General features: G+C 38.8%; 3 protein-coding genes and 1 non-coding gene across 12 annotated transcripts; 2 read left to right on the forward strand and 2 right to left on the reverse strand.

Moving 5' to 3' along the window:
- Positions 1–5,208: 5,208 nt before the first annotated feature.
- On the forward strand, positions 5,209–84,085 carry PDE7A (phosphodiesterase 7A). Of its 6 annotated transcripts, none has more exons than XM_065829824.2 (13): positions 5,209–5,488; positions 46,985–47,045; positions 54,409–54,492; positions 67,284–67,435; positions 69,055–69,118; positions 71,414–71,509; positions 74,513–74,613; positions 76,445–76,576; positions 76,903–76,994; positions 77,997–78,141; positions 78,983–79,079; positions 80,096–80,176; positions 81,904–84,085. In XM_065829824.2, the coding sequence occupies exons 1-13, from the start codon at positions 5,351–5,353 to the stop codon at positions 82,113–82,115; spliced, it is 1,455 nt and encodes a 484-aa protein (XP_065685896.1). In that variant the 5' UTR covers positions 5,209–5,350; the 3' UTR covers positions 82,116–84,085. The 6 variants fall into 6 exon arrangements, with proteins under 6 accessions (XP_065685896.1, XP_065685899.1, XP_065685898.1 ...); XM_071804073.1 differs by lacking the exon at positions 5,209–5,488 and adding an exon at positions 12,057–12,080; XM_065829825.2 differs by lacking the exon at positions 5,209–5,488 and adding an exon at positions 40,180–40,288.
- Positions 84,086–85,783: 1,698 nt separating this feature from the next.
- Positions 85,784–109,490, reverse strand: MTFR1 (mitochondrial fission regulator 1). 4 transcript variants are annotated; one of them, XM_065829832.2, is made up of 8 exons: positions 109,382–109,490; positions 103,088–103,230; positions 100,180–100,278; positions 94,634–94,752; positions 91,443–91,681; positions 89,418–89,682; positions 89,067–89,235; positions 85,784–87,455 (listed from the first exon to the last, which is right to left on the reverse strand). In XM_065829832.2, the coding sequence occupies exons 2-8, from the start codon at positions 103,151–103,153 to the stop codon at positions 87,396–87,398; spliced, it is 1,017 nt and encodes a 338-aa protein (XP_065685904.1). In that variant the 5' UTR covers positions 103,154–103,230; positions 109,382–109,490; the 3' UTR covers positions 85,784–87,395. The 4 variants fall into 4 exon arrangements, with proteins under 4 accessions (XP_065685904.1, XP_065685903.1, XP_065685905.1 ...); XM_065829831.2 differs by having other exon boundaries at positions 109,352–109,445; XM_065829833.2 differs by lacking the exon at positions 109,382–109,490 and adding an exon at positions 109,059–109,269.
- On the reverse strand, positions 97,328–97,400 carry TRNAV-AAC (transfer RNA valine (anticodon AAC)). Its single transcript has one exon. It is a non-coding gene; the product is annotated as a tRNA-Val (tRNA).
- Positions 109,491–110,554: 1,064 nt separating the features above from the next.
- On the forward strand, positions 110,555–143,447 carry ARMC1 (armadillo repeat containing 1). The gene is made up of 7 exons (XM_065831959.2): positions 110,555–110,709; positions 112,834–113,034; positions 117,192–117,283; positions 136,781–136,970; positions 140,355–140,471; positions 140,556–140,630; positions 141,207–143,447. Exons 2-7 carry the CDS (start codon positions 112,861–112,863, stop codon positions 141,396–141,398), a joined length of 840 nt encoding a protein of 279 aa, XP_065688031.1. The 5' UTR covers positions 110,555–110,709; positions 112,834–112,860; the 3' UTR covers positions 141,399–143,447.
- Positions 143,448–288,358: the final 144,911 nt, after the last annotated feature.

The raw sequence follows: 288,358 nt of genomic DNA on the forward strand, positions 1-288,358 counted from the left end.
TTCCGTGTTTTAGTGCAGTAAATCACACCTCAATTTTTAAACAAGAGACTTGCCTCTAATTAAATGCAAAGCTGCTTTTAAGAAATTGATTGAAAAATGTTCTCCTAGTACTCAGACTGGCTTTTATCTGAGCATAAAAGTAAGTTTATCAGAGTTAATCCTTTTAGTATGCACTTGTCTTACAAGAACAATTTTCTTTCATTTGGTCAAGACAAAAGAATTCAGGAATTTCTGTAAACTAACCCTCTCATCACTTTGTTGCATTTTTGTTGACATATTGGCAACATTCCTTCCAGTTTTAATTGGATTAAGCACATAGAAATTTAGTGAGTTGTAAATCAGACAGGATTCCAGCTACCTCCTTTTTGCTATTGTTAAAAACAAAATGTCTAGCAAAGAATAAACCTAAATAAAACCAGAGGTAGTCTCTTGAAAGTAACGAAATCTTCTCGCTGCATTTGCTCAGGTATTTAACGGGAAGACTGGCAGAATGACAGATGTTTTTCCAGACTTTCAAGGAGAAATCATGCTAATGTTAACCCTGACACATTCTTTCCTTCACCAGGAAATGTCAGGATGCTACTTGGTGGAAGAAAATTAGTTGCTGCAAATATTCAATCCTCTGACTTCTACTCATCCTATTTGAATTACCTGCTACTGCTATAGGTTTTGATAGAAGAGCAGTCCCACCAATGAGCTAAGAAGCAACCATAAAAACATGAAATACCTGATTAATTTTTTATGTAAGCTCAAATTTAACAGAGAAACTGAAGTAGTACATTTGAGCATCATTTGGAAAGGCAGAAAAATCAATTACTTGGAATATAATGGAGTAATTTAATTTGAATACTAATTAGTATACATTTTCACTCTTAATGTGATCCTCTGAAAGTATTTGTTAATTCTACGCATAGTTACTATTTATTTCAACTTAACTCTTCTTGTGAGGGGAATAATAGAACAAAATGGCACTTTAAATAGAATAGTAAAAAGGCCAAAGTACAAGAGAAAGTCTGCTAGCTTCCTGGATGTAGTCATCCAAATTATCAGAAGTGCAAATGCTGCAAATTATTCCAGTCCCCATTTCTGGTTTGCTTCATTCACCAAAGGGAGATGGTTGTTAATGTGTCCTTTTTGTTGCTAGAAATTTTCCAATAATTTCAGCACACTCAAAAAGCAACTATTCTAACTTCTCACACTGACAAGTTTCCACAACAAGGAAGTGAAATCATCTTTAATTTAACCAGAAATTGTAAAAAATTTAAGTGTTCCTTGTCTAAAAAATTCTAGTGTTACTCAGAAACATCTCATATTTGAGCTTTAAACAACAAATTGCTTTCCTTTAGTTTTGACGACACAACACAGTGAGATAAGACACTGTTGCTTCAGTCTAGTTGGCATGTTGGAATTTTAGCTCATTATTTCACTTCTCAGTTTTAGTATTAGAAGACTTCTTTACTCCCAATAGGCCAATAAAGAATTAGATGGAACACCAGGAATCTTCTGAACCTAAATACAACTTCCAAACTCAGACTTAAATCTCAGTGTACTAATTAAAGGACTGCTTGCTTAACTTTTTAAAAATAGTCAAAATTGCTTTAAAAAATCCTTGTTAAGACCATTTTGAAAACAGTAATTACATCTACATATAAAGAAACCTAGAAAGGATGTGCAATTTTAACGAGGTATTGGAGCAACAAATATGTTAAAAAAAAGTTACAAAACCAAATAAAAACAAACCACTATATTTTCTATGGACAAAATGGGCGATTGCTGCTCGACAGCTTATCCTGGAAGCTACCAGGTTCTGCACACTGAATGGTACGTTGAGAAATGGTTCAGCTGGCGAACGTGCAACACATTTGTTTTGTCTGTTCATAGGAGTCCAAACTCACTTCCATCAGCAACACAAAAAGCTGTGAATTTTCAGCTTCTCACAACCCCACTAAACTTGCAAGCTGCACCTCTGAAACTGCACCTGGGCTTCTCATATCCTCCCACTCTGACATTAAAAATATTCTGCACATCAACTGTTATTATGCCTATAAAAATGACATGAAGAAAAGCTTTATCCACCGGCTCCTGCTGACACTGACGCCCTTAGTCATATTAATGCTATTGTCATGTGAGGATTTTTGTCCAGGCAAATGTAACCACCGAGAAAAACAGAACTTTCATGGCTGAGATCATTTCAACTGTGTGCACTCCAGCAAGTTTTCTACAAATGCATTGAAGAACAAACAACAGCGCAAGAAGAATCACCTTTTCATGTTATTATTCCCAATAATATCTTCAGTGGAGTTACAAAAAGCTGCCTTTGAATAGCTATTAAACTTGAGACAGTTTGCAACTGCTTTCAAAACTGACTTTTGTTCACGTGTTTCCGCAGTCACTCCGTTTCTGGAAGACATAATCTGCCAGTAAATCTCCAGTCTTAAATTAAGCGTAGAGGGGGATTCTGAGGGCTGTGAGCAAAGAAAAAACAAATCCTCTGGAATTATTCCTTGTAAACTCATACAGTAAATCATCCCCTGGCTCACATTAGTAACTTCTGTATTTATTAAAAATACAAATTTGTGTCCTGAAAGCAGAGCACTTGAAGAATCAGTCACTACCTGGAAAACTTCTGCTTACTTCATTGTATTTCAGATTCCTTAAAGATGTTTATGTAACATTAATTAGAGATCAAAGATAATTTGATTATTAGTGAGTGAAAATGCTGATTATGTTATATAAGGACTGAACGCTAATATGACCTTAATGAACTAGTTTCAAGTAGTCACATGGAAAATACCTAGAGCTGATAGGAACTATAAAACACATTATCAATAATCTTTATTTATAGCTTGACCTGTAGGATTAAAATATACACCATATATATTCAGTGAAAGTAAGAATATGCTTTTTTCCTACAAGTCATGATATATTATTCGCAAACTGAATTTAAGACTGACTAGAGTAAAAAAACATCCAACCAGAGTGCAGAAAACTGATTCGTTATTAATAGGAAAGAACCAAAGGTAATTTTGAAAAATGGGGGAGGGAAATTGTGACTCCAGTGAAGCTGGTAGAGCTATATAAGTAGCTTAAATGCAGCATTGATTTAATATAAGAAGGCCAAATATGAGTGAGCTGTCAAAGAATGCTGAGAAAACCCAACATACCTTAATTACTGAAAAAAAAAATACTGTGTTATTTTACTATGAATTATGTGCTTATATGTTTTGAATTCTTGCATGGATATATTAGAGCAATCACATGGTAAATGTTTGTGACATTTTTATTTCAAGAAGTGAGAGAAATCCAGCTGAAGTGAGCTTTTAAGACGAGGCAGCTGATCCAGTGTTTTCTCTGATGTGTCCACCCGTCTTTGTGGCTGTCTCTGAAACAACGTAGATTGCAGTTTTGCAGAAGAACAAGGTGCGTTTGTTAACCTTGTAGCTCAGAGTAAAATGGCCGTCAGCCACATCTATAAAACTTCTTGTTTCTACAACTAGTTCAAACAGATGAAGATCCTCCACACAAACCACCTATTCTTTCCAAATGGGTTCCTCCAAAGCCATGTCATTGCCTATAAATAACCATTATCATGTGAAATCTAAACCTTTCTGTCAGTAAGCAAGCACTGAGAAGAACAATGTATTATGCAAAATTAAATATGAATCATTTTGCAAAATCTGATTTTTAAGCGGGTACAGGCACCTCATCTATTATTCAAAGAACAGAATTGTTCCCTTACCTATCATGCTATATTTAGGATTTTTTTTTTTTTTTTATGATGGAGAAATAGATGAAAGGATGGAAAAAAAGCAGCTGCAGAAAAACAAAGAGAGGTTTACTCCTAAAGAAACCAAGCAAAGTTGAAGTGTCTCTGCTAATGTGAGGTACACAGCTATGGAGCAGATCACGTCACGAATTATCCCATTTATTCCTTAAAGGTCAATTCCTGGAATTGTGTGGCTTGCCAGGAATTTCAGTTTTTACCTTAACAGAAACTAACATGGTTTTAACTCTTCATCTTTGCAAAAAGATGCCCCTCCATGCTCTAAAGCAATGAACATCAAAGATTCAAACGTGAACTCCCCAGTGTATTGCTTTTGACAGATAATGCTCTTTAAATAAAAACTTTCCTTCTGTGTTCGATTTTCGAGTAGCCACGCAAGCCGGGGACGCCGGGCCCGCCCGTACAGACCGAGCGGTGCGACCCGCCGCCCGCGAACACCGCCGCACCCTCAGCGAGGAGCCCCCGCCCATGCGAGCACGGCACACCGAGGGCTCACAGAAAAAGCAGGGCCCACGTCAAGTCATCCCCACGCAGCGCCGCTTTCCCCACCCGGCGTCTCCGACCTCCGCCGCCCCCCCGCCCCGGGTGCCGCCCCTCAGGCCTCGCCCGAGCAGCGCCGGGCACGGCACGTGCTCAGCCGGATCGGGGAGCGGAAGGCGGGAGGGAGGGAGGGAGGCAGAGAGGAAGGTGCCGCCTCCCGGTCCCGCGCGGGCGGCGCTGCCGCCTGTGGGCGCGGCGCCCCCGCCCAACCGCCCCGGCCCTGCCGAAGGCGCGAAGAGGAGGGCGCATGCGCGCGGGGCCCGCTGGCGCGGCCGAGCCACCCTGCTGCGCACGGGCGGGAGGAAGGGGAGAGTGGGTAGTTACGTGATGACGCTCTGCGTGTCGCCAGTCGCGCGACCCACGCAGTCCGTCGGGCTTGTGCCTCCTCCCGGGCCGGTGCGCTCGGGGCTGTTCCGAGTGGGGGCGGGCGGGGCGAAGGCTTCCTCCCTCCTCCTCATCCTCCTCCTTCGCTCCCTCCTTCTCTTTCTCCTCCTCCTCGGGTCCCCTCTCCGAGGGCCCGGCCCCTTCCCCCCGGCGGAGTGGGGCTGTGCGGCAGCGGCGCCTCCTCCTCCCGGCCGTGCCGGACAATAGGGGCGAGCGCGGCTTGTGTCTCACCCAAAGCGGCCCCCCCAGGCCAGCCTCGCCTCCATGCGCGGCGCCGGGCAGCGGGGCTGACAGCGGCTCCCGCCAGCGGCAGCAAGGCCGAGGGAGCGGCGGCGGCCGCGGGCTCCGGGCCGGCACTCGCCGCCTCGAGCGCTGACACAGGCGTCCCGCTTCGCCGCCTCCCCCTCGCTGCCGGCGGCCGTTCCCGCCGGGCTTTGGCGGCGGAGGACAAAGGCCCGGGGCCCGGCGCGGCCCGGCCCGACCCCCCGGGGAGTGCGGGGGCGGTGAGGAGGCGCCGGGCCCCCGCGGGGTTTCGCCGCGGGCTTCCCCCCGCCGTCCCGCTGCGGCGAGCCCTGCGCAGGCAGGTGCGGCGGCGGGCGAGGCCGCTGCCCTGCGGCGGGTCGGCGCACGGAGGCTTCTTCAATGGAAGTATGTTACCAGCTGCCGGTGCTGCCGCTGGACAGGCCGGTGCCGCAGCACGTCCTCAGCCGCAGAGGGGCCATCAGCTTCAGCTCCAGCTCCGCGCTCTTCGGCTGCCCCAACCCCCGGCAGCTCTCGCAGGTAAGCACCGCCACCGGGCCCGCCGGCTCCCGCTTCCCCGAGGCAGCGGGGTCTGCGCGGGCTCCGCGTCCCGCCGGTCCCCCGCCCGGGCGGGCGGCCCCGCTCCGTTCCCGCCGCGCCGATGCCGGGCGCCAGGGCCTGCCTTGGGCGGCAGCAGGGGGCTGGCGGGGCCGGAGAGGTGTGGTGGGGGTGGGCTCGTGGCGGAGCTGCCCCCGAGGGTGTCCGGATCGCGGCGCAGGGGCGAGCGAGCGGCCTCCGCCTCCCGCCTCGGCCCAGCCGCCGGTCGCGCCTTCCCCGCCTGCTGCCAAATACCGGTGGCAGTGACGGGAAGATACAACGTTTTATAGGTTTATGGCCGGTTATTGTCGAGGTTATCTTTTTAGTATTGGTTGTAATGCGAGCGGCGAACTCCTTGCGGTTTATTTCCAGAGCCGTTGAATAACTTGTTTTTTTCTGTAATTTTTAAACTAGAGATTTTTTTTTTTCTAGGTTTTTAGTTCGGACTTTCTTTGAAGGGTCTAAGTTTCCTATGGGGTTGCCAAAAACTGCAACGACTTTACTGAAATAATGAACATGCACGGCAGTGTTTTATTTGGGATGCTAAGCTATTTCTCTCTCCAACTATTAAGACTTGGCAATCTGTCTAGAAAGAGACAAAGATCCTTGACTTTTTCATTTCCACAGTATTGTTCCTTGCCCACATTACATCAGAAGCAAAACGAACTATACCGTATTTTGTTTCGTCTCATCGTGTTGAAAATCCTATAAAAAGGGTCATTATAACTCTCAGGACAAAAGGGAGGTTTTTCTTGTAAACACTACCCTAAATTTCTGAATATGTGTTAGTATGGTTTCCCAGCAAACAGTGATACAATTATATTGTGGTGGAATTCCGTGGAGAAAATTTGGGATTATGGTGGGAAGTCAGCTGGTTTGGTCTTCTAGGAATTTCCTATAATGTCTAGATTGAAAGGTCTGTTTCAATGCTCTGAACTGTGTTGTCTTTGCAGAAGATGCTGTCTTTGCGTCTTATGTGTGTAATACTCATTTTTTGTTGTTTACATTTTTGAGGTATCTTCTAATCTTATTCTGCTTTTTTTTTTTGTTACTTGCTCTGCTTCATATGCACGTATGCAGAAAATATAGAGGTGCTAGTTTCTTTTGGCTTTTTTTGTCCCTGGTTTGATAGCAATGAAGCTTTGCATGCGTGAGAGCTTTAGGCATGTGTATATTTGAGAAGGAAGAATCAACAAAATATTGTTTCGATGACCAAGAATTTGAATACATATGGAAATAATTATTAGTAAGCATATAAAGATTAACATGTGCTGACAACCCTCCTTTCCCTGAGTATGAATATAATAATTGACAAAAAACTTATTTTTATGACCAGTTAGTTTTCCACTAGCAACTGTGTTCAGATATTTCCATTTGTAGTGTGTGATCTGAGTTCTGCTCAGGGATGGTGAATTTTCCATATGTAAAAGTCATCGAATCTAATTCAGCATGTTTTGTCCTATGCAAATGAGATAAGAGTCTCTCTTGTTTGAAGCATCCATGATCTTTTGGGAAAAGGAATAGGCAAGATGGGAAAGGTGATAAATTGTATTTATTGCTTTTCTGTGTGGTCTCCAGAGCAGGTGACGCATAAAGTGTGTACAAGCTTATCAAATTAAATAAGTTACTGACATTTAAGTTTTTTCTTTTTATTATTTATTTTTTTCCCCCCGCTTTCAAGCTTCTCAATGGATTCCTTGTTTTCTGACCAATATGCTGCAGGTATATTAGAGTGAGTCACAAGGAGAGGTGCTTAATACCTTACAGAAAAGTGAAAACTGTATGTTTGCTTGACCAAGTAGTATTTCCATCATGTGAACCAAAGAAATAAGTTTATGCTTAAACAAGAGGGAATTAGGATATTTACGTGAGGAAGTCTTCGCTAATATTGGCCAGCTGATTAGAGTACAGCTGTGTTTTGTTTCCTCTACCTTTTTTTTTTTTCCTTTCCCTGAAGTCTCCTCCAGGTAATACAATGTGAATGTCTGCCAGACCTGCAATCACAGACTGGTGTAAATGACAGACTAAGAAGCTTCACCAGTGAGATTAATGATTATGTGTAACTTCTGAACTTAACTTCAACTTGTAAATCTCCTGGAAGGCTCCTAGTACTGCAGTTCCTTTGCTGTTCAAAGAGGTCTGAGCCCTTGCCAGTCTGTTGTTTTCAGTCTTCTGCTCAGGCTAGATTTGAGCAATAGTAACCCTGAAGATGTGTATTAGAAAAATCAAGAAGCAGGTACGTGCAGCCAGCATTTTACAGTTAATACACACCCGACAGATTTCTATTAAAAAAGTAAGGTGTTGAAAAATGGATTCCCACTTATAGATTAAAAGTGAAGTGATTTAGGCAGAAGACATTTCAGGCTTATCCATTCAGCAAGGAGGTATTTTACACGGGAAACACAGGTGAGACAAATGCATGCTACATTAGACATAGCATTTAATTATGACAGTGCTAAGAAGGCAGATATTTATGTGTTTTAATACATTTAGTGAAATTTCAATTTGATATTTTGTTAAAGTTTCACTAAATGTATTCAAAATGGGCTGTGTGTTGCTTTTTAAAGCTTAGATAAGGCGGTGCTGGAAATGACCTCAAAAATTCTGATGTGCTCCTCTCAGCCCGAGGAAGGATAAATTGTACTTACAGTATTATTAGCAGATGTTTGTCTAATCTGTTTGCTTAATCTGTTTTTTAAGATACAGTCTTATGAGATGCGGTGAGCTGACATAACTCATTATTGCTGAAGGTTAAAGTCCTGACATTGGACTGCTTCTCAGGTGTTTGCTGATTTAGTTCACTAAAACAGCAGAAAACTAATAGGAGGAGGAAACTGGGTAGCTATCTGCCATCTATTTGAAAAAAATTGACTTAGTGAACTTTGTCAGAACTTATTTACATGAAAGGATGGTACCATTAGGCTTTTGAAACCTGTACAAACCACTAATAATAGAAATTAGGCAATCTCGCTAGGCAACTTAACAGTTAATAGTGCTTAACTGTTCTTGTCATAAGAGAGTTCTTTCCTGATACTGATTTTTAGATCTTCATTGTGGTGGTTTACACCTGTTAATAGCCACATTAAATGTAGAGAAAAGCTTATTCTTTTTCTGTTTGCAGTTTTCTTTTATGTATGAATTATTTCCCTATAGTCTTATTGAATTTCAAAGTATTAACAGCAGAAATAGTAAAAGTGACGTCTGTTACCTGGAGGTTATTTGTGATATTTATTGTTCAAGTCCAGTCAAGTGAAAAGCTGCTACTGTGTGGGTTTATACAATTGTTAGAGTTAATAATTGTCTTCGAACATGAAATAAATGCTAGTGTTAAAAGCTGTTTTTAAGGGCACTTTAATGGGTAACTGTTGAAATGACTAGGACATTTCACTCCGGTGAGATTGAATTTAGGTCCCCTGTGAGATCAAGTGGATGTTAAGTAGTACCTTCGATTGTATGTTTAGGGTATTCATTCCAAATGTTACAAAATGATGCTTTTAAAATTAAAGCTGCGCTTTCAGAGGACAGCTTTGGATTCTTTGTCTCATCTTGTTTTTAATTTGCTGATAATAGTAGAAAAAAGGGTTTCTAAAACTGTCTGTACGTACTTAGTATGAAAATTTTTAGTCTGATTATTTTTTTATTTTAAATGAATAAGAGTTTATAATGAGAACGACTTTAAAAGTGTAACTGTGAGTGCTTTTAGATTGTGTCCTGCGTTACACAACCCCCCCAAAGTTGAATTGATATAAACATATCAGAATCAGTATGAAAACTTTGGCCTAACCTGCTATTTTTGACTAATTTCTGTCCTTCTACCTGGCGACTGGTTCTGCACTCACTTCAGTGCCTCCAAAAACGGCATCAGTACTATTATATAGTATCTAGTATAATATATAATACTATAATAATATATAATATCTAGTAATATGTCATATCTAGTAGCAGAGTCTGAATAGAAGGAAAGACCTAGTTTTGGCCTTTCTGTCCTTAAATATTTGAAATAGATGATGGAAAAGAAAGATCTCTTCTGAGGATGAAACTGCATGAAGAGAGAATGGAGCAAATAATAGAATACTCCATTTGAATGTCAGAAATGTAGACTCTAAGTCGCCACCTGAAGTACCAAGTATTACCGTGTACCAGGTAGTACCATGTACTGCTACCTGGTATTTGATAATCTAGTTCATGATCCCTCTTTATTGCATCTCCAATTTCACGCATTTAAGCAGCAGAGCATCGTGCTTTGTGACTCTCCATGTTATATACACCTGAAGAGTAAACTGTAGATCCTGCACATGAAATCCTAGGTTTGACTTGAAGAGGATGCAGTGGGGAAAAAAGTCACTAGAGCAGCTGGAAGCGTATTGCACTTCAGTGAAAGGTACATGCTTCCCCAACATCAACCACGTGCTTTGGCCACCTTTTACTGTGTATGTCCTGTTTTCAGTGTTTGTCAGCTGATGTGATCCAAACATGTTTTGCGGTGCTTGTAGCATTACGAGTTACAAGACATAGTTGAGAGGTTTATTTGCACAGTCTGAACAAAGGCATTGGTCTTTAATCCCACAGTTGCACCTTTTTGCTGGTAAAAGTGTTTGCGTGACCTATTTTTCCCTTACAGCTGTTAATTTTTGCTCCTGTGTTTTTTCTCTTAGTTATGTCAACTTTTTTTTTTTTTTTTTTTTGATCAGGTTATTTTTCAGCCCTGGCTGATTCACAGGGCAGTTTCACAAATTATTGTCCCTGTTAGTAAGGAGGCAGCAGCATGCCGCAGTGCTAGAGCAGGGGTAATGAACAGTGGGGAGACAGAAGGAATGGCTTAGGTTGGCCCTGCTATTGAATGTGGAACCTTACCCCAACCCCCCTTCTTTCCTTATGCGCTGTTTTTCATAACTTTACTTCTATACCTCTCTAATCCTCTCCATCAGTGTTTCTCAGTTGTTTGCTCTTCTTAGCTTTCTCCTGCTATTTCCTGTATCTCTGCTGCATGAATAATTAACAAGTTAAAATAATGAAGTAATTTTCATGATGTGATTCTTAGCCTCTGGAATTAATTCTGTGTGTTGCTGCTATGCTTGCCATTCCCTTCATCTTGTATTTATTGTGTCTGGTTGCTGAGATTGCATCTATTCATATGAGAGGCAGAGACTGACTCTGACTCTGCGCACAGCACAGACAAGTTCTGTTTGGGGATTTCATGAGCTACGGTAATTTTATGTAGCAGTTCATTTTTAAAATGCTCTCTGAGTTTTATGACCAATTAACTTTTTTCATGTGTTGTGGTGTAAAGCAGCATTGGTACTTTCATTCTGCAGAAGGTCATAGCAGCTTATTTCATGGCTTATAATTGACTGTGTAAGATGTAAGCAGAATAGTAGTTTAAAGTCTCCATTAACTAGATTGTCTTAAATGACCAGAAGTCAATTCTTCTATGTCCAGATTGTGTAATAGTATGTTTTGTGCTTTGTAATATATTAACCTCAATTTTCTGATGCTATCTTTAAAGAGAAATTGGTTTGAAAAGAGAAACTGTAGCTATGTGCCCCTTAAATTGTGAAATATTGAATTTTAACCAAAAACAATTTTACAAGTCGGCATTTGTATATGAATATTCAGTATCCTATATGAACTAATAATGTAGTAATGTAGTGCAAATGCAGGTTATTGGAGTTAGAAGTGTTTTGTATGATGTGTCTGTTTCAGCAGCTTTTCTTTAAAAAAAAAACAACCAACCAAACAAAACTGACTTAGCAAATACAGGGTTCTTTTAAAGTCACTTGAGAGAAGTGATGGTATCCAAATTGGGTTAATTCTGAGTCAATATGGTAATATGCTCAATTATAAGATAAAGGATAGAATCATTTTGGTTGGAAGAGACTCTCAGGATCATAGAGTCCAACCATAATCTGACTCTAGCACTAAACCATGTCCCTAAGAACCTCGTCTAAATGCCTTTTAAACACCTCCAGGGATGGTGACTCAACAGCTTCCCTGGGCAGCCTGTTCCAGTGCCTGACAATCCTTTCTGTGAAGAGTTTATGATAAAAATGATGAATTTATGATAAAATTATGATAATTTGAATGAATTTATGATGAATTTACCATAAAAAGGATGTAATTTTTTTGACATTTCTGTTCTACTGTTTTGGCACATGGAAAGTATTGTTGAGGTCATCTGTAGCTCAATTGTTATTTTTTCAGTTTTTATTTTCCACAAAGCCTACGGGGAAAAGCCCTGGAAATACTTAGAATGGTGATCTGTTAGAACACTTCTCTGTCATGTCAATAACCATTGGCTTATTGTTTTCTTGTGTTTCCCTAACCACTCAGTATCTACAAGTTTCTGCTTGTTTTCTGTTAAAATTGTAGGTTTCTGAATATATTCAATCATTTTCTAGTGTAGAGGATATTGGATTCATGAATGTGTCTCCAGGTCCTGCCAGGTTATGGCTCACGTATAAGAAACACCTTTTGGATCAGACCGAACCTGTTCTGTTTGCCTTTCTTAAAAATTCAACTGATCTGCATGGAAATAGTGAGTAACCTTGCAGCTCAAATTAGATATTTTTTTTATTTCCCTGAAAGTGTGAAACAAAATTAACGTGATTGTGCTTTACTATGTAAATCCTTAACACATGTCAAGACTTTCCACATGTGAATTTGTACAGTTGGATGTCTAAGATACAGGTTCATCTATCTCATGATACAGTTAAAGGAATGCAGTGTATTCTTTTAGCTATAATTACCTTCCTTGTAAATTAAGGACTGAGGATGGGTATGCTAAAAACTTGAAGAGTTTGATCTCAGAAATCATATAAATAATGCATTTAGTGCAAGTAGTCCTTTGTGTGCATTCACAGCTAAATGAAATGTTCAATTCTACTTGAGAAAATTGTTTTGTATAAGCAAATACCAATGCTTGGTGTGTGCATACACATGCACATAGGGACCACGAATTGAACATAGACCTCTCAAATTCCAGTTCAGTGTTGCACACAGAAACCATCACAGGAAGACTTGGAAGACTTTGTGTGTTTCATTAGATGTGAAGTTTTCGTCAGTTTGTTCCAATTATGTCATTAACAAGTAACTGCAGTGTAAATAAGCACCCCGTGTAATCCAGCAAGGCAGTCTGCCAAAGACAAAATATTTTATTATAAAAATGCAGTTCTGGAAAACTGGATTTAAAGGTTAGTTGGGGACTTGTTTATTTGTATGATTGCATCCTAGGTGTATTGTAAGGAATTCATAGCCACATATTTTGTTTTCTTTCTGGTCTAAAGTAAATTTGTGGCTGTTATCTCACCTTCCCTGCCCTCCTCCCTTGCATAACTTGAGAATTTATTTCTGTTACAGCGGTCTAACTCCTGTTTTCCTCTCACTCCCCCCTGCTTTGTACATCTGTGATACAGCAATCTGATTTATTATCTTCCTGACCACACTCCCACAATAATTATAATGGAAGTGATTTCTGGAGTCTGCTTTTCATTGCAGAGGTAGAGGGCAAATTCTTTTTTAGCTGCTAGCTGAAAGTGTGAAGGAGCCAGAATTTGCAGCAGGCCCTCCTTTGCCTGCTTGAGCATCAGAAGGAGCATGCTGCAATGAGAATAATGAGGGTGGCTCTGTATTAGCAGAAGATTTTACTGTTTCTCCCACTCCTTGCTGTCAGATGAGACAGGTGGAGAGAAGTAGGCTGTTTCCTCTCCCGGTGTTTTTTTCCATAGCATACATAGCTGGAGGCTACTCTGACTAGTAAAATTGGATTTTTATTACATGTGAAATACAACCTGTTGCCCACTTTGGGGTAAGGGGTCAATTCTGTCACAAGAGGAGATGGAAACACAGGAAAAAAATACAGTAAATAATGGGAAACTTGAGACTTTAGTAGGTGGATCAGCCTTGGTACAAGAAAGGTTTAACATCTTTGTGCACAGGCTGTCTAATATGGTGGGTTTTAGTTGTCTTAGAAATTGAGGAACAATGTTGGGTTGCAAGTGATTTCCTGAGGGACTCAGTTATATATCTAGATGAGAAAAAGTTAACTCTTTTATACAAAATGCTCTGTTTTTAATAGCTACAGTCCTTCCACTACCAGACCACACTGTCATGGCAGGAGTGACACTGGCCTGTGTTATTTCTGGCTTTGTTTGTAGCTAATACAGTAATCTGAAGTGGGTACGTGTGACAGTGTGGTCCTGTCAATAGTGCCCTGCCTTAGTTTCTCTTCTGAAATGGTAAAGGCGTGCAACAAGTTTTCAAAAAGTCTGGAGTATTTAAATTTTCTTGATTATTATCTGTGGAATTTTAGACTTCAGATTTCAGCAACTGCAATAATTGACTGGTTTCTGGTATGAAGCAAAGAAAAATCCATGCAGTTTCTTTTACAGCTGCAAATGTGGTGTGAGACTAGTGAATATAAAGTGTTTATGCATGAAAGTAGAATCATCTTTGTTCTTATTTTGAGAGATCTAGAGAGTAAATTTATGGAGTTTTGTTCGTTCTTCTGTTGTAAAGTCTGAGCTGTATTTACTTTAGCATGGTGACTATAGGAATTTCTTCACTTTTCACTGGACTTAATATATTTAATCAGCTTTTCCTAGCTCGTTTTCATTTAGACCAAATAAAGTGATTACATTTTGTCCAGCTAAACATCTAGTATTTAAAATTGTGAGGGGAAATGGTAATTTTCTCAATTGCCTGAAACAAAACAAACAAGCCCCCAAAAAACCCAGCCAAAACAAAACCAAAATAAACTTGAGCTTTTTGCCTTTTTAATCATGTCCTAAATACTTTAAAAAAAGTGTCCCAATTATTTTCCTCCTCCTTTCAAAAAGGATCTTGTTTTTTTTCTGAATATAGTCACCTGCTTATATCTTTTTCACTTGAGATTATAGTGAGAATTTTGCAACCTGCCATAAATGAAGGCTAGAAGTTAGCAAATTACGGGTACTAAATTCCTCATGTTTAGGTTTTGCTTGCAGGGAATGCATTTGGCTTGTACTTGGTGATCCCTATTGAGTTCTAGGTTTTTTTTTTTTTAAGAGGAGAAAGACCTCATCTCCCTAGGAGTGTTGAATGGTTGAAGCTATGGTTGCTTTGGTGTTTTTCATGTCATATTGTTAGCTCAAGCTGGAAGGCACTGGCAAAAATAATGCTGAGGCCTGAAAGGATGTTTTGTGCCTTAATAAGAGGCTTATTGGTTAACATTCTTCACCTACCACCTTTTGATACAATAGAATGTAAGTGAAATAATCTGCTGTGCACTAAAAGGCTAATCCATTTTCACAAGCTTTTCAGGAAAGATGATTTGAAAGGATTAGTCGAGAAGTTATTATTCCTGATTGATTTACTAAGTAGGAAAAATTATTATGACTAATGAAATTTAAGACTTTTTTGGTTTATCGTTAATACTGTGGTATTCACATGAGAACATAGGAAAGAGGCTATATGTTTAAAAAAATCTGGTGGTATTGAAACCAATTTGGGACCCAGGCAGTCAGATTCTTTTCTTGGGCTGAATGTGGCAGAAGATCTGGTTAGGGTAGGAGAAGGCAAAGACCGATAAGCTAAAGCATACATATTAAGCTTGTTTCTTAATGTAACAATACACGTTTCAGAAGGTTTTTGTTTCTGACACTCCTCTAATTAAAATTGCTAAAGTTAAGTACAATGGGGTTTGCATTTACTGTGTAGTGAAAAATAGGAGAACAATTTCTTTAATTCTACCTTGTTTGACACTGCTGTGCTTAGTGCTTGAGGAGGCATGGTAGTTGATGATTATTGTTGACTGGAACCATAGTTTTTATTACTAACATTATTTTAAACAGAAATTATTCTTGTTCCAGAGAAGAATTTTATTTAATGTCTGCAATCATAATTCCAAGGTACTTTTGGTGTTAAATGCAAGCAGGAATGCTTGCACAGGACCTGCCTTTAGCTGTGTTACCTTTACTTATTTTGTGCTCTGACCCTGCAGAAAGCTGGTTCACTGAGCTACAGCAGCAGAAAGCCCTTTCTTTTTTGTGGCAGCAATTTTCTGCTGATTTGGTTCCCATCTTTCTGCAGGACCCTGTGAGTGTTGGTGCAAGGACAGGAGCAGGGACGTGTGGTCAGAGTCAGCATGATGTGTGGCACCACTGACTCCAGTTGTTTCCGCCACTGCAGTTGGAGGAATGTCCAGGATAGCTGACAATTCTGTGCAATTGTTTCACTTTCTCCCCAAACGAGAGTGGGCTGAATAATTCCCTGGTGGTATTCAAATTAACTAATGTGCTGTACTCTTGAAAAAGCATTGTGCACCCTGTGTCTCTTGTACATTAGTATTCACGTAACTTCAGAGTCTGTAATTTCATTGTTGTTAGATGAGTCCATACTTCTGTGTTTTTCAGCTATTGGACAGATGTGACTTGGTAAAAGAACATTTGAAAAGGGCTGTTTTTAACCTTTGAACAAATGCTTGATAAAGTATATGAAATCAAAAGAATCTCTATTTTTTCCTCTTCCTGTTAACCATAAAACATCTGATTTGGAAAGAGAGGTTAATAGAATTTTTCAAAATATGAAATTTTGGGTTTGTTTTTCTCATATGTGTGAATAGTATATTTAGAAATAAGGTACAAATGAAAGGTTATTTTCATGTGAAACTGAAAATGTTTTCCCTTAATTTTTCACTGGAAGTAGCTATGTTAGAGTTCATAAAAGAAATGTGTTAGAATGTGAGGGTCAGTCCTCTCTTTTGTCCTTGGAGAGTTGCTTAGAATACTTAAAAGGCTTGCTAGCATGTGTATGTATGTGGGTGAGTGTGTATATATATGTATAGGAAAATAAATATGTAGATATGTATAAAAGTGTGGTAACTGAATGAGAATATGGTGGGCGCTGCACAGATTCAGAAAAGAGAAAAAAACAGTTCCATTGTACTGTTTGCTACCATGTTGTCCTGTGTCCAGCAAGTCACAGGGCAAAATCATATCCTAAATGTATAGATTTCTGGAAGATTCGTTGCTTTCACTTCTTCTTTCTAAGTAAGAAGATTATACTTATCAGATCACTAGTGTTTATCATTTACAGTAAGTTTAGAAGCAATTGGTCAGAATGAATGATGGAGCCTCATTGGTTTTATACTGTTGTACGTACTTCAGGATGAAGTCAGGTAATTGTTGGAATTGTTCTTTTTAGTGTTTTTTTTTTTTCTTTCCCTTTCTGCAGATTTCTATATATTTGGTATTTCCTTCCAACTTTGTAGAGCTTGCCCTGAATCCTGTCTTAGGCCTCGGACAGTCATACTATAATAGCTGTTCTCTCTGTTACTGAGTTGCCAAGTCAAACAAATTTGGATTGACTGAGTACATGTGTGCACAGTTGTTGAGCCATCCATTTCTGCTGAATTTAGTAGAGCACACAGTATGCTGATTATGTTGAGTGGCAGAATTATTTTGAATCCCAGCCTGAAGTGCATCCAGTTCTGTGGAGGCATTTGTGGGTGGATTCATTAGTGGCCTGTGTGGAACCCAACCCTTGTCCTAGAAGTGCCTTGAGGGAGTTCGAATGCCCTATGCTGGTCTGCCCAGTGCAGCCACCATGAGAATGTTCGTAGGAACTGTCAACATACAGGAGATAATATAGGCCATACGGCAGATACTGCCTCAGCTTCTTCTCTTCTATCATGATCCAGCAAATGTAAGTGTATTGGCTCCCATTTCATGCATGCTGGCATTTGTGAGAATTGATAAGCAGTAGGTGATTGTTCTGCAGATTAAATAAAACTTGAGGATGGAAAAAGTGATGTGCATGGGCATCCTTTCTTAGTAGCTCCTCATGTTTGCTGTAGATGATGGTGTGTAAAGGTCTCACCTGAATTTTTTCTGTAATATCTGTGAGAGCAAAGAATGAGGATTGACTAAATGCAGTGTATGAGAGTTGTGCCACCAGTGTCTTCTGGGATTTGTCCCCCTTCGCAGAAAGTCAAGACCAAGTAATTTGTGTTAAGCGCTTGATGGCAGAATACTACCGCTGCATTTTGCGAGATTGTTTTGAAAGCAATATGGTTTTGTTGAATGCATTCATTGATCCCTGTCTTGTTCATCTGTTGTATTTTCTCACCTCTGCTGCCTGGTTTGTGGCGTTGCTTTCTTCACATTCCGACATGGTGGCCCAGGCCCAGATACAGCCTCTTAAACCTTCTGTGAAAGTTTGAAGTGTCTTTATGGGGCCCAGTACTTCACTTTACTCCGAAAGTGCCAATGAAAATGAGTTTGGTAAATAAAGGAAATGGATCTATTGCAAAAATATGGATTATTTATTGTAATAAATTGTAATAAAGTTTTCAGCAGATCTCTGCTTTTTATTAATTCCACTGATTTCATTGCTTTGAGAAAAAGAAGGAAACGACTCTGGTCAGGAGGAGAAAGCTGTGGGCTTTTAGGGTTTCCATGGACACCTGGGCTTGTGTGTGTTGTCATGTAATGGTGTATATTTTCATCCCTGCTCCTCATAAAGTGATATTCTTTGTTGGCTATGGGATGTGCCACTAATTCTCTGCAGGGGATGAAAAAAATGTGCTGCAGAGAGTATGGCAGCGCCTACACAATACAGAGAGGCCTCTGGTGAGGCAATAGTTGCTGAGTTACGGTTTCCAACATTGAGCTTGCTTCTCAATTGCTTCTTCAGTGTTTCTGTATCAATTTTCTCTCCCTTGTTGAAACCATATAGTTGCCTTCAGCACTGCATGAGCAGTGAGACAGCTCTCTTTTATTGCTGTGGTCTTTTAAGCCTCACTTGAGGCCTCACAAGGATGTGAACCGCTTCATGTCCTTTTGGTCAGTCATATTGTCTCATAGATGATATAATTATCTGTACTTATAGTTTGGGCCCCCTGTGCTGCTGCTTTGCCTCATAATTTCAGCAGATCTTCTGCCTGCGTGCAGCTCTGCAATACAGGGGGCTGTGCATTTGGGGTGTGTCTAGCGCATAATTCACGGGCAGTCTCAGCAACCCTCCCTTGCTTTGGGTGAGTACAGGATACAATATGAGATGTAAGAACTTTTGCTATAATGGTGGAGTGACAGTGTCTTTTGGAGCATGGTTGTCAAAAGTGCTCAGAAATTGGGGAAGAGAAGTAGTTGTTGGTTAGAGTTGAAGTGATTTAATTTGAAAAAGAAAGGACACAGGGAAAGAGAGGCAATCCTGCTTTTCGACATGAGCCTGATTCTATTGAGTGTTCAGATGGAGAGTATGGTTACAGTTTATAGTTTCTGTAGTGTTTTTTTTTTCCAAAAGGCTACTTTTCCTTTGACTGTGATAAGCCTTCTGACCACCCAGGTCAACCAACAGAGAGTATAGGCCTGAAATAGTTTATAAAGGGAGACTGTGAAAATACTTTTGTCCTTAGTCCACAATTTAGTGATTGGAAGTGGTTTGGTAAAAGTACCAGGGCAATGATATGCAGAGGACTAACAAGGAAGCTACTAATGTGGGTTAATTAGAACCATAACAAACAGAAATAATTCAAAGTCTGGTTTCATCCCATGAACAAATTGACCTGGCAAAGGAATTAACATCCTATCATTGCAGTACTTTTAAAATACCTTCTTTTTTATGTTCAATCCCAGGTATCCTGCAAGTTTTTACTCTTATCAGCCCATGGTCCAACATTTTCTAGTTCAAGAAAGAGAAACACATTAGTGAATAATTGGTGCATTCACAATGTAATGTTTGGGTTCAACAAGATAGGAGATTTATAGTTCTGAAGGCATATGAAGTGTTCGTGTAGTTAAAATGGATATTTAGTGAAGTGATTGTTATTTAGTTTTACAACGTGCAGATCTAAATAGTGTGTGAGTTTCACCCTACCTAAATACTTGTTTTTCAGTTTACACTTCTGAACTAGATTTAAGTAGATAGCATGCACACTTGGCTAAAATGTGTTATAAATTTAAAATGAAGAAAACCCTCTCAGCACTGTTACAAAAAATAATGTTACAATAAAATCAGGAAATAAAACACTGTTTAACCTCTACTCTAGGGCTAAGGAATTATACAAGGGCTGTAGGTGAGACAAGACACTTTGTCATCTCTGCCCTAACAACAGCGACTGCTTGCGTCCTGTGTGATCTGGTTGAAAGGCGCTGCTGAAGTGTCCATCTCCTCCAGTATCTCTGTTCCAGTCTCAGCTATGCAGACACACAGAAGTGTATCCCTCCCACTGTTTTTGGAACCTTTCCTCCTTTATGAATTCCCTCCCCGGGTCTTACAGGCTCTTCTATCTACCATAGAATATGGTAGTTCTACTCCTGTACTTTCAAGGGAAAGAGGAACCAGTGCTTAGGGGAAAAGGGTTGGATCAGTCTGTAATCCTTCACACTGATGTTTGATGCAGAAAAGGGTTGAGAATTAAGACATTGAGGGATATTCTGGGGTACAATGATGCAAACTGGGACCCAGGACCAGTAATACAGAATTATTGGTGCAGATACTGTAGTAGATGTTAGGCTGGTGTTGCTTCCACTTTTAACTGCAGTGTACTCTTCTAGTAGTATATTGTGTTTTTCACTAAATGAAATAATGCATTTGTGCTGATTTGTGAAAATTTACTGTGTGAGATAAGGACATGTATTTCATAATAGCTTTTTTATTGTAGATCTCCCACGCTTATTCAAGCCTCAAGCAGCAGACATGGGTTATTCTGATAACTGGGCATGTTTTGTGCTACAAATGCCAACATGATGACTTCTGCCTCTTTAGACTGGAGAAAGAATTTCTGGATGGTGGGCTTTAAAATAAAGTGTTATTTCAGTGTTCCATTAATATTAAAATGCTGTTGGCCTGCTAAGGAACTGCATTTATCTTTCATGAATGTTCACTTTCATGAGTACATTTCAAGTGTTTATGTATCAAACTATTCAGTTTAACTGTTTTTAATAGGCATTTTGCTAAGGGAAGACCGAAGCTCCACCAAACTACTTGTATTTAAAGTTCTCAAGCAGTGTTTGAATGAAGCTGGCTAGTGGAGAGATGCGTAAGAACTGTGATTGATAATGCTGACTCTTCATCATACAATGTGAAAACTTCAATAAGTGATCCTTCATACTCACAAAATGGAACATGTAGAAGTTTGCATCTCCTACTGTCTCATCTAAGAAGAATGCTTTTTTACCTCACAGCTTTAAGTAGAATTCATCAAGCAAATATGTAGTGTTTAGGAGTGTGAGCTGTGCTTTTTGATGTTAAATACACAGAGGTAAAATATTTTAACAGTAATGTGAAGGAGGAAGAAACCTGCTTGAATGTGTAAAATACATAGCAGACCCTGTAATTTATTATAAAAGGGAAAAAAAATGGGAGGTGGGATGGGATAGTGATGTTCCTGCGTAGATTTTTTCAAGTATTTGTGATAGGTGTTCCTATATATTGGTATTTAAGAACTATGCATGCTTTGGTCTTGTCCTTTGATTCTTTGTAAGGGTACAAAAGGTGGCCCAAGTGCAGCACTCTGGTTTCTGTTGCCAGTGGTAAAGGGACAGACTAGGTCATCCATTCATCCTTTCTCTGTCAGGTGCACACACACACAGACACACACTTCAACAAGAAATAAAGGCATTTAAAATGTTATGTGTGGATGGACAAGTTTTAGAATTAAGAATTTTCAGGTTTGCTGCTTTATATTGTTCTGCAGTCACAGACAAAATTACAGCAAAAGGATACCTTCTTGAAGATGATTAGGGAGTTTTAAGTATTCTAATAGCAGCTCTTGAGGCCACGGGGTACAAATTAATTTTAATTAGCCCCTGGCGGAATGTGTCATTGAGGTTTTTAAAACTTTCTGTTCTATAAGGTAGATATCCCAGCATGTTTCTCGATGTCTTGCCATGTTAAAATCCACACACCACCTGGAGGGTTCTTCTTTAAATTACCAGTCTGCTTTGTGATGCGTATCTCCAAAGCCAGTTGACAGCTCAAAGCAGTTGAACATCTGCAGGGACCACATTACATAAATGTGTTGGCACCAACGTCAGTTCTTCCCACACATTCAAATGAAGCTGGTGTGGCTGCACTGTATCTTCTTAATCAGCTTTGTCCAGTCATCTAGGTGATTTGTCTTTGGAAATGATGTCAGTTACTTAAGAATTTGTGGTACCTCACATGTGGACAAGGAAAGTGTGGTTGTAAGGAACTGAGCAGTAGGAAAGGAAGCTGAAGAACCTGGTGATTAAGTTCCCTTCTGGAAGATGAGACCTATGGAGTGTCTTCAGTATTGGGTCACTTTCTGCAAACTGGTTTCAGGATACGCAGATTACATGAAAAATAAATGTTGTGTTCCTCTGAAATGAACTTTTTTTGGTGGGTCTATATTGTTGTGTGGTTTTTTTTTTTTTTTTTTTGGTTTGTTTGTTGGTTTGTTTTTTTTTTTTTTTTTGGTTTGTTTGTTTTTTCTTCCTTTGGAAAAGCAAAATAACTGATTTTATGGGTAATACTATCTGTCTTGGTCTTACCTGGAATATATGCATGGCTGTGCATTGAAAACTTACAGAGCAGCACTCCAGAAGCTGTATCTGTACTGACAAATGTAAACAACTTCAGTTGCAACTTGAATATTTTTTTATCATCTCAGAGTTTCCAAGTTCACATAAGACGATTAAATTATTTCCTTAAAAGTTAACTGTTATGCAAGTATGATACATTCATTATAAATTGAAGATAGTGTTGATTTAAATAACTTGATTTAAAAAAATGCTTTGTGCGTCATGGCAAATAAAAATTATTTTCGTATCTTATTGCTTTCATTTAAGTACAATAGGTGAAGCATCATAATTGCAGCTATTGGAATACATACACTTTTTGTTCCCAGGCCTTTATTCGTATTAGTGGAGGTTGTTAAAGTTGAGAATGCTCTCTTCTTATTTTTTTTCAGCTTTCATTTAAAGATTGCATGCTTTCAATAACTCTTAAGATTTTAAATTAAATGCTGAGTATTTCTGTAACAATTCTGTTGGTGGAAAAAAGAGAAGTGAAAGTCTTATTTTAGTGCCTTTAAATTACAAACATTGATAGATATTGCATCATAAAAATGATGGGTGATTATTACATTTTCAGATGTTTTATTCTTTCTAAAATAGGTTTTTATCTTAGCCATTCTATTATAATGAAGTATATTGTTCTGGTAGTATTTTGGCATGGGTTGGTGCTATTCCTGAAAGCATTCTCTTGATAGAGGATTTCTAAAGGAGTTTGAGGATCTGCTTTTTCAGGGATGGCTGGGGGATGGAAAGAGCCTCACCAGTTAATGCCTGACTACATTTCTTCTGTACTGTAAAAAACAAAACAACAAAACCAAACAAAACAAATAAACAAACCCAACTTTTTGTATAGATTAGTGATTTTGGTTCCATCAGTGGACAGACTGTTCTTTTACCAGCACAATAAAGAACCTAATGTAAAGTCATCATCACACAAATACAGAATCTGGGATCCTTGGTATCTTAGAAACCTTTGTTGTGACATACAAAATAAGGTGTGGGCTGTTGATATTCTGCAGAAATCTAGACAGACATGCAAGGAAAATAAAATGATGGCATATCCAAGGAGAATTCTGTAGATTTAGAAGGCACCTAAGTCAAGATACTGAAGGTAGCTGTATCAATTTTGTTAAAGATTAAACTGCCCTTGTAGGAAGTGAATTAGCCTTTGTATCAACAGATACAATGACTCTGTTACTTCATTGATAATCCTTACAGAATCAGTATGCCATTTAGGTGTATTACAGTTCTTAGTTATTTGGAAAGCTTAAGATATGAATCTGTGAAATACTAACATGTGTTGTTTCTAGTTATTAATTTATTTTCTCTCCTGATCTGATGATACTTTGATGCTTTTAGTGCTGGATCCTTTTTGGTAGTTTGCCTGTCGGTTTTGACCATAGATCAAAAAAGTGTTATTCTAGAAAGCCAGGTTACCTTCCTCCCCATTGTTTTGCTCTCCCCCCCCAAAATATTTTTTTTCAGGAGCGTAGATTAATATCAGATAAGGCAAGTGATTTGGTCTGATGGAATTTGACAACACCTGCAGTTTAAAAAGAAAAAGAGGTCTCTTACACTGAAGTGGTGCATGTACACATCAAGGAACTGATTACCTGGTATTCTCTGTTGGAGAGAGTGGTTAGGAATCTGAGGAACCTTCTGCACGTGTGTAGCAGGCTTTGACATGCACAGATTTAGTGCGCACATGTAGGCTGTTCCCAAGTACATAAACTCATTCTGTCTGTTCTAGACTTTATCGTATTCAATAATCCTAGTGCCCAGAACATGCTCGTTTGCTGTGTGTAATACCAAGTTGCTCTCTGAAGGATTTCTATATACCTGGCAGTCCAGATTGATAAGTGTAGGGAAATTTAATATGTTACTTCTTAAGAACTTTGTCCAAACTTGTGCAGTTCATACATGTGTTATTGCATATGCATGCCAAAATGGAAACTGTCAGGAAGCAGGGAAAATAGTCTATTTGCTGCATGTTGAGGAGAGCAAGAATATGCCTGGCTTTTCTTCTGGTTCCCTGTTTGTGTGAACTGTGAAGTGGAGCCCAAGTTTCTTCTAGGTTAACCTGGTGGTAGTAAGGCTCTGCTCCTACCTGCAGTTAGTTAATTGTCGTGAGTGGCAGTTACACAAAAGCCCAGGGATGTTGTCTTCTCCTTTCTTAGGGTACACATGCTGTGTACATTTATGGATTCATGAATTCAGTCACTCCTTTTTTGCCTGGTTCCTGAAAAGAGTTCAGTTACTGTTTTGACTTTGCAAAATATTTGCTCATCTTATTTCAGGAGAAGGTCTTAGGTGTCCTTACAAGCCTGAGGTGGGTTTACCCCAGTCTCCCATTTTTTTAAACTCTTGGTTAATGAACCATCTTACTGTCAGGTTTCCTGAGCGGTTTGCAGACCCTTGTTAAAAGGTGTCACTGCAGTAAAAAAGCTGAAAGGTAAGAGCAAGTGAGTAGTAGCACTGTTGGATAGGTCGTCATCTTTGGGCTTGAGGAAGATTCATGTGTATTCTTTAGAAATCTGTACGCTGGTTGCACTTTTGCTAGTGTAAGAAAAAGTTAGGAAGTGAAACCCACTGAAGTTGAAACTGAGTAAACAAACCTCTATTAAACAGCTGATGTCATGGGGGAAAAAAACAAACCCAAATATGGTTCCTTGAAAATTATATTTGTCTCAAAAATTTGTTCAGACTTCCCCCCTCAATTTTTTCTGTGTTAAGAGCAAAAAAAAAAAAAAAGGTCAGTTCTGATGTTGAGCTTTCTCACCTATTTTTAGTCTCATCTGAAGTGCAGCAGGGGGCCTTTCAGTTCAGTTGTTTGTTGGGTTTCTTATGTTTAACCCCTTTGTATTTTCAAAATAACAAAAATACTGGCATTTATAGAAATCACCACCCTTTCAATTTTAAAGGAAGAATCTCAAACTGTTATATAGAAATTAATCATAGATGTTAGGGGAAAAAAATACCAAAGTAAATGATCAGATGAGTTTGTTGGGATATATTTTATGGTACAAGATATCCCGGAAAAATTGAAGTAGAATAAGTGTGTTGTGATACCTCGTTAGAGAATAAAACTTAAATTACATCACAAATGCCTCAAAAGAGGAATTTACAGGTAGGAAGGTGACTGGGCTGATAAGCTACTTGCTTAATTTTGCATATGGAATACCACTTTATATTGAATGATTTTGATGAAATCAGGAGAATACACAGCTAATTTTATCTGCCAGTGAAAAACAGCTTATTATCCCTTCAGCTGGTTTTGTGGGGGATATTTTTGTGACCTTTATAACTTTCCATTCAAGTAAATTTTTTAGCTTCTAGATGTCTTTATTTTTTTTCCTACCCAAAAAAAGGGAAAATGCTGTAGTGTTAACATGAAAATGTACTATTTTGATGCAAACTAAAATGTATTCTGTTTCACAGATGTATACTGTTTCTTAAACATAACTGTATTTTTCTGTAATGTAACAATAGACTTGCCTTTCTAAGCCTTGAAGAAGTTACAATTCTGATTTCAAATATGTCTTTCTGTTGTCTGTTTCAACATGTGACAATAGAAACCTCCTTGCAAAAAATTAGTTTTTTTTCTCCAGCGCCTCTTTTCAGGAGCCTTACGTTTGCATGAGCTTATCCTATTCTTTCTCAGCATGTCTGGAATCGGGAACAAATGGAATAATAGACTTTACCTTTGAGTAAGCTGTGCCTGGGTGGAAGGCTGAAAGGTGTGTGGCTGAAGGGTGGTGAGCCTTCCATATCACTTGTCCATGGCATGTGGGAAGCTGGAGCCAGGAAAGGGCCTATCAGAAAGATGACGACAAACGTTTTAGCAGGGGTAATGGTTTTAAGCTAAGAGGGAAGATTCAGGCCAGACATGAGCAAGACATTTTTTACATTGAGGGTGGTTAAACACTGTAACAAGTTGCCAGGAGAGGTGGTGGATGCCCCATCCCTGGAGACATTCAGCTCTATGAAAGGACTTCAGCTTATTAGTTGTACTTCTTCCAGCTTCTCGAATGTTGATCATTGTTATATTGAAACCTGTTTTGCAAAATTAGGGAATAAAAAGATCTAAAATGTTGATGCATTGAGATGCAAGTCAATGCCAGCCCTGGGTGTTGTACCCCATGAATACAGACTGTAGCAGACAGCAGAGCAGTCTCTCTGTTCGAGATACCTTACAATAGGAGTCTTGTACCAGTAGACACAAGCCATAACCTGACTGTGAGAGACACCAGTTTTTCAGATAAACTGCCCTATACATGTAGATTTTAGAACATTAAGCAATTATTTTTATTAAACAATGAAACATAATTATAGTGATGTTTAGTCTCCTTGTAACTATTGTAGAGGTGCTTAGGAGGCTCTTGAACACTCTGTGCTCTTGTGGCTCACCTGTTCAAAGCTGTGTATTAATATGTTAAATTTTCAGGGTCAAAGGCATTTTGGCATGAACTATGTACTCAAAAACTTACTCTCATCACTTAGGGCAGATTGCTTTATTGCTAACGCCCTGTCCATGCCCAGCCCCGATTACTGCCCCACTTACAACTCTAGTAGGCATTGTGTGTTGAACTAACTTGCCTAGAGGAAGCCACTTCCTTGGACAAGTTCTAAACGCAGGAGTTTTACAGGTGTGGTGTGGTTTGGTTTTTTTTTTTTTTTAATTGAGCTCTTGGGTTTGTATGTAAAAGAAGCAACCAATGCTGTAGAAAGTTCACTTGTTCAGGCAAAAGTTTAAGTAGCTGCTCAGGTTGAGAAGGATAAAAATGAATTGGTGCTCATAGCTACTTCATTTTTTTGCATTGTACTGCTTTCTATAAAAAGTTGGTACTCGTTGCTTAAGAAGGATTGCTTTAAATTTGTGCATCTGTTTCCAAATACAGTTTATATGCTGAGTGTATTTGTATATCTTTAGATAAACATTTGTTGCTTGGGATGTATTTTCAATTTGCTATTTTTAAAAATAGATATTTAGATTTGTTTTCTACTATTAGAATGTGGTGAGTTAGGTATTTAGTTTATATCTTAAGATAGCAGAAGTGGCCTCTGAGATGAATCTCGAGTTTGCAACTTCTTTGGGAAATTACGTGGGTAAAGTATAATATGTTCTGACCTGATAGTTTAGTTGTTGTTTTGTTGGTTTTCCTTTCATGATTAATTTTTTTTAATTGAAAGAAAACAAAAAAACCTGTGACATAATAGTTTTCTTCCCTCATGGATGTAATTCTAAAGAGAAATATAGCATTTAGAGAACATGCGTTTGGATTGCCCATGTCATCCATATTAACATCCTTACATGGATGCATTGTGAGGTTTTAATTTTTTAAATATTTTTTGTTAATATTTTCCAGGAAATCTTTGCCTCCTTTATTGCACAAAATGTACTTGCTTGTGATGTGAGAAGAGTTACAACCATTCCTTCTCTTCTTCTAAGAAGAATGGAGATAGTTGTGTCTACTTATAAGGCAGCTAAATGCCACTCTGGAGAAAAAAAAATGCTTCTCATGCTTCTATCTTGTAATTGCTTATTAGTGCAGACATGGAAATCAGGCTTTTCCTAGATGGTGATTGTGTGCTTCTCATTTGTTAAGTGCTTGATGTGGGATCTTGCAGCCTGATTTGCCTTTCCTGTCTTCTTCCTCCCCTCCACCCACTCCCAACACAGGAGAAAGCTCAGGCCGGGGGGCTCTGCTTGTGTGAGGGCTGCATGCGATTCAAAAATTGGTAGAATGCAATTCTAGCAGTCTTCAATTGGGTGCATAGAAGGACCAGCGTTTGGGCTCTGATCTCTCAGTGCTCATTTGGGGTTTTGAGGATTAATACTTGTGAAGTGCTCTGATATATTTGAGTACTTTAGAGAAGCCACTGAGAGAATTAATTCTGGCTTTGGAGTTTGAGCACTTGGCCATTTCAGACCTTTCCCTTTTCTTTTTAAGTAAAGAATTACAGGAGCAACAACCTATGTGCATAAATTGACTTGGGAACTCTGTGGAAAAACATCATGGAATCTTATCTTGGTCTCATTAAAAACCGAAAAGAACATGCTGTAAGCAAATTCAGTTAAGATGCACCATAGGCTCAGTGCTTCCAGTACTGTTCCCTTCAGGAACAATGGTATCCATATTCAGGAACAATTTTAAAGCAAAGGATGTTTTTACTGTTTTCTATTATTCCTTTGTTCTTTAATTTTTTTTTTTGATTAGGTTAAAATTAAGGACATCATAAGTATGGGTATGAACAGCTCACTGTGTTGTCTGATGGTTTATTCCCATGAATAACTTCCAGTTTAAGATATTTTTCAAAATGTCTGCATCACTTGTCTGGAAGGACATGTCTGAAAACGTTCTTGAAAGAAATTACTTAATAGAGATATCTCTTAAAGCAGAATAAAAGTTCAGTGTTGAAAATCGATCTATTATTTTCAGCATTTGAAAAGGTTTTGCTTTTCTTAATTCGGAAAGTTAATGGAAGACCAAGGGTTAGGCTTTTCACTGGTGACTTCCAGGAGAACTTCTGTGGCTTGGTAAGCAATAAGACTGTGGCCAGGATGGTAGGTCAGCTGCAGTATGTGCTACCTTTTTGTTCTTATTTTCCTATACTGTTATTTAATGGGATATGATGGAAGAGAGGGGACAGTACAATGAGAGTGTGTTGTTTGATTACACATAGAAAATTTTTGTTAGAGGCATGAAGACAATTTGTAATTTTGTGTAGGTGTCACAGAGGCACCCCAAGGCTAGTTGAAGGGACAACAGGATCCAAAACAACTTTTATTAAACTGGTGAGAAACAGGGTTTTAGCACTCCAAAAGTGACTTAAATACAGGTTTGGATATCAGTTGAGGAAAATTATTAAGGTGCAGCAATGAATACAACAAGCAGTCCACAGAACGCATGCACATGGCTTCACCAGAACAATGCCAGAGCCGTTTTGAGTCCGGGAGGAGTACACGCTTGCCTGAATGCGGTGTGGGATTATTTTCAAGAGATACACGTCCTCGTAGTGAGTACTGGAAGTGTACACTCGCGATTATGCAAGGAAATAATTTATACACGTGCTTGTATTGAGCACGGAAAGTTACACATGCAAATGTGCACGGAAAGTTACGCGTGCTTATGTGGAAGCACGGGAGGAAAATACACTCACGATTGTGCGAGGTTTAATTTTACATGTGCTCATATTGAGCACAGAAAGTTACACGTGCATATGTGCACGGAAAGTATAAATACACTCGCAATCCTGCGAGTTTTACTCACACACGTGGCGGCAAGGCAAGCGGAGTCTCCGTCCCAGGGAGGGGGGCTCTCGATGGCAGCATCATGACCATGCTCCGAGAGACCCGCTGCAATGGACGGAGTCTCGACGAGAGTCCAATTTTTTATAGGCTGATCAGATCTGACTGTAGGCATTCCAGAAGCTTCTCTGCACCCCCACACCGGCCGCAGGTGCCCAGCGGTTCACTGGCACCTCGGCACTCCCTTCTCCTAATGGCCTTGGCCAGGGTGCTCTGGGGCCAAACAAAAGAAGCTGTTAGCCTCAAGTGGAGATGTGCCTTCTCATTCCATACTAAATGAGAGAGGGGGGTTTGCATCCTGCCACAGTAGGAAGCAGTAAAGAACAAGTTGGGGTAATTGTGTTGGAAGTAGAATGATATGGGAAGCAAGGCTCTGCTGCTGTTGTCACAGGTTGGCTTCCCATGTCGCCCCCTCAAAAAGAAGGGATCTTGAACTACAGGCTGGGTTTCAATTTCTTTCTGTTTTTTCTCGGTAAGTCTTTGTGGGTAGGCTCAATGCTTCCAGTACTGTTCCCTTCAGGAACAATGGCATCCATATTCAATAACTATTTTAAAGCAAGGAATGTTTTTAGTGTTTTCTATTATTCCTTTGTTCTGATCCTTAGTTCTGCATGCTCATCTGTATTTCCATAAATCTTAAAATTCCTTCTTAAGGTGAGAAAGGCTTTAATTATATTGAGGCTCATGTCTGTCTTCCATCATATTTGAAGAAGTTACTGACAGCAGATCCTCCTTTCCCCAGAGAGCGAGGCGAGCAGTGCTGTCTGCCTTTTGATCTGTAGACTCCCAGCTCCGACAGAGCGACGAGGAACCTGGAATTATGCTACAGTCGTGCAAATTACTCCTCTCTTTCTCTCCTCTCATTTTCCAAACGTGTTTCAGAGGTTGCTTATGTAGCTTAATTATTTCGCTGTTCTACTTCTTTCCAAAGTCCCTCGATAAAATTAGATGACTACACTCATAAGGAGATTATGATCCAAATATATTAGACTTTCCCCTTACTGCCAAAGTCATATAACATTAATGAAATTAATTGTGTCTTGGTATTCTTAGTTTGTCGTGCACAGAGAGCACAAATTGAGTACTGGAGATAATCCTGTAGCAAGCTGAAATGGCTTCTCACAGAACAATGGGATGATTAGTGACACCAAATTTGAAGACAAAACTGGGATCCGGTAATAACAATTTGTGTGATTTCGATATACGTGAAATATTAAATGCGTTCAAGTGTGAACTACTGTTCAGAATTCTCAGTTAAAATGAAAGGCTTTAACACTGGTTTGTGTGCAAACATAGGATACTGCCAGTGGACTAAAACCAAGACTTGAAATAATAAATTTACCCAAAGTAGCGAACTGTTGCCTTAATTAGATATAGCTTCAAAGCATATGCTAAGATTTTTCCACTACAGCTTTTCATCACTTCAAGTTCAGCATGCCCTATACAGATGCTTAATTCGTATGCTGGGCCCTGTGATAAAGCTATTTCTGTCGATGAGATTCCAAAATTATAGGCACTGATGTCAATGCAGATGAGGTTAGCCTAATTTGGTCAAGAGAGGGCTATGCCATGCAAAATCTTCTTTACATGGGCACATAAAGGCCAGTGCCAAGACTGACAGGTGTCCAGTGGGTGGCAAGGAGCTTCAGAGATAAACATTCTTGTTGGTACTGCTACAATTCTTGCTTCTTTAAGAAACAATATAATAATCGTGTGGGTTTTTTTCAGCATCTCTGCAGGATAACTGAATAAAATGGGAATAGAACTTAATTTTACAAATGTGACTTTTTAAAAAATCCTACTGAAATAACTGTTTTTAAAATGCTGGATTCTTAAATTCGCTTCTGTTTAAAGTTAAAACTTGGCAATGAAAGTAGCATCTTGTTACCTTAAAAAATGGAATATTAAATTCAGAGGTATCATGCTGTGAAATCCTTGCAGAAAAATTAGTTGAAAATTGTTTTTACTTGTAGGAGGTCTTGGAATGTTGTAAATGCAATAAAATGCACACTCCGCTTGAATTATGAGAAGCTGGTATGAGGACACTGAATTTTTGAGAAGGCTGTGGAAGGATATTGGTTATAGTTGAAGAAGTCCCTAAGTTGGTGATGTTTTTTTTTCCTAGTAGCCTTCCACCTTTTTTTCTATGTCAATGTGTCAGCTGTAAAGTGTATGAAAAATGTATTAATCTATTAATAGAACGCTTTCTTTACATATGCCTGTTTCCATACCTCCTTTCATGCTTCCCCCTAATAGGGAATTGCAGTCGCATGGCATTTTTCACTTGGTATTTTTTTGGTAATAGTTTTGAACTTGTAATTCTTCTGTTCCTTTGTCAGCTATCTTTTTCTTAGTACTGATATTTTCTTTTTAAACAAACCTCTTTCTTTGTGTGAAAAAAAACCCAACAACAACAAAAAACAACCCACAAACAACCTCTGTAATGGAAGACCGAACCTTTTCAGTGTACTATTTCAGTCTCAAACACAGTAGTCTTTTTCAGTTTAACACCTGCATGCGTAAGCCATAACACTACTGAAAAGCTGTTACTGGGTCAGCTTTATCTATGATGAGATGCTGAAATAAATAGATGGGGTTTTTGATGAACATGCTAACAGAATATTAATGTAAGGCAGTAACTACACGTTGTACAAATGTGTAAATGCCTATAAAATCAGTCTTGCATGAAAATAGCTTTATTAAACTTCATTAGCGAGTTTTTAAAGCATTCCCTATAACAAATTTGCATCTGCTGCAGGTCAGAGAAGGAGAGTTTGGAAGTATCTAAAACAGGGTTGTATCAGTAGGTCAATAAAATAAGAGATGGGAAGGTGGCAATAATACATTGCAGGCTGGAAAGTGAGGGAGGGTGTTGCAGTGGCAGGAGTTGAGCTGTGGTGTTTGGAAGGTCGGGGTTTGCAGCTCATCTGCTACTTACAGCCTAAGTTTAGGCAGTTCAGCTCAAATTGGTCTGCTTAACCAGTTCAGTTGAAACTGGACAGCTTAACCTTAATGGGCGTAGGTTTAATTAGTTCTTGGGAAAACGCATGGAAGACTGCAAGCATTTTTGAGTATGGTGCATAAGCAAGTTCTGAAATGTTTAGTGCAGGCAAGTATCCTGCTGAATTTTCTCTGGAAAGAAGGTTGTAGCAGAAATTGTAACTCTGATGATTAGTTTTTGTTTGGAAGCTTAAAATGTTCCATTTTTGAGGGGAAAGGAGTTAAATGTAGTTGGCCAATGTAACTTCTCTTGCCTTTTCTTTGTATTTCAGATACTGTGCGTTGCGTCCTAGTTGTGTGCTTTGCTTTTTTTGTGAAGTGCTTGGGCACAGCCAATATGATCTTTCTTTGGATCTCTCTAAGCTTAATAAACTTTGTGATGACTATTTAAGTTAATTATTATTTTCATTTGTAATGCCATCATATTATTTAAAAAATACTATATTGATTTGTGGATTTGACAGCAGATGGTGTAACCACTTTCTGTGTTTGTCCTGTGTAGTCATTCAGTTATTTTAATGGAAATGATCACAGAATAGGAAAATAGCAGCTAGGTTTGATTTATTTCAGATGTTCCGTGCCATTTCTGCTTAATTTATTAATGTGAAACCTCCAGCTTTCCCCTTGAATTTTAACCTTTTTTGAAAACATCATATTTTCCTGGTTTTGTGTGGTGGCTAGCAAGGAACCAGAAACAAAGAGATGATTTTATTACTGCCTTTTTAATGTTTAACGTATTTTTGGAGCTTTAACATGTGCCTGTGGGCCTAGGGAAATCCTGAAATGTGTGGGTTTGTTGTTTTTTTTTTCTTCTTATTTTCCCCCTCACCCCTCATGGGAAATACTTCTTTTAATAAGATTTGAAAATCATATCTAAAATCCTTGCATAAATACCTGCTTGTAATAAATGAAAGCTGCATTGCCTAGAGTCTCAATAGATGTCAATGTTTTAATTTTGTGTAAACTGCTATTTAAATACTTACTACAAAGTGAATGGAAGTGTGTATGAGAAGGTTAGAAGTATCTTTGAGCAGTGCTGGAGTAGCAAAAACTTAGTAGTCTAGAACCAGGCGGGCAGATATTCCTGAGGCTTACAGGGAGGTTTGAGCCCTCATAGATATGGGAGATTACCCATCACTTGGGAGCCAAACAGAACCACTTAGTTTTTTTTAAATTCAATCTATTAATTTATGATTGCTTTTCATGTCTGAATGAGAGAGAAGCCAGGGAGCAAATAAAAAAGCAGCAGTTCACACTGTACCTTGACCCCATGCCTTTTACCTTTCCTTCATTGCACTGCATTGCTCTCCCCGTTGGGTTCAGGAGCTAGACAGACACATCAGTGGAAATTCATATTAATACACACAGCTGCCCTCTGGGGAGGCCCTGGTTGCTTCCCCTTTCCCACACACACGCCTCTGGGAGCCGCAGAGCTGTAGAAAGGAGTCAGTAATGTTCACGTATGAACAAAAGTTATTGGAGAAGCTTCTCACCAGAGAAAAAAGCTTAAACCTTGAATTCAGAGGACAAACTTACTGTCATTTGCATCTTCTGTAGATAATTTATGAAGAATTATAACATTCCATTACTGTGACTTAAATTTCTGTAATTTTGAGCATTGTGATGTGTTGACAATTTTGTGATGTTGTCCTTCTGTGAGAATGTAACGTCAGTATTTTTTATTTCAGTTTCCAGTTAAATATAAGGCAGACAGTAAGATAGGCTTTCACTGTTCAAAGGATGTGCTTTAGAAGCAGAACATAAATGTTTTATTACAAAGTCTAAAACATTGGTAGCTTTTCTTATCATGTATTACTGTTAATCTGTTTTGACTTACGTAGTCAGATTACTTCCAATATGTGAAGTATGTGGGAACTGAAATTACTTTTCTTGGCTTCCAATATACCATTCTTTGTTAAAGGTACGTTTAATAATGAAACATGGTAACTCAGAGCAGCTAAAACTCAGTTTATCACATCTCTCCTTCAGAACAGTTTGTCTTCAGTGAATGGGTTGCAGTCTGAGGTTCCAGTGGTACATTGTCTTGTAACAGTGGTACCATTTTTAACTCTTCAAAATCACAGATGTAGGCATTCATATTGAAGTCTAAAACCGGTCGAGTTTCTTGCTGTGCTGCAGACCTTTTGTGCATGAGCAGATGACAGTGTCTGCAAACAGGTCTGGACAAATACAAGCCCTGGCTGAGCATCTGTATGACCACACTAAAATGGTTTTCTGTTTAAGCGTAATAAGTGTCACTATGTCCAAAAGACAGTTGAAAAATAAATGTGTGTAGACTGTCATCTTAACTTCTATTACTTTTAATTTTGTTTGTTTCTTTAAAGAGGATTTGGTAAAAATGGAGTATAGCTTTGTGCCAGCTTCTCTTCTTTGGAGACAAGCAGAAATCTAAGCTCTGTGGATTTAAACAAAGCTGTAAAATGCAATTGTAAGTAATCAGTCTCAGAAAAAGTGTCTGAACAAAATGAGAATGAATACTGTACTGTAGAACTTCAGGTCTTTGGCTAAATACATTTTTGTAAGAACAAAGTTTTTATTGTACAAACTGGCACAGTGACAAACGATCTAGTTTAGATCCTTTAAATATATAATGATATGTTATTTACTATTAGGTAAAACAAATCATCAGAAGATTAACTAAAGCTCATTATATGACAGAGACACAGAGTATTCTAATTTCTAGAAAGAAGTAATCTGTTTCTAGGTGTTTAATCTATACAAGGAAATTAAAAATGCATTCTTGTCCATCCCTCAACTAAGATATCTGCATTTTTTGCCAAATAATTTTTCCAGTGTTATATGGACATTTCTGTTAACTTACATAAACATGATATTGAGCAAATTAAGATGAAAGGTTAAAAACAGCCATCAGAAAAATGCAATGTTTAAAGTGTGCTTGCTTTGGCAAAGATTTACGTGATTTGTTTATAAAATATACCATACCTCTCCTTTTGGAGATGCAGTGTGCATAGGATGATCCTGATAGTTTTCTATTGCAATATTAGAGTAGCTGATGAATGAATTGTGCTATAGAAATGTAGGGTTATTGACTTCCTTTCATTTGCTGAGATTGGATATTGTAGTTTTAATGAGGAGAGGGGGATTCTTTCTTTTTCTATCTTATGGAAGACTGAAGTGGAAGATGTATAAAAATAAGTGCTCTCTAAGAAAACTGGTAAATTCTACTTTTTGGATTTGTATTTGTCCTTAGCTTTGAAGTTTGTATTCTGGAATTCTAACCCCCAGATTTAAGATCAACCAGCCTTTTGAATTTAGTTGTGACAAACTGACCAGTAGCAATGATTTATATGTAATAAAGAAGGTGAATTTTGCTAACGTTCTTCAGCTTTTCATGTTTGCTTATTGCTTACTAGCTGATGGCTTAATTAATAAACAGCTAGAATATTTGGAAACTTGCACCTTGAGGTAACGTAGGCTACATGGCAAATGCTTTAAATGAGAAGCTGAATTGGAAGTCAAATGCTTAGATAACATTTTTAATCAAAATACAAACAGAAGTAGCATTTGTAAAGGTTGGTCACTGTTTATATGCTGTGAAATTCTAAAAGGTCTGTTCTCAGTATCTGTAAAAATAATGGTGTATTCTTCTGTTTTCTGTGAGTGCAGTGTTTCGTGGTTGGGTGGTGCTGCAGCGATAGTTACCTGCATTTGTTACAAGAATACTTGTCATAGATTACCATTTAATTATTCTTGGTAGTGAAGTCTGCTGGAGAGAGAGGTAATGTAATGTAATAGGTAATGAGACAGGGAGAAAAGCGAAGGAAAGATGGAAATGAGTTTAGAGCTGTGGTGTGTGTGGTGGTGTTTTTTTTTTTCCTTCCCCCTCACCCCCCCGCCTCTCCACTGTGTGCTGATGAGTTGGTAAGTGGTAAGCTAATTCCTCAACTGTCTTTACATGCTGTTAATAAGAATATGGTGAAGTTTCCTGACTGGTCCATGGCAAGTACTATGCCAGTCAGGAATGTGTCCTAGAAACCAGTGTACCACAAGCACGGTTCTGTGCCTGCTCTGGGAGGGGGTGTTTGAAGGGCAAAGGAGACCCCACAGAGATCTCATTTCTGCGCTAAGTGCACAAATGCACGTGTGTGAAATCAGGTCGTTGTGGAGAGCAGGAGTGACGAGCAGTGGGCCTCAGACTTCTGCGTGGTGATACACATCTGTGAAGCCCTGCTGCATTTAAACAGGAGCATCATATGAGACCAAATAATGTCTGAAATACGGTGCTGTTGCTTCAGCTCTGGATTTCCTGAAAGTGTTACTGAAATGTTTTTTGGGAGGAGCATTTAAAGACACTTCTGAAGATACAGTAGTTACTGAGGTTTTTAAGACAACGCTGAGTAATTCTTCAGGATTGCTGAATTTTATTAAAAAAAAAAAAAAGGAACAGATAGGTATTTAGAAATATACAACTAAAACTGGGATCCTGTACTTGATACTTCGAATAACAGAGTATGCTAGTAGGAAATAATGGGTTTCCAGGTGGACCCTTGCAGACCTCTAAGACTATATATGCAATAATTAGATCCTTGCAAATCACTATGGCGTGTTAATGGGGAACTACTTTGAATCTGTAAGAGCTTGTCCAATGTGTGTTCTGTTTCACATGAGAGCAAACTGGTATCTTTAGAAAATTCCTGGTGGAATCTTTGTAACAACTGTTGCAAAATCCCAGGCTCTTTCTGCTGATAATGAATTCTTGTTCTGTGAGGAATGACACAGAAAGATTTACTCAGCAAATGCAAAAAGTATAGCAAAATGTCTTTGCTTAGGTGCATCAACAATGTCATGTCGTTAAATTTACATAGATGTCATTTGGATGTTTATGTTTGGAAATGGTAAGAGACAGCAGTTGCCCTTGTACATTTGAGCTGATGGCAAGCACAGAGGAACTAGGCAATGACTTCTAATGCTATATTTGAGTGTTAAGTACTGGAAACCTTGTCTTGTCAAACATAGTGACTCTGCATGCATTAAGAAAGTGAATTAAAAAAAAAAAAAAAACCAAACTGAAATAGAATCTGCTAAAAAGCAGGGAAGAAAAAGAAAGAAAACATAACCGCAATGGGAACATCCATAATTTTTAAAAGACAAAAAATGCAATATAAGATAGTTTTGTGCTCCTTCATTTCAAGATGAAGCTGAGAATGGTGTTCACAGCCCAAGGGTCACTGATTGCATTCCCAGAACTTACATAGATAGTGTACTATCACAGAGGGAGTTTAGTACTATCTTATTTTTAAGTCTTCTACCTGGGGCTTTACCATACCTGCTAATGACCTTGAATAATTTCCGTCGTATACTTGTAAGACATCATTGAGTTCACCTTCACCTTAGAATTGTTAATGGGGTTATTTACAGCAGTACTTTCCCCAAAAGAGGTACTTTATCTTCTTTGTTGATTTCTTATACAAACTAATGCACTTCTTGCTTTTCCTTTGTCTACGAATTCAGAATTCTGTTTCTGAAACAGTCTTTCTGTTTTCAAGTTGTAGTTAAAACAAATAATGCTGCAGTGATGCTTAGCAGATGGGCAAATATTTTTATGTCTGTGTTCTGGTATTAAACTTATGCATGAGACAATAGTTTTAAGAAAAACTTTCAGTAAGATTAAGCTAATTAATTAAACCACTTACAGCTGGAAGACAAAAGGGTGATTACTTTGTATTGGTATGTTTTCTACGGTAATGTTGTGTTTCCGATATCGATGGAAGAAAGACTTTCTCCATGCAGCTGGGATAAGACCATCCACGCACTCCAAGAACATCTTCATGTGTTTTGAGACACGAAAACGGAGAAGACTGATCGGGGATTAAAAACAGTGGTGACAGAGAGAAATGCTTGACCTTTCAAAGTTCATAAAGCTATACTTGTTTTATTTGGAGGAGAGTTCAGTCTTGAAGCAAATCACCTCATTGTCACTGTTTATTGTAACCATTTGTTTGTTTTCCAGAGTGGTTTCGGTATGTGCTAACCAGGCTCCTTTCAAAAGAGACCGAGCCATTCCGCTCCTTGTGTGACCAAGTGTGCTCTAATCCTCGATAGGGTCATAGAGGCTTGACCGATTATCGGCCATTTTTGGCAGCTTTGAACCTACTGTGGTAGAATCCAGTTTGGGAAGTCTGAGTAAATGTGGCCTGCAGAAAAACCTTCTCTTGGGCTTCATATAATATAGGTATAAAGACCTCAGCAGCAGCTGTGTTTTGATCTGCTCCAGTTGTACCAAATTGTTAATGCAGATATGGTATAATACCATTTATTTATATTTAAGTAAGATCAGACTGATGATGACTAATTGTCAGGGTGTCTTAACCTTGACAAGTCTTTGGAGATTATGTGTTTACATCTACCTCTGTGACAGTTTGTATTTTGGGTGGAACTTGACAGACCTTTAGATAAGTGCTGTATTTATTAAGTGAGGTACCTAAAGGTCCATTCTGAATGTTCTTGCATATGGTTTCGATCTGACTGATTTTCTGGGGCATGAGGAGAGAACAGAAGATACATGTTTGCAATGTAGTGGTGCCGTAGGAATCTACAGCTTGGTGTCAAGATCATCATTATGGCTTAAAAGCCAGCACAAATATTCGGAATTGTAATATAAACCAACAAGGAGCCCTTTCTCAGTTGCTGAATCTTCTCCTTTGTTCAGTAAATATCCACTGTGGCACATGTCCCCTTTTCCTCTGCATGGGAGGAAATTCACATCTCAGTGTTGAAGCTACTCCTTTGCTAATCTGTGCTAACTTTTGTATTTTGTGCGCATATTGGAATTTGCAATATGATCTTATAATAAAATAATTATAGGAAGAGCAGAATTTTAATAGAATTTTCCTTTAATTATTCCCCTTCATCTTTTTAAACTTGTCAGTATTCCACACAGTTCCTTTCCCCCCTGCTCTGTAGCTGCTGCTTTTTTTTTTTTTTTTTCTGAACTAGTTGAGGTTTCTTTGTATTTCTGAGTTGAAACATTTTTGTTGGCTTAAAGTGACTCTCAGGGCTGCCTCAAGTACATAGGACCTCTTGGCTGCATAATCAGTGCTCTTAGAGGAAGTCAGCCTGCTTTCCAGCCTTGGAAAGTGCCGGTGGAGGGAGAGGGGGATCAGGCATGAGTGTGTGTGGCTGGAAAGGCAGTATGAAGGATGGCTTGGTATTTAGTGGACAAAAGAAGAGATTAGAGAAACATAGTTGGTGTCAGTGGTTGCATATGTTGAGTTCATTGAATTTTTTTTCATTAGTATTGTTTATGGGAAGTTGCTGTAAAAAGAACCTTGAAATATGTTTTGAAGTTCAGTTCATAGCAGTTTTCCAGGTCTCAAAGGTGAAAGGAACTTGTGAATATCAACTATGGGTAAATATGCTGGAAAGAGGCTCCTCATAGCCTTTAAAGGCAAAGCAGTATCCTGAGTTAGCTCAGGTGCCTTAACTACTGGAGTGTGATCCTTCAGCCTAGCAAGCTTTGCTGTGTTAAAATACATTCTATAAAAGCACATAATCGTGGTTTTTCATTTCCTTTAGCATTTCTGCAGGGTTTACTAAGGTTTGATTATTAGCCATGTCCTCTGATTGTAAAACTTTCTCGTTGGGTCGGGAGTTGGCAAGGAGGGGTATGGGGCAGTGCAGCTCACGCGGGGCACATTGCTGGGCTGTCAGGTGATGGGGCCTGGGCGCAGCTGTCGGAGGTGCGGGCAGCCCCTGCCTGCTCTCTGCGTGCTCCCTTGCTGCTGCACGCCGCTTCTCGGGCTCTGGAACCCTCACACAGCTTCCAGCAGCTCCAGGCAACAGGGAAGAGATTATGCTTCAGGTCTTTGGGGTGATCCAATGGGAATTGTATTGATCTGGTGTTTAGCTGTGATCGTTATCAGATGGATTACTTCTGAGGTAGGCATTTTATTATTCTGTTTTGACTAACTGGGTTTAGAAGTAGCCTGAGAGAAAACAAGTCATTAAGTACTTATTTTTCTTCTCTAAAATCTAATCTGTTTTGGAAACACATCATTCATCATTTAAGATTGTGTTTCCTAAGTGTTCATACATGATTTTGTAGCTCTCAACTTTTGCCTGCCTTGAAGTGGGAAGAGTGTTTTGTAGCAGTGCCAGATAGGAGACGGGGAAAAGGGAACTGAAATGGCTTCTGAATGGCAGGGCTTTGCTTGTCATGTCTACTGACAGACCTTCGACTCTGTAGCACTTTGTGAAAATAAGGGAAAACAATTTTAAACATTGTGGAAATAATACAAATTAGCGTATTTTGCTTCCTGGACAGAATATCCCTTTTGGTTTCAGAGTTAAAGGAGTGGAAATACCAGTTTTGTTCGCTTGGGCGAAATACTGGCTATTTCACTTTACTTTGTAGCCTTTCCGTTTGAGATGCGTGCGTTCTGAAAAATGTGTGCTGATGTTAAACAATATTAGAAGTTTCTACTCTCTCATCCTGAAGAACTTAAGTATCCCCACAATGTATATTGTGTGAGTAAACATAGGCGGGAATGGTGCCTGGAGATGAGACCAGTCTCTTCTCAGTGTAGCTTGCTGCCTAACCTGGAATTAATTACAAAAGAAGGAATAAATTTAAACTTAGGGTTGTGAAGGAAGACTGGAATCATTGGCGAGAATAAAGGAAACTGAAAAAAAATCAGATTTCATGCATTTATATACAGATTTTTTAATAATTATTTTTCATTAATACACAAGTTTAATGTTTTTGAACAATTAACAGGAAAATCGGAACGAACATGAATTCTGATTTGTCGTGAAAACAAACTTTATCAGGTATCCATGCCTGTACTGTTCAGTCATTGCTATAATAACCCAGTTCTAAATTTACTAAAAGCAAAAAGGGTCAGGCATAGTTGCTAGCACTTGTCATAAAGTTTTTACCACACCAAGAAAAAGACCAGGGTACCTTAATGAATGTTGACTTGTGACTGAAGGCAGATTCTAAATGCCAGTTTTACAGCTGGTGTGCTAACCTAGTACATCACCCACATTTTGCTGGTATATTCTCAAATTGTTTGTTTTTTGAAACTTGACATAAAAAGCCTACTTAAGAATTGTGTCTGTAATTCACTTTGGTTAAAGATTCTGTTAAGGTAGGGAAAAATGGAAATTCCAGGTAGCTAACAATATAGTTAAGTATAAAAACCTCTGCTATTTATGGTTGCACTTTTAAACAATTGTTTCTTTTAAATAATTACTTTTGTGTGTTCATCCAGTTATTCAATTCTGCTGTTGCTTTTGCGTCCTGCCATTGCGATTTAGTTTCTAAAGGTAATACCGCCCTGTGTTTCTGTCCTCACTGAAGTCCATCAGTTATGCTGCCTTTTCACAGTGTTTTCTTTTGTGATCAGTTTTCAAGCATTTGTATTTTTTTGTTAAAATCTTGAAGTTTTCATTTTGATAAAGCTTTGAGTATATCTTACAATGCCACATGATATAAGGTGTGTAAGAGAAAATACCTTACTGACACTTGGGAGATATTTGTATCACTAATGTTGATAACTGTCAATCAAACAATAGCTAAGTTTATAAATGATTGCCATCTGTCTCGGGAGATGGTCATGTGAAATAGCTTTATATGGAAGAAAATATTAAAACTGCTACATTTGTATATTTGAAGAGGATATGCATGTCTCATTTTTACTGCTGATTAGTGTTGCCTTCCTGAAATGAACTACGTTTTCTTATTGCTGGTTTGATAAACTTTCAAAATACTGCTTTGAACTCCAAGGATCTATTTAGAAAATATTAGTAGGACCATTTTGCAGTGGCTTGCCTGAGTTCAGTGACAGTTTAGGTGCTTTAAAAGAGCATTTTCCAGTGCTTTAGTGAGTAAAAACTTGGTGACGCCTTGTGGAAAACTCTGGATCTTATGTTAGCCTGGAACTTTTAGTTACTTGAAATAATTCTAAGGATGACGATACATGCCAGACTCACTTTTGAAATCCAGTAGTAGTTGGAGAAATCTAATATAATTAGTTTGTGATTCTAGGGACTTCTCAGTTGATAAGCTGTCCTAGAATCTTAGTTTCCAAGTGTGTATGTTTGAGGCACCATAACCAGTAAATTGCAGTTGCCATGATATAACAACTTCTCCATGTTTGTTCTCAATTTTCCTGGGCAGAAAAGCCAAGTTAGGTAAAAATATCTGACTGGCTGTGTTGCTGTCCCCTGGCTTTTCTTTCCCAACTTCAGTCACAAAATGGGAGTTGTGTACTCCATCAGAAACCATAGAAGGTTCCTTCTGATGGGAGGTACCGAATTTTGCAGGCCAGCAGCTCTACCAGTTTCTTTCTGCTGTTGCAGAATGAGACCAGTGGTTGTTTTAATCGACAGTCAAAAGCCAGCTGGCTGGTGCTTCCCAAAATGACGCACCCCAGAGTAGGGCTGGTGATCTGCTTGGAACAGGGTTGGGAAGCCCCTGTGATAAAACTGATACACCAGTGGAAACGTTTCTGTTTGGCACAAACAGCAGCAGCTGCTCTGTTTCCAAGGGTTACAGGCGTACGCTGTGCTCCCTAGCATCACTGAAGCGGGTGCCCTTTGAAGATATATCGATGTGCTGCTTTGGCATGTCATTCCTGTTGCATGGCCTATAATAACTTTCTGTACTCTTGTGAAAAGATTTTCAGAAAGGTCTGACTTAAAACTGTCTTTTGGTAGCTACTCCCTTCACCTGCCGTTGAGGACTTTGTGCCATTGTTGTTCTTAAAGGATTAATGGATCTTCTACTTCAGTTTGAACTTCTTCCATTTACTTTTCATAAAAATGTGACAAAAGTGAGGAGAAATGAAAGCTTTTTATACTGTATTGCCCTTTGGAAGAATAAAGGGTGCTCTAATGTGAAACTGAAATTTAAGGGGAGATTTTCGAAGTGAAAGTCCAGGGTAAAGAATCCTTCCCAGTCATCTTTCTGACATCTGCCTTTGCTGCTGAAGCAGAACAGCCCGCTGAGTTCAGAGGGCTGTGCTCATATCTGGAAAGAAGTGGAGTGGTTGAGAACCTCACCTAATCACTTGAGGGATTTGTTGAATCACTTTGAGTCCAGGAGATAATTCCACCAGACCAAGTTGTCCTTGTGCTTGAAATGAGAACCCGCCTAAACACATCAGCATTGTCTGCAGTGTGAGGACCCGTGGTTCTGTCTGCCCGTTGGAATGATGCTTATTTGTTAGAGATTTTTATGAAGGGTCAAGGAGTTCCAGTATGCTTTACAATTGTTAACAGGTACAAAGCCTCAGACCAAAGAGGTGGCAGAGATCTAGAAATAAAATTTCATGCTAAATAAATTAACAGTATTAACAGTAATGTGACATTTTGAGTGCCGGAAGTGACAGAAGCTCTGTCTATGAAGTTTTTAGACGAGGTTTCTGGAGGCTGATACAGTGAATGCTACAGTCATCCCAACTGTGTACATAAGGTAAGTTTTTAATGTAAGTATAGTCTTGATGTCTTGGTTTAGGCTACAGAGAGCAGATCTTTGATTAGCAATGAGGGAGGAGGCATTTTTGGAGGTCACCAAGGGTAGAATCCTGGTGATTAAATTGTTTGAACTTTGAATGCTTTACAGAAGCTTCAGTTCTTCAAGACATAATTGCCATTCTGCTTACAAATTTGCTGCATGTGATGGTTCACATCTCAGTAGAAGCTGATGCGTTAACTCTGATCTTTCTGTTTGCTGGATTTGAAAAGTGGAATCTGGGCAAAGTATCTTAACCACAGGCAGGGTCAATTAAATTGCTTCTTTTTATTTTTCCCTGCATTTTTCTAGAGTAGTGTAGGAGATAGTGTAACTTGTATGCTGACAGCATTCTTTGAAGTGGGAAAACATGTGAAATACCTAAACCTGTAATACATAGTCTGCTACCTGTTCATGGTGTCAGCTGGCACAAAGCCATTCATGGCTGAAAGCGCGTAATATTATTTAATTTACTTGCCCATCACAAGTTGCTAAAAACCTCTGTAGCATCAGCCCCCTCCTCTGTCTCCTGCTGCCCACCACAGTGCTCCTAGCTATCCGGACCCCACTTATTTACCTCTTCTACAGGTAAGAGGTCTGGCCACTCATTACCCACCCTGTATCTGTCCCTTGGCAGAACTTGCTAATAAGTGTTATTTCTATTTTATTTATCAAATTTACGCTCTCTACCCTTTTAGTAAAATTAGCTGAAATTCTGAAGTATTATTAGTAAAGTTTACACAATAAATTGTGTCTTCTTTCATTAGGAAACTAAACTTCGAAAGGTAATTTTAAAAGGATTTGTTTGTTCAGAGGTTCCTATGAGATCTCTCAGAATCTTGCAGAATGAAATCACTTGTTTGTGTAAGCATTGGTTTGTTTTTAAAAAATGTGCTTTGTGTTTGATATCATACATGGATGTACTACTTTATCTAGCAAATAATATTTTAGATTTTAGAGAGCAAGTAATAAACATATCGGAAGGATTTATTTTTCAGAGAGTCGTGCTCCATTTGGACGTGGTTCTTCTAGTTGCATGTGTGCTTTGCTTTCTCCTGTATTAGATTACAGAACTGTACTGGACATGTTCAGAAATCTGTGATAGACAGGTGCAAATTGCAAGTTAGCACTAAGCTACATCACTGATTTTTCCTAGTCAGTAATTTGAAATGTTCCAGGCTACAGAAAATATATTCAGCTGAGATGTGCTGAAATTCAAAGGTATGTTACATGAAGAGATTGAAAAATGTTAGTGGGAAATCAGTATCACTTTCTGGCTGATGAGGTGCTTTGCTGCCTTTCCTTCTGGACAGGCACATTGCTGTGAGACAGGCTGTACAAACATATTTCAAGGGAGGGATTATTTGCATGGTTTATGGTTTTTTCCAAGGAAATACAGAGCAAAAGCTAAGATGCCATAAAGTGCTGTACAGGGAGTTCTACCTTGTCTTTACAACAGCTACTATAATTTGACCTCATTTGGAGCTAAGTCTTTGGTCATTTCTGTAGTTAAATATTAAACTTACCATTGGAAAAACTTTTCCAACTTTGAGTGTCAAGTTTTTTCTTGTTCTAACATGAAAAATGCTAAAACAATTAAGTATAACTTCTGGGTTTGGAGTCAAGACATCACTTGTACAAATGATGCTGATAGAGGTTATTAATCCTAGTCTTTGTGTGCGTTCAGTTTGCTCTGTAGATAGATGTTTATAAGCATTTTTGCCTTTTTTCTCCCCTTCCAAGTAATTTGTTTCTTGCTCTTTTTCTTTTAGAATTCTTCTCAGTGTCCAACATCTGGTTTTCTATCCTATTTCCTAACACTGTATGGTTTCCCATCTTTTGAACTTTTGCGCCTTTAGGCTTTGTGCATCCCTGGTGTAGCATTCATGCTACACAGAGGAAAAAGTGGGTGACTGCGTTCGCCTCCAGGTTGGTTTTTATCTGAAGTTCTCAAAGTGGTGTGATAACCCTTTGTGGCACCCCGTGCCTTCAGTCCTCAGTGAAATTACGTTGTGTGCGGTAAGGTCATAAGAGTTTTTAATGCGCGTGCATGCAAAAAAAAATTGTGTTTCTTGAAAGAACATACGTTGTCAACTTGCAAAATTGAAGTCTGGTTGTGAAGGTGATCCTCTGATCCTGTGATTAAGAAATAACATTAATGAAGGCCCCGGGGAGTGGTGGAAGATGGTGAAAATACAGTAAAGGCTGGGTGCTGGTTTGTGCCAAGCTTCGGAGACTGCAATGCCAGTGTTGTGTAACTATGAGAACATTCCTTCAGGTTTTAGCTGTTAGAGGACCTGTTCACCACACTGGTGGGAGACTTTCTGGGTTCTAACTATTATCACATTGGCTGAATAAGTATGGAACAGACATAGTTTGTGTAGATAAGAAATACAGCCTATATGGGAGTATCTTAGTGTTGTGTATGAATAGCTTGATGACTGTCTTATGCTTTTATCATCAAACATGAAATACTACTTGCTTGTTTTCTTTAAAATAGCTTCACGTGTTACATCTTATTTCAGCAGTACCTTGATTTGCCTACAGAATGTACTGGGTAGAATGAAGGCAGCATGTGGCAGCCAAGTCCTGCCCCTGCAGAATATAGGTTGAGTTCTTAGGAATGCAGTAATGGTCATTTAAGTACTTTTTCTTCTTTTAAAAACTACTTTTAGCTTTGAATAGTGGAAATACCCCATAGGTAAAAGTAAATAAACAAACCAGGAACTGCAAATATTTAAGGAATATCTTATAGAAGGCTATAAGAAGCACTTTTTTTGTCTGTTTAATCTTGTTTTACATCTTTTTTTATTTTGAGGAATGACTGAGGAGCACCTCGAAAGAAATTAAGGAACGGAGATGTTTTTTCCATGCTCTGATCCTGTTTCTCATAATATCTTCACTACCAATTCCTATCCTTCCTTTGTCCCCTCCTAAAAATAAAATCAGCATATATATATCTATACAATTTTTTTTTTGAAAGATGCATGCTCAAATTTCCGAAATTAATTTTGAGAGTTAAATTGAAAGTGGGCAATTGATACTTTATTTTAATTTCAATTTGAAAATTATTAAATTCTGACTTGCATAAAATATAGCGCGCTTTTTTTTTTTTCCAGAGACGTGGAGCAATTTCCTATGACAGCTCTGACCAGACTGCGTTGTACATTCGTATGCTAGGTAAGCATACTGGTTTCTATATTGCAAAGTTCTGATGTTTATGATTGATTTGAATATTGTGTGTTGAATTCTTAAACTTGTAAAATTCCCTTTCTCCTGAGTAATGTTCTGGTTGGATTCTTTGGAACAGTTTGGGTTCATTTGTGTTGACTTGGGTTTTTTTGGTTGTTTGCCTTTTTTCTTTCTTTTCCAAGTTAGCTATTGTGTCAGATGTTTTACTCCTATATTAAAAAATGTTCTTATAATTTATGTAATGTGTTTGGTAGAAGTGAAGTTTTCCAAGTGACTCACAATTGATCTTTATTTTTGTGATGGAATTTATCACCTCTGCATGGTGTCCTTCTGGTTAAAACTGTAGTTCAGAGAACATTTATGTGAGAGTTACCACACACTTGGAAAAACTTGGATACTGAGGCTACGAAACGTTCAAGATGTTCTTAAAATAACGATATGATTTTAAACAATACCTCTCTTACTAATTCTAGAAGATGACTCGGGAAAGGAAAGGACACGTGACAGTGCCAGTGGTTTAGTCAACTTGCCGAGGAAAGTTTCCAGAGTAGCAACTAGATAAAGGATGAACCCAAATTAAAAAGAAAGTATTGGGAGGGGTGAGCATCTGGGAGACTTTGTATGATAGTGCAGGGCAGGAGGAACTGAGATCAGGCCTTGAGAGAAGAAAGATGCAAAGTTCTTGCTGCTGGGTTCAGAGCTGCCCGCGCCTCCTCGGAGACTGCTGGTGGTGCAGATGGCACTGGGGACTGCGTATGTGCGCCGAGTCTGTTTCCCCACACGTTTATGCCACTTAATTTAAGCCATCTTGAGCTGTGATTTTGTGTTGAAATGGGCTGAGTGCTTGCGTGATGTCTCGCAGGGCTCGACGAACATCAACAGCTAGTGATTATAAATTCTCAACTGGCTCCAATTAAATCAGCCGGAGCACGTCTTTTTATGCCCTGAGTCTTTTTAATTTAGTTGTATGTTGTACCTATTAAAGTCCCCAGAAATTCATAACTGTATTTTCTATGATGTTAAGGTTGTAAGCTACATGCCTGTGTACACGTGTGTGTATATATATGAACTTATAGTCAGAACTTACATATGTTGACATACACCCATGTATGTATACGTAAATCCAATTTTGACGTAGCATCTTTCCATTTTTGTTTTTCAGTTATTTTGATTTTTTAAGTTTGAAGTTGTTAATACTATAGCACTGCTGAAGGATTTTTAATAGGAGAATGTAATTACTTTGGAGATGTGTTAAGAGAAGGAGGACAAGATGCTGGCTTCTAAATGTTGAAAAAGCTGCTCTGTGTTTTTCATTATTGTTGGAAATAGGCTTATTTATTTTCAAAAGTTAAAATACGTTTTTCAGTTTTAATCATACTTTCTGCAGGATGAACACTAGAATTATTCAAATTGTGAGGTGCTGTGGTTTTTTTTTTTCCTGCTTTAGTCATGAGAAAAAGTAAATTCAAGCATGAGGTAGTTTTTTCCTTGATTTTGAGATACTTTTTTAAAACTAAATGTATTTTCTAAGTACAACACTACATACAGTTTCTTGCTTCAAATCCTATAAATTGAGTACTTTTAGTTCCACACAGGGCAAAAGATGTATTTCTTAAAAAAATGCACTGATATACCTGAATTAAAGGTATTGTAAGTGTATGTCTATGTTTTTATCTTTTTAAAATTAATCTACTAATGATAGAAACTCAGCTTGTATGAAAATAATTTATGGGGAAAAATAACCTGACTTCTTTTGCTTCTTTGGAAGTTTAACTGTACCATGTAGTAGTTAGGCACATCATTTCTGCAGAAATGTTTGTGATAATGCTCAAGTATATCTAGAGGAAAGCAATGCAGGAATTCCTGTGGTTCCTGGTGTGTACACCTCAGCTGAGGGAAAAACCTCACTTGGTTTAAAATCTTTGAGTATTCTCATAGTCAGAACTTTAATATTAATTATTAGACTATGTGATGGGTTCTTGTTACGAATAGTGTAGCGATGCTGCTGCTCAGAGGCAGTCAGGCTTTTAAAGGATTGACCTCTCTTAGCTTCAGCTGTGGGGAGGAGGATACCAACAAGCAAATAAAAAACTGCTCATTGGATGTTTGAATGAGTGTGCTAAATTTGTGTCACTTTTTCACTTGTTGGTGATCACTTTGTTTTTCCGAATGTTATATACACTATACTGTACAAGCTAGCAACTGTTTACAGATTTATTACTGTTATTTTTGTAAATGGGCTGGTAAAAAGAACAGACTGAAAGCTGAACAGTTGTTTCTGCATACCGATGCATCCATTCATATCAGAGTAGATTCAAAAATTAATATATTCAATTAGAATTTTTTGAATGAAGTGTGAAGAATTGCATTACAGTATTGTAATGAATCCTCAGCTGTAACTTATGGGGAAGTTAGGCACAGTCATGAGAGGTTTTGCCTTTTACTTGATTGGCTATTATTCCAAGCACACTATATCTACTAATAAAATGTGCTGCCAGAAGGCATTTATTTTAGCAGACCAAAAATATAAAGCTAGGGGTATCCAGGACACCTCCCTCTGCCTCTGTTCAGTTGTGCTGGCTGTAGAGTTCCTTCCTTTAACATTTTCAGGCTGTTCCAATCGGAATCCAACGGAAATTCATTTGTACTGAGTAAAAAGAAATTCCTGTGGTATGGCAGTGTTTCCAGGTTGAATTTATATGATCAAATATTGGGAGCACACAAAATAAACAACTAACTCTTAACTGTCTTCAGTGTCGATATAAACAAACAGCATTGACTCCAATGACTCATCTGTCATACCCCATTCCCAAAATATACACTAAGCCACTCCCGAGTGGCTTGTTTACTATTTTAAAATATAGATACAGATGCAGCATTGTAGAATTTTTCTTTTAAGACCTTGGAAAGGCTAATGTATCTGCATCACCTCCTGTCAGCGACTTCTCTCAGCAGCTATGAGGAATTCTCAAGATTTCCTGTAAGCGCTCCTGTGTAATCTTGATGCATTTTTGGGTTTTTCTCTTCTTTGCTTTTCTGGTTTCTTTCTTGTTGTTTTATATTGCCTGCAAGTTTTGCTGCTGTGCGTGGGGTGAGAAGAATGGGGCTGTGACTGCTCGAATCAGTGAGCATGCACCTCTCAACTAAAACTGGAGCATTTTGCCCTCCGTTAGAGGTCTCGATCACCTCAAGCAGGTAACAGTGGAGGCACGTTGCTGTGCAGTGCAGGTGCATGCTCTCCTCCTGTAGCGCTTGTTGTGTTGTTTTCTTTTTGCTTTAATTCTGGTATATTTGGCTGACCTGTCTGTCATCTGTTTCTCCAACAAATTTAGTAGGAACTTTAATTTCTGAAGCCAGTAGTTGTTGCTGGAGATCCTGCTCTTCACAACTTCATGGCTTTGACTGGGGTGGTTTACCTTGAGATGGCTGCTGTAATTTCTGTTCCCAGCTGTCCTCTGATCTCTGGGGTTTCTGCCCCACTCCAGAAGGTCTCAGCTCCCCCAGCAGCTGCTGATTGTTACTGAGCCCTGCTGGAGTGTTGGGCTGGCACCGAGTATGTGCTGGGTAACCCAGATGATCAGGCATCTCAGCTGTGGCATCTCAGCTGCCTCGGAGGGATCAGAGCTGTCCTTGTTTGAGAGAGGGGTAGAACTAAAGGATCTTTTCTCAAGGTAAGTTTTGCTACTGGCCCGATTCCTTTTCAGTTGTAGCTACAAACCTTCCTCTTATATTCCTTCTTCCTCTATTTATTCTGTCTTCAGTTGAGTTTCTGCCTGTATGGCCTTTGTCTTAAAAATGCAAGCAATCCTGGTCATGTAGAATTATTCTGGCAAAAATTCAGGCTGAACACTCAGCCAACAGATATTTTGTCACATTTGTGCACAAAATCAGTATTTGAAAGGAAGGCTTCAGATTTTTAAATCTTTCTTTTGATTCTTTGTATTCACAGAAACTCTCAAAGACGAAAAAAATTCTTCTGGAAGTCCACTGTCATTAAGATGCTGGACTGGAATTTGTTCCCCTAAGATGAGTCTCTTCAGAGTGGCTAAAGAGACACTTAAAATGTAAACTGTCAGCTTGCTAATACTTCTGGCTCCCCCAAGGAAATTTACCAATAAGCAAGTGGTATGATCTGATAGTTTCAAAAGGTTTTTGTAACCACTTCAGTTTTTTAAAGGTCTAAATAAACAAAACCTATTCATAAGTTCTTTTGGTTTAGGTGTTGAATTTTAATATTCTTTCAGCCACCATAATAATGATTGGCTCTGAGGTTGGACTTCTGTTGCTGTTTGAAGGAATTATATAGCAGTGTCCTTTTCTCTGATAAAAGTAATCTTAAATCTGAAATGTCTTGTGCCTTTACCTATGATGATAAACATGCCTATTCCTTAAAAATTAAATCCTGTATAATTTCAGAGTTGTAAAATAAATATAAAAATGCAGGATTTCCCAAGCAAATCAATGCAAATGTTATGTTGTGTGCAAACACAATGAAGTGGGTGAATTTGGGATCTATTGATCTTTGCAGATCAGATGAACTGAACAGTGAATGGATAAGGATGGCTCAGTACTTCTGGATGTTTTGGGGCTAACTACACATGTGCAATAAAGATTAGTCTCACTGTGCTAATAACATGTCATTTCATAATGTGCTGATGTGCAGCCAGTTTGATGTTACTATGTAGAAATTTGGGATGGATGTTTGGTATCTTCGAATTCCACTCATACCAGTTTTTCCAAGCACATTTGTTGTCTGAAATCTTGTAAAATGCAGTAGTTCTGTACAGTGATAATGGAGACAGACAGCTCTTCTGCCTTTGTTTTGGCCTGATAGGAATTTCTAGTTCATTTACTGTGATAAATTCGAGTCCTGTAGAAGTGATATGTTTTTCCAGAATAAATCCAAATCTATTCTAAAAAAAATCATCCATGGTTGAGATCTTGATTTTTAACAAAATACCCTCTGCTTCTACCAGAATTGACGAGAGAGGATTATGTTTAACGGCTGTTTATGATATTTTGCTTGCTTTGCTGAGAACTTCTCATTTCAAGTGTATGCAAGCAAATACAATAATTTTATCTTACTACAAGTGCCTTATACAAAAAATGCAGATCAGGAACTATTAATATTATTTCTTCTTTTGGCTAAAATTTTGTATATATATGTTTTGATAATTACTGTTAAAAGCAATGTAATTAGTTGCACTTCTGCATTTCACTTGTAGATGTTTTTTCTTATATTCCTACTCAAAATCTACAAGCTTGTGGGCATTTAAAGGGTAACAGGAATACTGTCATTCTATCTATGCTGTTAGACTAGGTAATAGTAAATAAAAAAGCAGAGGAGGGTGTTTTGGGTATCATTTATCAGATGAACCTGATTGGTTTGTTATTTGCAGAATTTCATGTTAGTCTTCAAGCATTTTTCTGTGAACTTTTCCTATTATTTACACTTTGAACAAGTAAATTGTTCACCAAAAACTAGACTGACCCAAACTATTTGACAGTTAATGTTATGGTGGTAAATTTTGAAAGCTAAGACTACCTTGAAAAATAAATATAATTCACAAAAATTATATTGCCTTTTCTGAAATAAAAAGGAAAAAAAAAAGCTCAACTGAAAAACTTTATTTTTCTTTTAATTCAGCTGGTGAACTCATTCACACAGCTGTAGCTGTGACTCATTCCCAGATAAATGTGAGTGACAGTTAATGAAACTCTGTGTAAACTGATATTTTCATACACAGCTACTAAGGCATTTGCCTCCTCTTTTCCAAAATTTCCTTTTTATTCACTTATTTTGTGAATAAAATTCACCAGTTCCTTGTGCCTAACAGAAGAGTTCTACAATTTGCTGCCTCTGTATTGCCTGTAACAAGACCGGCCTCTTGCACTCTGCTCACATGAATGCTTGAAACCTTCATAAGTAATATATTGTCAGTGGTCTGAAAAATAATATTTACAAGCAGTAATTGGGTTACTTTCCTTTGCAGCTCTTTTAAAGTTTTCATTTTTTTTTTTTTTTTAAAAGGCGTAATAACTGAAAACCACATGTGTTTGGTGTGTTTTTACTGATACGTAAACTTTAGACTCATTATGTGGGCAGCCCTGGGTCTACTTGCTGTTTTGTGGTCTTTCCAGCATACTTCACAAGATAACATTCAAATGAAGTGTGTTGTTATAGATAGTGTTAGTAGATGTGCATCTCTAGAAAGATACCTATGAAATATCAAGAGTATATTATTATTGAAGTTTTAGTTAGTATCTTTAGCTATTTTCTGATGTAAGTTGCCTGCTTAAGCATTATAAATTAGCAGGTTGGAGAAGAGGAGGAAAAAGCACTCTCAAGATGTTAGAATATTGGCAGTTGCTGGAAATTAAATAGCTATATTTTAATTTTTGTTCTTATAAAATCAGTCTTAGTTCTTTGTGTTGAATACTTAGTTTTGATTCATATGAAGATCACTGTTTGAGGACAGGAAAAATCCCTTAAAGGATTTTCATAATTAGAAACCTGAACACTTTGACATCTTAAGTTTCACTTTTTTTGTTAGGATTTGAGTAGGGAAACATTAGTGCATTTAATCTTCAAAGGTTTCCCTAAATTTATAATTGTTGAAGGATTCTAAGTGAAAGGTTTTAATGCAGGTGAACTACTTACATTAGTGCATACTACAAATACATAATAAAAGAATACTAATCAGATTTCAGTTGGTAAAATGCATAAGTAGAAGTCAACTAGCATGCTAAAAGATGCAGGTTGAAGCTTATTGCAGTGCAAAATAGTTTGATAAAATTTTAATACTGAGTTTTGATATTTTAATAGGCTCTTGTGTAATATTCAAACAGCTGAGCACAAGTAAGTAAATGCTAGTGGGAAAGTATTGTATTATGTAATGTAAAACCATATTGTAACTAGCTTATTTGCTAAAAGCTACCATTTCTTGAAGCTTAATCTTTTTTTTGTACTATACCAAATGTTGTTGTTTTATGTGTGTGACTGAGGAACAAATCGACCTTTAATGTTCTTGTTTTCTGTCAAGGTGCATTCTTACCATACTGGTGTAGCAACCTGTTCCTAATTTCATCTGAATGCTTATCACATGCTTCTGGCAACATATGCTGAGACAGGAGAGATTTTGACAAGAAAGCATGCAATTGCATGTGTAACTAGTCTTCAAACTTTGTTTTGAATTTCACCTTTAAAACAAACAGTATTGAAATAGGCCTATGGTTTGAATAGCCCTCCTCCATTAAGTACATGAATCTTTACTCCTCCAGGCTGTGTTCATTTGCATTTTATCTCTGCCACTCTTCCACACTTTTATTTCACTCTCGACCCTGTTTCTAGGAGATGTGCGAGTAAGAAGTCGGGCAGGATTTGAAACAGAGAGAAGAGGTTCTCATCCATACATTGATTTCCGTATTTTTCACTGTAAGTATTTAAAAGTAGATAAATGACAAATAAACGAAGGCTTCCACTAGTTTTAGTTACTGAGCCTCTAAAAGTAAAGTTAGCAGCTTATAAAGCAAGACCACTTTTTCTACTTCTTAGGAGAATCTTTCATGTTACTTCATAACCAAAAATAAGAGGCAGATATTCACTGGTAAATTTTGGTTTTTAAAAATTTAGTTTAAACTTGTTGAATTTAGTCCCAAATCCCTGTGGAAATGGGGATGCTAATGTGTGTTCCAACTTCCTACTTGGCAGTTGCAATCAGTTGAGAAGAATACTTTCCTGCTTTTAGAAAGCAGCAGAAAGGCCTGGTCCAGGATGATATTTGAATTACAGTAGATGTAATCACTCTTGACCTAATCATAATCAGCTAACATTACATATATTCAAACACATAGCTAGAACTTAAATTTTTTTGACCAAATCTTAAATGAAGATTAAAGTGTAATAAGAAAACAGCAGACTAAATTTTCTTGATTATGTCTTTTATGAAACGTTTTTTTCTCAGAAGTGTTATAGGAGGAATATTTTTGGATAATTTCACTTTTTTTTGTCCCTACATCTGTATTGTTGTAACTAAATATGTCAGTGGTTGTTGTAATATAGAAGCTTTAATAATCTCCATACCAGTATGCAGCAAAAGTGCAGGGGATTTAAACTGTAATTAAATTATACCAATAATATTAATGTACGTAGTGTTGTAAGGTATCTATGCCAACATTGTATCAGGACAGTTCCAAGTATTCTGAGTACAATGGAGAGATTCAGAAAAACCATTTCATGGTAACAAGTGTGGTTGTTGTAATTACCGTGTTCATAAAAATGAGTGGCAGAAGCTGTGCTAATATTCTGATATTAACTGGTTACTCTTTTTAAAAGTAGATCACTACTTAAATTTAAAACTCTTAAAAATCTTTGTTTCATTCAAAAGTTAGTGTCATAAAATAGGTGAGAAAACAAAGTTTGAAGAGTATACTATGTTGAATTTTTTTCAATAGAGAATAACAATTCTATCTCAAGTCCTGACAATTCTGTTGAGTATAACAAAAGTTCTCTGTAGAAACAGCATGTGAGTTATGAGTTACATAACTGTCTTTTTGTGTGTACATATATATATATGTGTGGCATTTCATGCTGATGGGGGAAACTACTAGCAGAAGTATTAAAAGAACTACCTGTTAAAAGGCAGTCATGTATGTATATTATTGCTGCTGTCAAATTAACTGTATTTTCTATGGCCCTCCTCATGCTCTTTCATTCCATCTTGATGATTGTTTGTCCGGCAGATCATGACTAATCAGGAAAAGGGTTTTTCACACCCCTTTTTCTTGTCCCTACTTGTTCAGGCACAGGCACCAACTTTTAGCAACATCAACTGTGGTGTCTGATGACAGCAAAGAATGTTGCCAGGAGGCCCCCAAAATTCTTTGGCTTTAGCTTCCTCCTCGAGTCAGCTGCTATGGCGGCAGTTCTTGGAGTTGCCATATCAGAGTCAGATTTTTTTGTACTTCAGGGTTGTGACTTGTTGTAATGTTGAGCTTTGACTTAAAACTCCTGCAACTTTGTGGAGTTTACTTCAAAGCCTGTAAAGGAATTCAACCCCATCTCTCACCATATCACTACATTATCTATTCATTTACAGATTTTATTTTTTGTAATCAGTAAAATATTTTCTTTTTATCTGCAATGCTAACTGAGTCCTGATCAGTGTTTCCTTAATTGTTTTATAAGCAAAAGGGTTTTAGTATCATACCGTCAGGCTGTGGGTAGAGAGAAGTTGTGGGAATCAGATTTGACCTCATTTTTAGCATATTCTCCCCACCCTCCTCCAGTGACTCCAGAGGATTTTGCCACATAGAGCTTCACAGCTGAAAAAAACGTTCAGCCATATGAGCAACAGCATGGGAGAGGAGCCAGCTGGCTCTTCTTTGCTAGGGGCGAAACCTGGCCTGAAAAGGGTCTTCTCTGCAGCTGAAGCAACTAAACCATCTGAATGTTGACTTCTCCCCTACCCCCCAGCTGCACATTGAACATCAGTAATGCATGGATATGCTTCCTTCATAGTGTTTATAAAGTTTCACTGTAACTTTTTTCCTACTATCCACTAACTTTACTCTTTGGTTCTAAATGTTTTGCAATGATCATTGCTTAGTTGTTTTGCAGATGGTGTATACTGGCTGTCATTTACAGTGATTGAGCGTTATTGCCATTTTGTATTTTGCTTAGCTAACTTCTGTTGTTTCGCATTATTTTCTTTTTCTTCTAATGATGTTTTGTGAAGAAGTTGAACATCTTCAGGAATTCCAGCTGATAATCTGCTGACCAGTTGTCTTTTTCCAATATTTTTCTATTAGGTTCTTAACCCAATATGTTATTGGTAGATTTGAAGAGTACTGAATTTTAAATGCATTACTCTATTTTTAGGAAGATACTGTGGTGATGTTCTGTGGGTTTCTTTGTTTTGTTTTTTAATAGTCACTTCTGACTTGTAACATCATTTTTACTTGCAACTTCAACTACTGTTACCAAAGTAAAGTTTGCTAGCATTCAGTTCTTAGGACCACTTCTATTTCTTCTTAAGGATTATAACCTCAGTGTCTGCATCTTCATCCCAGAGATCTGCAGTTGATACGTGAATATTCAAGTTGCTAAATTGGCTAGAGGTATTCTCAGTAGTAACTTCTTTCTAGGAATTTCACTCTAAAATTTATTGGAAAAAATGTCTTTGTTGCTAGAGATGGTGTTGGAGTCATATCAGAGGATTACTATATGCAGGATTGACTGATGATCAAACTAAGTTTGGGTGGTGGTTTTTCTCCTATATTATCTGTTATTCCAGAAGTGACATTTTTATAGCTAATTGCAGGAACTAGCCAGGAGAGATAGCTCAATTAACAGATTTTTGTTTCAACAAGGCTGCTTCCCAATGAATGGGGAAAGTCAGGATTATATTCTTCGTGTTGGTTGGTAACTGGTGAACATGGGGACATCAGCTGATAATTGTTCTGTTACTGTGGGCTGTTGATTTATGTCCGTGTGGGACCACGGGCAAAACTCAGGTTAGCACTTAAAAGCTGCCATTTCTGGAGAGGAGGGAACAGCCACATAACTTTCTTCCTCAGAAGTAAATTTTTACCTTAAATATAATGGTCTGGTTTTGTTCAGTGGATGTAGATATTTCACAGTTGCACAGTAAATTGCATATACTTCAATATTTTACTGAGTTGAACATGGAGCACTGGATCTTTTTACTCCTCAGGTAACAAGGAGGAAGTTTGGCAAGTTCATTGTCTGGCAACCCAGCATGGGCTGTTCAGTTTTCAGGGAAGTTATGGAAAAAGTGATGGCAGTGGTTATAACTATTCTTGCTCTCTGCTGGTTCACGAATAGACACAGTTAATGTGATTATTTTTGATTTTTTTTTTACATTACTCAAGACACCATAGACAGTAATTCAATCTGCGGTGTTGACAGGATATATTGATAAAAGCTAATGCAAAGCAAAATCTTTGGATGAAGAATTGGTATATGACAGTATAAAAATATTCCCTTTTTCTGAAACAGCAAACCAACAATAAAATTTTAGGTTTTGTTTAATTGCTATTGAGACATTGTCAATGATGTCTGTTTTCTATATGCATGTGTCTGTGTGTATACGTATGTACACACACAAATGCTTAAACTTTGATTATGTTTGTGAGGGTGTTCTAGCATGCACAAACAAAAGAATGTATCATGTGCTTCAATCACTTACTGTTTCACCTGAAAAAGAACAGTCAGTAAATGTCCTCGGTGGTGTGTACAGTATGTTATAGTGAGGAAGTGAGGCCAAAATGAATAAAGGGAAGCTAAAGTGAATAATTAAGATAACAACAAAAAAGTATTGTGAAGTGTCTTAAGCAGATACAATTTAAATTAATGCTTTCAAACTTCCTTTTCAGGAAAGGGTGGTTGGATATAGTCTGGAAGAACCAGATAAAAAGCAAACACTTCAGTTTTGTGGAGAGGAAACATTTTTTCTTCTTGTTTTTCCTGTTATATCTGCACCAGGATAGATAAGATCTTGTCAAAAGACTTAGAATTCTCTCTTGCCGTGCTAGTCTGAGCACGCTTCTATGGGGAGGTGGTGATGTTGCCAACATGTGTGACTCTATTTTGTGTTTTCTAAATAACCAAATATGTCACATCTGTGAATAAAAATACCTTAGAAAGAAGAAAGTGTTTTCTGAGTTAATCGGTATGTTTCTGTAAACATTTAGGAATTGACTCAGTTTTGGGTCAAATTGATGGTTGCGTACAGTACAGTGCTTCACATAGAGAGAATGATGTGATGGGAACTTAAGGCTTCTTTATGACTTTGATGGTTTTTCTAGTTAGTTGTGTATGGAGTCTTTTTAGTGGGGAAAGGAAAGAAAGTAGTTTAGATTACTTTTTTAGGTGATGGATGAATCTAATTTTCTTTCTTAAGAGTGCAAACACATTAAGAAATTCCAGAGTTTACCTTTGGTATACAGCTTGCAGAGTGTTTACATGAAAACTGCAGTTCATGGAACATTTTAAATGCTACTTTGAGATCTGGCAAAGATGTCAGCATCTACCATTTGCAGTGTTGTTTTGAACTTTCCAGTTTTTCACTTACTAATAGTTGGAAAAGGTTTACTTTGGACAGGGAATTTAGACTTTTCTTGGGTGAGAAGCCAGATGTCAAAGAAGAGAGAAGTGTTCAAATCGAAATGGAGTGCCTTAAGCAATTTGGGAAATCTTTGTGTAACAGCACCTGGTCTGCTTTGACAATACCATCTAGAGGTTGAGATAAAATGAGCGTAGTCCAATGAAGTTGAATGCCCTTTTTTGTTTCAAGAGAATAGGGAAATTACCTAGCTGAATCTGGTTAAGAGTAATTGTCTGTCTTGTTCAACAGTTTACTGTGAAGAAGGGTGAGTTTCACAATGAATAAAGTGATGGCGGAAGATTTCTGTGTGGTCGTGGTTTCAATGAAGTATTTGTTTCCCCATGAAAATACCAGCACTGAGAAGTGAAAAGCTTGTACTCAAGAGATTTCTCTAAAAGCTGCCTTTATGTGAAGGATGCATTCTGAAATTGTTATTCACAATCCAGATTATTCAAATGAATTAAAAAATTTTGCCTTCGGTTTAGTGTGGAGAATGCTGTCACACAAGGGGAGGTCACAGAAAATGTCCTAAAACCAGCTTTGGTCAAAAGAAAACAGTGAAGATAAATTTGAAGTGAAAAGTGAGCTTGAAGTGATCTTGATTAGGGAAGGTTTCAGGCTAAAAGCTTCCAGTTAAGAATACAGGACAGTTTGTTGGGGTTTGTGTGTGTGTTTTTTATTTTTTTTTTTTTTTTTTTTTTTTTTAAATTCCTTTGCTGTCCTGGATGGTTGTTTTACCTACAATTTCTTATTTTCAAGTTCCTGTAAAACAGCATGTGAGCTCTGGAGTCTTGTATTGGTACAGCTCAGTGTTCTATTGGTGAGGTAAGTTTGGCCTTAGAAATAGACACAGCCACATTCTAGTTCTGTTTCTTTAGAACCTCTCCATTTTGTTCCTTTTCCAAGTAGTTTATTTTGAAAGGCTGCTTTTTAGTTTCTTTTCATAATGCTGGATAATTTGGCATAAAGTATGTGAGAATTCTTCTGTTTTCATTTCTGTTCTCAGTTTGACCTTTCTATTGACAGTCATACATACTCTTAGAGGATATTGGATTTTTGTCAACCACGATATGTTAATTTTGAATTGTTCTTCCATTTCTGGGGGTAAAAAATAGCCAAAAAAAGGATTACTTGGTTGTTCCATCATTCTATTGCTGTATAACTGAAGAATTCTAGAACAACAAAGAACAGTGTTTTCTTGGAAAATATCTGATCATGGTGTGGAATACATTATCCTTCTTTTGGGAAAAAGAGTTGAACCATTAAGTGTCATGAACTTATTTGTTCTTCAAAAGCATCAGAATCTTGATTAACACAGCATAAACCAGTTTTGAAAGGGATATATGTGTGTTCCTCTAAATATTCAGTAAAGTTTGTTAGTTCACGCTATACTGTTGTGAGCTACAGATTTGCCTTCCCCAGTGGGTGGATTCAGGTCAAAAAAAGTACACAGCTGCAGGATTGCTGGGGTTATGATTCAGTAAATTGGTAAAGAAAGAATATGCCTTGCATATACTGTTTTCTAGTCCATTGCAAAATGTTATGCAGTCTGGCACAGGAATGATGTTGTCCGATTTCCCTCATTTTTCTCTTCTTGGGGTGTTTACAGAGATTTAAGGGGAGACAAAATTCAGAAGAATTACATGGGTAGAATCCTTTAGATACCTTTTCAAAGTGTTTTCTTTTTACACGTTTGCTGCTGTGCTATTTAATGGGTTATAGTGCTACTGGCATTTAATTCACACTGAAATAGTCTAATCCCTGCACTTCAAGTGATTTCTCTCAAATTAGCTCTGCTTTGAGCAGAGGATTGGACCAAAGGACTATCAGCAGTATCTTCTGTCCCTTCCAACTGAATTAGTCTACTATTCTGTCTCTCTATACCTTACTAAGGCAGTATTTCATTCTCTAGGATCCTTCAGGAAAGGAGTTATTAATATCTTTGGTGGTGGTGATGCTCGACGATTGCCTTCCATTGGGGAGGATCTGTTGAAAACTACTGGAGTTTTTACCGAAGTAGTGATACCACTAGAGTTTCTTAAAACTTGACACATTTTTCTGATTCCAGTCAGAAGACTCTTGCAAGGCCATATTTGTTTAACAAATCCTTAACCCACCGTGTATTTTCCAGTGATCATTATTATGTGGATTAAAAAAAAGTATGAATGTGTATATAAATACATATATATGAAGCATCAAAACCAAACCAGACTGGCTTAATTTAATTCTTTGAAGCAAAAGAGGGGGTATAGTGCCTTACAATGATGCTGTCAGGGCTCCAGAGTGGTTCTAAGGATGTCAGGAAGGCTAATAATGTAGTTTAGACACCAGTAGTCTTCATATATAACTTGAAAATCCTTGCTGAAATTATATCTTTGACATGAAATCACAGTTTTAGATATGACTTTGGTACTGAATGTCTTAAAAGTACTTTAGAATGCAAATCATGATTGAAAAACTTAAAGAAGAGCTAAATAACAGGACTTAAATAGAATGCATTTCTTAGTGGTTTGATGGGCATAGATGTGAAATTAGAATGTGCATAGGTCCCTCTAGTGGTGTGAAATGCTACGTGATTCTTTCAAATTATTCGTAAGTAGAAATGATTTGTGTCTTACAAGACCTTAGATACATGGTTATAATTGGCATGTGAAATTGAATATTTCTTTCAAATACATGTATTTACAGTTAGTGGAAACTTTCAAATACTATGTTACATTTGAATAGTGTATGCTATGTAAAAATGTTAAACAAATGTGTAGTTGCCTTTAATATGGAAAAATTGTAAGAGATTACTTCTGTGAAATGATTTCCTTTAGTTTTTTAGGCAAACTTCCTCTGAGCATATGCACCTTAAACTTCAGGTTTCCTGTTCACACATAAGAAAGATCCTTCCTCGCAAATATTTTTTAATTCCTTTTTCTGTTAGTGATACCTGAGATCCTCAGTTAAGCTCTTTCTATTGGTAATAGTAAAATTCAGTTATTTTTATCATGCATAACTTCCTATTTACGTATTGCCTATAGCAGAGAAGAAGTGGAAAGTACAGTTTTTATGCTGGATATGCCTTGTTTTGACCAGGACCCCATGAGAGGCTGTGAGTCCTTATCCTTTTCATTAGAAGAGAGTTAAAGCATTTGGCTAAAAATTATGGTTTCTATTAAAAAAATTTAAACCATAATTAAATTGTCATTCTTTCCTTCATTGTCTGTCCTTACTCTAAAAGATGCAAAAAATTCTGAAAGTATATCAGTATATTATTTTTTAAGTGATTTTGACTTGTCTTTACTAATTTCTTTTTTATTTCAACATGAGAAAACTAAGTATTTAATATCCCTGGTAAATATGATAAATTTATTTTGTCTAGTTTTTCATGCAGTATAACACACTTGAGAGATTGGGAATGGGAAGAGAGATTAAAATAAGTGTCTTGGAATACAGATTAAATCTGTTTCATTAAGACAATTTACATTTTTTTTCTTGCTGTATATGCATAATGCTATCAAAATAACTGATGTTAGTAAACAGAATTATTTTTATTTTAGAGAAAGTTGTTTTTTTTAAAAAAAATACATTAATGTCTCACTAAGATGCTTAGAAACAAGAATATGATAATTTTAATTAAAAAAACTTGGAATTAAAAAATATTTTGGGTGATATTCTAACTTTAAGTATGAAGAAATAAGAAAGGTAGAAGGATGTCATGGGAAGCCACTGTTGTCTGGGCACAAAGGTCTGTGGTTTGTCTGCTGGTTCCTTGCATCGAAGGCACTTCTGGATGCTGTACCTGCTTCACACGCCTGACTTCCCGACTCTGCTTTTGTTCTGTTCCAGTTCTCAAGATTGTAAATGTTTTACATTTATTTATTTTCTCATGCTAATTTGTCCTTAAGCTGTCTTTATATCTTAAGAGCAGATGGTCACTGTTAGACATTAGAAAAGCATTTAGCACACTGAAAGCTCCAAATGAACTGATGGACGTTCGCGCAGGGAGGAGGAATGGGTTTGCAGCATGGCTTTTCTTGAGCAAATGTAGTGCACTCTGCACTCCTCACCTTCTCTTCATTATAAATACATCTCGAACCTTGCTTTTGGATGGTCTCTGAAATTAGCATCTCGTTTCATGACTCATGATAGAAGACAGTTGGCTGACGTCTCATTAATCACGCATGTAGCGGGAATGACTGTTCTGCTTGTGCCAGGAGGGAAATACCAAGTTTCCATTGCACAACTGTGTCATTCAGTTTACCGATCCTTCCCATGAATGTGTCTTTGCTGGTCTGCCAGAGCTGCAAAGTGACTGATTGTTGTATCCATCATAATTTATCTGTGAGGAAAAGGAAATTGCAAGCACGGGTGCTATCAGTGTTCCTGCAGCTTTAAGAACCTGTATTTCCCTCCCCCCCTACTTCCTTGAAAGCTAGCTATTTTCTTTTTCAGCCTCCCTTTTAAATTAATTACCTGTCAAACCTCCACATCTGACTCACCTATTCTGAATCGTCCCATAGCAAATGTTTAGCTGTTAGGTTGGTGTAATCCGCTGAATTAGGTGTTGTGGAACTGCAGAGGGCTGGGAGGGCTCAACAATATTTTTTTCTTATTTAGAAGTTATTTTAACTAGTGCAGATCTAAATGGTAGGCTGCTTGGTCAAGCTGCTATTGCCTAACTTGGGCTATACATGTGGAATAAATAGTTGAGAGGGAATCGCAACCCCCTGCCCCTGGGCTGGAACAACCCCAGGCACCAGCACAGGCTGGGGACTGACCAACTGGAAAGCTACTTGACAGAGGAAGGTCCTGGGGGTCCTGGTGGACACCAGGTTGGACATGAGCCATCAGTGTGCCCTTGCAGCAAAGAAGGTGAGTGGTACCCGGGCTCTACATTAGGAGAGTTGCCAGCAGGTAAAGGGAGGTGATCCTGCTCCTCTGCTCAGCAGTGGTGGTACCACACCTGCGTCCAGGTCTGGGCTCCCCAGTACACGAGAGATATGGATATGCTGGAGAGTCCAGCTAAAGGATCAGGAATGTATTTAAGGGGCTGATGAGGAGAGACTGAGAGAGTTGGGACTGTTCAGCCTGGAGCAGAGAAGACTCAGGGGGACCTTATCAATGTATGTCAATACCTGTATACAAATACCTGAAAGGAGGGTGCAAAGAGGATGGAGCCAGGGTCTTTTCAGTGGTGCCCAGTGCCAAGACAAGAGGCAATGGGCACAAACTGAAATATGGGAGGTTCCCTCTGCACATCAGGAGACACCTTTTCACTGTGAGGGTGACCTGGCACAGGTTGTGGGTTTGACCAGAGGCCCTCCAGAGGTCCCCTCCCACCTCAACCATTCTGTGATTCTGTAGTAACAGTATTGCTGCCAGGAAGGCTGGAATAAATCATAGAATAGTTTGGGTCAGAAGGGCCCTTCAAAGATCATCTAGACCAAACACCCTGCAATAAGCAGGGACTTCTTCAACTAGATCAGGTTGCTCAGAGCCCTGTCCAGCCTGGCCTTAAATGTCTCCAGGGATGGGGCATCTACCACCTCTCCGGGCAACCTGGGCCAGTATTTTGCTACCCTCGATGAAGCTGGCTTGTTGTTGTTTGTTTGAATTATATCAACTGGAACAGTGCTTTCTTTTTCTTCACCCCTTTTTTAAAGTAAAGGGGAGAAAATTAGGATTGTGTAAGAGGTAGTGGTTTATGAACTGTACAAACTGATGGTAGTTTAAAAATATTTTTGAGATGGATGTGTTGATAACATATTGCAAAGTAAAGGATAATGACTGTTCAGCTTCACAGAAGACTGAGTTTTTCAATTGCCCCTGTACCCACATGATGGTCAGAAATATACTGAAGCAAAAACATGTGCAACCCCTCACAAATAGCTTATGAACACAAATACAGGTCAGGTGCAGATCTATGCTGCCAAATCCTCACATTTCTGTGTTCTGTTGTGCGCTGGGTTTTTTACTTGTATTACCTACATCATACTGTTTTGCTGAAGATTAATGGATGGCATCTGTGACAGCAAGACTTATTTGTAGCATGACAACAAAAGTAGGCTTTTGTTAACTATAGATCTGTAAAAGACTACTTAAGATCAAGAAAACGATGTGTACTGCCAGAAGAGTGCTGATTTCTCCTACTCAAAAAATTTAGATTTACTGAGATTTAGTGAAGTTCCTGGATTTTGTACGGGACTTTATGGACATTTTAGGTCATTTTATGAACTAAATATGCCCACTTCATATTATTTTATTTAAAAACTAATGACTTCTGAAATATGGATTTTAAGGGGCTGGATCAAGATTGAGAGGGGAAAAACTACTTAACTGAAACCTACACACTGTTAACAGGAGCAGCTCTATTGCTCCCTGCTTCTCTGTTCTGCAGGCTGGTAGTGCTCGCTGTAACCTCATGTTAACAAATGTGGTTAGAAGTATTGGTAGTGTAATGCAGCATAACAGAGTCTATTCATTTGCCTGCTGTATGGATGAATGTTGCTTTATAAGCAACCTTTATCATATGTAGTACCCCTGCCTACATAGCTGGGATAAGTATGTACCAGTGTCTTCAGAGGAAGCATCCTTGGCCTTAATCGTGCTGACTTGAAGTAAGATATTTCATGTGAAGGTGTCTGCATTAGCCCTTGGAGACTGATGGGAACTTGAGAATCTTGATGGAGTATTTCAGGCATGGCTGAAAGAGTATTTCAGTTTTGTCAATTTATTCTCTGTTACTGAAGACCGTTGCTGTGAAATGCTGCTGCATTTTATTACATACTGTACTGTAAACATCAGTTCTGTTCAGAGGCATTTTATTAGTGTAGATTGGAAATTAATATATTAATGAGTTAATGTAGAACAAAAAGTATGTGAAAGCCTCTGCAGGGAGAAAATTGATATGGATAAAGTTTTATGTAGAATTAAACTCCTTTCGCTACAAATCACTGAGGTTTTTAATTGAGATTGTTAAGGCCAGACTTTCCCCTGTACAATATTATAGACTGACTTTAACAACAAAAATGGTAACTGCTTATTTCACCTATTTCTAATATGCCCTTTTCTTGGAAGGGCAAGAGGCTCTGTACTACAAGTTGTGCTCATGTTGATTTTGATGATCTGCATTTTTGGAAATGAACATGTTTGCATTCAATTCTTTAATACCCATTTTTCTTTTTTCCTTTTAACATAAGTCATTTCAGGCAGAATGAGGAAATATCAAGATCATTGACTGGCTATTGGTTCTGTACAACTGCTGTTGCGGGTGCTGCTGAAAAGAAAGTAAACGCCAAGTTTGACCTTAAGTATTTCAGAAGAAAAATATCTGGCCCATTGCAAAGAAACTGTAGATATACGTGGTTTGATCTGCAGGTTCCTAAAACACTTCAAACATATCAAGTGGAATTGAACACAAGCTAGCAACAGTCATTTGAATAGCTAAACCCCTCAACCTAATAAGAGAAAAATATTTGGATTAGTGTTTGAAAACAGGCAAAAACCATCTTCTCTAGTCATTTCACTGTACTAGGAAAGGGAATTACATATGCTATGAAAGTAAATGTGGTGCTTGTTTGGCAGAGGAGAGGTGCTGAGCATAATTATCTGCAACGCTACCAAAATTGCTTGAGTGCGTCTAAAACTCTACTGGCAAACTTAGGAGAATTTCTGAGCTTTAAAATCTCTGTAAAAGTTATTTGTTCTATGCTCAAGACCTCCTTGTAAGTCTTGTGTCAACACACGATAACTGATAATATTGTACTGGTGTATATATTTTATGTGATTTGCTAAGGACACAGATTGAATGTGTATACATGAGAGCAGTTTTCATGTGTTTTTACACAATTTCCATAATACTTTCGTCCTTTCAATAGATTTCCTTAAAAAGATATGTTTTAGCTGTGATTTAAATATTTCTTTTTCTTTACAGGGTGCGTACATAGAGAAAACCTTCTTTTCTAAGTCATGTCTCTGTACTTCCTATTAATAAAAACCTCGGTGGCTGAAACACTTGATACAGCTCCTTTGTTGTACCAGATTGCCCTGAATGGTCTTTTTTGTTGTAAAGGTTTATTAGAGAGAGTATTTATTTTCTTGTTTTTTGTAGCAAATTCTGAGATCGAGGTGTCTGTTTCTGCAAGAAATGTGAGAAGGTTGCTTAGTTTTCAGCGATACCTGAGATCTTCCCGTTTTTTCCGAGGTATCACTGCTCCAAATTCTTCGAACATTTTAGATGATGATTATAATGGACAAGCTAAGGTTAGTTGCTTGGTTTTTGTTTTATTTTTAAAAGCATGTGTTTAAAAATGTTCACTAGTATATAAGTGTATCTCATGTTAAGAAAGAGTGCAGCCGAATGCAGATTTTAAGCATGTATTTTTGTAGGTATATGTGTATGTGTGTATCTTAATAAAGTTTAGCCAAAATTACCTGATTTCTAACAAACTCCTTCACCTCCCACAAGTTTACTGGGATGATTTTTAGAGCTTATAAGGCTGGCAGTTTTTGTAATAACTCTAGTGAATGGAAGATACACTGTAATAACTGAAGAAAAATGTAACTGTATTTAAGGAATGTAATGGAGCAATGTGGACAACTGTGCCCCCTCCCCACACCCCTTGCCCCTTTTTTCCTTTTCGGTCTTAACCTCATTGCTGAACATCTGGAGGAGTGAGTGACTACTACTGAACACTCAATAAAATGCATAAATGGGTTTATCAGAAGATCATTATGCCAAACTGGCTTTGTTTTTGGTAGCTCTCATCTCTGCCTGCGCGGCAGTAAAGCTGCTGAGATGATGTGCAGCACTTAAAGAACAGATAGTTGGATGAAGGGCTGGTGAATTGGTACAGAGGAGGGGTAGAGCTGAAGGGGAACAAGCAGGCAAAGCTCACAGGTTATTCAGGATCCCAAAGGCTGTGTCATCCTGGAGATTGTGTGTAAAGCTGCTTGTTAGTGACCTTGACGAGAAAAGGAGCGTGCTGATCATGCAACATATCCATATGGCACGTCATCAGGCCCCAGTGTAGGAATAACTCGATAATCTGGAGGATGGTTTTAAAAAATGTACATTTAGGTAAACAGTGGAAGATCTTGCTAGTGCTGTTTGTTTCTTCTGGTAGCTGAGTTTTAGTGACTGGTGGAGAAAAGCTAGAACGTAGTAAATTGGATCATGAAACAACTCTACCAATCTGATGAGAACAGGGGAAGGCAAGTACCTGTTGTAAAACACGCTGGCCAGGAGTTTCTGTTAGAGGCAGGGGAGGCAAAGACTGTGACTGCTGAACTCTGAGTGCTGTTAGCTGCTTGTGTTCATCCGTATTGCCAGAAGAACAGGTTGTATGGAACAGCTATGAAGAAGTGCCAGTGCAGTGAGGTGGAAAGTCAAAAGCCAACTTCTTAAAAAAATAAAAGCTTGTCTTATGTCGATAGTAAGGCATCTAGGTATTATTTCTCTTCTATAAACAAAAACTGAAAGAGAAAAAAACAGGTGAAGGACTACACAGAGATTAATTTAGTAACTCATTGCAAAAGTGAAAGTGGAAGAAGTCAGAATACAGAGTCATTCTGTCATACTGCTTCTGGTTTTCACCTAATTGTTTTAAATTGTGTCTTATTTCTTTTAAGAAATTGACTGAAGGATGAAGGGAAAATCTCCAACCAATTCTGTCAAGGCACTACTTGTTGTGTAGTGTATGGTGGTTTTTTTTAACATGTTTTTCAGTTATCAGACAAATTAAGTTATTCTTCTGATGCTCTTTTTTGTATGTAGAAATCCTAAGACTTGCACCTGTCTCTGAAATCTTAAATACTCCGCTGGGCTATGGGAAGATGGCATATACTGAGGAAAAAACATGACAGCTTTTGTTTTCTTTCAGTGTATGCTGGAGAAGGTTGGAAATTGGAATTTTGATATCTTTCTTTTTGATAGACTGACAAATGGTGAGTCTACCCCTGCTACTTCATTTGTGTTTTATCCCCTAGCGTAACTATTGCTCTTACATTGCAGTATGTGATTGCTTGTTCACTAAAAAGCACACATTTCATCTGGTGGTAGTTTCTTATTTAAGTCTTAAATCTAAATCCTAGTTTGCCTGCTCACTCTGTTAAAATACAGTTACCGTCAGTACTGGTATAATAATCACTGATTTGTAGAAGAGGCCCTTATACTTAGTAGGTTGCTGTTCTCTTAGTAATTTGATGTAAGTTAATAATTTTGCTAACTTAGGTTTTTTTTTTTTTAATTATTGAATGCTGGTAATTTATATGGTTGTGTCCAAAAGGTCATTTATATTGAACAAGTATTTTTCTGATCAATTTAATGTTAAATAGAATAGTTCTATTACTTTACAATTAAATAAGAAGGCATTTTGGTATGAATCCATTATAATTATGACATACAATAGAGTACTTAGAGAATTAGGAGTTGAGCAGACAGAAGCTGCTGTACACATAGCTTGCACACTATACAAAAAGGAAGAGAATGTTATGATTAGTTTTGTGTACCAATTACAAATAGCAATAGGAACTACAGAAGTAGTAAAAAAATCAAATAAAGTGTTGTTTGAATTATGAACAGACAATTAGAAAAGTCATCTGTAAATGTGCTGGAAAGGAGGGAGGGCTGCTGCAGAGGGTAGCCTGAGGTTTTGTATTACAGTCACAGCAATGGAAGCTGAGTTTTGAATAGAATGGAAGAGGATGATCAGCAAGCCCAGCACCAAGGTGACATTTGTGCCATTGTGGGAAATGAATGAAGGGCAGCTGCTTGCAGGTTTTACATCAGTCAAATGGAACTGGTAGCAGAAGTGCAGTTGGAGTGTTTAAAATTGGCAGAAAGAAAGAAAAAAGAAGATCAAAAAGGAAAATATGGCACCAAAACCTAATTTTCTCTCCTGTTTTGTTGAAGAGATGCTTGGCTTAATATAGTGTAAAAGCAGTATCCTCAGAGTTTTGTTTCATACAGACGATGGGTATAAAAATGAAAACAATGAGGATTTTTACGAATTGAATGTTTATATAGATAATGATAAACATTAGACTATATAACGGAATGAGAAAAGCTATGTGTGCAAGGCAACCTGTTTGTAAACACGGTTTATTTTGGATTAGTTTATCAGATGGGAGTAATCTCAAATCATCCTTTTTATCAGAGGCCTTCTGTAGCTTTTAAATACGCTTTTTTCAAATACATTTTAGATACTACCAGTACAACTTCTGTTGTGGAAGCCTTCCTATACCATCCTTTTTGCATCCTAATTTAGTCATTTTAGGAGGACATTTTGAACAGGGAGTCTTGTTCTTGAAAGTTTGTAAGGTGAGAATGCTGTGTATGAAACTGCTTGATGAGCTGCCTGTAAATGCTCAGTAAATGTTTGAAGAATTGTGAGAAAGTGGTGTGCACATGTGAATATATTAAGCCTAGTAAGAAGCAAGATTTAGCAGAAATTTTTGTTCTTCTGTACCTCAGTTTCTGTCTGTGCTAAGCTCATTAATTCCTGCTAAACAACGATCGTCAGAGTCAATGTGCCAAAGCTGAGTTATCCGGCACTACATATTGTTTGCAGAGTAAATAATGGGCAAGCTATTTCAAGTAAGCATTTGCAGACTATGTCGCTTACAGTGGTAAAATAAGTAAAACTGTAAGTGATTGTAAAATTATAGCTTTGAGCAGGCAAAATATATTGTAAGCTTGTAATAGTATACATTTCCTAGAGAAATTTAAGATGTTTTATTTGAATTCTGGGTGAAATAAGGAGTAGTTTACCAAAATACATCATGAAAATGAGAGCATATGTGCAATGTATGCTAATCAAGAGTGTTGACTAGTGTTTTTTCTTTGCCTGATTACTTTTCTATTTGGTTTTAAGCTGTATGTTGATTTATAAAAGTCATGACATGACATACCACAAAGTTAAATACTGTTTTAACGGGTTTGCACGTTGAAGCCTGTTGATTATTTTTCTTTTCTTTTTAATGGTCAGTAACGTTTTCCTCCTGTCAGTTGACAGTGGACAATTGGCAAATGCATTATCATGATGCAGAAACACTGCTGATTACTGGAGGAGGTAGCTAATGGAATCCTGTCATGCAGTAAGATTTAGATATCATCAATTGGTGTAGAGAAATTTGCTTGTATAATTTTTGTGACCAATTTGTTTGAAATAATATATTTCTTATTAAAGAGTCACTGATTTCATGACTTCCAATGAATTAGTATTTTCATCTTATTTTTAGGAAACAGTCTAGTCAGCTTAACCTTTCATCTGTTTAATCTTCATGGACTAATTGAACACTTCCAGTTAGATACGATGAAACTCCGTAGATTTTTGGGTAAATACAGCTTTTTATTATGATGAATATTGCTGTTTATCCGCATTTTTATTCCTTAAATGAAGTGCTGATTATAGTTTAGCAATAAGGTTTGAAGAGTACCGATGTAGCCCAGATTGTGCAGTGATTTAAATTATATGGATTGAGACAATCTCTCGAAGTTTCTATGAGCATAGAAATGTCCATGTTAAATCCAAGCAAGTATTAACGAGTTTAGTAGTTTTGTAGCAGATGCTGTATTGTATTTATTAAATCTAGATGATCAGGAATATATGTGACATTGTGTGTCATTTTTACTGGGAAAGGCTAGACAGCTCCTTTCTTTGTATTGATTTTCAGTTCATGATATTGTTTCCAAACTGTACCGAACATACCAGTTTGGCTGTGTTTAATGGTGCCACTTTGATGCCATCTCTGGCTTGCTCAGACCCTCCTACAAATAAGCGCTTTCTCCATAGACAGAGCACACAGGTGGGCCTGCAGCGCTGCAATTGTAAAGATGATGTAGAATATTCAAACCAAGTGGTACTTTGACTTGACAGCTGAAGGAGCTGTCTTTCTGCATCCCCAGACCATAGACACAGGTGCTGCTGTGAGACCTCCTTTGGTTCTTCTGTGACAGTACCCTTTATGTAATTTTGTAGAGTGGGATGCTTTTTTGGTGTGTGTGGTTTTGTTTTTTTAACTGAGCAGGAGAAACAACTTTCTGGTCCCTTTTACCAGCCTTTCACAGTTTCAAAGAAAATAATTTTGTGGTAACAAGCTTGTCATGTAACAGGGGAGGAATCACATTTGAAAGGTGCTTTTCCCCTTTCAAATGAGGGAATGTTTTTGTTTTCGTCATTTAGTTCTCTTTCAGCTTGAAAAAAAATGCAGTTCTGGCTGGCAATTCATGTTGCTTTAAAGTGACTCAATTCCTTTCAGTTTCAAAAAGGTAGATCAACCGACCTTGAGGACTGAAATATTGGTATGTGAACAAAATGATCATAGAAATCTGGTTTTAGGTTACTCAAGTTGTAACTGACTGTGTTGTGTCTTTATCTTCTTGCTTATTTCCCGGTTAGTTGAGATATAGCAAAAGACAGTCCTTAAAATGAAAGACCAGTTAGAAATGACTGGATTACTTAAATGCTTCTCAGAAGAAAACAATAAGTCTTGACTACATATGACTATTCAAAGCCATAAGTCACTAAAGTTAGATTAGACTTGGAGGATGGCAAAATTTTATTCTAGCTTTGAAATTCACCACCTTTCCCTTTTCATCAATGCCTTCTACTTAATAGCAGTAAGAAAAATATTTCTTAGCTATGTGCTAACCCATCTGTCCAATCAAGGAACCTTTCTTCCAAATAAAGCTTTTCACTGTGAACCCGATTCATCCTTTTCTTTTGCTACCTCTTATACCCTAGTCTAAAGTAATCTGAAGATCAAATTCCAGAAGACTGGGACAGCTCAACTGGTCTATAATGCCACACAAAATTCACTTTGAGAACTGACTGGAATCTTTTTAAGGAGAGGAATCTGATTTTAGTCTTCAATATGATCTCAATATTTTTGTGCGTGTGTATATATATATATCTCTCTCTCTATATATATTTCTCTATATACATCACGTGTGTGTGTATGTATATGCTTATATACATACACAGTCTTTCTGTGATTTCCAAAGGTTACTTGGAGATCTTTATCCTCCTGCTGTGTGTTTTCAAGTTCTCATTTCAGATCCAAACAAGGGGAGAGAGAACACAAAGTACTGTGATCCTGGAAACATAGGGTCTTTGTGCCATTCTAGTTCTGGCAAACTGTGGTCAAAATATCTTAAGTCTGCTTTATTAAATAAGAAAATAGTAGACTTCAGGTAGCTGGACCAGCCTATGGAGCCACAAAATAATTACGATTAAGCCAAGGGCATCCACATTAATGCGCTGGATGTGAGAAACAGGTGAAAGGGAGTTCCACTGCAGATTAATAGAGCCCTAAGATGCTTATTTTCATGATTTTCCATATGAGGTGTCAGAGGTGCATTGAATACTCCTGAGATTACACAGCAGTGGCAGTAATGCTCTTAACATTACAGTCACAATTACTGGAGAGTACTGGCTCATCAACTGCGTAGGAAAACATGTTTGGGGCATATTTGTTTGAATGGGACTGACACACTGTAGTCAGCCAGGAATATGCTCTTCTGAGGTCTGCTTGCAAGAGCTAATGTGTTGTATCTTGCAAAACTTTAGAGTATGCTTTCAGTGCTGTGCTTCAGAGCTCCATCCTTTTTAACATCATAGTTATTTCCCTCTGTGTACTGAAGCTCATGTGCATGTCCTTTAAAGTATTCTACCTGTAATGTTTAAAGACAGGAAGATGGAAGAAAGGGGAAGAAATCAAAGAAGTAGTTAAATAAAACATAGTAAGTCTGGGAGTGGTTAGTCAGACTGTCATCTAGATGAGATTCTTTTCTAAATTGCATATAGGCTTAAATTTACCTAAGTACGAGAAGATGCCTGAACTATGTAGAGGTGGCTTCTTATGACCACTCTCCTGAAGGGGAAAGAAAAGCACTCCATATGACGGGAAAGCAGTGCCTAATTCCTCTGATCTTGTTTGTTTTCAAGGCATGATGCAAGGTCTTCCTGATGCTTTGGGGAATAGTATCATCTTCATTTTGTATTCCAGATCGCCTCAAGGTTCAGACAGGCTAGATTATCAAAGGGAGCCTTTCCTGGGAAGTTCTCAAAGTACCTCAGATTATATGTTGATTTCAAGTTGTTTAATTTTGGTCTGAGATGACTTTACGTGTAGTTGATTTCCTTTAAAAGATTTTTATGTGAAGAAACAGTATTTTCTATACCTGGGTCTTGGTTCAACTGAGAATTACTGACTTTGGCGCTTTTATGTGTGTTTAACTTGTGATACTGCATATTTCTGTGCTTAACAAGCATATAAAATGGTACTTGAAAAAAGTGCTGTTTTATTTAAATTTGGATATTTCTTATTTTCCCACAGTTATGGTTCAGGAAGATTATCACAGTCAAAACCCTTATCATAATGCAGTTCATGCTGCTGATGTGACTCAGGCCATGCACTGTTACTTAAAAGAGCCCAAGGTAAGGGAGTACTCTCATTTTCACATCACATGAATGTACAGAAACACATGTATTTGTGTGTGCATATAAATCGATTGTGTGCACATATACATATATGTTTATGTACACATACACACAAACAAGCTTTTTATTAAAAACAAACCCTAAAACCCAACAAAAACCACTTTTGAGCACTAAAAGGCAGGGAATTACTGTCTAGGTTGCCGAGGCTGTAGGTGTACACTTAGCAGTGGGATTTTTTCCTGTTTCTGAGCCGCCTTTGACTTTTGTGTGGCTTCATGTTGAACTGGAGTAGGGAGTTGAGATTGCAGCTGTTTAACGTAGCCTTATGCCCCAGAACATATGCATGAAATTGCAGCCTGAGTCAGAGCTGGCAATACTAAACCTGTGTGTTTGTGGTTGGGGGTGGGGGGGTTGGTTTGGTGGTTGTTTTTTGTACTACTGTTACCCTTGCTTTGCTCATCTTTGATGTTAATGCATAGTATGCTTCTGCTATAGAGGCACCTTAAAGCAAGATGTCAGGAGTTCTTTGGCCTTTCTTTATAAAAAAGGGCAGTGTGACAGACCTTAAGGAGCTGATGTTTCTTACAAATTGGACTGCTGGCAGTCTGCCGTAAGTAGTGTCTTAGACAAATTCAGGGCTAAATCCTGTCCTGTGTTAGACTGAAAACTGTAGTACTCTCTAGCCAGGTGAGACAAATTATCTGCCTTGCAAATTATTGCCAGTCTGGTATTGTCTTGACTAGCATTGCTCTTTATTTTGCTTCTGAGATAAAACCAAGTAAGTTCTGGCTCCATGGATGTTTTTCAGAGGCTCTTTGCCCACTCTTCCCACTCAGTTTCTCAGCGCTGCTCTCAGATGAATTGTTGGTGCAGGGAGCCAAATCAGAGCTGATACACGATGAGCTTTTTTTATGACATGCAGTTTGGAAGCTCTGAGCATTTTTTATTTAATACTTGTGATGGAAGTTTTGTAATGCTTCGGATTCAAGTATAGACTTTGTATTTTTAGTAACATGTACAGCTACTGGTTCTGTTGCACCAGAGTATGTTATTAACACATGAGGCATGATAGATGGCAAATGCAACAGGGAGCATACACTTGTGTCCTCACAAGGTGTTTGCTACATTTCATGTGTGTGCAGGCAGAACTGTCCTCTCAGTTTTAGTGCAAGCTGGACTTCATTACTGAGTTCAACTCTCAGACCTCCCAACCAGAAGTAGTAACAGCTATGAACAGTGAAAACAAGTCTGTGCAGTTTCACGCTGAGTTAATAGACATGCACATACTTCTTAAATATTTATTTTTGGCTGATTTTTCTCTTTTGGTTCTTTTCCTGGTAGATTTTGAAATATAATTTTGTGTAAGAGTAGAAATCCATTCTGAACAGTTCTGAAGTCTTCTAAAGCATTAGTTTCTTCATTTTAAGAGGAAAGGTTTATGTGTATTTTTATAAGACATACTCTGTATTTAAACCAGCATTGACACATGCAGACAGATTTGGTAAATGAGATGGAGAGCTAATTTTAAGAACTTGTTGCTTTTGCAGGATCTGGTTAGAAATAGTGCTTCATTACCAGCCAGAAAGTAGCATTTTGTGTGCCAGCATTTTTTTGGCTGAACCTTAAACCATTGTTGAAATCTTGTAGCTCTTGGGGCAGAAATACTGTAAGAAGTCAGTGGAATATCAGTTCTACATTATTAAAATTTTCTCAGAGTTTCTGTTGGCTTTTAATTACTAACAAAGAAAAAAATGCAACACCCATCCACTTTTTCTAAGGGTATACTTGCATTGCTAACAGAATTACATTTGTTGTTATTATCTTACAGCTTTCCAAATCTTTAACTCCATGGGATGTTCTGCTCAGCTTAATAGCAGCTGCCACACATGATTTGGATCACCCAGGTGTTAACCAACCTTTCCTAATTAAAACAAACCATTACTTAGCAACTTTATATAAGGTAAGGACAAAATCAGTTGTTTCGTTAAAACCGTGTTTGGAGGATGCTGGTGGAGTACAGAAAAGCAGTAGAAAGTGTGATGTGTTTAGCTAGTGGTACATTTGAATCGAGACATGGCTTCCATGATACTGAGATTAAAAAATGTGCAAGCTAATCAAGTATTCAGGATTTGTGAGTTTTAACCTCCTTGGGGGAAAAAAAAAAAAAAAAGAAAAACACCATCCCTCAAACCCAACAAAACTGTCTGGCATCACTTGTACCATATAACTCTTCAGTTTAAGAACAAGTAATTGAATGATACCTTTAATACCCTTTTTCGTTTGCAGAATACCTCAGTATTAGAGAACCATCACTGGAGATCAGCCGTGGGGTTGCTGAGAGAGTCTGGTTTATTTGCACATATGTCATTAGAAAACAGGTAGGTTTATACAAAATAGTATATAAATTAGTTTAAGACACAAGTAAGCTGTCACTGAAGTAAGACAGCCTTGCAAAACAAGCTGAATTATTGCATGGCAGTTCTGAATACAAAACGTAGATTTATGATCCGTTTTAGGAGTTTCTCAGATACTGTGCTCTTGGAGTAGAGCAGTTCATGGTGCGATGTGTTATTTAGAAAATAACATTTACTGTGAGCACACTGAAGAAGTGTATTCATGTAGTTGTAACACCTGTTTAGATTTAACTAGGCAGCCTTTTCTCATTCTGCCACCCCATCTGCAGTTTAAAATAGACCCTCTTCACCTGCTTCAATGGGAAATAAGCTTTAAATGATTAGTTTGTGCATTTTTTAGGAAAAAGAAGTGGGGGAAAGCTAAAAACTGTTCCAGTCTTCCTGAAAGCTGCCAACAAAACATTCTGGTATTTCTATGGATGTTGTAGGAATTTTTCAGGTGGGAAAACACAAAACCCACAAAAACCCACAAAGCAAACAACAACAAAACCACCGCCCCCCCCCCCCCCCCAAAGAAACAGTTTGATAGAAATGCTAATTATAAAGCTTGTGACTTGTAGGTGGCCTATAAGAAAGACGTGGACAGACTTTTCAGCAGGGCCTGTTGTGATAGGACAAAGGGTGATAGTTTTAAACTATAAGAGAGGAGGTTCAGGCCAGACATGAAGAAGAACTTTTTTACAATTCAGATGGTGAAACACTGGCCCAGGTTGCCCAGAGAGGTGGTAGATGCCCCATCCCTGGAAACATTCAAGGCCAGGTTGGACGGGGCTCTGAGCAACCTGATCTAGTTGAAGATGTCCCTGCTTAGTGCAGGGGGGTTGGACTAAGTGACCTTTGAAGATCCCTTCAAACCCAAACTGTTTTGTGATTAGTATAATCATGAATATGATAAAAAGAAATGTGAATCTAGTGATGGCTGTTGTTCATAATTGTTTTTTGAATGTTTGGTATCGCTAATTTCAGGCAGCTGATGGAAAGCCAGATAGGTGACCTCATTCTTGCCACAGACATCAGTCAGCAAAATGAATATCTCTCCATGTTTCGATCCCATTTGGATAGAGGAGACCTATGTTTAGAGAATGCAAACCATCGTCACTTCATTTTACAGGTGATCTTTTTGAAAATATCATTTTGGCGTAAAAAATAATTTACTTTAAATGCTAAATACTACTTCTTCCAGGCTATCTCCTCCTTTCAAAATGAAGTAGAAATATCTTTTAGTCATTTTGTTTGATTCCAAAAAAGTTGTTTCCTCCACTTCAGTCTCCCCCTCTCCCAGCACTTCTCCAAGTGATGTGTTGCTCAGTCTAACTTTGAGCTGCTAAACCAAGGAGAGTTGTGTTTCCAAGACAAGGTTTTTTTAGTTCTTCTGATGACTCCAGTGCAGTCTCAGAACTGTGAAATGCTTTGTCAGAACCTGTTTCAGGGAAGGGAAGCGCTATTGTTGGAAATCAGTTTGCAGCTCTGCTAGAGAGAGGTTTAGGAAGCTTTAAAAACAAAAGTCTTGTGAGTCTCTTTAGGTTTATAAAAAATTTTAGTATTGGATTCATATTGTGGGCTACAAAAGAAAGTGGTTAAGTGGACAAACAGATAAGATCAGCCTTGTGCAAACCACTATTAAAAATGTGAAATACCGTTTGCTTACTTTGATGTAGCTTTCTGAATTTATTGTTGTCTCCTTACTAGTTAATATACTAAATATAGCACCCCTGAAATACTTTGACTTGACTGAATTTCCATATTACTCAGAGATGATCATGTGATCTGATAGATCTCTGAGCATTTTTTAAATAGGATTATAGAACATAACTTTAGAGAGAAGCACAAATGGTAGGTAGGTTTGTTTTTCACAAAACTTAAAATAGTCTGCTATTGGGAAATAAAGAATTACAGATGCTTCTGTTGGAGGGAGAGGTGATCTAATGCTGTATGTTCTGTTAACTTGCTAGATGGCTTTGAAATGTGCCGATATTTGTAATCCGTGTCGGACGTGGGAGCTGAGTAAGCAGTGGAGTGAAAAAGTAACGGAGGAGTTCTTCCACCAAGGCAAGTAAGAGTAGCAGAATCTGTTGGTACATAATGTTTTTATACTGTGAGGAGAGCGACTGAATCATTGCTGCCTGCAAATAAAGGGATTTATATTTAGGACTAATACAGATTTACAGTACAGTGTGGGATTTTTTTTTAGTTTCAAAGATTGTACCTCTTGCAAAAGATCGGTGTTACTAAAACACAGCCACGAATCTGCATAGAATCTGAATCTAGAATGGCTGGTTCAATAGATCCTTCATCTGAAGCACCTTTCAGGGTGACTAATTATGCTCACTTTACATTTACACAGTAGTTTCAGTAAACTATTAAATATATTCATCATGTATCTTCAATATTTAAACTTGATCTGTGAGGCCTGTTGGTAAGCAGGTAAGGGCTAGGGAGGAGATTTTTAATCACCGTGCCATTAAGGCAACTTACTTATGTAAGCAGTTAATAAAGCTTTTAATTGCCCAATGGAGTGAATTTTCTCTGTTATTATGAAATTGTTTTAATACTAGAGTTTGCTTCTGCTTTCTTAGGGCTAGTTTAGCTGAATTGAGACATGCTAATTTGTGCGTGGACGCGATAAATGGGGAACAGACTGCTTTATGTGGTGCTAATCATGTGAAGCTTATTCTCAGATAAATGTGATGCAAAAGCAGAACAAAAACTTTCCTATAGTGAGAAATTGCAGAAGGCTGAGCTATTCTCTTCCATTTTGCTAAGGGGGGATTTTAATTTGTCATTTCTGTGGCAGTCTACAAGGTTTTGCAAGGAAGTATGTTAAACTTCAGGAAACCTGTGATTTTATGTTTTTTCTTTAATTATTGTTTGATGAAAAATACAAAGTACTGTTGGTGTAACGACAGACTGACTTTTTTTTTTGGGGGGGTGGCGGAGGGAAAAGTGCATTCCACCAGCTGCAAGGTACTGTCCTTGTTAACCAACTTGCACAACTCATCTCTGTTGGTGTTTGATGGGTCTGGACATGATGACCTAACAGTCATGTTATACTTTTATTTCTTTAGGAGATATTGAAAAAAAATATCACTTGGGTGTGAGTCCACTTTGTGACCGACAGACAGAAACTATTGCCAACATCCAGATTGGTAACTGCAGTTCAATTTATTTTCATACATTTATTTCATAGAATGTCCGGAGTTGGAAGGGGCCCACAAGGGTCATTGAGTCCAACTCCTGTCCCTGCACAGGACAGCCCCACAGTTCACACCATGTGTCTGAGTATGTTTTCCAGTCTCTTCTTGAACACTGTCAGGCTTGGGGCCGTGACACCTCCCTGGGGAGCCTGTTCCAGTGCTCCACCACCCTCTGGAGGAAGAACCTTTTCCTAATGTCCAACCCAAACCTCCCCTGGCACATCTTCCTGATGTTCCCTCAGGTTCTGTCATTTGTTGCCAAAGAGAAGAGGTCATCTCCTCCCCTTGTGAGGAAGCTGTAGACCACGATGAGGTCTCCCCTCTATCTCCTCTTCTCCAGGCTGAACAGATCCAAGTGACTTCAGCCACTGCTCATGTGGCTTCCCCTCCAAACCCTTCAACAACTTCTTTCAGGATGCAATTTGAAAAAAGTACCTTTTAGACACATTTCCAAGAGGTTGTTCCTGCTCGGTGTGTGTGAGTGTGGCGGCACTTCGTTGCAAAGAGCAAGTTTTTTCCATTTGCTATGTAACATTTCTCCCTTGAATTGAGGGCTTACAGAAGGTTCTGCCCTGCCAGTCCTGGAGACGAAGCCTCTGTGTCTCCGCACAGAGCCCGCTCAGCCCGGGTGGCCGCTGTCTGACTGCTCTGTGCTAATGCCCACCCCAAGTGGCTGGTTTGGGAAGAGGAGCATTTGTTCCCCTGCCTGTGCAGCCCCTGGTGCCCTTGCAGTGCTCTGGGTTTAGCTTCCATAGTGTTCCTTTTAAATGCAGTCTTAGGAAGGCTGGCAGGCAGAGATTTGATGGAGAAAGGTGAATAGCCATTATGTAATTTTTATTTTTTTTACTAACTTGAGTTGGATTTAAAATAGTAAAATGACTTTTTATAGTTATTTTTAATGAAGTTGCTAATGTAGATTGAACAGGACTCAGTTAAAAGCACAGTAAAAAATGAATATTTCCACAAATAGAGTGCATTAAATTAGAGACAAAAGCTGATCTGTTCGATCAGCTGCACTGGTTAGTTTAGAATGTTAGAAAATCACACATTTCTGGAATTGACAGATTACCATTGAAATTTTGGTTCATGCAGATAGGCGCTACAAATAAGAACACGTGCATACACACACACGCATATAAATGTTTGTGTGTTGAAGTTTTGTGACCTTTTTGTTTAAAAAATTCTCTAATTTGTATTTTAATGTATTTTTAGTCAGCTTCATATTGTGAAAATAATCTCAGATTTTTTTTCCCCTCTGTTACATAGTTCAGACTGTCTATTTTTGTAGGTAATTTGGTATAAAATCTATCTTTTAGAAACTTAGGTCTTCTAAATCAATTCGTGTGACATAGGTGCTGATTTTTGGATTCCTCCCCACATGTTCTCCAGAGTTTTCCTTTATTTGGTCATTGTTGTGAACAAAAGGTTAGTTTGTAACCCAATGTAATGCTGTTGTTTTGACTGACAAGGAAAATCTCTTACATTTTGAGAGGTTTTTTGTAAAGATGCCCTAAATATCGAAATGAGTTTTGAAGTGCACGTTGGAGAAGAATAGTCTGACGCATTGAGGATAGTCATACGCGTTGTTTATTTTTGCCACTAAATTTTATTTTAGATATTTAGTTTGAGGGTTGTTTTTTTTTTTCACTTGGAAATGATGTGTGTGCTTGTTTTCCAAGGTTTTATGACCTACTTAGTGGAACCACTGTTTGGGGAGTGGGCCCGTTTTTCCAACACGCGGCTGTCGCAGACGATGCTTGGCCACCTGGGACTGAACAAGGCCAGCTGGAAGGGGGTGCAGAGGGAACAGTGCGGCAGCGGTGACGACGCCGACCCCGCTTTTGAGGAAATGGACTCAGACATATTACCTCAGGAACCTCGATTGTCCTGACCTCAGTCTTCACGACAAAACTGCCTCTTCTCTTGGTATCTGCACAGTTTGATTAAAAGAGATACTTGCCTGCCCAAGGTTTTGGTAAAATGGTAAAATGATGCCAGCATTATTTATTTCCAAGTTTTCCTTTGACACAGACCATTTGATCCAGAATTTTTTTAAACTGCGAGATCTGACCACAGAGCAATATGCCTACGCCTCAGTTGGTTTTTGTTCGGAACCTTGAATATGCAAAGCACAGCAGTGACTGAGCCTTGGAGGAACAGCACAGAGCTTCCTTGTGCCACACGGCTTTGGTTTGTTGGTGAAATTTGGAATACGGTCTTCAAATCTGAGACTCGAGATGGATTGTTCCACTTCCTTGGAATTTAGCAAGACTTGCATAAACGTGTCCAACGCATACCTTCCACTCAGCCCCTGTTTTAATACGGAAATGTGAAGTGCCCATCCTCTGCTGCCTCTGGCAAGACTTGATGTTTACAAATGGACTCTGAAACTATTGGTTCTAGACTTAAAACCTTTGCGCATGGCTGTGAAGGAACCACTAACTCGTTGGTTGTTTTTTGTTTATTTTTCTTTTTTAAAAGAAAAAGATCAAATCCGAGACTGCAGCTCTTGTTTCTTTGGATGCCAGAAAAGCCTCCCATTTGCCATAATTTTGTTTGTGCACTGGGAACTGAGCATTCATCATAGAGCACAGCCAAGCTTTACTCCAGTGCTGTATGGGAATGCAATTTTTTAACGGCAGAAAACACTTCTGAATTTGGGAAGGGAAGGGGTGGGGGTGGGGGGAAGCGTCCGAACTGCATTGCGATTCTGCAGTGGAAACATCGCATGTTGTTTTCACTATTGTACACTTGAACTGCACATGCAAGAAAAAGGTGGAATGTCTAAAACACCATAAATCAGCTCAGGGTATTTGCCAATCTGAAATAAAGTGGGATGGGAAGCGTGTCCTTCAGAACAAGGGTACAAATGCCCCTTTCGCTGCAGCGTGTGTGTATGTGTGGGTGCGTGAGTATGTCTGGGACGGGGGAGGGTGGGAGGGTATCGGGAAGGGTTTGAACGGCAACATTTTTCTGTTTGTTTTTTGTTGTGTTCTGGTTTTGTTTCGTTTTTTGTTTTTTTTTTTAATTTATTCTTTAGAATGTGACAATTTCATGAACAGCCACATTGGGGAGGAAACTGTAACAAATTGCTACAGATGCCTTAAACTATGCACAAAGCTAAGTGACCAAATTTGTTTTTGATTTGAAAATAATAATTAAAAAGAAAAAGTGCATTGTTTACGTATTCCTCCCTCTACTGAAACATTACCCACTAATGGGTTTTTGATGGGAAAAGGAGAAAATGTTTTTTAGGACAAAATTAAAGGACTAATTTTAAACTTAAAACATTCCATTTTTGTAATTTGTTTTACATTGTTTTAAGTACAGTAAGCACAACTGTAATCTAGTTTGAGAAACTGGTGCTTTCTTTTAGTTTATTTGTATTTCCCTGTTATTATTGTAAAAGACTGTTTATTAATTCTGTTTACAGTTTGTTGCAACAGCCATTTTTGGGAGAGAGCTTCAGCGTAAAGCCATTTGTAAAGGCTTTGCCATATTCATTTTAATATGTGCCTGTTGCTGTTAACTTTTAATTAATAAAAAACAAGTCTTTTCACATTACGCTCCTGTACATTTAAGTTACGACCGATTTCAGCGTTATGGAAAGGTAGCTAAGGTTGCAGTCAGCTTCCACTGTCAGACTAAGCCAACTTTTGGATTTGAAAAATACTAGTCCTCACATGCCAGAATTGATTGCCTCTTGGAGCCTGGCCTTTTACTGTTTGAAAAGCAAATCCTGACTTACCCGATTGTTTCTCTTCTAAAATTGAGTTGTTTATTATTCATTCACGTTCCCTGAAGTAGTATCATTAATCTCAAAGTGGCCATGTTTAAAGAAATAAATTTGTAATGAAACCATTTTTTTGAACCCGCGTGAACTTCCTTTGCTGTCAGTCCAAGTTCTCGCTGTTGTCCGACTTCAACAGGGAAGGATCAAATGTGAATAATGAGCCTCCGTTATCACGTGCGCTAACAGAAAACCCTTATTTTAGCAGCTTGTTGTTGAAAGGGTGATGCTTGCCAGGGGTGTTTGGAGCTGTCAGGACAAAGAGGTAACAGCTGCGTGTGAGTAACTTACTACAGAGAGACTGCACAGATTTGTAGGGTTACTTGTGGAACAGTATTGATTCCTCTTTGTTTCTGAATAAAGCATATGCCAATCCTGCAGCTCTTTACAGAACAACCACTAAAATTGGTATATGATGATGTTTTCCATGACTCACATTTTTTAAAGAAATGTGACTTGGTTTAAAAGGTCTCAACAGCAATATAAATTTTGGTGCTTGTTACAGGCTATTTATAAGCATATTTTAATATGCATTTTAATGAAAATTAAATCAATTTACAAATATATGTATAGTAATATTTGAATATACTTATGAACAACCTGTGCTTTTTGAACTTTTTGCAGTCTTCTTGTCAGCAAGGTTTATCTGCTCCGATAGGAAACAGTACAGCCTGTCGACATGGTAAACGTGAATAACTGTTCTGAGCCATCTTTCCTGGAAATGGGTTTCTGTCTCTTCCTACCAGACTGGATTTAGACAAACTGGTTCTAATCCCATCCATCAGTGTACATGGCAGCTACTGACATGTGAATTGAAAAAAAAAAAAAAAAGGGTCCAGAAATGTCCCTGGGACAGAGGCCACGTCCCCACCATAGATGTCAGAGCACTGCACAGACCTGCTCCCAGCGGGCTGTGTTCTCTGCTAACAGATACACACCCGCCTTTGCTTACATCTAAGGTCTGTGTCCACATATGTGAACATCCCTAGGTTGAGCAACTCCTGCTTCAGGTGTTTTTCTGTGGGCAGCGGTGTTGTATGTGTAGACTATTTCAAGTAGAAAGATACAAAGTAAGGTACAGAAAAGTATGAAATAAATTATTTGACAGCAGCTTTGTGATTTTCTTGTGCAGGTGACATTTATCGTAATTTTACATGACCAATAAGGCTTGCTACATGTTGTATTTCAGGGGTGCTGGATACCTGCACCTCCCAGCAGCAGTTCAAACTGTAAATGTTTAGCTGTTGTTTAATACATCAGTGAAGTCCTGAATTTTGCAGTTAATGTAACTCTGTCCAGTTAATTACTGCAAATGTCAGAGTTGAAATGAAGTAAGTTGAAACACTTTCAGCAGAGGTTTTGTCTCTGAGAGAAGATGGGGATTTCAGCGGAGGGTTCTGGGCCAGCTGTTCTGCAGCTGTGGCCCTTTGGGAGGGGGCTGGTTGTGCCACACCAAGGGACTGTCAGGGGAACCCCCTTGTATGAGGGGATGGGGAAACTTTCCTGCTCAGTTTGTGGTGAGACCTACGCTTCACACTGACTCCTGATGATTTATTTTTAATCTAACCGAATTAACAGTGCTGTGCTGTTCTACGACTAATTCTAGTGCTATTCCTGCTGCACAGCAGAAGTGAGCATTCCAGTCCTGGAGGAGATGCAAGTAAATTATCATGACATTGATTTATAGTCCCTATAAGATAAATGTAAACTACTTTATATGGCTGTTACCATGGCTGTTTGTAGAGTACCACAAATCACACACTCAATCCTTATTTTAACTGCTTTTAATTTTACATAGTGGCAACAGAGCATTAAATAGAAAACTTGAAACCAAAATTAACTTTTAAAAAGGTGTTTTAAAGGCATTTAAAAAAACACAAAGATTTAACGGCCTATCAGTAAGACTGAAGGCTGAGTGTTTTGGAAGGAAATGACATTGTGTACATATTAACACCATTTCAAGGTTCACACCAGGAAACATCCTCCTTGATCATACAATCTACATTCCAGTTATAAGCAGCAAGGCCTCAGCCATCTTCAGTGATCTCTTCAGAGACATTCAGCTGTCTTTAGTTAAGAAGTGCTGCTTTTTTTTCCTTTTCCTAGAAAACAGAAGCTCTAAGAGGCACTTGTACTTGCTCCAACAGCCAGATCAACCCAGAATGCTGGAACACCCAGACGCAGCTTCTTCTATGCTCCTCTACGGCCAGAGCAAACCTTGGCTTCATCTAAATGTGCAGTAGAGCTGTAGATCTCTGGCTCCTAAACAGCTTTTTTTCAAAATGAATTTTACTTGTATGTTGAGCCCTTCCTACCTCTGTGGCTGGGGAGGTCAGCCCAGCTGGTTGGTTGATAACCCACCTTTCTCTGTACAGGTCTGGCACCAGAAACAGCTGCCCCTGGCAAGCAGGTGATGTGCAGCAGCTTCTATGGTCTCTTCCCCGCAAATGGAACCAGGAGGGCTTGTGCAGTCCCCAGCTGCCACAAACCCATTTGGGGGGAAGAGGTGCCCATGAGCATCTCTTGGCACAACTGAGGTGAGAAAAAGACTTTTGGCAACTTGCACCCCACAGTACTTGACTTTTTTTTTTTTCTTTATTTACACCAATTAAAGTTAACACATACTCTGACATACATCAATTATTTTATGCTGCTGCTATCTGCTAGTTATTTCAAATCCATTGGACTACCTATTCACAGAGGCTCCCACAGCGTGATTTGCTTGTCATGTACTCTTTATGTTCTCCAAGATCACAAGTAGGTTTTGCTCTTACCCTTGCAAGCTCATTTAAATAAGAAAAAAACAACTACCACCCTGCACAAAAATGTGCTGCTACTTAAAATGTCTCATACCAGGTGACCTCTGCAGCAGATTTAAGTTCTCACTTCCTTTCAGTAGGAAGCAGAATGCATTCAGGTTTTCTTTGGGCTAAAAACCTGCTAAAATTAAGTTTAAAAGAAATACTTAAACCTGAAAAATTCAGTATCAAACTAAACATTGTAGTGCAAGTTATGGTTAGAGCTCAAATAACTGATACTAACTTAAGGATGTATCACTATTATTATTAACATGTACACATTTTTTTAAGGTGGTCAGTTATACACAAAGAATGTTGTATATATAACTTAGTGTTAATAACCTAAAACCACCACGTTTGAGTAGAAAGCCAAGTTTCAATACAAAATTAATACCTGAGTATAATGGTCAAATTTATTCCCCTTGATAAATCACATACAAACATGTTTAGTGCCTCAATTCTACATCTCGCATTAGTTTTTTTTCCTGTGTTGTAAGAGACCACTCAGTACTAGCGCTACTTGCAACATAAAAGATTTCAGACAAAACAGCTCAACAGTCTTTCACGTAGTCATCTTAATACATTAAGATTTCTCAATTAAAGTCTTCATTTTCCCAGTAGACTTCAGCATGTGTGGTCCAAACTAAGAAAGAAACCAGAAACACATTCAGATTGCATTCACCAGGAACCTAGCTGAACTATTATCCACCCAAGTTGTAAGTAAATCTAGAACTTGGGCAGAGATGGTTTCCTTTATCCAATTCCTTCTTTGCCTGTGGATTTCACCCACTTTGCAGACACAAATCAAAGGGAAACTTGTATCCGCAATGAGCTGAAGTCACCCCGAGGAGGCAGGTAACCGTTGTCCGGGGCCGCTCTGACCAGAGATGGCTCCTCTACCGCAGCACGAGAAGCAGACGCACATGCCTGTCTTTAGAAGCTGACAACCAATTGCTCTAGTGGCAGTTCAACAGAATTTGTTCTTACTCTCTCCTGCATTTTTGTGCAAGTCCTTTTAAAAGCTGTATCGTACAAGGGTATCGTACAAGGACTGATGTAGCAAAGAAGTTACATATTGGTGACAGATGCTTATTAGCTCATTACGGATCAACATTCTATCATTTAACAACTTAAACCCTTCAATTTTCTTAGCTCTTGAGGACTTGATGATCCTTAATTTAAAAGATAGACTGCAAATTTCAAAACTGGAAAGTCATGAAAAACCCGTGGGTGAATAAACTTTTACCAACTCGGGTCCTTTGCTTTAAAACCCCAGAGACGTTGGGGAAGAAGCAACTGATGCTTGGGCATTATTTATAACCTTTTAGTCATGAAGAACAGCCTGAACGTTACAGGAATATACCTTAAAGGCCTAAGCCAGAAGGCAAGTAAGTAACATGAATAACCTGAAGTATGTGGAAGTCCTGAGATTTGCGGCTTAGGAATCTTACTTTTTTCCTCAAAGTGCAGCCAGCTCTTTTAGGGTTTTATGCGTATTTTTCCAAAAGCACAAAGGAAAAAAGAACTCTTTACTCTTCTTCTCTGGTTCTATAGCACAAGCTTTCAAGGATTGCTTACTAACAAAGCTGACCTGGTTTTTGTGTATTGCTAGAAACTTTTATCTTGAACATTCACAGCTTTAAATCCACTTGGTTCAATTTCAAATCAATGTGAAATAAACCAGAAGCCATTAATTTGTACTATGTGGATTTTAAACATAACTTCATTTTAACATTCTCACACTATAAAGAAACTGCTTTTATTTACTCATCATTTCCAGTTAGTCCCTACACCAAGACCCAGCAGGCATTCTGAACAATTTGCTTTCTGCAGTCCTTGGAATGGCTGACGTGGTTCAGGATCTTGCTTCTAAGTGCCCCACGCGCTATGGGAATGGCTAAGGTTGGTAACAGCAGGTAAATTCAGTTCAGATTTGATTCTGGTATAAGCCCTTAGGAATTGAGTTTACAGAATATCACATGCTCCTGGCAACAGAAACTATTTTTATTAAAAAAAAATAAGAAAACTCTAAGAGGGCTTTCTAAACCTAGGGCCAAAAGAGTTCACAATCTTAAGAGTTGACAGTAAAAACACACGACTGCCACAAATCCTGGCATTTCAGCCGTACTTCTTAGGGTCTTGTGGACAGGGATGCTAACTCGTAGGTATTTGCACCATGTTGGCAGAAAGACACACGTTGGCTTTCACGAAAACTATGATTTATTCCAAACCTGTTCAGAATCACAATACTCACCAGCACTACCTCAGTCTTTGTCTTTGTTTCAGTCTTTGGAATCACTTTTTCCGTTTCACTTTGGCTATCGCTTCGGTATCGATATGCAAACTTCTTTTTGAGCGCTTCTGCTATTAATGCTGCAGGATCCGCAGGGTCAGCCACTTTACATTTTGTACCTTCTGAAGATCTAGAAAAGAAAATAAGAAGCATTAACATAGACCAAAACAAACCTCTAGAATTTGTGAATGCTTTTAATTCTGTTTGCCAGATGTTACATCAGCACCTGTCTCACCTTGAAGTAGTTCTGAGTCACAGAAACAAATAATTAGTGCAAATGTTAACACATTGATATTTATTTATATTTATTACCTTTTCACTGAGCGTAGTTTCACGCTGTTCATGTCTTTGAGGATTTCTAGCATGTTTGGTATTTCAGGCTTCTTTGGCCCATTTTCTGCCAGATTCTGTCCAGAGTTCATTTTTTTGTTTTTCCTTTCTTTAATGAGCTCGACAGCAGACACACTCGGTTGTAGACCTGGGGGAGGGAGCGGTGGCGGAGGAGGAGGCGGCGGCGGCGGTGGTGGTGGTGGAGGAGCAACAGGGACAGCAGCTGAAGCAACCGGACTTGACCCACCTACAAATAAAGGACGCATTATGCATCAGTTTACCTGTAAATCCCCTTTGTATCTCACAGATGCTCAGGTGAGAATATGACTTCAATAGCTTCAATTGCCTCCCCTCTGCCACCTTTAGATTATCATGTAACTTCTTCATTCCTAAAACACGTAAGTAGACTCCACTGAAAAGCCACCCAAAAATCCTTCTCAAAGACTGAGAACCGTTCTTTGTATTTCCAGTTCAAATTCTAGGTGCCTTCACATCTTTACTTCAATGGGATGGACGTCACAGTGCTTTTAGCTATGTTCTGATTTTAAAGTTATCAGCAATTCATCTTCTTCTGAGAGGCAGGTACTGAGCTGGAAGTCATATACAATCTGCCATGGGAGCAGTTTCTTCCTACTGATCGTGACAAATAAAGAAATTACTATACAAGATTTTAAAATATAAATTATAGAGCTCAAGTTAAGGGTTTTTTTTAGGCCAGCTAATCACCTACTTGAAGAGAGAGTATTCTCCAGATAATCTTGATTTCAAGTTCCCTGTGCTGTTTAGGTAAAAAGTGATGTTATAAATATAATAGCAGTAAGAACTTGACAAATAAATGAAGAAGCCTTTGTTCAAATGCACCTTTAAAAAAATCAGCAAAACTAGATGAAACCAGTTTTGAGGCTTGGAGTATATAGTGTGTAAAGATGTGTATAGATAATTCAGGAGTCCACTCTATGTACATTTATGTATACACACACAGTGTCATTACCAGATTCTACCAGAAGAGGGAGGTAAAGATGATAAAAACAAGTCTAAATTTAATTTTCTTAAGAAACAGAGGTAAAGGGAAAGCTAGGAAAAATAACTAGTTATTTCACAAAATCCCCACAAATTACAATTCAAGAATAAAACCATGTGATCATTAAAACTATTTAATAGTTTTACAGATGAACAGTTAAGGAAAAATAAAGTAATTGCTATCAGCTTAGAGAAAAAAACTGAAAAAGGGCAACTGAAACAGCAGAATGTGATTTTATACATAAATGTAGGCAAAACTGTATTTGCTAAGTGACCTCTGGAAAGAGTGAAAACCAAGACTGGCATCTCCAGGCGATAAGGGCCACCTCCCCCTAATCTGTGGCAATGCTACTTAGGACTGGAAGGCAGTCAGATGTGAGGGAAAGAGGAGGAAGAAACTCAGGAGAATGAAGAATTACACTGTTTACTACTAGAAACAGTGAACAACTTTTGGTTCCATCTAGACAATGTTTACTGGAATCCTGTCTGGGATCAGACACAATCTCCTTTTCTGTTATTTGTTCGTAAACTTGAGATGTACATTACATATTCCAAAAGTGTAATTAGCATCTTGTATGATTACTTCATGATATGAGAGCACTTATTTCATTACTGGATGGGAAGATGTAAGTGTTAGCAATTAAGTTACATCTCTTAGTTTAGCTTAATCCATCATGTTTATCATGAGCTTTGCTCTGAAAGCCATTTAAATCTTCTTTACACATCCACAGATTCAAAATTCTGGCAGACTTTCACACAGACATTAAGGCTTTTGGAATACTAGAAAATACAGAAAATCTGGCAGGTCTCTTGTCTTCAAGACCTGTTCTGTATCCCTTGGTTATTATGCTATGTCTGTGTACAAAACAATGCAGAGAAGTGTTCAGTGTTGCAGTATCTCACAAAAAAATAAATAAGCAGGTTATTAATTATAAAAGGCACAAATTCATTAACTAATTTATGCTAAGAGTACAGCAAATTTAATACCTATTGTCAGGTTCTGTTGTTCTTGCAAGATTACAATTTTGGCTATTTGTGCTCTTAAGGTGGCTAGTTCATTCTCTAGAGCGCTGATCTTCTGCAGAGCTTCTTCATTTGCAGTCACTGTGCTCCTGGACACTGGTTCTTCTTCCAGGTTTTGTAAGGACGTCTGTCTGCACGGGGACTTTCCAGAATGATGTAGTTCACCTGAAACAGACTGGGCTGGTTTTGACCAAACTTCTGACCTGCAACAAAATACCACAAGATTCCATTTTAAAAGGCTTTGTTATAGATAAAAACTAATGCGCTGTTACAAATCAACCAGGAGTACCAGTTGAAGGCCTCACTTTAAAATTGGCTTTACACAAATCACTTCTGCCAAGACATTTTATAGCTTAAACAGAACAAGAGCTTTACCTCCTTTCTGTTTGCATCATGAGCTGTATTTCTTCTCTTCCCCTAGCCAGCTTTTTCTGGAATTCTTGATTTCAGGAGAAAAAAGGAATACATTCCTTCTTACTCCAAGTGTATTTCTTTGCCTCATACTTCCATCAAAAAAATACAACAGGTAAGTTTGTGGGTTTTGTTTTGTTTTCCCCTCAAATGCCATTTTTCCCCCATGGGCTGCAAATAGTCACTTCGAAGAAGGAGGAAGAGTTTCTTAGTTCCACAGCACATTTTTGTACTTTCTGTACTTTTGAAGAGAGAGTGCTCCATTTTAGCAGTGTTGGGAGTATGGAATATGTGAAACAGCTCAGTGGTGCAGAGGCTGCTTATCAGTAAATGGGAAAGGGTCTTATACCTACTTGTTGTAACACAATAAATAAAACTATAGAGAAGAAAACTTCATACTGTTTTAAAGAGTCCCACCTCTTTCACACAAGAGCAAGAAAATAAAACTGTTGCTTTCCTTTATTACCCACCGAAGCTCAAGCAAAGTTAAACACTGAGGCATTACAGAGCTTCTGTGGTCCAATAAGCATTTAAAAATGGCTATATTCACTGAAGACACCAACATTTTTAAGCATTTTATCTCAAATAGAATTGATAAGGATTAATGACAATAGATTATCATAAACATTATAACTGAAAAAAAACCTCAATCCTCTTTAACTTCTATCCCAAAACTTGAGGATTCCATTATTTATTCAAACATAAAAGAATAGTGGCTAGTGACAGGACTTTTCAAAATGTGTAGAGTGACTCCAGACTAATACAGCCCCATCCTTCTGGATACACAGGTTAAGAAACTATTGGTGTGCATCATGTTGTATCTGCAGTTGTGCTAGACTTAAAGCAAGAGCCAAGACTTAAGTCTAGAACAAAGCTTCTGATCACCTCCATCCAGGATTAGACACACATGCGAGTCTTCCACAACACTGGCAGAAAACTTCAACACAACTTGTAGAAATTTGGAACAGAGAGCAACTAAAGCTGAGAACTGGATGCTCCCTATAGCAGCCACCTTCTTGCTCTCTCCAAATACATAGGGTGGAAGGAGCCAGTGGTCACTTTGCTCTTTAAAACCTGCCTTCTAGAAACGCTTCAATGGAACAGAGTAACTAAAAAACAAAGGGTAGTTTCAGCTCAGGGCAGTAACAGTTTTTTAAGCAAATGTCTTGATTGGAATCTAACACTGTGGAAAAACATTATGCCTGAATTGTCACTAGTGCTTTGACTAGGACTAGGTGAAAAATTATTTGTCATTTAGTTGCTTCCTCTATAAAAATGCATTCGCAGAAAAAATTAGATCTGCAAGACCATTTACTGAATTATACAGTGAATATATATTTAACAGTAACACCTATGTGATCCTGTCAAAACAGAGAATTCCAAATGCCTTGAAAACACCTAATGCGTGCTAGCTCCACTATATAACACTGTGTGAAGATGTAATAAACGGTGCATGCTGGAATACTCATATTTGTTAAGTAATTCACTCACCATGCTCCATTATAAGCTATTTGCCTTAAGGTCACTACGTATCTGCAGGATTGTTTTAGTCCCATCCCACACCCTTCTGTCCCCCTTCCCAAGCAGACATCTCAGCAAATATGCAAATAAGTCCTACATTTTTCATAACAGGTTCTTTGAAGCAACAGAAAGATATTCTCCTTGTTATCTCCATTATACGTAACAGCTTTACAGTTCAATCCTTAATCTAAACACTTCTGCGCAAGCAAAAGTAGTACTGGCCAGTTAATTTCCTTCATACCAAATACACCTTACAAATAGTGTTTCCCAAACAAGCTTGGTTTCTGTGATTCCCCTCTGAGTTTGGGAAATTAATGTGGCAGCACCAGAATGTTTGTTATGCAAAGCTTCACTGTGGCAAGTCATGTAGAGCATCTAGGTCGTTACTAACCTATTTCGTGCTTTGAAATTAAGACTGGTATCCTTCAGTAATCTCTGAAGCCAACAATCTGTGTGCCTTTCTCTGGAAGGTTAGTTTGTTTAGAAGAAAAACTTCCTCTGCTCTACAGAACTGTACCCTTGTTTCTGGCTAGTCAGAGCAGTAATTTGGGTGGGGTGAACAGAGACCTTCATCACTTCAGCCAACCTGTCTCACGCGGTTACAGCTCTGTGTAGTTCTCTTGGTCCAACACAGCAGCACCCATCCCATCATTCGGACACAGGTGCTCATGTGCTTCCCTGCCAGTTTTCATTATTAAGATAGAAGATTAAATATAAACCATAATTTTTTGTCTTTTTCAGATTGCAGAGGCTTAACCAGAAATGTGAATAACACCGTGCCAATTACTGGATTGTCAGAATGACCACTGCTGTTAATTAGGAAGCTGCAGAGTACACCGCCCCATGTTAATGAAAACCGCAGGAGAAGTGGAAAGGAATCAGTGTAAACAATTGTGCTGTATCACAGCAGACGTTTTTGTGGGGACAAGGTTGCCTGAAGCCTTCAAATGCAATTTTTTGCAATAAATAAGTACATAAAAAACAGTCTTCTTTGGATAAAACCAACCTCCTATATGTTCTCAAACCAGTCTTTCTTTCATAATCCTGTTAGTCTAAGCTCTCCTACTTCTCTCCCAAACCCTACCATTTTATTACTCTTTCCCTGTCTCTTCTCCCAGCATTTGAGTGCTGTTAATTGCAATGCACAGGACATTCTCATTAGAGAGATGCTGGGTTTCTTCCTCTCAGTTCAGAAGTTCAAAGAGAAAATTTGTGGAGCATACCTGAGCCTTGTAGAAACTTCACCTTCTTCTTGAGCCACCCATCCCACATCTGCAAAGGAGGCCACTGCATCTTCTCTAACTTGAGTAAGATGGTTTCCTTCTGTGGCATGAGAAGTAAGCTGAATTTTAAAGAGAAGATTGAAGGTGGTAGAGTCAGTATTCTCAGCGCATGTCACAGTTATTTTACCTAATGTTTTTAGTGAGGCTACATGCAACTATTAACACATACATGAACAAAACACATCTATAGACTTAGCACACTTATTTCTGTCCTGGGCTTGGTCCAGAACCTTTGCACTGCCTTCAAACAACTATTCAATCTAGTCTATTGAACGCTTTACAGAAACTATTTCTTTTTTTAAGGATCGTAGCTAACTACATATACTATCACATGACACTACTGAACACTAAAAATCCAATGCAAATTGTTACCTTAAAGACAAACAAACATCAACATTCTCATGTAGTTTGCTATATTAAGTCAAATAATGTTTTAAAGTTATATTCATGACCAGTAGTTAAAAAAGACATTAAGGGTACTAATACTTCTTAAGTCTTTTGGTCTGATTTAGTATTATTTTTAAAGTGAAATTCTGTTGGAAGTGTTTCCCTTCCCTTCCAACTTCCAGAATTTCTGTACAAGAATTAAGGTGTGCATATTACACACGTTAAAAGAAAAAAAAAAAAAACATTTCTACTAGCTCAGTAATCACAAAGACTTTGAGTGAGAGGTAGGGTGCAATCATAACAGAATACACTATGTGCTAACAATCTCATTTACAACACGCCAAACAAAGTGACCATTTCCCAGCATGGTTCTGCCATTAGCTTTATAGCTGTCTGAAGCCAAAGGTGAGCAAGGCTCCAGAGACTGGAACCATCCTCAGACTAACAGTTAAGTGACCTGAATTTGAAAAATTGTTTGGACCATCAATACATGCTCTATAGCCACAACTAGGCAACATGGTTTCAAATCAACTTTGAAATACTGGCTGCTTCCCCAGGTTAGACGAGGGCATGTGTTCTCAGTCACTGGAGCAGCCTGCGCTCAGTATCTCAGCAGATAAAACTACTGAAACATCCTCCTGTAATTTCTCTTAGTCAGTCTTGAGTTACTTATTTCCAATGCAACTATCCCACCTCTTCTGCTTGTCTTACATACAATCTATGGGCCAAGCTTCATGAGTTGTTGTAGCTGTTTAAGTGCAGCCTGCTGCGGGTAGTGGCCAAGAAGCCAGTAATACTAGCAAAAATGATGGCAGTAGGTAAGAGTCTATGAAGACAACTGATCCAGCCTGTCAGCACTTAGGACAATTTTCAAGGCAACTCACCTCTGTAAGAGGAAACTGTTATGTAGCGGCAACTATAAAATGTTTGCATTAACTTGGATTTGTAGCAGACCTATCACAGTGGGACTTTGCAGGCTGGATGAGATGAAACTACTGAAGAACATCCACAGGTATTTTACCTGTAGCCTTTGATACACAAGTCCCAGCAAGACAGAAGTTGTGGGTTTGGGGTTGTTTTTTTTCCCCAGGAGTTGTTACAAACAGCTTTGGAAATCAAGATTAGCCATCTTCACCTCACACTCTCACAACTTGTATGTGAGCCTTTATCACAGCTCCCAGGAGTGTGTATTGGCACCATCAGATCATTTGGAAACAACAGGGTTTTTTCCAGGTAGCATCAGCACAGATGGTAATATGTTTATCACATTAACAGTTGTGCCTAATACCATCACAGTCTGCCTCTCTTTAAAACAGTCTAGAGAATACTATATTGCATGTTAGGATTTTCATAGTTTGAGGCTTCTTCAGCTTTTTTCTTTTTTAAAATAAAAAGAAATTTTCATGACTGCAGCATCTGTATTAATGTTAATGGTAATTTTAAAAATCCTTATTACATTAGCCAATTCTTGCAGGTGATACAGATTTTCCTGATGGCAATGGCCTCACAAGGAACTATACCATGGAAAGATTGAAGGCACATTTAAATAGAGGCACTATGTGTACTTGCATCAAAAATAATTTTATAAATCAACACTAAGGAATGCATTTACCACTGCCAGGTTTCCTGCACTGTGAGATAAATAACTTCTAATCCAACATTTAGTAGCAAACCTTCTGTTACACTGTGATGCAAGTTTCTTCTTACTTTTTTATTCATATTTCTATGTAAACAGAATCTGCTTGTTACTCCATATACAGATGTTTCTTTTTTCCATCCCTAAAAACAAGAAGGCCTTCCACAGCAGTGGATTTCAAATTTCAAGTTAATGCGAGAGTTTTACTTTATTTTAAGGGTTAAAAGCCAATATTGATCTCTTAAAACCTTTGCCTGTTTGTAGAATTACGCTTAATCAACTGTGTGACTACCCTGTTCCTCCAGCCAATCTCAGCTGAAGAAAACCTGGACAACTGCTCTGCCAGCACCTGAACTGGAGAACAAGAGAGCTGAAAACAGACGCTTAATTCTACTAAATAGCAGGCACTGAATGAAACAGTGAAAGCAGCCTGGCTTTATTTCTCCTCTGGAAACTATGTAGCTGCACCCTCTGCTTCTTACTTCCCAGGCTTTTTTGTCTATTACAGTGTGCACATATACCTGTGGGCTTTACACCCATTACTCCACAAATTTCTGAAGAAAAGCCTCCACACCCATCAAATGCAACTCCAAAATAGAGAGCCCTGCCACTGTTTCCGCCCGGTTTCGAACCGGGGACCTTTCGCGTGTTAGGCGAACGTGATAACCACTACACTACGGAAACGCTGCTGCTACACATACAGAAGCAGGATCGCCACTTTTTTTTTTTTCCCTCCAGGAAGTGGAAGGTAGAACAAATACTTTTATACTTTCAAGGACAGAATAAAATCTCTAATTTTAAATTACTAATACAGATAGATATTAAACATTTGGAAATACTACTTCAAGTAAGACAAACTTGCTCTGATTTTTCAAATTAGCCCAGTAAACTCTGATATTTGCTACACGCACACCAATTCTTTTGAAGACTTCTAGTGAGTTATCAGATTTCCATCAGACAGACACATAGGACAGGAACAGAGATGCTGTGGCTGAATGATACTCTCTTGAGAGACAGTGCTGTAGCTTTAGTTTAATCTACCTAGGCTACATTGGTAAGTTTAACTTTATTTTCTCCAAAAGACAAACCTAAACAAGATAAACCTAAAAAATATACGAAAGAACTATATGAAACATTTTCACCTGTTCATGCCATATAGAGTATATAAGGTAAACTCTGCCACTCCTGAGTACATAAGCAGCATCTAGCAATTAATTTAAATGTTGACTACGGCAAGATCCGTAGAGATGGATACTACAACACTCAGTAGACCTCAAGAATCAAAATGTTAGGCTACTAATTTTCAAACTAACTGAACAAAAGCATGCTAGAAGCAAGAATGAACATAACAGAGATATTATTTCAAAGGAAAATTAAGACCTATGGAATGTTTTGTTGCTCTCAGATAAAGTTAGAAACACTGATGACATACATGCACCCTCAGATGAGGCAAGTAAGGTTTGCTTTGCTTTTTAAATAAAGTGACTTACAGCAAGGTTCAGTGCATGGTCCTTTCATAATATAGCTAAAGCTGGCAAGAAAGAAAGAGGAAGAGACAGCTATAGGAAAGTGTCAGTTGCAACAGCATAAAAACGATCAAGACCAGTATTGAACTTCGCTACCGAATCTTAACACTGAGATAAAGACAAAAAACCAGATGTTAGCATCACACTTTTACATCTTCAGCAGTTTATATATTAAAATAGTTTAAAGTCTGCATAAACCATATAAATGTTAATGTGTTTCAAGGCTCAAAGTTTGAAATTCATATTTCTATTTCAATCAACTCTGACAAGTGGTACTTCTACTTTTAGGATCCTTTCCTTTCATCTACTAGAAGATGAATGTTTATACTTAGTGTGCAAAAAATCTAAGCAAAGCTGACTGAATGTCTCTTTAAGAGGAAAAAAAGGCAAATATTTTATTTCTTCTAACACAGAATTCTGACAAAAACACACATTTTTATTTCAGCACTAAAAATATTCAGAAACAGATTCCCTAGATGTACCTTACAGCTCTTTTCAAGTATATAAACCAGTAATGTCTTTTTTCTGTATCACATTAAAAGAAGGCAGCATGTGGCTGTCTGCAAATGAGCATCATCTTCCCTTGTATGGCCTTTACTGTACAGAAAATCAGCCACATTCTAGGACTTCACTTCCTTTCAAATCTGAGGCACACAGATCCTTATTGCTGGCATAAATACTATTAATTATATATCCAAAAGTTCAAATCCACCACGTGCTTTTGTTGTCCTTCTCACCTGCACAAATCCCTACCCCCACAACATATGTATTTATTTTTTAAGTTTTCCAAAGCCACTAATAGAGGGAGATGACTGACCCCCTAGTTTCTCAATGCAATTATTTGAGAGGGGCAAAATATTAGCATGGCTTTTACTATTACACCAAAAAGGATTCTATGGTAATCTGAACTCTGATTTTGCTGCAATAATTTCAATATTGATCATAGGTTTTATACAGAATAAAGAAATCTATTTAAACTGTGAAAATTTTAGCTGTGTGGAAATTACCTTGTCTTACTGTAAATGATGATTCCCACCTTTCATCTTTATGTTCCCCTCCCTTGCTTGGCCCAAGAAATATTCCTCTCAGCTTGAGTTTCAAACACTTAATTTCTCCAGTTCTATATCCACCCTCTATCCCCAACAGAAATGCAGTTGAAGAGAATATGTGTAACAGCTTCCATTTTCCCATCTGTTCCTGAAGGACTTGTTATAAAAAGCAAGGGTTTTCTCCTCCTTAAGATTTTGCCCTCGCTCTTTACCCTCTCACTATATGCAGTTGAAGTTAAAAGCAAACAAGTCAGAAAGCTGCACAGATTTGATGTTACCCTTTCACCTATACAGTGCTAGCTGCACAGATTTGATGTTACCCTTTCACCTATACAGTGCTAGCCTTGTATTTAAAACAAAAGCAAACAGGGTACTCTTGTTATCTTGTTACTAATTTTTTACTTTCTGTTTATTTTCCCGAATATTTCTCAGTAACTCTGCTCATCTTTACATGTCTCTTTAGCCTAGCTTGTAAGTACTGTTTATAGAACAGTTTCAAACATTTTTGTCTTTTATGAATATATATTTTTGTCCAATAATAACTTTTTAATACTGTATTGCCTCATTTTAGAGTTGCAATTTTCCCCAGGAAAAAATAAAAATCATTTCGAGTTTCATTATGCTGTGTGTTACTGCAACACAGATTCAGGTTTTACCCAGTACAGAAACTGAAGAATTCCTATTTGGAAAAAATCTGAACTGGATGTGGGAAGAATTGAAGTAAACTAATTCTACTATGTGCCCAGTTTATCATATCCTACTTTTCCAAATCCTCTAGTCATTTATTTAAACAAACTGCTTATTTGCTTAAAATCTTTTAATGTAAGAGCAAATCCTTTCCTTATCAGTATAATGAAGGGAGTATTTTAAACTGTTGAGAACACATACCTGAAAATGAACTCTTGGACACTGTATAAGAGAGAGGTTAGTGCCAATTTTTCTTACAATACTTCGAGATGAACCATAAGGCTTGCTTGACCAAAGCACCTAGATGGGAAGGAAAAAGAAGCCAACTGTTAGATAATTGATTTTTCTATCATATTGGAATAGATTTCCTTTATCTTTCCATACTACACTTGTACTAAGTGTATTGAAAGTTATTTCTTTAATACTAAAATTGAATATAACGTATATATATATACACACTGAAATTTTTATCAGTGAACACGCTATACCCAAATTGGTACAAAATCTGGTTTTGTCATTACAATATAGCCAGGGCTGTTTAAGACAGGCTTTGCATTAAGTTCAAATTCAAAGCAATAAACTGGGTAACACATAAAGATTCAAGAGTAAGAAGCATCTTCAAAAGCATAATTTGTCCATTTTCAAGACAATAAAGGACCTGCATGGGGTCAGATACCTCTTTTTAAGGGGTTTCAAGAAAAGCTACTCAATCATGAAAAATGCAAAGTTATGTAATACCACGTTTCTCAGAATATCTTTTTTAAAAACTAATTTCATTTTTTTCTCTTCTAATACAGGAATAGCGTCTGCCAGTCTTAATAAAAGTAACTATCAGCTAGCATAAGCATGAAAATGAAACTGTGACATTTAACAGCACAGGAAAAATAAATTGATGAGAATGAAATTTTGTCCAAAATAACATACATTCACCTAGAGAAAATTGCATTCAGCACCTCACCACACCTGACTTCATTGGAACTGTTTCTACTACCATTCAGATTTCTCCTATGATGTTTCAACAGGGAATTAATTTGCTTTCTTTTGTTGTACTTAATGATGGGAATGTTTGCTCTACAATTTTCCATAGTTGTATGAAACAAGACTTTAATCCCAGGAGAATACTACAAAATGAGCCAGAACAGAAAAAAACAAACAAAAACCAAACACAAACAAAAAACAGAGAAAAGTAGGAAAGACTTCAGCACAGGGAAATGCAACAAAAACAACGCAGCAATTAGAACACTGTATGATAATTTAAAATACTTGGCCACTGTTATGGCTGTAGAAATGAATTTACTACTCAGCTCTGTTTTTTCATTCTATGACATAGATATTGTCTTGCTTGATTAGCTGCTAAGTTTGAACACATATTTGTTCAGTGCAGAGTACTCTACTGATCCTGCGTTCTGGATGCCTCAAAGAAAGACCTCACATTTGTGACTATCACATTACTATTTTTCTGTGTGTCTGAGTAAATAGCAGGTAGATGAAGACCCTTCAAGAAAAAGTCACTGACAGCACCACAGTAATACAGCCTCACTATTTACAAGATTCTGACATTAGAAGCAGAAGTGCTGGTGATAGCCTCAATGTTGCATTGAAAAAATTATTACTTGTCAAGGGAAGGCTTAATCAATTACAGAAGTACTTCCACAACAGCAAAAGAGGCTAGACTACATGCTGCATTACCAACATAAGCACAGTGCATTTTAGACAAGTGGCAAAACTTGTTAGTGATTACTCAGACCACAGACAAGTTGTTGACTAGCACCCAGATTCTCAAAAATATTTGCTGCCCAAATGCCCTTGGGGTTGTTCAACAACAGTGGTTTGGTGCACCAAAACTTTTAATGACTTAGCTTTGGTAACTCAATATATGCTTGGACAGTATTTTCAGAAATCTGCATGCAAACTGTGCCATGAGGTATGTAAATAAACTCAGCACACTACTCAGCTGAGCTCCTAAGTCTCAGGATTGCTCTACCCAAGTTCACACAACTTCTTGTTGACTCGAAGCACTGGCAGAGCAAGTCTACAAAATATGACTTAGTCACACCCTCTTATTGCATCAGTATTTTGCTGTTGTCCAGAGCAGCTGACATTTGGAAATGTACTTGCGTTATCACAAGCTTTATAGAAGAAGAGGATGGGGGGAAACAGATTAAAAACTTGTCTCCCCCCACATTTAGGCTGACAATGTTGCTGACAATGATCACAGTAACACCCATGGTAGTCCAGCACATTCTCATACTTTGAATTTTCAAAGTTAAACTGCATGAAATCTCAGATCCAAGTTCAAATAAAATCCTAAAATGCAGATTCTTGTTGGTAATTTTAATTTACAATGCATAAACATTTTGGTCTCCATAAATTCCCCAAGACTGATGAAAGGTTTTACCACAAAATCCAGAGTAAGAACCACCCTTCTAAGTGCTGCACATCACTGTTAAGAATTTCCCCATTGTTAAAACAAAATATTTTTACATCTTACAGGGACTGAGGTTAATACTTGTACTCAAAATACCCTCCTAAAAGTCCCAGTGACAAAGCAGTTGATGTTTAATAGTCTCTCTCTCTCTCTGCTAAGCACCCAAAGAAAACTCTACATACACTTTCCTCCAAGAGGAGAGCTATGCATGCACATTCATCCATTTCTCCAATAAAGAAGACAGCTGCGTTGCTCTCTGGTACTGCAACACTTTCAGGAGAGGTAAAGTATAGTACAATTATCACCATCTCAGTTTCCTGGGGCTTTTCACATTTCCAAGATAAGAGCAAAGAAATAAGACTATTCCTGCAACTTCAAGAGACACATAGAAGTCCAGCATGAAAAGCAGTGTTTACAATGTAAACAGTTTGTTATTAGAGCTAGAAAGAACTGAATGGTATTTTTAACACATGTACTAGTCAATAGTTCAGTGTCCAACTAGTAAACTTCACACTTTTTCAGCAATGCAAAATCATACAAGTATTGAGTATACTCAAAGTGTTCTGCTGGAATAAGATGAAGAAAGATAAGCAAAAGAAAAAGATAAGCACAAACTAAAATACACAAAGGGTTTTCTATACTTGATTTTCTGAAAACATGAAAGAAGTTTGAAACACTTACTGATTCCATGTTTAATCCAACTTGTTCAAAAGCCATCCTAATTAAGCGCTTAAGCCAGCAAATCATTTGGAATGGAAAAAGCCTTTCCAAACTTGGATTTAAGCCTTCCAAACCTACAGGGCTGCGGAGGTTCCATAGTACTTCTGAAATGAGAAAGATAAGAACTTTACATGCATGTTGTGGAACACATACAGAAGTAAACTGTTACATGTATGTCTATAAAAAAAACAAGCTTTAGTAACAGTGACTGAAAACAAGGCATGCTAGGTTACAATTCCTCATACTGCAGAGCATGGGCATTCATAAGACATTCACTTCATACTGATGACAAAGATTTTTAGGAGTGTCATTTTTAAGAAATCAAAGCTCTTGCAAAGTTAATGATTCAAAAGCCGGGGATACGATTGCTCACTTGGGCTTAGGCAGATGATGGTGTTCAACAACTCCAAAGGAGCACCAAACACTATAGAACGTCTGCCGCTGGGGACTAGCACTAAGATTAAAGGGCCATACTCCTATCTAAAACTCATTTCTCTGCAGGAACAAACTACAGAAAGCTGATCACCTCTCTTCATTCACATTCTCTGACAGCTTTGTTGTTTCCTCTTTTTTCCCACAACTGAGGACAGAAATGAAACATGGAAAAATCACTCATGAAAAAAAATAACTTACAGGAAACAGTGTAGACATGGGACCTGAAAACATTCAAGCAATTTATAAAGTTGGACAGATTTCAAATTGCATCTATTTATATGCACTACTGTTCACTTAAATCACAATGTTTTTATTGCTCCCCAAGTGAAAGTATCAGTTTTTTCTTTAACCGCCTTCTACACCAGTCATAACTAAAAAGCGTATACTACACAATACAAAAAGGAAGCCATAGATATAAGTTTGCATTTGTTTTGTGTATCAGGCTAGAAACAACACTCTGCTGAATCACCCTGAACAACACATTTGTAGCATGAAACAGTGTTGCTGAAGTCACTAAGTATATATACAACGATGACTAAAGCAACGGAGCAGCAAGAAACTGGTACTCGGGAAGTCTGAAAGTCAGGAGGCGGAAAAGCTGTTTCAAAGAGCCCACAAGCACTACAGTTAAACCATCACTGTTTCCATTACAAATGCTTTTTTCAACAGTTTACAGATCCTTAGTAATAACTGGTTTCTTGTGGAATCTTGGCAGGAACAGTGCAACTTGATAGTTACATTTTTTTAGACAGGTTTAAAAAAAGTTGATATTAGATGCTCATCACCACAGAAAGGCAATCCACTTCCTAACAAGATTTTATTTTGTTTCTGAATAAAGTAGGAAGAAACTACTAATCTATCAGGTAAAGGAGGACTAAGCAAAACGTAAGAGATAAATATCTTAAAAAAAAAAAAAAAAAAAGGATAAACTAACCACTAGCAGATTAGAATGGCAACTACAATTGTTCTAAGAAAAACAATAGGGAAGAATAGGGCTACCTCCCAAACAGCCATGCATATAAGCTACAGTCATACATAATAAATAAATAAGTCATGGGCTTGTTTATGAAAAGCTGGAAAAGTCTATTAGGGAAGCATTACCATATACTCGATTACTTGATCTATTCTTCCTTTAGGCATCTGTTACTTTTCCCTTAAACAAGTCACAAGACTATTTGGATTTTTGATCATACCTGCTGTGTTTTAAAAACAGGAAGAATCCCAGTCTTTCTACATGCCCCATATCAGATTGGACATCATATCTGGCACTGTAGACAGGCAGTGACATAAAAGAGACAGGAATGCTCCTTTAAAAGAGGAAATCTATTCCAACAATGTGTTACATATGATGCACTCTGCCTCATTCCAGAGTTCAGGCTTGTTGAACATGTAGTGTAGAAATCAAAGAGAAGAAAAATGGAAGCTGTGTCCAGAGATTCAAACAAAAGAGGAAAAAAAAAGGTACAGACTGTATTGCTGGGCAATTGCAAGGGCAGAGCTGGATGGGAAAGGCAAGTGATAGGACTACAAAGGGATGACTATATCCTGATATGTTGCTCTTTAACAGATGGCCAGGTCATTAAAAATCCCAAGATGTAGTCAGAGTTATGTTTTGTTTCAGGAAATGAAGAAAAGGTATTACTTTGTTTCTGATCAACTGGGAGGACTGAGTCTTTAATAACAGACAATTTGGACAGAAGTAAAAGGAGAGTGTTAGTGAAAAGAGAGTGTTAGAACTTCCTCTGAGGAATTATCAGGGCAGGTCTAGAAAGTTTTCACAAACTCAAGAAAGTGAGAGGCAAAGAGCTAAAGGTATGACACAAAACCTGGCAAGATAACCTATTTAAGGGACAAAAGCAGATGCAGAAAAAAGTAGCATAATATTATGACGACAAAGTAGTATAAATATGAAGCAGTAAGTTAAAAAATGCTAAGGTGCAAAATGGGTTCCAGCTAATACAGGCATAAAAAAGTCCTACGTGTATTCAGAGTAAGCATGAGATGAGAGATACAGCCATGATCTAACAGCAGAGGAAAGAAAAAAATGAGTGACAAAGATAGTCAGTATATTATGTGGTTTTATTTGAAGACAATAGAAAAGAGACAGATGTTAGAATGGGCTACAGAAAACTCCAAAAAATTTAAGCATCCAGGACAACAGTGTCTAACAAAATTCACCTTGAATGGTTCAGAAATTAGACAAAGCAATTTCTGAAATATTAGTGATTACTTTTAGAAACTTGTGCAGTTAAATCCAGAAGACCAAGGAATAAAATGAGGAGCATGATGACACAAAGCACTGGGAACAGCCTAAAATACTTACCCTGCCCTAAAATATTTAGGTGACCTTTTATAATTCAAGGTTCTAAGACCTTGATGACTGAACACAAAAGACCATTCATTCTACAAAATAACTACTTAAGTAAGATGATTATTTATAGTTCACATTATAAATCCTTGTTTCTTCTGTAGCCTAAATACTTAAAGTACCTAAGACTGGGGTCATCAACTCCTTGCTCTTGTCAATGACCAGTTATCTGCTTTTGTGGAAGACAGTGACAGAATTCCATCTGTAGGAGTGCAGCTGGATTAATTTCCTTAGCTCCTGGCACTAAGGAAAACCACCATATTTTAACAACCACTAGCTAACTTGTTATCTAAAAGGAGATATGTTTCTAAATATATCAGCTTGATATTTTTATGAGATATATTTGTTTTCCAGAGTTATCCCCAGACAAATGTGATACTTCTTTCTTCCAGACTAGATTGCTCTATACCTTTCTTCATAAATCTCAGTTATTTCACAATTACTTTATGTGCCAAGAACAGAAAAGGTTCATTCCAAATGAAACTGCTGGAGAGTAAGAATGAAAATATCAGCAAATTTTTCTCTCATACTCTCTATACAAACCAATTTCAGAAGCAGGAGTTAAATGTTTATTGTTTTTAGTAACTTGGAATAATACCTCTTCTGAAATACTGATGCTTGCTTCATTTATCCTCCATCTTCTTTATGCTAGCTACACTAAAAATAATAGTAGTTTAGCTCCGCTAAAGCTTTCACAACTCCATTACTACAATAGAAGACCCTGAATGATAGTAATATCCTATAAAACATGGTCCTTCTGCTGTGCTTAAGCAAAACTACTTCAACAATAAGCAGTCATAGGCAAGATTCTCAAAAGAGGTCTGAAGACTAATAAAGCAAAGAATTGCATTTCACTGTGGGGGTTGGAATTTCATGGGTTCTTAATTTATAAAATTCTACTTACACAGAAATTAGCAATGCTGAAGAACCTTCCTTCTGATATGGAAATACACAGGAATTCCCAGGTTCAGAAATGAGGAGATCTACATTTCTGAGTCTGGGGATTCTCACTTTAGTCTCCTTGAACTCTCTTTTGCCCCCAGTTTTCCCAACCATCTTTGCAGGTTTCATTCAATACTGTCATATCAAATATCAGTCTACAAAAATGAGAGATAATACCACTCATACATTACAAAACGTTCATGAAATAAATATAAAGGCTCTGGAGGCTGTACACATAAAGCATACCTCTCAGTTAACATGAAATGGAGCCCTTTGCCAGGCTCTCTAGTGAGTCATACATGTGAAAGGTGAAAAGAAAGAAAAATCAGATACAATTGCTTTCAAATTGAATTTTTTCTATGTGTATTTTCCGATGTTGCTTTTGTCCAACTCCCTTTCAAATTACAAGTTCTCACCCTTAAAAAGAAATATGACATTTGTAGTTTTCTTACTAAACAAAGTTTCATTCCTGTAAGACCCACACAAAAATAAAAGAGAATGACTTAATGGGCTTGATGCAGCAGATCAGCCTTAACGAAGAATAAACAAATGCATGAGATCTGAAAAATTTAATATCTAGTCTTTAAACTGGAAGGGTATGTATAACATAAAAAGAACAAAATTTACAAAGCATGGTTTCAAAGGAATACCAACCACACCAAAAATCACACATAAAAAGAGCAGGTTCCTCCTTATTTTAGCAGGAAAGTAGGGCATGCATATCTTCAGTCTTTAAGACTGACACATGACCCAAGCTTATCTCATGAAATTCTATCCATAAGGAAACATATTAAAGAAGTAATAAAGCTTATCTAAGCTAGCATCAGCACGAAATCTAAAGCAAGAACTGAAAATAATACATACTTGCAAGAGAAACTGCTAAAACTTTCTTAAAAATATAGCCCAGTCATATATATCTCTAAGTGCAAAACCATATTCATCACATCTTACTCATGTTACCACATCTTGCCAACTAAGGATGAAGAACAACCAAATCCCTGCTTCAACACTATTTTAATCAAAAGCCTTTGCTCAGCAGAGTTTATATCTACACTGTGCAATATGACACCATGTAAATGAAATCCTTCAACATCTCTAAACCATACAGTATTATACTACACAGACATAACCATACACCTACACTTCCCTGCCAGGCATACAAACCTCCCTAGTCATTGTTGTGAATACCAGTCCTTATGTTCCATCTTTGAGAAACAAGAACATGCAAATGTTATTAACAAAAGGGTGTATTTGACTGAAAAAGCATTTTAAATGTTCTGTTTTTTCCCCAACATCTCTCTTTGTAACAATGCTGAGTTAATACACACAACGACTGGATTTCAGCTAGTGACCTCTGCGAAGAAAATTATTTTGATTCAGTGACAGTCCACTGAAACTTTTAGAGCAGATGTGCAGAAAGCTCAGTTCCCTTCTTTTTTCCTTATCACCCACATAAAAAGCAGTGGGTATCAGAAGATAGAATTATTTATTTTCCATTTAGTCTCTTCAAGTCTTGTCTTCACAAGAGCTAGAGGACTATGTCTAAGAACAGCATGTAAACATTGTCTTGCTGACGCCATCAGAGATCAATGCACTACGTCTGATGCCAGCATTCAAACTCTACTCACTCAGTATTTGGAATTTCAACAGCTTGTTAAACAAAACAAAACCAAGCATCTAGCAAGTTATTTATTTATGACAATTGCAGAAGAACCTGAAGCACAGCAGCAGTATCACCAAAGGTATAAAAAGTAAGCACCATAACTTTACAGAAGAGAAAAATAAGCACCAGACCCCTTAAGACTCCTTAAGACCTCCTTTTCCCTGTATACACTGTCAATGTATTTAAAAACCTTCTTAACAAACTTCCCTGAAACTCCTCCAGATTATCTTTCAATTACGTGATTTCCCACTACCTGTCCCTCCCATCACAGCAACCTAAGAGTGTTCAGTTTGCTCAGCTTGCCTGCAGAAACGGCTGCTTCGACCCCAGCGCCCCGAGCCGTTTCCACGCTGCTCTGCTCCTCCGGAGAGGCGGCCCAAAGACTGCATCTTTGCAAGGCCATTACCTGCCCGGCACCTGCTCTGTCCCGGATAGGCGCTCGGCGTTGCCCTCAGCGGCCTGTATCCGCTTCCAGTCCCACAGCACCCCTGCCTCCCCTCAGCACCGAGCTCCCTAGGACATACCTCACAGTAGGACAACCCCCCACCACCAGCAGCCTCCCACACACACAGCGCTCCCGGTGCTGCTAACTCTCCATCTGGTCCGGAGGAGCGGAGCGCTGCCCGGGCTGGCCCGCGGGGCAGGCGGGGAGAGGCGTGCTACGCACAGCAGCCTGCAGGCCCAGGTCGCGATCCCCCTCACGCGCCTCCCCTCACTCGGAACCGGGCGCGACGAGAGGGGCTACCTAGGAAGCAAGGGAGGCCCACGGGCCGCCTCGGGGAAGAGGCCGCCACCCGCCCCGCCGCCCGCGCCTCACCCGCCGTCCGCCGCGGCCGCGCTCTCTCACCCGCTTCTTCCACCTCGGCTCGCGACCCACTCCACCAGCCAATCCGCGGCCGCTCCAGCACCACCTCGACCAATAAGCCACCGCGCCCCCGGGAGGCGGGACCTCGAGCGCCCTTCCACAGGGCTGTGGCGCGGCGACCTACCCGGCAGCCACCGGGCCCGGAGGACACGGGTGAAACCGCCCCCAGCCGCGACCGCCGGCTCACGTGATCGGCCCTCTCTAACAAGGCGGGGCCAGGGGAAGCCGGCAGCAGTTGGGCGGTGGCCGAGCCGGGAGGGTCGGCGCGTGTCCCGCGGGCGCTGGAGCAGCGGCACTGGCCACTCATTACCGGTTCGGCCGTGGCTGTGCCTGCCCGGAGCAGCCTCCTCTGGGGCGCGGCAGTTGCCAGCGCTGGAAGAGCTCCGGGCCTGGCCGGGGGAGGAGAGAGTTTCCCGGGACTGCTGCGGAGCTCCCGCAGTGACTTAACGGGGCTGTGTGGTGCGGCTGCGGCACCGCCGCTGGCTTTGTGAGCGACGTTGGCTGTACCCCGTTAAAGCGTGCGGGGAGCGGCAGCGAGTCGCCGCGAATCCGAGGCAGGAGGGGTTGGTGTGGGACCGGCGGGGCCGGGCTGCAGGGGTACCAGTCTTCTCGAGAGAAGTTTCCCTCCGCTGGGTCCGTGTTCAAGGCTGGTTTAGGAGGGATTTCCCATTTTAAAAGATTTAGTAGAAACTCAAACTTTTCAAAAGTTTCAACGGTGATGAGCGGAGCAGGGGGATGTCAAAATGAATAACTTGTGCAATTTGAGAGGGGGAAAGAGCCCAAATCTTCAAGGGGTGTTAAGATCTGCTCACATTAAAATGAACTCGTCTGGATCTCGTGGGTTTGAAAACGCGAGTCTGTGCTGCGTCTCCATGCAGGATCGGGTGTACTTTACATTATTTTACAGTACAGTGCTCACTTGAGCAGTAAATTCAAGTTCTGCTGGTGACTGTACACAGAAAAAGAAATAATAAATGAAACTAAGGGGCCGTGTCCTCCCAGACCCGTCCTGCCTGCCGAGGTCCTGTCCGAACTGCAACTCCCGACGTGCAGCGCAGGGCAACCGCCGGCAGCCAATCGTGCCTTGTTAGGAGCAAAGCGCGCTGTGAGTGGCGGAGAGGCGCGGGCGGGTCCGCACCAATCGGGTTGCGGGATGGTGGGAGGTGCCGGGGTCAGAGCGGGCCCTGGCGGGTTGTGTGTGTGCGGCGAGCGCTGCCGCCGGCCTCCCTGCTCTCTCCGCAGCCGCGCCGCCCCCGCGGGCAATGGGGGCGCGGGGCTGACCTGCCCGGCCGGGTTCTTCTTGTGCGACGGTACGGGGCCGGGAAGGGGAACGGACCGCGGCGGGGGAAGTGGGGGCCGCTGGGGAAGGGCGGGATGGCCGTGAGGTGGGGGCCGTGGCGGGGCCGCCGAGGTCTCTCCTACCTTCCCTGACCGCGTCCAGGAGCTCACACCGGCCGGTTGCTGGAGTATTGTGCGTCCACCGAGCAAGGGGGTCGTGGAGCCGAGTGCTGGGGCCTTGTCGCAGCCGACCTGTCAGCTCCGCCTCTAGCTTGGAGAGCGCTCAGCGGGATACGGGAGGTGCGAAGCTGTGGCGGTGCCCCTCACGGGCCTCCCCAGCGAGGACACAGAGCAGAAAGGGAGACGGACAACGGGGATTTGCGGTGCCTTTGTTAAGCTTTGATCTCAGAGCTGCGAGGAGGAGAAAAGAGCAAGTGCCTGACTGACTTATCTGCTAGGCCTTCAAATTCTGTGTAACTTCTTAAAACTTTTAAAACAGCCTATTTTTTTTTTTTTTTCATAAAAAAATACTGGGGCTCCTAGATTTCATGATTGGCTGTTGTAGATGATGGAGGAGGTAAAGACTTCAGTTGTCTCCTCAGTTGTGGCTGAGGAGTGAGGGTAAAGAGCCTAGGAAGGACATGAGTGTGGCTTATGGGACAGGAGGGGGGTAAAGTTTATCTTCATGCTCTTTCAGGAGACTGAAGGGAAAAATGCAAAAGGTGATCAGGATGGAGAGAGTTGTAGGAATTATCTGGTGCTCAGGACAGAACTGGAAGTCAGAGACTTTGACTTACAGCTGATTTTTAAGTTTTGAATAAGGTCCTTTGCCAATTATGAAAAGTAGTTGGTGACACTTTATCAGTTGTCTTAGTTTTTTTCTTTGAGTTGTCTGCATTGTTTATTGGCTGAGCTGCTATATATCCCAGTTAATCTCTTTTGGTCATGTGATAATAAAGAAAAATAGCCTGGAGACTAATCGATGGCATGTACTTTACACATTAGCACTCTTTCCTGAAGGAAGGACCAGTGACGTAGACATTAACAGCATTTTTTCTATGTGAAAATGTCAGAAATTATCATAAGCAAAATGCATATTCATGGTTAGTTGTTTTTTTTCTTTTTTTTATGAGTACAATTAATTTGTGTTGCTGAAAGGCCTACCTTCAGTGAGAAAACAATATAATGTTTGTAGAGTATTATTTGTTTGGAAATGATATTAAATGATTGTGACCACTTAACTTTTTTTCTTTTTTTTTTTTTTTTTTTTTTTTTAATGTAGGAGAATAATTATTGCCTTATGAAAAGTTACTTACATGAGTTGGTAACACCAGGACCACAATTAGCATTTAGTAGTTTCAGAGGCATATAATCAGTCTTTTGGAGGAAATTAGTTTTTTGCACCAAGATGTAGCTTTTTCTCTGAGTAAACTTATGCTTTTGTTGCCTATTAAGTACTTACTCTTTATTAAACAACTCTGGAATCTGATACTCTCAAGCTAACATGTGTGTCCTTTGAAATAGATATGGTGGCTTGGACTTCGGTTGGAGCAAGGCCTAACCTGCTTGCTTCCATTTTATTGTGAGGGTACTAGTGAGAAGAAAAAACCCAAATCCACCCTCTAAAACCCTTTTTGCCTTGGAATGAGTATGGCATTAGTTATTTGGTATACAGACACAGGTTAAAACTTAATGTTCACTGTTCTGGATGCAGTATTAACCTTTTGCTGGCTTTTCTTGCGCATTTTTGTGTAAAAATTGATTATTGCTAAAGGTACTCTGAAAATGCATATTTTGACTTTACATGTTTATACAGAAGTATGTTTTTGGACTCCCATGGTGCCTTGTTGTGAAGTTTCTTGGAAGTATTTGTCAGTAGTATAAAAAGACCTGACACAAATACACCCCTGTAAAGGCTGACTGGTCTGAGACTGTATATAGGAAACATAACACAATACTATTAACCAAACCTACCTGTTCTCTGCATAGAAAGTTAGGTCTCCAGTTTACAAATGTCAAGATCCACAATTCCATCCACATTCCATGAATTCTAGTCCTTGCTTTTTTATACTTTTATGCTTATAACAAATCAGTGCCCTTGTGGTTGTATTTTATGGTATTAGTGATAGAGATTTTTTTTTTGTTTGTTTAAACAGGTGTTTTGTGTGCATGGTACAGAAAAAATGAATTCTACTATGAGTGAGGAGCCTGATGCGCTATCTGTAGTTAACCAACTCCGAGATCTAGCAGCTGACCCACTGAACAGACGGGCCATTGTTCAGGATCAAGGATGCCTACCAGGTCTCATTCTGTTTTTGGACCATCCCAACCCTCCAGTTGTTCATTCAGCTTTACTAGTAAGTGTTCTGGAGATAAATTTGTATGTCAGTAGGACATTGTGTAACTTTGTTAATATGTCTTAAAATGAGTAAAAATTAAAAAAATAAAATGCTGTTTTATGTTATATTGATATTAATTGTATGTGGGTTTTTTTTTAAATATGTATTTCAAAAATTCTTTAGCAATGACACATTATTGCAGGAGAATTACTGGGATTTTTTAAAAGAGATTCATTTACTTTGCACTTTTTTCCTAATACAGCTATTTCACTTTTTGTGTGGAGGGAGGTAAGCATCCTTAAATCTGTTTCTTAAGATGAAGTAATGAAGCTTGGTAAATATGCACAGTGATTTGGCATTCATATTGAAAAAAAAGTTACATTAGAAGTGATTTCCAGAGGTCATGTATTCCAATCCCCTACTCAAATGAAGGGTCCTCAGATCACGACTCAGGGTTGTGTCCTCTTGAGTCTTGAACACCTTGAAGGGTGGAGATTCCATAACCTCTCTGTCACCCTGTTCCAGAATTTGACCAGCCAGATGGTGTTAAAACAAACAAAACCAATGCCAGAATCCCAGAAGACAACCCAAAATCTATTAATAGCTAATACAACTTGTTACAACTTCTGTTTCTTCTTGTTCTTAATCATAAGCACTGAAGTCCCGATTTCTCATCCCGAATCTAAATAGTAACTTTTAAAAGTGTATTTCTGGCTTAGAAACAGGACAAAAGTCAATATTTTGTTAAAAGTCTAATACAATTCTTCTAATAAGCCTTGAAGTTACTAAAATTTATGTGGTGCTCTTCTGTTTTTATGTAATTATTGAATTTCAAACAATGTGAAACTAAAGAATAAATAGAGAGCCCTGGCTTTTACATGCAACTATACATTATTCTTTATACCATCAAGTCCTATCATGTACCATAACTCTGTATTTATAATTTGTTTTACTTTCACAGTGGATATCAGTGGACTTGGAATTACTTCAGTGTCTCTGATACTCTTCTGGGTTCAGGGAATGTGGTCCATAATCCAGGAGACTTGTGTCCTGCTCATTTTTTCTCAGACTAGCCTTACCATAGCATTTGCCTGACTATAATGTTCTTCACTGGGAGAACTTTAGGTTGAGGTTACAGTTCTTGGGAATATGTTGTATTGATTTTCTTTCCAGTGCAGTTTCCTTAGGTTTTGAAAGAGGATTTTGTTTGGATGTCTCACTCTCTTTTTTTGTTCCTTTGCTCCTTTGGGCTGCATATGCTCATTGCCCGCACAAGATACTGTAAGCAGTGTGTGATCATGTTATACAAATTACCTCTACATAAAAAAGATTGACTTTGTCAGACTGGTGAGGGCTAATGCAGTTTGCAGTGTGGTTCCACAGCCCCAGATGCTATTCAAGTTGTGTTGTAAGGACATCTTGTTGGGTGGGAAGGGGAGACAGCTGTGTTTTTCCATGTAGTGACAAACTACAGTTACAGTAGATTAGAAATCAAGATTTAGAGGAGACCATGCTATGTCCCAGGACCCTGGCTGCAGTCAGAAATGGATCAGTTTTCTGTGAAAACGTGTTTTAGGCTGCTACTCAGGCTCATACATTCATTAGTTTTTGAACCTCTTAGGTTCTGTAGCTTTTAATATCTTTGCTGATAACTTTATTTTTATTTTTTTAATATTCTTCCATTCTTAAAGGTCTTTTTGCTTTGTTTTTGGTTTGTTTATTTTTTTAGCCATCCCATTAGTCAAAAAGAAGCTTCCATTTGAATGGAAATAATTAAATGTAGTGATTTGCCACTGAGTTCGTACCTAACTAAAGGATATACAGTACTGACTTGAAATTTCTTACTGTATTATTCTGTGATTCCCACAGCTGACAATATAAATAATCTCTATGACTCATAATAGTTCCCTTTTTAACTTTTTTGATATGTTGTAGAATGTTTCAGGGAGGGTGTTTTCCTCCCCATGTGCACTTTCAGTTCTTTCTTCTATGTAATCAAGAAGTGGTATGTATTTGTATAGTTTTCTCTAGGTTTGGTTCCAGGAACTCTTTATGGTACACTTCAAATGCTAAAAGTTTTGAATGCTTTAAATATAAAAATCAGAAGTAACCAGGCAATACTACTACTTTTTCTCCCTCTCTTAAATTTGGACTAAAATTTTCAAAAATTGGACTCTGAAGTTAAGAAGCTATATTAACATTTCAGTTATAAAACATCAAATGTGTCTTTTGTTATTAAGATTGACAACAGTGTATGTTTATATTCAAGTATGGAGATAGTCCTGTTGATTATAATGAAATTACTTGAGAGCTTAGTGTTTTGCTGAACAGAGGCGGAGCCAAAGTCTATAATAGTAATCTTCTTTATGCCTTCAGTAGACACTGATTTAATAAACATCAGTGATCTCACTTCTTTGAAGATGCAGACTTTTGCATTTCCCATGGGGGAAATGGGAAATAGGGCTTCTTAGTGTTAAAAAGTCTGGTCACTTAAGTTGTTCTGATAACTTTGTCTTTGGTCTTAATTGAGTATAAGTTACATTTGTGTGTAAAAAATATGCAACAGGTGGGAAAGAAACTGTCTACATTTTGACTCAAATAATTAGCCATTAAGAGAATGGGGTTTTTATTTGTCCAACAACATCACATCCTTGCTAAATTGGCTGAACCAGAGACCAGCGAAAATGAGAAACTTCCACCAGTAAGGATACACGTCTTAATAAGGAAGTTAGTAGTTCAGAGCTATTGTTTAGTTATTTCCTCATAGTTGGAAAGTAAGAAAATAAATACATACACAGCATTTGTAAACTGCAATTATTGATACTGATCCACATTAGGAAATAGCAAAACTCAGATTTAGACAGCAGCCAGACTTTCTTTAAGGCAATAAAATGGTTTTGAATTTTACCTAGTATGTGCTGAAGATGATTTAGAAAAAAATCCAACCAGATAATTAGCTCTCAGTCTCTGAAGGGATAAAGGAGCATGTTATTCTTAAAGCAGCTGTTGAGCAATGTAGCTGTTATATGACTATTTTTAAAGAATTGGTGCACTTCTAAACCTTGTAATCACAAACCCCTTTTGATAACCTGTTGTATTTGTGTATTGCAGGATTTTGCAAGTGCCGTTCTTGTACCTACATCAATAAAACACTGATTAAAACACAATGCACAGTACACCTTTGGAGGTTCCTTTTAAGAAAACTTTGTCAGCACTAACAGTAGAGAGATGTCTCATGGAAAGAAGGACTGACATTTTAACTAGAAGAGTGTTGAGTTTGGAGGATCATTCAACTATACGGTTGCTGACTGGGGTCAGCAATGCGAAGTTGTGCAAAGTGTCTACCTTGAAAGTCAAGTAAAAAAACATTGGGCAACAAATAAGTGTAAACTCCCAGTTTAGGTGACAATATCCTAAGCGTCTTGCTGCTGCTTACATTCTTATTCCTGCATGGAGACATCAATATTGCAGTTTGTCTTCAGAAGCTTATTAATGTGGTAGACCTCTTTCTGTGGACAGTAGAAATTTTGTGGTAGTGAACTTTCCAGTATGAGTGTAGCCCATAGAATCCATTGAATTTATACCAGGAGCATAGTGTATAAAAATTACTTTAGATCTCAGATCACATAAATATTTGTTGGAAGGGACTTCTGGAACTTACTCACTTCAGCTTCTTGCTTGAGTTGGGACTGTCACCAACATTCAATCAGGTCAGTTGTAGCTTTGTCTTATTGATTCTGCAGGCCCACTAGTTCAGTGTTGAACTACCTTTATAGTGGAAAAACTTTTTGTAATATCTGATGTGAACATTCCAAGCTGCAGTTTGTGGCTACTCCCCCTTGTTATATTGTCTGCTGCTGTAGAGGAAAGTTTGGCTGGGTTGTCTTTGTAATGGCTTTTTGAGTAGTTGTATACAGCTGTTAGACTGTCCCTTAGACCCTCTTAGCGGATATGAACAAACCCAGTCTCTCAACCTATTCTCATAGATTAGCTATTCTACGCTTTCTGTGTATTTATGAGAATAAACCAATTTGTTAATGTTCACCATAGATGATAATACTCTTTGTCTTTTCACTAGAACTCACATTGTGAATGTTTTGCAGATGTGCACTAATAAAAATGAATGGTAATGTACTGGACATAATGCTGATTTACTGTGGTCATCTTTTTTTCAGGCTCTCCGCTATTTGGCAGAGTGCCGTGCCAACAGAGAAAAGATGAAAAGTGAATTGGGTATGATGCTCAGCTTACAGAATGTAATACAAAAGTAAGTTTATGATGCGCTGTTAACTCCAAAGACAGTGTAAACATAACATAATGATGCAAAATAAAACTTCGACTATGAATTTGTATAGTGAATTTTTAATATTCTTTGTTGAAGTGGCTGCAAACAATTAATAGTTTTCATTTTATAGTATAGCAGAGTAATTAGACCGTAGTCTACATGAAATTTTCACTTGAAAGTCACTTGCAAAACAATGTGTTTCTTGCACTTCTTACAGATACCTGATTTTGTCTCTTCCCTTCGGGTTCTCTTATAATCCTTCTCATCATTGTATAAGGGTGCCTTGTGCTACTGCATTTAATGAAATTGGTTGGCATCTGCCACATTTATTCTTTGAATCCCGCCTTTGGGAAGGGAAGTCATATATGTACTGTATTTGTTTTGATGTATTTTTGAAGGTGTGTATTGGTAGTTCTGTGTTGAAGCATCTTGCAGGTAGAACAGAAGTTAGCCAGGTTTATAGTGATCTCTAATTTCTTTGTAGAATGTGTCAGCTGGGTTATGTCTCTTAAAATTTGCTAAGCATTGAGTCTTAAATACTGGAAGATGTGTGGAGACACGCACACTGGAGAAGATGCACATGTGCACTTATCAGTAGAAATTAATATGATGAACTAGGATGAATCATTACTAGCAAAAAAACCCAAACAACCCCCTTCAAAGTTCAGTCTGTCATAGCAAAAACTAATTTGTCATCGAGTTATGAAAAGGTGATTATTTTACATACGGATAGCACTCCAGTTAACTAGACTTTTCAGGTATGAGGGAAAAGTCATACTGCTTCACTGAGATGTCTCAGATGAAGGTTTAAAACAATTATTTAGAAAAGGATAAAACACAAGTAAAATTGTCTATTAAAGATTCGAGTGGAAAGCTTTTGAATCTTTAATATGTTAGTTGAATCTCTAATGTATCACTGTGGTATTAAGTTACAAGTTTCTGTTGGAGAAAAAAAAACAAGGCTAGACTTTGCTAGCCCCTTCATTCCATAGCCTCTCCAGTTTTTGGTGGTGTATCTTTTGTTGTATATCTCTCTCTCTGACACTACTTATCTGAAGGTGTGAACCTGAAGAATTGTAGGGGAAATGTGATCTAACAGAGAGATTGAAACTATTTAAGTACCTCATTAATTCTGCTGAAACTAACAAGATTGTGTATTGTCCTGAAATTCAGCATTATGCATAAATATCATCTTGTTATTGACCAGTTACCTGAAACACAAGGATTTAAAACAAATGTCTTAAATAGGTTGATGAGCTCTGACTAGAATTCAAAAGTGAATAGTTCTCAGGTTTTTTTTGCATAATTTAGTAACTACAACTTTTAAAAACGATAGGTGTTTTTCATAGGATGTATGGCGAAAAATTGAATGAAGTCTTACAGTATTCAGTTTTTTTAAGGACAGGCATAATTAAGGTAAAATATACACAAGTCTGATTGCTACTTTTGTAATATCAATAAGAACTGAAATATTTAGGTAATAACAGAAGCACGTATTTCAGCAGAACTTGCTTTTAGTATAGATTACACCTATTTAGAGCAAAGAGACATCCTTAAGAAGTTGTTGAAAGGAGAACAGTAGTTCATTATCAGTCTCCGCAGCTTACAAATACCACTTGGGAAACAGTCATAATTAAAACTTTTGTTTAAAGAATGTTATGGAAATCTCTTTGACAGAATTTTTAATATGTTTCAATTACAAGGACCAAAAGAGTGCAAAGTTCAGAAACGTGCAGAAAAGGAGAGAGAAGTGAATAAAAACTGGAAATCTTCTAGGTGTTCTTTTTTTCTAGAGAGCTCTTTGGCAAGAGTAAGAACATACATTTGATTTGTATGCTTGTAACATTTGGAAAGTGTGATATCATGAAAATTTAAATATATAACATCTTCAAATACAAGACTTTGTCATGTGCTTGTCAGGATTTTAGGCTTTAAAGTTGACAAGGAATGCTGAAGCTAAGTTTTGTATTGCCTGCAGAAATATGGAGAAAGATGGTTGAAAAGTGCTGAGAAGATAGATGTAGAATTATTTTTGTCATAAAAACCCAATGGTTTGGGATTGTGATTTTTTTTTTTTGATGGAAAGTCTGTAGGGAAGAAAACAAGGTCATGACCTTCTTCAGATTTGCTTTACAAAATGCAGATTCTAGCTTTTAATGTGATTTCAGTTTACCAGAAGATATTGTAGTCCTTTGAACTGGAACTAAATGCTAATAAATGCAGTAATAAATACTTTGGTCTTAATGACTTCATGCTGAGTGTTCCAGTGCACTTTCCAAAATCTGGATATCTAGCTCATCACTTTATCTAACCTACAGTATTTTGATTATTCCCATAAGTTAATTTGGGCTTTATATATATGTTTTGTTTTGGGTTTTTTTTGTGTGATGTGTTATAAAAATGCAAACCAATCATACAAAGAGAGATGAATTTCTGCCAGTATTCTACTTTCATAGTTATTGCACAGTTCTTTCAAGCGAGACAGAACTCAGGATCTTTTGGACCAGAAGTTGTGGTCACTGTTTTTTTTCTCTAGACAGGTCAAGCACACTGTGTGGTCTGAATCTTCCCCTTTGATCAAAGATGATGTAACTCTCGCTGTTCACTTTCATTGACTTCTCACTTCACTAAATAATAGCCAGTGGCTTTCCCTGTTTAATACTGTATTGTGAGGAACTGTATTCAGCCACTGATAAAGCTGTGTTATGTCTTTTCAAGCAATGAAATGGAGCTAGTGTGCACAGAGGCAAGTCATGAACTGAATATTTGTCATTATTTCAAACTTCAGTTGATGTTCAGGAGTGCTGAACTGACAGTGTGCTTAGGAAGTCAAGAGTTTATTTAGAATTCCAGTTCTCTTTTGCTCTCAGTTATGTAAATCCTGAAGTATGAGGGCTTTTCTCATCATGTGTGTGTCTTTTTATAAACCTTGAAGGTCTCTGTATTACAGACCTCAAGTTCAGGTGTGGAATTTCTTGTAATCTGTCTACAGGTAACTGTTCTAACATATCTTAAAATGGTTGATGCCATCAACTGGAAAATAGTTGGTTTGCTGCTTACGGTTTCTTGTAATACTACATGGGAGCCTCAGGCATAGGCTAAAATCCCTTTTGTTGCAAGTAATACATAACTCGTGCAAGAGGAATAGAGCACTTGTTTCAATTTGTTAGTGTGAAGGTGAAGTACTATTTCCTCCAGAACACTACTGAGGGTGAGAGTTGAAATTGAGTGCCACCTGTTTATTCAGTGATAAACAGTAAATTAAACTCTGTACTGCATCTTGGAAAATGGGTAGCAAGTGTTGGAGAGACATCCAAGTTTAACTGGAGTTCTTTGGGGTACCTTCTTGTCTCATTTCATGACTTATCAATCCCCTAGTATTATCTGATAATCTTTTTGGTATTTCCTTATAATAAGCATTATAGCTCATTTGTGAAAATTGTTTTGCTGCTTAAAATGAATATTCAGCTTACTCCTTAGTTGATACTACATTTCAGCAAGGGTCAAAGGTTAGGTTTTAGGTTCACTGTGACAGCGATTTTTCAAGATGTATGAAAACTAGTTTTTGCTAACAGAAAATTAACAGATTTTAGATGTAGAGACTGGAGCTTATAGGCCCCAGAGCAGAAATATGAAATGTCAGCTCTGAGTAGAACAGCATAAAAATTTGAAGGCTGTGAGATATTTATACTTTTAAGTTGGTTGGTTGTTTTTTTTTTTTTCAAGCTGAACTTTATTTGGAACATGTATAACTTTCTGAAATACTTCATATGAAGGGGTTTATACAGTTCCACATTTTCTAGGATATATGAGAAGCTGTTCAAGTTACATGGAATACTTCAAAACATTTTTCAAGGATGAAAATTTCTGTTGCCCTATTCTATACTTGCTGGTTTTTTTCCTTAGTAGGGGAGATTTCTTATTTGTCCGTCCGCATCTGCCTATTTTTAAGTGAAGCTTGATGCATCTTTCTGTGTTCTAAGCTGAGAGCAGTAGCTGTGTTGGATAGAAATCGGACTTTAAAATACTTACCTGCAGGTTTCCAAACTTTTTTTTTTTTTTAAGTGGCTGACACTGTTTTATTGCTATCACAAAGACATTTCACTCCCTTACCAGGTGACTGACTACATGTAAGTGTATGTGTAAAAGTGTTTGCATAAATAGATAAAAAGGAGAGGATAAATTGAGGCTCCTAGGGTGTATTCCAGCAGTCATCAGCAGTTATTTAATATTGAAAGCTGGTTTAGTCACTGACTTCATGAATTGTATGGAGGACTTAATGTGTCCGTATGGACTTTATAAAATGTTATTAGCCACGTCTAAAATTAAAATTAATTGGGATTTATAGCCTACAAGGAAATACACTAATTTGTGTTCAGAGTGAAAGTGACTTTTGATGGACAGTAGAGGTCAAAGTTCATAATTTTTCATAATCTTTATGGGCAGCATAATGGTACTGTTTAAATGTAACTAACATGTATTAAAAAAAACCAAACCTGATGTAGAGTCAATACACTAAATAGCTCTTATTATGGAATGGCAAATTACTGAGAGTAAAATTCCAATTACTTGGCTAAAAGAGCTTTTCAAGATAGTCTTCCTTTGCCAGGGTGTCAGATTTAACAAGCTGAACTAAATCCAGTGCATTAATCAGCTCTTCCAATTTATTACTTGCCTAAGAAGATTAGGGCAATTAATATGTGTTTAATTAGAGTCCCTTGCAGATCTGGTAAAATACATTCAGTCTATAATTGCTGACTTCTTACCCAATTTTAATTTTTGGTAGTCTTAATTACCTATATTTTTAAAAATTTAATTATTCATTGAAACCAGCAAAGTTTGAATTTATGGTGTCTGACAGAAAAAAGCCAAGTATTTCAGGTAGTATTTGCTGAAATTAAAATAATCGGGATGTAGCATCGTAGGAGTTTTATCCTTTTTGTTGTGTGACATACTACTTATTCCCTTTTGTGAGAAAGAAAAAATGGTTGAGGGAAGACAAGGCAAAGGCCATGTATTAATTAGCAAGAAAGCAAACTGTATTAAAGGGATACCTGATGATGAAGGGGATGTTACCGTATCATAACTGGCTTCAAGGTAATATTTTGTGAGAAATTATACCTAAAAAAATTATGTAATTTTTTCATATTTGCTGCATTTATACATTTATGCTGTTGATTGGAATACTTAAATTCTGATCTGTAAAGTAGAAAGAAATAGCTTTTACAGACTGTAGAGATTTTATTCTTCTATACTTGAATCGCTTAGTAATGTTATTTTTGTAATCCTTGGTATGTGGATTTTTCAACCTTGAGAAATGGTTGAGACTGGATAATGGGAAGCATGATCCTGCTGCATTATTATTTGTGGACTCTCATACTTGTGATTCTGTACTGAGAAGCTGTGATTTTGGAGAAAAAACATGGTTATCGTATGCCTTAGATATTCCTCTGAGCAGGAGGTTCCAAAACATTTATTTTTAGTAATTATTTATAAATTGCAGTGTATTACCTAGAACAAGAGTAATACACACATCTGTCTATTCCAAGTTAATTCTCCTGGTCTTATCTTTCCTGATATTTTTCCAAGCCTCCTTATTTTACCCACTTTGTCGCATTTTTGTCTGTTAGAAGGTAAGTGCCTCTAGAAAATTATACTGTTTGCTGCTGGTGTCTCTCCTTGAGCTGTGGGGCTCCAGTCTATTCAGTGCTGTAGCAATGTGCTTGTTAATAATAGATGGTCATAGCAGGAAGACGCCTGCAGGCTGTTTTATTCAGCATTGTTAAGCAAAGTGGCCTGACATCCCCCTCCCCCACCCCTAGTTTCTTTAAGAAACGTTTTTGTGGTATATTTTGTTAATCTTACACATTGCAGAAATAGATTGGGTTTTTGAAGTTATTTTTGAAAAAGTATCCTCTGCCAAAAAAAACCTAAAAAACAATTAAATATTAGGAAATATAGGAAGCATCAGTATGTCCTCATTAAATATACCATGTCATTTGTTCTAAGTGGCCGAATGCACCTTTTGTCTATCAAACAGCTTCCTGGTATTTGGAAGAGATTTTGTTTTATGTAGGAGGGAGTGGAGAGACAGGGGAGAAGATGGGGTCAGTGCTGTGGGCTACCTAGGCCAGTAAGGCATGAACTCAGTAGAAAGTTCTTGCTCTTTTTGCTTGTGGGTCATGGCAAACTAACGAGAGTTCAGACTTTCTCACCGTTCAGCAATTGTTTTTAAAATGTTTCCAGACCTCTTCCTGTATTCGTATAGGGTATCTAGTGTTATCAAGGGCACAGGAAGTCATGATCTTGACATAGAGATGCAGACACAGGGATAAATGGTAGGAATAAATAAAACACAAGAAGCATTAAGTAATGAAATTATGTAATATCTTAGTTTTACAGTGTTGGTATTAACCTGGACTTCAGTCATGCTATGATGGTGTTTCTAGTGATTTTTGTGAGATAACAAAATAAGGTTTAAAGGCTTGGAAATATGGATATTGTTTGTAAGAACAGTCCAAGTCTCGACTGCCAACCGTTTAAGTGTAACTAGTAATTTAAATGTTGAAATATTACTGTAGATTTATATTTTGCAGCAGTTAATAGAAATTACTAGTCACATAAATAACTGTCCTAAAGGTTTATTGTGAGAGCTGCAGTTTAGGATGAGTTTATTGTATTTGCTTGCATGTGTAGAACTGGTCATTGAGAAAAATATAAAGCGTGACCAAAGAAAAGGGTCTGCCCTGTGCCTTACAGGATGTCCTCTAATCATTTTACTTTTGACAGGTTGTTTTGGGTTCTTGTTTGTTGGGTTTTTTTGGTGTGTGTTTTTTTGTTTGTTTGTTTTTTGTTTGTTTGTTTGTTTTGTGGGGTTTTTTTTTGTTTGTTTTTGTTTTTCTAATCTCAGAACCTCTCTGTAGTCAAAGAGATACTGCAAAGCCATTATTGCTTCTTGCACACAACTTACTTTATTAGTGAACTCTGTATGACCAGGACTATTTCTGTACTCAATGGTTTGGGTGGTTGTCAACCTCTAGATTTGGCTTTTGTGTGTTTGTATCTTTTTCATGCTGTCGTGTGTGTAATTCCTATTACAATCTTTTGACTGCAGTGAGGAATACAGTTTTGTTTCACTTTTTGTTTTCCAACCTACTACTTTTGCCTTATAATATTTCATTTGGTATCTGTCATCAGTATTGGGACTGTTTGAGTGGCTTTTAATCACTTGATGTCTGTCTCAGTTTAATTCAGGTGCTATAAATCCACAGACTTTTTAGTGTACCAGTTCAATACAATATTAGTGCAATAGCTTTTAGGATACTATCTCAATACATTTGCACACTCAGTGAAGCAGTGGAGCGGCTACTTTTTTTGTTGGTTTCTGTGCAGCACTTGCAGTTAATGCATGGCTTTCTTGGTATGTCTCTGACACTACAGTTCTTGCATTTCAACAGCTTCTCCCTTTTCTTAGATATAAATATTTCATTTTCTTGGTCGTTAGCGAATTCCAAATTAATTCACTGACAAGTAGTGAAGTAACAAAGTAATCATTAATGCAGTGTTTTTAATTGGTCATTTATGTAACGTGAGATTTAGAGACTACTTGTAAGTCCTTCAAAATCATGGCCTTCAGCTGGTTTATAATGACTGGCTGAAGAATATAATGACAAGGTAGTGCAGATTTTATGGCCTATTACCCAATTGTTGAAGTGCCTAAGTTCTAGAGTGGTGGTTTATGTACAATACCTGAAAAGCCACGTTACCAAGTCATAGGTTCCTAAACCTGGAAGAGTTTTCAGTACGTGTTACTGAGCGAATAGGTGTCACTCTGGTGTAGCTTTTTTGGCAGCGAGCGGGCCACAATCATAATTGCTTGGAGTGTTTTGTATTTAAGTACAAAACAACTTTAATAAAAATACACATATTTGAGAACCTTTTTTGCCCAATATCTTAGCCAGTTTATTCTTTGTTTAGAAACTGACTGAAGCAATGAGCTAAGTATTTTAGAAAGCAGTACAAGCTTAAAATGATTTTACTTACTAATTTTTCCTGCAGACTTTATATTAAAACAAATCTGTGACTCTGCAAAACGTTATGATTTTGAATAGAAAAAAATGAAATTATCTACAGTGTGTGACACAACATTCTGATATGTTAAAAAGAGTAGAATTTGAACTGGCATTTAAGTAATTGCTGACTGTATTGTAAGAAAAAAAACCCAAAACCCAAACATGCTGAACACAGTGCCTCAAGACCTGTCAGACATGGCCTGCCAAAAGGCAAGTGTCTTCTCTTTGTGGTGGGATTCAGTACCAAGGTGTGAGGGAAGAGATTTTAACTGGATTGGCAGAAGAGTCAGGAATAGTAATGGCAACACGAGGTGCCTTTAACACTCAATAAACCTTGTCGTCAGCTGGTGTCGAAAGCATTTTAGGAATACAGTGACTTTGACTGGTTACTATTGAGTTTACCAGAAAAAGTGCTGAGGTAGGTTCTTGGATATGCTGACTTTTTCTGACCACTTACTAAAATAAAGAGCAAAGGAGGCTTATGGTGCTTGGAAATAAAAGTAGCAAGTTGTGTTGTGAAATATTGAATACTAACCACAGGTATGGATTTATAGTACTGTAGGCTGGAGCTATTTATCTGTGAAAAGGGAGTTGATGAATACTTAGCACTGTGAGGTTTCTCAAGGGAAGTGATCCTTCCCCTGTACTCTGCATTGGTGAGGCCACACCTGGAGTATTGTGTTCAGTTCTGAGCCCCTCAGTTCAGGAAAGATATTGAAGTGCTGGAGCAGGTCCAGAGAAGAGCAACAAGACTGGTGAAGGGACTTGAACACAAGACCTATGGGGAGAGATTTAGGCTGGATATTAGAAAGAAATTCTTTACAGAGAGTGTGGTCAGGCATTGGAATGGCCTGCCCAGGGAGGTGGTGGACTCACCATCCCTGGAGGTTTTTAAGCTGAGTTTGGACATGGCACTTAGTGCCATGATCTAGTAAATGGACTGGAGTTGGACCAAGGGTTGGACTTGATGATCTCTGAGGTCTTTTCCAACCCAGTTGATTCTGTGATTCTCATCTTTCCTTGCTAGTATCATATGTCTGCTTTTGGGTTACAGTCAGCATGGCCATAGGTGATGCTTGGCCCTACTTTATGACATTCATGCTGAGCATTTCAAAAAAGTTGCAGATTTTTTTCTGTTAAACCACAAATGTCTGGATTTATGTATTTTTTTTTTCCCTTTTTTTCAAGAAACATAGTAAGGTTCTGGTGTATGGTTAGAATTTATATAGTTGGGTATTACAGGCAGTAAGTGTCACAAAGGGATGTTCCTCAAAAAAATGTTAATGATGAAACAGTCTTATTGGTGGTTTCTGAATGGAGCTGTTTTTTCAGAAGAAAGTGAATTTTAATCTGGAACAACTAATGTGAAGTAAGTATGTTATTCTGAATTAGATGTATTTATCTTCAGGAATGTGTTTTTACACTAGACTGTTTTGCAGTACATGTTACCATATCTTTTTCTGCAAGATTGCCATTGCGTTTTGCAGGTAGAAAATCATACGCAACAACCTGGAACAAATTAAAATATTTAGTGCATTCTGTGGTTACACAGTACATCATCAAGTTCACACATTATTTTTTAAATTTTGGTGTATACTTCAATCTGTTCTTCATGACTTGCTGTCCTTTTGACTTGCTTTAAAAAATAAATCCATTGCCAACAAATAAGTAGTTCAAGAGTGAAAGCAACTGTTTAAATGTTTTGTTTTCATAAAGTTACCTACTTCAGGTCTCTGCTGAATAGATTAGTATTAAAGTATATTAGCAAATGAGTCAAGTACAAGGCTTACACACAGATAAATCTACATAGATTAAACATGCTTTTTTATTTTTTTTCCTCTGGTATGGTTTGGTGCTGTAGTTTAATTCTTATTGTTCGCACAGGTTTGTTTATGGAAGCTTTTATCTGAGAGTTTTCAAACCATTTTTTTACTTTGTCCAGTAGATTTCAGGGAAATAATCAGATAAAGCTTACTTCGCAAAACTAGAATAAACTGTGGTTTTCTTGAAGACATAAAAAGGATTTTCCAGATAATTATATACTACCATCATGTATTGTTATATGATATACTTAATGCTGTTGGCATATTGATAATACAAGAAGTGCTATTTGGCATCCTTCAAGATGTTCCTAAAATGCAGATCCTAATTCTAGCACTGCCAATACCTCTACCTGATTGCTACAGCATTATTACCAGGAAGGACCGACTTTTAATGCCAGTATTTGATATCTTCCACTGGAAAGGACTAGAGAAAGTTATTAGCCTTAAGATTTTTTTTTTTTAACCCCAATGCAGTTTGTTGAAACCGTATAATAAATATGATTTCTGCCATATAAATACAATAAATGATTATTGTTCATTAGCAGGCAAGATGTTGGAACTAGCTATGGTGAAATTCAACGTGGAGTTTGTGTCTGTTATGCAGACTCTTGTCTAGCAAATGCCACTCTGAAGCCTTTTGAGTTTAGTTCAGTAACAGGCCTTGATTTCTTTTTTTTTTTTTTTTTTTTTTCCTTTTGAGATGGAGAATGTGTCCATATGGTAGATACCAAGCTGTGGAAGATCAAAAGTTGATCTTCCATTTAGCATATAAATAGAAAGAGCTAAACAAAATTGGATGAATAGCTGGGTTAAACATATGGCATATGTTCAAATCTGCAATCTTATTCTTGAAAGTTTGTTCTCCTTGTCATGAGAGAACAATAGAATGAACCTGAGAAATGTTCTAAGCATGAGTAATTAATCTTTTTGCTAAATGTTTAAATCAGTCACTGATTTTACAGTAGCTAATGGCACTGTACTGTGATTTTACTCAGATTTACAAATTATATTTAATATTTAGGCTTTTGGGCTTTTTTAGCAATCTTTAGAACATCCCAACATTTGCATGGGGTTTATTTAAATTTCCAGGGTCAGTAGGCGTGTAACTTAACTTGAGCTGGAAGTGGCACTGGGAAATCCAATATTCCCTCCTATTTTCAGTGAGGCATATCTTGCTTAGTACAAAATCTACGTCAAGGCATCAAGTTTGCTTGTTCTGTCCCAGACTTTTCTTAGTTTAGTGTCTCGTGGTCAAATTGTCACAGCTAGTAGTGTGAGTAGAGTCTGGAAGACTTGGCAAGTGTCAGGAATCTTGCAGGTCTAGAAAGCATTCTAGGAAAGTCTATCTGACCTTACCTTGTTTCCATGGGGCAGCAGCCTTGAAGTAAACACAGGTGACAGATAACTAGAATCATAGAATAGTTTGGGTTGGAAGGGACCTTCAAAGGTCATCTAATCCACGCCCCTGTCGTGAGCAGGGACATCTTCAACTAGATCAGGTTGCTCAGAGCCCTGTCCAGGCTGGCCTTGAATGTCTCCAGGGATGGGGCATCTACCACCTCTCTGGGCAACCTGGGCCAGTGTTTCACCACCCTCATCGTAAAAAAAAATTCTTCCTCATGTCTGGCCTGAATCTCCCCTCTTTTAATTTAAAAATCTTACCACTTATACTATCACAACAGACCCTGCTAAAAAGTCTATCCCCATCTTTATTAATAGGCCCTGTTTAAGTAGTGAAAGGCTGCAATAAGGTCTCTCCCTTCTCTTCTCCAGGCTGATCAACCCCAACTCTCCCAGTCTGTCCTCATAGGAGAGGTGTTCCAGCCCTCTCATCATCTTGGTGGCCTCCTCTGGACCCTCTTCAACAGGTCCATGTCTTTCCTGTACTGAGGAGGGCTCCAGAGCTGGACACAAGACTCCAGGTTGGGGGTCTCACCAGAGGGGAACAGAGGGGAAGACAGCACATCGTTGTTACCATCGAAGTGCAGTCATAACAGAATTGCACTTAGGCTTTGTGTAGGTTCATTGAGCAGTCCAGCTGCTTGATTTTTGGATTTGGAGATTCATAGTGCTGCAGCTCTGTGTCACTTCACTACTGTTTTTCCTGTTCTACAACTGTGAATTATTTTTCCTATTGTTGTGCTTGGTATGTTGTTGTTGGCCAACATAAGGATCCTGCTGTCTATATTTGTGAGGATTTTGACCTTTTTCTTTTAAGCAAGCAGGTAGCAATCCTTTCTCTCAGCTGCTATATAATGTTATCTGGTCCTAACTGGGTGTTTTGGGGCTAAAGGGAACTCTGGTGTACTGTGATGGGCAGCATGGTAATAACACCTCACTGCGACTGTGAGAAAGTGTGCACTGAAATAAATGCTTTTTTTCAAGTTGTTTTCAAATTACTTGCCTTTGCCTAGAATGAATCAGGAGAGCACCCATATGCTTGTGAGTCCACCGTATCATAGGATGCACTAGAATCTCACAAGAAAGAGCATCATTCTTGGAGATAAGCAAGAATCTTGCCCTGGCACTGGAGTAGAACAGCCAGAAAAACAGCCAGATCAGATAACTGTCTTGAAACAGATTGCTTTTTCTCTAATACCACGCTCTTTCTTTAGGCTTGTCATTCATGCTCAATGCTTTCATCAAAACCATGTCAATCACTGTGTCTCACTTCTAGAATCAAGGATTAGTGATTTCCCACCCCCCTGTTACTGAATGTAGCAATTCTTTGCAGCTTACTGCTCCCTTTAGTTATTGCTAGAGACAATTCCTGTCCTTATATATAAGAAGAATAGTCTCTGAAAGAAATTGGTCACCTGGAAACAAATACATCAATGGTCTTAAGGCACAGTTGATATGAATATCAATTAGTTAGCCATTTTTAACCATAATTAAATCGAATTATAAATCTCCACCAAGTAAATGCTTTAAGGTTTCTGATACAGCTGCATTTACCCAACAATCTATTTGGGTAGAACTCATGCCAGTCCATTCAATTCCTACTTGTGTTTTTTGTATCATATAGAATACTACATTTATTGCAATGAAAGAGGTTCATTACAGAAATGATGATTGAAATATCACTGCTTAGGATTCTAGGGAAAAATATTAGTTTTGTCTTATAGGGGCAGTACTTGCATGTATGAAAAAGGATTGAGATCAAGTAAAAATACCTACTTCTATGTGATCATAAGTTTTCTCAAACTTTTCGGAAAGGTGCTTGGGTCATTCTAAAAATGGAGTCTCTCAAACTTGTATTTTGAATTAAAAATTATGCATTTAGTCCTTTGTTACAATCACTGAATTGCATAGGATTTTTCTGTGATACGACTGTAAGTTAAATTGGAGAGTTGTTTTTTTACTTCTGATTTATGAGTAGGTTATTTAGTATGGGATTCAGCTGAGGTCTTGCCAAATGTATGAACCTTAACTTGGATAATGAAGTAATTTTTATTCTTTAAACTCTTCATATTTGTTACACTTGAATTATGTGGTGGATTTATATTTTTAAAAGAACTGTGCTTTAAGGCACTATTTTTCCATTAGTATGTAAACACCTTGAGATGTCAATACAGGAAATTTTACCTGAACTGACTTTAAAAGGTTGAGATCTATTTCCTTAGTTTTGTGGTTTGGGTTAATCTTTCCTTCACCATTGCTAGCTTTCTTTGCTTTCAAAGACCTGCTCTTAATATTAATTTTTCTGTGTGTTGGTTTCCCAAGTAGTTGTGAGCAAGAGCACAGTGATGAGCCATACAATGCAAACCTGTTCTGGTTGGCTGTAACAAGCCTTTCCCCAGGAGTTGTAAGGCTGTTGGCTTTGCACTATCCCTTATGGGGCTGTGCATCTGAAAATATATATACTACAGATATTTGGTATGTCTGTTACATGTGTATAAGTGGTGTACTGCAAATTTAGTGTTCTTGTATATTATTTTCCTTGCTTGGATCTTAACAGAGTTCTGGGGAGTGGGCTGTTCTGTGACAGTCTACTTCTAGTTGCCCACTTCTCACAGAATCACAGAATGTTAGGGATTGGAAGGGACCTCAAGAGCTCATCTAGTCCAGTCCCCCTGCCAGAGCAGGAACACTTAGATGAGGCTACACAGGAATGTGTCCAGGCGGGATTTGAATGTCTCCAGAGTAGGAGACTCCACAACCCCCCTGGGCAGCCTATTCCAGTGTTCTCTTACCATTACTGAGAAGAAGTTTCTTCTCAAATTTAAGTGGAACCTCTTGTGTTCCAGTTTGAACCCATTACCCCTTGTCCTACTGTTGATTGTCACCGAGAAGAGCCTGGCTCCATGCTTGTGACATGTAAACATTAATAAGGTCACCCCTCAGTCTCCTCTTCTCCAAGCTAAAGAGACCCAGCTCCCTCAGCCTTTCCTCATAAGGGGAGGTTTCTCACTCTTGTGCAGGGAATGAGCTGTAACTCTTCTCCCTGTATCCCGAGAGGTAAGTGATGCCCGCTTCTAAAGCTGGAAGTTGAGAGCGGTCTGTCTGTCTTTGGATCTCTTATTCCCGCGCAACCCTGGGGAAAATAAATCCATTGGTACAAGTGTGAAATTGGTCCCTAGATTACAAATTGAGTGTTCTTGAAGTACATCAGTTTTGGTTAATACAGAAAGTAAAAATGTAAACTCCTAGGTGAGCTTATATATACACTTACATGTTGATCTATATTGTGAAATGACTTGAGATTAAAATATTTCATTGGTATTCCTGTGTGATCTCATTTTTTGCTTTGTACTATATTTACCGAATACAATTATTGTGCTAAGTAAAATGCCCAAAAAATGCTATAGATTAAGGCAGAAAACTTATGCAGTGTTTTCGTAAAATCAATGTCATGTTTGAACCAGTAAACTGTTGGATTTCTAAGTTTTGTATTAAAGTTTTAAAATCATTATTATAAGGTGTAATAAGCTCAATAGCTTTTCCTTGATGATTCTGGCTAGTAAGATCATGCTATAAGGTGAAAATATTTGAAACAGCAATTGGCAAATTGTTTAATGACTTTGAGAATGAAGCCTCCTCTGTTCCATGTAGCCTGGCCTTTAGTTCTTGGTGCCTTAAGATAAAACCATTTAGGACTAAGCAGTGAACTAAGTCTAAATATGGGAGGAGGACATTTCTGAAATTAAAAAAATCAAAATTACACAGCTGCTTATACTTCAGACTTTCTAAGTTTTTAGGTGCATAAGAGTTATGTAAGCTGTCATGCAAAAGTCTTTGGAAGACAATACATAGGGAAAATAATTGGCAGAGAAATTAAATACATTTTTGCTTCACTTACATAATAGCATAGCTTCTAAAATACTCTTAACCTGAAAAATAGCTATCCACAAGCTGATAAAAATGCATACACTTCTTGTATGTTGCTGTTTGAATTTTTCTACTGACTTCTCAATTTCTAGTATGTGTTCACAGACTCACAGAATGGTTGAGGCCGGAAAAGACCTCTGGAGGGTATCTGGTCCAACCCCTCTGCTCAGGCAGGGTCACCTAAACCACATTGTCCAGAACCATGTCCCGGATGGCTTTTGAATAATCTCCAAGGATGGAGAATCCATAGCCTCTCTGGGCAACTTGTGCCAGTACTTGGCCATCTGCACAGTAAAAATGTTCCCTGATGTTCAGAGGGAACCTCCCATGTTTCAGTTTGTGTCATTACCTCTTGTCTTGGCACTGGGCACCACTGAAAAGACCCTGACTCTGTTCTCTTTGCGCTCTCCCTTCAGGTATTTACAGACATGGATAAAATCCCCCCTGAACTTTCTCATCTCCAGTCTTAAAAGTTGCAGCTCTCTCAGCGTTTATTCATCAGCCCCTTAAATCATCTTCCTGACCCTTTTGTGGACTCTCCAGCATGTTCATCTCTCTCTCATGTACTGGGGAGCACAGACTTGGACACAGTACTCATGGTGTTGCATCACCAGTGCTGAGCAGAGGGGCAGGATCACCTCCCTCTACCTGCTGGCAATGCTTCTCCTAATGCAGCCCAGGGTACTGTTCACCTTCTTTGCTGCAAGGGCGCATTGCTTGCTAATGTTGAACTTAATGTCCACTAGGACCCCCAGGTCCTTTTCTGCAAAGCTGCTTTCCAGCTGGTCAGCCCTCAGCCTGTGCTGGTGCCTGGGGTTGTTCCACCCCAGGGGCAGGACTTTGCACTTGCCCTTGTTGAAGTTTATAAGGTTCCCATCAGCACATTTCTCCAGACTGTGTAGATCGCTCTGGATGGCAGCACAACCCTCTGGTGTATCAGCCGCTTCTTCCTGGTTTGTGTCATCTGCAGACTTGCTGAGGGTCCACTCTGCCCCATCACCCAGATTGTTAATGAAGACAGTGAACAGGTTTGGACTAAGTATTGACCTGTGGGGTACACCACTAGATGCTGGCCTCCAGCTAGATTTCATGGCCTTGATTGCCACCTTCTGGGCCTGGTAATCCAGCCAGTTTTCAGTCCACCTCACTGTCTGCTCACCCAGTTCATACTTATCAGTTTCTCTATGAGGATTGTATGAGAGACAATGTCAAAAGACAATATCCACTGCTCTTCCCTCTTCTACCAGGCCAGTCATTTAATTGTAAAAGGCTATCAGGTTGGTCAGCTGTGGCTTCCTCTTTGTGAAGCCTGGTCACCTTCTTGTCCTTCATGTGCCTGAAGGAAATGGTTTCCATATTTGTTCTATCACCTCCCCAGAGGTCAAGGCGATCACTCAAAGATTATCAAGAGCCTTGAAATGTCACAAATGGGTAATTAACTTTGTCGTCTTGTTGTGGGTAGTGGACAAACTGAGCAAGTACAACCAAAAGCAAGCATCACTGCAGAAGTTAGACTTTTGGAGTTAAATGACACAAATCTACTTTTGATAGAATCTGGGATATAATTGAATCTCTGACAAAGAAAGATAGCCTTTTTAACTTGACAACCTGTCTCTAGGTTATAAACTCAGTAGTAACACTCTCTAATGAAATGCTGTTATGGTATGTTTGTTATCTGTTTTGCTAACATTTTTTTAGGCACAGCGTATGTCACTACAGAAATGCATGTAATAGTTTTGGTGCTTGTGCACAAGGTCTGCCGTTCTTTGAGCTGGATTATGGGTTGTATCTGTTTCCTCTGATATAGGAGTGCATCTGTAATATACACATACGTACATATATATTTATTTGAAAATATATGCATACAGTATTACAGCTTTTTAAAAGCATTGGGTGGTCTTTTAAACACACACACATAGATCTAAAAGAGGTGTTTTAATAAACATATTTATGTCTTGCCTTTCTCCAAAAGGAGAAATTCTATATTAGTCTTTTTCAGCTTTTGTGTTTTCTCTACAGAAAGAAACATTACCTTCACATCAGATACAGCTGTGCTGGGAAGGTTGTCAGGGCCCCTCTATTATAATTTATGATGCCATGTGTATACAACCAGTCACATGCTGGTTGTATGGCCATGTTGTATGCTGTTTATGCATTCCTTCCAAGCATGCATTCTTAAACCACATCACATATACCTTTGGAGTTGTAGCCAGTAATGTTCATGTCCTTTAAGTTTAGCTGAAACTTCAAAGAATGTCCTGTTATGCTAATAAAACATCTGAGGCATTTGGATGATGATTGCAAAGTTATTTTTAATTGTGAAGAAGACAAGAAGCATTTTTTGTATTCTCTTCTGACAGACACTGCACGTGCCACTTGGATTCTGTGTTTGTGTTACTTATATAGACAGCCTGGGGTGAACATAATGGACAGGCAGCAATCTAGGATGACAAGAATTCAAGAAGACAGTGAAAATTAAAGCTTTGGGATTCTGACAGGCATCTTCTGAATCTTGCTAAAGTAGTGTGTTACCGCCTCTGAAAGTGTTGGTAACCAAGTCTTTACCAACTGTTACTCTGCTCTAGCTAGAGATGACCATTTCCCTAGCAGGGCAGCAGAACACTAGTCATAGAATTGTAGAACAGCCCAGGTTGGAAGGGACCTTGAAAGGTGATTTGGTCCAACGTTTCTTGGGAATCTAGATCACGTTATCTAGCATCCTGTCCAATTGCATCTTGAAAACCTCCAGTGATGGGGACTCTGGCACATCCCTGAGGAGGTTGTTCCAGTGATTGATGGCTCTCAGTCTCTAACTGCATAGTGGTTTCATAGTATGTACCTGCACCTTCTGTACCAGAGTGTGAATGTGGGTGGTGGATGAGCAAGAGTTAGTTCCCTTTTGCTACTCTGAGGGTGGCAAGAGGCTGGGTTTGGACACCTGTGGGCAGTGGTATTGGGAAACTGCTGACAGGAAGCGGGAAGGTGCTGGGGGGGCATGGCTTAGTGCCTTCAGAACCCTCTTTTCTTAAGGTTGCAATTTTCTCTCAGGCAGCAAACCACAGCCAATGTGTTATCCTTATTTTTACAAAAACTTCCACTATTCTACTGTTTTAATTTTACATGCAATTTAGTTGTATTTTTCTTTTTGTTACCAATATTTGTATAAAGAAACAGAGTCAACCTTGAACATCACCTTGGTTTTACAATAGAGTTTATTATACTTACTGAAATGCTTTCCTATTTTAGATCTTGGTTGTTTCCTTTTTTTTTTTTTTTTTTTTGGATACTATCAATGTACTGAATGATCTCAAGAACTTATGTTTTCCTCTCCAAACGGATGCTGTTCAAAACAAGGTGCAGAGAAGGAAAAAACAAAAAAAGGCTAGCTGGGACCTCCACAAGTTGAGAACTCATAAGATGCTTGCTTCAGTGTTCGTTCTTGTCCATATGGTAGGGTGAAAAATGTATTGTAATTAAGGAAGTGAAATGGAAGAAAAAAATCTAAAGGTACTTAGTGTTTGTTACTTAGTGTTTGCTAAACAAAGCAGCAAAGCTGTCATTCATCATTTTAAGATTAATTGCAAGTTGATGCGGTAATGATTTTTTTTCTGCATATAGTTTTGAATCACTGGCATAATTAAAACATAGCTGGATTTGATCTATAGATTTATATTATACTGTATTAAATTAGTTTTAATTAATCATAAGAAATTAATATATGTTTGGTCTACTGTCTACATTTTTTTCTATCTAAAAAAATCCTGTCATGTAGTTTATACCATAAATTTTAGTCTAATCAGAAATAATTTTTGGATTCTTTAACAAAATCTGGGATTCTGCTTTGCTGTTGATGTTCAGTAACTTTGGAGAAGAAAACATTTACAAAGGTGACCGTTCTACAGAGCAGTTTTTCTTCTCTAACAAGGAAAGTGGGAAATGAAATGTATCACAAGGCAGTGATGTTTTGTTTTGTTTGTAGTTGTCAAACTGATGTATTTGTGTTGTTTGAGAACACAGACTTGTTTATAGTGATATTAGAATTAGCAGATGATAGACATAAAAATTGGAATATGGGAAAGGAAACAGTTTTACCTAATTTCTCCTCTCCCTTTTTAAAATTTTTGCTATGTATTGTCTGTATAGTTGTATTTCTGCAGCACATGGAATATTCCAGTTGCAAGGACATAATCAGCAGCTGCTTTGAGCACTAATGTAAAAACAAATGTTTACAAATCTTAATCCCTTTTTTCTTTGAGGACCACTACACCAGGAGAGACTAAACTTTTAGCTTCTGAAGTCTATGATATCCTTCAGTCTTCCAACATGTCAGACATGGACAGTGTGAATGAGATGAATTATCGTCGACGAAAAGCACAGTTTTTCCTCGGCAGCACAAATAAGCGTGCCAAGACGGTGGTTTTGCATATAGATGGCCTTGATGATTCGGTAAGGAAACCTTCAGCACTTATGTAAATAAGGCATGCTGTACTGAGATGTATTTTACCCACAAAAATAATGTATTCAGGCTACTTGTGTGGCATCATCAATTGTCAGCAATTTCTGTGAATCGTGTTTTGAATCGCAAGATATGTTTCAAATCTTGCACAAATTGAGCTTACTCAGAATATCTAAAGAAGATGTTTTAAGGCAGTTTCCTTGATGGCTTTTTAATTACTCTGAAAAACTATTCTGTTTCCACGTCTCTTAATTTTCTTTCCTTTTTCAAGAAAGAATGGAATAAACAAGGTACCTTCAGTAGTTTCGCTTAAGGATATCTTGTGGTTGTATCGGTGTGTTAAACTAAAAGAAGTTTCCTTTTAGTTATGAGAGATTTCAGATACACTTTGTTTTTTAAATTACTCTTCATTTAGAAAGCTGTATTTTCTTTGGGCTGCTTTTGCTACATCTTTTCATTGTCTGTGAGATCTTTTCTGCTGTAGTGGCCAGAATGGCATTTGAGTTAATGAGGTCTCACTGAGTCTTTATGTAATGTCAGAATAACTTCTACGGATTTATCTACCATACCCCTGTAGATAACACCCCAGGGCCATGTTTGCCTTTTTACGGCTGCCAAACAGCATGTAGACTGTTTAAGCATGTTATCCACAAGTGCCCTCCGGACTCTGTATCTTCAGTTTTGTACCCGTTTTAAATGATCAAACCTGATCCTTTGCTTTGTTGCTTTACATTTTGCCAAGTAAGCGTGTCCACAGGCCCAGTTTATCAACAGCATACGCGTCGTACTGTTTTCATAAGACCATGGTTAATTCCTTTAGAAATAACATGCTGCTCTAGCTCACTTTGTACAAAGTAAATATTTTTACAGTTTCGTCCTTCTAGCACTTGCTCTGTCTAGAAGGGCAGTGCTTTGTCAACACCATTGGCTTTTGTACTCTGAAGTTTGGGGTTTTTTTTATTCAGTCCAATTGGTTGTCTCCTCTTAGGTTTGTGTTGTTTTATTTTTAAGCTTGTAGCTGATTTGTTTGTTCACAGGTATCTCCAAGCAAGAAATTTAATCCGCTTCTGCTTTGTGAGTTTAGGCTTTCTGGTTATAGTCTGTAGAGTTTTTTTCTTAAATGTAGAGGAAAAGGTATTCTGAAGAAGTGTAGGATATTCAGATATTCAGCTCCAGAGAGCAAATCTGCGGCCTTCTGTAGCTGCATTGAGCACACAAGCATATTTTTTTAGCTCATCATAGTAGAAAAGAAAAAGCTGACTGTGCGCTGGCTGGAAATGGATAGTATACATAGCTCTGTATTTCATCAGATGATTAAAGAAATGTTAGTGATACTCCAGGTGCCTACCCAGCAGTTAAACATCCCTATAATACTGTTCTAAACATCAGGATAAGTTGGAAATGGGAGAATGATGAAGGATGTGAACAATAAAAGCATCTTAGTTTAATTCTACATTTTATTCCCGACTTTAATAGCAAAGAATATTAGGCGACACATATGAATGGTAAAAGGCATAGTAAGTAAACATGGGACTGTAAATACTGTGTTCTCAGTTCACCTGTGTTTTGTCATTTAGATTTGAAACAAGAAGCTGCTGTTAGGAATGACTGCAAATCCTGCAAGTGCTTGTGGATTCTAAAACCTCGCAGTAGATACTGATTATTTCAGGAAGGGAGGGGAAAGGTCAGTTGCTGTTTAGCGTGGGGTTGGATGTTTTTATTTTAAGATCTAATTATCAAATCTGATGATAAGCTTTAAAAAAAAGAAAAAATGAAGCAGTGCATTTTAGTAGTATATATTAGGGTATGGTATTCAGTGTTCAACATTCTATAATAGCAGAACTACTTGCTGGACTACAACGTGTGCAAGAAAATAACCTAAATTTCACCTGTCCTGCCCTGTGCCTCATGTCCAGGAGGACCATGCAGAAAGCTGTATGGGTCTGCATTGCTGGGCTTTGTGCCTAATTGCCATAGCCAGACATACTTTGCCAGCGGTGTTTGTGCAGCAAGGCCAGTGGCTGCCAAGCTTCCAGCTTTTTAGGGAATCTGTATGGACCTTGGTAAGTTTTGTCTCTAAGAGTGATTCATCAGTTACCTAGTCACTGAAAGCCTCAGTTTGAATTAAACTGAGGTGACTGTGACTTAACCTGGGATCTCAGAGTAAAATGACAGATTTTGTCACAGAGTTGCTATGCAACCATGTAAGTATAAATTCTTTAGGCTAATAAGCCACAAGTGTGTTGCTTCTTATGTCCAAAAGTAGTTTTGACTTTCACTTATGCATGGCAGCCTGTCATCGTTGCGTAAAAGAATTTCCTGTGTATAAGAAATGTAGCCTATCCAGCACTGTTAACTTTTTAACTGTTGAAAATGTTAACTATTTTAATACATAAACTCACACAAATGAGTTTTTTAGTATATATGCTAAACTGCTAAAAAAAGAAAGTTAGTTCTTCCAGATATTAAAAGTGTTTAATTTACTTGTTGTGCATGAAGCTATTCTAAATACTAACCAGTACTTGATAACTAATATAAATATGCTTTAAAATAGCTTATTATTTAAAATCTTCCAGAAACTTGCAGTGGAAGTTAAATACCTAATTATTTTGAACCTGTGTAAGGTTGTTAGTGTACAATGTTTCATTTCTTTTTTCCCCTTCTGGACTAGCAGTCTCTCCAAGCATATTTTAATCCTTTTTGTTACAACCATCTTGTGCAAATATTAAAAGGAAAAAAAATAATAGGACGTTCTGAGATAATGTAGAACAGATGCAACTAGTACAGGTCAATGTGATGTTACAGCACAGTAGGCGATGTCACTTGCTTTAAACATAACATTCTGTGGATTATCAAGCAAATATTTTCCTTTTGAAAGAAGAATTAAGATTATGCCGTGCAGTGGTGTCCATGAGCTGCCACAGATGAAGCAGCTGAAAAATACAACAGCTGGTTTGATGCATTCAGTCAGTATGGAGGCAAGGTGTCTGATAAATAGCAACTTAAACACTAACTACTCATCAATGAGCACTTCAGTCAATCAGAACTTAACCAGAGGGGACTGTTTAGCTGATCATACGGAGAAAAACATTCTTTGCTTTTCAGCACTTTTCTCTAATTATTTACAGTTGATTCCATCCTTCTTTGACTTCTAAAGTGTAAGCAATTTTTTCTTTTTTTTTCTTTTTTTTTTTTTTGTGGCAAGAGAGTCTAATATTTGTGCACTATGTCTTCGTTTTTCTTTTACAAAAATGCTGTTGAATAACCACACACCCTCAGAGATAGAGAAATTCCTTAACAATTAATTGTTAGCATTTTCACACAGTGTATTATATGCAAGTACCTTAATTGTGGGGGTTTTGTTTGTTTTTTAGTCTCGAAGGAATCTTTGTGAAGAAGCCTTGTTGAAAATTAAAGGTGTTATTAGTTTTACCTTTCAAATGGCAGTTCAAAGGTGCGTGGTGCGAATTCGCTCAGACTTGAAAGCAGAGGTAAGTGCTCAATAACCCTCCAAATCCTCACATCATTGCATTCTGTCACACTAAGCTCTTGTTTTTTTTACTGTGTGTTTGTAGGCATTGGCAACGGCAATAGCATCAACCAAAGTTATGAAGGCACAGCAAGTTGTGAAAAGTGAAAGTGGTGAGGAGGTAAGATATGTCTTTCGAAATACCAATTGTTTTAGCTTGGCAGTATCTTCAATGCCAGCACCTCTGTGCCCATAACATCTGATGCCTGGCAAATTTTTCTAAGCGAGAGTCCTACACACACAGTACAAGGAGAATAAAGGGTATCCTATATCAAGACATGTATCCGTAGAACAGTTTCACAGAACTTGTTGTTCAGAAGGAGAACAAAAAATCCTGTAATTGTTTCTCTCCTTAATGATACAAGGATCACAGTCACATTCGTTTTTTGGCTGCAGTTCCTGAAGTAATTTTATTTCACAACTACAGTTAAAGGACTATGTCTTTATTTATTTGCTTTTTTTCTTCCATGTTAAGCCAAAGCTCAGTAGATTGCAGATATAGTGTAAGCATATGTATCTAAGCATAGTAGATTGCAGATATCTTGTAGGTTCCATTTGTATTCTCTCTGTATAGGAGGATGTGGAGGAGTCTCACAGTATGTGTGCCTGTCATCCTGAATGTATAGATAGTGTAACACTCATTTGTTCTTTTAAGTTACAACATTTGACATAATTTTCATCTGCTGTGTCTTATCAGATGCTGGTTCCGTTCCAAGATACTCCAGTGGAAGTTGAACAGAATACAGATCTACCTGAATATTTACCAGAAGATGAAAGCCCTAGTAAGGAACAGGACAAAGCAGTGTCTCGTGTTGGGTCACACCCAGAAGGTGCAGCAAGCTGGCTCAGCACGGCAGCAAACTTTCTATCGAGATCTTTCTACTGGTGACTTGTATTTGCTGTTAAAAGACTGCGTGAATGAACCAACAGGGGGGCCAGTTTTCCATTGGTGTGGTGAACTGCCAAGTGCAATTTGCAATAACGCATCACAAAAATTTTAGATAAAGCAAATGTATGCTGCATTTTACATTTTATTGGACATTTAGCCTGATAGGGCAGGGGTCAAAGGACAGAGGCCTCCAATCAAATTGTTCTTTCATTTGTTTTTCATGTAGATTTTATTGCTTCACTTTTTAAAAATGGGTCCACTGTTATATACCAAATGTTTATGCATATAGAGCTTTAAGTTTGACTTCACATGGAACACATGATAGGCAGAATCCATTTAACTCAAGTCTCAGGACCTCTGTGAAAGAAAATTCTTAATAGCTCTAGTTGTGCATTAAATGAAATGCCCTTTTTATTTTGGCATCCCTTTGGACTAACATTATTTTGTTTAACTTTCTATATTTTGACTCCGGAGAAAAACAGAATCTGTCTCCTTTTCTTGCCTTGATTTTTGCCAGCCATGCTCACGGCATGAGCCCAATGTTCCCCTTTTGTTATTAAACTAGAATCACTACAGACTTGACAGTTACAACCCTTTTATGTATATTGATTTTTTTTTTCCCAGCCTGCCCTTAACAATTGGAGTGCTTAGATTAAGAAATAAGGGATTGAATAAACACAAATATGTATACATACATTGTACAGTAAACAAACTAGAACATATTTGTAATGATGGGTGTGACTGACTGATGTATATAACTAATAAATACCACTGACTGCTCTTTAGGCTACCTGGGAAGAGTGTAGCAAAAGCTGTGGTCTGATGTAGTGATGACCCCCTGCAGCTTTGTCTGCAGAGAATAGGATGTAGACTGTATTGGGTTAAGAAATGGTGTTCACTGTTAGCAAACCTTTAATGGTAACTGAAACTTTGAACTTGAAGAAAAAAGCAGAACCGAATGCCTCTTTTGCCACAGTGCCACACTCGTAAATTTTGACTTTAACCCCTTTTTATTTTTTTACCTAACAAATTTAATATGTAATCACTGTTCACTCCTAGTGTCTTTCATGAAACTCCCGTGAAAAGTGTATCAGCTTGGATAGGCTTAAAAACATATGCAAACAATTGGCTTTATCTTGTTACTTACAGACAGCGTAGGTTTAAAGATGCCTTGGTAATTTTGGTGACCAGAAGTGATAATGAAAGCAAAACTTCTGTAGGCAGAGAATAATATGTATCTGAGCTGTTAGTAAACACTGTGTGCCTGAGAGGATTCAATACACAGTGTGTGAAAACTGCAGTGCCACTGCTTTGTTGCACCAGAGAAGTACAGCTAGGAATTTTAAATAATGTTATAAACCTCATTATACAATGCTTTTTTTGTGGTAATGTATTTGCTGTAATATTACTTATATGTATGTCTTGGAGACTTGGAAAAAAAAATGCATCAAAGTTACTCACCTGTGCCTATGCACAAAGAATTAAAAAATTGCAGGCTGTCATAATATTAAAGAAATGCTGAGGAAATGATAATGTAAAATAATAATGCAGGTCAGAGTTCACCCCACCCAAGTTAATTGTCATTCTAGGACAAAAAAGAAACAAAAACTTGTTGGCAGACTAGATGTCTCATGTTTTTTAATATATCTAGTTTATTTTTGATTCAGGTTTACACGCACAGATTGAAAATACAGGCTTTTCAGAGCATGTATTGCTTTAAATATGTAATACTACTCATATTGCTGTCTAGAATGTTACAGTACCAAATGTGTTTGAAAAGTCCTCTGTTCTATAGCCATGAATGCAGAGTTTTATTTTTCTGCATTAACATCTGTTTGCATTTGCATTACTGCACATCTGTTTACTAAATGACTACACCCTTTGGATATTAATGGTTCAATACCAGTAGGTATTACATTTTGTTTGTGCATTTGGTCTGTAGGTGTGCTTTTATGACAGTATTGCAGCTCTTGTAGAACAGTTTAAGGCATCTGTAAAAGTTTTTGAAATACATTGTAAAATAATAAAGGATAATATAACTAAACAAAATATGACTGTGCCTTTTTAAATGTCTAAACAAAGGCTAGTGCCTCTTAAAATGTTCTGATGCTCTTTTAAGCTGTTTGTAGTATTAGAAATAACATCTTTTTCATTTAACAGAGGAGAATGTAAACATTCAGTCATAGTGAGACCTTTGCTGCTTATTCCAATGGGGCTTTTATGTATGTTTAGACCATGCTTGCATTTTAAACAAAGTTTTTGTAAAAAGTAGGGACGTAGAAGCTACTTAAGGACATGATCTCAAACTCATTATTAGGTTGGTGGGTTTTTTCTTTGGACATTAGTGCTTTTTTTTTTTAATAACTGATGCTCTATAGGTCGTATTTCTTTAAGGAAATTAAGAACCACCAACATTCCTGGAGAAACCTCCTGTTCTGAAAAAGTAAAATTTAAAAAAGACACAGCACACAGCCATTAATTTTATGTTTTTACTTCTTCAGAGGTCAGATTAAGGATAAAAAAGTCCTTTTAATCTGATCTGAGATGACAAAAAAAATTACTGCAAAATTAGAGGCTTCCAAAAAGAAGCTGAACTGGGAGAGAGAGCACTGGTATCACATTGCACTGGTTGCAGAATATTCGATTGCCAAGGAAGCCGCCACGTGCATCATGGTTTAAGCTCCTGAATTGTCCTAGGGTCACAACCGTGTGCAGCATAATAGAATAATCACTACCATGTTTCTTCATAATAAGAGTAAGTGCTGATGGGATTGTTAAAGGCAAAATTGAGGCTCATAACTGTGCCTCTGTGAACAGCTGTCAGAGCACTGTAAGCATTCTGCAGTATTGTGAAATACAATATACTCCACAGTCACCTATGGCTTATTCCATACAAAAATAACTGATCTTGCTGAGTTTTGCCATAGGCCATGTAAGCTGATGGGGTGAGTGCTGTGTGGGGCTAATTCAGAAGAAAACACTGAATACCTAGGCAGATGCAAACTGGCAGGTGTGAAGTAACTCCTGTAACTGCCCATGATGTAAAATAAAATGTGGGTGCTCCTTTTGCCTGTGAACAACGCTCTGACTGTCAACTAGTGGAATTTAAAAACATACCTAATAAAAATTAGCAGGAGCATTCCTTGCTGTAGTCATTCTGCAGAAGCCTGGACGGCACAGTCTTTTGTGTTTCTTCATCTGTACCTAGTTGTGTACAGTTCCTAAAATGTGAATAAATCTATTTGTTAAAATTAAGGATTGAAAATAAATGAAGGTAGGGATGAGAATAACTCTCAACCTATCTCAGATTCTGGCTGTAATTCTTCAGATGTTGCAAACACATTATTTGGTGAAACTGGGTGAGTGGTGGATTCACTGGGGACTTCTTCAGTGAGACACAGCATCTCTTTAGCCTCAGGGTTGAGACTGGCTGTTAAAATTCCTGCTCTAAAACTTAATATAAAGCTGCTAAAAAAAGGAAATTTCTTGTCATTTACACAGAACAGGCAATGTTCTACTTGTTTAGCCTGCTTTGTGTGCAGGTTTTGAATGGAGTTAAAAAAAGCTGATTTAAATTTGCAGTGCTTTGCATGTATATTGGTTAAAACGTGGAGACCAAGGTTTACCTATGTAAACTGATGAATGTGTCACATCAGAATTTACATTATTCTAAAATTTCTTTATGTTGTTCATTTATGTACATGTTGCACTAAGCTTGTTAGTGACTGGAAGAGTTAGAGCTTGCCCCGTGGAATAAATTAAGATCCATTAAAGCAGTTAAAGTTGTCTGGAGACACAAAAGCATCTGGGAGGAAATGCACACTTTTACAGTACTTTTGTGCCAGTTGTGGTAGAAGTTGTTTATTATGTTTGTATCTAAAGGCTGCTGTCTGGATCAAGTTCCCAGCAGCTCTGTCTCTTCATGGCATGAAGGCTGCACAGAACTTTGTAGCTAAATAATTTCCAACAGTGTTTAATACTCTCCCCGTGCTCCAGTTCGGGTCAGTTTGCTGTCAGAGCTTCTGGTAATTTGACCAGCTGAATAAAATCACAACTGGAACCAAACTTCTGATGTGAAAAGAACTTCTATGGCAGCAGTCTATGGCAAAATGTATGACTGGTGTGAAAAGGGTCTGTTAAGTAGCAGATGTAAGAAGTAAATACCACAAACCCACCATACGGCAGGATCGTTGCTTTCATTTCCTATTGGAACACCCAGTTAAGCATAAATACTGAGAACAAGGGCCTGCTGCTGGTTGAAGTAATACCTCGCTGAGGTCCTGCAGGGCCATTGCTCTGCTAACCCACCGGGGCAAGGGATTGTCCCTCAGGATTTTTGCAGGGGACAGGGATGGATGAGCTACCCCGTGAGCCCATGGTGAGCTGGCAGGGAACAGCTGGCACCCTTGTCACACCTCGCATCCCACAGAAAGGTGACCATCCGTAGCACAAGGGCTTGCTAAGCCTCATCTTACAGACTGTACAACTCAGTCTATTTACCCCAAGTTGCTTAGTAATCCTGGGAAGTGCAAGATTTTGTGGGGTGTTTCTGATTCTTAGTTCACGCGTCTTTGCAAAAAGAAGCTGAACTGGCCTCCGTTTTAAGAGAGGCCTTTGCACTGTGAATTCCTCTGGCCTGGAGTAGAAAAGTCAAACCTGTCATAAGCAACTTTCCTCACAGAATAATACGCAGGATTGCACCATGAGCCGGGTATGACTGAAAGCTAATTTTCATCTCAAAATAGTCCTTCCTGATTTGTTGAACTTCTAGGTAAGGAAGAACTTCTGGTAACAAATACGCTTTCTAAAGAGTTTTCCCAAAAAACATTTAGCTACCTTTGCATATGTTATGGTATATTTCAAAAGCTTTGCTGATGTATTTGGCAGTGCTATGTGCAATACATGCCTGAGGCATTTGCTGTCTTCACATATGTTAAAGTATCACCCTGACAAGGGGTGTTTACACCATTTCTGGCAATTAATGTCATTAGTAGTTTTGCATCGCTGAACACTTCTCTAAGAAGGTGTGATCTCCGTTATAGAATCCTCATATATACATCATTGTATAGCTGATATGAACGTCGGATTTCTTTTTAGTTACTTTTCAAGAGCATGTTTTAGTTAAACTCCCCCTCTGCCCCTGTAGCACAGGTGGAAATGACCGCGTAGGAAGATGTCACGTTTGTCATGTGACCTTTTGGCCACGTTTCCTTCCCTGGGTGAGAATCCAGGGTGCCTTGGTTTGTATTAATCTTTGAAGGGCAGGTAGAAGACCAGCATGGAGAGTCCTTTTTTGGGGGGGAGGGGAAGGTTGGGAGGGTGAGAGGGAAGCTGGAAGCCAGTTCCCGGAGAAACAGGCTTTCCGCTTGCAAAGGGCTACTCCTCCTGGCCAGAGGAACAGTACTAATGTAACATTACACGAGACTGTCTAAAGGTGATGGTTTAATTTGTGTTATTGCAAGATTAGTTTTTTCAGAATAAAAACTTAAACTACCATAATAGATTTTTGATTATAAAACCCTATATTGTTAATATTGAACTCCCACATTTAAAATTGACAAAGCCATTCGCGTTCATTACCTTGGTATAAAACTAAAAGCTTATACGTTGTCCTTGGTTTTCATGGCTTTAGCTCCATTGCTGCAACAAATATGTGCTGTAATGTTTTAGCAAATAACCATTATTGTTTATACACTGTAATTCAGTGGGATGTAGTAAATGGGATATTTTAAGGAGTCTATTCCTTTGCATATAAAATACCTGTAAAGCTTACTGAAGGTGAAGAGTGGCTACTACTTAGCTCTCAATTGTTGGCTACATTACTGAAACAATGAAGATATATCACCCACTATAATAGGGAAATAGCAGCCATTTAACATAGTTGAGCATTAACTCTGTCATTTAGGCTGCTGGAGCAATCTTATTATTATAGTCAATGTTGCTGGTTTTGTTTCTCCATATGTGTAGCTGTTCCAGTGTATAAAATGCATTGCTGTTTGTAACAGTAAATTACATGTGCTCAAAGGCTACTCTTGTTATTTAAATGAAGTTATGTCTGGACTCCTCAACAGAATAAGCAAAGATAAAGTAAATAATGACTGTTTTTTATATCTTTTTCACTGTAGTAGTTTCAAGAATGAAAATGCTCTGTGCAATCCTGCAAATATTTGTTATAAAAAAAAAAATAGTGCTTTTGTATATGAGCCTTTGCTGTGGAAACAGCTTCTTGAAACACAACTTTGCAGTGCTTATTTTCGAAGACATGCACGTTCCCCATTTCAAAGCTACGCCCCTGTAAAGGAAAGCTGGTGACGGCTAGTTCTTCACCTGGGATGTCTCAAAAGCCATGACTTCTTCAATATTATGTTTGCAGTTTATATTTTTGTGTCTGGCTAGGTAAGTTGAGACTGTCATATTGTGCTCTGTTTTCTTTTTCCTTCAGCCTTCCATGTTCATGTGTGTATACCACCATCAGTATCATTAACTCTGATGTGGGTAACTCTGATGCCATAGCTACATAATCAGGTTACAATTCAATCAAATTATGAGAAGGAAATGGTAATTATTAGGGAAAACCACCAAAAATAGCTTTAGAACGTTTAAAAAAGGCAACATATCTAAATTAAAAAAAAACCAAACCTGTTCATAATATGCAAACTAATACATAAGGAGGCATGATGCTGACCTCTCTGTAGAGTGGATTGACATCTGGTAAAACACAGTAAGAGCTACACCTGACTGTTACTTGTGAAGACCTTTAATGTGCAAAAGCTACATGCATTATTTAAATCAATCGGAGTAGGAAGAAGAGAAGGAACAAAACCTAATGCCCCAAAAGGAAGTGAAAGCTCAAATGTAGCCCAGCCCTCTCTGGTCCTTGTCTGCCCCTTGCCTGACACCATCACCAACCACCAGACTGCGGCAGGGCCTGCAGACTGAGAGATGTGGGGAGGAATGGACCCTTTGCTCATGGGAGACTGTCATTATGTGAAAAAAGATAGGGCCCACAGGTGTTGTTCCCATTATCTCTACAGTGATTAGTACTTTAATATTCCATTAATGAATATGTGACATTCTGTGATTAAAAACAGCTCATAAAGATACAAATCCTGAAAATGGATTTTTGTCGTTGGTCAGCCAAAGTGTTAGAGCTCCAAGAACTGTGTTTCTTGTGCGAGACCAATGTTATACTCTTCTGGCTAAATAATGCTACAGTTGTATTTGTATTTGGCTTGTTGGATAGTCAACTACCATTTGAAATTGAGAGAGAGGGAGGTCTTTAAACAAAAATCCACATTTGGAGAGCTGTAATGATGCTCAAGTCTGGCCTTCACCTCTGTGCACCATCTAAAAAGATGCATGCTTTAATGCCATCACTGAACACCTTCCTTCCTTCCTTCCTTCCTTCCTTCCTTCCTTCCTTCCTTCCTTCCTTCCTTCCTTCCTTCCTTCCTTCCTTCCTTCCTTCCTTCCTTCCTTCCCTCCTTCCTTCCCTCCTTCCTTCCCTCCTTCCTTCCCTCCTTCCCTCCCTCCTTCCCTCCCTCCTTCCCTCCCTCCTTCCCTCCTTCCCTCCCTCCTTCCCTCCCTCCTTCCCTCCCTCCTTCCCTCCCTCCTTCCTTCCCTCCTTCCCTCCCTCCTTCCCTCCCTCCTTCCCTCCCTCCTTCCTTCCCTCCTTCCTTCCCTCCTTCCTTCCCTCCTTCCTTCCCTCCTTCCTTCCTTCCTTCCTTCCTTCCTTCCTTCCTTCCTTCCTTCCTTCCCTCCTTCCTTCCCTCCTTCCTTCCCTCCTTCCTTCCCTCCTTCCTTCCCTCCTTCCCTCCTTCCCTCCTTCCCTCCTTCCCTCCTTCCCTCCTTCCTTCCCTCCTTCCTTCCCTCCTTCCTTCCCTCCTTCCTTCCCTCCTTCCTTCCCTCCCTCCTTCCCTCCCTCCTTCCCTCCTTCCCTCCTTCCCTCCTTCCCTCCCTCCTTCCCTCCTTCCCTCCCTCCTTCCCTCCCTCCTTCCCTCCCTCTTTCCTTCCCTCCTTCTTTCCCTCCTTCCCTCTCTCCTTCCCTCCTTCCTTCCTTCCCTCCTTCCTTCCCTCCTTCCCTCCTTCCTCCCTCCCTCCCTCCCTCCCTTACATGGACAACAACAGGTACCCAGCAAACTTTCAATTTCTGGTCCCAGTGACTACAGCCCATCTCGAGTACCCACCTACTCCTAGACTGAAATGGCAGCTGGCATCAGCCACTCAACCAATCCAATTTACTTTCAATCACACCATTACTACAACCTCCCTCCTCCATCTGTGTAAACATATGTCTTTGTTAAACACCACCATTTGTACAGGATAAAAATTGTCAATGCTGACAAAAATGCCCCCACATAATGCTGTTGTGATTGCAAAGTTGTCATTAAGCTGATTTTAAAGAAGTCTGTGAGCTGATCAACATCTTCAACTGCTATTAGTGGGAAACTTTCTTTGATAGAAATAAATCCTGTAAAAATAGTTTTATTTTATCCATGGGTAATGTGATCTCCTTTTTCTAAGATTAAATTCTTATATGCCAAATACTAACTTTTAGTAGCACTTTGCAGTGTCACAGTACTACCCCAAAGCAATAGCTGTTTCATGATTAATCTCTTCTAATATTAATGTGTTATCTTGGCAAAAACTTACTTACCTCATACCCTTCTGGGACTGGCCCTTAAATATGGCAAGGGAAGAAGTTACAACTCTTAAAAAAAAATCAAAATCATTTGGTTATTAGTGATTGCTCCTCACTTTTCTTCAGAAATCACTGCTACTCACCTATGTACAGGAGTTTTCCCTTTTCTTGTGGCAGAGTGCAGTACAGTAAGGACTGTCCTGCAACATCACATAACCAGGAGCCTCCACTCTCTAAACCTAAGCATTATAAATTAATACAAAGTGGATGTAGGTAGCTGTTTCTACAAAGAAAGTGCTAAGTTGTTGTGTGAGACATCAAAATTAAAAACTGAGAACCAAATCTGCAAAGCTGTTCAGCAAACTGGATGCCCACCACTATTGAGCAGTGCCTCTTGCTGGGCCATCCTGTAAAACACTGGCGTGATCAGCATCAAGGCAGGGAAACTGGTTTTGGTTTCTGGACCTGAGCTACCCACTCTTTGGAATCTTAACTCCAAACACATAAAATTAACATTTCCCTTCATAGAGCAAAATAAACCCAAGACTGTATGTCTGGACTCCTTGCCTTACACAGAGCAGGAGATCCTTAAGCAAGTAAGCAGATATTTTCTTTTGTGCAAACCTGCTTCTGCTACAGCTCTCTTTGCTCTTTTCTCTTGCTCTTACTACAGTACTCTTGTTGTCATCATTGTATTCTTCCATTTGTTCAGTCCTGGTAATACTAAATATGAAACTGTAGTTAACAAAGTCCCTCTATGAACTGGACTCAGAGTCCTTGAGGATTTAAAATGAAAAACTGAGAGCCAAATCTTTCACAAATCACTATGTTTCTTGCTCATTTTCTCCAGCCATTTGGGTATGCTAGAGTGCAGTTCCAAGATTTTCCCATCCTCTCTGCAGCTGTGAGGATTAGGGATGTGTTTTTTTTAATAAAAATGGAGACTTTGTAGAATAACTTCCCTTACAAATCAGGGCTTTGCAAAAGCGAGTAGCAGATAAACAAAACAAAGCAAATCCAACAAAACCCTGTAACAAGATTAAGACAGCTTTCCACACTTCTTACTTTGCTAATTCACCCACTTCCTCGATGGCCTGTTTCAGTCTGGCGATCTTTCTGCTTTTTTGTGTTACCTTTTCCTGTTTCCTTGGCTCAGTGGTTTTGTGAAGCATTAAAAGTCTTCTGTTCCCCTCCCCCCCACCCCCCGGCTTTGCTTACCATAACTCTGCACCTCATTTTTCAACCAGGCAAAGCAGGGCAGAGGTAGAGAGTTTCTCTCTGCTCTTTCAGGATTTGGTCAAGTGAAGTGCTCGCATCAAGTCCGAGGAACTGACTGAGCAGCACAGATGTAAAGACCCGATGTAGAGGGGTCTGGTAGCACATTTTATGCCCCACATCTTATGAAATGCCAAAGAAGTTTTTTCTGAGATGTAAAGAGAATGAAAAGAGGCTGTATCACCTCCCCTTCTGGATGATTCTTGTGTCAACTAAAATGTGGTATGTCGGGAAACTATTTTTTTAAGTTGTTTTTTTCTGTGTTTCAAAGTATTGGTTTCTCCCTCTGCTAAGGACCTGGGTGTCTGCTAGTGCCACCCACCCACCCGCAAGGGCAGTGGGGACTCCTGCCTTGTAGTGCTGCCAGTCTGGGTATTTTAGGTAGTTGCTAATCTGGCTTTATTCCCCAAACTGCTGCTTAGTGGTTTATGACTTGTTGAAATGTTATGAAGTTTCTAAGGAGGCACTTTTTTACAGGATAATCCTGCAGTTCTGATGAAAGGGGAAAGTCCCGCCCTGGTTGTGTGGTGGAGAAGGGCTGATTTCCTTCTCTGTCGGGCCTCTGCTGCCTGCGCTTGAGGCTTGGTCTCCATTTCACCCACTGGGCTTCCACCACCTGTGTGAGGGAGTGAAGAGAAGGTGGGATTGGCCAGTTTCCCATGTAACCAGGTGCTCACAGCAACACCTTCCCTGATGTGCTTTCACTCTGAGTTTCTGATCCAACCTTTGGAATCCTTAAGTGTCTTTTTTCCCCTTATTTTAAAGGAACTTTTAGTTAACTGGCTGGCCACACAAATCCCTTGCTGTATGGGCATAAACTCCGCTATCACCACACCTCAGGTCTCTGCACTTCTCTTGGCTACTGTGATCTGCGCCCATTCCCATCACTATTTATTTGATCCTATATCAAGCATGGAAACTGTAGTCCCAGACCCTGGCAATTCTATCGGACATAGTCATTGCCCCCGCGAAGCCAGCTGTCCATTTCATCATTCTGTTGAAAATCCCCTTGCAAACGAAGCAGGAAGAATGCTAATTAACTTATATCAGGTATGCACCTGCTGTCGTTATTGCCCAGATGCAGGTAGAGCCCGTCTGTAGCGGGGATGGGCCGGGGAGGTGGAGGGCGCATAAAGGCAGCGGTGCCCGCGGGGTGCGGTGCCCGCGGGGTGCGGTGCCCGCGGGGTGCGGTGCCGAGCGGTGCGGTGCGGAGCGGTGCGGTGCGGAGCGGTGCGGTGCGGAGAGGTGCGGGGCGGGGCCGCTAGATGGCAGCATGGATGTGCCGTTGTGCGGGAGGGAACGGGGAGCGGGAGCGGGGAGCGGGGAGCGGGAACAGGGATGCTGCCGGCCGGGGGTGCAGCCGCCGGAGCCCCGGGGCGCCTTTCCGGCTGGGGTGCAAGGCAGTAGGTGACTCCACATCTTTAGCTCCCTTTTTATATATATATATATTTATTTATTTAATGTATTTTCTCACTTGTGTGCTGAATTCTGTGTGGTTGTGAGAGACGGAGTATAATACTTTCTTTGTTCTCACAAGGATCTCACTGTTGTTTTATTAAAAACTTTTCTTTTTTTAAAGAAAAACTTCCCATGGAAGCGAGCTTTTTGTCCTTAAGTAAAGATCACTGTTTATATTTTACAATTAACTTATTCTTAACTGCATATACAGCGCTACAGACAATCTTAATGCCTCATGAAATGGAACTGATAGTGGGGATTGTATGTTTGTGTGTAAATATCTGCATATTTATGCTCCATGTACCACCTGCTTGAGTGGCAGAAGTCCTGATTAGCTCTACCTGACAGCAATGCAAGCACACGGTAAATTAGTCTTAGTTTTATCCTGAATGTAGAGAATCCTGTTGTAATCAAAATCAGAATTTAGCCCAGACTCTCTGCAAATAAATGCCCCCTTCTAGGTCACGCTTTGGTCCTAGAGCAAGGGACATTCCTTTTGTTCTAAGCTCCGGAGCAGCATTTGTGCACAGACCCCAGGCATTGCCCAACAGATTGCAGATCTAGTTTGTGTGAGCAGTCACTGAGGCTGCTCAGCTCTCAGACCTGCACAGCACACCCCTAAGTCTTCTGCAACAGGTCTTCACCCAATGCCCCTGGAGTCCGCTTGCTGCCTGCTGCCTTTAAAATACAGCAATGTGAGCAATGCCCTTCTTCACTTGTTCTGCTGTTCCTGTTGACAACACGTTGGAAGACCGTCCACATAAATGACGAATTAATGGGAGGCACAAAACCATGTTTCCTGAAAGCATTCAGGTTTAGTCTCTGTGTGTGTTTATTCTTATTTTGGACTGCGTTGCGCCTCACCAAGCACGGGGATCTGGGAGGGCAGCCTGGCTGCTGCCTCTTTGCCGGCAGAGCTGGTTCCTCTGCCAAGGTGGTGCCTCCCTACTGCTGCGGCTGTGGGGCTGGTCCGTGGGTGGGTGGAAAGGTGAGTGGGGCAAAGGAGAGGTCTGGGTAAGGATTTGAACCCTTTGACTGTGCTGGTATGAGTAAAGTTAGGCCTCAGGTTAACGTAACCAAAATTTGAGTTCCGAGTTGCTTCTTCAGAAAGTGCCGCCCTCCAACACAGCTGGACTTAACCTCAAAAAAACTGAAGAGTTGTGAAATTCGAGGAAAATAACCCCACTGCTGTTGAAGCAGTGTGAAGAGGTCCAAAAAGATATTTAAATTTAGAACTCAGAAGAGACGCACTGATCTTTTTCACAATGCCCCGGATGCATTTTATTCCAAAAGACAGCAAGTGGAAACAAATACTTTTTTCCTGCTGTAGGCTCCATTTAAAATGGTTTACTAGAAGATCAGTTGACTTGGTGGACATGGATGCATGTGTGTATAGGAGAGAGAAATGCTTTGGGTACTAGTCCAAAGAACTCTTGTTACCTGGACTCTCCCAAATATACAACAATACATTTATAGATTTCCTGCTGTCCCCCAGTGCTAATTCAACAACTGTATCCTATGCAATATATTTAAAAGTTAAAGTTCATCAAACCACCACAGCAGTAAGTGCTTTAATATTCCAGCAGCGTGTAGTACACAGGATGCACAATCATGGTTAGCGTTATTTCCCTCATGGGGCTTTTCCAACAGAAGTCAGCTCAGTGCGTGGGCAGAGCTGCTGATCAAGATGACCAGCCACACAGTAGCCTTAGGAATACGTTTGTCTTATGATCCTGTCTGACCTCGCATCAGATTCACTAATCCTGGTTGTACGTGCAACCAGAGATGTTGGTGTAATGTCTACTGATGCTTGTAGCAGGATTAAATACCCCTACCAGGTCTGTGCACACTTCCCTGAAAAGAGTCTGACACATATAATTGAATGGACAGCTCAAAAGTAGGAGTCCCATCACTGAAATAAAAAATAGGGATAGAATAATGCCTTGTAAAAGCAGATGATGATACCAGTATACCGCAGAGAGTAATGCAATAAATGAAAGTTGTGGGTGTTACTGACTATGCTACCAAATATTTTGATACCAATTAAAGTGTGGTGCCACTAGAGATGTTTTCATCACAATGTGAGACAGAAGTACAAATACTGACTCAGAGAATGACAGTGGGGATATGAGCTTGTGCCACAACAGATGTATAACAGCAGAGAGACACGTATAGCAGAGTGATTCAGAAAATACAGGCGCAGAATTGCGTGTTATGGAGATGACAGGAGTTGAGGTTTCTCATGTGGGGGCAAAAAAAGAGATCTCCTGGCAGTCACACACAACAAAGAATTCAGTCTCAGCCTTTACAAATGTCCCAAAGACTCACTGCAAGTCTAGGTGGTTGCAATCCAGTGACTTAGGTTGAGTTTCATAGTGAAACACTTGGGTTTTTTTTATTTTTCATAGTAAGTTTAACATAGTCATTATATGAAAACCTCCAAGATGCCTTATCCAAAGAAATACACTCCTGGGTATTTTGTTCAAAATGAGGTTTGTGACCTCGAGCTCAAGATTTAGAAAGTCCCTTCAGACTTCTGTTCATCTTATATGGACATCATTAAAAGAAAATTTAAGGTGTCTGAATTCAATTTGGATTCAAATGGACAGGCTTTCAGGGTGCACTGGTAGAGGAAAAAATATGTTCACATTACCCTTTATGTTGTCCTGTTCACAGTATACATCTAACAGTTTAATACACAGGCTATTAGTTCTTCCTTTATGTCTATTGCAGTCTTACTACTAAGATGAAGAAGCAACAGTGGGAACTAAAAACAGGAACAAACTATTGAACACAGGCATTCAGTGGATCCAGAAGCAAAATGAGCATTTTTTCATTAATATTTTAGCAAAAATGGATTCTTTCCCCACACAGAACAATGCTATAAAATACCACAGATTCAACATCTACTGGATCTTCATTAGTTTAAGTGTTATGGTTCACTTTCATGAAATTTTGTCAGCAACACTTAAAACTGAAGTAAAGGGAGTGCTTTTTGTACAAATACGAACACCTTTGTGCAATAGGAACTCAGGCCCATTTGCTGATGGTCTTTGTGGTACTACTTTAGGATTAACTGTTGCTGCTTTTTCCTCTCTCTAGATAGAAAAGTTGGTTGTTGTGAGCAGTAATTTTTGGTGTGTGATCCCAGGGCTCTGTTCCCTGCTATACCTATGTGGCTTTAGGAAGTCATCAAAACCTTTCATGCTTCAGCTCCCACCTGGGCAAACAAAGACGTTGTGTTTTCCTCCTGGGTGTGGAAGTTAATGACACTGTTCAAGACTGGATGCAGCTACGGTGGGAGTTGGATGGCTTGGTGGATCCTGTGCTGTGTGAAGTGGTGTATGCACACCAAACATGGAAACATTAGTGGGAGGACAAAGCCCTTTGCAGCAGTGTGCCCACTAAGTCCACACATAATAAAACACACGCATACTTGTACAGCTACAGAGAATCTGTATAAATTGGTCAGACCTGTGTGAGATAACTTGTTAAAGCTTAATCTACAGCTTTTGATTGTTTTCTCCTCAAATACCCTGTAATTGGATCAGACCAGCCTTAATCTTTTTCTTTCCAACTGACCTTAGAGATGATTAGAGACACTAGAGATTTCTAGAGACTAATCTCTGCAAGAGACTGCAATGCTAGAGATTTCTTCTAGACCAAATGTCCCTTCATTTATCACCTTAAATAGCCACTTAGCATCTAACAGGAACAGGCAGGTGGTGATCTTTGCACTGAGGAACACCAGTTCCACCGGCGTGACTGTGTGCCCTTCATATCATGAGCAGAGGAAAAGGAAGATGGGCCCATAGGTCTTCAGGTCAGTCAAGACATCTAACAGACTCTTCCTCCTTTTTTTTAATCACCTGTATCTTCCTAGCACCAACAGCTCCAGAAATAGGGTTTTTAAGGCAGTTCTGTGAGTTGAGGTCAAACAGATAGGTTGAGATCTGGAGAGGTCAGATCAAACAAAGTTGCCATGGGAGGGCAAGGGAGAGAGAGGAACAAGCTGGGTTGCTAAAGGTGGTAGTCAGTGGAGCAGGGTGCCCCAAAGAATGCCAAAGATGACAGGATGAGGCAGCATATCTGTCAAATTCCATCAGTATTGAGTTCAGGAAGGTTTGGTTCACTTGATATACATGTAGTTGTAACTTGGAGAAATGGGGGCAGTTCCTTCTAGCCACTCTTAATGTCACTGGCAGGATCAACTCTTTTGCCTTAGTTTCCTCTCAAAATATCCTGTGAGGTTCTTGGGTGCTCCCTATAGAATATCAAAGTAAACACATGGGAAAGAATATAAAATGTTACTGAAAACGGGGATAGAAATTCAAACCTATTCAGCTGTGCAGCAGTGGTATTTAAAGGAAAATCAGAAAGGAAAAAAAGGTGGTGCTTTAATGCATTTCTACTCTGTGCACCACAATCTGCTGGCAAATCTGCAACCACTAAAACACATAAATACCTTAAAATAATATGGAATCGAAAGAAACTTGAACTGACCTTTGCACCTGGGAGACAAGGAAGTGGCTGAAATGGAGGATGGGATAACACCATACAATTATTACTCCTTTTTCTAACTTTGTCCCTGGATCAAGGAGATTCTCTGAATACCAGAGGTGCATTAACCATTTCCTGATAGCTGTCTGCCTGCTTGCTTCTCATTCAGCTGGGAGACAACTAATTTTTCACTGCTTGGCTTGAAACACTGAACAGGTGAGCTTACTATTTTTTATCAATCTACCACCAGGGGGCTGAAGACCCTTTTTCTGAGATTCTTCCTTTTTTTCAGAGTCCTGACAAATTCTGCCAGACATCTCAGGATCAGAGCTCTTAGGCTCACATAGTGCTAGATTTTCAAGAAACATTCGATACAGAAAGCAAAACTGGGCTGCCAGTAGGTGGTGTGCCAGCATGGAGTTGAATAGGGTACAATACACACGAGTGAAGCCCTTCAGGTGAAGTACAGAGTGAAAGTGATCCTGCCTATGAGTCTGTATAAACTCTTTGGTAGCCCTTGCAAAAGCAGTAGAATTAACGTCCTGGTTGACCAGGTAGCCCATGGAAGTACATTGTGGACGTGTGATTTCTGGTGTAGTAATCCAGACCTGATTTGCACGTTAAAGGCTTTCATGCAGCACATGCGGATCTCGTAGGCATGCCTCTAATAGGTAGAGTGTTGGACCACTTGGTTGAAGAGTCCTGTGTATGTGTCATAATCACATAAGTTAAATTCAGCTTGCTGCTTGTAGAGCTGTCAGCCTGAATGCTCTTGAAATTAAGCTTTCACAGTTTGCCATCTGGGTCCTGTATGAAGGCAAAAATGTTTCCCATCTCTAGTACCACATATTAAGAGACAAAAATTGAAGTTTGCTATACACCTGCCAAACCCACATCTTGGTACCAATTATGGTTGAGAGTTTTCTTGGAAAAACATCCATATAACAAAATTAATCTTTCTGATAGACTATTGGATGAATTTAGGTTAGAAGTTTCGTGTTATGAGTGACTAGAATTGCCTGCTTGTCTTCATAACTGTAGTTAAAAGTCTCGATCTCGTCACTCAGTTCTTGTTCAGGCAAGAATCCTGTTCACCTAAGTGGTATGAAAGGCTGGTATCTTCAGTACTTAACCCTCCAACATTAGGATAGATTTGTCATAGAATTTAATTCAGGCTGATTTTTCTTATGGGGTGATTTTGAGCAACCTCACAGGATAAGGTTGCAAGGTGGCTTTTGTGAGTTTTTGATGGGAAATACTTGCACCTGGTAAAACAATATAATTTTGTATTTTTTAATGAGATGAGATGATTGCCGTGAGTTTTATTTAAATTGTAAATGTTTTCCTGCTTTTAGTTTCCATTTCCATCTACAGCTGACGGTATTCAGAAGGTCCCTTTCTCCCTCTGTGTTTGTGCAATGATGAACAGGCCTGTGTTTGATTTAGTTGTGCGACTACGCTTAACTTCATGAGACTGCAGGGAGATAAAGTGTCTTCACAGCCATCCAACAATTTGTGCCTAAGGTATACACGTGAAGGGGCTGGCTGAAATGGAACATGGCATAGCACCATACAATTCCTACTCCTTTTGCTAACTTTGTGCCTGGATGAAAGAAACTCTCAGAATATTAGGCCTAACTACAAAAGGCAGCTAGATAGGAGAGTGAACATAGTCCTTGGAGAGCACTGATATAAATGAAATATTCCTGTTTCTACATTAATAGCACCAGATTTAGCTCAGAGGGCTGAGGTGAACCATACACCTTGCTTCGTTGCAAGCCATCTTAGTCCCTCCATGCAGACCTGACAAGCTGGAAATCACATAGCCTTGGTATAGATAGATGGGAATCAGCTAACAGGTGGTTAAAGCCACTTTGAATTTCTGATTTTGTTGTCTTATGGCTGTGATGTTTTGTCTTATGTAGAAGGAGTAACTTCAAGTGTCCAAAAATACTGAAAACATGGTGATTGCTGGGCTGTTACACACAGTCATAAATTATTATATACAGGAGATATTTTGATAATTCTGCAAGAGACCTCTCAGTTTTGTTGTTGTTGATTTTTTAATTAAAGCTTGATATTGTATACCTGAACTATAGCCTGAATAACTGGTTTTATCAGCAAGTGTAGTTTCATGAGAAGAACTACAGCTCTAGAGGTCTCTAACATATCAGTGATGGTTCTTACAGATATATTTGCATCTGGTGGGAGCTGCATAAGTATTTAGTTGTATATTTCTCTTTCTGCTGGTGACAACATATTAATAAGCATTTGTCCATTTATTAGCAGAACCCTGTTTTAATTCAAAAGGAAAGAAACAGCAACCAAGGTTTATGCTTTTAAACTGTAGCAGCAAAGAAACGTATAATCAGAAGGAGGAATGAGCTTGTGAATGATTCCTCAATTTAAAAAAGGCAACATTGTTACATAATTATATTTTAAATTATTTGGCTAATTATTGACTAATTGGCTACAACATGTGAAGGCAGTGCTAACAAATCATGGCTTTGGGAACTGTTTACTTTCAGGATCAGTATAACATGCATTTGCACAAACAGTAATGCCAGATTGAAACATCTAGACTTGCCTTAAAGCTGGATGTTGCTGGTGAAAATAGGATGTGAATCTTAATTGGTTTCTTTAATTCTTTCTTCTGCAGCACATTCTTAAAACTAGAGTTTAAAGATTGGGAGAAATAGCAATTTTGATTTGCAAACGAGTATGTTTTTTTCAGAAATTATTAGGATTTTTTTTTCCCACCCCTTTCTGTATTTCTTCTAGAATTCTTGGTGTAGATAATATAAACCCCTGTAACACTATATTCTATCTCTTTTCTCTAGTGGAATATTTCACCGGGGTTATTATCACAACTATTTTGCTACGTTCAATGAAATTAACATTGATTCCATTTGTCGAAATCATATGGAGACTGCAACTGCACTCTGCCTTATTACCAAATGAGTACAGTGTGCCCTTCAATAATTCTCTAAACTCTCAAATGCCTTGGAAATAATATGCTGGAGTGTTACCGAACTGTGACTGAAGCACCATTTGTGTGAAGTGTGACAGTGCACGAATGATATTCTACAATAAAAGTTCAAACTACATTAATCTTTTACAGAGGTTCATTGGCTGGGAAGATGCCTCAAATACAAAATAAAGACACTGTAGCCCCACTTCAGATTATTTCTGAGCATTTCCTCTGTATAAGTCCTTTAGAAATGTGTACGTTAATTTCTCTGTTATATACTTAAATGAGAAATTAAAAAATGCAATAAATTATATTATTTCTGCAACTACAGTAGTAAAAAAATTACCTCTGCATTTGCTGTAGAGAAATCTTGTTGGCGGTGATATTATTAAGCAAGTAATGGTAGGCAGTGTAATACACTTATTTTCATTCCTTTGGATGACGGTGCATAACTCATTTTGTGGTTTTGCCTCCCTCTGCAATCTTGAATCACAGCCATTCCTCAGTCAAAAGAGGAATCTTCATAAGATCCAAGTACACGAAAGAGGAAAGTGTGCTATTTAAATGACAATTAAAATTTTCAGAAATTTAAGTTGCATCAGTTTTGGAAATGGAAGGAGGGACTTTTGAGGGGCCATGAAATTTGGTGATAGGAATATAGGACCGGGAGCTGGATTATTCCACTTAAAAGCCCTTCTGTTTTGCTTACTTGTTTTGTGGCTCTTAGGCACATCCTCTCGTATTTTACTTAGCCTGTTGGTGAACTGCAGATAAGAGGGCATTGCTGCTGGTGTCACACATGCATTCGAGAATGAATTACTCAATATCTGTACGATTCTTGTAGTGAAACTTCCTGAAACCTGGCAGTCACTGTCCAATCTCAATTGGAAGACACAAATCAGTGGTGAAAATGTAGACCAATGTGATGTGACTGAGATCAGTCAGTAAGTTTGTGCCACTGCTGTTTATCAAAGGTGCTGTTCCCCCAGCCTGTCATCCTACAACCTAAATGCCAGCCCATTTTTTCCTCCCCTAATTTCCAGCATTTGTTTAGATATATAACATTGAGGATTCTGTACTCCTTTGAAAGCCAAGGCTTCATCTAAAATTATCAGGGTCTTCAGAGGCCAGAATTCACCTTTTGTGGTTGTGATTTTGCTGGAAACAGGGAAAACAAATGCAGGTCCTGGCAAGAGCACGTGCTCTTTGGAGCAGCAATCCCTTGCTCAGCTGCTCAGGGCCTAAACACAGAAACAGCCCCTGTGGACTGGTGGAATTCCATCCTCCTCATTCTGGAGTAAAAATTGATTTACTTTTTCATTTATTGCCTTCTTTGGCTGTGATGAGCCAACCTTCTGACATCATGTCAGAGATTAATTGCTTAAGACCAGAAGGGACTGCTATGACCATCTAATCTGCCTTCTTGCATAACATAGACCTTTGGACACTCACTAAATAACTCACACTTGAAGGCCAGCGTATCTCCAAGGAAAACAGCCAGTCCTGATTTTATTACCAGAGCCCACCACAACTCTTCGCATGTTTTCCATTGGAGCTGTCTGTTAACCATTTTGTAGTCTTTTCTCCTGGTTTGTAACCTGTGCAGTGGTGTCTTCCCAGGGAAATGGGAGCTGTGGGGTTGATTCTCTGCAGTGTGAAGTGCCTTTCAAATTTTAGGTCTCCTCTCCCTGGGTCTGGGAACCTGCCACCACATTGTTTGGCCAAGGCAGGTTGTCACTGCTGCAACTACCACTGTCAGAAGAATATTTAGACTGCTGAGCCCTCTCTCAGCCGGTGGTGGTGTGAAACTGCACCAACCTCCAGTGCAGACCCACTGGGAACTAGCGTTTCCTACCAGCTGGAGGGAGGCAGCTCTACATTCAGAATTCAGGAAATCCGGAGGACCAAGGGGAGAAAAAGACATCTGACAATCTGAATCAGATTCCCCACAGACCAACTGGGGAGCCTTTCCTGTTATATAGGCAGCCTGAATCATCAGGCTGGGACCAGGCATTTGGTTTTCAGGTGTTGAAACCCTTAATAGAATACTAAGTACCTATAGTATGTGGTCAGAATATAGTCCACATCTCCATGGACTCCAGTGGTGCTGGAGTATGGGATGTCTGCTAGTGCAAGATAAATCGTGGGGCCAGATGAAGAAAATCACAGGGCGAGGGGGAAAAGCAAGAGAATGCAACAATTCTGGGTCCTTGCAGTCAGGTTTGCACGTGCAGCTGCTCCTCATGCAGCTGAGTCTGTTCCAGTCAGGGCTTTTGCTTACCTTTGAGTCTCAGTCATGGTATTTTATTGGTAAGGACCATCTCTGCCCACACTCTATAGTCAGCTGTATTTGCTGCGACAAAGATTAATAAGCTACTGGGTGATGAGTAAATATTTAACAATATTTTTCTTTCCTTGGCTTTACATGTAAAATAAATATATTTGCAGAATATTCATTTTCCCTAGGTCTGGCAGCTTCCTAGAGTCTTTCACTTTTGACTTTTAGCAGATATGTTCATATGCTGTATCTAAAAGGATGGTGAGGCAATCTTTATGTTTTGCATATAGCAAACATTATGTTTCATCCCCCTTTGGGAAAATCCCTTTCTGAGGTTTAAACTAAATGCGTCTCATCTTCATATTCAGTATGGCTCTACTTATGCTGCAGCTTCCAATTTATTCTAACCCTTGTGTGCCTTTTTTAGTAGGATTTTTCAAGGATTTTCGAGTTCCGTTTTGTTCATACTAAAATTTCTCGATCAGACAAAAGAGCTTCCTTTTAAGGATTGAAATGATACTTTTGTCTTAATTAGTCTTCCTTACGCTATAGTCCACAAAATACATTATACTGCCGAAATATTTGTTCTCTAGGTGAACCTCGTTTTCTCTACTATACCTGACTGTCTTCTGGAAGAAGCACACCAAACAAACTATTCTGAATGTGACTTAAAAAAGGACTTGTAAAGAGGGATTTGTTCCAACTTCTGTGGGAATTATTCCCCAGGACTGTATTTGTCCTTGCCACTGGTAATCGGACTTTAACCTTCAAATTCTAATTTTATTGGATCTCTTCTTCTGAGGCATCTTCAGCAAAATCGTGTGGGTGGGTTGACGGCAGTCTACTGATTCTACATTTATGGGCTAGTATTTGTTGAGATTGCAGGTACTAAGAGGTCAAAGACTTACTTACAATGCATCAAAAAACCTTATAAGAGGTTGTAAAAAAATGTCATCACAATGGAGAACTGGTAGAAGACATTGCAAACGAACTCTCTTCTGGTAATAACCTGAAAAATCTGAAAAAGCTAATGAATGGTTAATCAAGGAGAATTCACCACTGATGGTATCTCTTCCATACCTATAACTACCTGATTTTCTATCTAAGTTTGACAGCAAGGTGCTCAGGCTCTGGAAGTCGTAGAGACAGAGCTCCGTTCTCTTACAGAGGAAACTAAGAGAAGCTCAGATTTGAGAAATAGCTACGTTACAGTTTTCTGGCATTATTCGGGGAATTAAACTCTTCCTCTTCATGGTGAGGAGAAGATTGTATGGGAAGGGTTGCTCTACTGAGACTGGTGCTAGATAGACTCCCATGTTTTGAATAAAAGATTTAGTGGTCCCGGTGATAGAGAAGGTTGTACTGATGTGTTATGCCTTTAAGCAGAGAACTGCCCACAATTTTATGAGTGATGGTGGGGTTCCCCTGAAAAAGTGTTGTTGGAAGATCTAACTAAGAAATCTTCGAATTAGTATATGTTCTTCTTTTTTTGCCATTCAAATATAACAGACCTGGACCTGTATCTATATCCCTGATTGGACTACAAATTTAAAATTATGTCCATCATACCTTTCTTAACAGCCTTTTATAAAAAGCAATTTGAAAGTGTAACACTGAACATCCATCTCATGATAATAAATAGGATACCAATTAATCATATTCTGTCCTTGACCTATACTAACAACATGTTCATTGTGGAAGAGAGGCTTCTTATTTTTCAGAATGAAAACAGTAGTTTTGGGGGCTTGATGATTCACTCTATTATACCATTTTTCATCAGACAACCTTTTATCTGTAATCTTTCTTAACCATAATCAGCAGAGTAAAACAGCCTCTGTCCCCTGCAGTTTAATAGTATGGTGTAACTAGTTAATAAGAGCCACTCAACCTCACAGAAACTTTTAGTCCATGTCAGAGTCACCCTGTTAAGCTCTGCCATTCTTATTGTTTACTTGTAGATCCCTTTTTTTTTTTTTTCTAAACCATTCAATTATCCCATGTAATCTTCTCAGGGTCACATCAGGAGGGAAGGGGTGGGTATGCGGCCCTTCATTCCTTTTCCCTCCCTTTTCCTCACACTCAGTGTGTAGTTACTCCTCAGCAAAGCTCGTGGGCTTAACACAGAAGATCTTTGAGCTGCTCAGATGGAAGACCCTACATGGTAATGCACCACATACTGAAATAGCTTGGAGGACTTTTCTTCTCTGAATGCTGGTTAGCAGACAGCAATGTATTTTATGAAACACAGAATTGCCCCCAAATTACTCAGAACACTCCTGCTGCCCCTGCAAACATCCCCTGTACATGCATAGTGTCTAGTAAAACCAGCTCCCAAGAAAAAGAATAGTTCACCTTATAAAAATTATATTATTGGAAAATAAAATATATTGAGATTCCTCCTGTGGTATCCTGGATCAGATTTTCCCCCAGAACAAAATAAATTCTAGTGTTCCAGTAAGTAATAATTAGAAGTATCATGAGAGTCTTCAATTCCCACTCTGTTTTGGTTTAAGACTGTATGACCTTTAGGTTTGTGATCAAAACAAAAATTACTTGTACCAATATTTTTGTACCACATCAAAAGTACAAAGCAAAGAAGGGGAATGTAACAGATACAATGTAGGCCCACTTATGTTTTTCAAGAACTAGGACAATACTTCACGAAAAGCCAGAAAACCTTCAGATAAATCTGCGTGCTCTTCAAAGTTTTGAGGTCAAATTCTATTCTGAGTTACAAACACGTAGCCTTCATTGAGGACTGTATGTGAATAATATGGGTACAAGGAAGACTCAAACTCTGGTCAGAGTTACATTTTGAGTTGCACGCTATGCTTTTTCCCCAAACAGTTGAATTGCAGAAAATTCCAGACTAAGGAGGAAAGTAGAGTTGAAGAGGAACCAGGAGACCCTGATCTCTTCATTTACTTTCACCCTGATTGCTAGTATTTATACTTTTGAGTTACATTTGATGTAATGATTTTTATTCCAATTTTCTATCACAAGTAAATGTCATACTGAATCCAAGGCTTAAAAATAACCATTGGAAATGTGACTGCATTTGAAGTTCTTATAATGCAACCATAGTTTAATATGAAAGAATGGGCTTTCCTATTCCTGATCATTTATTTGATCAAATTGTACACTTTCAAATGGTCATTTATTAGAAATTGTATTTGATTTAGTTGCACACTTTCAAATTTGAAAGAATGTGGTTGAGACGTGATGAGTCCTGCTTCTGTCAACCTAAGATTTTTGCTAATTACTTATCTTTATGAAGTATTTTCCTCCTCTATTTTTGTACTGGAGTGTTTTGTGGGTTTTTGTTGTTGTTTTGGTTGTTGTTGATGTTGTTGTTGTTGTTTTTGTCTCCCCAAGGGGAACAAAGCAAAATGATTGGTGCTTCAGGTCTCTTGGAAAGAAAGCAAAATATCACAGGGAAATTCTTTGCACTAAAGAAGGAGGAGAACAAAGCGCTTAAACAAAAGACTTAGCTTCCATCTGTCATTTCCACCCACTACTAAATCTACCAAAGACTGAACATTTATCCCACTGAGCTGAATACGCTGATATCTAACTGTGGTGCTATTGATCACTGCAGAGCGTAGGCCTGGCTGTTTAGCTTTTTGAAACTGTTAACATAGATTTAAGTGCAACAGAAGAGGCATGAAGCCATGAATGTTTTATTGGAGTGCTCCAGATCATCTCTCAGCAGGTGAGTTCAGTGCCGTCACTTAAAACATTAACCTCCTATCCCTACTACAGCAATTACAACAGGAACTGCCTTATTAGGTAAAACATATTAGATAAATTGAAACTCTAACTCTATTGATAAATTCATTCAGTAAAACTGACCTCATAGCTCCCAGGCTACATGGAAAAAATCTGTAGTCTTTGTCCTTTCATGCACAGGAATCAGCAGACTAATGAAGAATTAGTGACTATCCATGTGACTTAAAGAGCATATTAAGAATGTGTCTATTTTGCAAATGTATAGCCTTTCCATGTACCATATAATCTTTGGGATCTCACTTTGACAGTCAAGCTCAATAAGATGTAACATGTGTCCCTTCCCTGTCCTAGGAGGAATTTGCTAAGTGATCATTCCTCTGAGGCAGCTTCTTCCAAGACTCTTACATTATTTCTGAGCTTTGATTTCAGCTTTGTAATGCTCTGGTGCGTTGAGCAGCTGCAACATCTTTTTCTCTAGAGGGGAAAACTTAGAGGAAAGGTTATGAATATCCAAGTTTTCAAAAACAGTGGTGGATTTTCATGTGTGGCTCTTCTATTCTTTGATCTACTTGAGTCTCCTCACAAGAAATTCTCAGGGAATCGTAATTTGGCTGTACCTCCAGTTAAAACAGCATGAATCTGGAAGTGTTTGGTGCATCTGGAGACGAAGCTTATGGTGTCTGAGGATGTAAAATAAGATATCACCATGGAAAATACAGACCAGCATGACTAGTCTTGGGAAACGTGAAGAGCCTTTGCCAAAGCTGAGAGCCTAAACACTCAGTTCATGTTCTACAGATAGCTCTTTAAGATTATATTTTCCAATTGTCTTTACACAAAAAAGGACAACTAATTTTCCTGTCCTTTCTTCTTTGCAGGATAGAGCGTCTAATTTCCTAGACAAGAAATATTGATGAGTTATCAGCTATTGTCTTTGTAGAGCATTGAAATTGTACATGACGGTTTAGAAGCAGGTAAGCAAAGTGACTGTTTTGAAGGTTTCCTAGTTTAAATGAGGCATATGCTAAATATTTAATTGCAGCACAGAATCTTTAAAAGGAAAGGGAGAGGATGAGGGGATAATTTATTTAAAGTAAAACCAAAATAAACAAACCTCAGTTCTAAAGGATAGTTGATACAGTGGAGGGATGGGTTTAAGCTTTAAAATATCCAACTTTGATGGCAGAACAGTCGACTAAGAGACAAGGAAACCTCAGAAAAAAAGTAATTACTTATTGTCCAAACTTGTGTTTTGTTGTCATGTCATTCACTGTAGTTACCATAGGCTAAGGAGATCAATAGTGAACTGTAGAAATGAAATATTAGTGGCATATTGGCTGAAATTTTCCCAGTAATGGTCTTGGGGCACAGGCCCACTCTGACGGGGAAGCTGTTGCTGCAGCTCATCCAGAGGGCAGGGATCAGAGGGAAGCCCATGGGTCTCCACACAGACTGAGAAGGTACCTACACAGTTTACAGTGCTCCTGGTTGCAAATTTGGAGCATCGTATTTCCTTCACCTGCCCTCTCCTCTGCTCTCTGCCCCTAGGAAGGGAGGGAGTGGAAATATCCCCTGCCCCAGGTGAGGCCTCTGTGGCTCTGAGTGTCTTCTCTCACCAACATTTTTTAAATGCACTCAGAGTGTGCCTGTGTCACTGTGTGAGCATATAGTATTTGTGGAAAAAACCTTCAGTTTATTGGAAAAATCAGAGTGATGGAGCAAGACTTCTGGAAAAAAATAATGTATTGGGGTCTGACTGACCACACAGCTGCAAGATATTGACGGAGTGCAGGAGCTGAAAGTAGGAAATATTTTATTTAACTACCCTTTGCAGTGACAAACTCACATCATCCACTTGTAATAATAGGTGATTTTAAAATAAATCCCCAAGGTCTGGTGCTTTCAAAGGAAAATATGAAAGTTGTTGCCGCCCTTTCCCCTCTTAAGTTTTTGTGTGTGAATATCTTTAATCTTATGTCTTTAAGGAGATTTGAATTTGAATGGATGACATAAGTACACATGAAGTGCACATCACACCTAGGTCACACCTGAGCTGTTTGTCATGAGGTAAAACTTCAGATCATAAGATCTCTTGTTCAGATGATCCATGTGAGGTTGGAAGTCTCCTTGGTGGAGGTGGCTGGAGTAGCAAGGCCAGGACAGGGTTCAACATCATGACTGAGAGAAGGTGTGTGCTGGAATGGGGGCAGCAGGACCTGGAGTAAAGACTTAGGAGGTGCAATGGCTCAGAGTCTTTTCATAGAAATGATCCATCTCCTCTTGAGAAGAAATGGAGAAGTGAGAAGAAGGTCTATGTGTAACACTATAGACCTGGTATTTCTGCATCTGATGAAAGGACTCATGTATGCTCATCCTCCTCTGGGTTTGCTGCTTCCAGGTCTGACAGTGTCCCACACTGCTTGTAGTGGAAGTAAGTCCTAAAACTCTGACAGCTTCCTCTAACTGCGGTATTTGGTTATTTTTCTCTTGATTGACGTGACACAGAAAGTGTCAGGAAGATATTATGGCTTCAGTGATGTGTGTTATTACAGGAACCTTTCACTAGTTTCATTTTTTGTTACCAGGTACTAACAATTGGGTTTTATAGGGAAAGATTTGAGACATACAACCCTTAAATAACTTGCTGAAGGCTACACATAAAACTTGTGTTTGCAGCGGTATTTAAATTCCATTGCACCTGGTGGCACAGGATACCTAAATATAAATATGGATATGGCCTATGATTTTTGGTAGAGGTGAAAACCAAACCCAGTGCTACCTGACTAGAGTTTCTGCTGTGACTAGTCTGTGACAGCAGTATTCTTGTCCACCTCTTCAGCACCTTGGATCTCCAGAGTCCAAAATATAGTGATTTAAGTTCTGCACATAACAGCAGGTTTGGATGACCTTTCACAAATGTTCCTTCTACTCTCAAGAAACACCAGATATGTCTCTGGTTTACGGGTTGAAGTTATTCCTCTGGTGTCTTGCTGGATTTGTGCTAGCATTAATGCCTTTTATAGGGCAGTGAACTGAAAAACTAGAGACATAACAAGTTATAGACCAGTCAAGCACTAAACTTCTCCCTGTAATTAATTTGCAAGGTGTGAGAATTGCTGTTTGTGTAGGAAGATGTGTGACAGCCTCCACGTACCATGTGTCTAGTCAATTTGTCCATGGTTGGTTTGTCTGGATATCAGAACATCTGAAAGTTTTTCTTGGTACACAGTCCCATTGCATGAATGTATCTCTCTGCCTCATTGACTCCATCTCTTTTCAAATTTCATCTTAAAACGTATCTTTCCTCCTTTGCCTATGTCTCTTAATTTCTCTCTCTCTCTCGGTCATTGGCCTTGTGACTGAATGGCTTAGTTTATTCACTGTGCAATATCTTTATGATGCTGTTTTCTGTAATTTATATCAGATACAAGACAGTGGACAGTGTTATCTAATTCTATAAAGGGCTTTAGGATGTCATTTGTACAAAAGATACTTATGGAATAAAGTAATGAGTCTGCAAAAGGCTTATTCATGCAAATAGTTACATTAAAATCGATGGTGCTGCTCATGTGAAGAAGAAATTTCCAGGTTGGACCCTAATATTTTATACTTGGATACATAAGCATCCAAAGTAGATTGTCCTCTCAAAGTCTGCTCTGGAAGTTAAATTTTCTGACTTATAGCTGGCATTTATAGCTTAATGTGAATCCAAGAAGGTGCTATTTCATGGTCACGTTGGGTGATATTGAACTCATCCAGCTCGAGGTGTCCCAGAAAGGTGTGTAAGCTAGAGACTGGTTGTGGTACAGTCAGCTGCCTTCAGGAGGCAAGCCAGAGCATGGACGTTCGAGGCCTGCTTTTCCCTGTGTTCTTTATATAATAGGAAAATAATAACAGGAAAGTCTGATCTCCTTACTGGCCACAAACAGATGCTTTCTAGAGGCTTACTAAGCCTCAGGCAGGTCTTGGTTAGCTTGGGAGGATTTTCCTGTTACCTCATTAAAAAAAAACCAAAACCAAACCATGTATGCTTTACATTTATTTTAGAGCCAGTGCTTTTAAAATTTATGGTTATTTTGCTGAATGTTAGATAAATCTTTTTTTCTTTTGTGAATGACTTTGTCTCCTGTGAGGTGTTAAGTGGGTTTTCACCAGACCAGAATTACAGAGAAAAAAACAAAATTAACTCAGAACTAAAGAGGACTAAAAAGCCCTAAGACTCTGGGTTTTTCTCTGAGTGTCTTTTCCATGTTAGACCGATCTCAGCTGTGTTAAAATATTCCCTGGCAGCACGTTTCTTTTCACAGAATATCTCCAGTTCACTAGTCTCAAATTATGACATGTATCCCAGAATATGAAAGCTTTTGGCTTAGCCTGAATAAGCTTTCTGGTAAGACAGATGTTCAGTCTTTGGATATGTAATAGAAAACCCATTCAATGTCTCATCAGTACAAAAATGATGATTTGATCCAACTTCAGGTGCTTTGTCTCCTACAGAAACTTTTATATCTATTATCCAGAAAATGGCATGATGATTTCAAATTGGATTCTAGATGCTGGTGGAGGCTGGGCCCTGATTCACTGACAACACCAAGTCTTTCCATTCATTACCTCTCTGCTGGGGGTGAGGGAGAGAGGAAAGCAAAAGCAAGAAGGAAACCCATCGTCTTTTAACCTTTCTTTTTCTTAATGTTTTCCTTGTCCTAAAACCGACATCTGATTTTTCACTCTGCTGCATGATGGAAGAGCAACTCCATCCAAGCCTCAAAGCAGCTCCTTGTCCTGTCCCTCGCTTTTGTGTCTCTGTTGTCTCACAGGTGACTTCCACTGTCTCAGGATATCTTCTTAATCATACTGATTGTGCTGGCCAAAATCCATCAGTGTGCTTCATGGGTTCAGGCCTGGAGGGGTAGGAAGAAAAATTCAGCAGCTCAGAATAATAGATCAGGCACTGTACAGACTTCTCATTTCCCTGACCAATGAGCCAGAGATTTTGTGAACCAGCTTCTGGAGATGGCATCAAGTAATCCATTCAGTAAGTGGCCTGTTGTGTGGGTTTTTTTTCTTTTTTTTTTTTTTTTCTTTCATAGTTTGCTATTTTAAGATAACCAAGAAAGATAAAAAAAAGAAATCACATTTAGAAGTAAAAGTAGTGAGAAAAATGTGGTTTGCTAAGGGCTAAGAAATGTTATAATGTCCCTTAAAAATGAAACCTCTTCTCCAAGCAACAGTGCCATCATGGGGTTCAGAAGGATGTTTTAGATGGGTGGACATTTTAGTAGCCTGTGTTAGGCCTCACACAAGGATTACAACCAGCCATGACGTAAAGGTAGTTTTTAGATAACTTTTCATTTGTTATCCATTCATAATCACTTGACTATGGAAGCTGAGGGAAAAGCCCATTTTAAACAATGTTTTGTATACTGTATATTTTGCTTTTCCAGGAAAAAAAAAAAAATCTGTTTTGAGCAATTCTGTGTATGTTTTCCAATACAATCTAATTCAACAGTTCCTTAAAATATCTCACTGAGGCAAGGAAAAGAAGAAGTATTTCAATTAGGAGATAAAAATTACAGTCACAGAACAGACTAATTTTTATGGTAAATACTGTATTAGTTTTTTATATTCAAACTTGGTTTCAGGGGATAAAGAGATTGGCTGGAACATAAGCTTGTAACTTGACTTAAACAATGAGACTTTCAAATGCACAAAGGAGACAGAAGGCAGCTTTTTTTTTTTTTCTTTTTTTCCTGGGGCAGAGAAGGCAACCGGTGACAGAAGAAAGGGTCCCAATCCCTGCACTGAGGTTCCTGTGTGGACCAGGGACAGCCCATGTCCTGGCAGCAGGGATGCAGAGCTACGTGACTTGTTGTAAACAAGAGCTTATAGGACTAATACACCACATTACCCACACCATTTTACCACTGTCTACTGTTCCAAGGAGAAGAACAAAGCGGAGGAGAACAAAAGGGTGGGAGTGTCAGGGAGAAAAAACCACAGAGTTGCTGCCATAATCAACATTTCACTGAACTGTGAATTTTAACAGGTTTTCTGTAGTTCAGATTGTTATTTTGTCCACTTGGTACCTGTACAAGGGAATGACAATGGCTGATACTGTGATACTGTGATACTGTGATTGGATATTGCAGTGCAGCTGAATTCTCGTGGACTTCGCAAATGGGTCTCTTGTCCAATATGCTTCAGCCTATATGAGTGTAGCTAAGTCATATTGCCACATTGTTTTTGATGCTACATTTAATTTTATGAATAGACTGGTTTCTAAATTGCTAACCAGTTGTCTGATTAGCTGCCACAGATACCATTTAATCTAAGTGCTCAAGTAAAGCGTAACTGCTGCTTTTATGATATTATCAATACTTCTGTCATGTCTGTCTAACTGGCATTTGTGCAACCTATGCTCATATGATAAAATTCCTTCAAAAATCGTTAAAGTATGGGTATTTGTGAGTAAAACTAATGGTTATATTTAGTTTTTTTTTGTAAATAGTACATGCTACCCTACAACTTAATGTCTAGTTGAATTTCAATGCAAAATGTGACAAACTGTGAAGTATGGGAATGGATCACATATCTTTTGTTCTTTCTCTTAAAATATCTGCTCTTTCTTCCCTGAGAAACGAAGGGTATATTTTTTCAGGATTTATTTTCCAGCCCCCAAGAAGAGCTTATTTTAGTATTTGTGGGGTACAATCTGAAAATATGGATTTAGGTTGCATTCAAAATGAGCTACTGGAACAAATTTAGAAGCTGATTTTCTTGAGATCTGCAATTTGTTCCATGAAAGCAAATATTATGACCACAAGTCATGCCTGTAATGGGAAAGCTGATCACCTGATAGCATGCTGGAATACTTACGGTTTGTGAAGTAGGTCTTGTCACCCCTGTTTTCTAAGTAGAAACACAGAAAAATGAAGTTGGATTGTGCACTGGGAATGTGGACAAAGCACAGTAACACAAACGTGATGAGCAGGTGCTAACACTGCCCAGACTAGATGCCTGTGATGCCGATTATTTGCAATCAAGGAAAAGAGAGAGAAGCTCCTCAGAAGACCATTCAGATTTAGCCCTGTGAAGCCTGGTTAAATAAATGCTTTCTGATCTCATGCTCTGTTGGCAGCTATTTCATAGTTCAGGGTAAGGGACATTGCACAAGACACAAGAACCAAACAGCAGCCATAAGCTAAACTAAACACCTCAGGCTGGTCAGGGTGGTTACAGCCTTGATGGATGCTGGGCAGCATCGCAGGAGGGGAGCTGCTCCCCATCACAGGATGTGGAATGTGTTGTGAACCAGCAAGAGTTAATGTGAAGAACATCCACTCCCCTGTCCCGGTGTTAAATCTGTGCCTGCCAGCTATTACATTTCTCAGTTTCTCATATGCACCTCTGGTCTTGCTTGCTCAAGGTCAAAATATTGTCAGCACGTGGTAGTGAACAATGTGTGTTTGCTCGTACAGTTTTGTTGCAGGGGTGTTTGTTTTGTGCACAGCATAAAACAGTTAAACGTGGTGTTTCACCTACTTATGGATAGAGCTTTTTGTACTTGGTTTATACGGTTACCTGAGTTATTTCCCATCTGTTTCCTCACATCACTTTCAACTGGATTAATCCTGCTGCCTGATTGTGGCACCTTCCACGATGCAGTGTAATTAACCACAGGCAACTATTCAACATATTAGAGATGAAAGCAACGTAGTGTGTTTTTTTCTGGCTTCATGACGTGTGAAGGCCAAAAGAACCACTTCATTCTCTCCAAAGCTTCTCTACCATTCATTGGTGTATGATCAGAATATTTTTAGATGGTCTTGCAGGTATTCATTTATACCTAGGACACATTGCAATAATATTGCTTTGGCCCCACAACCAGCCTCTCTACGCTGAAAACAGAGGAATGTTGGCAACTGGTTAATATGTAGCAGAAGAAATTAAATGCCTCTGACAGTAATTGCCTGAAGAAAATTCAAAAGATGAGATAGCAACAACACAGCAGACACAAAATAACTAGATTAAGAGCACAATAGCCATATGTCAACATTATATTAAGAAAACAGTGCTTAAAATGGTGAGGTCAGAGTCTTTGCCAAGAGCGTGACTTGTGCTTGCCAAACTAGTTTTGTCGGAGAAAGTAGTCTATGAAAAAGGTGCAAAAACCAGCCTCCCACTCCAGATCCTGCAATCTGAAATCCCAGTGTGTCCAGCTCACATTTATTACTGCAATTGATGAGGAGTATTAATGGGAGAGGGAAGTGTTAAAAATGAAAAACAATTATTTTTCCATTTCTCAGTCTACTTAGAACTAAATGATGCTAATAAAACAAGCGGTAGTTGGCTAACAAAGTAATTTCTCCCCATATAAATCTTGACTCTTAAAATGTTTGTATTGCATTATAATTTCCCGTTCTCTACAACTAACATGAGTAATAAACTGGTAGCTTGCATTAGAAACGAAGCTCATATTTTGTTGTGAGTTTCTCACAAGACTGGGGTTGCTGATGTCTAAGGAGGGGTATTCAGGTATTCAGGTTTCAGGCCTCCTTACACTTTGATTAAACATGGTGAATTCCCCCACTCAGATGAAAATATCCATCTCTAGGAAGTGTTAATACAGACACCACTACCATAATATCACTTTCAGAACAAAAATATAGACTCTAAGTTTCGATATCAAGGGGTCTTACATATACCTATCAGTTCACTTGTCTAAGATTTCAGTATATCGGTGCATTTTATTGAGTATCAGTACACAACAAGATTATTCTTTCTTTAAAGGTTTACTCTGAATATCAGGAAACACTTTTTCACTGTGAGGGTGACCGAGCACTGGCACAGGTTACCCAGAGAGGCTGTGGAGTCTCCATCCTTGGAGTTATTCAAGAGTTGTCCAGACATGATCCTGGGCAACCAGCTCTCGGTGGCCCTGCCTGAATAGGAGGCTTGGACCAGACGCGGTTCAGAGATCTCTTCTCCCACCTCAGTCGTTCTAGGATTCTGTAAAGAGGTGACTGATGTAAAGTATCTGTTAATGGTCCTCTCTGTTTGGGGGAACATCTGGTCTATGCCTAGCTTTACATGTCATCTGCATTATCTTGGTAAGAACAGATTAATAGCCTGCTGTAAGGTGCCATAGTTAAATAGTTTAGCCTGTTTATTCCGGCCAAAAAAACAGAAAAAAACCCCAAACAAACAACAAAACCCCCAAACAAACAGACAAACAAAAAACAAAGAAACTCCTCAGTAAGCATAAGGCATCTGGGTACAGATTTTACCAGATCTACTTCAGGTCTTTTAAAGGTAAAACTGTCAGCAAAATATCACACCCCTAAGTGACACAGTTATACCAGTGTGAATTTTCATATGTAGGCCAACTCTTGTTCTACTATATGTAAAATGAATCATAGGCTACAGTCCAATTCCCTTAACAAAAAATAATTGGCAGAAAGTTCTACTGCCAGATTTGGCAGTGGCGGATCTGTACGGGCACGCAGACTGATTTAGGTTTGTTTTCAGAGGCACTTCTTCCAAACGAGGTTACTCTGTGTGAGTGAGGCATCATTAGGAAGTTTGCCTTGCTGCTGCCCATTTATTTCGGATATTTAACTCTGTGTACCACTTGACCACTCTTGCGAGGGCCATATACCCTGGTGCTGGATATTAGTTGGGATACTAGTCCACAAGCAGCTCAGTAGCAGAGGTGATATTCCCCCTCTGTTCCATCTTCTTTGCAGGTGCTCCTGCAATGGTACCACCTGAAATCCCAGCAGCTGTGTCTTGGTGTGGACACTTTGAATACGTGTGTAATGCTAAATTTTGCATGCCTTACACACAAAATACATAATTTTGAACCCAGCACATTGTGTTCGTTTTTCCTTTGCTGCCTGTTTTCTAAGGTGTTTGCTGCATATCAACCTTTTGTAAATACAACACCTAGAATTGTACCTTTTTGCATACACCTCCCCAAATGAAAAAGGAAATTACTACCTGATTAACTGACTATAAGATCGGGGGCTTTAGGAGAAAAACTGAGGATTTGTGAGAATGCAAAGCTTGGCATTATTGCAATGTATGAAAAAACATTTTTTGTCATTTGTTAAATTATAATTTACTCAATTTCATCTATCTTATTAAAAGCTAAGTCAGAACAGGCTGTTGCTTAAAAGAACATACCTTCCCATTAATATGTTGTTTTGATTCCATGGTCCTTTTTTTTGTTAAATCTGTTTATGAGCTGAAGGAAGTGAAAGACAAGTGGGAAAAAATTAGCAGCTGATATCTAGTTCTGACTAGATACTGCCACATATTTAATATTTAGTTGATTTTAGATTTATAAATAATCTTTATATGTTTGCAGTACTGAAATGGTAAATATCCCCTTTCTGGGCTCAATAAAAATAACAGCGAATATACACATTCAATGGTCACTATTTTTTTAAAAGCTACGTTTTCTTGTCTTTGAAATACATAGGTGGCTACTTGGTTTAGAAAAGGCTCACCGTAATTAGTGGTGCACACGAGGAGTTGAAGTGTTCAAATTCAAGCCATGTCAAGGCTTTCTCATGTTTAAAATCCATCCATTAGATTAGGTGGAAGGGTCGTAAAGCATTCTGTGAAATCAGGCGCTGATATATCACTCTTGAAGGGTGTTAATTTGGTTCTCCAGTTTTGATTTGTTTGGAAGAACATATTAATTGCTTGTTAGAGAGAATTAAACCATTTTGTGCTAAAAAAAAAAAAAAAGAGAATAAAAAAGATAAAACGGAATTGCTGAGAATAAAAAGCTGGATCTTTGCAGTGTGTTTTTATTCTGATTACAGCAGCTTGTTTTGCAAAGGGCAGAACAGGATGATTCTGTCTTTTTGGATCTTTGAACAGCTCTCAGAAATGAAGGCTGATACTGCTGAGAAATCAGAAACAGAGAGAATTTTATTCCCTGCCAAAAAACTATTCTTAAGGTCATAATATTATGTAGTCTGCCTCAGTATCTCTCCTGGCTCACAACTTAAGCAGTAGGGAAAATGATTGCAGAAAAAATTATTCTACTTGAAAGCAAAAGTCTTTGGTTCTGTTGCAGCTACAGTGACATGATTGTACCTGGGGCCTCATCCTGTATTTCTGGAGCCGGGTCAGAGTCCCATTAAAGTTGATAGAGCCTAACTTGGGCATTAGGATGTACACGGATTAAGTCAAGAACAGTCATAACCACCAGGAATCCAGATGGAGGGGTCTCTTAAGAATAAAGATTCTGCCATGACAGCATCAATTTTAAAATACAAACCATTTCAAGCAGGTGTGTAGGTCCATGCTCTGCATGTGGTCCGATTGTAGAGAAGACAGTGATTGGACAAGCAGTGGAGGATTAATGTCCTCACGTGTTTGTTTTGTTTTGTTTTTGTTTTACAACAGACCTGTATTCCCACCATAGGAAGTATAAACGTTGGTTTAGAGATCACAGAGCAAGTCTGTGCCTCTCTACTAAATTGCCTGACCTGTTCTCATGAGGGTTACCACTTCTGCCACGTGTTACTCAAGTTTATATACGCTAACAGGTGTGCACTGGAGGAGAGACCTACCCACTCACATGAACCTGTCCTGATACCTCACTGTGTTTGAACAGAGGTTCCCAGTGTGATTGGTGCAGTGAGGGGCTGCAAGAGTCACAGGAAATTTCAGGGAGTATGGTGCTGCTTTGAGGTGAACCATGTGAAGCTAAGTAGCTTTGATCATTTTCTACAATAGTAGCTGATTTCTAGTATATTGTGTCAACATTACACCTATCTCTCTAACAGGAGGTACATGAAGAGAAAGCAAATGTGTACATCTACCTGCAAATCTACCAAATACCCAGCTTTTTTTTTTTTTTTTTTTTTTCCAGCTTGATTGTTGAATTAGCTGTGAGACCCAAACATCATGATTTCATTTTTCAATAGGTTTTTTATTTGCTTGGTGGTTATACTGTGTAGGATTATGTTTTCCTTTTTCTTTTGTTTAGTTTGAATCTCTGTCTTCTTAAAACAAGCTGTATTCAAAGCTGAGATGACACTACTCAGCTTCTCTTGATAATGCCAGTTCGCAGTGTTGCTCTGGAATGGATGTGAAAAGTCTACTTGGGAATTTTATGGATTCAGTATTTATATTCAATAGACATCACAGAGTTTGAATAACACAGAAATCTCTTCCAAATCTGAAATACCTGCGCATAGACACAAAACTTACTTTTTGCAGTGACCTTACCATATATTGGCTCTCTGCCTTGCCTACTTCAATTCTTATGCCTCCAGCAAAGAGCAAGTTTGATTTCTTAGGAACACCAACAGGAGACTTCCTTTGTGTAATTTCCTTTTGTACACCTTAAAACTAGTGATCCAAACCTCGTACTTTGTTGCTAAGAAGTGTATGTTTTAATCTTTCCTCCTTAATTCTTCAGCAACCTACCAAAGCTCTTGTTTTGTATGCCTGCTGTATTTCTGCCTTGTCCTCAACCCTGAGCTCTCTGAGCCAGGAGCTGGTGCCTGAGCTTGACTTTGTCACTACCAGTCACTCCGTCTGGGCTGTGAGTCTATACATGCTACCAAATGCAAAAAACCAAAAAACAAAACCCAAAAGAATCCCAAAACATACATCTCCTTTATTAGGCTTTTTGTTTTTTTAAATGCATTTGAAATATTTGTGCTTTAGGAATGAAATGTATTGGCTATAAGGGCTAGCTACTAACTTACACCACCAGATTTAAGTTAATGTGGTTGACTCAAGCACAAATACTGGAATTTCTCCACTGAAGGAAATAAATCAACTTTTGGCTTTTTTTTGAATTTCTGTAACTTTGTTTGTGAGAGAAAGGTCATCCAATTTTTCAGATTCACTTGTCTAAACTTGTTTTGTCCATCTGTTTTTGTCCTGGCATGCACACCAGTAAATCCTTCGTGTAAGTTCTGTTTCATTGTTCTTCCAGAACAGTGAGGATAAACACTCAGGGATATTATTGCTCTCTAAATAAAATAGAGTTGTTCTCATTTTCTCTAAACAGTAAAATATCCATTAGCAAGACAGATAGGGATGTGAAATCCATAGCAAAATAATGATACTATATTTGTTAGGAATCAAGATAAAATATGGCTTCATTTTAAAAATGATACCTAAACCTCAATGAAACAACAGAGATGTAAATAATTAAAAATATTTTAACATCAATTTTTGATCTTTTTATTTATGTATTATTATTATTTTTTTTTAAATTTCTGAGGGACTCATTCATAGCCAGCTTCAGATTTGGCCACAATTTAGTGGGCATGTATTTCAGCACTTTGCAGTGAAGCAAATTGCTCAAGCTTTTGTATATTTATAAAATATATATGAATGATAAATATTGCATATTTTTATACTATAAAAAACTAACAGTCCTTGTCACCCCAATGGGTGTAAAATTTAGAAAGTATCTGTTGATCCCAAGTTTTGGAGTCAGATTCTGATCCATGTTAGGATTTGCTAAATTACAGAAACGTATCAGTGAGATATGACTGTCAGAGGCTTACATGCTGTTCAAGAGAACACTGCAAACGGGAATGCCTTTGTTAGAAACTAATGACAGTGTCAGTGTGGCTGAGCACTGAACAAAGAAAGAGATATGGCAGAACAAAATGCTTCAGAAGCTTTGCTGCTTTCTGGCAGTGATGCTTTTTGTACCTGTGATGGGGAGAGACAGTCACCCTATTGTCACATGAAGTTGTCACCACAGGAGCAGTGAATATGACTTTCAAGTAGGATGAGCTAGGTTGGGTTTTTAACCTGAGGTGGCACATGTCGATGATGATAACAGCAAAAATAGAATCATAGAATGTCCTGAGTTGGAAGGGACCCACAAGGATCATCGAGTCCAACTCCTGTCCCTGCATATGACAGCCCCGAAATTCACGCCATTTGTCTGAGGGTGTTTTCCAATTGCTTCTTGAACGCTGTCAGGCTTGGGACCATGACACCTCCCTGGGGAACCTGTTCCAGTGCTCCACCACCCTCTGGGTGAAGAACCTTTTCCTACTGTCCATCCTAAACCTCCCCTGGCTCAAGTTCCTGACAGGGGAATGGCAGGGCATGGCAAAGCTGCCACAAAGGGCTTGGCTTCACCTGGCAGCACCCCTGCTTGCGCTGCAGATCTCCGGCTCATGCCACAGCACAAGTCATAGTGGAGACTGACTGGAGAAATGCTAGTTGGCTTGAAAACATATTGTGCTTTTATTTTTTTTAAATAAATAGTGGTCTTTTTGAATAACTGCTGTTGCATATCAGCATTTGGAGTGATGTAAAGGAAACTGTTTCTCTCCAGGATGTCTCCATGAATTGTCGTTCTCTGGAAAGCAGCCAACTAAGAAGGAAAAAAGGCATGTTAAAACCACAGTATTTGGGTGAGATTGAGGTAAAGACAAGCAAAAGACAAGTTAATGCGTCAAAATTATTTGTGTAATGCAGCAGCAACTATTTTACATAATTTCCACAGGAGAAAACACGGCCTGTGAATTTTCCTTTTCCATGTCAGTTAGCTTTTCTCATGCTTCACCAAATGCCTTTAACAGCACCTAGAATTATTGTGATAATGGAAGTTCAACTTGGCAAGAGACAGAGGAACTCAGTCAGGGCCAGAATAACGAAACAAGCCCTTCACACTGACAAGGGAGAAAACATCTTTCCCTCTCCGGTGTGGTTAGTAGGTTGAGAGAGGTTCTCCTCCCCCTCTACTCTACCCTTGTGAGACACATCTGGAATATTGTGTCCAGTTCTGGGCCCCTCAGTTCAAGAAGGACAGAGAACTGCTGGAGAGGGTCCAGCACAGGGCAACGAAGATGATTAAGGGAGCAGAGCATCTCCCTTATGAGGAAAGGCTGAGGGAGCCGGGTCTTTTTGGTTTGGAGAAGAGGAGACTGAGGGGCGACCTCATTAATGTTTATAAATATATAAAGTGTGAGTGTCATGAGGGTGGACCCAGGCTCTTCTCGGTGACAATGATAAGACAAGGGGCAGTGGGTATAAACTGGAACCCAGGAGATTCCATTTAAATTTGAGAAGAAACTTCTTCACAGTGAGGGTGACAGAACACAGGAACAGGCTGCCCAGGGAGGTTGTGGAGTCTCCTTCTCTGGAGACATTCAAAATCTGCCTGGACACCTTCCTGTGTAACCTCATCTAGGTGTTCCTGCTCCAGTAGGGCGATTGGACCTTCCAATCGCTGACATTCTGTGATTCTGTGATTCTCTCTGACTTCTGGACTGTGGCACACGAGTGTTCATGTCACCTTCCCATGCAGCACAGCGGGTGTTTGAAGTTGCAGACTGCTTTTTCTACAGGCTGTACCAGCCTGAACAGGTTGTCCTGCAATTAGACTGGGATAAAATGGTCTGGACTGTTGACTATACAAACATTGCTACTATATATCCAGTTTTCCTTGAACTTTTTTTTTTTTTTGTTGGTTGGTTGATAGGAAAACAACACTTTGCCGTTTGCTCAGAGTTGTGGGTTGCCTGATGTCTGCTCAGGCTACTGGGTGTCCTGTATGGTGGCTGGGCGTGCACAGATGAACTCCAAAGGTTCAGTGAGCCTCAAGTGCCAGGATATACTGGTATGCCTATATCTGCGTAGCAGATTTGATATAATGCATATGCATCTTTTCTCTTATACCTACATTGTGGAAGAAACATGAACAGAAATATGTCAGTCCTAGATACGGGGACCAGTTCACATGCTGTTATCTTCCCATTGCTATTCTAAGCAGGAAAATTTCACTGTATGCTACTCTTAGGACAACCTTCAGTGGCCACAAAAAAATTTGTATAGGTAGATCTTTTTGGTTTGCCATACCAGGTGATTGATTGTTACATACCAGGATGAGTTTTACAGATACTGCAGTAGCAGGAATCCCCGAAGAAAAATAAAATGAAAGTGATTCTGCTACTCATTTTGTTTATAACAGAATACAACACTCAAACTTCATCTCATAAGTACTTCGTATTGAATCCTCAGCTGGTACAAACTGTCTCTGTGCATCAGTGCTTCCAGTGGCTTCATACTGAGCATTTGCAAAGCAAACTTGCAGCAAACAAGCCTGACTTGAGCATAGATAGACCCTGCCATGAACCAGAGAACACATTTTATCTGAACTCTGACCCCTTTTAACTTTTTCTTTGCAATCCTCAATATGTTTTTGCATTTAGGGACTGAAGAGACCTTCTGTAGCTGCGCTAACACATGCCAGTCCCCCTGGGTTAGAGTAAAAAGCTGTTTAGCTTGGTAAAATTCCTCACAGCTGTTAACCAAAGACTGTGTTGGATAAGGAGCATGACCCATATGTCAGAGGGTGCCGAGTTTGCATGTTGATAGGGTTCCACATTTTCATTTTGCTCTCTAAAACCACAAATAACAAAGACAAAACTGCAAGCCTCCCATGGCAGAACACTTGCAAATAAAGCAAAATATAATTGATTTTATTTTGACAGCTGAGTATTATTTTACCTACCTAACCCAGGAGCACATAAATATTCATCAGAGAAATGAGTGACCTGCCTCATCTTTTGCCTTGTGAAGTAATTTTGGACACACTTCTGCAAAGACAAATACATGCTCTGCTTTCAGTACGATGGCTGTGACTAAAAGCAGCTTTGTCTCTTCTTGAACAAAGCTGGCTACATATGCTCTGGTGTGAACACACATCTGAATGCAACATTGAGTTACAACATCTCTACAAGCCATGGCCCATCCTCTGCATGTTGAAAATCAATTGTGTGTGAGTTCTCTCTTTCCCCAAGCGTTTACAAAGTAAGATGCATTATTAAAACTGTTTTTATTAAGATTTAAGTTGAGTTGCTTTACCTCTCAATGGTGTTTCGAACTTTGACTGCATGGTTTTACAAAAATTTGAATGGTCTCATCCCAGGATGCAAACACATATTATAAAATGTTTTTGATGTAATTTAAGAGATTTTCTTCGCTTTTAGGGGGAATTTTACAAGTAACTCAGAGGGTTGCTTACTATAGAATGACAACAGCAAATCTGAAGTACTGATTTATATCAATGAAGATCCATAAAACCCAAGGGGTTTTTAATTATTAACAGGAAACATATTGTTCAGTGTAAAACAAAACTATGAATGCACCTGCATAGCAGGGTATGAGTTAATTCAGACTGACTTGGAAATGAGAACTCTCTTAGGTGAATGAGGAAGGCAAAAGCAAGCCTAAAGCTCTCTATAAAGCTGACAGTGGTTGTAGCAAACAAACCCTTTTTCAAAAACCAGTGGCCTCTCCCTCCAGTGTGGTAGCTTAACAACATATTGACAGCTCAGGTAGGCTGTACAATCGCCTTAGGTTTAAAAGAAAAGTGTGAACACACCTAGTATATTGGAAGCAAATATTCTGAAGATTGCTCACAGGCTTTGTTGGAACATGTCTAGCTCTCTTTAGCACATAAATACCAACACAGGTGTTGATTTTAAACTTATCAAACTTTCATCCAGGTGTGGGTTTTCTGAGAGAAGTCACGTATGTCATTAACCTACACCGACTCGCATCTTAGGACCCTTCCATTAGCTCTGCTGATAAATGAGAATGGTGAAGTCCCTCCACTGGTCAGAGTATCAAGCAAGTTTTCAAGATGGTCTTACAAAATTTTACATACAAAGTTTAAAATTAACTAAGTCATTGTAAATGCAGCAGAGTGCTACATATACTTTCTTGTCATTCCCTTAAACTTTAGAGTGAAGGGAAGCGGTTGCTATCATTTCTGCACAAGGAAGGATGATTAAAAATGACTCGGAGAGAAAGTGGGAAAAACGGTCATTTTGTCCTTCCCTAACAATCTTTCCAAGCCTAAGAACACTTATTTGTGTAGTTTGATTTAATTTATCTAACTGTGAACTCATGGAGTCATCTGAATGAATCCTGTGAGCAAAATTAAGAGGTTTTATTGCCATTCTTCTTTTTCCTTATCACAAAATTATATTCAATAAAAAAGGTTTTAAATATTTAGGAACTGATCTTAGACTGACAATACACGCGAAGTTTATAGGCCAAAGTTTTAAAGTATTCTGCCTAATTTTACATTCCTGATTTGCCTATTCAATAAAAAAGCCGCTATACCTTCTGCTGTTAATGGGAAATACAGACACTCAGTGATTTTAAGTCAAACCATTTTTGTGCAAGAATCAGATCCAAATGTGAGTGTGGTCACCTAATTATTTCTGAGTCTTGCTTTAAATATCCAAGACTATTCCCTGAAGATTCCTGCTGAGGATATGACTCTCGAGCACCTAGCTTTTTGTGTTTAACAGCTCCCCAAAGCCTGCAGCTCTTCCCTGGATGCTGAGAGCAATCTCCGTCCCGGCATGGCTGGTGGAGCTGCTCCATTCCCAGCCCGCACCTTGGCACAACAAGGATTCAGCAAGATGATTTTTGGTAAGGCTTGACTCCTTCTCTGGTAACAGCAGGTGCCTACTGAAATGCTGTAAGACTACTTTGTGCAGGGCTTAAGCCCAGTTTTAGGATGAAATCTATAAGACCAAGGTGGGCTGGGGACCCTGCTACCTGGCACTGCGTTTGAAAACTTTGGTCCAGCCTTTATCAGGTCATTCAGGATTTGCAGATTTCTACTTCTGCTTTTAAAATGAGTGCTCGTGTCGGTGTGATACATGAGCTAATAAATCTTTCTCCAAATTTGTTTTATTGCTTTTATGTATGATATAAACTGAGGAATATTTTACTGTCTCCATATTAAATTCACCAGAGGTAGAAGCAGTTGGAATTTAAGGAGGTTGTATTACATTCCCCATGTGGACATGAGGTTACCAGTCTACAAGTAAAAAGTGTTCTTACTGCTGTACACTCTGCATCCTTAACCTTTTAACATGGTAAGAATGAAAGATACAATACATTACAGGAGGGCAAATGGACAAAGAAAAACATTTTACAGGAGTTTCAATGAGGAATGAATTAATGGCTTAAGTTCAAACATGAGAGCTATGAATTGTTGGATTCCTACCTTGAATTTGAGGATATGGCTTTTGACAGGTTGCTGAGAGACAGATTTTTGCAAATTCCTCCAGTTTCTCCACTTAATTATTTTCAGATCACTTAGGTGACTAAATGCACCTATAAACTGAGCAGGTAAATGCTGACACACCGTATTTGGTGCCTGCAACTTAATCCTGCAGCTAATCATCAGCAGGATTCAGATGGAAGTAATGTTCTCTGTTTTAAGAAGTATTGTAAAGAATCTGTCATTCTTGATTTCTTAAAAAAGAAAAGGCTAAGTCTGTACACATGCTAATGTTAATGAAGTACTCCATGTTTATTTTAGTGCAAATCTGTTGTACTGCCATTAAAAATAACTATAAATCTGATGTTATAAACTAGAACATTCTTTAGAGTGTAATACAAAGGACTTGGCTCAAACTGTCTACAGATAAATAAAACAAGTTAAGGTGTTACTAAGACAACATAATATGCAGTGAACAAGAAATAAGAACCATTACTGGATTTAAACAAGATGCTAATATATGCTGAAAACCCTGGGAAATATAAGGAATCTCATCCGGGTCAGATTGGTTACAAACATTGTTCTGCCTTGGTGAATGCTGCTAAATTTTGTCCAAGATGATTTTGAAAATTCTGGGACTGATTGTCTGGAATTGTCAGGGTATCTAATTAACTGACTATCGTCAGGTACTCTTGTATTCTCTAAAACAAAACCCCACCATATATACACTGAAAGACACTAGAAATACAGGTAGTTTTGATGTTAACATTGCATATTGTCTTATAAATTTTTTAATCACAATAATGTGGAATTCATAAGTATATGAAAGAAGGTATCACATGAAATCAATAACCCTATATGTTTGTCATGATCGCATTTGAAGAGCTTCTCACTTACCTGAAGAAGGTCAACTTTAATCTTTCTTTTCTTACTGTATTGCATTTTTAATTTCTTACTGACACATATGCAAGAATTATAACTTTTCAAGAAGGACTTTGCCTCATCTATCTAGATAAATCCATAATAAGGAGATGATAGAAATTTTCTCCTGAGTTTCAACAGAGATTTCACAGTCACTTAAGAAAACAAGAGTTTGGCCCAAAGAGAACAAAAATAGTTATAAAATAAATAAAATAAAGGCATTGAAGGCAGTTGTTGGTTGTAGTATGAGAGTAGGGAAGCTCAGAGACCTGAGTTCCCTTTTAAACTTTTCAAATTAATCAGTATTTTTCCCCCTTTTTTGTTGCTTTTACATTAAAATTTTACAATAATTTGAAGTAAATTTTTTACCTTCCCACCCATCCTCAAACAGGAGCACAACCAGCACACTCCTGGCCTTAGGCAAGCTGCTCACTGGCCCTCAGCTGCGATGAAGCAAAACATATATCTTGCATTCAGTGTACAGCAGGACCCAGCCCATACATCAGTCATGTCTTGTGATCCTCAATAGAACCACTCTAGAATGGTGTCACTTGGGCTACTGTCATCTCCGCTGGCCCCAGAGGGCTTGTGGAGCAGGTAGCCATGAAGGACCTGGCAGGGTTGTTTTTTTTTTTTTCCCCACAAGTGACACTTTGCATGGGAGCTCAGAAAAAGCTGTGAATGTTCAGAAAATTCCAGCCTGGTTTTGGGATGCCTTTAAACCCATCTGGCTGAGCTGTCTTGCTTTGTTTGTATGCTAAATGTCTTCACCTGTCCCTTGCAATAACCACAGTCAGTGTAAAGGTCATGTGTTGAAGGACCTTCAAAGCACAATGACTTTAATGAAGGTGATGTATAACTATGACCATGGACATTGGAATGGCATCTGCTAAGATGCTGAGCTGGCTGGGAATTCTGCTGCAGGATACTTTTTCTTTGGAAAACACAGATTAAATTGAAACAAAGGGTCATCTGCTGAGGTTTGTAAAATGTTGTTTAAGCTGTTTTCTGAAGTCTATAATGGAAAATTGCCATTTTAAACCTCTAGCCAGTGCTAACTGTTCTTGACCCACAACACTGAGACTTTAGCTCCCAGTCACCCATGTGCCATCCTTTATGGGAACCTGGAGTGCCTTCATGCCAGTGTCTTAAGCTGATGCTATTCTGTGCTAACCAGCATTAACCAGCCTGGGGATGTGATCCAGCTCTCTTACTCCATAGCTGCGTTACATGAGCACCGATCAGCAGTGAGTCCCTTGCAGCTTTGAATGATGGACTCATTAGCCAAAAGGAGACTGAAACTGTTCATGGGACATGAGAAAGTATCTTCTGGTTTAATACTGAGTGGAATTAGCTTCTCCTTCAAGTCAGTTGTAGTCAAAGATCTCAACAGCAGTGAGGACCAGCCTTGATCCTGCTAAGCCTTACTTTAAAAAGGAATCTTAATTCATGCACGTCCCAGTAACTTTGGTGGAACTGCTCACATGTGTATGAGTCTGCAGGATCAGCAACCCTTAACTAACAAGGGAGTTAAGTAAAACTGAATGGCATCTGTAAATAAACACAACACTACAGACCCTGGTGTGCTGCTCTCCTCCTTTTTGGACACACTATCCTATCTTTGCTGAGGCAAAGTCTTCCCTGCTCCCTTTGCATCACACAGATGGGATCAAAAAGCTGAAGAAATGCTTTTTCATGACAGGAGTCCATCACAGGAGCATTGCTATTAGTCTTTGCTAGCCATCAATGTCTGGAAATTTCACAGTCAAGTTGCTAGTGATTGTATTGAGAGGGTTTGTGTGTGGGTGGTTGAAAATATGGTGCTTGGCCTCTGGTGCCAAACTCTCAGGCGATATCAGCTGTCTTTACACAAGTGATGAGGCAGAATATGTTACTTTAAGTTTAATATTCAGAACTTTGTCTGTCTTGCTGTCAAAAAGCTATATATGTGGAGGGGATTGCTGACTGCAGAAAGCGCATAATTAAATACCTCAGCACAGAAGAAGACATCATGTAGTTTTCATGGGGAAAGGTAGTGTGAAGTGTTTCTTTCCTTGTTTACATTCAAATTAGTCTCCTCAATTTTTTTTTTTTTTAATACAGCAGCAATTTGTTGTTATTTCAGTCATACTAATAATACCTTCATTTTAGAACCTCTGGCTGTGTAGTTGACTTTCCTGTGTCTTATTATGTGTGAACATATAGTCAGAGGCTTGGCTCTCCCCCCACACTTAATAGAAACTTTCTTATTTGTTTTTTCCTTACTGTATCATATAGCATTACTAAAAACATGGAATAAATGAAACTGCCAAGTTCTATCACTGTATTTGTTGGTGTTTCTTCTTCTGTTATGAAATATAAGCAGTTGTAGCTTAAATGTTGAGAAAAAGGGGAACAGATATGAAAAGCAGAAAGGGAACCAAGGGTGAAAGGAAATCCTGAAGAGAGGGTGGAAAAGGCCTTGAGATGTATCTAGTGTAGCAAAACAAGGCTCAGGATGAAAATGTGTTACAATGTATGTGTAAGCACATGGACACTGGTTATAGTAAAAGTGAATGTCAAGGAGAGATGGAGAACAGGGTGAGGAAATGTTTTGCAAACCATTGCATTTGCATCGATGTACCTCTCTAACAATGTGCATTTTATTGTCTTATTTTATTTATAATGCTTGCAAAAGCTGGCTTCAAAGGACACTCAACACATGGCTGGCATGACAGCCTGTTTTGGACCACCATTTAACTTTGGATGGAGGTAAGAGGTAAAATGGTGATTGTTGGTACTTTCTCCAGTAAGGGCTTGTGCTGTATTCTACCTGTCAGTATCTGTCTTTGAATGTTTATATTTTTTATCAATTTTCAGTTGAGAATGCTCCTCTCCCTTCTCTCTCTAACACATTTGTTCGCATGCCCCTGTTTTGCAATAATGCCCCCTAAGCTGCTTAAATTAAAAATAATTTAAAAAAATAAGGCATTTTCTTCATACTTTTAAACTACTTTAGTTTGTTTTCATGAAAAACAAATCACTAAAAACCACAGACCTATCCCTCCAGGATTTAGTGTTAGCCTACAAAGAAGTTTAACAGTGGGTAGTCTGGAAAAAGGATAATATATATGTATTTAAAGATAAACTGTTCTTTATTTCTCTTTGCAGCAAACCATATTGCTGATTAACCACTGCTTTCATAAACTACAAGTGGGCCATTTAAGCTGTTTCACTGCTGGTTAATGTACTGTATTGTGCTCCCTCTTTCTGCAGTACCTAGCTAGTGTTTTGTTTTTATTAGAAATTCACCTATCCTTGTCTACTGAGGAGAAAAGAAATTACACTATGGAGCCCTACAGCCCATAAAATGGCAGAGATTCCTAAATAAGACTGGCCCGAAACTGAAACCTCTGTCTGCCTGCACTGTAATGAAATGCATGACTACAGGAGATAATAATAATTGCAGCAATAGCTCGTTACAGCTCCCAGATGATTTGGTGCTGTCAGGAGTGCACTGTCCTCTGACATCCCAGGAGGCGCACGGCATCACTGACTGCAGGCCCTGATTGGTGTAGTGAAATATTGCTGGCAAAAATTAAAAGGTCTTGGTGTCAAAATAATTCATGATATGCATATCTTCCATTCTGATGAAACGGCTGATATCCAGATTAGCAAGATAATAAAACTGATCAGGCTACAGTTAAACAATTTAAGCTGGAGAGCTGTTCATTTTGTAGGTGTCACTTGTCAGATCAAGGGGTCAGAGTGGGATGAAAGCCTCTCTCCAATAACCTTCTGATGATTTGGATCTGGAATGTTCTTCATGATTTGTCCAAAGTTTTCATCACTGTGCTGCCGGGTAGCATTACCGTGCCAGGCTCTGTTCTGACATTCAAATCCTGGGAATGACAGGTTATTAGGAGAAGAGAACTGGCTGTACATACATTAAGCCCCGTATCTTTGACCTGTGATTTGAACTGATAGTGATATTGTAATTGAGTGAGTAAAAAAAGGAATTTTTTATTAAAACACAGGAAGATGAAGAAAACGTTTATTTTCAGGAGATTTATGGGTTCATAAAAGAAGCTTTTTTAATGACGATTTATTTTACGGCTCTTGAAATGCTGAGCTGTGTGCTTACTATTTATTTTATGGAACAGTTATTTAAAATAAGGCAGCTTCCCATATATTTCCAGCCTATTCGTCAGTACCCAAGCCTGTGCAGATGGAGAGATACCCATTTCATATGGGAGTTCATGTATTTGAATAGTTCGAGGATTATCCCAATAAAATGGACCTAGGAAAATATTGCATCCAGTTAATGCTCATTGCTTCAGAGACCCCTAATGTCCTTTCTTGACACCTTATTACAGGCTATTATTATACAATGGATCTTCAGTCATATGGTTATAGGGAGTGGGGCAGAGCTGCGCTATCAGGGTAATTGACTCCCGTGCACGGTGGTGTTACACACTTGAGTAACTAATTTAATGGAATGTGTTTTCTTGTTCTCCCACACAGCCATGCCCCAGCATAATTCTCCTTTCAGGGCCCCAGCAATCTGGGACAGGTGAAAAGTAGCACAAGGGCTCTTGGTTTCTCAAAGATGGGGCCAGAGGCTCAAACATAGCCAGCTCCCGCGATAAATTTCCTGCCAGCGAAACAACTGCCTCTGAACCCAGTAAATTAATTTGGGTTACAAAGAATTCACTGCTCCTGATGAAACCGGACCTCCAATGCTTGTATGACAATTATTGTTGTTGCTGATTGTTATGGTTTGTGACTACTGCTTTTTGTTAAACAGTACGGCGATAACAGTTTGGCATAGGTAAAGCACTTAAATGACCCATCCATAGCAGGAATCAGGCTGGACATCTGTTTGGTGCAGAGCTCTGCACCTGTGTGAAAAATCTGACTCTCTTGAAACCCAAAGGAGCCTTGTGCTATTTCAGTGTGAGCTACTCCTTGCATAGATTCAAGCAGAGGCTTTTAATTTTTCTCTGGCACTTGGGAAAATGCGGAGAAGAAGAAATGGCCAGCTCTCTAAACAAGGCAGCTGGACACTTAAAAGCCAATCACAAAGTGATGGTTTTAACCATCGTTTGTTGATGCCATGTTTTGCTTCTGAAATGAGATGCAGTGAAGTGAGGATCAAAAATCACTGTCAACAAGGACATTTGTTTTCCAGTTACTATGGTACAATTGTTGTCTAAATGCACGGTCATATCATAGACGTTAATATGATATATTTAATCACTGTGGGTTTATTCTCTGTTAACTTTCACCAGCAAGACTACTGATGACTGCGAAGTTATGGATTCACTGCATTGACACGATGTCTCCTTTTACATAAAGAGAGCTGTCACATCAGGTCTGGTGTTCACATACCAGATCTTATTTTAAATCAGAAGCCAAATCCTTCAGACTTCTACAGCATGCATGTACATTTTTGTCTGAGAATCATTTTCCTGGCTTCATTTAATGTTCAGGTATTACAGCAGACTCACAAGAAAACACTTCACAGAGGACTTTTATGTAATTAGCCCTCCCCAGCATAACTACCTCTTCTTTTGCTTGTAATTACATCACAGTTGTCAAGTGAATATTGATGCTTATATATTGAGGAATTGATCCTTAAAGCATAATATCATTATAGTAATATTTCGATAATTGTATTAAAAAAAGTTTCCAGAACGTAAATTTTATGGCCCATCTTTCAGAGGGATTTGTATTTGCTTTCCCTTACAGTTGGGTCAAGTACAACTGAAATTTGTTGCTTACTGTCATGAGTAAAGTTAAATAAGTAAGCACATATTTTCAGGACTAAATATATAGACTCTCCCCAATGCATTCTCCCTAGATTACAGTGAATAATATAATGGTCTTTAGCCATAAACCCTTGTGTAGTTTTGTAAGGACATAGAGTTTAGACCTTGTAAGTAGTTTTGCTTTGTTCTGTGCTGTTAAGATATATGCACAGTTTGCTTTTATGATGTTTGCTGTCATTTAATTATTGATGCATCAAGATGATCATCCCAATTCAATTAGGTTAAAATTAATGGTTATTTGGGGTTTTTTTCAAGTCAGCTGAAGACTTCGAGATATTGGTTTCTCCATGCACTGACTATGCTCATCAACTAAACTGAAAGGCTGTGTGCTTGATGACTGTTTGATGGAATGCCAGATGTAGCCTTTCTTTACTTGTTAGTTTAAAATTTGTAACTGGTGGAAATTAGCGCAGAGTTTGGTTGACTGCCACATAAACCAGAACAGTTTAGGAAGGTTTTTAATGAAGCTCAAGGGCAGTTTCACCTGCTTTTTCTCTCAGGTGCAAGAAGCCATCAATGGATAGGTCATCACTGATCAGTCTTTTACTTTTGTGGAAGGCTTTTGTGAAGATAGTCAAAGTTAACAATGGTGAATGTCTTTCCTTCTCATAATTTTCCTCCCTGTTAAGAATCAAGGCACAGAGAACTCAGATTTTTCATTAGCAATGCAGTTATATTTAAAAATGTATGGCATGTTATTGATTTTTTTTGCACTTTCATAAGAATAGCATGATGGATGGCTTTCCATAACTTTAAACATAATCAGTAAAAGAGAAAGGCAAATTTCTTTTGAGGAATGGCTGTTGAAAATCTTCAAATTGGTACAATGCAATATTTTTCCTGGTAGCTTATCACAAATTTTCGTAGAAGTTCCAGTGCTTTGCTAATGGAGGCCAGATGAAGGGAGGGACTAAGAAAGGCCTGGACTTTGTAATATTTCCCTTTTAAAATACAGTACAAACTGGATTTCATCTCTTAGGTTCCAGTTAAATACATCTCGCTTGATTTCAATAGGTGCATGTCTCATACACAGCATGTAAACATAGGCGTTAACCTTGTTAGAAAATTATAGATGCTCAGTGAATTTTATATGTCATATATATCTGTTGGGAATAGGTGTTTATATTTGACTCTACTCAGGTATGCAATTCAGCCAATTTGTAATGAGTAGATATTTTTTTCCCCTTTCCATTATCTCTCCTATGTCACAGGAAAGTATGGGAGTATACACATACCAGCTATGAAGATGCAAGAAAATATGAAAAACAGGGGGAAACTGGTTGATTACACACATAAAAAGATATTAATTTATTGTTTCCACATCAGCCGTACATTTTGGGGGTACCTAAGAAATGACTCAGTAGCTTAGCTTATTTTATTCCCTTACAGGTTTTATGTCTTTACCCCATTTTAATTTTTCATTAAAATATAATAACAGCCACAGGAAAAAATGATTTGGTCTGTGATCTATTTCATTATGTTCTCATCATAAGGGGAGAATCTAAAGTGGGAGAGCATCACTAATTTTTTGGCACAGTAATTTATTCTACAGTATTTAAATGTTGTAATTTTCACACTGAGGCACATGCTGCCACATCTATCGTCCCCTGGACCAGTCTCTGTCTTGCTCTTTCCTTTTCATCTGTTTTGTTTTTGCATTTTTTTTCATAAATTCGACAGATGGCCTCTTGATGAATCCTTGATAATACTGTCATGTAAAGCAGCTAAGACTAGAAATCATCTCACAACAATTTTTCATTGCAAAGAGAAAATTGAAGGCAGACAAACATCGCTAAGTCCATAACAACAGCAACAAAATACCCACTTCATGTAAATAAAAAGGACAAGCTTTCCTTATAATGCTCAAACACTAATGCCAGTATCCTTTAAAGCCTCTGGATTTTTTATGCTGCATTTAATTCGTTTCTGAAGCCTTGCGTTTGTTTAGTATTTTGTTGGTTTGATATTCAGAAACATTTTCCTGGCTCTTAATGTGTTCTCCCTCCTCCTTAGCCCCCCTCCTTTTAGGTCTTTATAATTGTGGATCAGGTGAAGTTTGCTTCCCCTCATTTCAAGGTCATGCACCACTAGGACCATTTTCCTGACTCAGAGGGCACGTAATTTCACAGCCGTGTACTCCTCATTAATCCACCCTGAGTGGGTGCTCAGGAAGTTCCAGATCACAGATTTGTTTTTGTCTTGTTCTCTGACTCAGTGCTTCACAAAAGGATTAGATTAACCCCTTTTGATTGTATTTATATCTTACTGCATCGTGATAGAAATAAAGTGATTTCTTCTTCTCTCCATGTAACCTTCCCGCCCCTTCCACCTCTTCACTGGGGACCCACAGCATTTCTTTTTAAATAGACTTCAGTCTGTTAAAGTGAAGCTTGTGGCAGATAGAAAGGCTTATTTGTTTTCTCTTTCCTCTCTTAATGCAGCTTTAATGCATGAATCTCTCTCTTCTCATTTGCAGAGACTTGTTTATTAACTTTGAATGGTTTCTGTTTCACTGGAAACTGCTGCAGTCCACTGGTTCTGAACTTGGTCTCATCTGGATCTGAATTGTCCTGGATCCAAACAAATAAGAAAATAAAAAAAAGACAACACTCTGGCTACTGGAGGACATTCATCCTTCCCCCCTTGGTATAGTGACCTGGCCAGCGGCATCAGCCAGGCCCCTTCACCCAGGAGCTCTCTTCTGACTCCATTTGTTGGCCAACTTCTCCTTGGCACCTGCTGGGGGAAGAGGTCCCCCCCTCGCTGCTCCAGGTGGGTTCTACCTTCACTGGTGTGCCCTCAGGAGTGGGAAACCTGGCTTGCTGGGGTGCTCTGGGTGCTTTTGGATCCTGGTGCCTCAGTTGCCCTGGGGCAAAGTACATGGGAGCTGTGAGAAGTATTTTTAAATGGAGTTGAGCTGCTGCATTTAGCATCTGAAGGCAGCAAGGTTTGGTGTTCAGAGCAATCCACTGGAAGTTCCTGAGCTAGCATAAGCCCTAGTGTGATAAATTAACATTGGTCCTTCTTTCCTTTGTCTGTAGTAGGAGACGAAGTTTGTAAATTATATAAAGCTGTCTTTGGATCCTTCAGGTAGGATTAGATTTGAGATTAAAAAGCATAAATATAGGTGTCTACATATAAGCTTTGTGTCTCAGATGCCACTACAGTCAGTGGAACCTACAGGGTTATTGAACAGACTGGCTGTAGATGGGCAGCTCATGGTCTTAACTACATCTCCAGTTTTTGTAATTGGAGTTTAGGTCAGTGGTACACTTGTAAACATCTAAATTCAGGTACCTTAATCTCAATATGAGTTTATCCTTGGTGTCCTTGTACTGAACATATCTTAAAAATATAACATATATTAGGAATACATACACTTAGTTTGTGATATCTCTTGGTTTTATTCTAATAATTGTGTTTCTTATGAAGATAGTCATCAGACAATCAAGAAAGGTACCCCCTGACTCTAGCTATTGGTCAAAATTAGAGTAGCTAGTGGTCCCAGATCCACCAAGATTATCACTGAAATGGATTAGATTCAAACTGAGTGTTGGGGCAAGGGGATGCTGACAATTGCTGTGGAAATTACCACAGGAACACTAGAGTTTCAGGATGGAAGATGGAACAAAAGGCTTGGCCAACTGGGAAGAAGAAGGAAGGCAAGAAGGTGGTAGGGCTTAAACTGAAAGACAATGCACAAAAGGGTAAACGAAGACAGGGAGAGAAAATTGAAATTAATTTGCATTCATTAGTGAGATAAACAAAACCGAGCAGCTTGGTGATTAATGGGCATCACCCATCAGCTAACTGGTGGGAACTGCCTGTTCCTAACTGGCCACAACTAGGCCATGCCAAGGAGGACTGTATCATGAGGCTTCATTTTGCACTTGAGATATATTAGGTGTGTACACGCTATCAGTCCCTGGGACAGCCAGCAAGGGATAGCTTATTACACTCTGAGGGTGCAATTACTTATTATTCCATATCCAAACCTGTAAAACAGGGTGGGAAAATGCCTAGTCAAAATTGTAGAAAGTTCTCTGAATGTCTCCCTGCTTTGAAGTCCTTTAAGCCTTTCTTGTGGCTTCATTCATGCATCCAGTTTTGGACTCCCCAATACAAGTAAGACATCAATAAACTGGAGCAAGGTCATCAGAGGGCCATCTAAGTGGTCAGGACTGGAGCACTTGTGTTGTGAAGAGAGGCTAAGGGGACTAGGTTTACGTAGCCTTGAGAGAAGCTGGCTTTGGGGGCACCTAACAGCAGCATACCAGAAACAGTAAGGAGGTTTTTAAGGAGATGGAGCCAGGCTTTTACAGTGATGCATGGTGCAAGGACGAGAGGCGTCTGACAGAAACTGAAATAAGAAGGGTTGTATCCAAGTGGATACAAGGGAAAACTGTTTTACCATGAGGACAGTGAAGCAGTGGAAGAAGGTTCACAAAGAGGATGTACTCCCTTCGCACTTGGAGGTTTGCAGGATCTGCCTAGATAAAGCTTTGAGAAATATTGTCTGATCTCACAGCTGAGCCTGCTTTAAGTAGGATGATCTCTCCAACCTGACTTGCCCTCTGACTCCTGCTGGATGGAAAGGGAATCCCTACCTTGTTCCAATCTCTAAAGCAGCAGAGAGCAACTTTCCTCTTCTGCAACTCTGAGTCCAAAGTGGAACAGATAGAAGGTACAATCCCAACAGGACCTCCTTCTTCCTTTTGCCCTTGAAAGAGTCTCAGTATCGGTCCTGCAGAATGTTATTCTAAGGAACTACAGCAGAGTTTTACCCTAGGGGCTGTGGCCAAAAGTGGCTGCATTCCTGAAGGCACCTACCCCCAAAGGGATGTCCCTCTAGATACTGCAAGCTGTTCTACACTGAGAGCACAAAAGAAGCTTTATCTGGATATAAAGTTATGGAAATTTAATAACAATTTTGATGGCTTCTCTGGGTTTTGTTAAGGGAAGAAGAAAAGTCTCAGATGATGTTGCAGGAAGACTTGCTCCCAGCTGGGACTTCTACCATACCGAGTGCCTTTTACTGTGGTGCAGATGGCTGTTGACTTCTATCCACGAGGCAGGATACTTTTGGACTGCCTATGGGGTGTGCAAGCTTACAAAAAATTAACAACATAGATACACTTGTTTTGCATGGGAGGGCACACTACACTGCAGTTACTCTGCAGCTGAGCTGACTGCAACACATGCAGATACATCCCAGCTATATTTAAACCAGCTTGCCTGGATGCTCCTGGTGGCATAAAAGAGAGAGCCCTGTGCAGGCTGCAAAGTCTTTCCGAGGAACTCAGTGAACACTGGGGCATTTAGTCCCACTGATTTCTCTGCCACAAGAGCTATCATGTTCCCAGTACCCATACAATAAATACAGTGTTCTCTGCCCAAACTACAGCAAATAAAGTATAGGTATAGCCGAAACCACTATTTCTTTCAAAATGTGATTTGGCAGGACTCCCTTTGCTAAAGGAATGTTTTTTTCTCTCAGCTTTTCCATCCTCATAAGAAGACTCAGTTTTTGTTCTTTGGAATCAGGAAGAGTAAAAACCATGACAAGAACATGTCCAGCATTTAAATGATGTAATGAGAGAAAAAAGCAGAGCTGTGTGAAGCAACCAGCTTTTCAGAATTCTGAAATACACTTGGAGATGCTGAAATTTGAATTGTTGCTTACATTACCACTTCTGGGTGCTTTTAGTGCTACAACATTTGATGAGTTTTTTCCTTATGAACAGAGTTTTCTTTTCCAATGGTATGAAATACCGGGAATTGTAGGTAGATAGTGCTCTGCAGAGGGTCACATCTGTGGCTCACAGGTGTATTTTCCAAAGTCATCATGCTGGCATTTTAGAGAGAGGCAGAAGGCACAAAATTTCCTAGAGAAGTTTTTCTATTGCATTGGCCCGAACACCAAAGGCATGAAAAGATTTGCAGAAATGTGGGTGTGAAGGAACAGAGCAAGACAAAATCCAAGGTGATCACTAGGCATAGTGAAAAACTAACCATTTAAATGTGACTTAGGTGCTGTTTCAATAGTAAATATGATCAGTGTTGATCAGCAATTTTTTTCTGAGTTTCACAGAGTGTACAAACTTGCAGCAGATAGGACTCATACTGGAGTAGGCAATGGACAAACACAATACTCATAGAGACTGACACGATTTTCAGCCAAAGAACCTAACACCAAACCTGCAGCAACAGCTCCTTGCTCACTTGCCACCCATATATCCAACACCCTTAACTCTCTGCTGTATTCTCTGATCATATGGCATAAGACACACAAAATTCCTTATATAGTCTTTTTCTGTTAGACTAGATCTGGATTCAAATCTCTGGTCCAAACCAAGCAGTGGAGGGGCCTGTGCCAGCTCTGGGGGACACTTGCACAAGGTCAATGCCCCAATGGACCCAGGGTATAAGAGAGTCATTAACATCCATTCAGTCTGCTGATGCTTGTGAATTCCCTTCAGAAGTGCCAAACTCTTTTCTTGCTTTGCAAGGGGGACACAGCCATCTCTCGCCAGGTTCTGGATTTGTTATAGGACAGACGATAGAGTTACAGTGCCACAGTCTCCTTTGATGGATTCGGTCCATGAAACATAAATCCATCCACTCTGCTTTGCTCAGGGCAACAGTGATTAAAGGTGGAGGTGTGGTTACCATATAGCTGAAGCTGGGAAGTTAATATCTGGATAAAAATAATGTGCTTGTTAATAACTGGGGATCAATAACAGAGGCAGAATGGATATGTCTGGTGTGGACTTTGTAAGTGATACATCTGTTTAGCTAGCCATTGAGTGTGAACAGATTATATCCACACCACTATTGAGTTTAAAGTTCTTGTACTTTAAGTAATATAGTTGACAGTTTTTTTATAGTATAATGTGTCCAAATACTAGATAAATCAAAGCAAACAGTAATCAGAGAGCTCCCAACTCACAAAAAAATTACAGGGTGTTTCAAAAAGATGGACCCAATTTCAAAGTGGTGAAATTTCAAATTGGGTTCATCTTTTTGAAATATCCTGTACATTGAAGATGCATTAAGAGAGCCCTGCAGTCAGGGATGAAGGTGTCTCACCTTGATTTCTTGCTGTATGGGGAAACAGAGAGCTTGACAGAGGGTGATGGGGGTGAGCAGAACGCAGCCCTCTTGGAGGAAGGGAGATGGGAGCATCTCATGCCTTAGCCTGTTTATACTAGAGGCTTTACACTCCCATGTTGTGATGGACCTGAGAGCTGTGGGTAGTTTGATACAACATCAGAACTTGCTGCTTGCTTATCACCACTTGTACAAGACCTCAATAAAGAGGAGAGATGAAAGAGTGTAGTGACCCAAAATTTCATTTCTGTTATTAATTTTCATGGCAAAATCCCTGCATATAGAAAGATGAGGTTAGTTTGTATTTTCTTCCTCATGGTCCTTTTCATTTTTCTGCTGTATTTTTTTATGCAGGCATCTTCATGTGGCATTTGCTCTCAGGCTTTTATGCTAGAAACAAGAAGGAACAGACATCATCATGGGCATCAGTTGCACTTTGGAAAATAAACAAGTTTTGGGAAAATCCTTTGTTCTCAATGAACAGAAGTGAAGTAGGTAGCATTGCTTGGAGCAGTTTGGGGGGTGAAACGGATTTTGGCTTTGCAGGGTCCCTAGGACTCACGCTCTTTCTGCTGTGGGAATGAGTGAGCTGCAGGCATTGCTGCAGTGCAAATCTCAGCTACGCTTGGATCTAGTGCTTCTTCATCAGTGCTCAGAGCTCAGGCAGGGCACACCTGGAGAGAAATGCTCCTGGCCTCTGCTCTGTGGTCACAGCTATAAACAAGGGGTGGCATAGTCACCTTCTGGAACCCTGAAAAGTTCTTTTCCTTCCTCTTTTTTTTTTTCCCTTTTTTCTTTTAAGCACTTAAGCCCAACTGCTAATGGAATTTCACGATTTTAAATAATTTACATTTCCATCTGGTTTGAAAAACACCAGGTGGAGATTGCAGATTAGGATGAGTCTAAGTGGAAGGAAATGTTTGTTTAAAATATTAAAGCTAAAAACAAACATTTATGTGAACCACATTTTCGCTGTCCATTGTGCTGTGTTCTTGTATCTTCTCTACCATCACTTTAAATGTGCAAATAGTATTTTGCTTTTAATTGGATGCTTTGCACATGTTGCTTATCATTATGGTCAGGGGAGAGGAGGCAAGGGTGGGATACAGGAGGGGAGGAGAGCCCATGCTGAAGGGTGAAGGAATTCAGGACTGAAGAATTTCTTCAGCGTGCTTCTTCGAGCGTTACATTTGCTCCTTTCCATTTTTCTACAGGCCTTGCTAACTTGCTTTCTCAGATATGGAAATGAATTTGAAGCTAGGTTACAAAAGGATGATTTTAAGAGAAAACATGCAACTCCCAAAGACTGATTAGAGTTTTATTAGGGTAAAGACTGAAAGTTTGCTGGTGCACAAACCACCCACAAGGACAAGAACTTTCCTTCTCTCCCACTTGCCAGCTGGTAAGCTTTTATTTAAAATGGGGGATACTGAGCTGTGGTTTGTAAAAGTGCTTCTCATACTTGATCCTTGTCTGCCGTTCCTTGACGCACTTTCCCAAACGCAGCATGCAAACACAAACTCACAGCGAGGAGCTATTCTAACAGCACTGTTCCCAAAGCTGCTGTCCCACCTTTTTCCCTGTACTTTGAAATATTTCATTTTATGAAATCACATCTGATAGTCATCTTAAACTCTGCACTTCTGCCATAGCTAAAATCCTTGTATTTCAGTTCTCTGGAAATGGGATGTTTTTCATTTTGAGTAGAAACTGTAGAGACATTCTGGAGAGTGCATGCCTTAGCATGACATGATTCAAAATCACACTTGCATTGTAATGACAGTAGGTAAGGATAAAGCTTGCCTTTGCTGTACAAAACTGCAGGTACAATATTATGGAAACGATCAGTGAAAACCATGAGTAACACAGAGTTAAGGTTGCATGAGGAAACCTGTATTTAAATCAAATAAATTAAATGTGGACCAATGTTGCTCATTCTTGCAAATTCCTGATTCAGAGATGCCAATGGCTCAGAGAGAACTACCTCTACCAGCCTGTAATCTGAGCCTGATTTACCTACCATGAGTAAAACAACCACTCCAACTGCCCCAAGTTCTGTCCACAGATGGTAATATTGATGTTTTCACTATTCAGAGTTCTGTTAGGACATGAAAACTGTTCGATCATACGAAAACTACTTTGATCATATTTGAAAAAGACAGTAGAAGAGTGAGATAGACATTGAAAGTTATAATATTCCTTAGTAGATCCCAAGTGTGATTTATGGTGGCTGTAAGTTGAACGATGATCCAAAGGACCAAAGTGTGTTTTTTCTTGTATATGAAATAGCACAACTTACATTTTTTAATGAGGATTCGTCTCCAAAACCAGCTAATCTGAAATTATCCTGAACAATAACATTGGTTTGTACTGGGATAGATGAATATTAGAATAGATCAAAATTGTCTGCAGAAAATTTACATGGATTTACCAAAGGGGAGGATCTATACGGTGAGAAGATTTTAATTTTGTTGAGTTTGTTACAGGGCAAGCTGACAAGTATAAAGCTGTGGATGTAATTTATTATGACTTAAAGATTTACTGTTTGGAGAAAATTCATTTTACACGATCAAAAAGTCAGATGCTGCACATGAAAGATTCAATTAAAATAGTTGGGTAGGTGAAAGATATATGAGGAAGGTAAATTTTTCACATCATAAGGTAACTGCAAAGGGGTGTGTTCTAAGAATTAGTGTTGAGTCGTTCTCTATAGTGGTGGCTTTGAAGAAAGAATATCAGTAAAATATGAAACTTTGCCAGTTACAATAAAGTAAAAGATCTTTCTGATATCAAAAGGAACAAGGTTACGTTTAAGATGAAGCAAAATTTGAAACTGGCTTGGCTCATTTAATATAGTGTAATACTGGAAGTATCGTGAGGGTTAATGTTTTCAGGGATCAGCAGATGCCAATCATAAATCAGGAAAAGGAACTGATTTTTGTAAGAATCAAGAAATGTTAGTAGTCAGGCCTTGAAAGACAGGTGACAACACAACATCTGTGGATAAGCTACAGGAACCTTTATGTCCTGAAGTGCTATTTGAATATTGTGTGTTATGGTCAAGTCTAGATTCTCTTTCAATCATTTAGTTCCCTGACCCAAGGGCTCTGCCTCTTGAGTGAGGGGTTATGGGTGTTATCTTTAAAGATGTTGTTCATTTTTCCCCCACATCCATTATTTTTATAAACAGCTTTTACCATACTTCATTAATAGTAATCCCCTGTGCGGTCTTTGCAATTGGAGGCATAGCTGAGAGCTCTTCATCTGTACACATGAAAGAACTTGCATTTTGTACATTTGCATCTTAAGTTTCTCCAATATTGAAATATGCAGTAGGTGACTTTAAATTACTTTCTTCTTGTTTCCATCCCATTTGGGAAAAAATAGCAATCTCACAAAAATACTCTCTAAACAATATCATTAAAGGTAAGTAAACTAATAACACATAGATTTTAGTGTTTGCTGGTTTGTGTCAGTGTCTGGTGATACAATGAATAATTCATATCAAACTAGTAGAATGTAACATTTACATAAAATAATACTTTGCAAATTTATGGTAAGTACTAATTACTTGCCTTATTTGCCATGACTATGATATTAAATATTCATAAAAATGTGATTATTTCTTTGATTTGGCAGGCATTTAGATTTCTCTACAGCTTTTCACACTGCTAATTTTAATCCAGTAAATTATCTGGAAGAAAACAGTATGCAGCCTAAAAACTGTTCAAAATTCACTCCAACATTGAGCACATTATGGACGTAATGATCCATTACAACCAAACTTCAAGAAGGTCTTGCAAGAAAACAGAATTAAACAAAGAAATATGGAGACTATCATCATTATTTATCAGATATATTTATTAATAGTTTACAATTTTATATACCTCGAGAAACTTTTAAATAATTAGATCTACTTTTATATGTTTTATTTTTGTGACGTTAAGTTTTCTTAAATTCTTTCTGAAGTAAATCTGATGCTCATCTTTATTTTTGCTATATTTATATTTAACTGGTTACAAAATCTGAATTCTGTCTTTTGAGTACAACAGACATATGCTTATTTTTAGCTGTCACTTAGAAAATAATCTTTGTGAACATCACTTGGGGTTGTATGATATACAATATTAGTACCACTTTGCACTTAAGAGTGTGTATGAATGGGGACGTGTGTGTATATGTATACATTGATTCCAAGGCTTCAAAGCTACTCACATAATTAAATATTCGTATCTATCTGTGCATATTTAGTACCTGCTCCTGTCTCTCTAGCTATGTAATGTGTAAGCATGTAAATCTATTACATTTTCATTAATAAGAATAAAATATCCCAAGACTATGTACTACATGTACATTGCATATGTGCCTCAAAATGGAGGAAAGTAACAACAGGAATCAGAAATATTGTTTCTTAGACCCCCATGCTTAGATTATTTCGCTGCATTGTTTGTATCATCCTCTGTTGTTTCTAGCAGCAGAGGATTAAATGGTCATCTCAGATGAGGTAATATAGCCAAATACAATCACCAGAACGTAGCAATAGCAAAACAAAGAATCAGGGAATTTGTATGTATAAGGATTTCTATAATAGAACACAAAAGAATGATGTGAGATTAAAGATATGCAGTCTTTATATAATTTATGCAATATATGTAATAAATAGGATGTACCTGTAGAATTTTCATTGCAACCTCTACAATCAGAAAAGCCTGTCCTTGCTTCTTAATTTTTTTTCTTTACAGATTTTACACCAAAGAAGGTCTGTTGTCAGCACACCTACTCTCAGCTACCTGTACTTCTCAGCCACTCAATGGCTTGTTACCTAGGAGCAACCCCGAGATATCTCAGGGAGGTGTGCCTCCATCCGCAGACACCTGTTCAATTAAAGTTTTGCTGCTCATCAACCTTCAGTTAAATATGTGTGAAACTTTCAAAGATACACAAGCCTTTTAAAATCTTTCATTAAAAGTTAAACTGATGACTAGTAACTTGCAAACAGCATCACTAACCATATGTAAAAATACAGAGTTCCTGTACCAGTGCTTAAAATAAATGTTTGGAAAAGGTTTTGAAATATCAGTCTGCTTCTTTGCTGTACAAATAAGGAAAGTGAAATGAAATATACCTTCATTAAGTCTAAACATAAGAAAACAAATTTTGCTCAACCTTGCGTAAGACTTGCAGGATTTCAGCAAGCCATGCATGTTACTGGAGCAAAATTCAGGTTCCAGAGCTGCATCTGCTCTCACATACCACTCAGGAATGCCCTGAGCTTGAGATACATTGCTTGAGCACTCTGGCAGTGGAATCCCTTGGGGCATTTTCCCCCAGGGCAGGAGGTGGGGCAGAGCTGGGACATGTGGCATTTGCCCTGTGTTGATGTGCCCGTGGGGAGATCCATTGCTTCCGATTCCAGCTGTACCTGTGGCCACAGCTTGGTAAATCTCCCCAGAGCAGCTCTCTGCTATATTCCCACAGTTACATGCTGCCTATTTCTCTGCAAGTGGGTTTTAAAGGGCAGAGGCATCAGCTTAGCAGACCACTTGTTTTGGAGACACATCATGCAAAGATGTCCTTACTCCCTAGCTAAATCATTCAAATATGAAATAAACAACATGAATCTAAAAATATTTATATATGTAGAAAAAACAACATCTTGCTGTCCAGGAGGAGAGAGGGAGGGAATGTGCAGTTCAAGAAACACACTCTGCATGTGTACTCCTGCCAGTTTAGTCAATCCAGGGTCCTGCATGCTCATCTGAGTGGAGTTCTTGACCTTAAATATGAGGGATAGTAGTCCTAATTTCCCTGTGCTGGAGGAAATATCCTTTTGAAAGGTCACTCAGGTAGTTTTAATAGGAACAAATGCTAGCACCTTGTCACCTGTGAATACACCATGTAATTAAACTCCTTTTGAAGTTGTACACCTAGTGAAATGTCTTTTGTAAGTGAAATGAAATCTTTTGTTTTTACGTGTCTTGCCATTGTGAAATGGGGACAAGCAAAGCAGAATCTTAAAATCCCCAGTGTAGCTCTAATGGAGCCTTTTCTGGTTGCTTTGTACTAGTCTCAGGGGTGAGAAGAGAGTTCATTTAAAAATAAGCATTTCCCTCTTGTCAAGATGAGAAACTATTGATTCGTATTTGTATTCTCCAAGAAAAATCACTGATCCCTTCAAATGGGGAAAGAGCCTCTGTGTTTCAGTCCTGTGAGCTGTGTAAAAGAGGCCGCATGCTCAAAGTCAAAGGGAAGCCAGAGGAAAATGGCACACAGGAGGTCAAAGCAGTTCACATGGCTCATCGGCAGCTGTTTGCACCATATGACAGATCTAAAGGCAACTTCAGAGCTGTCTGTACAATATGTGGAGCTTACCAGAGATATAGAAGCTGCTGCTATAATGTCATTTCCCATAAAAAAAAGTTGGTAAAGTTGGCACTGTGCTTTATGGACTGCAGTGCTGTTGATAGCCTTAGTTTATGATCTTAATTCCAACAAAAAGAGACAAGAAAGAAGTATAACTGGGTGTTCACTTTGCAGGAAGTTCTCTGAGAGTACAACTTCTGGCATCACTTCTGTGCCGCTCTGCACTAGGTCTGTATCATAGCCTATTTTGCTCTGTTTTTCTTACATCAGGAACACAAAAACTGAAAAGAAATTGCACATATTCCCTTTCACCTGTCTGAAGGCTACGTGGGTTCATCTGGCTGGAGTCACACAAGAAACGAGTCTGATCACAACCTAAGGTTAGCTGATAAGCATGAGAGAAAGTGGGGGGAAAAGCAAAACAAAATGTTGTGCATTACTTGCTATAATAATTGGGGCTTGTAGGTGTCACTGTATAACAAAACCACTACAATTTTTCACTTGATGTGATTCTATACAATTGCTAGCTGGCTATTTTTCATAACTTTGTCACAGCAGGTTGTTAGACTGATAGAGGGAATGAAATGAGAAAGGAGAACTTTGAGGACTTGGATAGCTTTCCTTTTCTTAATTAATCCTGTGAATGTTGAAATATACGCTGTTTAAACTTGTTGCTCCTTCACAAACAAAAGCACAATATTCCAGTCTTGCCTAAAGGCCATTCTGCGCTGACATACAAAATTGCATTTCATTGCCTAAATTGAAACATTAACCCCTGATCCTGGAAACTTGTTTACACAACTTTTAGTCACCTGAAAAATATTATTGTTGTAAGCAGAATCACTCAAGTTCATCAGGTTTCCTGAGCATAGTGTGTTCTCAGCACCCATGATCCTGAGCTGCATAAACTCACTTGTCTAATTCTGGAAGCTGATACTTTTATGCATGGTTTGTGAGGGAGATAGCTCATACAATTCTGAGATGAAATGCGCTGTATAAATAGTTAATTTATTTCAATGTGCACTACCACTACATCTCAAGATGCATACCAGAGCCCATCTTGTGCTGTCCTGCTGGAAAGACAATCTGCCACAAGTCTGGACTTTAAGGGATCATTTTGAGAAGTGTTGGAATTGCTATATGCAGAAATAGATGTGTTGCAAACTTCAATCACTGTAGGAAACCTGCTAGAAAATGTGGCTGCTCAGTTAATGAATCTGGAGAATCAGATGGACATATTGAAAGAAGACTGAAATGCACTGAATTTCCACCCAAGGAGGTCAGGGTGACATTTTTCAAGGTTCATGAAACGTTATTTAAATGTCTTATTTTAACTATTGCCTCAGTCTATTCACTTGAGATATCTTCGTCTAGAAAGACAGAGTGAGACCAAGGGAATATAGCACTGGTCCCTTCTTGACAAAGCTTTTTTAATTAAGGATGAAGTTTTAGGAACTTCCATCCCAGAAATAATTCCTTGGAGTAATTATTATTCCTATTTTCAAAACTGCATTGGGCTCCTACATCTAGGTTGAACAGGACTAGCCTTACTACGAAGGCCCTCTGACTACCCATGTGGATGGGAATTGGAGAAGATGGAGATTGGACGTGTCAGCTCCAACAACCAGGTCCGGTTGACTCAGATGACTTTTCTTCTCACCCTGAACTCTTTTGCTGGTGAAAATCCTCTTCAGCTATAGACCTGTTAAGACTCACCTTGGAAGGTTGGGCTTGTCATCTACAGCTTCATGAGTTGCAATGGTGCTTGTTCTTGCACCACTCACATGAAGTTCCTCCAAAGAGAAGCATGGATCAGCATTTTCACACACAGGAAAATAATGGCTTACTGTAATTGCTGGCATTGTTTAGGATAAGATGTGTAACTGAGAGAGATTTCTGCCATATTAAATACATTTTAAAAGGCAATTGGCTGAGAGAGACTTTATACTTAATATACTTTATATACTTAAAACTAGTACTTATTCAGTATTCTTTATGATGAAATCTGAGAAACTGATGCAAATGAGCATCTTTGTCCATATAGATTTCTTTGAGCATAATGAATACAAAGAGGATAGGTTTTAGCTAAATAAGGTGAACACTTTTCTATGCGTGCATCTAACAACTAAACACAGTGAAAGTGCATTCTGAGCATATCTATTTATAAATCAATACAACTATAAGGCAAATTATTTAAACAACAGCCAAATAAATACGAAAAAGCTTTATTGTTTGAGAAAAAATAATGTAGAAACATCATGTAACATGTAGGTGAATACAATTTTAGAGGTCATTTGTATATGGAACCAAATTGACCCTGGACCCCTCAAAACACAAATATTATGATATTAAAGTAGTGATACGCAGAAGATTAATTATGTTGTAAGAGGGGAGATAATACTATGTATTGAAAAATGAAAAGGAGGTGGGGCTTCATATGTATACATGAAGATTCTTTTTGATAATGTTTCAGTATAGGTTTCCATTGGCAAATGCTGCACAAAAATTGCAGTTCTTCTAGCTTCTGCTAGAAGAAGCTCTAGTATATTCATTTCCCTTTTTTCTGGATGTCCTAGGTTATATGGAAAATATATTTGTAATGTGAATTGTTTGAATGACTGGAGGACTCTGCTGATAAAGACATAGAGTGCATATTCTGCTGCAGAGGTCTTTATACTGCGGAATTGATGCCTGATTACAAAGCAGCCTGAAGATCTAATTACAATTGGCAACCAGGAGATGAGGGAAGACTGCAGACAATTTTCCTCTATTTTTATACACAGTCCTTGTGGCATTCACATTGCTTTCAATAAGTGTGCTTCTGGCGAAAACTGTCAATGGTGGTAATCGTCTGGATGACTGGCTTCAGAGACACTGTAAGCCTGACCTTTGCTATTGCAATCACCACCGTCATCAGCGTGGGGATGCACGCAACCCACAGCTAGAACAAGTGCTGTAACTAGGCAGTAATTGCTGATTGTTAATGATGATGCTGTTGATGATGCATTTTTGTTTGTGTTAATTGAAAATACATTAAGCCGGGCTTAACTCTACGGTGGTGGATGATTAGCGCTAAAAGGAGGAGGAAATGTGTGGCTGAAGTAAGAAAGACAAACCGTTCATGTGTGCCATTCTGCTACGTCTAACCCAACTGGTACATAATCAAAATACATAACACCCTTCTGTTTGAAAAGGAGGGGATAAAATTAAAACTTTGATTAAAAATTAGGCTAAAATTCTACGGGTAAACCTTAAGCCTATTGCACTAGACAGTGAGTACTATTACAGCTGTGTAATAACAAATAGAGGTCATCAGTGAAAAGAGATCATAATGCTGAATAGGGACAAAATACCAGTTTAGATACCTGGAAAAGATGTGCTCTGTGAAGGTGGTGGAGTGTAACTGCAGTAAGAGTACAGACCTAAAATATATAGGATTCTCTAGAAATTCTAGAATCTGGAATTCTCTGCCAAAGTTGTAATAATCTCAGATTGGGTACTTTATTTTTGTGATGAGCATGAAGTATTATATCCCATCTCAGGTTTTCAATTTGTAGGAAAGTTTATAATTTACATAATGGACTTAATCCTCTGGATAGATATGACTGAACATCATGAAATTTAGTGCAAGACTAACTTCTGTGTTTCTTCAGTCTCCTTATTCTTTCTGAAAATTAGAAAACAGAAAGAAAAATGGTTGTACTGTTCAGCTCTTCACTGGAGGAATCTCAACACTGCTGGAGCTGAATGCTGAGTAAAATGGTTTAGAGAAATCATAACTTTCTATGGAAACAAAAATTTTGAGCCTTAAGTGAAGGAGGATTGTTCCTCATGGTAAAAAGCCAAGTGGCTGGAAGACTCACTTTGCATGTGGGAGTTTTTTCCCCTCTGCTGCAAGTTCAAAAAAGTTTGCCAAACTTCATACCCAAACATCAGGCCAGGGTATTTGACTTGCAGGTTCTAGCTTTTGATTTGTCTGCCTGATCTTAGTTGCATTAGCACTAAGTCAAACACATGCACATTTTTCTGTTGCACTATATCGTGAGTGTAAACATCAAGCACACAGTGTCAACTGTATTGGCCTGTCTATGACAAATATGTGGTAACTACTCTTGCATATTCTGTTAAAGACATATCTCCTAAAAAAAAAATCTAAAGAAATCAATGGGTTTCTACCCAAAGTGGCACTGAAGACTGATGGAATGCAAACAGAAATGAAATTTCTGATGTACGCTGGTACCTATTCAAACTTAATTATTTGTGTTATTAAAGGACCAGCCAATATAATGCCATTGAAGGGGAGATCTGATTCAAACTGTGAAGTTTCCAGAAGTTTAGTTTATTCAGAAACTTGCCATTACATTGTAGCTCTCATGAATGGCAAGATGAAATGAGCAGTCATGCAGACAGCTGGAGCTGGGAGTCTACAGAGAAATATGTCTTCAATGTGCTCGTAATTTAGTTTAACTCTGAGATTTGGTGATCTCCTACAAGTGAAAGTCTACCACTTAGCCATGTTTCAGCAGCCCTTACGAAACAGTGGATCTCATTTCATTTCTGTGAGCCTAAGTCTCCACTGTGAGAGAAATGCAGATACAAATGACGATAACTCTGCTGGCAATTCCAGGAAACCCAGAGATGCCAGTGGATGTGATAAACAGAATGCAAATTCTTTCCCTGGATCCTCTCCCCAGAAATAAACTCACTCATGTTGGTGAGGAGCACCATTGTTATTCACGTTGTACACCTTTGGATAAATAAAGGGCTTTCATTAATAGAATATATTTCAAAAGCAGTAAATTCACATTAAAATATTTGAGTCAAATTAGTTTCTCCTTTAACTCTGCTGCCTTTTTCAGCTGGCACCAGATTCGAGTTTGCTCCAATTTCTTTAAAACTTGGACTTGCAAGATGAATTTTAATTATACCCAAATCAATTCTGGCAGCACCAGTGCATATTTTGGTCTCAATACAGGTAGGAGGATGATTGTTCCTCCTCTGATATTTAAGGGCCTTGTAGGCCTATCAGGATAGTTACTAAAAATTGCCTTCTGTCTTATGTGATCTTCTGAAGTGAAATTAAAAGTGTGTGATCATATATATCAGCCAGTTTCTTGGCCAAACCCGTGCAGATATTCCTGAGGCTACATCATATTGGAGTTCTTTATGTGGAGGGTAAAAACAGGAATAGTGACAACAGACAAAGGTGAAAGGCCATTGTCTCTCACCTTGTACATACATTCATATCAGTAACTTATTGTCAAGTCACACACAACCTGTTTTTCTAGGGGAACTAGTGACACATTCTGAGACCCATTTCCCTCTCTCTCAGCTGGAACTCTGTCCTCAGGATCAGAGTTTACCTTCACCATCTCAACTGACACAGTACTTACCTCTTCTCTATGGTAATGGTTTTATTACAGCAACACATAATAACTCACAGTGCTGAAACCTGTCCTTTTGCGAGCGGATCCCAGTCTCCTATCCAAATGTAACACAGTGGTAAGCGGAAGTCAAATCATCAAATGCAGAAACACCCTTAAAAGCCTTGGCTTTTCATTGGGGTCACTACTTAAAATGGAGTAAGTACCCATCAAATATTCCACATGCACCTTATGTTAATGAGGCCTTAAACCTTATGAGTAGGAGAAAAGCAAGGTACTACACTTAGACCATTGATTAAATTAAGCCATAGAATTACTGCGTATTATGAAAAATGCACGCTCATTTTACTGTTATCTCCTCTCCTCCCTTCCTCTGTGTTTGTGTATTACATCTATGTGTTGTCTGGTCATAAACCTGTTTTGTAAACTCTGGGTAGAAGAATCTGTTTCTATTACTGTGCATATGCATGGCCCCAGACGTGGCGACGGTCTTTGCTCTTGGCAAGCACGTCTTTCCATGTAGGTGGTGTAGGCTACCAAGTCTCTCAGAAATTACCCTATGACGCCATAAAACTCTCCTTCCCTTCTCATTCAAATGCTGAACTGCATTTGGTACTGGAAGAGGCCCGCTCATCTCCCCCTAGCTCCTTTGAATCATCCGGTTGATCATATCAGATCATCCTGTTGTTCTGCCAGTCGCAGTCCCGCCAGGGCTAATAAGTGAGACTTCAGGAGATGGCAAATACCTCCTGCCGTGCAGCTGGATGATTATACAGTAATGTACATGGGAAACACTTCTTTTCTATTAGACACTAATGTTACTCAGAGACACTGAAACAGTAATAAAGCTTTTTTGTTTGTTTTTTAGAAAAGCATGTATGTATGAGCACGTATCAGAGGTGTAAAACACACAGTCAGGTCCTTCCTGCACTGTTGCTCAAGGGGTGTTGGAAACAGAACTGCATTCCTCACATTCTGGGTTTTTTTTGATGATATTTACTCTTTGCAACGTTTTTGAATATTCAGCCAACACTTCAGCGTTCCTTACCTTCCTCTGGGTGTTGGGGAAGGCAGGCTCTTCACAAGCAGCTGTTCGTTGTGGTGCCGCCAAGGTTATTCGCTGCATTTCCAGCGCTGGAATTCAACATCACCAATAATTTATGTATGTATATCTTCACAAATGTCAAAAATAAACCCTTAAAAAATCTGAACCTGCCCTCCAAAGGTTTAAATATTTCAAAATAGCATTTGAATGACTTTCTGTTGTCCTAAATTCCTTAGTATTTTATAAAAGTACAGGTTTACTCAATTAGCATAAGCATATGAAAGATAGTTATATGAATTTTGCTGAGAATAAAGAAGATACTTGTTGGCAACAGAAAAAAATCACATTCCACACAAAGAATTTAAGCAAAATAGAATGTTTAAACTCAAATATCAGCAGTGGGTCCTCAGTCAAACAGCATACTACTCTGAGGGATCATCACAATCAAAAGCAATGATGTGCTAAATTATTTCTCAACACTATTTGTGAATAGGTAGGAAGAGCCCATCATTCACATGATTCAGCTCTGTCTTTAGGTGATATAAATTCATCGACTTATCTAATAACTGCTTTTGAATGTGGGTACTTGTTTTTCTTCTGTATGGCATTTTGGTTATGGTTGGACTTGGTCTTAAGGGTCTCTTCCAATCAAAATGATTCTGTGATTCTATGTGCAAGTGACCTAAGAAAGACAACGCAATGCTTTGGTTTCCCAGCTTGGCCAATTTCTGGATTGATGCTTTCGCTTTTTTTTCCATGACAAGGTCCTCGTTTGGCTTTAAAAATATTTCCTCTGCAATGTTTAGCAAATCTCGACTCACTTTGATCTAAAAAGCTGTATTCAAATACATTATTAACAGCTGTGTTAATAGGTGCAGCAGCCGCCTTAGTGCTGGGGACTGACAGTCAGGTCTGGTGTCACCTCAGTGTCGTGATGTGATTTGAGGGGTACAGAGTATCCTCTCACACTTTCAGATAATTGTGTTCCCAGAGCTGATGTGGGACCCTTGAGCCTCATGCAACCAGGCAGAAAGGGAGTGGGGAGAGGCTGTCGGGCGGCCTGGGGATGGTGCCCAGCCTGCTGGAGCTGGGGCACGGTGGGGCATCTGTCCTTCATCAACAGGAGGCCCTTGTCCCATGGTCCCATCGCACTGTGGAACATCCTCAGGGAAACCAGGTTTACTGGCTGCGCAGGACCCATAAAATATCTGCCTGATTTTCTTCAATAAGCACGAGCTAGAGGTTAATAATGTAGGGATGTTTGATTCCCTGCTGTTTTAAATAATTTCATGGGGAACCTAATGCGATAGGACACCAGTTAGAAAGGTTATTACCCTCATCAAACTACAGCACTTCTTTCTTATTATTTCCTACCAATTTCTCGTCCTTACACCTCCTCTCCCTACATGTACTGCAGATGAGTCTTCAAAAAGACACTGTGCGGTGGGATGGAGGCAGAAAACATGATCCCCACACAGTGAAAATGTGATCTTGCCAGTGTTCTGCCAGTGTTCCTGGGGTGCTGGTGTCTTCTCCTTGGCCTGGCAGAGGGCTGGTGGCATCCCAACCATGCTGCCCACCGGGGCTGAAGGATACTTTCACCCCCGTTCTCCAAAAGGCTTGCCTGGCAACCCCTCACCTTGCAGTAAGTTTTGGGTTGTCTAAACTCTGGAGGGTGGTCCACCACATCCCCTAGACAAGCAACACGCTTGCCTATGTCTTCCGCACCGCCCGCCCGCCCCCCCTTTTTTTCCCCAGACTATTTAGCACTCTTATTTGTGTATTTTTCTCTTTCCTTAGACTAAATTTCTGCCTAATTTGAATACTCTTTGGTGCATTATTTTTATCCTCAGTCATTTTCCTCCTCTCCCCTCACCTTTCTCTCCTTTTACGTGCTCTGGCTCATCTTCCACCCTTTCTTCACTCTCTCTAAAATGATGAGATTTTGTAGCCTGCTCTGCTTTCCAAGACAGCTCTTGGGAAATGTTTTGTTGTGGTTGATAATGGGAGACTGAGTTTAAAATGTTCCTTACACAGGGCTGCAGTGACTTGACGAAGCTGGTTGGCCAAGGAAAAAACAGTTTTGTCCAGTAAAAACATAGGCTGCAGTTCATGTGTATTTTGTGAAGAAATTTGCCTACATTTTGGTAGCTATATATAAATATATATGCCACTGGAGATTTTAATAACTTCCTTAAAGTAATTTCTATGATAAATTTTTTTTTTTTTTAATTTCAATACCTTTCTTGAGACAAAAACATGTTTTAAGAAACAGAATATGAACTAAAAAGATCAACTATTTTTCATGGGCTTTTTTAAAATTTATAAATGTTTTTAAGAAATTGTTCATTTCTCAGTCTGTTTTCTCTTCCTCTTTTTTTTTTTTTAGTGGCAAAAGGGTAGTGGGGAGGACTATTAAAACAGAAAAAGAATTTTAAAATACTTTTAAAATCCAGTAAAAATATTTTGACCTTTTTTTTTTTTTTTTAAATGAAAAGCGTTGCTTTTGAAAGTAACAGAGGAAAAACTATTTTGAAATCTTGAAACAAAAATTGCCCTTTTCATTATAGAGACAATGTGTTGCAGTTACCAATAATACTCAGGGCAACGCTGTGAGTAAGTGTAAAACAGAATAATTGTCTGAATGTGAGAAATTTGATTCAAAGCCTGGCACCACTGTGTTTCATAGACTGACCACACTGTGCACCTGAGTAAGCCCTTGAGTACAGCACTTCATTTTATGAGATGTTGGTTTCATTGTCCCAAACAAAAACTGAGATGGAAAACTGTTTCCGTTTAGTAGAATCCTGCAAACTGGATCTGAAAGGACATCTATTTCTTCACGGTAACATCCAATTGGGTAAACATTTCACTCATAAAAATTTGTACCTTAAGTTCATCCTTACATATTTGTAAAGACTTTCTAAGTCAAACACAAATGTATTTTAGTTTTGTTTTTCCAACCAGCTCAAGACATGCCTATCATAAAATTAATATGTATAATGTTTACCAAAAAAATCAAATACTTCTGGAAGACACTTGATTTTCACATCTATTTGTCCCTTGTTGTTGTGCATTTATGAAGCTGAATACACTGCGGTTGAAGCACACAGGGTCTCTACAATCTGAGTGTGAGCCTGAAATCTGGTTACAATTAAATGACTTGAAGTTATTATGAGCTTCTAGCTGGATGGGGGCAGGTAGGAGTGAGGCCAATATAAACAACCATTCCCAAGTGAAATTAGTGGTAGGAAAGTGGGAGAAACTCCCCCAGAACATTCTGCCTATATGCACTTATGTACAGAACACAATGTGCATTAATCGGCAGCTACCTCAGTAAAGTTTGAATTCACATATGTGGGTAAAATACTAAAAGACAGTACTTCAAGGTTTCACTTGTTCTCAGGCACATTATTACCTATGAACCATATTTTAAAATGCATTCTGAGATTTGAGCTAATAATGTGAATGACATTCAGTGAGATTGCCAAATGCTGGTAATTTACTTTCATTTTCACATTAATGTGGGCCCACCTGTGATGAATTGGAAACTAAATAAGCACATCAGTTTTAATTAGATATTTCAGCGGCTGGATCTAGTTAAACAGCAGCATTCATTCTTATCTATTAAACAGTCAAAGAGACTTCTGCATTCTTTATAGTAAGTTCTGTCTCCTTCCAACTCACTTTCTTTGCACTGCTTTCCTCTCTTACTGGAATACTTCAGAGGAGATGATCTAAATTGGTGGCATCATACTGAGTTAATAATACAGTTATCACACAATCGGCTGACCTAGATGATTTTCCAAATAATACAGAAATTAAGAACACTCTCGGTATTGCTTTATTCTGCAACAAAACCAAAACAAAAACCTGAGCAATTGGAATAAATTCACAGTTTACGCTTGATAAAATGGAAATAGCTTTCTATTGACAGTCAACCTTTGGGATGCAGTTTCAGTTAACCAGTGACAATTTGGGTACCAGCTGGAATAAATTCCACTCCTGGAGGGGGGAGGAGTTGCAAGAGGAATGGAAATATTCAGTGTTTTGTGGGAAAGAGTGAAGCCAGCAGCCTGGGAAAGGTTTTTTCTGCCTGCATGGGTGCTAGTGGCAAAACGTCTCTCGTGCCTCAGTTTCCCACTAATGAGTCACCAGGAAGGCAGAAAGGCAGCTTTATCCTACTGAATATCCTGTGTTTCTGTTGAGGCTACCAACCAACAGTTGTTGTTTTCTGTTTCACTAGACAGTCATTTGCTGAAATTATAATGCTTCATGTTTCAATCTGAGGGATTTGTGTCTATTTGACACTCAAGTGAATGCAGAGATTTTCCCGTCTCGATTCCACCTTTCCTCCCAGGCTTTTGTAGTCTGACCCTCCTTTCCAAGGCAATTTTCAATAGAAAACTGAGTTCTGAGCTGCTGCCATATTGAATAAGCACATTTCAAAGCAGCTATGCAAGAGAGAAAGGGCACCAGGTTTAATCTTAATCTATTCTTTATTCTTCTGTAACATCTTGATAGATTGAAAGACAACTTTTAAAAACTGTATGCAATTATATTTCTCTCTGTGAAAAATAATAAATTAGGTAACTATTTCTAGAGATATTAATTAATTATTAACATACATGGCAGATGTAGGTGTAACATAGCAGGAATTTATTTTGACCTAGAGCCTTTATGAGACTTCTAACTTCCTACCCACTATTCCTCTAAGTGGTGAGACACTTGGAGCAGCTTTCAGGAGAGCAGCTGATATTGATAAAGCTGATGTTTCAACTTACGACTAGCTTTGTGTCTTTACTACCTCTGACTCCATTTTTCTGATTGGTATTTCTGAAGAAAGGGCAAACAAGTTCATAAAGACAGATGATACAGTACTAGCTTCATTTGGAGCCAAGAAAACACGTGTGAACACCTTGAAAAGTACTTGCCCAAGTCCTGGCTTGTTTCACTGACATTTCAGCCTACCAGGTAAGAAATATTTTTGGGGTGCATTTTATGATTAACTGAGTTGTTTAGAAACAGCACATGAAATAGCAGGGAGAGCTTGAAGCTAAATTCACACCTAATTTGGATTTCAGGCAATTTAATTTAAAAATATGTATGTTCATCTGCAAAAGTTTTCAGCAATAAAGCTCAAGCCTAGTGGTCCAGAACTGACCCTGCTCTCTGAGGGTCTCTGAGCATAACCCATGACATTATCTCAGCACATACCTGTGCTATGTTGCTCTAGAAGATCGCATGTTAAGAGAGTCCCAGGAGAAGATCATCAGATGCTTTTCTTCCCTGAACCCTCTCTGAAAGGAGGAAGCAGTTGTCCCAATAGTCATAACCTGCTGGAAATAAAATTGGGCTGACAGCTTCACAAACCCAAATGTATTGTTTTAAGCGTATTCCAAAACATTTAAACAGACAAACATATTTTGATGAAAATGTTTGATGTGTCGGCTTTAAAGAAACAGAAAAGATGTGCTAAATCATACACAAATATATAGTGTGGATAATGTATTTTAGTAAATACCAAGTTATGCCTGATTTTGGACAGCCTCCCTGCTCTCAAATCAAGCACAATTTTATAAGAAAGCCCGGGTGAAGCTGAATTCTGCAGTCTATGGGCAGCTGAAGGGAACTTAATGTTCCTCTCTAGGTGAGGTTGGTTGTTGTGTTGTTTCTGGAGATCAGAGTCAGATGTGAATGGGAAACTATTTTCTATTTTTGCTTTTATGATGTGCACGGAACCATGGCATTTTCTGATTTCTCATACATGTGTCTCTGTTGTCAGTCTTCTGCATTTTCCAGGCATGCTGTTGCAGTTCAGAAGCAGCTGTTCTGTAATGAGCTTGCAGTCCTCTTAAAAGTTGCAACATAACTTCCAAATCTTGGCTATGACCTAGTTGTTTTCCCTCAGCTGAACTAAGCTGAGGGTGTTGTCTTTTCTGACTCTCTGTTGTTTTTGAAGAACGTAAACTTGCTATTTTGTCCACTCATTTAAACAGATTTTCTACAACACGAAGAAGTTACTAAGTACTTATGAGTAGACCCCACATATTAAATAATTTTTCTTTCACCTTCCCATCTAAGTAAATGTTCCAGTTTGTACTATAGCAATGGTGTTTTAACTAAAAGGGAAAATGAGGTAGACTTAACTCCTTTAGCCTGCAGCAGAATAACTTGGGAGTTGTTTGATTTGGCCCTTCCCTCCACCAGTTTTAGACATCTATGCAGCCCTGCTCTGGATGCAAAGGCTAGGGAGAATTAATGCTGCATTGATATGTCTCTTTCTGGCATGAGCAGTCCTTGACATCAGATAGCCCTTTTAATAATTTCAATTATTTTAATAGCTTAATAAAACACATTTCCTAGATCCTAGTCTTGCAAAACGTTGTGCATAGCAATACATATCTGGTGCTAGATTATCTGAATCATCCCGTAAGTCTGCTGTGAAATGGCACTTTTTGTAAAATCTGTAACCCTCCTTTGGAGTAGCACACAGAAATGGTGGTCCAGGAGCAGCAGCCTAGCAAGAGTGGTCTGAGCTTGCTGTGCATCCTGGCAGCTGGCTGCTCGGAGATATCACAGCTCTCTCTCCCTTTTCTGAAAATGGGGATGGGGGATAATGCTTACCTGCCTAAGAAAGGGAATAAAATTAAAGCTAAATCTAGAAAGCACCTTCAATCTTGTGTAAAGGTACTTCGTAGAAATGCTGGAGAATAAGGAAACAAGCATGTGCCAGTGCTGTGTAAATACTAAGGCATCAAAAGGTATTTTATTATTCAAATGAAATGTTCAGAAAGGCAGACATTTCCAGGATAGAGCTTGTTCAAAACATATGAGAAAAATGGGTTAAATTTTCTAGGCAGATATTGATTCATCATATCATAACAAAACCTGCTAGAGCTGGTTAATGATGTGTCTGATACTTCAGCAAGTGACATAATGTTGAAATTTGGAATCAAAGCTGTCAGGAAATTGCTCCTTGCTCAAACACAAGATATTCATGATGAAAACCTGTTGTTATCTCCCTCTCCTGAGCCATTATGCTAAAGGGACAAGAAGGATATTGCCTGGTGACATTTCTTTCTGATCCTTCTTGAAGTGCTGCAGCTTTTCAGAGAAATTTCTAGGCATGGTTTCCTCTGATGACTGCTAATATGATACGGCAGTCCTTCAAAGGAGCAGAATGCACAGGGCTGCAGCTTTGGGTCTTGTCTATGCAATCAGCAAATATGTTTTGTTTTTTTTTTTTTTTTCCTCCAGCTAAATACCTCAACAAATACCTTACAAATAGTAAACTTAGAGGCACAGTCCTTTCCATGCTCCACTCCAAGTTTGTCCCTCTTTTTAGGCTGGCAGCCGTACTCCTTGAAGTTGCATTTCTCCCAATTTGCTGCTTGGAGGTAGAGCAGGATAATGCCAGGAAATGATGTGTTCTGGGTTGTCTCCTCCAGAAGGTAAAATTACAAGTTCTCTATCATGTTTCAGTGTTTGCTGGTCAGCTCTACCAATTAACTGATGCAATAGGAGTGCTATGGAAGGGAATTCATACCTCTGCCATGGTGCAAATAATTAAGGAAGCAGTGTGCTAAAATCTTCAGAGCTATTTGTGTGATTGAGTTGCTAAATTTCCTCTGCCTGTGATGTGAAGAGATGTAGAGATGTAGGTGAAAGTTTTGACTTTGAGACTGACTCCTTTCTAGCCTTCTTTGGATCAGCAAAGCTGTCTACCTTTTATTTGTATTTTTCTTTCGTTCCAAGATGAACCTAATGTTTTAACACAGCAGGTAAATGCAGAGTGCCCAGGGATGGAATCTATTTTCCCTACTTTAAGGGATGAATTTAGGGGACTAATATATATGTGATGGGCAATTAAGGTGAATTAATTTGTCCCTGCCTGTATTGCTACAGTGAGGATTGCCATGGCTAAATCAGGGATGTCTGGTCCACTCATGAATCTGTTCCTGAGCTGGCACTCCTGGCTGGTTTTGGGGTGGGAGTGTGGTGTTCCACAGGCAGCACAGCATTGTGGGCACAGGGCACCTGATGCACATGCAAGCAGTTGAGCTGATAAACTCAGAAATAATCACTATCATAATTAAGTGGAGTGCAGGTGGGATGACTGTTTAGGCCTAGATCATTATGAAGTACTTGGTGACATAATTTTTTTTGGTCATCTGTATGGGATTAGATTTCACTGCTCAAGAATTCTCAGGGTCTACATGGAGGTGCCTAGTGAATTTAAATAGCTAGAAACGTGGGCAAATTGCTCCGCCTTGATCCCCACAACACACACTAAAGGTCTATGATGAAACTCTCAGTTTAGATAAAAATAATGTTCAGGTTTACAAAACAATCTTAAAATCGTGCTCCCAGGGTAAACCACTACAGTGGTTTGTCTAAAATTGGAAGCAGGCATCTTCAGAACCCTGAGCCAAACAAAAAGTCATCTGAGCCCCAAAACTGAGGGCTGAGCTACATGATGGAGATGACTAGAGTCCTCACATTTCCATGCATGATATTTACTCCACTCATTTTCATGCTTGCAAGCTGTTGCCATGCAGTCACATGGCATTGCCTACTCTCTGTGGGGCTGGATGTCACCTCACTACAACCACTGCCAGTTCAGACCAAGCACTGCCTACCCTGGTTGGTCTCACTGGTACCAACAGTATCAGGGCTGTGTTTAAAATGCCACATTCTCTTAATCCAGCTCTATGTGTCTCTAATCCAGCTCTATTTATTGTGAAGATTAATATTTTTTTTTGGAAGAAGAAAGAAATATTATGTCTGCAACATTTATTTATAGTAGTTGCCAAATGGTACTTTGGGGATTCTCCTTTTTTTTAAAATCAGCTAACGAGGGAGCAAATCCTCTATCAAAACTGTGAAATAGCTTCATGGTTCTTCTATAAACATTTTGGTGGCACTACAACTCTTGCTTTGCCCTATTATTCCTAAGCCAGTCTTGTTTCTCTTTTTTTAATTTTTTTTTAAATTGCAGAGAGGCACCAGTAGCAGGGGAAGTTTTCTTACTATGTGTTTGTGAGAGAGGATCTGGTTTCAGGCTGGTATTTGATGTCCCACTCCTGGAAAGGGGACAGCTTCAGACCTTCCCATTCCACAGTGTTTCCTGTTTGCAGCCCAGGGTGGTTCATTCCTGAGGCTGCTGCCTCTTGCTGCCTCCTCTGTGCCAGCATTTGGCTGCTCCACCTAAGCCATTGACTATGGGCTGCTGCTAATAGGGGCTTTTGTCCTCCTTTTCCCAAAAAGATAATTTATTTGCTGGATCAGCTGGCTGAATGGACTTGCCTCACTACCACAGGATGCCTAGATCTGATGTAAAGCTGGGAGGGGAGGAGAGGAGAAGAGAGGGGAAGAGAGAAGAAGAAAGGAGAAGAGAGGAGAAGATCAGGATAAGTGTATAAGCAGAGATGTTCATTTCAGAGGTAACCTTCCTTTGCCCCCATGAAAGAACAATATCAAAATGCCCCCTGTGGCACTTGCTTTCCTTTTCTTGCAGTTTAAGGATTTAAATGGATGGCTTTCAGTCCTTCTGCCACCATCCTCACGGTGGTGTCCAGCCTGCAGGACAGATGACTCAGCCATGCTGCAGCTACTGAGCCACCCCAACATCTTCAGAAAGCCTATCGCTGGGGCTGGTTTTCCTCAATAGACCCCACTACTGTTTGCACTGGTCCAGTGGCTGCTCTGGAAGCAGCTCAGCCTTCTGATTAGCAGTGATGGGGTAGACAGAGGTGGCTGGTAAACCTTACAGCATCCCCAGAGTCCTGGCCACTGGTAGGTGGGCAAACTGTAGGCCCTGGTCCCCAGGGTGTATCCCTATGGCTCTGGGGCACAGTGTCCCCTTGCAGTGCTGTCTGTGCCTCCAGGTGTACAGGTGTAATGGGAGATTTTCTGATAGGAAAGATACTGGTCTACCAGTGTGCTTCTCAACACGGGCTGGCGAATGCCAGGAGTAGCGTGTTGGTGAGAGATTGTATCCACAGGAAAAGATTGCAGGACTACTTAATTCAATAAATGCCTTGCTGAGATCCTCAGACCAACTTCAAATCTATAAAGCTACTTCAGTGAGTTCATATCCAGAATAAATATTGTGCAGTTAGCTTCTCCCTTGTGCACTAAAGTGTGACAGTTTGATGCTATGTTGACAGGAGGGTTACACAGATTTTAAACAAGACCAGAAAGATCACCCTGGTTTTGTTCAAGTTGGTTATCTGGGTATTTTCAGATTCCTCTGCCTATGGGTAAAAAAGTTCCTGTGAAGATGTATGTTATTTTCTGGCCATCTTAAATGTCAAAATGGATTTCACTTTGAAATGTCTCATATCAAAAATAAATGCCTGTTCTCTCAGCAGAAGTATATAATATTTTAGTGCCCGTTGCTCTCAGGTTTTCAATTAGAACTTTGAATCACATTCCTGATTAGTAACAAGCAATCAATCATAATTAATTAGTTAAAATGTTCAACCGTTAAAATCATTACCATTAATTAAAATAATTATCTCTATTTTGGCTGCACTTCATTGCCATTTCAGGGAAATGTGTTGCTTAATTCTACCTTTTGCACTCAGTATGGGATTGTGGTGAATAAAATGCATGTGAGAGGTGGGGGCATGACTTTCCAAAAGGTGATTTTGTTGTATGGTTTTAGGCAGCTTTAAATAGGTGTAAGTATACCAGTTACTTATTTTTTTATAAAGCTTTTTCTTCTTAGATTGGGAATATATCTAATAGCTGAAGAGATACAGTGTCAGGAGAGTTACTTATTTTCTGGGGAATTTATTCTTTGTACATATATGCTTCATAAGTCTCTCCACAAATCAAATACAGCATTGATGTTTTTACAATATGATGTTGGATATTCTCATTCATGGGAAGAGAGCACTTTCATCAAGCTATATGCTGATGAATCTAAACTTTGATCAGACACTGTGGAAAGGTTCTGCTTCTACTGAACTAATACGTTTGATTCAGGAAGGAAAACATAGAGATACATCTAAGAAAAAGACTTAACTTTCACAAGAGGGTCATAGACCCACTGGGCATGAAATCCTAAGCTGTCATTACTGCAGCTGTCCCTTGATTGAGTCAAATATCTTGAGCCCTTTCGTGTTTCCCAGAAAGCCAGTAGCTCTTGTGTTTGGTACCACCAGAGAGATACTATTCTGGGATAACAAGGACAGGTAGGAATTTAATCCATGTTTGTGCTTGTATCAGATGCATTATCTTAATGTGAAGGTTGATATAAAATTTTAGGATAATTAGAGTGACCACTAATTGCTTTGTTACTGTAGAAGTTCCCCTGTTTAATGAAAGATATTTGTATTCCCAAAAGGAGGGAACTGATGCTGCCCCTGAAACAGAAACAACTAGACAAGATTTGAAAAGAAAGTCTGAATCTGCCTAGGTCCCTGGGGCAACTTAAAAAGGACTTAAAAGGTTAACAAGAAAAGGAATAGATACTACTAATAAAGGTTTTTTCTGAAATACGCAACCTGAGAAGTAAGATATGCAGGAAGATCAAATCTATCAAAAAGCCGGTTTTCCAGACTTTGTAAATGGAAAGGCAATCCTTTGCAGGTAAAGTTTAGGCAGATTAAATATAAAGTACTTTCCCCCTCTGCCCATGCTGCTGCCCCGCCCCCCCCCGCCCCACCCTTAACCTGTCTCTTAAACTATTATTTGAAAAAGAGCTGTCCATTTTAAATGTTATGAAAAATGGTTGAGTAAAGAGTTATTTCACTGTACCTGGATGTAAGCAATACATTTATCACTTGGGATATGGTGGATCTCTGAACTACAACATCTCTGAACTACAGCATTTCAGTACCTCTGCACACTCCTGCTCCCCAGCAATCACTGCAGTCTCATGGGGAGCTTAGAGGTCAACAGAGGAGAAAGTATCTTCTTTACAGCAATTTCTTGTGGTTGTAAACTGGTTGCAAGGCTTTCTGCTACTGTACAGCGTGCTTAAATCCTGAGCAGCCCAAGAGAGGTGTCATTTAATTTGAGTATAAGGTTAGTTCTGAAGGCCATCTGGTCCAACACAAGCATGGTCAGCCAGAGCTGTCCAGGACTGTATTCAGTTGGGTGTTTAATATCTCCAAGGATGGAGACTCCAGAGCCTCTCTGGGCAGCCTGTGTCAGTGTTTGACCACCCTGACAGTAAAAAAGTGTTCTCTTGTGTTTAAACATAACTTATTGCATTTCAGTTTGTGTCCATTGCCTCTTGTCCTGTCACTGGACATCTCTGAGAAGTGTCTGGCTATGTCTTCTTTACTCCCTCCCACCAGGTTATTATTCCTCCTGTTATTCCTCCTCTTGTTTCTCCATGCTTCAGTTGGTGAAGATATCCTGTGCTTATAAAAATGGTCAGCACACACTTGGGTCACTTTGGTCTGAAATATGGCCTTAATTTCCTGGAACCATGATTCGGATAGCTGTTCATTGCAAGACATCTCTGTGCCCACCTGGGACCTCCTGCTGTGTAGCCATTTCTTTAATATATATAATATCACCTTACAGGTTTGACACTCAGCTCTGAGGATGACAGGCACAAATGTGCCCTTTGAAAAATCTTTTTTTATGTGGAAGGTGGATGATGTCTGCCTAAGACACTTGAATTGGAATAAGGACACTAAAGTTCTGCTCTCTGTCACAATTTTTTTGTATGACCTGAGACGTCTCATTAACAACTGACCAAAAGCCTGCTGGGAGTCTTTTCATTTGCCTTAATAGGCTTTGAATTAGGTGCTTAACTTTCTCAGGCTCACTGATCAATTTATATAAAGGAGATGCTGTTTTTTGCCTATATCGTTGGTCTGTCACAGAGTGAAATACACTGCTACAAAGGATTTTGGGATCACTGAGTAGAGAGTGCTATTCAAGTGCAAAGCATTATAAAAAACTTTAGAAGTAGTAATAAAAATGCTAGTGTTTCCTTCAAAAACTATTATTTCTTTTCACCTTTATATAATATTTCTTGAAAGACTTGTCTTTTCATGTTTCTTCAAGGAATACAACATCCTCTAAAGTGCTCAGGGTCCAGCCTAGCATCATATCTCAGTGGCCTATTCCGTAGGACAGTGTGAACTGGGAGACTGCTTTTATTGCCTGAATTTAAAATGTTGTGAATTTAAACTTTTAGACACTAGAGTAGCAAACTATTTCATAATGTATTATGGAAACGCGACATGATGTTACAAAAGGAATGGGGAAAAGTTCCATACTTATGTGTTATTTTATAGAAGTGATCTGATAAACAGGAACTTTTCAATTTTTATAGAGTTAAGTGGGTGCGAAAGTGTGGAAAAAATGGAATGGTTCAGTTTCTACCTGATAGATATCAATACAGAAAAAATAAACTTTAACACATCATTGTAAATAAAGTTGTAAACGCAACGGATTTCACCCCCATGCTTTTGTCTTTCTTTTTTTTTTTTTCTTAGTGTACTTGTATTAGGATAACTTGGTTAAAGAAGTCATATTATGTATATTTGCTTCTGCTTTTGTCTGAGGGTAGATGCAGTTATCAAATGAAACAGGAACTTTTCATGTATATCAAATCTGACTAAACCAGAGTGTACCTAATTTAAGCACAAGTCTGTAATAATTTTTGTTCACTAATGAAATGTTGCTTAATATTCTGATATTTGCTCTTATTGAAAAATCAAATAAAGTTGAAGCAAGGGTCTAAATTTTGACAAGGTCTGACATTGCCACATGCTCTCTGTTTGTTCTGACTTCCCAGAAATGGGGTTCTAGGCTTCAGGCTGGAGAAGAGAGACCAAGACAGTTGTGGCATCTATTTGTTGTGAAGCAGCCATCAGTTTCAGTTTCTAGTCCAGAATAGGATTTAAACTCACCATGATCCAGAAAACCTGGGATTCTTGCTAAACCAGACATTTCTTGTGCTGCTTTGATTCTGTAAGAATCTGACAATTTCAACAAAAGTGGCAAACCCAGAACCTCCTAATGACATACAGCTTCTGCACAAATGAGGGGAAAAAAAAGATTAATTCTGCTTTATTTTTCAAGGAAATAACTCTCTCAATATCTTTTTGGTTCTTAATATCTTTCTGAAGTTCATTGCTAACTTCCCCTGCTGACCTGTGTGCTTCAATATCTCAAATACCAGCACTACAAGTTATGCCATTGCCAAAAAGCATTAGAGTTTTATAATCCTGCTTGAAGGATCTGATATGTTGGCAGTAACAAAGAAAGCTACTTGAAGAACACAAGAACTTGCTAATCAGATTGTTAATTGAGTACGTGAGCTTCACATAATACAAAGGCAAACTGTGAAGGTGACAATGATAGCCAGACTTCATCTGTTGAGTTGGAATTAATGATGAACAAAATCAAGATTCCTTTGTGGTTGATTCTTGTCCAGCTGCAGCCAACTATCAAAGACCCATCAAAGAAATCAACTCATTAGTTGGTAATTCTGTACAACTTCAAAAAGCGATTCTTAACCCCTCATCATTCTTTCTCTGACAAACCCTTAAAAGCTGTGTTAAAACAAAACAAAAACATTATTTGCTTCATCAACTCAAAGAAATGGCCTGCAGGATCATAGTATAAACTGAAGCTTTTAAAAACACATCTATCCATAGGTAGAACAGTCAAAACACAAATACATTGTGACATGCAAAATTTCCCCCAGTCACCCATGTCACACAGTGTCAATAGCCTGTCTGCTTCACAGAAAAACTACCCCCAGATTTAAGTATTTTTAATGTTCTAACAAAAACTGACAAAAACCAGTGAATTCAGAAATAAGTCTGCCACTGTGTCCTTATTGCACTGTCATTTTGTCTGTAACTCTCCCCACTGGGGGAAGATGGCAAACCAAGGGTGAATTAAGGATCATGTTTGTACAAAGTTGGAAAATAATGTGTTTCCAGGGCAAGACTTCATAGGATGTGAACAGTCCATTCTGTCAGCTCATTGCCTCTATAACATCTCAGTGGAACTGCTATGATAAAGGATTGCATGCCTGGACATTTACTTTGTATTTTTAAGTTTTTATTTTATAAGATGGTATGCAACCCTCAAAAAGTATTTTTTTAAATTGGCAAAAATGCCTATAAAAGCACTCAGAACTTCTATCTTGTAGACTTTAGAACAATCTAAAAAATTATTAGGTATCTGAGCGAAAGATTGGCTTCCTACGAAACCTTATTTTGGATAGTCTCTTATGAATGATGTGTGATTATACTGATATGTTAACTGAAGTTTGTTAATGGAATGTCTATTACTTCTGCTTTAAGACTCTGTATGTTAAGTTTTGTGTCCTACATAACATAGTAGTTGCAGAAAATTAAATAATGATATATCCCAAAGATGTTAAATTGATGAGTAGACAGCAATTTTAAAGTAATTTTTTTTTTTTGCTTTATCTACTTTATCTTCTTTTCCACTGTTTTTTTGTGATGTTGGTTTTGTGTGTGTGTGTGGTTTTTTTGTGGTTCGTGGTTTTGTTTGTTTTTTGTTTGTTTGTTTTTAATTCAGGTAGGAAGATGAATATTTAAGTTTTGTTTGCTGTTTTTTGAGACAGACTGATGTAGCTGAACATGACCACTCCTATAAAATGCTTCACCTGTATTCTTCTGTGGTGACTCCAATACTGTTTAGAAGAGACCTGACGAAAGATGCTAGCAAGAAATTCAGCATACTGCTAGCAGCTTTAGGTCAGCATTCAGAGGCCAACTCACATTTGACTTCTGAATGTTGAACCCTCAGTTTCCTCAGTGACCAGTGCAGGTGACTCCTTCTGACATTGTTCTCTATGGAAAGTTGTGAAATTTCATTGTGCGTTTGTTGAATCCAAGATAGGAGGAGACCTACCTTTCCCCCCGGTTTGTTACCTGCTCAGACACAGCTGGTTCTCTGCATGGTGGGGTGTGTGTAACTCCCATTGCAGAGCCAGCACTGCTGGTAACCTTTGTGTAGAAAGAGGGTGCTCAGAAAACAGAGGAATTGTATTTAAAAAAAAAATAAATCAGTTTTGTGCGACACTTTTAATTCTGCTTTTCTTCTGATTTTCATGATCTTTGTGTGGGCTGTCACTGCTTCTAGAATGTGATTTCACTGCTCATGGATTCATATTTGATGAAGGAAGACTCTTTTGTCTTCTAGTCCAGGGTGGAAATCTGACTCTTGAGTTTAAACATTCAGAAATACTCTTGGCTAAAATCTCGAGCTGCAGAAGCTGGAAATATCTGTGTAAGAGGATGATGTTAATGCTTATTCTGTGACTAATTATGGCTTATGTGAATGTGTCTGCTGAACAGGGTGGACAAACGAACTTCTCCTTGTTGGCATGCCTGAAACTTTTGAAATAGAATGTTTCTGCTTTAGCTTTAGGGACCAGCCTTGAGACCAAACTCCAAGGAACTCCTGAGTTTCATGAGGATTTTCAGAGCTGCTTGGCTGTTTCTCAGAGCTCTTGCATGAGAGAGCTTGTGGAGAGCCAAACGTAATGCTTTCGTCTGGAGGACCCGTTCTACCATCCAACTAACTCTCTTTCCTTGGCAAACACAAAGGAGAAGCGGCAATATTGAGAGACAAATGGAATGTAATACAAATGGGAGGAAAATAGGTGGGTGGGCACATGTCAGTGCAAGGGGAACATTTTGTGCTGCAATGTGTTCCTTCCTGCTGGATTCACAATCCGCGAGCATCTCCTATAATTAACACATTGCCATTATCAATAAATACTATGAAGCAGGACCGGGGAGAATTGGCAAAGCCAATGCCGCTCACGCAAAGGCCTCCTCCATCAAAACTGACTCCCAGCACGCTAAGGAGCTGTTGGGAACTGAGGAAAAAGATGCCAGGAGTTGGTATTCTGGGTGTGAGCTGTTCCCTCCCGCAGGCCCGCCGTTTCGGCTGGCTCCTGTTCAAGCCGCATTGACATGTGCTGTCTCTTAGCAACTGCCAGTTGGATGCTCCGGCCGGCCGACCACCGGCAATGTGCCGATCGGCCACCCAGCTTCAGTGGTGGTGACGCTGGTGGTGGAGCCCTACATGGCCTCCCCAAGCCTTGGAAGTAACCTCTGTTTTCCAAGGAAATAGGTCTTGTTAGATCAGACTAGCCAGTTTGAGCTGCTTATGGCACCAGACAGATCCTGGCCATGGCCAGAAGGGTGTAGGTCTGAAGATGTCATGGCATCTTTCATAACTGAGCTGGCTGCGCCCACCTGATGAAGAGTCTCACTTGAGTTTTACAGCAGCTTAGTATATGAGCTAATGCACGTCAGTGTATTGTTTGCACATATTGAATGAATACATTTATAAATGTTACATACATTATTAAAAACAATTACAAAAGTATTTTGCTTTTAATTTTTGTTAATTGTTTGACCTTTTTTGTTTGGGTTTGGGTTTCGGTATATTTTTTTCCCCTCCTAAACTGGCAGAATTTTCTCCCTGTAGTGTTACTGGTGATTTATGATTTTTATTCTCTCTTTTTTTTTTTTTTTTTTTTGTCTCTTACGTTCCCCTAAGCCTCTCTTTTTTAAAAATGTTAGGTTCAGCTTCACAGCTCCCCTGTGAGAGCTTGTGGGCTACAACTCAGAGCAGTGGTCTCAAAAGGCAGGGCTAGGTCCTTGCCTTTTTCTGAGCTTCATCCTCACTGTGCTACTCAGTATCAGCCATCAAAAAAGACTACAGTCACGCCTATGGAAATGTATTTCTCTAGTTTTAAACTTTCCAGTCTTGAGTAGTTTTTTTTATAATTGCAATGATGGAACAATTTTTATACATTCTATTTTGCTCTGCAATGTTTTGGAGATTATTTAAGTGCTTTTGCACATATACTAAATGTCAATTCAGTAGTGAAAACAATGATAAAAACAATTTTTTTTTCCTAGAATATTCAGGTCCTTGGGGAAATAAATGTCTTTGCATCATGCTGTGACTCAATGCTGAAAGAAATCTAGAAAGTCTAGAGTCCCTAGAGAGTGCCCTTAAGCATCTGTTTTGCTCTGTGATGTCTCTATTTTTTCAGGTTCCTGAACAGTGAAAAATTATGATTGGGATCTTTGCAATGATCTAGAATTGATTCTTAGGGCTGTAGTTTCCCCTCAGTCAAACTTATTACCATTCCTTCTTCCCAAAAGCCCAAGTAAGAATATTTTCTGGCAACAGTCAACGAAATCTCATTTCTGCTCCCATTGGACCTCTTTCCATTTTGATTAGGAAGCAGAAAAGGCTCCCAAAAGCTCTTAGCCTCTTTTCTGCCCATTTGTGGAAGCTAAATCACTTAACTTGCTGTTAACAATTTTGAAAATAGATTTGTGATTTTCTTATTTACTTGTTGAAGGTGGTATTTACTAGTGCTTGCTATGGTAAACAGAGTTGAGATAGGTTCAAGCTGGACACAGGAGACAGGGCTGAAGAATTCTGTATATACCAGGGAGGGGAAAAAAACCTGTTAATTCATAAAGCCCTAAGTGAGTCACCAAGGTTTTCCTTTATGGGCAGGATAAAGTGAACAGCTGTTCTACTACATTCCATTTGCTTGAGTCAACAGGCCCATTCTAATAGTTTGTTGATTATCTTACATTTTGTCAATATTGTGGTATGATTTCAGTGTTTGTTTTATTATTACTCAGATTGACAGTGTTTTATTTTGTGAACTACGATGAGATAGCACTTAGGGTATGATGATAAAAATGATTTATCATGAATTGCCATTTTTAGCAGATTGTTTTGTAGTAGCTACCGCCCTGCTCTAGCTATTTAACGATTTTTGCTTTATGCTTCTCTCCTGTGGTCCCCAATCAAAACAATGTTTTTCTTGGCAGCCAGTGATTTAAACCATTGTCCCTATCACATATGGTTGGCTTTTCTTCTTAAGGGGCAAACTATATTGTCTGTCTCCTCTCAAGAAAGCTCCTTCTCATGCCCTAGGGACTATACTTGAATGTTCATGTCATGGAAGAGATGGCCTGGTTCTCTGGGCTGCCATTGCTGCTCTCCTTCATGCCCTGGTCTGGAAGATGTTGGAGAAGAGCTGGTTGGTGACATTGAAGTATGGGGGATCACCATCAAACCCAGGCTGTGAGGCTCAGGGGACAGTGGTGGCCATTCTTGTCATCTCCAATGGGCACACTGTAGTAATAATTTTGTAGTTCTCAACCAGTTAGTATATCTTCTGTGACTCATGTCGGTAACAGCTCCATTTCCCTGTTATGAGCATATTGAAGTACTTAATGAGTTCTGGAAGACCAACTATTGACTATCTGGTGGAAATACAACAGGTTGCATTGTACAAACATGCAAGGAGGCATGTGATGCAGAGATAAGCTCCCAATAACTAAATTTAGATTTTTACTGCTACCAATGGAATTCCAAACCATGGTGTGGAGGGCAGATTTACAGGGTCCCCAAACAAATAATTAATAAGATTCTGAACCTTACTGTGTTATATATTCAGCCCTAATTTACTTCGTTCTAACTTCTCCCTATAGACATACTCTATTGGAAACATATGAACAAGTTCCAAACAGCCATTGCATGTCCCTAATAAATAAATTATCATTCTGGGAGCAGCAAAAATATTTTTCTGTTTTCTTTCAGCTAGTGTTTTGCAAGTGTTAGCAATTTTCACAACAGTTCAGAATTCCCATACCCATCTGTGGTGATTTCCGTCAGACACCCATAAACCCACTTTCTGAAATTTCTTATGTATTTTTAACTGTGCTAGAAGAAATATTCAATTCATTTGATGTGCATAAAGCATGCTACATTGTCAAACCATTTTTAAACTTCAGCAGTGAGTGCAGTAGCATTAATAATAGTCATGTACCTTGCTCTGTGATTTCAAACTGCCCACTTTATTTATCTAAGATGTTCCGGTATCTTCCGCCACTCTAATCATTAACAAATCTATGTTACTCTTTTACCTTTTCATGCTTGCCAGGGCAAAATACGTAATAATAGTCTGTAATTAAATCTTCCTCAACTTTATCACTGTACATCTTCTCTATACATTACCTTCTCCCCACTGTCCGCCAGATGATGGAACTGACAGAAAGGAAAGATACTGCTTGAGCTCCACAAATGCCTATATGCAAATTAATCTGAAATTAATCTGGAAAAAACCCCATACACATTAAATTAACATTTAATGAAGCTCTCAAGTTTTAGGATGTTAAACCTACTTCGTCTGAAATTTGATTAGAGCTATTGATGTTCAGGCTCTGCAGTGATAGTAAGTTTGATTAGGAAATGAAAATTTTTTATCTCAAAGTACCATAGCAAAAAAAAAAAGTGTGCTATGATGAATTATTAGTGATATAGCAATTACAGTGGCATCAAACTTTTCACCTTAGCTAGGGTGAAAAATGTTCAAAACAGGATCAATTTCCTCCACTTTTTCTTTTTTTTTTTAAGCCAAAGGGAAAGTAGGTTTTTCCATACTGCTCTTGATCTCAAATTCATCCTTATCCTTAGTAGTGACCTGAAGTGTTGTTAAACTACAGCTTCTGACTTTTGTTCAAAATGAAAGTGAAGGTCTTGTGTCAGATATTATCCAGAACATTACATGGAATGGGAAAAGGAAAGTAGGGAGTTTTTCCTTAGTTTCTAACACTTACATTTTAAAAGAATGGCTTAAATGGGTGAGATTTTTCGTCCCTAAATTAGGTGTGTGTTTGTTTTTGTGATGGATGCAGCTGAATGAGAGTTTTTATACTAATTAATATTATTTCAATCAGACTTCCACTTACAGACAAACTTCCAGTATGCTATGAACATATGACTGGCTCCCTTTGCGGACTGTCCCAGTCTCAAAAAATTCCTTTGGTACTTCGTAAAAAGATAAAAAGTAGTCTCAAAGTCCTATTCATTTCTTTATCAGATATAAAAAAAATACAAACGACAGAAACTGGCATTTAAAAAAACCCCTACAATGGTAATTTCAGGGATTTGCACAAAAGCAAATTAATTAAAAAGGTAACCTTACCTTATAAATAAATTATATATCTCATTTTACTTTCAGTTGTCACAGCCTTTACCTATTTCTCTCTACCTCCGTTGAGGCCTTCTGTTTTTCTGATTTTGCATATGAGTTTAGATGCTGCTATGAAAATACCTTCATCTTTCAGGGCTTTGGGGAACCATGTATCAAACCTCAAGCTACTATTATTGTTACTATTATTATTACTATTGTTATTATTATTATTAATATTTTTTATCCAGGGGAGTCAGTGAGGCTAAGACTATGGGCTAGTCTTCTTTACAGTGTTTCCTATTTTGCAAATCTGTGCCAGGGCTACTAAATCCTTCCAAAACCACAAACTCTTCCAAGAGGTAAGAGGGTCTCTCTAACCTGTCCTGACTTTTGGGTAACCATGAGAATCTAAGTAGAGGAAGTGGCTATCAGCTGGAACCTGAGGCTACTGATCTACTGCAGAAGGGGAGACACAATTGAGTGGAGATGGCAGCCACCACCGCAGAGGCACTTTGGGCAAGTGGTTACCAGCATCTGCTCAAGCACAGGTCTCCTGTCACAATATGCAGCTTCATCTCCATTTTTTTCCTAACTTTCCCTTTTCTTGTTTCATCCATATGTGCCTGGTATGGACGGACAGACACACTACAGCTGGATAAAGTTCAGGGTTAACAGTGGGTGCCTGGCTGCACTTCTGTGCTTCTTTATGAGATGATTTTCATGAATGTTACTCTCCAGTAAAATATAACGGTGTCGTGTTTTAACCCAAGCTCGCAATACAACCGCTGTAGCCACTCGCTCATCCCTTCCCCAATGCCCACCCCTAGCACCCCCTGCCCCCAACAGGGGAGAGAATCAAAAAGGAAGGGAGAAACTTGGCTTGAGAAAAACACAGTTTAATAAAATAACAGAAAGCTAATACACTACTAGTAAATATATATATATAATAGAAATTAAAGATAATCAAGGCAATTCCTCACAAACTCCGTCTGCAACTGAGCAGCCAGTCCCAGCAAGCGGCACCCAGTCCCCAATAGCAAAAAAAGAGGAAAAAGGCAGAAAAGCCCAGAGGCCTCTGCAAAATGACAAAAGGCCAGGTTAAACCTCCCGACCAAAACTTCCCGGCTGTGCCCTAGAGCAAGCAAGCAATAAAGCAGAAGAGCCCCCAACAACTGGAAGGCCTCTGACTCCTTATAGATGAAGCATGACACTAATGGGATAGAGCAATCTTATTGACCAATCTGGATGTCAGTCAGCCTCTACCCTGTTTCTGCCCCCCCCTTTTCTTGACAGCTGTGGGCAGAGCACTCAGAGTGTCCTTGGCTCTCAGACCAGGGCAATTAAAAACATTTGTTCTGTGTTGGGGTGTTATCTGCTTGTTCTCAAACTAAGTCCAAATAATGAGCATGATAGTTACGAAAAAGAAAGGTTTCTAACTGCACAGAGAAAATCCATTTTCAGTCAAACCAGCACAAATGGATTAGACTTTGACCTCTGAAAAGATGTGAAACCCCATGGTGTTCAGCAGAATCTCAATTATTTTTGATCTTGGACATCATGAAAGAAAAAATTGCATGACTTTTACTTTTTTTGGGGGGATACTAAAATGAACTGCATTGAATTTATAATAAATTTTAAAAGTCTGACAGTTTCAAACTGATAATTCACACAAACTTTTTTTTTTTTTTTCTCTAGTAAACTGAACAGATAAGGTGAGGGGTGATAGATTTGGAGAAGTTTCCAGTGATGAAATTATGGAGTTCACTATACTCACTATGCAGTGTAACAGCTTTAAAGCAAATACAAATAAAACTACAATCTGAAAGTGTTAACCTCATTAAAAATGTAGGGAGCTAGAAGTCCCTTATTGCATATTGAGTCCAGTTCATCAATATGAGAATTTCTTCTTTGTAGTATCATGTGGTTATTTCACCAGAGAGTACTAGTTTTCCTTGCCTTGTTTGCAGAGTTGAACCTGTGTAGGTTTATCTCTACTCTGAATAAATTTCCTACACAGCTCGTTTAAGCAATATAGATGAGTCATTGAGAGTGACAGGTATAATATTGAAATAAACTTTCTGCCTGAGCCAGGGAAAATTGGACTGGAAAGCCAAAACCTCTACATCTGGAAGTGCAGTCTCAACACCCAGCAGCAAGTAACAGCAATGCTGAACAGATTCGTGTAGAGTGAGAAGTGGCATTAAAAGATGAGTTGGTTCATTATCCTTAACCTACTGGTGTTAAATCTCTATCTCTCTTTACCACACATGCATTCCAGATACAGATGTTTCCTTGTCTAAAGATTTCAGTAAACAAAATCAAACCCATAGGTACACAGCACTCGGGGAGTAAATAGGTGGACAACAGGAAGGCTGCTATCATGACTGTCTCTGTTTATTCAGTAGACAGATACTTTTACTGTTAAATAAATGCTTGTGTCCCACTGGGTGATAGCTGGACATTGCCATGGTGGTGTAACTATGTGCAGCATTTTACAGGTGATGCCAAAGGAATAGAATTGTCACACACATCATGTGCCCCACTATTTTTAACTCGGTTTAAATTCAGGCTAGACATGAAGAGGAAGTTTTTTACAATGAGGGTGGTTAAACACTGGCCCAAGTTGCCCAGAGAGGTGGTAGATGCTCCATCCCTGGAGACATTCAAGGCCAGGCTGGATGGGGTTCTGAGCAACCTGATCTAGTTGAAGATGTCACTGCTCATAGCAGGGCGGTTGGACTAGATGAGCTTTGAAGATCCTTTCTGACCCAAAATATTCTATGATTCTATGAAATTTCGGTATGCATATGCAGGGACAGATACATCCACTTTTTTCTTGAACATGATTGCTGCTTGTATGTGCACCGTTTCATGAATGTGGAAAATAAGACATTGCTGCATATCTGTGCAGTGCTAAAATGATTCAATGTCACACTGAGCAACCATGTTCTCTGATGTCTGGTCCCACCGTACAGTGTCTGTGGGCTGTGTTTGTGTAGGTTCATTGCTGTGGAGCAGCATTTTAAGAAGATTTTGAAATAAGTGACTACTTGGTCCACCTCTGGCACAGCAGAGAAGTGTAGAGCAAAAAAAGACTGTTAAAAATGTGAAGATAAAGATTATAATGAGACAACAGTGTGGAAGAAAGATATAGACAGAAACTTGGGCAAGATACTTAGAACACAGGTGTTGGTTTGGTTTTGTTTTTTCCACCTCAAAGGAAGAAAAAGAAAATGTGTTTTTCAAGTAGAGTGGGATTAGTTTGTGAAAGGTTTAAGTTACATGTTTGTCTGTGATGGTAAAGTCTGCACTAACTAACTGAGATCTGTCTCAGCCCTGTGTTGTGAACAGATGCTGATTTTCCTTTTAAGTATTGCTTTATGGTTGTAAAATGGTAAGTATAGTACTGCAGGTGCAAGAGATTAGAGGGGCAAAGCTGACTGTGAACAAATCTTATATAGCTACAAAAATAAAAACAGAATTACTAACACTGTTAAATACAAATACTGGTAGAATAAAAGGAAATATATAGGATTTTAAGCCAGCTTGCAGCTCCCAGTCCTGTGTTTGTAGCACAGCACTAAATGGAAGTGTAAGTTTGAGGACCATTGAACAGAGTTCCTATCCCCAATGAATCATAATTAGAGTAACACCTGGATTAATAAATTTGTGCTGATTCACTGGGGAAATTCACCTTGTTTAATAGCCCTCAAATTTCTAAATAAAGTTGTTTATCTGTGGCAGGATGAACTACTTTGTCCCAGGCTGGGTTGCAGAGCTTGTAGAAAGACTTCTTCAAGACCATTTGAAGGACTTTTCCGGTAAAACTATGAAGTACCATGCTGTCCTTTATAGGCTGGTCATGTTCCTGTAGTTCTACGTTTTCAGTAACTGCAAGTAACCTGGTCAGGTTTGCAGACACAGTAAGAATGAGATTTTGAACAAGCTTCACCTCAGAAAATACTTGACACACAGAAACGTGAGAGTTACAGCTGTCAGACTGTCCCTGAGGGATTACCAAATATCTGATTTATGTCTCATACATGTCAGTGCCTGAGTCAGACTGCTTAGAGGTGTATTGGTAATACAAATGTGTTTTTCAATATTTGTCTTTCTTGCCAATTTGTACCTGATGGGTCACCTTTGTATAGCTAAATATTCACTGTTGCCAAAAAGGTTGATTTCAGTCTTGCATGTAAAACTGGCTAAATGTAGCTGATTTGTGCCCCTTTGCCAAAACTTCATAATAACCCTCTTGATATTTTTCAATATTAATTCTTAAAATATTATTTTAAATCCTTAGAAGAGAGAAGCTTGGAGCCAGATTTTCACTGCTTCCACCAGTTTGCAAACTGGAACCTAATCCCAGTAGGAGATTAAGAAACAAAATATGTACAGCGTATGAGATTCTGCATCCACCGGGATGTGGGTTGGGGAAGGACGAAGATGTGGTGAGCACAGGGGCCACATAGCTGCAGGCTCAGCCCTACATGTGAAGCAGCACAAGAGGGGAGTGAACAGTGTCACTGTCACCTTAGTCTCCATCTTGTTGTTTGTCACCTTTGTTACTGTCCTGCCACCATCTCAAAACTAGGCAAAGATAAAGATAGGCAAATGACATTAGGAAAAAAAAAGTAAAAGCTGAGGCTTGCTGTATAAAAGACTTCCCTCTGAACTACTGTCAGCATCAGAAATCTGATGACCTACATGACTAGTATGACCCATCCTAAAGAGTTCACAAGCATATTCTTGAAATTTATAAATAAATGAAATGTATTTTTATGATTACTTCTGAAGTTCCACTTTCCCACCTTTCAGACCTGTGGTTCTGAGTAGGTTCAAGTCTCTATACAATTCCCTTGTATCTTGGTTTAAACGATACCCACCTAGCATTATTTATGCAGTAAATTCCCTGCTTATTCTGCACAAATAAGACATGTCAAGAATAAACAGGCTCTGCATCGGTGATAAATGGCACTCTACAGGATCTAGGAACATGTATCACAGGGATTTGTTGATTATTCAGGTGACATACGGTGGTGAGAGTGATTAACGCTGTACTGCTCAAATTCATCAGTGAATAAAAGCATTACATTACTGTGGTTCATGCTGAAACAAGATACTAAATCAGACTTTTGCAAGACAGCGAACATTCACCTTTCTTAAGTACTAAATAAACCTTGCATCTTTAGGTTAGAGGAAATTAGACAGATGAAGAAATCAGGACCGATGTTATCCCTGTAATTTTGAAAGTTTTTTAAAGAAGATCCATGAAATTCACTGAGTTTTATGGCTGATTGTTAGCATCAAGGAAGGGAAGCTGTATATATATGTTTTAAGAAAACGTTGTGAAAATTATAATTTTTGAGGACATTCTTTAATTAACTTTAAAACAATCAGAAAGTTGACAGAAAAAGAAGGCAGAAAGGTGCAGAAAACCAGTGTCTGTTATTTTTCAAGTATCTATTGGTGAAAAAAAATACAAAAAAAAAGAATTTTATCAACTACCGGAAATACGAAACTAGAGAAGTTGTGCAACATATGAATGAAGGGAATAGCCTACTCAGCTCTTTTCTATTTCCCACTTCCATAGTGGTGAAAAATAAACAGGAGCCTAGCTGACTGAGCTGGATTGATAGAGTTGCTCTCCTAAGAAAACATCTGCAAAAAGGTCAATGGTAATTAACCCATTTCATTCATCGGAGGGTTCAGCACCTTTCCTTAATAGAGTCAAATATGTATTTCAATATGCATAAAATTTATTAAGTTTTAGCCAGTCTTATGACTGAGGCTTGAATGCTTGGAGTTGGCAACAATGGGAGATGCATCTGTGTTATGAAGGTGCACGCATATATGTTCATGCACCCACAAAGCTTTTATCAGGACAATAGTGATGTGATCCATGCAGGCAAGATATCTCCTTCACCATTTACTAACTCAAATTCCAGCTCCTTCAGCAGCCAGTCTGAAAGGGTTGTCAGAGAAATGCTTTTCCTTGCAGTTGGCTGTGTGCACTGAAAAACCATATTGCAGCTCAGAGTGGGAAACAGTCATGTCTTTTTATGATGAATTTAAGGCCTACTGCCATCTGAGGAGTGCAAAGTGAATAAACAGTCTTGTTCTGTGTTTTAGAAAGTCAGGAAATCTCTACTCTCCAAATGTAAAAAGCTTGTGCATAGGTTGCTTTGGGAGAGCTCAGCAGAGCAACTGTCATTTTCCTGATGTTTTAAACAAGGCACCTGAGACTGTTCTAGAAATTTCTGAAATATGTATGTTTAACTCTCCCTAGGAAATGTGAGAATCTGACATATTTTACAGACATGCACGTATACACTGCTAATGAAAAACTTCAGAAGTAATAAAATCTTTCTGAACCAGCTTTTCTGTGGCATGTTGGGATATACTGAATGCAAGACAATGATGCTATGAAAGTTTCATTGACACACATTTGGGCTGACCTAGATATAATTATTGTGCCTTTCTTGAAGACAAACTAACATCCTAAACAAATATGCCACATCTGCTAATCAGTTGGTAGAATGAATGGGCAATGGGAGAAAACTTGTGAGTATATCTCACTAGACTCCTGGCTTGGAAAGGGTGAAGAAGTAATCCCCTTCCAAAGACTTAGTTGACATATGTTGGGGTTTTTCTACCTCATAACAACGAATCATTAAAAAAAATCTATAACTGACAGTTACAAACTTACCTGAGGCTTATCTTTGCCAAGTAGCTAGGAAAATAAGGGATGCCTTCACCTTGATTTGTAAGACTGAGGTGAAATCTAACAGTCTACAAGCTGTTACACTGCTGAGATTCATGCTGCAAAGTGAATAAATCTTTCTAACAAGAGGAATGGATAAGCATGGGATGGGTTATGTATGGGAAATGAGGTGGCTCCATCTCTGGAGGCTTTTAAGACACACATCCTTTGGAAGTGGTTTTCCATATAGTTGATCTTGATTTTACACCTGCAGTAGGGCATGACACGGAGGTACCTGAGCTCTAGCATCCCTGCTCAGACTGAACTGGCTTGAGAGCTGCTGAGTGCAGCGTGGGACTGCTGACTGCAGTGCATTGCCTGTGCAGGACTTATGAATTCAGGTCCAGCACCAGGAACGTTTCCCAGGCCGATGCGCTCGGCCCACACGTACACTCTGAAACACCACTGGGATATACTGGCAGTATTTGGAGTGTAAACATGGTTTATCAGGCACAGGGGAGGCCTGAACACAGGTTTCCCACATCCCAGGTGATTAGTCTAATCACTAGAATAGACAAATAGCTGCCTTCTCTATGATTTATATAGTTATTCACACAAAACAGCTCAATTAAGGACTACTCCATTATAACCAGGCAGTTTGGATGCTAACTCAGTTAGATGAATTTCCTAAGCATTGGGTCCTCTAACAGTGATTTGTGCTGAACAGAAATTCTGCCATGAACCTAAGTAGTCATCTTGATAAAGGTGTTTTTGTGTTTTTTTAAAATGCAAAATTTGAGAAAAACACTGGTGACAATAAATTGAAAATTTCTGAATATTTTCTTTTTTTGAAAAAAGTCTGTGCCCCTTCAGTACGTCTAATTTCTGTGTTGATTAGCTTCAACCCATTTGCTACTGTTATATTTCCATCTCTCCAGAAGGCAAGCTGGCATGGTTTTCCCTTTCTGGTAAGTAATGATCACTTCCCAATCTTCATAACATAGAGTGTAACTCCACATTCAGGATGGAAAGAGCTCTGCTTACCAAACTGATAACTACTTGTTACAGGGTAACAGATTTTTAAACAAAATCTTTGCACATTCATATTTGAAGTGGAAGAACACCCTCTATCATGCAACCCTCCCCCAAAGAAAATGGGATTTTTGGACCATTGTTAGATGTTCTGGTATCTTGTCAGGCTTGCAATTTGATTAGCTTTGTCTTTAGGATCACCTGGGTTTGATTTATAAATACCCCTGCCCCTGTGTTTATTTATTTTTTCTTTTGCTTTTCCTGACAGATTACAGAGACACTATTTAGACCATTATTTGCACGATAAGGCAGTTCTCTTTTACATGGTCTGAATATTGTCCTCACCCAGTGCTGGCATGTCTTTCTGACTTGCGCAAACACACACACACAAATTTAAAAAAAAAAAAAAAATATATATATATATGTATATATATATATATAAATCCTGTTCCTATTGCTTTTCCTTAATTTGACATTATCCAAATTTCATCAGGTTCCTAGTTTTGCCCAAATTATGTTTGTCTGGTCCTGCCACCAGTAATCTGATCTAAACCATCAGGTAATTTTGTCCACCTACGCCCGTTAAAAGAGTCTGGGATCTGGCTTTGTCTCCGTTCATGCAGAAAATTTCCATTCCTTTCAATGGCAGCTGGATGAGCCCATTAGTTTGCAAATCAAGGAAGGACTTTAAAGAGTGATATCTCTTCCTAAATACCTTGGAGATATTTGGGAAATAACTCCAGTGATTATTTTTGTGCTAGGATGGATGAAATGTGAGTTAGATTAGAAGTCCAGTTAGCATTTAGAACAGCCAAAAATTGTGGTCTAAATGCCAAAGATGCATCTCCAGCCTCTTATTAATTAATATACAAAAGAGTTATGATACAAGAAGTTACTCTTATAAATAGCCTGTAGATATGAATATGACAGTGTAGACTCTCTTGTTGGCACAAACACAAGAGAAGGAAATAAACCCTAGGAAATAAGGAAATAATTATTAAACGGTGACCTGGTGTCCCACCAGCAGACTGTGCCAGCCGCAGGTGACAGCAAGGCTGAGGCTAATGGGTAACCCAGGACCCACCAAAAGGGTCTTTCCTTTAATCGCTCCATGTTGTGTGTAGCAATTTCTTTCTGTTGCTGAGCCTAAAAGTTTTCAAGGCACTTTTTTTTTTTCTTTTCTCTTCTTTTTTTTCTCCCTTGATGACAGACTGAAGAACTCATTGGTGCTGTAATGAAAGGCAGACTGCGTTCCCTGTCGTGTCAAGAACGCTGCATCGGGAAAGTCGACATGATTTCATGGCTAATGATTCACTCGCTAATATCAATGTGGGCTGCAGTGAGGATAACCAAGTTGAGCTGTCTTAGATCAAATGATTCAATTAGGCCAGCTGTCCCTATTTGTCATGGCTCAACTCGCTTTCAAATTACCTTTCCAAAGTGTGTACGTGCCTTAGCATAGAACTTAACAGCTCAACTGTTTTACAAAAAGGGGATATTTAGGCATGATGATAAGGGAGAAGAAAGACGTCCCTTTTCATCTGCAGCGAATGTTTTTTCCTTAGCAGTTACAGTATGTATTTGCCAGGCTAAACTTTAAACATCACAGTTGGGTGTGAATCACTCGCCTCTCCTGATGACTTTGTTCTTTTAGATTTCTAGATTATACCTCAACAGATTGATGAAAATAGGGAAGAAAACCTGCCACAGAATGTGTGCACACTGGGACACCTGACACAGAAAGGAGTAAATGATTCATAGAAACCAATGAATAAATACATACTCCCCCAAACGTATTCTTTAGGCTTAAACTGAGCTGGAGTCAATAGTGGCCGATGATCATTCCTATGATGTCTAGCAAAAAAATTTTTTCTGCATTGCATCGGTTATCTTGGTTAAGCTACTTATTTCTCGACACGTCACCTGCAGGAGAACCTCCCTGTCATCCCTGGGCAGCAGCCCTCGGTACCACAGCAGTGAGGGCTCTGTGGAGGCGAAGCGGAGCTGGCGGCTGGCAGTGTCGGCACACAGACCCGGGGCTGAATAGGCATGGAAATTCAATTACCCTTGGTGGTGGTCCCTGCAGTGCCAGGCGGGGAAGCGGAAAGGAGACAGGAGACAGCAGTCATGCTTGCAAAGCTTTCACCTGTGGGCACTGATTGACTTTTTTTAGTATTGCAGAGGTGATAAATGAGGGGAAAGAACTACCTGAATGTGCATGAAACAGATGAAAGTTATTATGAACATACAATCACAGCTATTAATAAAGTCTCCTATATTTCCTGTAGATGGATTTGGCAGATAATTTGGGCCTTCTCACCTTAAATATTTTAATAAGATTCCAGTGATGTCTGAAAAACTCTCCCCTGCTGTCTGTATGGCTTATTTTGCCTAAGCTCTCTCAGACAATCATACCAAGTTGGAAAATAGAAGTAGTATTTACTAGAAAAATAAGACAGTTTCTCCCTGCTCTGGGACGAATATCTTGTAATTTCATGATCATGCTGTCAAGCAAAATATACTCTTGGTTTTGAGAAATGCTGAATTACTGAAGCATTTTCCATTTATCTGAAAGGAACTATTAAAAACCAGGCTGAACTTCAGTTCTGAAAATTTGTGAAGGTTTGTGTTTTTATTATCTGCATCTTTCACTGCTAATAGAAATATCAATTTAGAAAGTGTGATTGAACTAAAAATCAAAAATTTTTGAGGAGCTGTTTAGGATTTATTTATCTTCTCTGGATGATGTTGAACAGTGATCTGTGAAGTCCTTTGAGCTGATCGGTAGAAGACATTGGACATGTAATGAATATGCTAATTGGATTGTATTATAGACAAATGCAATAAATTCTCATTTGAATTGTATGACCCAGAACAGGTTTCTGGACTCTTTTATCCAGAGTCACAATTAGAGGTATAGACCACTGAGATTAGTGTCCTGCTGCACAGAGTTAGGAGTCTGCGAAGGCTCCAGCAATGTTGCTTGATGATACTTTTGAAAATGAAGATATATATAGATATATACCTACATGACTCAGCAGTATTATGAGAGAGTAGATGGAGCATTGCTCTCCCTCCTGCCCTAGAACAGATGTGCTGTTACTTTTCACTCAAGCTCTAATAGTTCTCTAGTGCAGTCTTACGAATTTTCTCTTCCTCATCCCTGTTGGTTTTTTTTTTTTCAGTGAGAACTGGAGGTCAGCGTGGATTGTTCTCTGGAAACAAGACATTTTCTGACATTTTGAAGTACAATCTTAAAGTAATCAACAGCATTTTACAAGGAGAGAATGTAAGACTGAATTAACATATCCTGGGCTGCCATGTTCATGCAGTGATAACATTCATGTGGCTAGTTTCATTTTCTTTGCCTCCTCTCTCTCATTTTCAGTTCTACAGTGATGATGGAAACACCAGTACCACGATTTGCCTCCTCTTCATTCCAATGAAAACTTAAGATGCCATCATAAACCAAAATGTTACAGACACAGAGGGGAGCTCTGCTGCTCACACCCTCCTTGTGCTCAGCAGAAAAGCCAGTGGTTCCTCAGACAAAGTCCACTACCTGGGTGAGATGCACCCTGAGGCAATTCTTCTGCAGCCTCAGTGCTGGCCTGGAAAGTTCATGACACACTATGGGTCTAAAATGCCTAAATTGGCCCTCTGCCTCCTGTTCCAGCCAGATATGTCCATATGTGGGTGTAAAAGTAGTAAACCGGTATACATTGCCCGACTCATACATACCCAATGCTAAAGAGAGTTCAAGGTGAAATCATGCCTTAGTAGCTGAATTTAAAATATTAACTCTCAAGAAGTAGAATGGAGTTTGCCTGCTGTCTAAATTAATAAACGCAAGTAAACAGATTTACCAGCCTGATGCCTGGTATTTATATTTGTTAATTGATTCAGTTAATCAAAAAAACAATGCCTTTCACAACCTGTAGTCTCCGACTTTGACTGCAAAAGCTGGGGGGATTGTAGAACTGAAGAAAAAGGAAAGATTTGGTGTGGGTTTTGGTGGAAAATCTTTCCAAAAGTGAGCTTCAGAAGGACCTCAATGGTTACAGTCTGGAAATGTGGCCTGACCAAACTGGTGCATTAGGTTTTTCATTCATCTCTGGCTGCTATATTTTCTTCTTTCTTATTCCTGGTACACAAATCTTGGCAAGGAGATAGAGCCTAAGAAAAATGACATTTTCCTTCCAGAAATAATAAAATGTAAGGAGACTCCTAAGTAGATTTCTCACTGCATTGAAAAATGCCTCCTTTCCCCAAGCTTTGCCTTGAAAAACACCTCCTTTCCCAAAGCTTTACCTTGAAAAACACCTTTAAGTGCTCACATTTCAGCCTCCTTCCATTTTCTCTTCCATTTGGCCATAGCTCAGGGGTGGACATTTCCAGTCTACAGTCTCTGCTCACTTGGAATAATGTTTGTTTGCATGAGTAAACCAGCTAAAGTGGCTATCACTGAAGTCAGAGCTAGAAGACGAAACCAATTGGGACTATTTCCGTGTCAAGTGAGTCAGGCTTCTGAATCAGGCCCACGTGTGAATTTTTCTGTGTCCCAAAGGTATTTTCTCCATCTCATTAGGAAAAAATATTATTCTAGAGCACCAGGCAACAAAAACCTGGGAATTAAAAGTACGGGGGGACATAATGTCCTTTTAGCTTTTCCATCACCTTTCCCTCATTTTTATTTCAAGCAGTGTAACTAAAAAGAAAACTCTCTGGTGAATTTTAAGATTTTTGGCTTTTATCAGTTTGTTATTTTTGTTCTGTTCTTGCCTAAATATAAGGTACATGTAGTTTGTTCATGTTTTGTTTTGATTTGTTTGTTTGTTTTTAATCTAAACATCTCCCTTGTGTTTGGTTTTATCTTAAAGACAACAAAGAATTGCCAGATGTTGATAGTGTTCATTGTGCAGTATGTATCTTAGCTTCCCCTTCTACAACAAAGCAGAGCTAGAGAGTGCAAAACCAGAAGAAATATGAAAACTGTAAAGATATTTAATGTGTAAAAAGGACCAACTAATGTGTGTCAGCTCAGCCAGATGCCCAAGGCTAAATCTCTTGATGTGAGATGGTGATTCAGCTGTCAAGGTGCCTGAGTAGACTTGTGGTCATCATAATGATTGGCTATGGCTTTGTTTTTTGGGGGTTGGTTTTTTTTTTTTTTTTTGGAAAGGCAATAAACAAAAAAGGTCAAAGTTATTTAAATGAACCAACAGTCCATTTTGGTGGAAATATAGCAGGGCTCGTTAACTCAATTCACATATTTTGTGTCAGTTTTCTAACATACCGTACATCTGGAAAAATGCAGTGATTTGTAAAAGACGTAATGTGCCTCTTTTCCCCAAAGGTTTTGTTTACAGTATGTAATAAAATATGATATGGTTTTTCATGGAGATGGAGTCTGATAATTTGTGTAGATACAATATGAAAATATCAGTCTGTGAAATGAACAACATAAAAAGTAAGCAAATGCTCAAGATGTGTCAGCTAACAAAAAGGCAAGTTCCAAAACACGCATTCAAGTGAAAATCAAAGGCTTCAGCAACAATTTTATTTTCCTTAAAAATCAGCCTCTTCAGACAGTGTTTAATATTTTGATGTAATTGCCATTGACAAGACAGTGTTTTAGTGTGACAAAGTCCTTCCTACTCTAGGCAAAACTTATGTCCAGTCAGCTTAATGAACAGAGGAACTCAGGTTTTCAGGTATCCCAAAGTATCAACACCTCATAAAAACATGCACACTGAGTCAGTCCAAAGGTCCCCATCTAGTTTGATGTGCTGATGATGCTGTTTGTTAATACTGAACATTTGGGGGAAGCATGTCTTAACAAGGAAGAGTGGTTAAATCATTTTCACTTCTTGGGTTTAGGCTACATAAACTTTCCTTCATAATTCTTTGTTGCACTTCAGATTAGCAGCCTTGAAGTGTGAGCCTTTAATTGTGGAATATTTAGCATGTGTGTCAAAATTTTGTGATTAAACCTCCACTCTTTCCTTTTTTTGCAGGTGCTTTCAGTCTTTAAAAGCAAGTGTTTGCTGGAGTATGCTTTTGCAAATTGTCAGGATGCAAATGACATTTGTGAAAAGCAGGTTTTTCTTTTCTGCTCACAAATTGAAGGCAAATGTGTTTTAATAAGTGGTCAGAGCTACGATTTATGCCTTACTGGTATCAAGACATTACATTGAGTTGTATGGAAAGATATACCAAGGCAGGCTATTGCAATTGGGGCCAATCTGATTTCAAATCAAACAAATGAGAAGATTTATTCTTTGTAAATAATCCTCCTTGGAACAAACAGCTTCACCTTACAGTTAGCTTCTCTTCTTTACAGTCACACTGGCCCATTTCTGAGTCCTTGAAGTCGTACCCAATACACAACTGGTGTTTCTGAATGGAGCCATCCTTGTTAGATGACATCACTTTTGCTCAGCTTTAAGTTTCTTGTACAATGAAGAAACTAGGGACTAGCTTCCCTGGGTTCCCTACATGTTCAGCAAAGAGAGAAAGGATCCTCTAGAGGGCGATTCAGAGTGGGAGTAAATTAGCTGGGGTTAATTTACACAACCAAGTTACTACTTAGAGTAAGACAGTGTGAATACCTCCCCTGTATGCCCTTTGCAGCCCTCAGTCTTGTTATCAGGTGCCAAAAAGCCCTATGCAAATAAAGAGACACCACCCTCTCCTTGTCAAACTCCAGCAAATCCTGCTTGTATCCACGAGAATTATGAGTGCAGCTTTATTGTTTTTCACCTGGATGGCTGGACAAGGGCTGAAAACTGGTGTGACTAAAACGAATCAGCTCTGGTGGAGAAACAAGGAAGCTTATGAGATTCTTTCAGGCACAGAACTCCTTGCAGGCATCCCACTGAAGAAAAGGCCACCAAGCACTAAGAAGGCTATTATACCTGGACTTTCTGTACCCGGAGAAGCTCATTTTCTTTGTGAAATGTGGCAAGTAGGCTGTATGCTGAAGGCCTAACCACTCCCTGACTGTCTCACTGCATTTTAACTCCAGCTTTGAAGTATTCAAGAGCGCAAGGGAGCCCAAGCTGCGAATACTGTGACTGCAAGGGGTTAACAGACAATTTATGTAAAGTCTCAGTATTCTGCAAAATGAAATGTGCATGTGAAATGGAAAAAAAAAAAAAAAGAAAAGATTATATTTGTCAGCTGTGCTACCATATGTTGCTCTGGCGGAAGCACAGCAAAATGGTGACAATTTCTATTTTATTGAATGAGAATCTGTGTTGATTTCCATTATTTGAGAGTGTCTCTGGACAAACAGAGGTATCTTCATTATCACATAAAACTGTGCTCACCAGTAACCTAGGATATCCATGGCTACAGAGTGACCTGGGATTGCAGTCTCCTTGAAAATAAAATATCAGAGAATCAGTTCAATCCATCTGCATATTTTAATGGATTTAGCCCTTGGAGGGCATGGGGGAATAGTCTTGTGAAAAGATAAGTGGCAGATACAGGAAATATAGACAAATTTGAAGCTCTTTAAAATCTGAGGAGAACTTATCTCATCAGCATGATTAAAACAAGTGTGTGTAAAGGCTTTGGTGGTTGCGGACTACTCTCAGCCATCTGGTCATGCTGTGAGGCAGGGCTTCATGTTTTGGGTGCAGGGCTGCACAAACAGAACAATTTCTCTCGGACATAGGCTGATACATTTGCTTAGTTTTGCTGTGTCATATGAGCTTACTTGTTGGGGTTTTGCAGGATGAGAAGTATCTGTGCCATTCTCTTTTCCATGATATAGAGATGTCCTGGAAGATGCTGCTTTTGTTATTCTAAGATCACAGCTTTCTCTCAAGATTTTTCTCAGCTTGCCAGGACCTCAACATGTGAGCTGCAGTGAGCTGGGTGCTAAGTGTCACTGAGCATCCGCAACTCTCATTGAATCTATGTGCACCATGGGTGCACAGTGTCTCTCTAGGCCATATGTCGAATACAAGGCTTGAGAAAACAATTTCATTTGGCACGAGAAATGATGCTCATTTGCTTTCAAGACAGCAAAAGTTAAGCTTTTGTTGCCTCTTCTGCTTAATGTTAGTCAGCATCCCTTGAGTGTCTCTCCTTCTGGTGACCACAAAGCTTTTTCATGGTCTCTATGCCAACCCTCCCTGTGAAGTGGCACTGTCATTTTCTGGATGATAATGCCACAGGGCATTACAATAGAACTATTTTGTCTCAGTTAATATACCAGACTTGTTTCAGCTACCTGAATATCTGGCCTGGGAAGGTAGACAAGTACCTGCTCTGGCCACATGTGCACCAGTGGGAACAGCTTGGTTATAGCTGTGCAGTTCTGTACCCAGCTCCTTAATCCCTGCCAAAGACAGGGCTGGCTTTTGGCTGGCTAATTTTGATCTGCCAAAGCAGATACCCAGTCCTGAGCATCCCATACCCACATTGGTGTGCTCTGTGTCATATGACCCGGGCTCCAGGAGCTCCTACAGGAATGTTTGGAGGCATCCTGCAGGTGCTAGAACACAGCATCCTTGGAGAGATGTGCCCATTGTTTTACACGGGTAAGGTTATCACCACCTGGGTCTTGTTCATGCAGAAAGGTACTGTAGTAATGAGTAGAGGTGAGACCTTCTTAGCTTTGATCTCACCTACAGGAATGAAAATGTTCAAATCACCTTGATTTTCCTACATGCCCACACAGAAATCGGATTTGATTGCACAAGCTGAGCTTTCACTGCAATAATGGTTGGGTTGAATTGCCTTTTCAAGCAATTGCTAGGGGAAATACCATGGGCAAGGCTGCTTGAAGGTAAAGCGTCCCAAGATAGTTGGTTAGTGTTCAGGGACTGCTTCTACCAGGCTCAAGATCAGAGCATCCCGACACGTAGGAAGTCAGGGAAGGGAGCCAGGCGACCTGCGTGGTTAATCAGGGAGCCGGTGGGTAAGCTCAAGTGGAAGAGGAGAGTTTATAGATCATGGAAGGAGGGGCTGGTCACTTGGGAGGAACATAAGGCTGTTGTCAGAGGGTGTAGGGAGACAACTAGGAGAGCTAAGGCCTCCTTAGAATTAAACCTGGTGAGAGGGGTCGAGGACAACAGAAAGAGCTTTTCGATACGTGGCAGATAAAACTAACACCAGAGGCAATGTAGGCCCACTGATGAACGAGCTGGGTGCCCTGGTGACAGAAGATACAGAGAAGGCAGAGTTACTGAATGTCTTCTTTGTCTCTGTCTATTCTACTGGAAGCTGTCCTGAGGAGCCCTGTACCCCTGAGGCCCCGGAGGAAGGCAAGACACTGGAGGACTTTGCCTCGGTTGATGAGGACTGGGTTAGGGAGCAATTAGGCAATCTGGACATCCATAAATCCATGGGTCCGGATGGGATGCACCTGGAGGTGCTGAGGGAGCTGGCTGAGGTCATTGCTGGACTGCACTCCATCATCTTTGCCATGTCTTGGGAAACAGGAGAGGTGCCTGAGGACTGGAGGAAAGCAAATGTCACTCCAGTCTTCAAAAAGGGCAAGAAAGAAGACCTGGGTAACTATAGACCAGTCAGCCTCACCTTCATCCCTGGGAAAGTGATGGAATGACTTATCCTTGGTGCCATCTCAAGGCATATCAAGGATAAGAGGGTCATCAGGGGCAGTCAACATGGCTTCACCAAGGGGAAGTCATGCTTGACCAACCTCATTGACTTTTATGAGGACATAACGAGGTGGATGGATGATGGCAGAGCGGTGGATGTGGTCTACCTTGACTTCAGTAAAGCATTTGACACAGTCTCCCACAGCATCCTCACAGCTAAACTGAGGGAGTGCAGTCTGGACTATCGGGTAGTGAGGTGGACTGCCAACTGGCTGAAGGGAAGAAACCAGAGAGTTGTGGTCAATAGGGAGGAGTCTAGTTGGAGGCCTGTATCTAGTGGAGTGCCTCAGGGGTAAGTACTGGGGCCGATATTGTTGACATCAAGCTGGGAGGAGTGGCTGACACGCCAGAAGGCTGTGCTGCCATCCAGCAAGACCTGGACAGGCTGGAGAGTTGGGCGGGGAAAAATTTAATGAAATATAACAAGGGCAAGTGTAGAGTCTTGCATCTGGGCAGGAACAACCCCAGCTTCCATTATAAATTGGGGAATGACCTATTAGAGAGCAGTGTAGGGCAAAAGGACCTAGGGGTCCTGGTGGACAACAGGATGACCATGAGCCAGCACTGTGCCCTTGTGGCCAGGAAGGACAATGGCATACTGGGGTGTATTAGAAGCGGGGTGGTTAGTAGGTCGAGAGGGGTTCTCCTTCCCCTCTACTCTGCCCTGGTGAGACCACACCTGGAATATTGTGTCCAGTTCTGAGCCCCTCAGTTCCAGAAGGACAGGGAACTGCTGGAGAGAGTCCAGTGCAGGGCAATGAAAATGATGAAGGGAGTGGAGTATCTCCCTTATGAGGAAAGGCTGAGGGAGCTGGGTCTCTTTAGCTTGGAGAAGAGGAGACTGTGGAGTGACCTTATTAATGTTTGCATATATATAAAGGGCAAGTGCCACAAGGATGGAGCCAGGCTCTTCTCAGTGACAACCAATGATAGGACAAAGGGTAATGGGTTCAAATTGGTGCAGTCTCCTACTCTGAAGACATTCAAGACCTGCCTGGACACATTAATGTGTAGCCTCATCTAGGTGTTCCTGCTCCAGCAGAGGGATTGGACTAGATGACCTCTTGAGGTCCCTTCCAATGCCTAACATGCTGTGATTCTGTGAAGGGACAATTATTTGCCAGATACTGACAGTTATTTGCTAATGGATATGTTAATAGACCATTTGATAGGGAGAGGTAAGTTTCTGTTTCAAATTCAGGTCATTGCAATTCTTAAAGGGGAATAAAGTGCATTGATTTACTCTTCTTTCCCCTTCTGTTTTGCAGCAGGCAAGTTTTGGGCTATACAATTGCTCGCAGTTCCCTTGCTGTGATTGTAAGCACCAAGTCAATACAACTGTATGATACCAAGGTGAGCTGTGCAGCTGCTGAGGAACCACATTTTGGAAGAAGCAGGAAAGGAAAATCTTGATTTCTTGCATTCATGTTGCTCGGTGTCTCCAAAGCCACCCTGCCCTTACGCCATTATGGCATTTTGTTAGTGGCTGAAACAGCTACTGAGAAGCCTCGTGAGACAGTGATTGCGATTTGCTTTTAGCATGCTTGACCCCAAGGGTGACACACACATGGTGCTTGCCATTGTAGTAACGAAAGTTCTTGTGTCTGAATTTTACAACTTTCTTTTAGCCATGTTTTTTTGTGCCAAATCATCTACACTGCAGAGTGGGATACCTTGTACTGAGCAAACGTGAAGCAAACATTCATAGGGGAAGTTTTTTTAAAATCTGATTAATTAGTTCTGGGGACTAAATATATACATAATTTTTATAATGTCATCATCCTTCATGGCAAATAATAAAATATTTTTCATTCCAGCAGAAGCCACACCTCACTACTTGTCCTTCAAATTGCCTTTCTTAGGACAAGTGTGATTTCTGCTATTTCTTCTTAATATTGTGGGCTTGGAAGAGAATTAATGAGGACAAATCACCCACTGGTAAAGTGAATAATATTTTTTCAGTGTTGCTGTCCTAGTTTCTTCTTTAGTCTTGGAATTTTATTTCTGAGTGTCTTTGTACAGCAAGGTAAAGTTCTATCTAAGAAGGCCATATTATGCTCACATTTTGGAAAAAGTCACTACTCTGTCCTGAAACAGAAACATCATAAAATCATTAAATTTAGGAGCTGGCAGCATTAGTAACCATTTCTCAGACAATAGTTTCCAGGACCTCTTAAAAATCTGGCAAGCTGGCTTTGTTTTTCATCATTCTCTTTGATCTCAAAGTAAAATCTAATATTTTACTGAACTAGCTGAGCTGATCTGTGAACTAGATATCCTCTTAAGCTGAATATGTTAGCTAAAAGGTGATATACGGCTGAGGCCATCCCACATGATGTATCTTGGTACGGGTCTCTCCATACATCATTGTGCAAGCACTATTGATTGCAGGTCCATGTCATAACTGCTGCTGATGAAGCAGAATAAGTTAATCATTTATTTAAGATGTATGTTTTACTGCAATTTGGCTGTCTTTTGCATACATTTCTCCTTTTAATTGTAAACACATTAAAACATAAACTTGAAACTATGGCAGCATATGTTTAGACACAGCTTCTAGTAATCTATTTAAATAACTTATGATCAGTAAAAATTAACCAGCACATCTTTAAAGTAAGTCAGATTGCTAAACTAGGATAAATCATTAGTTTAGTGTCTGAAAACAAAATGGAAAATCTGCCTACCTTGGAGACTTGCACCCTTTTTTTGGAGACTGTACTAATTTGACTTCAGTCTAGTCAGTAATTTAGTAAAAGTAATTTTAGGAAATGTTATGTTTTACTCCTTTTTCATATGAATTAAGAAATCGGTTTGAGTATCTAAGAAAGGTTAGTTCTCTGTCTTGATGGACTATTGAACTAGAGTTCATCAAGCCTTTTATAAAAAGATCAGTAGATCAGTAATTTTGAAATGCATGTTAGTATTGATAATTTTATCCAGCATATTTGAAATAATTTTATTTAAGTACTATAAATCTGCAATGTTAATTTTCTGCATTGTTAATTGAATTTTGATATCCACCCAAAACCAGCCTGGCACAAATGTGAAGTAAAGACACAATCTAGTAAATAAGAAAGGTGGTTTAAGGTAGGGTTTCATAATAAAATAAAAATAAGGAGAATACGTGTGCATTAAAAATATAATTGTTTTCACCATCTATAATATACTGTTCTGAAAAGAAATTCCAAATTTATTGTAAAAACTATCCTTTAGAGCATATTTATTTGCATCTAATGCTTGCCAAATGGTGAATCAACATTAAAAAAGAAAAAAGAAAAAAAACAAAAAAGCTGTTTAAAGAGGCAGCTCCCATTAGAGTTTCCTTATTGTGTTTGGAGTGAAGTTCCTGAGTGTCATCACATTTGTGATATAAGTAAAAATCTGTGGCACTAGTGGGGGAAGTATCTGGTCCCCTGTTAGTGTGTCATCCTTGTGTTCATGCACTTGAAAAAAGATTTTGTTGTTCTCATGTCCATTGTGAACTGGTGAGATGGAGGTCTGTACACTGGTCTGGAGACCGCAGCCCTTCTTGGGATATATTTGGCAGCCAGTGCAAAAGCACGTCATGACATTTGTTTCAGATATTTTGGGGATAGTTGCTTGGAAGTGTTCCAAAAAAATCCCCCTAGATTAAAAGAATTTCATTAACATTGCAAAGCAGAATTCCAAGTGTCGGAATTAAAGCTGTCTGGCAAGCTGTGGTATCTTCAATGGCAGGCATTAATATGCCATCTTTTATTATATGAATAGGTTTTTTCCCTAGGGCTTCATCCCATGCCTAGGTCAGATCTACTTTCAGACTTTGGTGAGATTCAGAGAATAAGTGGCATGGTTTGTAAGTAGCATTATGGCATTTGGATTAATCAAGTATAGACAAGAAATAATGTATGGGTTAATCAGAGAAGGGTTATGAAAAATACTGATTTTAAATTAATAGAATTAAGTGTTGAGAAATATTAAGTCATGTATGCCGCAATGAATAATAAAACTTATAGTTTGCATATCCAGACTCAAAGTGTAACAGATTAATGAAAATTTCTCTTTGATGAATGATATTGATATACTATCATAGCAAAAGAAAATGCTGGCACATATAAATAATTGTAAGAGAAAAAAGAGCAAACATTACAAAACCACATATAAATATGTATCATCTGATGCACCTTACCACAAAGGCAGCAGACAAAGTTTATTACATAAAAAGATCTAAGAAACAAATATAAGGTCTTGTGATAGATAAGGAAAATGATTAGATATATGTCAAGATTTTATCAGACAAAAGAAGTGAGACTTGGGTTTGTCCAGAGAAAGTGAATGAAAAAAAAAGATATCTGTAAGTTATGAATGGATAAGAGAAGGTGAACCAATGATTGACATTTTCTTTTCTTCATAATAGCAAGAGAGATATTTAACAAATCTGAAAAGTGACACATTTAAGTACGGCATAAGGGACTTCTCTGCATCACTCACAGCTGATCTATGTATAGGATATTGTGAAAGCACAGGCTATTAGCAAGTGTAAGAATTTAGGATTTTAGATGTTCATGTTTATAGATATTAACAGCCATAGTTATACTAAGTAAATAAACACTTTTTTTTTTTTTTTTTTAGAAATAAAGCCCTCATGCTTTAAGGTGTAAACTAGCTCTAGCTCCAAACCTGATAGAGTTTTAAAATAATTTTTCCTTAAAATAATATATCCTTACATTGCTCACTGCAAAGTGCTCTGCTCCATTTTCTGAAACTCTGAGTCTTTTTTATTCAAAGCTTCCTCAGATAAGATATCAGATGTGTCTAATTCAGATCATGGTCCTATTCCAACCGTCTAACAGCATCACATCTGGAAAGAGGATTCAAATGCAGGGACTGAATCCAGGTATGTCATTGCAATAGGCTAGTCTACAGAATCACTAACTGATTCCTGTTCAAGCAATCTTCTCTAATTTTATTTCACAATCTTAATAGTTCATGTAAAATGATTCAATGGCTTTTCTGGATTCCGGTTTTGAGTGGTGCACCTTAGTACTGCTACACATATGTATACATATACATATATACATATATCTATATATATTTTTATTATTTTGGACCACCGATCATTAGTTTAGATGAGGATAAGTAGGCATTTTTGCTGAAGTTATTTTGGGAAGATTTTCCTTGCATGTATGAAATGTCTTTCCTTCTGTTACAACATGTGTATATAGTTCAACACTTGTTTGTGTAATTCCCCGTACATATTTAGCCTGTAGTGTTTTATGTTAGACTTTAGAATAAACTTGTTTTGTCATTTTCTGCTCACCTTCTGTCTGCTATTTATAACTATATGGAACAGCAATTAAGGAGGGAACAAAGCAGCCTAATGTGATCGCCCTTGAAACAGTATTTGTTAATGTAAGGAGGAATAAGAGAACTCATTCAGTTTGTGGGCAAAAAGAAAAATTCACTTAACACATTTTTCATCATGTTTTTCTCCACAAGTGATATTGAATTATTTGATTATTCTTTCAAAATGTAGGGTATAAAGGGATAAAACCTGATGTGCTGAATATGGGTTCCTATCAAAGGACTTACTTTTCCTTTCTTGAGCCAAGTACCACTCAAGAGTTTTTGAATAAAATGTACAAATAATTTATGGGAAAATGCACTAGTATTTTGTAAAGAGGAAAGCATTGTGTGTTTCAGCCAATGCCATAATGACAAGAGAAAGTCCTACCTGATAATTTAATGCATCTGACCTCCTCATAACAGACCACATCAAAACCCAGGAGGGGAATGCAAGAAGGATATATGCATTTGTACTGTAGTAAAGCAATCAGATTCATGTCATGTGCTGTTCACTTTTTTTTTTTTTTCCTGGTAATACCCACATTCACAGGGTAATTAGGATATACTGGATCTGCTACTGCATAAAAATCTATGGCCATGAGTTTGGATAGAAACAGTTTGAACGTCTTTTAAAGCTGCTCCTTCAGTCCGTTCAGATTCTTTACCACACCCAGCACCATGTACCTAAGTTTTCCCCTAGAGCGTTAAATAACATGAGTAGAATCTGTCACATGTGGTTTGTTCTCCCAGTGTAAATGCAAGGTTAGGTCAAAATCTTCTTCAACTTTCATAGTTAGACATGCTCCATAAACGTGAGCTAATATACATATGTCATTTTTTGGATTATTGTTGACTTTTTGTTTTATATCAGTCTCCTCTTAAAGATTTCTTCTGCCAGTTTGGTGCATACTACAGTGCTGAATTGCAAATGTCTAGCATTCAAAAAGTTGTTTGAATCACAGCACTGAATAAAATAGGCGAGTGCCTTGGACAATCAAAACTTCTGAAGACATTATAAATGCAAAGTTCCTGTATTTTCTGTATTAAAGCATTGTAAGCATCCCCTTATTGTGTTGTTAGAATTCAAACTTGTACAGTCTTGGAGCAAAGGACATTTTTGTGGAGATTATGTGAATGCAAGATTATGGATTAGAAATGCTTGCTTACGACACAGATGAAAAACAAGAAATTAAGATTTAAGAAATATTAAGACTTATTCTACCCCTATGTGACTGTGACCTTCAAGATGGGTACAAGTATCTGCCTACAAGTCTTGTGTAGGCAGATACTAGGAAGGCATGGGAAGTTGCTCAGTTTGGTGACTCTTCCTCAGTGTGTACTACTTATGGCTTGCATTTGGAAATCACAATATTTTTGAGTGTCAGGGTCTACTCCATATCAGCTGTCATTATTGGCTAATGATAATATTTGATAATCATGTTGGAATCTTATAGATTTTGACAATCTTTAACTGTTGGCTTTGTTATGGCAACATAACTACTACTTCAGCCAATTGATGTGTGAATGTGCCCAGTAACTTCTCACTTTATCATTCACTCAAGTTCAGACTCTATCTCCTAGTACTAACAGAGCAAGCATTTTGATGGCACACTGAAATCTCTGCAACTGTGAGACATTATATTCTTAGAGCCTCGCAGATTGCTAGCTGCCTCATCAGATTCTTTAAGAATAGCTTTTTGAACACTGTTTTGTAGACAGTTACACCACTTCATTCATCTTATATCTTTCAACAGATATCTTGTGCCAGTATGAGTTCATACTTTCTATGCCCTATCTACTTTTCGCGATCGTTCTATGAGGAAAACTTAGTTTTTGCTTTTAGTACTGGGAGGTCAATCTTAATTTTGCATGTGCTTAGAATGATGATAATGTATTTAGTTCCAGTATCTATTTTGAAATTTACTTTGACTGGTTATTTCCATTTTCACAAAGCCAATCTGTTATAGAATCTTGCTTTGATCAACAGACCCAACAAAGACCTCTGTTTTGGTATCAACATCATCCGAGCTTTGCCTTGTTGTGGTGCACTCATGAATATGTTTCCTTTTTATGTGTCTTTGCAACTTGTGCTGAGATTGACACACTTTGGCAAAATTTTATTGGAGATATGAGACAGCCCCCCCCTTACTCTGCATGCTTTTGTGTCTTGTTATGATTGCCTCCATATGGTGAACAAAGAACTTGAAACTCAGCCCAGTAATGTATAGTACTGGCTACCTAAATGTGTTCAGCCTAGTTAGATCAAAACTTATGGAGATTCGGTGATAGTGTAGCATTGGAGGTTATTTTAGTCATGCTAGGAGGTGGCATACAAGAGAGAGCTGCTGAGATCTCAGGCGATGGTTTTCCAGTTCAGTCACGAGGTTGCTTTGCATTCACTGCCATTGGATGTTCTCTCTTCACTACCCTCGGAGAACATGATTGTTCCTTGAGGATTAAAAAGTGGGAGAATGCCAGAAATCCAAGGAATTAAGTGGATAGCCTAGGGGATGGTTTGATAAAGCAATAAAAGACCTTCCATTCGGTGTTCATGCTCAATTTTGATTTCATTTGCTCAAACAGGTAAGTCTGCCATGATTGGCTGTTACTTCTTACTGTTGAGTGAATTTATAGTTCTGATTGGCATGCATTGAGGGCCGAGCATAAGGAAGAATTTGCAGCATCTTCTTGTCTTATATTTTGTGAATAATTAACCTTTTTCTACAGATACAACTGAACTTCTATGCTGAAACAAGCTCACTGCGGTTCAAAAAACACAATTAAATATTTTGTCCAAAACTCAAATTTGGTGAAGACTTGAAAAAACGACACGACTAATTATGTTTGATGGAAGAGATGAACACAAGTTACAACGGTTTTGGATTACAAATGTTACAGCAGTTTGCTTGGGCCAGAGGCCACAATCACAAAATTAACAGCAAAATAACTGTAAAAGAAAGTGAAACTACTTAATTAGATTTCATTATATAACATAAGTTATAACTTCTAACTTATAACATAAGCTAAAGAGTATGTCTGACCTATTGTGTGGGATGGGATACCAAGCCAAATGAAAAACCTCTGACATTTTCTGATAAGGTAAAACTGTAGGAGTGAATAAGCCTGTTACAGGCAGTATGCGTAATGATGAACAACAGGTACCCACTTACTGACAAGGGAAAATGAATTTTAAATTTTGACAATGTAAATTTCGCTGTCTACTCATCAAGTTCAATTAAGTAGAAATTAATTGGAAAACTTTTTCTTTAAATCAATGGATGCAGTAGCTTATGCAGAAGTCATCGTGTTAACACTTGGCAAAACTCAACTGCTTTGTTTTTCATGTTGTTCCTGTATGACTTTTTTCTTCCTGTGCTATCTATTTTGTTGAGATAATATATTCTTAAGGGCAGGGGCCTTATTGTGGTACTTGCCTGTGAAAGATTTTGTGTGGTTTCTGCAAAAGTAATGTAGTACATGTATAAAAATGGACTAGTAACTTCATTTTTTTTCATTGAAGAGTACTTCAGATCCTCTAAGCAGGCTTATACCTCAAACTCAGAAAAAGTGCTATACTGAAAGAGAAGCTGCATCCTCTTCAACAAAACTCAGCTGAACACTCTGTAAGACTATACCTCACTAAAGCCCATCTGTTCATCAATGTTCAACATGTAAAAAAAAATCAAAATTCACCTAATGTAATAGGCTTGTTATTCCTACAGATTGATGCATTTCAAAGAAATAAAAGAGACACTGAAATGTAATATTTTCTCAGTGGCTTAGTACTCTGGAAAATTTATTTTTCTGTATGAGAGCTCTTTTTTTTAATCAGTGGGTTTGTCTTCAAGGACAACTTTTGATAACATCTGATGGTAGACCAGAATATTATCTTATAAAATGTTCAAAAATCCAAATTTATCTGGTACTGCTGAGTTTCTCCCAGTCTTTTCTGATGCCAGCCTTGGATAGGTTGCAGGAATGGTTGGATACCTCCACATGAAATCTTTCTCTACCCCTTCCCACTGGGATCTTTGGGTTTCATGATTCTTGGTCGCAAATTTTTGTCTTATCACCCTGAATTTAAATGTGAATATCATCCTTTTATAGTAGTTGGAAAGATGTCTTCACTTGGTAATGTACGAACATTGAAAAAGTCTCCAGGGATTACAGGTGGCTTTGACGCCTTTTCCTACTGTCATGCTCTAAACCAAGAGCAGCTAAGTAAAGATTTCATTTAAAAACAATGCAAGTGGTAATCATTGTCAATTAAATACAGGTATTGAAACATAATGTCTAAATCCTTTATACTTACATTATAAATAACATATCTATGCCAGACTCTCTATGGCACAGAAATGGATACTGGTATTCATGAAATGTATGATACATATTCAGTTAAATATATGTTAATAACATATAATAAAAGAACCAAGGTGGTGGTTTTGTTAGAAAGAAAGAGCAAATTTTACCTTATATCCCTATGTGCAAGGCATTAAATCTGTCCTCTATATTTTGTGCTTCTCACATGCATAAGTGAAACGGATTTCTTTGCATCTGACCAGCACATAAACCACAGGGAGTTGTTTTTAATAGGATTCATTGTGATTAGGAGCTGTGGAATAGCCCCATAGTCATAGCAATGTTAGAATGCCACAACCATTTGATAGGAGACATTTCAATCTGTCATCATCTTGTGTGCCCTGACCCCGATAATACACCCCATTCAACCTGAGGCACAAACAGAAATGGTGAGGTGGGGTTGCATTTTTTTTTCTTTTAGCACAGCACCAGTCACAGCTTTTATAGGTTCCTGAGAGAAGAAAAAACATTTTTATCTCCTGTGCTGTTCATCCCTTATCTAACCATTTAAAACCATATTTTGTTTCCTGAAACACAATAAACAAGTGGAAGGGGGAGAAAAATCCTTCCTTAGGTAACCTCAGAACAGAAGAACTTTGTGCATTATGCAGCTCAGGCCATGCCAAAATGCAATTTGGAGGGTGTCCAGCACTTCATTGGAAAGTAATGGTTTTCACTGAACTGAGTTATGACCAGCTGTTTACAGACAGTCTGTGACATACTGATAGAGCAGAACACCGTATGTTGCTTTCCAAATCAAATGATACAAGAAGTGTGACAGAGTGGAGAAACATCTGTCATTAGCAATTTTCAGCACGCTTCACTAATTCTGGACAAAATACGAGTAATGAACTTACCGCAGGAAACTTCAAATACTACCACTGCTGAAACAAGGATATAAACAGCTAGTGCTCCTAATGGCGTCTAATTTAATTCATTTGCAGTAAGAAACAAACAAAGTGGGTTATTTGTTTTTGATCATGGGGTAGTAAATAGTAATGCTGATCACAAACATTCATTTTAATCAAAGAAAAAGGGATTGTGGAACTCAACTTTCTTCAAGTTCAGACAGAAGGTAATTATCAGGTGGTTTTTTTCTTAGTCTTTTTTAGTATCAGTGATTTGGGTGTTTTCTTTTTTTTTTTTTTTTTTACCAAGGTTGTTTCAGAACAGGCCAAGGAGAAGTTGTAAGTTGTTACACCATTAAGACATCATCCTTCTTCACCTTGGTCCTCCCCCTCGCATCTCTCCTGGTTGCATCCTCCTCCTGAATCTGAATTCAGAGAGCAAAACCACAAGTTTTCTGTGCAGTATCACTCACCAGTGGGCATGAAGACAAAGGTGAAAGTAGTCCAGTGCTGGCTTTTACTCCATCTTCCTGCATTATGGCTGCTGTTTGAAATCTCATGGTTCTAGATGTACTTTTTTTTTTTAAGAAAAAGCTGCACTCTAATGTATATCTGGCACCTATATATTACACACTTTAGTATTTTCTGGTTGATTTCTCTACTTTCGTAATATTGGAGTCCAGCCACTGTAATTTTGTGATGATTTTCACTTCATGTATTTGAAATCAATGGACTTGTTCAGCCATGTACATTCAGGGGCTTTAGTTTCCCCTTTCTGCTGATAACACAGCAAATTCCTGAAACTGTTAGGATTAAGTGGCAGACCACAAGGGAAAAGGGGAGAAAATGAAAGGACAGGTTGTTACTCTTTATATGAACTTTCAACTAATGTTCACACAAAGCTGTAATATGAAATTCAGAGGATAGATTTAGTCCAATCCATTGGTGTCCCACCTATGGGACTTCCCTTGGAATGGATCCCAGACCAAGAGAGTGAAAGTCATTCCAAACTGATGACTATAAAATGAGTGTAGGAGGTCTTTGAGTAGCTGCGTAATTGCAAAATTATTCATGATAAAAAAGCACTAATCTAGAATTCCCAGTTTCTTGTAGAATTTCCTGAGGTTCCACACGAAAATTGTGTAACTTTCTAACACCTTGTATATACCAAACTAGTGCAAGCACAATATGTTAGAAGAAGAAGAAGACAAAATCTATGGAAATATATATATATATATTTATGGTGGGAGTTTATGATAGAAATATCTTTCTCTCGCTTTAATGCAGAAAAGCAAAACTGCGTGGCAGAAAAACTTTCAGGAACTGCAAATGTGAAGTTCCTCTAATTCATATAGACATCTACATGGGAGAGCAAAGCAAAGGGGAATATAGGTACCATTGACTCCCATCATTATGTTTGTGATCTAGATAATAAAGTAAGCAGACCCAAGCAATTCGCTAACACTAACGCTATTCTTTACATAAACAGTAAATGTTTAGATTTTCCTGTTCACTGACTAACAGCACACATATCATAAACACTAAGCTGTTATAGTACGTTTCGTGTGTTGATTCACTTTAACAGTTGTTAGTGTGAAGACAGGAAAAGAAAAGTGGGTGTAATGAGACCATGTGCAGTATGCTGTGAAAACAGAGGCCCTTATTTGGCATAATGGGTTGCACCATAAGGGCCATAAAATTGTGCATGTGTTAGTATCATTTTAATTATTACGGGTGCCACATGTTAAGCAGAATAGCGGAACTACTAAAACAGCTTCAAAATCCTTACTGCTGATCACTGCATTTAATTACAAATAGGAACATTTGGAGATAGGTCACCATAAAACCCTTCTGTTGTCAAATGAGCTCAAATCTGATTTTTGTAATTATGTTTTTATACCACAGATCCTGTTGAATAACTATAGGGAATAAAATTTTAATAAGTACTGATTAAATGCAGGTACATCTTGCTTCCTAAGAATATTTATGAATGTTCTTCACCACTTACATCAAGGTACCATCACTGCTTCTGTTTTGGTCAGTGGTGATCACTCAACCTTAATGCAAATAAGCTGAATAACTTTATGTGCCATGAAATATTGTTTTTTTTCAGTGAAGCATAAAAGCACTGGATTTCAATTATTCATTCTGTTTGCTAGAGCTGTGTACAGTACTCTAACCCTCTAGTACCCAGGCACTTTCATTATGACACTACCTGCCACATGCAGTAGAATACGACAATTCACCTTCCTAAGGCAGAGTTTTGGTGTAAGGAATTATAACTTTTATTGGTCTGTCCCCTTATCCTTTGTAATAACATATTCCTAGGTCCGTGTTAATAATGTTTTTGTTAGTATCAAAAAAGGAAATTGTAAATATATCAGAATTGCAGTTAAACAGGTTAAAAATCATGAAGATATTAAACCGTGCTAAAAGTGGTAATATTGGTTTTAGATAAGTAAACTTTCATTTTAGGTAAAGACTGACTATAAAGTTATCTAAACAGAGGCTTATCTCTAGCAGGAATGAAAAAATTAATGTGGTATTCAGTGATCTAAAAGGGAAGTAAAAATTAAATACGTATATAAAATCAATCATAAGTTGCAGGCTGGATTTTGAGTTACGCTAAGGATAGTGGCATTCTATTTGTTCAAATAAGATTAAAGCCAGAATGTATGTGCCTGTATATATATGTCTGCACATTTATTTGTTCATACTCCCTGTTTCTGTTTTGCAGACACACAAAAAGCTAAAACAGGCCTGACCTTGTGGTTTTTCAATTTCAAGTATTGTCATCAAATAGAATGTTAAAAACAACAACGCATTGTAATGTCTAAGGGAGGAAATGTGTTGTGTGAGAGATTGCCATCGAACACGTGGGCTAACACCCAGTTCAGAACATGCTCCAGAGCTACTGCGCATACACGGCCCTCAAGAGACCATCGACTGGAAATAAGTAAACATACAATGCCTTCTGGAAAAAGACTGGTGTAATTCGTAAAATGATCACTAGAAGAGAACGCCTTTGCCAGTTTCGATGCAGAGCGACTGCTCTGCATCGTTTACAATCACATGGTAAAAAACTTTCGTTTAACCTACATAGCAGTCCAAGAATCTATGCCCCAGCTCACAAGACAAGAGGAAAACTTGTTGACTTTCATAACCTTTTCCAAAATGTGACTGAATGAGTGCTAAATAAAGATCTCAAGATGTACTGACTGCCAAAAGCAGCCCAGAAAGTTTTGGGAATGGCAGTAGGCAAACAACACTAGAAAACAATGAACTCCTCTGTACTAGAACATTTGCAGGTTATGTGGAGGTCAAGTTAAAACATTCGTACCCAACAGAGTGAACACACAGATATTCATGAAAGCCTGGCTCCAGTTTGTACACCAGTACATCTCTGTTGGAGCTTATATTATTTGTACTCCTCTCCGTGAGGGCACAATGGATTCCTTGTTGCACTCTGGGTCAGTGCTGGCATAATGAACTATCTGTACATCTAATTAAATTGTCTCTCACTAACATGAAATCTTCATATGACAATGTTATGCTCCTTCTAAAATACGGATGGCTAACATCAAATGCTTGGCTTCAGTATTTACATTGCAACTCTGAATCCTGTGTAGCTCTGGTTGTGATCTTATTTCATGCTGCAAGGCGTGCTTAGTGTTGGACTGAACTATGTCCTTGCAGGGGAAAAATAGTAATAAAGGACTGTGAAGAATACTCAACTGATTAACTACTTGTAGAGCGGGGGGTGTGTTTTATCTGTGGGGTTTGTTCCAGGCTAATTCCATTAATTGGTCTTCCTCTGCAATTGCAAGAATAAGAATCTCAGTAATAAGAGAATAAAGAAGGGGATATCAATATAAATGGTGGATGTTAAAGAGTGGTAAGACATGTTTTTACACAGTAGCACTGGTGAACCTATAGGAACTCATTTGAGCTCTTTATTAGAAGCCGCCTCAAAAATGTTAGCTCATACTTGTGGGTTTGGGAAGTAAATGCTCTCTGTCAAGAAAACAGAAGTACTGTGTATCAGTTATATAATTCCTTGCACCTGTGGTACTTGCATTCTGCTGCCTGTGGGTGACTTACTTTGGAAATTTGGTTGAATACTAGTGGTATTTCTGCTGTACTGCTCTGTTCAGACCCATCTCCTCATCTACAAGAAAAAGAAAATATAAAATCGAACACATGTAACTTATGGAAAAATTAATGCATCACTTCACATTTTAACAATTTAATTTGAAATAGAGAGGGTCATAAGATTAAAAATTAAGGTGATTACCTATATTGCTATCAAGAATCTGCTACTGCTTCTCAGAAACTCTGTCAACTTTTGGTATTGATATTGACACTCCTCTCAGTAACAGCACGGTCAAGACTTTTGCAGGCACTGTGTGTCTTAGGAACTAAAGCAAAACTTGTAGCAATACCAATTCAAACAGATGGACTTGAACTCACATCCTTGAGTCTGGACTAAGCCAGGTCCACTTGTGACTTTGATCCATTCCTCTGTGCAAATGCAGTTTCGTGTGTACTTGAATCTTTGTTACTCTTAAGAACATTTCCTGCTACACTTCTAGAGGATCTTCTTCAGGACCTTTTCTTTCATGCATTTTGCAGTCACAGCCTGCTGAATCTTTCATTCATATGTAATGGAAATTACTGGGTTTTGGCGAGTCAGGTGAAACCATATTTTCTGGTAACAGTGCTTCGCTTTCTAGGCATAATGCTTGCTTTCTTCTCAATGCTTGGAAGATGGGCTCTAGGAAGTGGTAGATCTTGTTTTTGAAGTTGAAATGTGTTGAGATGGAGCAAAAGATCAGAAATGGTAAAATGAAGTTTATAAACCTTAGTTTCTTTTCTGTGAAACAGACAGTATTTTACACAATTCTTTATTTAACTTTAGTGTTTGGCTTCTTCACCAACCAAACAATCACATCTTCTCAGGGAATGAAGACCAGCATTTTACTGGTCTTTGGTTACATTTCAAATCTGACAGTATAACTAAATTTTTAGTATAGAAATTCTTTGATTGTTCCAATCAGAGGAAATATCCTAAACAATAGGTTGCTAGAAATTAAGAATGTTTCATCACAGGACCTAAATTTTTGCTGTCTGCGTTGTATATGTTTTCTGTTCTTACTTCTCCACCACTGGTACCTTGTAGGAAGTTGAAATTTTTGCTGCTGAACTAATTACATTTGATGGTATTTATAGTTACTAAAGCAGAAACATTTGTGGCAACTTCTTTTTCACCTCCAAGTTTGTGATGATTGTGGGAGTACGGTATACATAAATGAGTTTTGCTACATAGATGTTATTTCATTGTAAAGATAGCTGAAAAATGAATAGACCAATATGGTTTCTCACTGGATTTTTCCTGCAAAGCATCTTCTGAACTCTTTATTCTTAATCCAGCCATGGAAACTTCATTTTGAGAGTTGTTGCTGGCCAAAAGTAGTTGTGGTGCTGGTATCATAGCTCCTGCAGAGCTACTTAAAGGATAATATGAAAAAAGACAAACTTCGCCTCCTGAAAAGTACAAAGGAGAATTTTTGCAGCTCTTGGTGTTTCGTACACTTTAGTGCCCTACAGAATAAGAAAGCTGAGTACACATAATAGTTAAAAACGACAGTACTACATCGATCAGCTGGCTGTCATTAAATACAAAGAGAATTTTTTTGCTGCATAGTGAGAAGCACTCTTGACAGTCCAGCTGGGTCAGTCTTCTGGCAAGGCTATTGATGAGGACTGCTACTTGCAATTGTACCTTTGCAATGCTTTTCCCTTATGAAATGTTAATGTATGCTGAAATGGAAACTCACCAATCCACTACATTTGCTTATAAATTAACTTGATATTCAGAAATATTTGCAAAATTGTCATGGACCATTTTGATACTGATCTAAAAGTACTTTTTATTAACGACCCTGCTTGCTGTGTCATCCGGTTAGTAGGGGAAGCTTGATACATCTGTACCTTCTGTGAGGTATGTTGTGTTGTGCTAAAAATACAAGCTTCTAATTTTGGACCCCATCAACAAATACACTTTCGCCTCCAGATGTGATCTGGCTCCTTCAGGTGCCTCCTCTGTTCTATTAGCTCAGCTTTGGTACCTTGTGAATGTAGTGAGCAGCTAATGCCCACTGAGCTATAGCGCTGCAGAACCTACCCAGCTCTGGACAAATGATCCTAGTTCATTTTTCAGATAAGGGAGAAATGGCCATCATTTTTTACACTGTCTATTTTTTTGGATGATAATTTAAAGCCTCTAAACTTTTTGCATCTGTATCAGATTCTCCATCCTTCTGAGCCAAATCATGCCCTAAGAAAAACTATCACTCTATTTCCATGAAATGTTACTTTTTAGTATGCGAAAGTGTTGCCTGTGTAATTTTATGTGGAATCTTTCTGTTCCTCTCCATCTTATTATGATTGATTTGGCTGAGCCGTCTGCAAGTATCAGATTCTCTGCTTATTTTAGCCAAGATATTCTTATCCAGCTTTATGTTTTTGTTTCATGGCGAAACTCTATCAATCACTTTATTAAAGACATTTAAGACTTTCCCTTCGTCTAATAGCCCAGCTTATGCGAATCACAGTACTTCCACAGTTGCTATATGATGGTGGTCGTGAAGAAGAAATGCCTTACTTTCCTTAAGAGGCAATGTAAGTGTATCATGGTACTCAAATGCACACAACATACCTGAATTACACTTGAAAAGGCTCACCAAGAAGACAGAAGTGCTTGCATTGGAGCAGGTTGTGACAGAAGGTAATTATTACTATCCATAATATGGTAGAACCTCAAAGTAAAAAAACCTAAAATTCTATTCCCTGGAACCACGTGTGTGTGTGTGTGCTGGCGGGGGGGAGGATGCTTTTTATCACTGGTGCAATGATAATGAACAGAATAATCTTAGAGCTTCACATATTCACAGACTATTAGTACTGATTGTTTAAAACAATTTATTAAAGCCATATAGGGAATTTTTAAGACTTCCACGTCAAACCATAGCCCTCTGTGCTCCCATTTTACATATTTCTTCTCCCAGAAAATGTCAGTCAAGTTTCACTGGTTATTCCTTCTATATTATTTATTCCTTCACTTTTGCATATTGTTGAAAAGATGGGTAAATTGTTGGAATAGGTAAATTATGAGATGGCATCCATGCTGAAGCAGCTGAAAATGGGATAACCTAAGAGGATAATTCATGTACTGAAGCAGGAACAGATGTCAAAAGAGACAGCTTGTCTGGTTTGTTTGGATGATGATTCTCTATCATGTATTGACAGAGCAAGATTGTCAGACAGCCTGTTTGTGAAGTTCAGTGTTGCCTGTCTTAATCATTCTTTATGGGGAGGTGACATTTTGTTGCAGGCAATTGTAGAGTGAATTTTTTTGAGTTGTTTAAAGTAAACCAAAACTGTCCTACCAAGCAGCATTCTTTGTAAATATCCAAAGTTCAGTGAGAATAACTGCCATTTTGACTTCTTAAAAATAAATTGGATGGGCTGCCCCATCTGTGCACTGTGTGCAGAGTTGTTCTGTTCACATCCTCTGGTATCCAGAGGAGGAGGATTCAACTGACAATAGTGACAAGGAAGGAGAGATTCATTCTAGACAGAAGGTTGGGTAAACCGAGTCATTTAGAAAGTCATATACATCTGCTTCATCTAGGGAGATGTGTTTGCTCAGGATGCAGCTTGTGCTATGATGCAGTTTTAGAGGAAAAGGAAATGAAGACTCTGAAGAGTGTGAGGCATTTAGTAGTGTCTGGAAAAAACAAAATTCTACCTGGCTGACCTTGACTGTTAATCACATTTTCATCTGTCTGCTGTCTTGTTCAAGTAAACTCAAGAAAGTGAAACATTCAGCTGGAAAACTGATGTTAACTTGTTAAAATGAATGAATTTACCTCTCGGGTTTTGTGAATCCTAATGATAATAAGAATCAAGGGTCTGCTTAGCTCCTTTGTAGTAAACTAAGGAACAGAGAATGCTCTCTCCTAGAATAAGAAAGAAAAGTTTGCAAAACCCTGTCTTTGCAGACAGAAATTTAGGTTCTACATGAGTCTGACATGGTGCTGTATGCCCACTCACCTCCCACAGATTATTTTCTTGAAATTAAATCTGCTTTCTTAGTTACCTAACTCTTCAGTTGAATTTTTCAGTAGTTCTCTCACCGGGACACTTCCATTGCCTCAGATATTTTCTCCTCTTGATGCCATGGTCACTTCTGTTTGATGTACATAGTATTCTTCTCCCCATCTCCCTTTCCCCTTCTCCTAATTTCCTGAAGGCCATAAAGCACTGACAATGACTTCAGTTTACTTCCTCTTCATTTGAAATCCTTGTCTTTCACAAAAGTAGGGTTCTTCATGTTCAAAGTTTTGGATTCTGCTCTCTCCTCATATTCCTGGTTTACTTTACTAATGTACTTTCCACATCATTTCTCCATCCGTACACTCTTCCCATAATCCCTAGTGTGAGCTTTTCCTTGTCTTTGAAGCAACCTTCTACCTCTGTGTCAACCATCAAGGCCCTCTTCTTTAAAACCCATCCTTATCTCACATTGCTACTTTTCACCTGCCAGTGATTATTTCTCCATATCATAGAACAGTACACTGTTTCCTCACCAAGTAAATAACAAAACCAGAAGAAGAGTAATCAAGACACATGATCTGCAAATGTTATGGTTTGTTTTCATTAGACACCATGTGTCCTGCTCAGCCTGATTTGCCCTTCTTTTTGTATCTTACCTCTTTAGAAAGATGTAGTGAAGCAGGTATTGCCTTTATTTTTTTTTTTCCTCTAAAAATGATCAATTGCTGTTGATATCAAGTTTTATTCTAGCGCCATATCAAGGCCTTCAGCTAAAAGATCTTGAGGTCAAGAACTTTGTTGTGTTCTATACTTGCTAAGTATTCAATATAGAAATAATAGTAGCAGACTGAATGAAAAAGCCCTCAGAGGTTAAATTTAATATTAGTAAGAAATCTGTGAAAACACAGGTGTTTTAAATACTGGTGTTTTTGTGCCAGTCATGACATATGGAGGAGACACCAAGGAGATGGAATTGAAGATTATTGTTAGCATGTATCGGTATCATCTTGCATTTTGAGCATTGCAATCTAATTTACTAAGCCAATTTATATCAGTATATGCATGCTTACGCTTAAATATAAGATGAAACAGCCACATATTTTCAAAAGATGACATATTTTTATTTACACTTAATTTTGCACTTCCCAGAATTTTTCTGTCTTTTCATATTGCCTTATGGTGTGTTGCTTGACTCCCGTTCTCTGTAAGTGTGAAAAGTCAAGAGGAGAGTTCACAGCAGGTTGATGGCCTGGAGATTAAAAGTCTGTCTAAGGACATTTCAAAGTTGTAAAGGTATTATTCTCACATGTACTTATTTCTTGGTGGGTGTGAACAACAGCTACTCACCAAGCTGGTGTAGTGTGAAATAGTTTCCTGTGAAATGATGTGCAGACATATGCAGAAAGCCACATGTACAGCACATGCACAGACTCATCCCTGACTTACGATTAGTGAGATTCTTGCTGATAACTGAGTTAGGAATGATCAGTGGGGCACCCGACATTTTAATTACTCACACAACTATGTGTTTTTTCTGTGTTTACCAGACTAAAAGCATGATCCTGTCCTGATGCTTTGAGATTAACACCCTGGAAATGACCTTGACTTCTCAGCAGCAGTTCTCTATTATAAGGCCAACTGCAGACTGAGAATTTGCTGTGTGTGTGGTTATTCTCAATACATTCCTTTGTTTGTCAATGCCTGGGATCAATTTTTCCCATGCCCCATAAAAGTGAGCTTTATTCTACTAATGCTCTAAGTTATTCTTAATCAACCTAAATTTGTCAGCTACACTAAACAAAAGAAAGTTGAGTCTTTTGAGCAGTTTTCAAAATCTGGGTAATAATTTGATATCTGGGTATTGTGGGGATGAATATAGAATATAGTAGAATTGCTACTGCTAATTATTTGCTGTTACCTTTTTAAGGCAGTGAATAGGACACTGGAGCAAGTGGATCCTAGACTTCTCACAAAGCCTGCTCAAAAGCCTGTGTGACTGTGACCAGAATGACGGGCCTTTTCAATGTGCACAAAACTGAGATCTTCCTGCCCTACTGCTGTATGCCAGCACAGCCACACCTTTCTGGTGGGCCAAAAATTAGTGTGGAAGTTGCCAGAAATGACAATAAGAAATGAAAAGACCATATGGAGCCATTGCTGCCTGCCAGTCGTTGCAGTAGGTGGCAACTGGGACAGGAGACATATTGGAGAGGGCTCCATGCATTAGAGAACTGAGAGAGTAGTGCAAAACCTGGATATGATTCCTGGCAAAATTTAAATTATTTCTCTCTTTATGTTACTTTGCTCAGTTGTAAATTATTTATTATGCTAATAACCCCACATTAAGTATAAACTATATTTTGCTCTGGAAACAGAACTTGGATTTGCTACAACTGATAGGATGACAATTTTCTTGGAATAGTATTTGGTGGATATTTACTAATCTATGCAGATACTTCAGTTACCTGGAAGTGAGGCATTTTATCTCAAATATTTGTGTAGACTTCCTCTGAAGTCACTGAATAGACTCCAGGAGGTGAATCCTCCTAGCCCAACAGAAGTATATTGGATAAGTCATACTTTTGTGGGGTTCATCTCATTCTGAAGTACTTATCCTAGAGATCAGATTAAACATACCCTGGAAAAGCCAGATTCTCTTGAATTACTAGAGTGACTGTTTAGACATGGGTAATGTTCAGATGAGATTAAACCAACTCCTGGTAAATATTTTCTGATCAGGGAATTAATGGGATGTATCAGCATTGTGAGGTCTCCTCAGAAAATTCCTGCTTATTATGCATACTGGATAAATACAGCAATGCAGTGTAGGAACTAACGATGTTTAAACGGAAAAAGATATTACAGTATGAATTTGTGTATTGAACTCAAGATACTCATAGGCACATATTATAGTTTTGTCCCTTCCAAAAGAATACCTTATTTTGCAGTGAACATCCAAACGATCTTTGATTTTGATTCCTAGTGTACATCTCTGAAGCTTCTTTGCTGTGGCATTGCCAGCCGGATTGCTTTATTCTTTTGGACTAGCATCTTGGTTAATCTTTCCCTATTTAAGAAATATTTTTTGCTAAGATTTTCTCCATATTCCCTCTTCCCATCTTTCTGTTTCTTCCTGTATCTGATCCAGTTCATTCCATTAGCAGAAAATTAAAATGAAAGTTTGATAACTATTGTCTTGAATACTAAAGAGTTTAAACATAACTTCTATATCAGTTAGCATGCTAAATATGTATGCTTCTAAATACCCAGACAAGCATGATAAAAATCAAATCTCAGTGCTTTAACTGTTTTCTCAAGTACCTGGTGAGGCCATTTTTGGAGATTTTATGCAGGAAGATCTCTGTGCATATAGCAAATCACAAATAATTTCACTCTAAGTGATTTCCTAGGGTGCTGTACTGTGACACACTTGCTTGCCAGATGTCCCACCTCAAGCCCTAACTTAACACCTTGTCCTGTGCAGATCAACTTCTGCAGAACAAACTAAGAGTTTCCACATTTTAAAAGTCTAAGAGCAAAGAACTGTTAAATGTGAATAAGACTGTCCGCCTGTGATCTTAACAATAAAGTATTAATTTTTTTTTTCAACTGTAACCTAGCTTAAGCCAAGGAAGATCAAAACCAAAGAGATGTTCGATGACCTCCAGGCAAACAGCCCCATCCACGCTGGTCATAAGCACATTATCAAACAAAGGAACCAGACTGCAAACAAGGCAAGGATGTTTCAGAATGAGGTTTATACTGGAAAAAATCCCAGGAGGAACAATTAGTTTTCATCTGGCTCAGGTAAAACAACTGCCTGAAACATAAATAGCTGTTTTACATTTTAAAGTTATATTAAGGTACTAAAGTTTATTAAATGTTCATTGATGAAAGAAAAAGAGAACACCCATGAAGTCTTGTATCAGTCCAGCTATTTTGCACGTTTGTTTGCTGATGAGCAGAATTTCCCTAAAGGAAAATAGAAAGACAAAAAAAGAAGGTAAAAGCTGTCCATTTGGTGAAATTATCATTAAACATGAATGCCATTATCTGTGATCAGGCACCATTCTCATAAAAAAATGAATCCCAGAGGTGTTCATAATGACTCATGTGTTCTCATCACAGTCTCACTACAGGGCTGTGTGTCCAGACTGTGATAGATCTCCCCCTATGGAAAAAAGGGGCTTTTGTACTTTTTTTCTTGCTTTGCATTCAGTCTTTTTATTTCAAGCATTAGTAGTGAGTGATTTGGCTTCATCTTCATCTTCCTCTTGACTACAATGGGCATTACCACAGGTTACAGGCAGATTGCTCCAATGTGAACAGTATTTTCATTTATTTCCCAGTGACTCCAGGGTGATATTACCAATTTTTTAAAAGAAACTTTATTGTAAGTGTAGGGGTTAGAGATTTCCTCTTTCCAGCAACTTCCAAGATAGCTCTGTAGACTCATAGAGCAACTTAGGAAAGAAATTAACTCCAAAGGTCACCTATCTGGTCCAACTCCCTTCTCAACAGAAGGCTATTTGCATCGGGCACCTTGTCTGGACAAGTCTGAGTTTCTCCAAGGACAGAGGTTCCACAATTTCTCTGGATAACTTGTTCCAGGGTTCGACCTCATTCACGATGAACGTTTGTTTCCTGGTATCGCATTGCAATTTCTCTTGTTGCAACTTGTGCATGTTGCCCATACACTGTCTCTGTGCATTGCGAAGGTCTGTTCTCCAGGGTGTATGGACTTGGCCTCCTCTGTCAGATGGGTGCAGTGTTGTCATCCTCAGCTGTTTGTGCACTTGTCTCATCTCACAAAATATGTGATGAATTTCCACACTTGGAGAAAGAGGTGAACATGTCCATTTCTCTTCTACTATTTCCCACTTTCACAGTTCGCTACAAGAAAAGACTAAAGCAGGGGAAACAGTTACTCACTAAATCCTTTTATATTTCTTTATTAATGCTACAGAACCTATAGTAAATCTGTTGTTTGAATTCTTCACTGTTGAAAACTTTTATTCCAAGGAATAATTTACTTTCCTTTTCAATGACAGTGAGAATTTAAGAAACAATTTCAGATGGATGCAATAAAGTATTGTATTTCCATGTTTTAAATTTGTCAAATTATCTGACAGGTATAAGCTTTCATGCATGGAGTTTGGACTGGCTGGAACTGGGGGTAAGGAGCATGTTTCTGCTGCAAATCACTGTTAGGTTTTGAATAAATAATGAAGAGAGAACTGTCTTGATGCATCTTTCTGATGCTTCCAGAATAGTGAGTAAAAGCTATTCTCAGAAGTAGTGTGCTTAATTGGAAGGTACAGATATATGCCTCAGATGGTGAGCACATCTACAGAAATCTCGGCTGTACTTGGTTCCTAAAAATAAAAAAAATTAAAAAATAGAGAAAAGAAGAGAGAGAATGAAATATACCAGTAATTGTCTGCCTTCTAAAAAGTACATTGAAATTATAGGTGCAAGATTTTTTTAATTACTCTTACAATTTATATGTTTTTAATAGATTTTTAATTAATCCATTTTTATGTACAAATTTGTGTCTTATTGTGTGTAAACAGTTCTGCCAAAAAAAAAAAAAAGTGTTCTACTATCTGTAGAGAACAGAAAATTACACCCTGAAGAGAATTAGCTCATCATTATGGAATTAAATTAAGTCTATTGATTAAACCTTCATTGTGGTTGGGTGTTTTTGGAGGCATGAAGTAGTCCCACTTAGTTCTGTTACAGCAGTGAGGGCAAGTACATTCAAGGGAAAGTGAATTACCTGTTCTGTCCAGAACAGTTGCAATGTACAAGTTTTAGTCACTAATAATTTAACAAGTCACACAATTATAAAATAGGAGGACTTTTTTTGTACAAGGTTTTGGTGATAATAATTTCAAAAGCAAAGTTTGATCAACTTATCAGGTCTCTACTGGAGATCTTGTGCCCGTCCTACCTGTCTCTCCCCTCTGCCAACATCGTGGACATTTGCAGGACATGAAGATCTGATGTTCAGAGTCCTTTCAGGTTCACATGAAATACAGCATGCTGGGTCTAAAAACGTCACTGTGAATAGACTCCTCATAGCAGTTCTTTTTCTTCTCTCCCTACACCCCCTCCTCCCTCTCCAATTCTGTTGCTGTATCTCTTCCCCTCAATTTCCCTATTTTCACAGGGAAAGCTGAGGAATTAATTATGTGTTAAATATTTATTGCCCAGCTCAGAACTGGAAGAGATGAATATACTTTTACTTGAATATCTTTTTCTAACAGTCCCTCTAGTTCTTGAAGTCAAAACTTGCTCCTTTTGTGGACAATTTCTGTCTACAATTCAGGGAACAAGTAAAATAAATTGCTAGTAAAATCTGCAATTCTGTGTCATCTGCTGGCTAAAGCCATGCAGTGCAGAAAGACATTTTCCTTGCAACTTTGCTGCCATGGTTGACTTACCAATAACTTTGTTATTACAGTCCTGGGTGTGGAATGGAGCACACTAGCTGACCCAACCTGCCTAATAAGGCTAAACTTCCACCAGAAATTAGGATGAAACCAAAAGACTCAGACAGATTTGTGAGCAATGGAAAACTTGGTCCCAGGTCCTTCAGAGGTGCAAAGATACCTTTCACCAGCAATAGTGATTAGCACCTTTCTTACATCATTTTATTGTTTAGCCATGTGTAGTTCTGTGTCAACACAGATTGACAAAGTCATAGAATTTTATTGGACAATGTGAAAACTCATTTACAAATTTTATTGCAGTCCATCATTGCCTACATTCACAGTCCAGAGGCCTTCCATTGTTCTGAATAACAATTGGGAGCAATTTCTGGCTATGGTCAATGTAGAGGTTGCAGTCTTCCACTGACAGGTGTTCTTTCCTAATTGCTTCCATTAGTTTCTCTTTATTGCAGGACTGCATCACCCAATGAATGTAGTGCTTCAACAAATACCAGACCAGATCTATTAGCTCCAGTGTGTGGCATTATAATCAATGTACACTCATCAAGCCCAATCTTAGTAAAATGCTCTAGGCAAATGTACGGTACATTTTCCCAATAAAATAGTTATTATATCAAGTGCAATATTTTAAATAGAAAAAGCTATTTGTGCAGTGTTTGTAGCAAGTGCTAGTACTTGCCAATATTTGTATCAGAAATAGTGTGGTCAGCAAGACAAGGAAAGTGATTGTCCCTTTGTATACAGCACTGGTGAGGCTGCACCTCAAAACCTGTGTTCAGTTTTGGGCCCCTCACTACAAGAAAGACATTGAGGTGCTGGAGAGAGTTCAGAGAAGGGCAACAAAGCTGATGAAGGTGCTGGAGAACAAGACATATAAGAAGTGGCTGAAGGATCTAGGATTGTTTAGCCTGGAGAAAAGGAGGCTGAGGGGAGACCTTCTTGCTCTCTACAACTACCTGAAAGGAGGTTGTAGCATGGAGGGTGTTGATCTCTTTTTGCCAAGTAACAAGTAACAGGTCAAGTTGTTCTTGTTGATCAAATCTCTACCTACTTTGAATCAAAATCATAGGTATTTTAGCAAAAAGGAAAGTGTATTTTGATTCTTCTTCCTTTTCATCCTCACTGAAGTATTAGCACAGGTATCAGTGGAAACTGGATTTTTGCTTGCATCTTGCATTCTGGGTTATCTGAATTCTGTGGCACTACACAGAAATGAATGAAGAACAGAATATGTCTTTCATGCCTTTTGCTGTTCGTGGTGATACTCAAACCAGAAAGAATATCACTTGTTTTTTTAAGATTTGAGGTTACGTTTGCAGAATTGCATTTAAAAATAACAACAAATGCCCAGTGTCTTCTTACTTAGGCACTGAAAAAATTTGGTTGAGAATTCTTAAGGCCAAAAACCATACAAAACCATTCCATGTCTTTTTAGTTTCTTTCCCCAGAACAGAAGTGTAGTTTGACCAAAACCACAATTATGTAACTCCACAGCTGCAAGGAATTTATTCAGAAGTCCCTTTCTGACATGATATGATTTAAAAAATTTTATTCCATGTCAACTTTCCATAAAAAGATAAGACTTTTTTTTGAGTGATTACATTATACCTTCAAAGGTAGATGTTGTCTCTAAAAGTACTGATTTCTGTTCTTGAAATAAACTGTTCCCTACCATTGTGTTTTTGCATTCATTCTCTCCCCATCTCTGTTTCTCCATGGTAACACAGAAGTTGATAATAATGTACGACATTTACCAGCAGAAGGATTTAGGATGGAGAAGCATAAACTACAAGAACTGTAGAAATCTGTGCCCAGAGCTGCACACTAGTTTTCTAATTTCTGCAGGCTTTAACTCTTTTCTTTTTTTTTCCTGCTATGTTCACATTTGGATCGTTCTGAAAAAAAGGCCGGGTCTCATTGGTTTTATCTGTTGTTTGCTTTACCCTTCTTCCCTTCCCTTTATTGCTTCCTCAGAGTGCAAGCTTTCCTGTTGAATGTTTCAGTAGTAACTGTGACAGGAGTGATTCATGGGGTTGCTAACCTGAACTCAAAGGCAAATATCAATACAGGTGATACCAATGGAGGCTTGCAAGTGGAGGCAGAACCAATCAGCAGCAAAACCATGAAAACAGCAACCAGTCTTTGTTTCACAAGCACTTTTTAGGACAAAACAATATTTCTTTCAGTCGAGCTCCTCTGGGCCATGTATTGGTTTTCTGGCAAACTCCCATCCAGCCATCCCTTGGCATACTTGGTGCTCTTGTGCCTGGATCAGACTCTGTTGCCGGGAGGTTTCTTTCCACCAAGAACTACCAGAAATTAACTTTTTTCAGTCAATGTCTTTTTGTCTCTTTGCTCTAAAGGCCAAATTACACAATGAAAGTCCTTTCAGATCCCTCATGTGTTTCAGCTACATAGAAGTGCCCAAAAATCCTCATCAGCTGATGCCCATCCTTGCTACCTGATGTAACCAGGAGATCTCAATCATTGTGCTGTTACTGCACCTGTACATCTTTTACCATGTTGCTTTTACCTCAGCATCTCACAACTGTGTTGGCCAAATGCTTAGCCAAGTGAAAGGCCGGACTGATCTGTAGGATTCATAACACACAGTTCATTACTACATTCTTCCTATAACTTCCTATAATTAAATCCCTCTTTTCTTTTGGTCTCCCAGAAAGAAAGCTAATATCAGCATAATTATATGAATTTGTAACATTTTTTGCACATACACACATGCAAGCACACACACACACTCTCCTTTATTTTTGGGCATGTGTCCAGCAGAACAATATGTGTCACTGAAGTTTAGAGCCATTTGCTTAATCCCACCTTCTGGCACTCTCACCTAGGAGCCACAACCATGGTTACCAATGGGATAGATAAATTCTCCAGAGTTCAAATCCCTGCTTCTATCTTGCTCTCCCTTAAACTAGCTTGCAGAGACAAGGATTTTCTGGTAAAACAAGTTAGGTGCCAAAAATGCTTATCATTGGAAAATGAGGTGTTTGTGCACATTTGGGAGGATGATTTTTGTAAAATGTTGCACTGTGACATTTTTCAGTCCAGACTACTTCTATTTTTGGTACCAAAACCAGCTTTTCAAAAATCAGTCTTCATTTCAGCTAGTGAAATCAATTATTCATAGGCTTTTATTGCATAGTGAAGTTGTCTAGCTGTGTTTGGGCCCATTGCTTGCAATCTCGGCTGCCTCTGCTCTCACATTTCAGTTTTTGCTCATTTGTATCCCCAGCTCTGTGTTCCTTAGAAGGAACACATTTTGAGAAGAAAGCATTGTTTACAGCAAAGAGTTAAAACAGCAAACAAAGCCAACCTAGGAGGTAGTATAACACACTGCTCTTCCCAGTTCGAAAGAAAGGAGGATTTGTGACATGAAGGATCCCTTTGTAGTAGCTACTGGCTTGCATGGGTGTAGCCTGGGTGAATATAAAGTGCTTTGGGGCAGCACACAGGGCAGGAGTGGATGGCGGTTTGAAGTCCATGGACTACCTGTTGGGACAGGGTGAGTGACACCTCCCCCCACCACTGGCAGTCTTACTGACATGGCTATGAATTTGTATTTTCTTTAATGCCAGAAGCCATGATCTCATATTTGTTAGGTATTGGAAGCAGTCAAAGTCAAAAACACTCCTACAGTTTTGAGGACGCAAGGATATTATTCCACTGCTACGCTACAGCTAGTTATGCTGTGCTGCTCTCACTTACTACCTCCTGTGCCGCCACCTGCCAGACCCAGCCCGCCTCATCCCTAGCACCGTCTGGCATTGCTGGAGCGTGAGGGGCACGGCCTCCCCGTGAAGGTGGAGTATGTTGGCACCGCAGGCCAACAACCCTTCATTCTTCAATATGGCTGGCGCCCAGGGTCAGCACAGGAGAAGTTTGTGGTGGTTTTCGTTTTTTTTTTCTTTTCTGGTCCAAGTAACTCAAACAAAAGCCAATTACTGCACATATGACGAGTCTAATAGCATTCCCTGAAAGTAATGCTGTGATTTTATGGCAGATACATGTAAGTCCCCAACCCACTGTTGGATCAAGAGATGTCACGTTTCCTTGGCAGTTTAAGAATTTAGACACTGAATCTGTCTTAAGATGCACTATAAACTGAATGTCCTTATATTGAAACGGTGGAGTTGCTTCCATGAGGTCTGCATTTAACACCTTGCTTTCAGTCTTACAGCTGGTAACAAATGGTCCAACATGTCTGAGGCTTTTTTTGTCCTTTGCTAGGACAAAGCCACTGCCCCTCTTCTGCTGACAGGGTAAAACTGCAGAGCAGAGGCATGACAGGGCTCAAGCACGTGCTTCCACGGAAGAGCAGCGCAGACAACGGTGTGGCAGCTTGTGGCGTTATGGTATGTAGCCCATACAACTGCGGAGAGGCAGATTGGCTGGCCTGAGCAGAGCCTCTTCCAGCGAGGTATGCTACCATGGGCTTACTGAAGTGGGGACCTGTAGGCTGGGCGAACTCTTCCAGTTGCCCCCGTCGCTTGGTACTGTGGCTGCGATCCAGATGGACGCTGCATTACGCAGACTGGAGATGAAGCTTTGTTCCTGCTGTCAGTACTGTGGAGCCCATTTTTCTGAGGAAGCAGCTTTCAGATATTTGGGGTCATGCCAGATCCTGATAATCCAGAAAATCCTGAATTTAAGCGTGTTCCTTAAAAAAAGCAATTCCCTGCACTTTGCTGTCCCAGGCTCCAGACTGTTGCCCTAAGAACAAGGGCACCTTGTTTGGCAGAGGTTTTTGTAGGTTCGCATGTGGCTTTTGTTTTAAAATATATTAATTTATTATAATGTAAAATCATCTGCCCGGGGGATGTGGGATGTTTTTGGACTACAACCAAGCATTGGCTTGTAGCCTTCTAAACCAGGGTGTTAAGAAATAAATCCTAAATAGAAGTGGAAAAACGGCTTATGTCGAAAATTTATTCAGCAGACCTCACCCTTCTTTTCTAAGGATTTTCCTCAAAATAGTTGATATTTTCTAGATTTGCTCAGCACATGAAATGCTGTATGCTGATAGTGCAAACCGCAAAAGTTGCTTGCTTAATTTCAAATTATTTGAAATGTCTTTTTCCTCTTTGGGGGCTCCATGGTCTTCTAATTACATTGCATTTTTTCTTATCTCTGATTAGTTGAGTAACAAATTTGTAGACAAAAAATATATTAATTATACCTACTTTCATTTAGTTAATTAGTTAATTTTTTGTTAAATTTTAATACCAGTACTTTCATATGTAAAGCAACTACCAAAGAATGTGGATGGGGAAAACATACTAAAAAGGTATTGTAAAATGACTAACTTGAGTATTATGCAAGCAGCACATTCTTTTCCTTCCAAATAATTTTTAAGCATACTTTCTACACCTTGCAGTCACTCCTGTATATTTTACTTCTCATTCTACTAACCTATTGCTTCTCATTTCCTGAGGTCTTCTTACAAAAGGATTTAAAAAGATCCCCAAAGGGCGAGGATTTAAAGATTCATAGATTTTTTTTTCCTTCCATAGGTGTTTTAGCAGGACAGTGCAGTGTTCTGGAGTAAGATCATGATACTGGCTGTGATAGCTGTGACCTCTCATGTGCTCATTTACAGGATTTGTGAGACTTTTTCAGCACGTTTGGTGAATTCTAATGATTTTTTTGGTTCAGTTGCTGCCAAGTGGCATGTAGGTTTGTATGACATTGTTACATTACTGATTGTTAAATTGCATGTTTGTGACATCTTAAGATCAATGAGGAGAGGCTATCCTTGTGCTACCCCTTTTAGAAACACAAAACCTGATTTTTAGCAGAGTTTGTAGTCCTGCACCACTTCTGCAATTTGTGGTAATTAAGGCAGTTTGCTGCATCCACTGGCACTTCATTGACCTTAAAGGAGCTTCCCATTGGAATGGCAATTTCTCATATTCTGCCAGTTATAAGGTCGGGAGAAAAAGAAAGAGGGAAGAGACGTGATGTGCAAGCAAGATTGATGGTCAGAGATTAACCCAAGCCAGCCCTGTGCAATATGAGGTATTCAAAATTGTATTTGATGTTTTTCACATTGATTGTTCCCTTTGGAAACCAAAACTGGGCTGACATGGTGTGAAGGAACAGTTAGAGGAATTAACTTTGACCTTAACTGAATTGTGGAATGATCAAATTTATGGTTACAGGAGCATCTTGTTTTTAATCAGAAGTTATCAGAAGGAATTCACACTTTGGATTTGGAAGGATATTCACAGAGTATTGGGTTGAAAATGCTGAAATTGTCTGCACAACTTCAGAGATTTTCAGAAAGAACATTATTACCATTGTTTTATCAGCACTCATCATGCTTGGGAAAAATCTGTCTAAATCCAGAAATCTGCCACGTTCTGCAATTTATTCTTCATAATTAGTTTTTAACACAATGTTAGCAGAAGAATGCCAGTTGACAATGACTAAGCAGAGGGAGAGGAGTCTATTTTTTACACAGCAAAACATTTTTATTTTTTCATTTCCTCAGTTACCCACACTATTTGTCTCTTTCCATCATCTGTTTTGTCTCTTCAGAAATCCAGGCTGTGAGCTGTCTGTGACAGGCACACATTTTTCATTATCCATGCAGGTAGCTTCTGTAATACGAATAAATAATAAAAAGTCTTTGTCACTCCTCAAACAACAAAACATTCAGAGTAAGTGGTAAGACTACCACTAGTGTGTGAACACGTTACACTGAGGTTCCAGCTCCGGATCATTTATGTAGAGCCAGAAACTCCACGAAGAAACTACCACAGACTTTGTAGGTGCTGCATTGCAAATGTCCCCCTCCAAGCCTCCTGTTGTAGATTGTCTGGTGAAAAAAACCCCAACCACCTCAAAAGAGAAGAAGGACTGTAATCTTCTGATATCACTAACGGTAACAGTATAGTTACCTTCATGTTTGACTACCTCAAAAGGGATTTATAGCTTTATGCTTGGCTGCATCAAAGATCTTGAAATTTAGGTTGGTAATAAAAAATATTTTGATTGCAAGCCTTGTCTCTTGAAATGTTACAAGAAGGCACTGAATACACATAATTAACTAAGTAAATAAGTAAACCAGATAATTGTATAAGAAACCTTAGCTAGAACAGACTTCTGAGGGATTTGACAGATTACAGGCTGCTAACACTGTCATAATCACTGTTAAAATTTGTAATCTCATTAAGATCAAAAAACTGGAACCAAACTGAACAAAACTGAAAAATTATTCAAAAAAGGAAAGAAACCTTTTTGCTATTGACTCCAGTACTGATGTGAAATGTAAGAGGAAATGAAGGAGAGCAAGAACATTTCAAAAGAGGCTGATGAAATGAGAGCTGTGATCTCCTGCCTTCCTTTCCAACACTTACAATTGAAGACCACACATTTACTCCAAACTAATATTTGTTAGGGATGCTCTGTCATGGGAGACAGGATGTGTATCAAAATTATGCATAACAGTAATAATAAAATCAGAGAAGACAGAACGGTGGAGCTCATAATTTTCTCCATCGTTAATAATCCTGCATAGCAATGATTTTTATATCAAATGTCTCTTTTAGTACATTTTTTTGTTTATGTCAGAATTTCCTAACAGGTTAGAGGCACAAAATCTGCTCATGTTTTTATCCAGGGCAGAAGGAGATGGTGAGCGTCTCTAGATTGTATATCTTTATTATTGTTGGTTTTGCAGACAGAATTGCAAGATATTTTATGGGGACAATATTATTATGTATTTTTATGCCCTTTTGTCACCCATGGTATTTTTACAAGATTTTGAAGCTTCACTATCTAGATATTAATAGATTAAAAAAGGGTGAGCTTTCTATTTGATGTAAGCAGCCTTAATGCACAGGTTAACAGAAACCCTAAATGTAACAATTCAGCATAAAACATAGCAATTATTTTTACATCGTATTTCTGCATTACAAGCAGCATCTCATCAAAAACCAGGATGAGAAGGTGAGTAGATTGTCTTATGTCAACACTGTGCAGGAAATAAAATCAAAAAAAATAATAAATTACAGATGAGTAAACAAAATCCTGTTGTTCACAGCAAGAGGTATGACATGGAAAGCCCTCTCCAAGAGTTGAGCTTTAAAATTTTTAGGATTGTGAAGTCAAAACCATCAAGCCCATAGTCAGGGTGTTCTGGCCATGGCTAGAGCTATGCACTGGAGAGTAAGCAACAATTCCACCCTGGCTCCGGTTCCAGTGATCATTTTAGTGCATAGTCCTGTTTAGAGTATGTTGTGATGATGTCATCTGGAACGTATCTGGCTGAATAATAGTTTATGATTGTCTCTGAATGGTACAGTTAGTATCTGTAAGTATGTTTCTAAATGTGGAAAAAGCCCAACCCAAAACCCCAAAACTGAATTTTCACAGCAGCTAACTGATTTTCAGAGAACTTCACTAGTTCTGAGATTATATATCTGATTATCTAATAATTTATTGGAAAATTAAATAAAAATGTTTTGTGAGATGTTGTTGCAGAAAACAGAGTCCAGACTGGCGATGCTTCAACATTTGCTAAAGCTGGCATCTGATTGCGGAAAAGAATGAAAGAACTCTAGAATGGGGGTAAAATAACTAATTTCAGATAAATGACATGCTTTCAATTAAGATTGAGGCAGTCTCAGAGAGGTCACAGATAAGAAATACACACTTTATATTCACAACAGAAATGCAACAACAAGTTTACTACAAACAAGACACAAGCAGATTCATTCAGTTAATTAGGACTGCTATTTCAGAGATATTAACTTTCTGGTCCGTCATCTATTTAGACTTTTTAAAATCAAGGTCATGTGGAGGTTAAGCAGACAGAGGGAGAGGGTTTCATGGGAAAACCGCAGCTGGGGATTTTCTGGGTCTGCAGTAGGAATGATAGACAAACAGCAAAGGTAAAGTAATCAGCAGGTGGGTTAACAGGACTTCATGGGGAGGGTTACCAAAGCCTGCTCTCAGATTTAAAAGAACAAGGACGGACAACTGACTGTTTTGTAGAGAAAATGAGACCAGTAACTAATCCAGTATATGTGATCTCCTGTCTTAACAGCAGACAGAATATAGTCCAAAGTATTTGTGTCTCTGAATTGGCTATCAGAATAGCAGATGCCAGCAAAACTGCCCCTTTGCCACTTGTTCAGTAATCTTCTGTTTGCAGCTATCTGCAGAATACATGGCTGTGTGCACAGAGGTCTAATTTAGGGAAGCAAAACCAGGGCACTTGCTCTCTGCTGAGACACATGGAGACTCACCCTTCAGTAGGTGTAAAAGGCAAATCAGATTCCGAACTCCAGGAGGTTTGGTCCAATGAACACATGGTGGTAAACTCTTCCAATCCCCAAACCATATGATATCTGAAGCTGGGTGTGGCTTTGCTCCAACTCAGAGGGATGATAATAACTGCTCTCACTCATGCCACCAATGTCCTATGTAGCCTTTGTTGCATTGCAATCCATAGGAAGACCAATGTTATCCTTCCTTCCCCGAGTCTGTCTGGATCATGTATCAGTGCTTCTGGGTCAGCTACAGCATCTGAAGTTATGGGCACTGTCTTTTTGCTCAAGCAGGGGGAGGCTTATGTTCCTTAATCCAGCACTGCTGGGTTCAGTCCCTGTAGTTGGGGTGCTATTATATTACAACTGTATCTTCCAGTAGGACAGATGGTCAATATCAACAATGGCTCTTTGAAAACAATTAAGAACCATTTTTGAGTAGAGGCCAGTGTGTCCAACATCATGGCAAAGCAGTCGGTCTATCTTGGGTACTGTTCCTGTTAGTCTGATTCAAAGAGAGAGGGAAAGAATGAAAAATACCATTCATGAACAAAATGCGTCCCATATTTGGATGTATTAAAAGTAAAGCATGCATTTTTTAAAAATGGAACTGGGCACTATTCAGGCAGTGCTCTTCCATTTTGACACACCATGTGGACTCTGGTGTGAAAAAAAAAAGGAAAAAAAAATAATGCATATGTGTGGTAATAATCTGCACATGACTGGTTGCTGTAATGTGCACTGCTGTACTGCCAGCAGGCAAGTGAGTGATTGCCTCTTGCCTACACAATGGATGCTGGTTTTGCCTCACATGGTTTTTCAGAAGGAGAACAAATAAAAGAGTGGGAATAAGGAGTGGAAACCACTGCCTGACCTGACTGCCTCTCAACCTTTGAGGCTTGATTAAGTAGTCAATAAGGAGTTTTCCAGCTTTTTAAAAGATTTTAGGTGGGCTGCTGTGCCCAGAGAACTTGCTGAGCAAGAAAGGAAAGGCAAATATCCACCTTTTGCCTTGACCTCTGTGTCTTTTAGCCTAAGCGATGAGACATATGCCACAGGAGCTATGCTCACAGGAAAAGTTTTTACTTGTTTTGCTAGTCTGGTGGCTTATCCAGAGCAGTCTGATATTCAAATGAATCTGTCAGGAACAAGAGTGTGGTGTTTCAGTTCTTGCTTGGGCCTGATGACATTGATTTGTGAGCATACTGCTTGACTACGGGATGTGTGACAGATAAATTTTATCAAAATTAAAGCACAATTAAACATTTCATCTTCCTAATTACTGGCTGTAGATTCAGCCTGATGACCATGTGCTGTAAGAAATCAGCGACCATTACACATTTTAATGGAGCACAGCTGTCTTACAGCTTGGTAATATTTGCACAGTGCCACAGAACTGTAATTTATGATAAAAAGAAAAAATGTGTATTGGCTCTTTTTTGCCAAAATAGATTAAGGATTCATATACTTTAATGAGATTTGGACCTAGCCTTGGATTATCGTTATAAATGATTTATGTGCATGTTGGTGGACTCCTGTAGTTTTGAGTTGATTTGTGTTTTGGTCGACCAATATGTAATTCAGTATTTCCTTGTGTGCCAGTATTTGCATTCTTTCCCCTCTCTCCATTTTGGTTCTTTTTTTCCACCTTCATAACTTAGAGAGAAGGGCAAGTGAGAAGGTTAAGAAAGCACCAAGGCATGTTTACCAGGACCTTCCCTCACAACAAAATCCACTCCTGAAATCCCTCCCCTGCTCCCTCACTCCGTACCCCAAGTGCAGAGAGGACAAGGAGGGAGGGAGGAGGGGGAGGTAGGTGACACTGTCCTGGATCAGGGTTACTCCTGCAGCCTGGAAAGCAGGGCACAGGGGAACAGATGCCGCCTGAACCCTTGCTCAGGCAGAGACCTGCTCAAATGCTGCCACATCTCAAGGCAGAGTATCAAAAATCTTTCTCCTGCTTGTTTAAAGCATGACCTACAAAAGGGTGTTTGCTCCCCCACTTGTTATTATTCCTGTTTCAGTCAGTTTTTCCAGAGAAGGTGCTGCTTCTCTAAAGGAAAAAAAGTCCAACAGCATATGTACCCAAGTTACAGTTTTCAGAACCACCTTTCTTCTCCATTCTTTGCTTTAGTAGGTTTCTTTCACAGGTTATTTGGAGCATGTTTGGAGCAGGGGGAATGATGAAGACAAGAATAGGCATTTTATATATACATACATATATATGCACAATAGCTGTGTTTGTATTTGTCCATATTTTATTTTTCCATTAAACTTAGTGAACCAAATTTGCACTAAGTTTAACTAGACTTCCAAGGAGTCACACTTAAGTTCAGAATTTGGCCCCATATGTTGCAAAACCCTGAGATCCATATGTGCAGATGAAAAGAGAAACTAAATTCTAATTTTCATAATAAAAAAAAAATCCTGTCCAAGCTTGATTTACTTCAGTGTTCATATGCTGGAATGTTTCATACTGTACCAGGTTGCATATGCTTGCACACTAATTCTCAATTGCCGTATGCAGTTTGTGACAACCATCTGCTAAGACCTCCCTTAGAGTTCTTTCTCCCACTCAACCCAGCTGAAATAAAAATATGGACAGAAACAACTTCTGCGGGGACATGAAAAAGTTAATAGGGGGCTTGGAGTTAGACGGTGTATCTGATTCAAATTCAATTGCTCCTACAACTTATGCCCCACTTATAAAACATTCCTGAGGTGTAAAACATTAAATACAATGAAAAACTGTAAAATAAAGCCATACTTCCTTTGACAGACTTGACTGTGCTAGAAAGGTAATAATAAAATATGTACGCACAGTGCACATGTGTTAGCTAGCTCTCACTAACAATTCTAAACCAGCAGCTTCGACTAACTGTGTATAGCACCTTATCACATTAAGGCACCCTAAAGCAGGAGGGGGATGAGTGGTGAGAAAAAGAGGGTGTGAGAGAGAAGGGGCTGAAAAATCTGCTCTGAGTTGCATCGCCAGAGAAGTGATTCCATTTAAACCAATCTCATCAGAAACTTTGAGTGCCAGGTGTCGGCTGCTCCTGTTCAAGCCAGAGAGACAAACCAGCAAACAGAGCATCTGAAAATGGGGTGAAAGAAATGGGTAGATGAACAAGTGATGAGCAATGATAGAGGAGGGAACCATGAGATAAGAAAGTGAAGATGGACTATTATTAATAGCTTCAACTATCTGATAATCTCCAGTTTTCTGTTTCACCTTATCATGCAGTAGTAGGTTGAATTCCCCATCACAAGTATTTTTGAATGCTCATGAAAACAGGAGAGTTCAAAAGGCCAAGTAGCCAGTCCCCTGACACCAAGCAGGAGTGGCTACGCCAAAACTGTGGAGCGCAGATGATGGTGGCAGCAAATCCATTTCCATTTCTACCATTTAAAGCCTCATACTCATTGCTGGAGTGTCAGCTGTCATCGAAAAGGGGGGCGATGGCTTCCCTTGGTGTTGCTCCTCTGCGAATTCACTGAGGTCCTGGTAGTGTGGAAGAGAGGTAAAGATGACTTGAGGTGACTTCTGGGCAAGAAATCTATGTCTACATACCAGCATAATGTTCATCTAGTTAATAATTATATTATGGTTTTGCCCCACGTTTGATATGTGAGTGCCCTGAGAGAAGGATCAAGAATTATATATTTTGAGGTAGAAATCATGGGTCTTGTTCTT

Source organism: Patagioenas fasciata, chromosome 2 (assembly GCF_037038585.1).
Source record: "Patagioenas fasciata isolate bPatFas1 chromosome 2, bPatFas1.hap1, whole genome shotgun sequence".
NCBI lineage: Eukaryota > Metazoa > Chordata > Aves > Columbiformes > Columbidae > Patagioenas > Patagioenas fasciata.

Excerpts from the sequence above, each read along its gene's own strand:
- ARMC1 (XM_065831959.2), top strand. The coding sequence starts at position 112,861 with ATGAATTCTACTATGAGTGAGGAGCCTGATGCGCTATCTGTAGTTAAC. Across the intron at positions 113,035-117,191 it reads TTGTTCATTCAGCTTTACTA|GCTCTCCGCTATTTGGCAGA; the intron begins GTAAGTGTTCTG and ends TCTTTTTTTCAG. Across the intron at positions 140,631-141,206 it reads AAAGTGAAAGTGGTGAGGAG|ATGCTGGTTCCGTTCCAAGA; the intron begins GTAAGATATGTC and ends GTGTCTTATCAG.
- PDE7A (XM_065829824.2), top strand. The coding sequence starts at position 5,351 with ATGGAAGTATGTTACCAGCTGCCGGTGCTGCCGCTGGACAGGCCGGTG. Across the intron at positions 54,493-67,283 it reads TGATTTCCGTATTTTTCACT|CAAATTCTGAGATCGAGGTG; the intron begins GTAAGTATTTAA and ends TGTTTTTTGTAG. Across the intron at positions 80,177-81,903 it reads TATTGCCAACATCCAGATTG|GTTTTATGACCTACTTAGTG; the intron begins GTAACTGCAGTT and ends TTGTTTTCCAAG.
- MTFR1 (XM_065829832.2), bottom strand. The coding sequence starts at position 103,153 with ATGATTTGCTGGCTTAAGCGCTTAATTAGGATGGCTTTTGAACAAGTT. Across the intron at positions 89,683-91,442 it reads ACAACAGAACCTGACAATAG|GTGGGTCAAGTCCGGTTGCT; the intron begins GTATTAAATTTG and ends CTTTATTTGTAG. Across the intron at positions 87,456-89,066 it reads CAAAGACTGAGGTAGTGCTG|TTTGGACCACACATGCTGAA; the intron begins GTGAGTATTGTG and ends TTTCTTTCTTAG.